The sequence below is a fragment of the Anguilla rostrata genome, chromosome 4, assembly GCF_018555375.3.
Source record: "Anguilla rostrata isolate EN2019 chromosome 4, ASM1855537v3, whole genome shotgun sequence".
NCBI lineage: Eukaryota > Metazoa > Chordata > Actinopteri > Anguilliformes > Anguillidae > Anguilla > Anguilla rostrata.
The window spans coordinates 10,524,704-10,743,166 of record NC_057936.1 but is presented as its reverse complement, the minus strand read 5'-3'; the positions used below and the strand labels follow the sequence as shown (position 1 = coordinate 10,743,166).

The following is a 218,463-nucleotide window of genomic DNA, read 5'->3' as shown; positions in this document are numbered from 1 at the left end:
CGCTGTTTGGATGCGGGCCGTCACTTGGAAAAGAGGGCTTGCTGGACGGCTCTCTCAGCCTCCCTAGCTGCCCGCTGAGGAACATGAGCATCTCACGCATTTAAGAAATACACAGCCTAAAATTATATGCCGGATACTGTCATATAGTCTACCTGCGCTGTTTGTAATTGCGATGTGATCCGTTTTAGAATGTGAGACAGAAATAGCGACATTGTAGAACACTGAGAAAAAAAAATCCTTTTACCCTGTCAACAGTCAAAACATCTCTCTACGTCAGATTGCCTATATTCCCCCTTCCTTGTAAAGATCATGAATCTTAAATACAGCGCTAAAAGGATTTACTTTGTTAAAAGGTCCAATAACAAAGGATTCTTTCAAGAATGATGAGCTATGACAAGCAATGCATAAAACATTCACGAGACAGGATGTGAACCTTTAAAATCTTCTATGTAAGAGTGCCTGGACTTGTTAATCATACATCTGCTGTTGCTAATAACATCTATACCCTCATCAATGTATTATCAGCAAGAAATACCGAAACACTAACAGGGCTACAAAATGAAATGGTGTCAGAGTTCAGGACCCAATTTTGGTTTTATCATAAATGTGAATCAGGCATCAGGTCTGTAATCAGAATGACCTGCTTAATACTGCACCGACCTCCATCCTTTTCCCAAATTTAAAATCTTGTCTCTGTAAATGGCGCGATTTTGAGAAAGCATGACAATGATGAGCTGTGATACAGTCTCCCACTTAGCCCCGGCCTGATAGCAGTTATATAGCAGCTATGAATCTTTCTGAAAAATTCATAAGATCTATTTCACCAATTATCCAGCCGAGCGTGCAGCCGTATCCAAATTGGACGGAGAGGAGATGGGGGGGGGGGCGAAATGACAAAAGATTTATTTGCGGCGATGATAAAAAATTCATGCCGAGGCATTCAAGTAAAGTTACTTTTTGTGTTCTGATTTAATGAATGATTTGAGCTGCGCGGGGGCATCGCGGGGGCCGAGAGAAAGAGATGTAGCGCTCGCTGAAGCCTGCGCTAATGGCCGCTCGCGCAGCTGGGACGGCCACAGTATGGCCATGTGTCAGACTGCAGTAGGATCAAAGCGCTGTGGTGTGAGCCAAAACCCGCTGGACCCTGCGGGGTTTGGGGCGGGGGGTGGGGGGGGTTCCATTCCTGAAAGTGCATCGCTCACCCCAGAGGTGACCCGACTGGGCCTGTGGGGTGCAGGTAAAATAAAAAATAAAAAAAAAACCCTGAAATGAGATTCACAAAATCCTGAAAGCCACTGAAATGTGCATTGCCTGATGGGCCTTAACAGTTTACCAGATTTCAGTTCACAATGAGAGATTATGGGAAGAGCATTAATTCAGCTGTTGTTGTTGCTATTGTGGTTATTGTATTTGATCCTCTCAGGGGTGCTTTTAAGAACAAAGGATTTTTTAAGAACAAAGGATTGATAACAAATTAGTCATCCCTGAGAGAATTGTTTTTTTTGGCATTTTATACAGCTTCCACCAGTTTCTGGTTTTACACGACGCCCACTTCTGGTTTTTATTCGAATACAAATATGAATACAAATAATTTTGTTGGTTAAACAAGTACAGAGACATATACAAACAGTGGCATCTCCCTAGAAGCCACAAACCTTGTTCTCATGGCCTTAATTAGCAGTTGTTTGAAAGAAAACCACAAGAACCCACAGACACTGCCACATCCTTGGGAATCAGTTTGACACCCCTGCTGTGAAGACTGGTTCTTTTTATATAAGTATAGAAAAACCCCTATATTATATATAAACCCCTACCCCTACATAACACTATATTTCATCATGCAACACATGGATATGATTTTTAATACCAGAATCACACCACCTATATTGGTATTGCATTGGTGTACTTCATCGGGCAAACAAGGGAAAAGGGTGTTCTTCCTCTTTAAGACAATGATGGGAGGAAGTCACTCTGGGTTGATATCTTTTGTGGTTATTCAATGTAGCCCTTTCAAACTGCTGGCTGGGTTTAAAACATTCATGATAATGGGAAGACCAGGTTCCAGCCACATAGTTGCATCCCAGCTTGCATCACAGATAACAAAGGACATTATCACAATGTAACATTGTATGGTTGTTGCTTAACAGTGAAGATGTATTGCAAAAGCATTGTCTGTTACTTAGGATAAGCATGAGGCAGACATTCTGACATACTGACATACTGTTATGCAATGTGTTATGATGCAGTCTTCCTACTGAATGTAATGTCTAACATGATTAAAAAAACATTTTAAACTAAATATATTTCCATGCCTGATCCTACATGATAAAACTTTCATATTAATTTTATTCAAGCCTGGTGACTGCGATAGGCATTGTGAAAAAATATTTCTTGGTTACCAAATTAAATTATGTAATAAAACATGTGACACAAAATATTTGTAAATGTAAAGAAACACATATTATGCTTATAACAGCCGTCATAATGTCATATAAATCATTCCTGTGACAAACTATAAGACAAAAGTCTATAACATATTATATCCCTGCTTGATAGCAAACTGTTACTATTTATGTTACATACAGAGCCCTCCAAAAGTATGGAAAAATAAGTTATTTTTGCTATGTAAATCAGGTATTTGGATTTAGATCAAAAGATGAATGTGAGATAAAAGTACAGTTTCATGGTATTTACATGCATATACTGTATGTTTTACCATTTTACAGAAACAGCTGTGTGTTGAATGCCTATTTGGATTTCCTCTATTATTTGTGCACAAAATATACATCACAGATTAAGGATTCAGTTTAAACATATCTCTACCAACATGCAATTACAATTGATTCTATTTTAGTTCTTTAGTAAATCCCTATACCAAGAAAATATTGGCATTCATTAGAAGTTAAAATAAACACTGTCAGGCTTACATGAGAGTAAAGATATTCCATGGGCTTGAGGTGACATGGGCTTGAGGGGAGACATCTTTGGCAGGTGAAACAGGAATTTGAGCACTCAAGCAAGCACTTCAGCAGATAAAAGAAATGGCTAAAAGGCTGCATCACTTCAAACAAGACGCCGGAACCCAAAACACAGTGTGCCACCCCCACCCCCCTGCGTTCGTGTCACAGCTACAGCGGCGAGCGCTTGTAAGAGACGGCTGATGAAATCACTTTGACAGGCAGCTCGCATGCAACATCCCCAGCTCTTCATTGCTGGGGGAAACCCAGGCCTACACCAGTTGGAAGCTCCATCAGCAGCACCTCAGAGCCCCGGCCCGAAACACAGCCGATATTGATCAGTGCCAGACAGAAGGTGTCTCTCCCTGCCTACATCCCTGGGAAGCAGGAGGTGGTTATCCATGTCAATTAAGGCCCCTGCTCTGTAAGTATTGATCGAGAACAACCAGACACAGGTTAACTGCCATCAAAATGGCGATTTACAAAAGGGACACGGGGCAAGTGGGCTGTGGTGATAGCTGCTCCGGCGCAGGAGGTGTGGATCCATTGAAGCGCTTACCCCAAGTGGCTCCCGCAGTCGGGCAGGCGTTGGCGTTTAAGAAGGCCTGAAGCCTCTCTGCTGGCCTCTCGCCAGGGAGCTCGAACCTCCCACTGCGCCGTCTGTAAAGCGCGCGCAAAAAAGCCGCTGCAGGTAAGGGTTATTTAGGGACACACACACCCCTACCTCGCTCCTTCTCCCCTATAACGGCAGGGTCTGGAGTGCAAAGCTTTCACAAAAGCAGACAGGGCCAAGATTTCCCCTGGCGAGGCCAGAGGCTCCATTAATTCTCAGCCTACCTGAGCGGCACTGCTGTACCACACCATATCCGACAGGAGTCCACAGCTATGCCCCTTTCTCCATTTTATCTAAGAGGACCTGACCTTTGCAGATCCTTACAAAGCAGGAAGTAGCAGATGCTCACACATACATCAACTCCTACCCACACTTCCTGTAATCTCAAAGCCCCAGATAACATGGCCTCTGACCGGTTTACTATAATTGAGGAGCATTTTCTTGTCAAAAGAAGTAATGTATGCAAGTATTTAAGTAAGAGTATGTATCTGTTGTACCTCAAAAGATTATACAGTAGGGGAGACCCACTCAAACCAAATCCTAACAAGGTAAATCTGAGCTACAACCAAGTGGCTACATTTAAAATCAAACCCAACAGTCTCTGCCATGGATGGATATAGGGCCTCAAGGGAAGCCCACTAAACACTGCTGTTTTCTTGACAAGAACGGAGGTATTTGGGGAGGATTCCGGGCAGGCTGGAGCAGAACCAGGGTGGGTCTCCGGGGGTTCCGCAGCCCACTTTTCCGTGGAGTGACGGAGGGGAGGCAGGCTGGGTAAACGCTCCGCTAAATGAGTTCTCTTAAAGGCCAATGAAGGAGAAAAGGGAGGCAGGAAGAAGGGACGGTGGGAGGCTGTTTGCTGTCTGTATCTCAGCTTGAACCCACTTAAACCTGGCCCAACCCTCCAACACAGCCTGCCCACATAACACCCTGGGGCCACTGCCCATTACCTATAATGCTCATCCTTGTCCAAATTCCCTTGTCTGTGTCTATGCCGCACTGCTCTTCTAAAAGCTGCATTTTACCATTTCTTGTCACCTTGTCATGGTGATACTGTAAATCAATTATGATGTAGTTGTCAATTTTTTCCCCATGGAATATTTGGCTAAAACAAATAAATTTGCCATAAGCCAATCACAAGGTACTCTTCTTGTAACGGTAAACTGAACTCTATTTAAAGAGCTATATTTATCTTTACAGAGGAAACCTATATAGGGGGTGAAGTAATGCCAGTGTCTAAAACACCATATAGGACTGATCATTTCTGGAAGATGGTGGTGATGTCATACAAGGCTAGTGACATTACGCCATCTCCTGCCAGATGGATGAAACAATGCAGGGTTGGGCTTCATCTGTGATTCATGGGATACTACAAACATAGACAAATTGCTAGTCCTGATGCCAAAGCCACCATGACATATCAAGGGGGACTACCAGTATATTTTCTTGGCCCTGGATGCACATTACAAAAAGGAAAGAAAGGCTGTCGGCTAAGATTAGCCTACGAGTTATATCTACTGGGTGACCTTCAGTTGTTTCTCCCTGGGGTCCCATACTGCATTTTTTATTAATTTATACAGGAGTTTAACTCCTTAACTAAAGTTAGCACAGGCATGTCAGCAGTAGCCCATGCAATACCTCAACATATTAATGTGTCATTTGTCTGGACTAATAAATATATCTCTGTTGATCTATTGATCACAATCAAGCTATTATCCATCCCCAGCCACCACAGCTGATGTGTGGTGAGCTTTCTGGCATAAATTGGCTGCCATGCTACACATTGGTGATATGACGTAAGCTCACCCCCTTCACTGTAATTCTGAGATCTTGAAGGACTGCGATGTCAATGTGAATCATCATTATCATCATGATCATTATTTTTGTTACTTGGTTAATGAATAACAGTGGCACAAGGTCTTCATAAAGTGTTTTCCAAAAATCTAACCCCAAGGAGCAGGGAATACATCAGCTGGTCAACTTACACAGTTGTTTTCTTGTGGCTAGGCCCCTATTAAATATGCATGGACATGTGATAGCAGTGACCTGAGACATCCTTCTTCAAGCGCCGCTACACCCCACATACCTTCTGTTGAGCTTTTCCACAACAATGAGCTTTTGGATCGAGTCCTGGGCAACAAGAGTTCACCAGTGAGAGGGCAAGGTCTTTACCACCCGCATTATGGTACAACAAACCAGCACAAACAGTTCGCCCATGTCATATTAATGCAATTTACATTAGTAAACCTCAGGCTAGAAAAAAGTCATCAAGACAAAAATCAATCATTCCAAATCCAAAAATAATTCAGAATACTAACGCTTCACTATAAAACGTTCAAAACGAACCATTATTATAGCAGCCTAATGAGATTCAGTTGCCATAGTATGCAATGATTATAAGAGTCTCAAAGGCCACTCCATACTGAATTTTTTATTGCAGCATGGAAAAAAAGGAATTACATTTGGAAACTGTATAGATATTGTACTTTATGTGTGCAATGGCATATTAAGTCACTGTTTTAAGGAGATGGTTATAAAATCAATGAGCCGACACATTTATCCAGAGCAAATAACAACTCATACATTTTGTATATTGCATAATCATTGCTGCAGGGTATTTTACAAAGCAGTTCAGGTCAAGTATCAAGCTCAAATAGGTAGTGTCCAGGACTTTGCAGAATTTGAACTTGGAGTGTTCTGCCTGAAAGCCCAATTTTCGCAAGCACTGCTACACATTGCTACTCCACAGAAGCCTGAATAGGAAGCTTATTTTCTGAAAACACATCAGTTTTCTCATCATCTTCAGATAGATGCATTAACAGGACCGGTGGGGACTGCAGGACTGTAGGCCACAGGTTTGCTCAGAGTAGTTCTGACTGTAAGCAGAGAGGATGGTACAAGCGGTTTCAGGTAACTGCCATTGTGATATCCACCCCGACACTGATCTCTCTCAGTCTTCTAGAATGTCCCACAGGGAATATTCAAAGTGCTCAGTCACATGGGAAAGGAACAATGAATCCCCAGTGTACATGTATTCTGGTAATACTGCTGAAAGTTAAAATATATACACAAAGCTTTCAGGGGAAGATCAATAGCCTTGAGTTAATCAGTTACTCAATTCGTAATACATTTATATTGGTTCCAAAAAGATGATTATTTCCAATGAAAAATGTAAGTATTGTGTAGCCAAAAAGCAACATATATCACTTCATATCACTTAAAAGAGAGAACAGAGAGAGGAGAGAGAGTGAGAGAGAGAGGTGTCGGTGTCACTCATGCTAACCTAATCTATCTAAACAAGCTGTCTCTGTTCAGTTTTATCAGTCCGTGTCTCTCTTTTAGACCACTGTGTCTCTCAGTTCCAGTTCCCTCTGCTCAAGATGAGCTCAATAAAACTGTTTATAGAGGATGCACACCCAAAGGTGGCACACAGACTGATGGAGTGGGACTCCATTTAAGTTACAATTTTATTTCATTGTATTCTGACCACCACACGCAGAAAAATTATGTTTATCCAAATATATCACAACTGAAGTAAAGGGAGAGTAGCTAAAAGGGTCTTTCTCAAATATAATTATCAGTGCATGGGCTTCATGTGTGCATGGTTTGGTAGGCACAGCCCTTGTGTACACTTGCTCTTGAACTTGATAGAACTTTCTACTTTGATAAAACATGACAGGATTTATCATTATTATAATTGTTATTATTGTTATTGTTGTTGTTACAGAAGTGAGAGAAGAAGAAGGAAAATGACTTATTATTTCTCTCTGATATTTCCATTTTCTCTTATTTACCTTCAAAGTCTTAGTAGGCTTTGGCAATTATGTGTGTGTGGACTAATTTTGGGGGCATGTTCAACAATTATTTTTCAAGCAGGAGTTTCAAGCAATGTTTAACAGGGTACACATGATTTATGAATCTGATTTCTTTGCTCAATTCTCAGGGCGCTTTTCTCATTCTCAGTGTTGTTACTGTGAAGGGGGGACGTAGGCCGATTCATCACTTCTGTCACTAGTGTCAATTCTCATGTCCTATTTCACCTCCTCCAGAAGCACACAGCCCAGTCTGCAAAGTTCCCTTTCTCTGTTTCTGTCTCTGTTTCCGTCTGCTCGCTTCAGTGTCCATAGGCCTGGGACTCTCCATTATGGTGACTGCTTCTATAAGGAGCCAAAGCCTACATCCTGTGTGCAACAAGCTCCGGATGAATGAATCAGTTTCAGGAGGACCTCGGGTGGGTGGGTGTGAGATTACTGATCTGAAACTTGTTAATGGGCTGGTCATCAAGCTTCACAACCCTCTCTGTTTTGCCACACCTCACACAAAGGGAAAAAGGTTACTGCCAACCCAGTGCAAACAAAAGACTAATCACTGACTGCACCCCAACTTGCTCCCAACCACTGGGGCTGTTCCCTGTCTGTAAGACATTTGGACAACACTTTCTATAGGTCCTTCAAAAGAGCTATATGACCTAACATGCAATATGCCTATTTGTTTAGACAGTGCATATGAAGAGCCTGTGTACTGCTTGTGAAGGTGTTACATAGCTTTCACAATAGGCGATTGATAGACTGATAGATACCCCATATTCTTGCTGTTTTCCTTATTCTTTGAAATATAAGTGTAAGAAATAAGGAATCAATGACATTGAGCCAGCACTGTTGCATGTGATACAAGATATGTTCCTTTGGATCACCATACAATGCGCATCAATGGCTTCATTTTAGAATATAATCTTCAAATATAACAATAATTTCCCCCTTGCAATAATGGATCAAAAATGGCAACAGAAATTCTAAATCACCTCAAGCATCATTTTAATCCAATCCCAGCATCCCATTCACCCACCGCCACACCCGCTCTTCTCTTTAAGTGCCCTGTTCTTCAGTTAGAACAGACAAACTGTCAAAACAACAAATCACCAGTCTCCAATTAAGGGTGACAGAGCAGAGGCAAACACGGAGCCATCGCGCTCAATGGCGTGTTTGCTCAGCGGCTTTGCCGAGGGCTGTCGTCACGCCGCTATACACGGAGGCCTCGCTGGCAGCTGCCGGGCAAAATCGCACCGTTCAAACACGCTCGTGCCCCCCATTCACCGAGCAAATCAGGGCCAGGGCTCGTCTATAGAGCGAGGCCGGGCAGGAAGTGGATGATTGCGCTGGTGTCATGTTACACGGGCATGGAAGAGACGTCGGGAGGCGGGAGCGCCTTTTCATGGCTTTGTGACGCAACGCCCGGTGGAAACCCGACCCTTCGCAATCGGAGGGCTCTTTTTTTTTCTCGTTATCGTTAATATTCCAAACCACAGAGGCTGGTCGCTCTGAGACGCAATTCCGTGCGAGAAACCACCAGGCCAGAGGTGGCAGACCGATGTGAGACGCGATTCCTGCCTCAGCGCTAAGTTCTCTGCACCAGAACTGCCTTGCGTCATCTTTCTGAGCTGCTTCACATTGAGATCATCCTTAAATGTGTTGCTCTCTATAGTTGCAGTCTAATGCAGTACAATGTTTATCAAATGAAATTCTGCACAATGTTCTTTTCCAATATTTTACCATCAGCCAAAGGAGGACAGTAGAGACCGCTGAGGAAATGCAACACAACACATTAGACAAACTGTGTCCTGCTTTCGTTGCCTCATGATTACTCTCAGCTAGTGACATATGTAGGGCATAGCCCATACAACAGTATGTCTAAGATATAGGGAACAGACAGCATTTCTAGTGGGAGAGGCTGAACACACAACAAAAGACAACAACAACACACAACACAACAACGGTCATTATAAATCAAGGGAAATTAAAACGATTGACACCTCTTGCAGCCAATTACAGTAGGCTGTCCAGGACAACATTTTTCAGCCAGAGGACTGCCATCTTCAGAGACCACTGGGTATGGCTTCAGAATGGTAGTACTGAACAGCTGCCAGCAATCTTCAAAGCTTAGGAAAACATGATGGGGTTAACATCGACATAAGCATCAACAGATATTATAGCAGTATACCCACATAATTTGTCATTCTTCCCTAAGAGAATAATAAGATGGTTGCCAGAGGTCTGGATAACTGAGGTCTGGTATGTGCAGCACTATGAACACTAAAATGACCGCTCTGAAACACAGGGGAAGGACAGTTTATATTGCACCCATGTTACTACTTCCAGAGATATTGACTCACGCCACCCCGCTAAGACGCTATTTGGCAAAAAGGCACTGCTCTGCTCAAGTCTTAGTCTATACAGATAATTTGTGGTGTATCTCTGACAGGAGGCCCTGAAGTGCGGTCATGCAGCCAATGGAGAGTGACAAAGATTTTTTTGTTCACTCCACTGGGAGCTCTCTGAGTAACAGTTCTAACTGTCCCAGGTGGGCCCCTCACTTCCCAGTTTCTTTTGTCTCTGTACCTACACTTACGCTTTACACTTACACTACCCGTGAAACTCAGCACTGTGCTGTCTGCAATGGCTAAAACTGAACATTATCCAAATGAGAGAAAATGCCACTTTTCTAATCTGATGTACATCGACATCGCAATTGTTGCGCCTTGAACTAGCGATTAATCACTGACACATAATCAATCATGAAGTGTAACAACAGAGCATTCCTTTTTAAAGCTGAAATTTACAATGAACACTAACCTCCAGATGTTCTAAATTAGCCATATACAACACTTTCTAATACAGTCTCTTTCTGAACAGCACTAGTGCTAACTTTAGATGCACCAGGCCCTACAGCTGCTGCCTCGACTATTTTGTCTTCTGAATCCATTGGAAACGCCTCAAAGAATTTATAATTTTCTTCTTCACTTAACATCGGTAAGACCACTATCTGCTAAAGAGAGTTTTAGCTCTCCCTGCTGTTCCTTAATGGTACTACATCCTGCTCACTTTCCACTGTAGATTGTTTTTGGCACTTTCAGCAACTCATGCAGGGTCCTCTTACCTACCCCAAACAACTTTATTTAAAATCAACTGATCCAGGATTACAACATATGATACTGCTATTGTGTCCTTGCAAAAATTATCTGAACAGAGCCCTCACCTTAAAAGTTTGGTGTTGTAAGCAATAATACAAATTACAGTACAGATAAAACGGAAAGCAATCAAACTATTATTATCTAGGTACTGTATAACAAGAGTGGTCACATCAGATAATTGATGTCCTGGTCGGATTTAACATTTTCGGAATGAATGCTGAGTAAAACATCACCTGTTTCTGAACTTCCATTATCATTACTAAGTAAAGTGAATGAGTGAAAAAAGTTGCTGTAATGATGATGAAAAGGGATCCTCGTGATCTCTGTGAACCTTCAATAATCTAATTTACACATACATTTGCAAGATTATCATTTTCATGATACACTATATGACCAAATGTATCTGGACACCCCTTGGTCTGGGGCTGTTTTCATGGTTTGGGCTAGGCCCCTTCGTTCCAGTGAAGGCAAATCTTAATGCTACAGCATACAATCACATTCTAGACAATTCAGTGCTTCTCCGACATTTTGGAGAAGGCTTTATTTAGTTTCAGCATGACATTGCCCCCAGGCACATAGCGAGGTCCATATAAAACAGTTCTTTGGAGATCGTTGTGGAACAACCTGTCTTGCCTGCACAGAGCCCTGACCTCGGCCCCATCCAACACCTTTAAGATGAATTGGAAAGCAAACTGTGAGCCAGGCCTAATCAGTGCCCGACCTCAGTAATGCTCTTCCGCCTGAATGGAAGCAAATTCCCGCAGCAATGCCTGAACATCTAGTGTAAAGCTTTCCCAGAAAGGTGGAGGTTGTTATGGCAGCAAAGGGTGGACCGACTTCACTACAATGGCCATCATTTTGGATGAGATATTGGATGTCAAGTGTCCATATACTTTTGGCCATGCGTATATAGACATAGGTGTCACTGAAGACAGGTCGATGTCCAAAGATTTTGATTGCCGTTGAAACCCAAAACTATAATCTAGAACCGTTGTAGGTGCTGGAAAAAACCGGTCACACCAAAGCAGGCCCTACAGAGAACTATTAACCCTAGTCTGCAACAAAGTCATCTTTCATGAAAGAAGTCATGAAAACAAGAAATGGTGAGTCTTCTGAAGGTTTCCTACTCTGACCTAAAAACTAAAAACTAAAAACAAAAACATGCAACTAAAAGAAAAAGAACATTCACTGTCCAACACCACATAAAACGACAAAGAAATAACCAAAACAAAAAATCACAACGTCTACAACATTGTGCAGGATCCAGCCACAAACCGCTCCATAAAAGCCTTTCTCCCTCGTAGCTGCAGCAGGCCTTTTGTAGTGCCACCCAGCAGGTGAAGCCAATCTGGCAACAAGCCACTCGTTAAGGTGGAGCACAGGTAGAGAGAGAGAGACTCAGATCACATGCAAGGGGTTAGTTTCAGCACCTGCCTGTAACAGTCTGTCTTCACTCTCTGCGGGCACACTGCTGTACTATTCTCAGGTAGAGTGATATAAATGTCATATGTTCTGCCCAGCATATGTACTTGGCTGAGGGGAAGGGAGCTGTCTTGTGGTTTCAAACGGAAACCCTTTGAGGGCCTCAGTTAGTTTGAGTGTTAACTGACTTGCAGTTAGCTTAAAAACTGTTTTCTTTTTTTTTTTCTTTTTAAATAAAAAAAAAAAACCCTTGTGGAAAGTGGTCTGTGCTCAAGAGGGCTGTGAGGTTATTTTGAACAGCAGTGTCCTTCACCACACTGGAGGCCTGAACACTGTGTCCCCTCAAACTGCTGAAAACAGCAGGGCTACATTTAGATGTGCTTTTGCATTTTCTTAACTGTAAATTACTTAATATAACGCAATATATGGAACAGGTCCTTCAAGCTAAGAATACATTAAGGAATACTGCAGGATTAAAAACAATCATTTTCATTTCACTCCAGTGTTTTAGCGTATTTAGAATAGATTTCTGAGTCTTCACCTCTGATCCCCCCTCCCCCCGATTTGAGATGTCCAATTGTATGACTGGCGCTTTTCGTCACTGAAAAGTTCACCGTAAATCCTGAGGAGCAGGATTTTGTACACAGTGACTCCAGAACTATTTAAACTCACGTTATACACTCGCTGTGTGTCTTTTTTTATTTATTTGGGCAAACATTTGTCTATTTTGTGTAGTTAAAGCTTGGTGAACTGAACATGCTGTGCATGTCAGGATCTCAGAAAGTGAGTATTTCCAATGAGGTATTTCAATAGATTTTTGAACAAATTACTGATGACTAATTCTTTTAAGTTCAATAGCTCCTAGAGAAAAGGACCTAGAAACTTCAAACCACTTTTAAATTGTTCACAAACAATGGGCACAGGATGCACAGGATGCCTTTGCATTGTGCATTTTTACCTCATGCAATTTTATATGAATATTTCCAATGAGGTATTTCAATAGATCTTTGAACAAATTACAGATGACAGCAGGTTCAGTGACAATGGAGTCAGTGATTCAGCCATACGTCTATTCAGAAAACCATAAGATTGACCTTCAATTAGAGAGACAGTTTGTAACTATGCTTAGCAAGTATTCTGTTTCTGGCCCTCTTATCTTAAGTCTGTCTATGCCAGTGCGTACCAACACTGTTCCTGGAGATACCACCCTGTAGGTTTTCACACCAACCCTAAAAAATCACCTCATTCAACAGTTAAAGATCTTGTTGAGCTGATAATTAGTCCGGTGAGAAAATTAGGGTTTAAATGAAAACCTACAATATGGTAGATCTCCACAGGAACAGGGTTGGTTACCCCTGGTCTATGTGAATGAAGAGGGCCTTGTTCTGCCACCATAACATACCACAAGGGGTCTCTGTTGCCTCCATAGTGAAAGTAGCCAGACGATCACTTCAGAAAGTATTGGAAATATTGAAATGAAACTGCTAATGGTTTATTGAACAAGGTAAGAGGACAAGAACTGACAGAAACTGGGTTGCTATGACACCTAAAAAGGTATTTTTAAGGTAAGCTCAGAAGCAGTGCTGCGAGAGGCTGAATGCAGTAATGTGTTTACTAATTACTAGTTTCCTAATTTTACTGAGTACAAAATCATGGGAAATTAGTGGTTATTACTGTCTCCAGCTCGATCATGCAGGACCAAGATCAGCAATTGCCCTCCATTACACTGCAGTTACTACCCTCCTCCATTCAATGTTTGACTTGATGGAGAGTGTCAGGGTACTAAATTGAGGTCATCCAAATGAAAGAGTATTCTAACTACGAGGAAAACTGGGCCACTGCTCACAGTCGTGCTGCCCAGCCTATACTTCCCACTTCAAATCCTTCTTCTGTGGGATCCTTGTACAGATGATTGTGATTATGAGAGTCATTAAATAATATTAATGAAAAGGCTAGTGACTAATGGCTATCCGCAACGTTTACTGTCAAACAAGTGGATGGGCACAAGCCATCGTGGTGAACCGGTGTCTAATTTAATACCATCAAAACACATACCTTCATCTACAGAAATGTGTTAAAAAACATGAAATATTAGTGTTTTTAAGAAAACATACTTTTCCAACCAAAGATTTGCTCAGTTTATTTAAACCTAAAGGCTTTCAATACAAGTTTTTTTGAAAGGTTTAAAGAGATCTCAACACCGTGAGAAATCAATTTTAACAGATAGCATCTTTCAACACCTACTGTAGGCACACACTGCCACGTTCCTTTTAAGGCTGTAAAAATTCATGTAGATTTCAGCACCTCACCATCCCTTTAAAGAAATTATCGCTGAAACCACGCTGTCAGCTCTGGATAAACATCGGCTCTGGGCTAACGGGTGTGTTTCAGAAACGTCTCAGTGCCGGGTCGCTCATCCCACCTACATATCTCGCAGCATCTCCCACACAGGGCTGCGCTCGATGACGTGGGCCCGCGCCAGGGACATCCGATCCCGCACGGTCACCACATGGGGCTTGCTGGTAGCCTGGCGATAAGAGCAGACAAAAGCCCCACAGATATCACCGCACATCAAAATCTCTTCAGAGGCAAATATGTGAATGGCACAACACACAGACACATGTAATGCATGTACAAGGTCATAAATGCAGGATTACACTGCCAGGGAAACGGCGCAATGACCATTTGAATTAATATTTATTCACATTTCAACTCACTTGAGAGATTATATATAACCTTTCAAATCTCTCATAAAAGTTCTGGCTCTTTATTCAAAAAAGTTAAAAACTGGCGCAGCAATTGAAATAACACGGAGAGGGAACCGTTTTGGATCAAGCTACAGAAACGATCGCCATGATAAAATACAGGGGGAACATTGCAATTGGACCAAATCTTCCAAAGTTTGCTTGTCTGTGGCAGGGCTCCTCTGTAAAAGAGACCTTGGTCACAGTAAGACGTCGCTGCACAAATGATGATTACATAAGAAATAAAATGCAAGACTTCAATCTTAATACACATAACCCTACCTTGGCAATGGTAAGCATGCCCTTTACCATCTCAGCATTATTATGCACTGGAAGGATCCGGAGATTGCCGCCAAAAAACCTGAAATAGTAAACATTCTTTGGAATATTCAGACAAAACAAATAGCATTTTTAGAATATAAAGACAAAAATGTCGCATTGAAACAGGATAGTAAACAACATCTAATTTCTGTCATTTGGACATTATCCCTTAAATAAATTGAATATGAAATTGAACTGTGATACTGTATACAGTAAATATGTGGACATTTACTGAAAACATATATTTCACTGCAGTGTAGTAATATAAGTGATAAGTGATTTGAAAACAGCAATAATTGTTTCCCTGTATATTATGAAGTGTTACAATATCTTGATAGTACATTTTATTTTATTATATTTTCATTGTATGCCATTTTCATTAAGGAAACTTACATGTTCAATATATACACATATAAAAGGTTGATACGCTGACATTTCTAGGAATGGCTTAAAGTGGGTTGAATCAAAGAGGTCAGTCTCAAAAGACAAAATATGATACTTTGTTCTGTTTATGGTGTACCTTTGCTGAACTGTGGAAAGTATCTCCCACTCTTTCTTCCTATGGAGTGAGGCTAGCAACAGAATAAAGCTATTTCTGTGAATCTGTAGAAACGTCTTAATCCTTTCAAAGAGACCTGCTTCCTCTGGATTCTCAGGGAATTCTTGTGCAGCAACAAGCATAAATGCTATACCTGTATAAAAAAATGAAATACAAGTCTACTTGGGGATCGTTTAAAACATAACATAAAGGCTGAGAAGTTAAGACACATCATAAATTACAAAAACAGTCATTTTAGGATACCAACATATAGCTTACCTGGACACTAATTTACCAGACAAGGTTTGCACATTAAAATTTTACCAATACAATTGATCCTAGAACAAGAGCATAAGAAAGTGAAAAACAAGGGTTTACATTTTTTTTATTGACACATATTTCCTAATACAGCTGTGGCATCTACTGATGTATACATATTTTACCTTGACTACAGAAATTAAAAAATGTATTTGCACTTTCAGTGTAGAGGGCCCTAAATATTCACATAACAGTGAAAAATAATAGGCCCATTATTTTAGAGCATCTCCATGATCATGCAGATAATCAAGGAAACTACCCAATATTTAAAATACATCAGAAATGGAATGCCATGTAATGGAAATTAAATGTGTGTAAACCATAGACCGTATAAAATAGGTGTAAACTGTAGTATGGCCCCCTTTTCAACAGGCTGGAGCCTGTGACGCTGGCGTGATGGTTGAGCAACGACACACGATGCTCTAGTTTCCAGTTTTAATAGCATCAAGGAAAAACCTGTCGAAACGGAAGAAACCTCTATCCCCCTCTTTCACACAGCAACCCATTAAGATGCAGAATACAGTCCGTCCAGTTTCTTACGGATATCATCCTTAGCAGTGTGTTTAAATATGCGAATCGAGGCAGTGATTTCAGTGATTCGCCCAATACCTGACTGGGGGAAAATGAAGGTTCCGGATTCTACAAAGTCTGAGTATCGAATCCGATGTTGTTGTGCTTGTAATATTCGCGCAGCATCGTGGTTCTGTGAAGAAAAACATACGCCCAACTTCAATTATTTGGGAATACCCATATGCACGCTATGGTTTGTTGTTTTCTGTAAATTTCCCCTAATAACGAATATTAAGTTATAAGTTGTGATTTACAGCTTAACTAAGATCCCTATCGGGAGGTAGTCCCTTGGGTTTTTTTAACATCCCCTGCACTCTCTCTAATTTTGTTTTACTTTTTTTAACCTGGTGTGCACAAAACAAACAAAAAACTAGCATTTAACAGAATTATAATATATCCCGTAGCGCGTTACTAGAAAGGGTAACAATGTTAAGGGTATGAAAGCGGTATTATTTTGTTCAGATTTGCATTATCATATGTGCTGAGGTTTTGTTGAACATTTGCAACGGTGCTACTAGCAGGCTAACAGGCTCACAATGCAGCAAAAAAATAAAAATAAACCTAATGTGTCCGATGGAATTAGCCAGCTAGCCACTAGCCAGTGGCACTTGAAATGTAACGTCAGCAAGCGCGTAGTGTTAGATAACGTTATGTGTTCGAGCCCGTAAATTGCTAGTTATTGATTTCATTTGACCGGTATCAACGAAATTGAGCCTGTCTATTTTTGATGCATTTGTCGGTACGTGCTAGCCAAACAATGTGATAACATCACCTGCAACGAAGTGCTAATAATAATTGTTGCTCTCAACGGCGTTGTCCTGTCGTTTCCGTTTGTTGCCATGGCCGAACGTCTAGTACGTAAGTTTACCTTTGGGAGTTTTTGCCAATTTAAATCATACAAGAAAGCCAGAGTTACTCGTAGTTGAAGAAATATTCAACGTATTAATGCAAATTTTGTTTTCGGTTTCCTGATGTCTTGACAAGCATCTTTAAAACCGCGCGCTCGAAAGATTTGCTCGCGACGGCCAGTATTTCATTGATCAGCTCTCCATAGCTTGTGTGAAACAACCATGCGGTCACGATTCACAGTTGGACCTGCTGTTTGTTGCCATTTTTGTCAAATAATATATCATACCCTTGCAGTATCCATATTTATCTGGATGGAGAGTTTTGGAATTATCTTTATATGTTGAAGCTTGGCTTCCCTGATCACGTGACGTACGGCACATCTTTCAGGGAATAACTAGGAGGTCAATAATGGCCAATTACTTATTAGTGAACCGTTTTAATTGTTCTATTTTTAAATAAATGTTTCATACTGTAACTACTGCTGGCATGTAGAAGAGTCTCTGTATTGTATTTTTCTGAGACCCCAATATGTCATAGTGTCTTTGCTGGCTTCACAATCATAGGTTTTAAGAATTATTCTGCAGCTTTTATAACCACAAATGTTTTATTTTATCTTAAATAAAACAACGAATGTTGATCAACAGGTTCAAAACTTTTTGTTTTACCAATGTCTTGATAAGCATCTTGAAAAACATTTGATATAAAGGCTTGTTTGTGGAATCATGTGTTCTCTGTACATCAACTTATTCTGAACATCAGCTTTTTTTCTGCAGCTGTGCTTTTCTAACCACAAATGCTTTATTTTATCTTATACTACAATGCGTGTTGATAAAATCTTGACACATTTTCAATTTTCGGGGGAGACACCACTGTCCAACGCATTATCATTTCAAGATAGAGCTATGCGAAAGACATACGCCTTTTGTTTCTTTTTTTACAAAGGTCGCATCAATATCACATAAACAGTTAAACATACAAAATGTTCACATGCAAAACTGCTAATTTCTGTCCAAATGTCTGTTACACAAATAGTTTTTTAGTACTTCAAAAGGTATATGAAAAGTGAAAAACAGCAGAAGAAGCAAGAAACTCCAAATACTGAAGGTTCATCAAAAAGCAAACAAACCAACAGGAGGAAAAGCAAAAAAAAAAAAAAAAATCCTTATTCCAGACAGGCAGAAAAAAACGGTCTGGTTAGAAATGTAATGTTTACAAAGTGGTGGCATTTAGGCCCTGCCCCCTTCCTGCCGTCAATGATGCGTTTCCAGTTCCACAATGGTCCACTCGCCCTGTGGGGAAGCGGCGTCCTCCGGGGAGAAGCTGGTGACGGTGATGCTGGCGGTGGAGTCTTCCAGGGGCGAAATGAGCTCCGCCCACCTCTTGAAGGTCTCCTTTTCGTGGGGCAGCATGGCCTGCGTCTTCAGGCAGTCCCGCGACAGCGCCAGCGTCTGCTTGATCAGGTACTGGGCCAGGTTGAGGTCCTCCGGGACCGAGTTTATGATGCCCAGGCTGGAGTCCTGGTCTGAGAGCAGCTGGCGAAGCAGAGTCCAGTCCCGCTGTGCAAACTCTCTGTTCTCCCCCTCCTCCTCCACCTTGTCCTCCTCCTCCTTGCGTGGCTGCTCCGGCTGCCCCACAGTGTACCTGTCCAGGTCCGAGCTCTGCTCAAAGGCTTCTCCCACATCCATCTCATAAATGGGGGAGAGGGTTTTGGATGGGCGGCGGTCATATGTGCAGGTTTGATCCAGTCTGTCACAATCATCTAAGTCCCCTAGAAACAATTGACAATACTACACAATGTCAAAATGGTTTCATTGTTATGTATTTAAAAAAAATCATTACACTGACAATTCAGCAGATGTAGCGGTCATTTGGAAAACAGGTCACAGGAGGTTTCACCCTTAAAGCAACTGCACCCTCTTATTTCTATTTGACACACAGTCAAGGTCACAGAAACTTCCCTGAAGTTGCTGCAACATTGCTAGCATTGTCTGTAAATAAAACGGCAAGTCATTTTAGAACTGCCACTATAAATGCATGTAAACAGCCAACTGGTTAGGGTCAGCAAGTTCTGGCAGTTAACATAACGCCAATGTCTCCAGGATCTCTACATCAGGTACTTCACTGTAGTTTTGGGATGTGAGAGAACAGCTGCTGTAAAGGTAAGGGATGCTTTTCTGAATGTGTCTCTTTTATCAACTGCTTTCTTCCAAGCACAGCAAATCATGATACAGTGATGGCAGTTCAATAAACCGTTGAGTGTTGCTTGTTCAGGCACTAGTTATTTCCTTTTACATGTGAAGTGATATTTATATATTGTAGATATACAAAACTAATTAAACAGTAAGGAATAGAAATGTGCTTAACATTACATGTAGTTTGATTTTTGGTACTTTTCTGTTAAACACCCAGCATGCCCTGAAAATCTGCCTCACAGGCTCGTATAATAAAAGCATATGGGCATGGAATATTGCTAATCTTACTTCAGTTCAACATACAGTTGATACATACAGACAGGTCTTGTCAACTTTAACAGTGGTTGCTGAGCAGGGAGAAAGAACTCATGTAGGCAAATTAATATAAAGAGAAGATATCACTGTCAGCAGATGGAGGGACTGATTATTGCAAGAGCAGCAGGTTATCAAGCTTCTAATATGACAGCCAACTGGTGTATCATGAGTGTGAAAAAGAGAGACATAACAGAATTGTGGAACATCTACCAAAAACATCAAGTACAGATAAAACTGGCGGCACTACAACAGTATACCGAAAGAACAACAGACTACCGTCAGCAACAGTGAAAGCCACAGTTGCATCACCTAAATGGTCATCTACTGACTAGAAACACCACATTCTAGCAGATGAAATAAAAGAAAATGAATGAATAATAAAAAAAAAAATTAATACACACAGAAATGAACTACGCCAGGAAACACAGACGTTGGCAGGGCTCGTAGAACAGAGAACAGAAATGCAATACCAGCATGCAAGATTTTCTAGCTCAGCAGACAGAGGCAAATACAGACTTAAGAGGATCGGACACGCAAACCACACATTGATCCTAGCACAGACATACACCTTGCTCAAAAGAAAAATGGTCCTTATGACAGCTGTTGAGCGCGGTCCACACAGTACGGACCTTTCCATGTAGGTTCCATTCGAATGGACCAATAAAATCAATTTCGCACCTTGCTGCTGCTGTACCATTGTTACACACACATCACATGTGATGCAAAGTCACAGGGTGCTTTTCATTAGCACAAACATTCAGAATTTCAAATTAAATAAAACTGACAAGGGTTTCAAAGACTTATTTAAAGAAACAACTAGGTAAACAATTGAATTGTTATGTACATCAAAGTGCATTGTAGGAAGTGTAGTACAGCCTTGTCACAAGGCAGGTTTTAACCAGCGTGTCGTGCAACACGCAGACAATTTTGAAAATAAACGTCGATTTTACCCTTTTAGTTTGTAAACTGAGCTTAAGGGCATTGTGCCTCAGAACAAAGGTAGTTTAGTTGTCAAAAATGATTATAGCGTGATGACTCATCGTTGATTTTTGGACCTACCCAACCCTCCACTCTAATATTGCCCTCAGTCGTAGAAATTTATTTTGATACAAATAAAATGTATGTCAAAAAAGTAATTAGATTGAACATGTTATCAGACCACTTGGGCACACTGTTATGACTAATCATTTGATCTGAGCTTATATGAGATGAGCAGAGGAAGAATTAGCATTAACACGGATTCTAGAATATTCTTTGAGGAGCAGGCATTGTGTTCCTTGAGAAAGTTAAGTGTAGTTACCTCAGTGTAGGCAGTGAGGTTCAGAGAGGTGTCTGGGTGTGTCTGAGCAGCTGGCCCACAGCTTACTTTATGACGCTGAGGGCACTTTGTACGGGTGGGCAGACTTCTGGGTAATGGCTGGGTTTTGGATGTGACCTAAGAGGTCCTGAGATCATACGTTACCTGCTGGGGAAGTGGCAGTGTGTGTGGGATCGCTCATTGTCAGTTGTGGTTCACGCAAGTCCAGGCGCAAGTCCGCCTTCTTGGCGTCCGCGGGCTCGGCCGGGGGGTTCCCGTCGCCGTAGCGCTCGGCGTTCCGGAGGTCCAAGCGGCAGGGCCTCTCCTGGGGCTGGAGGTCCCGGGCGTCGGGGTCTGCGAGCGGGGGGCCGGCTTTGAAGCCTCCCGCCCCGGGGGGGCCCTCACGCTCTTTCCCAAGGGTCTCCGCGAGCAACATGGTCGTCACGGCGTCTCGTTCCCCCGCGCTCTCTGGAGCGGGAGGGTCTTTGGGCGTGCTTCTCGGGCGTCTCGAAGCGGAGCGAGAGTCGGGACGGGGGTCGCGGGGGTCGCTCTCGAACACGTCGCAGGGCACGAGGGGGCCTCCCGGCCGGCGCGGGGGGCTCTGCGCCACGCCCTCCTCGGACGCCAGCTCGTCGCACTCGTCCACGGAGAGCAGCACCGAGCGGCGGAAGCCGGGCGCCGGCTGGTAGTCGGGAAGCTCGTTCGCCGGCTCGCCCGCGTCCTCGAAGGCGGGGTTAACGATGCCCCGGAACGGAGGGGCGGGGTCAGCGGGCGGGGGCGGGGCCTCCCCGCGGGCGACCTCCACCTCCGACCTCTCGTCCCCCGTCGCCCCTCCCTCTTCCTCGTCCTCTCCCTCGTCGGAGAAGAGCCCGAGGTCGGGGGCGCCCTTGGCGCCGGCGGGCTCCTCGTCCTGAGCCGGCTCGTCCCCCCCGGGGGCGTCGTCCCCCCGCGGCAGCCAGGACCGGGGCCTCCTCCGGGCCGCCTCCTCCTCGCTGGTGGAGTGGGCGTGGAAGGGGTCGGCGCAGTCCCGCCCCCGCAGGCGGACCTCCACGCGGAGCCCCGCCCCGCCGTCGCAGGCCTTCAGCTCCTCGGGGGTGCTGGTGTCGCTGCTGCTGCGGCCCAGGAAGTCGGGGCAGCGCATGGTGCCGCACTTGGAGGCGCCGCGCTCGTTGGGGCAGTCGTCGTCCTGCGAGCCGCCCGCGTCGTAGTCCTCCGACCGCGGCTTGATGTCGTCCGACGAGGTGGTGGCGCTGCCGGTCTCCGACTCGGGGCTGGCCTGGTGGCGCGGGCCGCCCCACGGCTCCTCAGGGGGGGTCTCCGAACCGCCGGGGCTGCCCGTGGGGGGGTCCGGGGGGCCCAGCCCGCGTCCATGCCCAGCGTAGAGGCGGGAGGGGACGGGTGGGCCGGCCGCCTGTTTCCCCGCACTCTCCTCTCCCTCCGCGAGTCTGCCTCGTGCGGGTTCCGGGGCCGGGGGCCGGTCTGACTGCGCTCCGTCCGCTGCGGCCCCAGGTTCTGGCTCCGCCCACTGATCTGGCCTTTCGCCGGGAACGCGCGGCTCATCAGGACCCGCAGCCACGGGCTGGGGGGTCAAACCGCCTCCTGTGCCGCGAGAGCCGAGCGGTAACGCGGTGATGTCGAGGAGCTGCGGCAACGCCCCCGCCTCGGCCCCTCCCTGCTGGGAAAGCTCCGCCTCCGACTCCGCCCCCGCTCCCAGGAAGGCCCCGGTAGCACCAGTACCCGTCTCAGCTTCTTTGGAGTCCAGGCTTTCGCGAGGGGAGGCCTCCTTCTCATTGGCCGCCTGCTTCTTGGCCCTGGAAGGGGGCTGCTTTACCGGCCCCGCATGCCTGGGGGCCGGCTTCCCCGCGGGTGATTCCGAGGAGCCCTTCTGCTTCGGCCCGCTTCTGTTCGGAGGGAGGGGGCTCTGTCTGGAGGGGGCGGGGCCAGGCTTTGTCGATTTGGCGTTGGGTTTGGCCTCCGGTCCGGCAGCGGGCGTGGTCTTCACGCCCTTCCTTTTGGCCGCTTCGCCGGCCCCTCTCTCCCCCGCTGCGGCCAATCGGGGGCTCCCCTTGCCCTCCTCTTTTCGGGGAGAGGCGGTCTTCCGCTCGCTCGCGGCCGAAGCGGGCCTGGAGCCTAAACAGAGACACAGAAACGCGTCACCATTCCACAAACAAACTCTGTCTTAAGTGTTTTAGTCCTGCAATGAGACTTCTCATTTTATTTGCCTTAACTTTTTGCTTGATAAGTAAAATTATCTTACCCCATTGGCAAATCTTGAAATGAGTCACCTCATTGACAATTGTTTTGTCTTAGTTCAGAAAAATAAGTAATAGAAATACAATTTTAAGTGTAAATACAAGACTAAAATATATACTTAAGACTTATCTCAATGCAACATTTATGGTACTGCATACAATTTCCAATTCAATACTTTATTGCCAACGCAAAGTTAGTGGAGCTCAGGTTAAAAACAGAAATAAAAGACATTACAACACACATACAAGAGAAACATACAAAGATTTCCTGGTTTCAGAATAGGAAGCAGAAAGAGGCGACTGGCCAATAGAAGGCAACGGAGGCTGCATACAACAGAGGTGTATGGGTGGGGTGGGGCTGCTCACCGTGGTTCTCCTCCAGACCCGAGGGTGCGCTCCTCCCTTTCGGCTCTGCCCTGGGCCCAGGCGGGGGTGGAGCTGCCGCGGCCCTGCCCGACGGGGGGGGCTTGGCCTTGCCGGCTGCCTCTCTCGCAGACGCCCTGCCCGCCGCGCTACGGCGGTCGATGAAAGCGAGTAACGGATCAATGCTAACGCGCCGACAAGAAGCCGAGCTCGAAATGGATTATCGGAAAACTCGGAAGGGCTCGATCACAAGAGCAGTCGTTTAATGAGTCAACAAAGCCTGGTGTTTTGGGCTTTAGTCGTGTCATTTAATCGTTAGACATTCATTTCTGGCAAGTATAGGTACGGCTTTTACATGAAAATTCCACTGAGCTAATGTGAAAGGTGAAATATGACATGGGTCCAGTATGGAAATCTCACAGGCCTGGATTAAATGATCATTTTCTACTTTTATTAAATTAAATTAAATCAACTTAACAAATTAAAAGCAAGATTTTTTTTCTTCACAAAAATAGTTTTGTTAGTTAGCGTGTACGGAGAACATTAACATACATAACTTTGTTTTACACAGCAGAAGCTGGACTTCCCTAAGCTCTTGACCAGCGATGCCACTGGCGCTGTGAATGTTGCAGTATCAAATATTGCCACTTGGGGGCAGCAGAGCCTCCAGCTGGGTGGAGAAAGGGGAGAGTTTGGGCCTTACCTGTTAGCCTTTCCAGGCTCCGGTTTCTGACCGGTCTTGGTCAGCGATGACCTGGTTGTAATCTGGGTAGTGCTCTTCGGCTTGTGACCTGCACCAAAGAAAAGATCACAACAGGATTGAAGCTGGCTGTTCTGACTTTGGACCTGCTCCCATCACATTGAACAGTTTATATATTTTGGCTAGGAGACAGCTGCTCGCTATACTTTTTAACCTTTTAGGTAACCAGAAATGACTGAAATCTTTCTATGATGGCTTTTACTAAAATGACTCAGTTTCATTTGCCAAACTTGTCTGTACACTAATGTTTGTGAAAAGTGCCCAATAATTACAACCCATTATTATTATTATAAAGCTTCTACATTTTAACACAAGCAGCAGATTTTTATAGCTAATTAAAATGGTTTCCTACACAGCTGAGAGGCACCAGACGCTAATGAAGATTATCCTACAATTATATTCCGGACAAAGAGGAAATGACCCACAAGGGAAACAGCAGCATCATTAACTGCATTAAACCGAAGGACAAAACTTCCTCATTCCCAAATTAACCAGGATGCGTTTACGCCAGGAGTCTCATTATCAGCCGCCGAGAAGCAGAAAGCAGAGGCACTAGCTCAGTACGTCAACGAGGCAGAAAAAATCTGCGGTCCAGAAAAACCGTTCGCAGAAGGGTGAACCGCCCACGCTTATTTACCAATTTACCGCCAGTAAACACAGGCATATCTGTGCCGGGACGGTCCTGCGTCCTCTCAGCTCGTGTTTCTAGGGCACAGGGAAACGGAAGTTTTCTTGAAAATCTTGTGCGTTATTTTCCCCTTCGGTACGCAATGGTGGGCATCCATACATCGCTGACAAGTAACTGTCAAGTAATGGGGGCAGGCAATTATGTGGAAGCAGTGAGGTGACAAGGCTGTGCATTAGCGGTAATGACTATGGCGCTGTCAGGGGGAGGGGAGTCCACGCGGCTGGTCCGCGGGGTTTTCCGCGCGGCGCGGCCGTGGCTAATGGGCGTGTAATGAGGTGGCTCGTGCGGCGGGCAGCCAGGGTGTCGTGGGGGGAGCGGGCGTTATCGGCCTTGAGCAGACGCTCTAGGGTCGCCGTGGCGGCGCCGTTCCCGCCCTCTGGCAGAGGGAGAGGCGATCGGTCACGCTTCGGTGCGCGAGGGGCTCTGGGATTTGACATTTAATGCCGCGGCTCCGGTTTTCCTTCGGAACCCGCCACCAAATCGGGAAGAAAACAAATGACTGCACTAAGAACAAAGGGGGGTGTGTTTTATGCCTACATGATATCCATGCAGGCACAGTATGAGCATTATTCTACTCTACTATACTATACCATACTATACAATACTACACTATACTGTACTATACTATATGACACTATATTCTATTATACTGTACTGTACTATACTATACTATACTATACTATACTATACTGTATTACCATACTATACTATACTCGATTCCTTTTTAGGAAGCATATTTATAGCTATTTTACCATGATTCTCACTTTAGCAAGTGAATGACAGGTGTAAGTTAATTAGAACGTGTGTGTTTGGGCGGGGCATTCAGACCTGGGGTGGAGCTTCGGGGGCTGTTGGAGCCGTTCTCTGGGGAGGCGCTGCTGGAAGCGGAGGCACTGGTGGCAGGGGCGGGGCCGGGGGCGGGGCCGGCGCCGTCCGGACCCCGGGGCGAGTCCATCCCTGAGGCGGGCCTCTGCGGCTTGCCGGCCCTGGGTTGGGCGGTCGCGGCGGAGGAGGCGGGGCCGGTTTTGGGCCTTGCTCCCGGATTGGCCTTCTTCTCCGGCTCTCTGCCCCCTCTCCCCACAGGGGAGCCTCGGGGCCCGTTGGCGACGGGGGCCGAGTTCTCCCGCCGGGCCCTGTCCTCCGCTTTGGCGGCGCCGTTGAGCTCCGGTTTGGCCCTGCCCGGCGCTTTGGCCTTGGCGGCGGCGCTCCTGTCCTCGGGGGGGGCCTTGGCCCTGGCGTTCTTGCCCTTGGGGGCCTCGCTGCCTGCCCCCCTCCCGGCGGCGCCCTGCCCCGAGCCTTCCGACTTCATCCTCCCTGCTGCGGTTGGGGTGGCGCTCCCGGCGCGGTGCTGGCTCTGGGGGGGGTCCTGAGGCCTGGGCAGGCGGGGGCTCTCAGAGGGGGCCGGGGGGGACGCGGGGCATTTCACGCGTTTCTGTTGCTGAGAGACACAGCCCAGCGTCGTGAGTACAGCACGCACCCAACAGCCTCCATGCTACGCGCTCAACATTTACCTCCACAAACACCAGCTACTCAAGCGCTAGTGGCATGCAATTACACACAATGAGCTAGGGCACAAGTTCCATTGTATTTAAGGAGCTGGAACTGAAGGGAAAGTGGCTTTTGTACCAGAGAAGGAAGGACACTAATCAGCGGTCTGCAACGGAGGGGAGGCGCAGAGAACAGACAACTCTCCGCCTCCCTATCACAGGCTTCAAAAGTGCATTCACAGAGAACTTCTGGGACAGCCCCAGCAAAAACGCACACACTGAATGACATTACAAATGCTACTGCAAAAACTGCCTCTGATACAACAGCCAGCTTCCCATTAATCTCCAAGGGAAGGGATTTAACATAGTTCTCATTGCAGTGATTTAACTTCTGTCTTAGCAGGAGGATCCCACTGAAATACACTGTCTATTTTGCAAGGGAGATCTAGCCAATAGGCAGCACAATGAATGCAAACATGTACATCCAAAACAGAAAGACACATTGCAACAAATGCGTGTTAGTAAACTGCAACACAACAAACAGGCATTCAGCATTACAGCACGTCTAACCAGGACAATTCCGTTACTGAATTCACTGTGCTACCGAAAGAGAGAAAAAGCCTCGCTCAAAAGCACACGGCATAAATTATACAATGTTTACTTCACACCTTACCTGCGAGCTGGTGAATATGGGTTTCTTCCCAAGTCTCCTACCGTCCCCTTTGTCAAGAGCAGCTACGGGGAAGAGACAAACCACACCGTCATTAAAAATGGAACAAGCGCTGCGAGGAGAAAGCAGGGCTACCCCACCAGAGAGGAGCGTTCTTCAGGTGGCATTCCAGATTTTCCTCGAATGTTTTTTTTCTCCGCGCGACGCCCCAACATCCCAAATTCTAAAAGGCGCCTGCTTCAAACGGGCCGAGACCGGGAGAGATTCTCACAGATGTCCGGTGCACCTTTGGGTTGGGTTGGGTTGGACAGTCAGAATTCCCTCCCTTTAATCTGCGCTGGGTTCAAATCACAGCCGCGACATCAAAGACGGAGCAGGTCTGGAGGCGGAGAATTTCCAACGAAGCGAGACCCTTTGGATTCTCATTATCGGGGGAAGGGGGGTGGTGGGGGGGGGATAACACGGGAGAGCAGGAATCTGGGGATGCTTTAATATTTCCTCAAAAGCCGCCACCGAGCAGCATCTGGAGAGCTGGTTTTAAAAAAATAAAAAAAGCTCCTTTCAAAGCACCTCTCTTCTCCTAAGAAGGCTGCATCATCAGAACCGAACCAAGTCGGTGTGAGGAAGACCAGTCCACCAGCGTGTGCTTGTTACTGTGTTATAAGGAAGGGGGGTGGGGGTGGTTCCAGCAGAAAGGAACATCAAAGAGAAATCAGAACCCTGTCGGGTGAATAATTCATGCGTTGCATTCCTGCGTCTCACGTTGCAGAGCAGCATACAAACAGAGCGCATTAGTCATTTCCTGTTTGTTGTTTTCGGTTCTGCGGAGGAAAGCCATTGAGGACTTGGCCTTTCACAGCCCTTCTGCGGAGAACAAAACACAGGCTAGCGCGTTTCCTGCATCCCCGGCAAGGTCCCCCCACGCGCTAAACGGGGTGAGATCGGGCTAGCGGAGCACCGAGAGCGCACCGGGCGCACAACGGACGGACGCGCTCAGCCGCCGTAACAGAGGGGCAGTGGGCTACCCTTGCTTATCGGTCAGAGGTCCACGCCTCAGGGCAGAGGGACACTTCGTAATAATGAAGCCGGAGGGCTACGTCGCTGCGCTAACGCGTACGGTAATCTGCAGCACAACTACCGCGAGTATCCTCGCTGAACTCGGCGCGGGGGGTGGGGGGGGGGTGGGGGTGGATTGCCTCTCCCTGCTAAAGCCCGGATTATAAAATGTCCTCTCCTACCTGCTTGTATTCGCTCCCTGTGCTTGAGGGACAGGCTGCGCCATCCCTGCGTGTGGCGAACGGCGTAGAAGGACTGCAGCAGGAAGGTCCAGAGCCTCGCGCGCAGAGCCCGCACCTCCTGCCTGAAAGACTGGGAGAGAGGGAGTGGGAGAGAGTGGGAGAGAGCGTGTGTGTGTGTGTGTGAGAGAGAGAGAGAGAGAGAGACAGAGAGAGAGAGAGAGAGTGAGTGGGGGGTGGTGGAAGGCAAGCGCGAGAACGAATCAGCAGCTGCTCAGAGCCCCGTCGCCATGGCAACCGATCATTATTCCTCGCCGAGTCTACTTGATCTGCCCGAGCTAAATCGTTGATGTCACCGGCTGAAGGGGCTGGAGGCTCGCCTCTGCTCCCGCCCCTCTGCTCGCTGCACGTCCATAAAGAGCGGCGCGGGGTCCGGATTAGAGCCGCCCCCCTCCCCGCCCCCCTGCCCCACGGCGCTCCCGGCTCCCCCCGGGGCCGGGGCCTGATCGCGGTACACGTGCCCCATCACACCAAGGTCACCAATTAAGCCAACCTTACAGGCGGGTCAGCTTAACCACCACCTCAGAGGGCGGCAGTAAAACTGAGATTGACGGTGTGTGACAGAAGGGGAGAGAGAGAGAAGCAGAGATATATACAGCATAGGTAGATAGGTGAACAGACAGGCAGACAGACAGATAGATACATAGATAGATAGAGAGAGCAGTTAAAACAGGAGCGTGTGGTGCTTACTCCATATGCTAACTTTTAGAAGGAACCGTCCTATTGTTGAGAAAGGGCACAGGCACGTGGGAACACCTGAGATGCCAATTCACCCCAAAATTGAGACATCTACACTTAAGAGTTTCACGCACTACTGTATATATTATCGGTGATCAATTGCACAGTTGGGTCCATTCCAAATTGCACTAGCTAGGTTGGGTCTGACCCCCCTCCAAACCACGCAACATGGCCTTCCTAACGGCCAGACTGTCTCGTTACGCTTTACAGAAATATTTTTTGAAACTTTTCACAGATCCTTTACGAAAATGCCAATTTTCTGCACAGTTCTGAAACATGATTAATTAGAAAGTTGAACTCCACTGAAAGGATTTGTGGCCATGATCTTTCTGCTTGGTTCTGAATGCTCCGTGAAAACTGTCTCGCAAAATGATTAAAGAGGTATCTGAGGAATGAAGCGCTTGGTAAAGTCATGGTTTTTAATTATTTTTCCTCCTTCATCTCATATGAGGCTCAGGCAGCTGGAAAAAAAAAAAACAAGTTTGTCGGCAACCAGGTAGCAGTTTGAACTGCGTCAATCACGCATGCAGGTACGCAACACCTAACACCAAGAGAAATCAGCGAGCATCACCAAACAGACTTCCTGTTTAGAAAAACTTCAGGCATTCAGGCAGAAGTTTGTTTTAAATATCCCCTTGTTCAGGGGTACGACGGCAGTGTCCTACTTGGGAGTTGAACTTGCAACCTTTTTAGGCAACGAGCCCAGTTGCCTAACCTTTTCACTGCTCTGCTGCCCAGTACAATCAGATGCACCAGGAGTTGTGATGCAACAGGCAAAACGGCTGATGCTCTAAATGCACCGGACCGGCGCGCTAAGAAGCTTACACCCCAACGAGAGTGAAGCGCGCTGCAGAAAGGTGCGGAGAGCCACACGCTCTCGACGGGTTTCCCTCGCTCGTACGCGAGAGGGCCCGGATGAGCGCGTCACACTCGGGGAGACTCAAACTCCCCACCGCAGGTCAAGCAGAACCGATTCAATTTGCAGGGAAATGGGAGCGTGGCAGCGCGGGCGAACGCAGCAATGAGAGAACAAGTCGAGTGCAGCGCGGGACAGTGCCTGTTATAAAACTGTGGTTTCACAGCAGGCCGAAACCGAAAGACAAAAGTGGTTTTTGTAAAACTTACACTCGGAAAAATATTCAGTTAAGATGAGGCTAAAAATATTCAAAAGTTAAATGACGTGAAATGATGTTGTGCTGATGGCGGTCTTACGTAGCCGAATCGTATCGCCCCATGGGTGCAAACGAATTAGCAGGGGAACTAGCTACCTATGAGAGCCAACCTGTCGGGCAGGCAACTAACACGCACTGAACTCGTGTGGCAGTAAACCCAAGGAAATGAATTAAAAAGCACAACCCATTTCTATTTAAAATGATAGATTACCCAAGAAACCTTTGCTGCCATGGAGGTTTTTTTTGTTGTTGGCAGGGCTAGAATCATGTCCGTTCTTTACCTCCTGACCTCCCTGGGCGGCGCCGTCCTCCTCCGGAAGCCCCTCCCCTTCCTCCTCGTCGCCGGCCAAGGCGTCCACGGCGGCGAAGAGGCCGCAGCAGTTGTCCACGGTGACGCCGTCCCTGACCGCCGCGCATATCTTCTTCAGCGTGCGGGGCTCCAGGCTGAACTCCTCCGCCTGCAACGGCACGTGAGGCTCTGAGCGCGGAGGCTACGCGGCGCGCTAGCGGCCGCGGAATCCGATAGCCGGTCAGTGCGACGCGCGCACGCGATCGATGTGCTCCAATACGTCAGGTACAACTGCTATTTAATGGAGCACAGAGTGCCGTAACAAAAGCAAATACAAATACAGTATAACAGACTCTATAACCCTAACATACATCCTCATACTGTTCAAGGCACAAACAAATGAAAATTCAATATATTGAAACTAATGAAAAATACATTAAAAATATTTCTATTGATTATCAATTATTATCGATTGTCCAACTCAACTGCAATTTAGGGTAACAGAAAAATTATATAATTAATTTGACAAATGTATTTTTCAGACTCCCAGCTCCCCTGGATGAGCTCGAGCACCGTCGTCCCCGCCTCCTTGCGGTGGCGCTTCCTCATCACACGCATCCGCTGTTATAGCTGACTGGTAACGCAGCCTAACTCAATGTTCTCGTTTTCAGGGTCAGTGGACAGGCGCCGCTCTCGAGTCCAAGAGCAACGCGGCCGCCGAGAGGCCGTTCGGCACCAAAGCCCGGCGGCCCGCCGCTGCCTCAAAGCTGGGCTCAGCCGTGGCACAGAGGCATTTTATTCCGCGCTTTCCAGCTTTTTGTCTGGCTCGATTGAGGACCTTTTCCCCCTCTCCAAGAGAATGTTCATTCCCTGTCTGGTGTGAGTGTGTGTGTGTGTGTGAAGGTGTTCTAAATGTTGTAGATTATGTATAGTACTGAACATGTCTTGTTTTATAGATTGTAACATTGTTGTTCCCTTTTTGACACCAAAATAAAACAAAAATTAAATGTATAAAAATAAATGTTAGATTAAAAACTGTAAAAATACATTCATTATTCATGTCACAGTATTTATAAAGCATCAATGACAGAACATTATAATATCGGACACATTAATAATAGACGTGTGTACATGGCTCAGGCATGTTGACTACATGAATGCATAATGGAGTATACATAATGAATTTCACACGCGCATTAAACGCTTAGTAAACAACTGTGTAGATCTTACCCTTCGGAGGGTGTGGAAGGCGACGGTGTGGGTGACCTCGGGGAGGTGGGTCACGATGGTGCGTAGACACGCCTCCTGCAGCTCATTGGCCAAGGCCAGGGCCTGCTTGGCCCACTTCACCTCAGGCAAGCTGCCAATCAGCTGCTCACTGCTGCAGAGCACGGACACCACGTTCTTCACCGTCTGAAGACAGACATGCAATACATTTAATCTAAAAAACAATTTTTTTATTTAAACAAATTTGCTGACATTTTAAAACAGATTATTTCAAAATATCCAGGCCACAATGACAGCTATTTAATTGTTAGTCAAGGTGTGGAGTTATGACCAGGAACTATGTAATACCCCTTTTCTCTCAGAGAATGCTGGTGCAGCTACTGCAAGAAATGATGTAGATTTAACAAAGTGTAAATAATAACCAGCCCCCCCCCCCACCCCCCCCACCCCACCCAAAAAAAACCTAGTAATCTAAAAAAAGGAGTGGGGGTGGAACAGAAGCCCCTGATGAAAGCAACAAAACAGGATGTGTTGGGGCAGCAGGCCCAGGCAGCTGCACACAGAGGACATTGAGAATGCAGTCCGGAATTCGTGCGGTCTTAGCTTCGCTGATCTCTTTCTGCTCCTCCTCTGTGGAGTGTCAGAGCAGAAAGAAAACAGACGTGCTCAATTAGGAGTGCTGATCACTGCGCCTGTCAATGCCCGCATTGTTCTTTCAAACAGTGTAGCCTCTTTCACTCAGGATATTGAATGAGGTGGGCTGATGTCATTTGTTCATTTGATCATTTGGGTCTCGCCTTTTCCCAAGTACCATATGGAACACAGCAGGCCTGTGGGAAAATGGGAAGAGGATGTTTGTGTGTGTGTGAGAGGGATTGGGCTGGGTTGAGTATGCGTGTTTGTGTGTGTGTGTGTGCGTTGGGGGGGGGGGGGGTCATGTGACCCCTCGGGAGGTGATGTCATGGAAAAACCTACCGTTGCCTCGGTCACAGTTGTGAGGCAGTGCCTCTGAAGCCCTGTCGGCAGGAGGGCGAAACTCCTCTCAGCCCAGCACTTCACAAAGTGTTCCGCCACCCACCTGAGGAGGAACACCCCCGCCAGAATGAGCCATTGCGCCCGCCCACGCCCTTCATCTTCCCCGAGCCCTTCGACAGCTAGCCTCCGTCACCGACGGGCTATTCTGACTGAGGTTATTGCATTTTACGTGTGGATTAAATATCTCATTCAGGGTTACTCCAGAGCTACCGATCTGACCCAAACCCTGGCCCATCTTCACTGAGGACACATGGACGGCTGACAGTAGTCTCCGTAAGACCTGGTACCCTGACAAGGTACTAACAATCTCATAAACCCTTTAAGTATGGTCAAAAACATGAAGAGAATTGGAAGTGCTCTGGATAGACGTTGCAAACTATGAATGTATGCTGCACTATGAAACCAAAAGCTCTGAGCTGGTTGGAAACGAGCTCTACGTCAAGACCACTGTTCCGTCAGAGTTTTAGCTTCTCTAATGCTCAGCGTGGCACAAACAAGATGTTTCACATTAGGAATGTTGAAAAATTTTCTCACTTCAAAAACACCCACAAACGTACTGGATATTCCCCTTCCCTCTGACATACTTCTCCCTGCTTCTCGTTTACATCTGTGTGTGGGCCCTGATGCTGATGTTTAGCTGAAGAATAACGTCCCCTGAAAGAGACCAATCAGTGAGAATAATGCCCCGGGGAAGCGTCCAATGAGCGAGGAGAATCGCACAGGACAAAAAAAAAAGACAAAGCAGACTCCTACACATTACACAGAGAGCATGACTATGACAGCTCCACCCACTGAGAGAGTAGCTTTCCACCACACTGGGAAAATGTATTTCTCTATGGTAACAAACAACTGATACAAGTATCTTGATTTGGCACTCATATAGGCTAAGATAGTCCACTGATTCATATTGGCTGGATCAGAGCATAACTGAATCCCCTGCAGTATAGTATGAGCAGAACAGCAGTCTCCCAATGGCTTGCTCATTGCGTGTGACAAGAGCTTTGTCGATACTTTATGGTGGCAGTGCCTTATGGCAGTAATTAAACTGAAATATTTCCATTAATGTAATATTTACTACATTAACCGTCCACTGCAATTGAGAGAGGGTCTAGTTCATAACAAATGACCAAGTTCTACCCAGAACAAGGTTGAGGTTATTTCCGAATGCTTCCTGTGGTGATTATTCTTTGTTCATTAACTCAATTAAATCAAATTAAGTCCAATTTTTGTAAATCTTTTAGACAGGCATGTCAAAGTGACCTAAATATGGTACCAGCCTGAGGCAACAAATCCTGTCTAATATGTTGCAGATATTAAGGGATTTTCAGAAAGATGCTTACTGCTGCTTCAATGCCTCAACAATGCCTCATAAATTACATGAGACGCACAACACGTTCAAGGACACTTCACTCACCTTACACAAAAACCATACAGGCGCTCCAGGCCCAGGGAATGAGATATTGAAAGGCACTCAAGAATGGACTTCTGAACCCCATCCACTGGCTGAGGAGGAAAAGTCAAGGACAGTTCATTCAGTTTCACATAACATTGAACAATTTTCCATCCTACACATTAACACACTTCTTTTGTAAACCCCCCCCCCCCACCACCCCACCCCACCCCGACACACACACACCCCCAAGACTGCACTGGTTCATGTTGTCTCCCCAAGTAACATCACGTTACCGTTTGTTTTTTTTTCATGAGCTTGTCAACTGATTAGCTGTCTAGACTGTCTGTTGTCAAAAACTGCACAAGAGGTTTATATCCAGCCGTGCTGTATGTTATTATTATGCATAATAATATGCACCCTATCAAACTAAGCAGTGATATTACATATACATACAAGATACAGGTGCTTCAGTGAAGACTGCCTCATTACTTAGGGCCTTACAAGGCTGCCAAATGCTTCAGATACCGTAATGCACAATGTCAGTTAAAAAATAACAGTCATATGGCAACTGATGTTCTACAGATTCTTAATATAATTTGTGTTCAAACAATGGACTGTGATTTTTATGAAGATACGTTATACGGTTGCTGACAAAAAGATTTTAATTATTTAGCATGTGTAAGAGAATACATTCTCTGATGGACATTTGTACACAAGCTGTGATTTTGGAACTGGATGGCTGGGATTCAATCAACATGTGTCTCTAACTTCGAATGTTAAATGCAAGAACTATTTGTATTTTTTCTTCACCACAGATTGGTAAGTTCAGCAATCAGAGAAACAACTCACTGAACAGAGTTTGTAAAGAAAAAGCCAAATGTTTGTGTTTAATTGTAAGTCAATGTTGACCAAGTGGAAATGTTAATGGGGATTCAAGCCAGTGTTTTTGGGGAATCTATTTTCTCATATAAGGCAAAGGGGTGTGCCATGAAGACAATTACTACTTTAGGATGGTTGGATTCTTGGTATTTGCTGCAAGGATTCAATTAAAAGTTCCCTCCGAGGAGTGTGGAGCGAATCCCATTATAATTTCTTGCAGACTTTTTTTTCCCTCCCAAAATAAACCCATGACTCTGTTTCCACATAGATAAAGACAAGCCTCCGGAAGCTCTCAAACACTACAGAAAGCCAGTGTGTTCATGATGCACATTTATCCTAATTCCAAAGAAGGGGAGGGGAAGATGGAATTACTCTGCAGAAAATGAGGAAATACAGCCATGTTTTTGATGTGTACGCCATGTTCCCATCATCTGTTCCAGCTGGGTGACGGCTGCTTCCCGCGAAGCCAAAAGACATGAGGACATTTAGAGAAATGACAGGGAGGAGCTGTGACCTTTGAATGACAGATGTGCTGTTCCCAAAACCAAGATGCGCGCTGCATCGTAAAAGCAAAATGGCTCAACCAAAGCAAAAACGGGGAAAAATGTTACTGTTAGCATAGAAATTGAAAGTGTGCGCGTACACACACACACAAAGTAGTGAAGCAGGTGGTGGTTTTTGATTAGTTGTATATCTGTATGAAAGTAGAACATCCCCACAAAATGATTTACTGCAGAAATGATCCTACACCCCTTAAGATGGAATTTGTGCATGCAATGTTGATACATGGGGCCACAGAAAAACCATAAACAGCAAGGAACAGCTTCTTCCTCCATCTTGATCAGGACATCTTGTGAAGCAATGAATCTGCCTTCATATAATTAGTCTGCCCACTAGCCATTCGAGCCTATTCGCTATGCTTTAAAACATAAAACCTTCTTAAACCCACAGCCAGTGATAACCCACAATGGCAACCATGATCCTCTCCCTCCACTGCAACAGAACAGTTTTGGGCTTTGGTGTTTGTTGCACTTTGTTTGTCGTAGATCACGATTCACTTCAACTTTTCTCCTCAATTTCAGTTGCAAAGCAGCCTTCACCCCGAGGACAAGCACAAGATTTCACGAGGCATCCTGAAAGTCAATTCTTCCAAATTGCTTTCTATGGGAACCTAATTAATCAACATGTTTTAGAACAACTACAATAATCACAGGAGCTACAAAGACTCGTGGCACACCTTCCCTGGAAGTTGTGCTTCCTCACTCGCCTTCTCTACAGCTTGACGTTCGTTCGCCTCCAGCATCGTTCATGCGCCTGGTTCTAGCTCCATTAAAGCCAGACGGAGTAATAGCTAGACGCAGTATTTGTGTTAGCCGCAGAGTGGTGGAGGACGGCGCTTGGGGTTTGGGGTTCGAGGTTCGGGGCACGCCCACCTTGGGGAAGAATCGGCAGTAGTCCCGCGTCAGCACCACCTCGGCCACGTCCTTCAGCCCGTCCAGGCCCAGCATGTCCGCGGCGTAGACCACCTGACTGGGAGAGGGGCGGGATTTCTCTATCAGTACACGCGCTGTCCAAAGCCGGACTTAACGTCGTTACGACAACAGCTCGTTCACTTCACCTACGGCAGGTTATAATGGTTGGCTTCTGTCACTCATTAGGCGTATAGTTTCGAATGGAAAAGAATCACTTAGTCACAGACGAATGGAGATGATGTACGTTCTCCATACGCTTAAGCCAGGGTTTCATATTTCAGCATGCACCAAGCTCATTAAAGGGTTATTTCTGCAGGGCTGATTGATAAATCTTGGGAAACTGTCTGCTGAAACGTGCAGTTCGAACAAAGACCAAAATTGTTCGGTCTAGTTGGTCTAAATATTTTTTTTAAATGCATCATCCAATATTTTTTTTATTTAAGGAGCCCCACATGCCCCACAAGCTTGTAATAAAATTATTTCAAAATCTTAAAAAGAAACCCTTTTATAAACTAATTTTAACAGTTTCCTAATTGTTCTTTCACTGCAGTCAACCTTTCATCATTGTGCTTTTACTATCAGTCATTAACAGTGTCTCTTGGGCCCTTTTTATAATGACAACATCCATTTTAACTTATCCTTCAACTCAACTTTAAAATGTGTCTTTTGCCCACTAACAACAAAGGCTCTAAATAAATCATGGTTTTTTTAGGAATATTATGATTATTATAATTGGTACTAATGGGATTATTCCACTTTGAACTCTAACACAGAAGAGGATAAGAGGTGATTTGTGAGGACCTAAGGGTTCTAGAGGGTGTGGGGAAAGATGAGGGGAGCTCACAATACCATAGATTGGCTCCCAGGGGCAGGTCCAGAGTGGCCCCGTACATGAACTGCAGGAGGATCTCCATCTCCTCGGGGCCCAGGCTGGAACAGTAGAGACGCAGCATTATGTCCAGGAACACACAGCTTTCTGCCTGCCGATCCTGCTGGTGAGAATCCTCAGCCTGCATACTGAACGGACCTCAACCTTTTCTACCGAGCGGAGATGTTCAGGTTGGGACCGCTTGGGCAACGGCCAACGAAGGCTTGAGGGCCCAAGTGAAGCAGCCACACGGGCGGGGTTTGTTAGCCCAGAGTGGCAAAGCTTGGGGTCTTTGTGGGACCATTGCGGGCAGAAAGGGTCCGACTGCAGATACGGACCTGGGTTCAATTTCTGGGCTTCAACTTTGACTTACAATTAGCAAAGTTGTAACTAGCAAAATTGATTCACTTTTTTTTAAAGTGAATGCAATTCACTGAATTCATTTTTGTGATCCGTGGCTGTGCCAAACTGTTATTTTTAAAAAGAAATTATGAAAGAAATTAAACACATAAATTATAAGTCAAAGTTAAGGTCTAGCTTTGACTGAATCCTAGGTACAGCTAAAGAAACTTACTAGTCTTTGACCCTATATAGCCAATGCAAATGTACTGTGAGGAACATCAAGCCGTTGGAACAACTTTTGATTGGATTCACTCATTTATGGGGTATAAAGATCTCAAGAGTGCAATCGGAGGATCCCAGTTATTCGACGGCGAATGGAAAAGGGTGGAAAGGATACATCAAAATAAAAGCCATGGACCATCGGGTGATTTTAATGAAGTGAAAGACGAGGCGAGGAAGCGTATCAGTTATCTCCCAGCAGCTCGGCGAGCAGTCGGCGTAGAGCGAGCGAGCGGAGAGCCGCCTCTCAGCGGCGAACACGCCCGCTGGCGTGGAAGGCCTCACGGCAATGATAGCGAAACCTCACTCTGGGACAGCCCCGCTCGCCTCATGATTTATTCACACGGACCCCGACATGAATTAGTAATGCGCTCTGGAACGCGCGGACAACTTGGCATTCGTCACGAAGCCAGGAAAATCAGAGGAAAATTAACTAGCTCAGCAAAGGCTATTTTTTACTGTTTTAATCGAGGTGCCTGGCCACTGAGAAGATTTCTGTCCAGCGCAGGTAAATTAAACATAGAAATATGGAATTTAATTATACAGGAAGTCCGAGCACAATTTATTAGCTCCATATAAAGGAACATAAATTGGCACAGCACGAGCGCTCTATGTTAACTCTAGCCAGGAAAATGAAAGAAGATGGGGCAAAAAAAAGAATGACGATTGCAGTCAGTACCCGTAGAGAAACCATTTCCCCCCACAATTTATTTGGATGACCACGTGACCAAAAATAGGAATTGTAAAAACAGGCTCTTCAAAGAGAGCTGCGGTATGCTCAAGTAAGCAGACAAGTATCAACATTCATAAGAGACTTAACTGCCTGCAACAAGATCTTTGTGCTATAAAGTAGGGTTCTGCAACCAGATCTTTGTGCTATAAAGTGAGGTTCTGTGCTGGTTATTGCACATCTGTGCTGTCAGGCTTGACTCCAGACTCTCCAGACTCCGCTAATTCCATTTGACATTTGATACAACAACTGAAGGCAAGCCGACCAGTCAGCAGTCGCCACCGGTCTGCACCCACACCCACTCCACCCTCCCTCCCTACCCACGACCTCCCCTTCCCTCTTCTCCACTCTCCCTCCTTTCTTCTCTCGTCCTCCTCTAGCTCTTCTATGTGCCTCACCGTCCTTGCATCTGCAGTTAATGCCCTAACACAGATCCCTACCCATACAGTGACCCTCCAACACAGAGAAAGCCCCCATCCCACCCCCTGCAGTACCTACCCCTGCAGAGTGATGCACTGTCTGGAGCTCTCCATCCATCTCCCGCTCAACATGGCGCTGAAGTACTGGGAGCGCGCGCACAGGATGGGCCTGGAGGAACAGGAAACACACGCCCGACTGTCAGCTCCGGACATCGGGTTTCGTGGATCACCCGGAGCCCTCCGGCTTTGCAGGGGCTTCTGGGACTCTGTGTGCCCATTAGAGGAGTAACGTTCTCCCCTGGACCGGGGGCCCACAATAGCATCACATACATGCAGCTCTCGTGAACCAGATCTCCCCTCCGTTGCTTTGAGTTAATCTGACACGGGATCACGGATATCTGCAAGGGAACATCGCCTCACACACTGTAAGGCCACTGAAGCACCTCCCCACAGGAACAGGGGCAAGTTCTCTGTGATCAGCCAGGGACAAAGAGGAGAAAAGACCAGAGATATAAAAACAGCAAGGCGAGGAGTTTGCTTTAAGAAAAGCACTGAGGGGTAAGGCTAACATAAAGAGAAACTGTGAGGCTGTCCAGCCCCTGTGCAACACAGCTAAAGTTTGACAGTGCTTTTACACAAGCTTCATTCATTTAACATGTATATCAATTCCAGTTTTCTGAGTAAGATCCTTCTCTGTGAGTCAGTTATTCCTAGGGGGTCCGCATAGGAAATGATACTTTAGCACCCCGGAGTGTTCAATAAGGGATGAATAAACCAGGCCAACACAAAAAAAGACAGCTTTTTAAAGCAAGAAAAGAGACTAAAGACAATTATAAAGCCACAATTTACAGGAGTGAACAACAAATCATTCATTTCTTTGACTTGACATGACAATGTGCATAATATTAATAGTATTAAACAGCTCATTGTTCTAGGCAACATACAGCCTTTTTAATACAACTCAACATTCAGTTGAAAATGTAGGAATGTGGCAAGCCTGCTCCCTGCTTTGCATTATTTAGCTTACAAGATTCATGTTGATAAAGTTTAAAGATAAAGACAAATGCCTGTCATCAGGAACTTTGACAATGAATGATTGAATTGGATTGTTTGTACATGTATTCACACATTAAGATTCACAATTTCACACTGGAACTGACACCTAAATAGAATGATTAATGAATGAAAACCGAAGCAGCCATTAACCACAGAAGCACCCATGTCCATTTAACCTTTGAACTTCAAATAATGACAGCACCTAATAGCAAATACCAAGCCACACAGACATCATACATCAAAAGCTAAGGCTTAACAGCATTCTGGTCCAGAAAGTAAATGGAGATATTGAAATAATGACCCTGTGTTTGCTTTTTAATAATCTAATCGGTATATTAAACACGGATTTCTAGCGTGAACTCTCATCTGCCAATGTGATAGAATTTTCTACCTATCACATTGCAGTTAAAATTAGTCACAGGTGAGAGGAGGCAATGGATTCAGAGAGCTATTTGTGTAGCTGAAACGAGCACTGGCATGCTGAGTTCTAGATAAACATACCGTTGTTTGTTAAATGTTAAATAGAGAACATCCATAGCAGGCCTACAGAACAAACCTCAACTTGAGTGAGCCCTCCACATCAAACTGAACACTGGCCCAGCACTGCGCTGCTACACTCTCCCTCCTAAATCCACAAGGAATTACCACTCATTGCAGAATTTTGACTGGGGTTCAAGCCTGTTTTAGGCCAGATTACTGACACAGAATCCTGAGTTGAGACCAACAGGATAACCAATCAACTCAAGTTTAATTGACAAGAGCTATCATTAAGTCCTTGGAATAAACAAGTCGGAAATTGCTGTAAACACAGCAATTATGCAACTGTTCCATTAAACGCGCAGCTGCGTAATCCAAGATCACGGAATATAAATATATTCCTCAAAGGCTCCAATGAGAATACATGCTTCAAAATCATTCATGCTGAGTTCAGCAACACCCATTTTTACACATACTTAAAGGCCATTATAAAACCCTAGGGATTATTACAGTCGAAATAAAAAAACAGATGGCTAACACAGAGTATAATTAATTCATTCTCTGCAAACTAGACTGAATGTTTAATCACAAGTGGTTTGGAAGGAGGGGGACGGATGCGTTAAACGCTCGCTAAGTTCCGTGGAATTAATTAAAGGAACATGCGGCAGTCTACGGAAAATGGCTGCCGACGCTCTGTGAGATGGCATATTGATCTCGCTTTGAGCACACCGCAGGGCGATCAATAGACGGGCTGAATGTGCAGAATGTTCTAGACGGCTGTCAGGTGCGGGGAAGGGACCTGGGAGAAAGGGACCACGGGCTGCCCGCCTGGCGTCTCGACGCCGCCGTTTCTGAAGAGAAACCGACAGGCGCGCCACCTCATCCGCCGCAGCCGCCGATCTTCGCGCCCCTGCCGGAGATGCGGCGCACGAGACCATCCCCTATCCCCCCCCCCTTCAAATGTGACACGAGGGGCTGAACTGAGATTAGCGCTGTAATCTGATATGGGAGGCACGGCTCCTGGACAGGATCAAGACTCATCGCAGGGCTTTAATCTCCACCAGCATCCAGACGCACACTCTAATGAATACAAACCTTTTACTCTGACTGCAACTGCCGTCACGTTTATTTTTTATGTACTAAAACTGGGCCAACAAAATGCTTCAGCTATATCTACTGTAAATGAAATGACATGTATACATAAAGCATATCTTTAACCCAATTTGGATGTCGCAGGCAGTTTTACTATCCACAGTAATGCATTTCCATCTATAAAACCCCACTGGGGGAACCGGGAGAGTTGATTTTTTGCTTGGAAGAGCATATGTTCCATAACAGGGATGAGAGAAAGAAATAGTTACACTTTCAGAGAATGCTGGCCTATGACTTAAAAAATGGACAACTATTCTATTGGAGCAAATGGCTCCACAGGCGGGGAACAAAAAAAGCCGACACCTATTTAAAATAAATAATTTGCCCGAAAGCAAAAAGACAGCATTTTTACTGTGTTTACACAATAATTCAAACATGATATGTGCAATGCCTTGCTTTACAAGACGGTTATAAAAATAATTTAAAAAATGCTCCTGATGTACTCGGCAAACATCCAGCTGTATAAATGAACTGCATGTAAAGAACAAAAACTGCTTCAGTTGCTCTGGATGAGAGCATCTGCTAAATGTCTGTAACATAAATGTAATGCAACAATGCTCTGGTCAGACTGTCTTATTTTAGCATTTTGAACCAGCGCCCGAGCTGTACGCGTTTCTCCTGGGAGTCTCCGTGCAGTCTGCTTCCTTGGAAGGTCTAAGGTTTCACATTTCTCACGTGGTGCTTCGCAGTCAATTTGACGAAGAAAGTGCATCGAGCTTCTCCTTTGACTCTTCAGTGCAGCACAGCTACGCATTCTGCTTAGCTGCTTTAGCATGCAAATGTTTGGCTTGGCCTGGGCTTTTGGTGTAGCGACCTTATACCAATCAGATATTCAACCGACCCACACATGCTAATCATCACAACACCACTGACTCATACGAGCACCTGAGCATCATCTGTCGGAAGAAAAAAACTGACTGGATTAGCGACTGGACTGAAATACCGAAGTTAGAATTGTCACATCACTAAAATTAGTATTAATTTCAAGGTGTACCCAGACTAATAGAAAACATGAACCCAGACGCATATAAAAATGTTTCTTTAAAATCAGTCTAGCACTATGTATCCAAAACCAGTTCACGTTTTCCCACTACAGCCATGGACAGGTGGTTTGCACGGTCAGCATTCTTTATAGTCTGACCTACCCCTGCGGTCCATTCTGAAGCAGATTTTGAGCTTGAGCGGTTCATCTGATTACGGTTCACTCTGATTTCTGGAGCAGGAACCTGTTCTACTGACCTCCATTTCGCCATTCGATTCGTCTCGATCATTGGTTCTCTCAAACCCGGCCACAGTGAGCCCTGTCCTGCTTCTTACAAGGGCGGCTTACAATGAGCGTTAATTACAGCATCGTCCACACGCTTAATTACACTGATCCACTAGCATGGCACAACAATGGGGCTTGAATGACAGAGGTAGCAGCCTTTATCTGTCACAATGACATCAGATAAAAGCCACTGATGCCTGGATTTGCCCTTAGCTTTGACTTAACGAATAAACGCTAGTGAAACACTCTTCCCAACCTCACTTGGGCCTGCTATTTTTGGAGATGACCAAACCTGGCCAAAAAATGCATCGTTATATTAAAATGTGAGTTACGGACAAATGTTGACTGAATCCAGGCCAATGTCTTCTATGTAATAACAGGTGATATGTGAACCGCACACAAAAGCCAATGAATGCTGGCATTAAGAAACAGAACAACGGCAACCGTGATTGGTAGACAGAAGGTATCCACCAATTACGACTGTCGTTGTTCCATTCGTTATTGTTACCAACATACTCTGTCTGTTTTCTGTCCCTCTTCCATCACCCCTGCTGGCAAACAGAATAAATGTCAGAGCGGCTGGAGTTGCGCGGGTAACAGACAGTGGGCGGGGCAGATTCCAGCAGGCAGGAAGACGGACCGAAAAACGCAGTACCTGTGAGCCTGGAAGACCCGGGCCCCAACTTGAATGCTGATGTCAGAAGCACGGCCCGTCTGGTACAGGTCCAGCAGGTCCGCTCCCAGCCCAGAGGCTGTCTCCAGGGCCGGGGATTCTGTGCGCAGAGGTGGGAGGAACGTGTGAACGCGTTAACAAAAACGTGTGAAGTGAGCACGGGGTCACTAATGCAGTTAAGAGGCTGATTCTTAAAGCTCTCCGGGTCCTGTCCATTTTCTTGGGAGCGGTGGGTAAACAAGCGGTGTGACATGAGAACTCAGCGGGATTAGCCGCGTAAGCAGCTTATGCGGGGTCACCTGTGTGTCCGATCCCTTCGGTTGCGAAACCTCTGGCGAACCGGCCCACTGACGGGGTGATCCCATAGCCGGGATGCTCACCTGAGTTTCGCTCCTCTGAGGTTTCCGCGGGTAACGGCGATATAGTGCCTTCTCCCTCCCTGACTGGCTCCTGGAATCCCGCCATAGAACTCTGGGCCCTTCCCATCCTCTCCTCAGCGGTGTATGCCCGTCTGAGGACACAGGAAGGTGGAGCGTGAGAATGAAGGTTCCCTTTTGACTTACAAAATGTCAGTGTCTTTAACCAAGTCAGCACAGCAGCCTAACTTAACCCTCCCAGTCAAGCGGCAATTTAACTACCTACACTCCGCCTTCCATTTCAAGCTGATTCAACATTTAACTAACATACAAACAATCACAGTCCTTTTTGCACCATTTAACAATCCAATATTTAGTATAAAAAAGCTAATGATGACAATCTGCAAAATCTGATTACTATATATATAGTGGACAGCTGGAAGATGAAAAATTGTAGCTGTTTATCAGATAGCACTAAAAAACTTCATTCAAACGTAGAGCTCATTCACTTCATGATATTACCCTATTTTTAAAATTGTCTTGCCTTGTCCCCTAAGTAGTATATAGCTGTGTGCCTGAATGTCATGTCCTGAATGTCTTACAACTAGCTGGTCTTGTGTTACTTTTCTTTTAGTCACCCTCATTTTGAGAGGCATTTTCTCCTCTGTTTAATGTGCATTCTATAATGTAACATTAATGTCCAATCGCATAATCACTCCAGGTAGCAAGCCTGCCATTTATTTACATTTTGACTCATCATACATTACTATCACTCGAAAACCCTCCAATTATCAATGTTGACAATACACACATGACCTTTACTTGACTGCAATACCCCTATAGGTCCTTTATCTGTAATTGGATTGGCTAGATAATCACTGCACATTTATCAGTCAGTCTAAGTATCTGCAGACTTTGTGCAAATGGAGCAGATTAATTAAGTCAATTAACGCTGCTTTTCACTGGAAGCCCTTCACATCCTTGAAGAAGTCCTTGAAGAAACAAAAGAATCCATCAGGCACCAAGTGACTCAGCCAAAAGCAACTGCAGATGGTTTGCTTCAATGGGTCATAGAGAATTAGCACCAGACAAAACTCAATAGAAATTTGGCACCTAAAGGGTTAAACACAAGCGTATCTATGAACGTAAACCAAGGAACAGGTGAGTTACTTTGGTTTTCATGGACACAGCATCATTGTGAGATTAGCTGTGTTCTTGCACCCAGTGCCAACAGTGGACAGCTGATGATGTTGATGTCACACGCTCCTGATAAGGAGACCAGACTGAAATACTGGTTTGGGAGAAATTGAGGGGTAAAAAGAGCAGGGAAAGAACTGGAGAGATAAAGGGAAAGCCAGACATGGAGGAGAAGGAAAGGGGAACAAGGTAGGAGGGAACAGGGAAGAATCAAGCACGAAAGAAGGAGGGAAGAGAGAGAGAGGTACAAGAAGAAAAGGGAGGGAGAGCCTGCAGTTATGCCTGGGGCCTGCTAAATGACATCAGTGGCGAGCCCAACTGTTTTACTGGCTAAGGCGCTCTTATTACGAGAGGGAGCAAAAAAACAAAATAATAATCCCACTGTACTTCAGAGCTTCTGGAAAAGGCCATTTACAGAGGAGCTGAAAGAGACGCATCAAACTAATGACAACACAGAAGGAATGTAGACCCCCGGCCTACATTTTTCTACCAACCCCATTTAGATTCCACTCTCTACACACCTGTTCATGCACTCAGGCCTGCATTTAGTCCATTTCTTCCCGTCTTAGTATATTAGTATTATTCCAGATAAAATTATGTATAAAATGTACCTCAAAGTGAAAGTAAACAAGGTTACACTATGTTTTCACCCATTTTGGGTTGTAATATACACATATGTGATTGTGTAGAAATATGCTGATGCTATTACCACACCCGTAAGCACATTTTCTGTGAAATGTACTCAGAAATGCACTTTCAATTTTTTGTATTTGTATGAATACTCTCTAACACAAACATACTTTTTTAAGGAACTGAAAAAGTAAATGTGCTTTGTGAAATTACATTTTACAAAAAGAAGGCTATGGTTCACAACCACATGATGATTCTAATATCCAAGAACAAAAAATTACAGCAAGTTTATTCAAGGTAATAACCATAGTGGATCTTTTACTTTCTTCCTTTATTTGTTTATTTGGCTGCTGGCAACGTGGCTGCCTGATTTGTGGAAAGTTGCCAGTAATGCCACACTAACATAATGATGTTCTACTGTCTTTGTGAGGTCATGTGACCATCTGGACCTCCACACAGAAATCTGTATGAGGGTAACCTGCTAATTTGCATGCAGAGGAGTACATGTTCAGCAGCACACCACTATATAGCAATTTTTTTTCCTGCTAGTCAATAATTCGCTGATGTGACAGTTAGGGTCTAATGGAGGGTCGTAAGACAGAGGACTTCAGCCAGACACCAGTAATTAAAGGTTAAAAGAGGTACTTCCCCAGTAAGTGAACAGTTCCATTGATTTTGTCATAAGTGTAATGGGTGTAAGGGTGCAAAAGCAACTTCTAAATGACTCGAATGGGAAATAATGAATGCTTGAGCCACAAGGGGAGTAATGTCCTGTGAAATATGATCTGCTTTATCATAACTTTTCTCCCCATCTACAATCCTGTCAATACACCTAAGAGGTTTTTCAAAAAATCCAAAGGAAAATGGTAAGACATGAGCCCAAGACTGACACTGTTCATTATTCCAACCCTGAATTCACATGTTTGACTGCTATTTGGCTGTATAGGTAGCAACACAGCTCGCAAGTGATGTTTGATGTTTAAACACGGTAGTGGCGCCAAAACTGTGAAATAAACTATGGACGTTTCAGTTTTCGTTCTCCTCCTCGAGTCTGTATTGAATCTGCATCAGATAAAACAAGCCGGAATGTTCCTTAAGGTCTCTGCGCGTACTTTATTTCCGGCTTGGCGGGTGGCTGTGGGAGACGAGGGACCGCGCCAGGTCGTCACGGATACGCGCCGCGCCCCCGGGTTAAATTCGACCCGTTCTTAAATACGTACCTTCGACGTACAAAGCTGCTTCACAAACCGAAAGGTTCCCTTACAATCACTTCATTATAACTCGGAGGAGCTCAGGGGGTTTTCCTGCTTAATAAGCCTCAGTATTAAAACTGAAAAAGAAGAAAGGTCGCACACTCTTTTTTTCTCGGACGCAGTATTTAATAGCCAACGTTTCGACAGCAAGCTGCCTTCTTCAGGGCTTTAACGTAACAACTGTCTCATACATATAGGTTACTAACACTGAATTCACCAGTGAGACGGACAATCAAGTTCATGTGACGTATAGAAACCTGGATATAGTCATAAAATATAGAAAAAGAAAAAAGCAAGTAAGTAATTATATGATAAGGAAATAGATATCCACTGTTTCTAAAAATCTATTCAAAAAGAACGAATTCAGAAACAGTATATAATCTGTACATACTCCTTAGTAACAGCAGGTATTACTGTATAGTAAACTGATAACATGAGTTTGCCATACTGCAGCAGAACTGCTCTGAATCCCTTATCGTCCTTCGCGTAGGGCAGGTCTCGCCACACATTCTATAAATGGACCTTCTGTTTCTCTTAGCCAAACAAGTCATTACAGCTCCCCCTGTAAGTAAAGTGGTGGTACTGCTTTTTCAGTCCAGACAAGCTTAGGGAATAAAAATACATATTATTTTAAAAAATGCATACTGATGAAACCAATTATTTCACCTGAACACTGACATTTTCATTGGTTATACATTCATTCAATGAGAAAACAACCTTCAAGAAATGCGCTTATTTCTGAAAAATATACATTAGATACTTGGGTGTGGGAACAATGCCAGAACAGTGTAGCTTTGGAGAAAAGCCAGTAATTGCTAAGACCGTTCCATTAAGGAGCGTGAAGGAGAGCATAAATTTGAGAATAGTGCGATAAGGTCAAATTCAATCACAGCAAAATAATGCAGTCCTGGCCCCAGCCCCGGCAGAGCCGCACGCCAAGAGAGGCGCTGATGCATGGGGCCCTAAATCAGAGGAGACCTGGGGCTGCCGCACGAACGCGTACACTAGCGCGCCCGCACACATGTAAACACACACACACACAGGCACGAATACACCACACATACAAACACACACACACGCAAATACATACACATGCACAGACACACACGCACACGCAAATACAGACACACGCACGAATACACCACCAATACAAATACACACACATCCACACACATTCAAGAAAATGTTCGTGTGCACATTTATACGTTGGTTTCACGCAAACATGGGTCATATATGCAAAGGAATGACCACGGCATGGCAAAAAAAGAAATACTGGCGTATTGGGAATGAAAAGGGAAATGCACACGGACACATGCATGCTGAATTCTTATCTGCTCTGGCCTCATCCTCAGTCACATCAATAAATTTGGTCGTTGCCTCCAGAAGTGACTGATGTTACGTCAGCTTCAGTCTGTCCCTGAAACAGCACTTTAGGGCCGTTCCATAAAGGGTGACATTAGTCACCCTTTCCACATCAATCGGAAAAGAATGACTTTGTAAAACGTTAAGGACGAGCTCGCCTTTGGCCAACTAACCAACGTGCATTTTGCATCGGAATAATCACCCATTTCGGAGCTTCGCTTTACAATCATTTACAATAACCTGTCAGAATCACGAATTGTCATAAAGATTAACCCTTGCTCTCATCCAACTTTAAGTGTGACCGGTTGTCTCAGTATGTTAACCCTGGTAATAATTCTAGTGATTCACACTCAAATATACATTTTATAACTTTAGATTTTACTGAGCACAAAGATTTGAGCCGGAGTGTTCTTCAGTGTACAGAGGGAAAGACCAAAGTCCACAGCGGCGCGTTCAAAACTATCTGAGATCACAGGTGTCTCAGGTGTTTTTAAAGTTCTTTTAAGCTACGCAGCTCTACTTTGCTACAAAGGCACAATGAAAAAAACTCAGATATTTTTGCTCATTTGTTCTCTTGTGCAGAATGAAACTAAATACTAAAAGCTATTACATTTTTAACTGAGTCTGAACCACTAGTTTATTTTTGAATTCCATTTACAAATGACATAACACAGGATTTGAGGAAAATAACAAGTGGGACAGTCAAATGGGGCGTCTGTTGCTCAGATTTCTTATAGGAATGCATAAAGTCATGGATTATATTAATTTAAAGTAGTGCTATTATTTATTTGTACTGTAGTATCACTAACTGTATTACAAATGTTTCAGACAACATGAATTCAGCCAGCCTTTGAGAGCAGGCTAATAACATGCAGTTGAGCACCAGCTGACTACAGTGATATGAACTGCGGGCGATTTAAGAACTCACAGTAAACAGTCCTTCAGCTCCGCGGGCTTGAGGTTCTTCACGTGGATTAAGTCCGAGTCCGCAGACGCATCCTCAAGGAGGTGTGAGGCCCGGGCTAGCAGAACTGCCCTGTGGGCCCGGAAGGTGCTGGAACCGACGCGGAGAGTGACATCAGCCTCGATCTCTTCGAGGAGCAGCCTGTCAGGTAAATAAAAGGGTATCAGCAATGACGTGACTATCCGCATGACAGCTTAGAGCAAGCATAAAGAAAAGAACAAACTTTAATTCATTAATGCCAGAAATAAAAACAGTCATATGACATATGAAAAACCATGCAAATATGAACAACAGAACAATCCAGTTTGAGTTTGAACTAACGTCAATACCAACACATTACTCATATGAGCTACAGAAAATGTCACGTTCATGTCCAAAGACATAGCTGTTTAATGAATCAGAACTGCAACATCACAGCCTTGGCAGAAATGAACAGGCCCTTTAGCACTGTGTCAAGTAAAGCTCCCCTCCAGGGATGTGACTGAGCAGGACAACACTCGAGATGAAGGGCGCAATGGGGCTTCTGGTCATTTCATTTCCCTTCCAAGGGAATAAACATTTTTTTTTAAAAGATTAAATACGGGGATAACAACAGAAAACATCTCAAATGGGCCTAAGGGAGAGCTATTCCCACGGAGATTAGGAGGACAGGGCTTTGGTTAGCCGCGGAGTAGTGAAACAGAAAGCAGTGGCTTCATCAAGGTTCTCCCTCCTCCAGCAAACCGTGCCTTCTTTAAGCAGGCCCGGTGCCAGCAACAGCTACGCTAATCACCTTCCAACATGGGCTGCACGAGCCTCTACACGAGGCCATCGCTGTCCGTGGTCCTGAAGGTCTCCCACGCTTCGATATAAAGTAGAGCAAATAAATGGGGTTAAGAAAGACTATAAGAAATATTGATCCAAAAAAAAAAAAAGACTGGAATATCTACACTCAAAATAACCAGTTCTATTTGTTAACAGGGCAGGACTATTTCCTGTTTGGTACGTGGATATGTCACAGTCTGCCTTATTTAAATAACTGCTGGAAACATTAGAAGCTGTCAGACAGGAGCAGCCCTCTCTGTTGGTCTTTCCCCTCACTCACAAGGGGACCCTGAGACGGATGGACACACCCATCACAGGAAAAACGTTCAAAAATGAGAAATATACCGTATGTTATTCAAACCTACGTCAGCACAAGACCACTAACAGTACATTGCAATGTCTCAACAAACCTTAAACTGTTCAGTGAGCTTGTTTCCCTTCAACTTCAGCTATTGCTGCAAGTGCCAGTTAAACTTAAACATGGCCAGTGACAGAATTTATTTTACTTGGCCAGACTTCGTATTTAACAATACAATAAAAAGCTGTGTCAATATTTGTGACTTCAAAAGTTCAAACATTTTTTTACACAAATAAAATCAATATTTCTTTAACTATTTATTCATTAGAATGACAGCATTCAACCAGCCAAGGTGGTATCTGATTCCATGCTTTGCAATAATCATGTTTGCATAATCAAGGGCTTAGATGTCACTGGTGAGGTTTGGAAATTGCTGTAAATTTAAGGGAACTGAACAGCTTTCCTGAAGTCATTATCCATTTACACAATTTCAGTCATAGTATATGCCCCGATATTAACCGCACCGTTAATTTCATTTCCCTCTGGGTGGCACTGGGTGGCAATAATTGGAAATGTAATTTGCCCAAAGAAACATCAATCTTAAAAATAATGAGACTTCAGCAAAACACTGACTTGCTGCTAGAGGAAAAAAACAAGATTAACAACATCTAAACTAAGCTAGAGACTAGAATGCTAAATAACTGTTATCATATAATCTTTTGCCGTTCAAGAACATCTATGGAATGTTGGTTTATTTAAGGTGGCCCCTCTGTTTCAGAATAGCTTCAGTCATATTTTGGCTATACAGAATAACTCTGTCCACTGCAGATGCTATGACATAACTTCTATAACCAGTGCAGCCTTTTTGTGCACTTATTAGGAATATCAAAAATAGCACAAATAGCCTATTACCCAGAGTTTAGAAATATTTACATTATCACAAATTTCCATATGGAATACCCATATTTTTATGGAGGTGTGTTCCAAATATCTGCTGGCTATTTAATGTTGTCACACAGAAAATGCTACAACTGGAAATTAAGCAACCAAAATAAAATGCCACTCTCTGCGATGCCCCCAGCACTATCACTAAGAAGCCAAACCCAAAATTCAGAAATATACTTCCGCATTATGGCACAGCAAGCAAATAAATCAAAAACAGTACTTCACACTTCATTTACCTATCAAGGCATGTAGTCTGCCCATTTATTAATGAAACACTGAATAAAAAAAGATTAAAAAATGCATTTTCTGAGCCCACGTAATGACTTAAAACTTTGAATTAAAGCAGGGGTTTCACATAAAGCAGGGAAATAGGCTTAACGAGGGTCGTGACCAGGACACGTTAAGACAAAAAAAATTTAAATGGCTTCCCACTGGGTTTTATCATAACATGGGTGGAGATATTGAACAATGCCAAGTTAAAAAGCAAGTTCATTCATATTATAGTGATGTTGCACATAGATTCCAAAAGCGACCATGTTTGGTTTTGTACGGCTCCAGCTAGGAAGAGACAGCTCTCTTTCTCCTTCAATTCACTCCCATTATATCCTGTCACAGTGAATGGTGCTTAAAGTGGGTGACCCAGAAATTACAACCCCCCCACCCCCCCCAGGGAATGCTATTTTCCCCAAGCACTGACTCCTGGAAATGCAGTAACGGGGAATTGGGTCAGGGGGAGACCGAGCGGAAATTAAGGCTGATTTTTTTCGAACTGGGTGAGGTGAGCAGTGGAAGTGACTTCTGCAGCAGAGAAGCTGAGGGCAGTTTTAGCAACAGTGCACCAGTACGAAGGCTCACCGAAGTCACTATGTGCCAGCATTATGGCTTTTCAAAAGCGCAGTGGGTATCCTTAGTTACAAGTACTGCTGGGCCTGGGAGTATACACTGCCACAGTTAAGAGTATGTGTTTGAAAAAAAAAATGGTTGCTTGGCTACGATCCCTTGTTACACTAAACATTAAGAGGTAATGTTAGTGATCCAAATACCCAACACAGACAAGCTATTTTCCGCTTCCAAATCTGGAGGATGCTTAGACCAAGCCCCATCCCAGAATACATTCTGGTGCAGATTAAACCCTTAAAGCTCATTGGCTGTGAAATCATTAGACAGTGGTGGAGCATAAGTAATCTGTTAGTATGTAATATGTAATATGTAACACACTGGTAAATTTATCGTGTGACCATCACGTATTATAGGACATATATGCTTGCTTGGCATGATTTGGCTTTTGCAAGCACACGTTGATGTATAAATACGTTATAAAAAATAGATGGTGCGTGCAGAAAGCGATACTTTGAAAGCGAACTGTGTGTTCTAAAAAACTGTCCTCCAGCAAGTTGCTAGTTACGCAACAGAATATCTCAGCGATTATTTCTGTTAGAAGGAAGCCGTTAACTAATATTGAAAGCTGCAGGAATGATCTCAAAGAATACAGACCAGTCAGGTGACTGCAACCTACAATGGGGTTTCCAGCAAGGGCTTGTGTCACGATGAATTGATCATAGAGAGGATTGATTTTTCCAAGTGGGAGTTTGCTTTCTGGTGATTTACTCAGCACTGGAATGTCTGATTGATTTAGAAAATTTTTTCACTGTTTGTTAGGAAAGATAGTTCTTGTTTTCGTGTTTGAAATTGTACGTATTTACATATGCAGAAATGCTCGTTTTCAGGTTCTCCTGAAAAGGCAGTCAGATCAAAGGAAAATAATGCATTTCTGTAGTGCAAAATGGGAGTGCCCACTGCTACAAACGTCAAGTTTGGGAAATGCCCTGTTCTGCATTACAAAATGCATTATAAAAAACACTCAGCAAGGCACTGCTGGTCACTCAGTGGGAGGCATCCCAGTTGTGTGAATCAATAGAATCACCCTCATCTTATTCAGAAACATCATCTGGCTACCTTTTATCCTTTTTGTTGCTTTTAACCTTCACTTAACCAGAAAGAAACACTGAAAGGTCACAGGTTCGATTCCCGGGTAAGGACACTGCCGTTGTACCCTTGAGCAAGGTACTTAACCTGCATTGCTTCAGTATATATCCAGCTGTATAAATGGATACTATGTAAAGTGCTATGTAAAAAGTTGTGTAAGTCGCTCTGGATAAGAGCGTCTGCTAAATGCCTGTAATGTAATGTAATGAAAATAATAAAAGAAGCAAAAAATAACTTCTTTTGGTAACTCTATATCTAGCCTGTTCAATTGTACAACTTATGCTGTAGACCAAAGCCAGAGAGCAGCAATGATGAAGCATGAACTTCAAGATCACAAAAATGTGAACTTGCAGGATGACTAAAATCAAGTACCCATTCACATAACTCAGCAGTGAGATGTAACCTCATTACCCCCTTCACGCAAATGCTAAATCTGGCCAATCCTCGCCCATTTAGGGCGTGTTCCATTTGAGACATTATAACTCCAAATGTGAGCAGCACATACACTTGGAAAATGGCTTAAATGAAACAAGACAATTGTACCATTTAAAATACTAACTTGGATTAATTTATGCTCATATTTCATGTACATATTAAGTGCCCCAAATACCTAGAAATATAGTCAGAAATGCAAAAATGAAGTTGCTCTCCTTTAGTTGTACACCAGATCCCTTGGCCCTGTAATATCTGCCCATGGCTTGTCCTATCACTCTTATGCCGACGACACGCAACTCTTTCTCTCCTTCTCCCCATCGGACACACAGGTCCCTGCCCGCATCTCCGAGGGACATACAGAGCTGGATGGACAATCACCACCTGAAGCTCAACCCGGGAAAGACGGAGCTAATCTTTATTCCTGCTCTATCCTCTCCCCTCCTCGACTTTTCCATTTCCCTAGGGGACACCTTAGTGACATCATCACCCTGTGCCAAGAATCTCGGAGTGGTGATGGACAACAGGCTGCCCCTCTCCAAGAACATCGCAGCAGTAAGCCGGGCATGCAGATTTTTCCTATATAACATCCGCAGAATCCGCCCCTTTCTCACCACCTACTCAACCCAGCTCCTGGTCCAAGCAATGGTTCTATCCCGCCTGGACTACTGCAACTCTCTTCTGGCTGGACTACCGGCATCTGCCACCAGACCCCTGCAACTCATTCAGAATGCTGCGGCTCGTCTGGTCTTCAACCTCCCCAGACACTCCCACGTCATTCCCCTGCTCACTACCCTCCACTGGCTGCCTGTTGCAGCTCGCATCAAATTTAAAACATTGGTCCTAGCATACCAGGCAGTCAAGGGATCAGCCCCAGCATACCTCCACAAGATATTCAAACCCTACATGCCAGCCAGATCCCTCCGTTCTGCTACCTCAGGACGCCTAGCACCTCCCCCTCTTCGCACCTGCACTTCCAGAACACGTCTCCTGTCTGTTCTGGCCCCACGATGGTGGAATGACCTCCCTGTGGAGGTCAGAACAGCTGAGACACTGACCCATTTCAAACGACGACTGAAGACTCACCTCTTCAGGCTGCACCTCTCCCCATCCCTCCCTACCCCCCTGTAAATGACTGTAAGCTTAGGGTTGTAACTAGGCAGCTGTTTCATAGGTGACTTAGGTGCATTAACTGTCTTAACTACTGCTTGTATTTTTTCCATAGATTGCGTTGTTGCCGTTCTCGTTGTGTTAGTGTTAATCAGTTTAACCTTCAGGGTCCAAGTTGAACTATGCGGTTGTTCCCTGCACTTTGACCGGTACTTCTAGGGGTTTCGTCATACTTGTTCCTGGTTATGGTTATACACTTTGTTGTATGTCGCTCTGGATAAGAGCGTCTGCCAAATGCCTGTAATGTAATGTAATGTAATGTAGTTTGCAAAGAAATACTGAGAGTCACAAATATAAAACAGGTGAAACTACATATTTCCTGGATCAGCAGCTCTATGACCACATATGTGCACAATCTGAGGGTGATATGCAGAACTACTAAAGATCTATGAAGCAAAATATAACCTGTGTACTCTGGTGTCCTATAGTGTCACCAAATCTATCCAAGATGGCTAAATGTGCATTGTTGTAAATTATACTCATATATTTCACTGAAAGTTAACTGTTTTGATTAGTGAAACTCACTTCTGCATCCTTGTCAAATGGGACTTACTATCTTTTCATCAGTATAGGGGGGTGGATATGTAGGAGTCTAAAAACCTATCCAAAACTTCTCTAAAAAGAATAAAATGCTTTTGACTTACAAAAAATGTAGGAATAAATACAAGATAGATGTAATTAATTAATTAAGAAGTGTGTACATACACTACATGGCTAAAAGTATGTGGACACCTGACATCCAAAATCTCATCCAAAAGTATGAGCATTAATATGGAGTTGGTCCACCCTTTGCTGCTATAGCAACCTCCACTTCTCTGGGAAGGCTTTATACTAGATGTTGGAGCATTGCTGCAGGGATTTGCTTCCAATCAGGGAAAAAAGTGCATTAGAGAGATTGGGCACTGACTGGGCAATTAGGCCTGGTTTGCAGGTGGCTCTTAAATTGATCCCAAAGATGCTGAATAGGGTGGAGGTCAGTGCTCTGTGCTGGCCAGTCAAATTCTTCCACACCGTTCTCAACAAAACCATTTCTATATGAACCTCACTATGCCCCACGGGCATTGTCATGTTGAAACCGGGACGGACCTTCCCCAAACTGTTGGGGAAGCACAGAATCGTCTAGAATGTGATTGTATGCTGTGGCATTAAGATTTCCCTTCAGTGGAACTAAGAGGCCTAGCCCAAAGAACTAGCCCATGAAAAACTCTTTGCCTATTTTGTTTTTGGAAAATAAATCATAAAAATGGTCTTGATGAAGAAGAGTCTAAACTACTCAAATCCAAACTAAGAACATAAACAATGAATGCTATTAAATTTGCAAGCTAACAAATAATAATTCCATAATAACTTATTTTATGTGCTTTTTGAACTACTTCATCCATTTACCTGTTTAGATCCTTTGCCAAAGCAGATGCCAGACATTTCTTCAGATTAGATCTTGATTTTCTTTCTTTCCCCTGAAATTCTCGCGTGACTTCTGTGGTGTGCATGGTATTTCCACACAATGGCATCGTTATCACGCGTGCCAAAAATTCCACACATTAGCAGCACCACAATGGCTTCCTGGGAACAGAGTACGAGATAGAGAGTTAGCAACACTCAGGTCAGATGCACAGATAACATGTCTGCTTCATACGGCATGCTCACATACTGGCTGTAAATGTAATACAATTTATGGTGCCACTGCCACCTTCCCCATTCTTAAAAATGCGTTTTTAATTTTATTCAGATACTCATGTTATCCACCCTTTTAATCTGTAAACTGAGTCCGATAATTTTTTATTTGGATGGATGGATTACACTTTTATTTCAAATCATGAAAACTCTCGCAACCTTGTGAATAAAAATGTAACACTAGTTGCAATTAAGACTACTTTTAAAAATCAGTTAAAAGGCTCCTTTCCCTTTATTAGTTTTAAAGTAGTTTTAGTTATTTAGTTATTAAAAAATAAAAAGCATTAAAATTTCTAGAAATTAGCAACTCCAGGACACAGATTTTGTGGACAGATCCTGTGACACAAAGCCGTTCCAGGGGAGTTCCAGGGGAGTTCCAGGGGATACAAACTACCCTTTTGTGCAAGATAAATTTACATTTTGTCATTATACGTAAATTAAAAGTTGTAAGGGACGTTAACACATTATACAAAGGCGGTTTTTTATTCAATGAGGGTTTTTAATAGTGGGTAAAGACAGGTGCAAATGCTACCGGACGTTCATCTTTCCGTGTAAATAGCCAAGTTAAAGTTGTTTTGCAAAACCAATTTTTCCGATCAGGTCAGACCATTCCTTATCATAAATCCAATGTTAACGTATTTCCCCAAAGCAAAGCATCGTCAGCAATTAAAGGTACCTGGATAATCGTTCCTGCTGAGCAGGATTGATGGTACACTGTAGTGAGACGCAGCCTCGAGATATTCTTCTCATGATCCCCGAGCCATGTGTCAAATGATCCTCTAAATTGAAATTAACTGCTAGCTAGCTATTTCTGCTTATTCAGTTCACTACATGGACTATCCCGTCTCGATTAGTCCGCAAGCTAGGAAAAACAAAAAACGCAAGCACGACCTGGTGAAGACAACCGGGCTGCAAACCCTATTTTAATGCATTCACTAGTATCCAGTTACCGTCAGCATTGTATCCATGCGATTACTACGATGTTGCATGCGTCAACACAAAATGCACTGCTCTGAATTGGCTAGCCAAGTAGCTAGCCAACTAGCAAACATTGCATTTCACATCATGACTTCAGAATGACGAAGTAGACTAGCCTATAGCTACAAATTAGAAAACAAATACTGTCCGTACAGTCCACAGTTTTCTAGTCATACGACCTCACATACGTCTCAGATAAAAACGTCTGTGAAAGCTAGCTTGCAAGCCAACAACTCTCCTAATAAAAACATCCACCTACTAAAACAGGAGTGTTTAGCATTTGATAGCATTAGCTGGCTACGTAAAACTACACCCAAGCATAACTAGTCTATCATTAGTGACAAAGCAAGTTAGCTAACATGCTAATGACTGGATGCTGTGCTTTTAATAAAATAAATTCACTGTTCTACAGAACCCGGTTGATACAACACAATGTATTTATATTTAAATTCACAATAAAGGTATACTTGTATCCGAATAGGCTGCTACGACTCAACACATGCACACTACCTACAGTTTACCTTAGTGATGATTGACTTCCACTGAATGTGAGACCTACCGTTGAATATTGTGAATTAGCGCATACGGTCATTATGTGTGCACGCACGTAACATTATTTTTCTGTAGCATATCTTGTCAATAATATAAGCATGCCAGTTTATTATATTGTAAATAAATACATTTAAAATATATATTACAATAAATGTTAATTGCAACTGTAATTGTAAAATGATATGCACGCATTCATGAAATACTACGGCTGGCCATTTTCATATGGTACGCAAGGCATACTGGGAAACACACAGGCGTGTTTATGGTCTGTCACTGGTCATAATAGAAATTTATGTGGGGGCGACGAAACGGATAAATAAATGCTGAATAAATTAAATCCTTCATCTTAAATCACTGCATTAAAGCATCAAGAATTTAAAGTTGAGTGGCTATAGGCTACTATCAAAATAACGTAAGAAAAAGGCAGTCTCACAATTTAAATCGATTAAACTAGAGTCTATTAAATATCCACGTATGACCTGGAAGACTGGCAAATCATGCATGAATGTCATTCTTTTTCACATTGTGTTTTTAAGATTTATTTAAAGTTTTCTTAGACTCTCTCGGAGTGTGGATTGGGAATTCTACTATGTCAACTAATTAAGTAATACTCAAGAAAACATGCATTGTTTGTGACGGGTGTATATTTAACACACTATAGTATTCCATCTAGCTTCGACATACTTGGATGGCACTTTTTTCATCTGAAGAAATGTAGAAATAGAAGATCACATCCAAGAGAAACCAAATATCTATGGTTTGGGATTACAAATTAAAATATTTGTGTCGGATTATATTGATACTGTAATCTCTTAAGAAAAATATTGTTAGAAAATGTTTATTACTGACAATATTTCCCCCATTTTGGACTACTTACACTTTGTTTACTTTGATTACGTTTTGACTGGAAGCAGCAGCTGAAGACACAGATGGGTCTTTTCTGCACTGACTGGCTGCGTGGCTCCTGCAATGTTTTGCCACAATTAAAATGCAAGTTATTTTCAGGGGATCAGAATCGATACGCTCTCAGCCTGACATCCTAAAACATTTCTCCTGAGTTACGGAGGTAATAGTGACAGAGGACACTTGTTCAGGATTACTGTACGGTTATCTTGCAACGTTTCACAGCAAGCCTATGACAACTAAAATGTGTTCTCTTACTTATGAACTACTGTAAGATTGAACGTTTTTGTATAGAACAGCTTTATTTTTTCCCAGGGGGACTTTAAGAAAACTTTATTTTGCAGTAGCATTTTCAAAGGAAACACTGAATGTTGCTTGCAGAAGAACACTGTCATGGCAGACCTCTAGCTGTGGTCCTAAACAACCTCAGATTTACATCACAAAGGAAAGCAGGCACCTCAGGCAGCTCAGCAATGGGGAGTGAATGAAATCATAGCTCACTTACTCCGGAGCACATGGGGAAGAAGGAAAAGGTTATGCTGGTTTGAAGGGGAATGATAATCCAGCATGTCTTTGAGCCTAGAAGACACACAGATACAGTGCTTCCACTGGGTCATGAAAGAACCTCTTCTATTTAATGCTGCACGTTAATCCTTAAATGCCCCATGCAATGGCTTCATTTCTTGCATCTAAAGTATTCATTATGCCATAAGATAAAGATCTACATTCACTTTTTTCAATATTTATGAACCAGGAAATAATGTGAGTAATGAGTTCGACACCAGGTGGCGATGAAGCCATGATTACAAACAGTCACACATTACCATTTGCTTGTTTCTGATTAACAGCCTAGTGAAGTCACACTGCTGCTTGGTTAAAATGTAACCAATCAGCAGGGGAAGTATAGTCATGTCAAACTAGAAGTATAAAAGTATTGTTCTTGGGAGGATAAAATCTTTTGATTTTTATACATAACTATTACAAATGTTTATTTTGACTATGCAGGGCTATTCGGGATTGAAATAGGCTTCGTATGCTTCCAGTTTGAGATCCAACGGATCAAACTCCCATATGGTACCTACACCAACATACCATCGCTCTTTGTGACAATAACCATAGGTATTTAATAAGGAAACACAAGGGGAAGGGATGATATTAAATAAGAAAGATTCACAAGGGTAAGCACACATTTTACCTCTATTATTTATTTGCTTAGAAAATTAAAATGGTGCAGGACTAGCTCAGTGGAATAGTAAATGCAACGTGTAGGAAGAGATACAAAAAGTTTACAATATTTAACCATCACTTTTTACAGGAAGATCAAGATAACAACATTCTCAAATATCTGAGCAAATTGTCAAAAATACAAATATGAAGAACAACATTTTCATTAAGACAACACCACCTGATAGAGAAGGCGAGAGGGGAATATCCTGGGGGCATTTGTGTAGAAAAAGAAAGGAGCAATCTGGTGAAAAGTATATTATAGCAGACCACACCATAGCCCAGGAAATCTCAAAAAATGGCACAACTTTTAGTCGTCACATTAATAAATAAGTCAAAGGCACCACCACAATACAACTCACAAGGAGATTTGCCGCACATCTGTAAATGTGTCATTTACAAACTTTAAGGCAGATGTCATGTGCAAAAATCTTAAGATGATCAAATGCTCTAATCTGTGTCCGATCCTGTAAAGTGTGCTTTTCTTCCCCCCCCCCCCCCTTACTCTGTTTGACATCTTGAAATATATCTGAAATGTGTAAAATTCAAAGGATGATTGCATTATTATGTTGGTTGGTTTTCACAGGCAATTTCCAGCCCTCCTAAGAGGCAAGCAGTTCAGTTTCTGTAGGTTTTGCGCCCCTCGCCCTCTTTGAGAAAGGTCCATATCAAGGTGTTGACGATGTCGGGCTGGTCCTGCTGCAGCCAGTGGCTGGCCCCGGAGATGATGTTGAGCCGGAAGTGGTTCTTGATGTAGAGGCGGCAGGCGTCCGCCATGTCCTGCTCGAGGAAGGCGTCCCTCTCGCCCCACAGCAGGAGCACGGGGGACTTCACGTCTTGCTGCCTCAGGGGGAGGAAGCTGCGGGCGAAAAAAAAAAAAAAAAATCACGAGTTTCATTTTCAGCGGCAGAGAAAGACGTGGTCACGGCCAGGGCTCCGGCTGACTAGGGGGCGGGGCGTGGATCAAACGCTCGAGCGTCACTGCGGTTTCACGGATAGTTTATCCGTTTTACCGCGGTTAAAATAACCCAACGGTCAGGTGGATTTCCTGGCTTTGCGGATAAAAATCCAGAGCATGCTAATGAACATGTTCGCTAGGCAAACGGGGTTGAAATTTTCTTTGGGCTGGCAAGTGATTATGATCGTCTCCTCTCCTCGTCTTGTGCAGACCAGACAAGCAGGATCCACATTGGCATCTGCCATGTTACAGAAGTGTCATCACACCCAAAAGCATAAGGCAGGGAATTGAACATCCCAAAGGATACGTCTGACTGCAGTACCCGGTGGTGGGTCCACACAAAGATCTTCGCTGCACCCTTCCTTCAAGGTCTCGAATATTACTTACATAGCTACTGTCAGAAGTGCTTGCTTTTCCTTCTGCTTTTGTATTGCTGCATAGCAAATTGTAGTTATCGTACTCCCTTAATCCCCTCCATGCACGGACAAACACATTTTACACCTTTGCTTTTTTTTAAAAAATGAAACCTTTTACATTTTGTGAATTTGTTTTTGTCACCTAGCAGCCCTTTTTCATGGATGACAATATAATTCAGCACAGGAACCTTGACACATCTTCATTCATTGAGTGCAAATTGGACTATTACAAGGATTAAGTTATCAACATCTAGCTAAATCTCAATCTGTAGATCCTGTTACAAAACATTGCATCAACATATCAATTTTTAAAAAATATGTATTTTGAACAATATATGGGACTGGGAAAATAACCAACGTTAATCTAAAGCATACTTACTCTTCAATCAAAGTCAATTCCAAACTGCCATGAACCGAACTCAACTGTCACTAAATATGAAGTGGACGCTCTTTGTTTAAAGCACACCAAGAACAATAATGTGCGATCTGGACAGTGGTGGGATAGCGGGCTGAAGCGGACAGTGTCCTGGTTGCTGGGTACAGTGTTATCTCTACACTTTGACCCACATGCATTCCTGTTTTCCTGATCCACACTGGCACAAGAGCTCCATTGTGGATCTTTTCACGCCTATTCCAAAGCCACACTTATCAAGAAACAAAGGTCCTTTTTACAACATTGAGTCATTCCCAGAATAATTAACATGGCCTTTTTGTGGTTTTCAGTTGAAAATATGCTTTAGAGGAAAAAAATCAGCAAGTTGTTGGAAAATAGGTTCTTGACTGCACAAAATGCATCAGTGCACTTTCTTGAAATGAGTGAGATTTTCTAGGCTTACAAATAATTTGGTTTTTATGGGGAGATTATCAACAAATTTGAAATGTTCTTGAAATTTTGCATTCTCTTGGCAAGAGAAGGGATCCTTTCATCCAAACTCTCAGAATAGTTTGGATAATTCATATGGAGAGATTATAAAATTGGAGCACATGGCTTTTCAGTCTCTGGCAATCTCTGCATTGTTTATTTGATAAATTTGGCCGAGGGCATATCAGTATTAATGTTAACGTTGACACTAGAGGGCGCTAGTGATTCATGACGTTCAACCGACCAAGTAACAATCACTCCGGTGAAACAACTGCATACATCTCACTTCGCACTCTCACCTGAATAAGTTTCTGTAGTAATTTATGGCGCCTGTGAGGGCCCCAGGCTGGGAGAAGGCGTACAGGTAGGCCTCCATGTCCTCGGAGGTGAGCCAGCAGCCTTTCCGTCCAATCCCCGTGCTTCGGCTCGTGAACAGACCTTTCAAAGCCTGTAGGGAACACGCGAGGAGACGACACAACATGGTGGGGAAAAAAGAGCAGGAGTCAGAGGACAGCGCGGTCAGATACAACCTGCAGAAAGAATTGTGCAAATCCAGATTATCCCATCCACAAATCATACCAATATATTAAAATTAGCAGAATTGGAAATTGCTGACGTATGCTCGGTGGGTACACGGTTTTATTTTGCAAGTTAAACTTAATCTTCCATTTTCCCACTGGGTCATTTGGTTGCATTGATTAATCCAACTATTCAATTTTGCTCAAATCTGGGGCGAGAAAAAAAAAAAAAAAAAAAAAAAACTCCCGATAAAAATGAAGTATTGACCGAACCAAATGAGTAATTAAATTCTCTGTCACACCTAAACAGGATATCTGTGTTTTTAATGAGAAAGCTCGAATGAGGCACAGCTTTCATAGACCTTCTTAAAGATTGCAAAGCACTGGCACAGAGGAGAGGTGGGGGGAGAGGGAGGATGGTGTCACCTCAACACCACTAGATGGCATCTACCTGGGCCATAAGTTAGGACGTTCACCATACAGTAGAGGTGGGGTGGAAATTTTTACTTGGTGTATTAAACTTGGGGTGATTATATAGACCGTTTCAGAAAACCAGATTGGGAATTTCGGCAGGATACCAGCAGACCAGCCAAACTTTGCAATATTTGCCATGGGATCACAAGTGACTGAATCAGGAGCTTTGTTTACTGTATCATTTCATCTGAGAAACAATTTCATACAGAAGTGGCCCCACAGATTTCACAATCGTGTTAATTCTTAAATTGCTTTAGAGAGAGGGCCCCCAGCTGGCAAACTAATACAGATCCTAGCATGCAACTGGATTCCCTAAGATGTGTATCCAAATGTTAACCAAATCAAACCACTGTTTAGCACAAGCAGGCAGTCATGCCACTCTGAAATAAAATTCTAGGGTGTAATTCTACCACAGTGAAGACAATTTCAGTTTGTCCTTAGTAATTTGGGTCAATGTAACCGATTAAACATAACAAAAAACACAGGAAAATATTTTGGTTAAGATTTAAGATACCTTTATGATGAAAGTATTCTGACACTCTCTGGATACCTCCAAACAAGTTCCGTCAGTCACAAAAATGTTCCAGGCATGCCACGTCCAAATACAATCTTCTGATGGATATCATTAAGAAAAATGCAGAGTCTTAAATGCCTGACTCTTTGAATATCACTTTGTTGGGGGGGGGACATTTGACCATCCACAAATCAAATTATCTGAATAATGTTCCAATACCTTTCCTTAGACTTAATGTTAACTTTCAAAAGACACTGAGGGAAGATTTGGTTAGGATTGTTCACCCTGACATTCCAGGAATGTTCTGGAATGCTTTAGCTGGGCTACCTCTCAAGGCCTAAGCTAACAGATCTGGGTCTGAGAAATGGACGGCTGTAGGGTTAAGCTGCAGCGGCCTAGTTGTTGACTCCTGTGCAGATGAGCCTGGATTTGGAGTGGGGCCTCTCACAGACATGAAGCACTTCTTTTCTGTGCTACAATGTACAGCTGCATGATTTCAAATGACACAAGATAAAGACTTCAGTGCCAATCTGATAACTGGCCATCTGAAAGTCTGGTCACACACACACACACACACACACACGCGCGCACAAGCTGTGCTTACTGGCTATTGAGAAAGACGTTCCCTTTGCTGTAGTAATCTGTTCATTGCTGCATTATAGTCAGTAGTATATATATTATAAATATATTAAATGCATTAGAGTCCAAATCATCATAATAGTGCTTATGTCTCAACGTTACTGTTCAAATGCATACAATTCCCAAAGATTCAATTATTCAGAAAAGTAAAATACGCACTTACAATAGGAAGGCACATGGGCAATCACAAATGCCTTTGTGAGTGTGTAACTAATGTCTTATACCACCGTGCTCTCAACACAAATGAAAATGAACCCTTGATTAAATTCAGCAGAGCCATTCAGTTCCACAAAGCATGTGCCTCTGTATTGATGAAGCTTACTTCGAAAGCCCAACTGACTTTAGAATCTGCCCCTGACCCTCCCACTCCATGAAAGCTAAGTGGGAGGCGGGCCTCACCTTGAAGTCGTTGATGGACAGCATTAACTCTGGGAAGCGAGGCAGCTGGAAGAAGAATATGTAGCCAGACTTGAGCAGCTGGCTGGGATTGTGAAGAATATAATCTGAAAACACAGAAGAAGAAAAAAAAACCCAGAAGGGTCTTCAATTCAGTCCAGTTTTATTTGCATAGTGGACAGCCACAAAGACAGTTTTCAGAAACAGACAACAGGAATAATCAGGCAAGACTGAGGACAAACTCAGCAATTCAGAATTTGAAAAATTCTGTGCAGTGAGAAGAGAAAAATAAAAGGGGGGGGGGGGGGGTGTTGGAGAAACCTGGATTTTAAAAGGGAGCCCATCCTATGCTGGCTGGTATAGGGCTGAGCCTCCCCTCTATATCCATCCATCAGAAAACAACATAAAAAGCTGAATTAGAATGTGATATCCATAAAGATAAATAACAGCAAACTAATTTGCCACTTCTGTTCAGGCTCAGAAGCAAGTGTATTATCCCCTAAGGATAATGATGAAACCTTGCCGACAAGATGAATACGTGGTAAATGGTCAAGGTATAAAACATAATACGTAATGATGGCAGATGATAACAATTCTGTTGTTACCAACTACACATTAACCCTTTAACTGTCCCACAAGATATTCAAAAGACTGTAGGTCACAACTGCTAGGTTTAGCATAACATTTAAGAAACATACTTCCTGAAAATGGTATTCCTGAAACTACTTCCTGAAGCTGGTATTTCTTTGACCTTTATATGCATGCCGATACCAGATCATGTGTGGCATATCATAGTCACATTAACACCTGGCACTGCACCCACCTCTATTTTTGTGAACTGTTTAAATGACTGGACTACAGACAACAGGGCTTACCTGTAAACACACAAGGATGGGGACAGCTTAGGACGATGAGCTTCGTCACCATCTCTGGGTAATGGATGGCAAACAGCCATGCGATGACCCCACCCCAATCGTGGCCAACGAGGAAACATCTGTTATAACCTGGGGGTGGAGGCAGGCACGTTATATTCACTGGAGCAAAAAACATTCGTAACTCATTCAGTTGAGAAGGCTTGTCTTCATTAGCCGTTTCTTGAGATGCATGTCCAAAGCACTACTGAGCCTTCAGAAAATGAGTGCCAATCTCATTTGCTGTGTTTAAGCAGTCGGCTTAGACGGAAACCGAGGTCAAGACTTCCTTCAGAGATCTTCTGATCGAATTATCCCTCTGCAGAATAATTTCTTGTCCAGCCCCATTCTGAGAGTGCTCAGTGGACTGACTTGCCCAGACCCTTCTGTGTGAGGTGGCTGTTGCCAAGCTATCACATAACATTCTCATAATGCTGCAGTGCCAGTGCAGTAACACTGACAATCTCGTAGAACTTTTTATGCTCGCGAGTCGGACACAACAGCAGGAATGTCGACAGGAAGCCTGGAGATCAGAGTAGGGTTGAGATTAAAGGGGGGGGGGGTGTATAGGCTATACAGACCCTACTGAGCATGAATCTTTGACAACCTATCAATTTCTTTCTGGTTTTTTAAATTTGGCATTTCCAATCCCACCTGAATTTGGAATGTCCAATACGCAAACTATGTACAAGTGTTCCCATATGGGCCCCCAGCTGCTGGCTCGGGAGAGTGAAGACAGCTCATAGTTGTCCTCAAAAACATGTGGTGCCAGTCAACTGCTTCTTTTTCCACACCACAGCCAAAAGCCACACAGAGTGGAGGGGGAGGAGACCCAATCATACACGTGCACAGAGAGCAAGCCAAAGATACCCAAATGGCCAACAGGGTTCACTCAAGCTTTATTCATCCAAAACAATTCTGTTTTAATAAAATAGTTCATATTTTGTCAATATTGGTGAACATTTTGGCCTGACAAAAAGGCGAGGTTAAAGCGATATAGGCAGGTGACCCCTAGGTGATGAACAGACATCTGTTTAACCCCAGTGGAAGCCTGGGAACAGGATCGACTCATTTAGACCCATTGTAATGAAGTGCACCTGCAGACTGGTGAAAGTGTGACCAAGAACACTGAACTGTCAAACTCCTTCTCGGTGTCATTAAAGAGATTTTTATCATGATAGCAAAGTGACCCAGTCAGTAACAAATAGGGACATGGTGAGATTTTGGTCTGTAAACATGTTAATACATTGTAGTTTTGCAAGGCAAAACCTAACCTGACATCAGAACCTGCAGCCTTATGGTTATGGTCAGAGCCCCCTATCCACATCACATGCCCAATGGCAGTCGTAGTGTAAGGTATCAGAGGCCAGCTCAGGCAGAAGATGTCAGTTGTAGATTGTCACTTGTTCTCCAGAGCAGAGCGTGAAAAGTGCTGTTAAGTGATCGCTGTCACATGACCAAAATAAATACCGCAGAAATCAGTCTTGCACCATTTGAGATGAGTCAGGGCCACTGAGCCCAGATATCTGGCCTCTGGGCATGATGCTCTGCAGTCGCCCCGTCACCTTAGTCATCACGTCCAAGAGCTTCGACAGATGGGACACACATCACACCTCAAGTGTCATTATATTTGTGTGCGCTCGTATGATCTCCCGTTGCTACACACAGCAAGGGCCAGACCAAAAAGCATGTTTTTGTTTTTTTTTGGGTGGTGGGGGTCGAATGCACAAAAATTTCATCACATGGATAAATTGCATTTCTATATGTCCTGTTTACTAAATAAAGCGCCTTCGCAATGAAAAAGCAGAAGTTTGCATGTTATCCATTTGTGTGGAACCTATTATAACTGTGCATGTTTTTCCACCACACGGGAACATCACATCTTCACTTGGATAAGAGCATCGGTATGTAGCTCACTGTATATTTTCCAGTGCAATCATTTACACAATTACTTTTAGCAAATACTACACAAAAAAAAGAAACTGTGCACGGGTGCATTTTTCTCAACAACATTTGCATAGCCTTAGATTGTTATAACAGAAGACATTGGGGGAGCTAACTGGTGTACAAAGATTACATTTGAATAATAACCTTCCTTCTTGTACTTCAACAGATAAACATGAATTCTACAGGTTTCCCAGATGATACTATTAAGGAATAAGGGCTCTTACCCAAGTACTCCACGATGTCTTTAACATCAGTGAGCATGTAATCCAGTCGGTAGCTGTCGGTGGATGCTGGCACGTCCGACTCCCCGTACCCACGCATGTCCACCGCTGCCACCCGAAACTCGCTCTTGAACTCACGCAGCTGGTGGCGCCAGGAGAACCTGAGGCAAACAATAAGGAAATGAGGCAGTCATTTTACCTCACACTCTGGGCTGTGTCTGCTCAGAATTGCTTACAATGGTGCAAACAACCTGACTGTGTATGACAATCCAATGCAGCTACTTTCATTTTTGTCGATTTGAGTAGACCAGCAAACTTCACTGTAGGTAATTACAGTGCAGTCCAAGTATTTGAGCAGCAACATTTCACTTGCTGAAGACAAGACTGAAGACAAAAATCCTCCAAAACAAAAAGAAATTGAAGATGGCTGCAGCACAGGCCAGGCAGAGCATTACCAGGGATGATGCCCATCATCTGGTGATATCTATGATTCACAGACCTCAGGCAGTCATCAGATTCAAAGGGTTTACAACCAAGTATTAAATATGATGAATTTATATAGATTGTTAATTTGTCCAATTACTTTTGGTCAACTAGAATGGGGGGACTATGTATACAAGGGCATTCATTCCTGCATGAATCACTGGATACTGTTGTAAATACCCTTATATTAAATCTGACAGTATGCACTTTAACTCATATTCAGTGTTTCAATTAAAATTGAATGTTCTCGAGTACAGATCCAAAACAACAAGAAATGTGTCACTGTCCAAATACTTTCAGACTGCTCGGTATGAGAATAATATATAAAAAGGTATTCTTTAATAAATAAATAGCTTTAGTGTCTTGTTTTGCCAAATATATGCAAGAAGATGATACTTCCTGAATTGTACATAGGATCAATACCCTGATCTCCTTCACCAATAATTGAAGGACATCACTCATTTAGGAAAAAATCAGTGACTTTTATTGTAATCATCACTGACACTGACTGGGCTCAAAAATCCCAATGACTGAAGATCTTATCTGCTCTTAAAAGCAGAGTCCTTTGGAGGTGAAAGCCTTCCTCTGAAAGACACTGCAGTGGTGAATCGGGTAGAGGCGTGACAGAAATGTACGAGTCAGGATGAGCACTAAAAGACCAAAACCCCATATTTTAGGAAGAGGAAGTAGTTTAAAAGAAAGTCTCACACTGCTGTGCCCAAATGAGTGGAAAATGGCTACGATGCACTTTTTTGGCATGAGTTACGCAATATTGGAGAATCTGCGAGACCGGAATCTCTCCCAGAATCCCCTACACAGACAGTTAATCTTCAGTTTCTGTCTTTCGCACAGGAGATGCGCAACGAAGCGAGGCGGACCTTCCACAGCAATAATTAAGCACCGTCTTCTTTCCGATAGGCCCGTGAGTTGGCCTGAGATACGGACTGGCTTACTGCTGGAACTTCACCTCATTCCAGCCCAGACACAGAGTCCTTACGCGAATGGCCGTAAATTAGAAGGAAAACACTGAGACAACTCTCCTTACACAAGGCAGTTAAATGGTATAATACCATGAAACAGAGGGGGCTTCATGCCCCTCCTATTTGAGCCCATTTGGCTTCACATTTTCGTAACTGAAAATCAGTAGCCGCCATTATGAAAGGCATAAGTCGTGTGCTGCCAATCTGTGGCCACATGCGACTCGTTCGTTTAAAATGTTTGGGGAGATTTCTTCCTTTCAAAAATTCCTTCACTGCAGAGCACGTCAACTAGCTCTCAGATTCATGGCCTGACATTTCCAACCATTATGCTGAGCTATAAGCGAGATTGGGTGCTGTTGCCCACAGTTTGTGCCTACAGTTAGTACCCACAGTTATTACACGGTATGAGAGCATAAAGCACAGAGAAAGTGTATGTAAGGAATTGCAAATCAGTTACGTAGGGCCAAGTGGCTTGATGCATACTTGGTAGATATATACATACACTTTTTTTTCTTTTTTTTTCTTCAAACAGTGATTCATTTTCAAATACCTTTCTTCATGAGGCTCAAGAGTTACTTCAGGATCAAACAAGACACGCATGTAAAAAAGAAAGTTATGAGGTAAGCTATTGGTGTTATGTAGAGGACTGCCTCCAAAGCATGTCATGAGAATGTAAAGGGCCCAAAAAAAATTTAAGTGTAAATGTCCAGACATTGTAACCATTGTAAATTAATGTCCTCATGTCTTGACTAGAGTAGCAACGTGTGTTCTCTCGAAAGGCTGTATACATTCACAAGACTACAAAATTGTAGTATTATAGCAGCCTGTGGTGTTTACCTGCATGCGTAGGCATGTCTTACCAGAACTCTGGGAAACCATGGAGAAACAGCATTAGGGGTTTCCCCCTTTCTCCCGCAACCACATAGTGGAATCTCAGACCAGACTCCTGGGAACAGAAACAGGGCAACCATCATTCACTGAAGACAGCTTCTACGATGCCAATGCTGGCGTCCCCTTAATCACGCTGGCTGCTACTTTCTCGTGTGATGAAAAAAAGTCTCCTTTTCAATATTGCCCTGGGCTTTATGGGGCAGTAAAACAAAACAGTGGGCTGTGGCCATGTCGTAAACCTAGCTCATTCAAAATTTCAAACTGAGTTTATTAATGCCTACACATTTATGCCATCGTCCAGTATTTTATGTGGCTCATTTTAATTCTTCAGTTAAAGTAATTTATTGCAGTCTACTGTAGTTTAGACGCTCTGTTCATATTAGTTTCAGCTAAACATCAATAGCAAAATAAAATCTGTGATTTCACCATTTCAGACCAATGTTTGTTAAGATATTGACAAATAAAAACACCCTTTTTCAGGTCTAGCCAGTCTAATGAGAGATTTTTGCTAGCCCAGCCTCTATCCCCAGACAACGAGCCACTGGAGCTTTGTTAAATTCTAATTACTGATAGAAAGTTAACTATGCAATGTGTTTAACACTACGGAGTGAACTAATAGCGGGATACTGACAAAGACAGTTACAAGGACTGCATTAGCGTCAGATTTCTACAATACAACAATTTAAAATTCCGATATTTATTTAAATGTAGGTAATCTGTGGCGAGCTATCGACAATTCTTTTGCAATGCACATACAAAGGAAAATGTATAGCCTATGCGCATCCATGCACTCGATCATGACACACAGTTTGAGATCTTCACAGCTATTGTAAATCCAACTATAATTGACATTCTAAAAACGTTCCACAAAGGTGACCTAAGTAACGTGACGTACAGGGATCAGTCCAGTGACAGCACCGTCTTCTTTGAATAAATCAACAACGAATCTACAAATTGAAAGTTTAAAAAGTACGAATGGCCAAACGAAAACGGACTTAGAAACAATATTGTCATTTGTAAACACAGGGTGTTTCAGTCCGTGCTGACCATGAAAACAAGGTACAAGCTACATTCGGAGCTGTCTTCAGCACCGTTTGGTGAGAAAGAAGCCAAGCAGTATATAAAATACGAATTTTATGCGAGGCTTTATGGGAAATATTAATACTGCATGTTACATAACTTAAATTGCTTCGAAAATATATAACTGCATTACGATCAATGTTTTCAATTATATACACAGGCCTGTTTCAATCGATTTATTCTCTGTCAATGGTACGCAGCTAGCTACATGAAGAATTAGCTATGCATTTGTGGTGCATCCATGGCAAAAAAATAACGCGTCTTACCTTGCTATTAAACGTGAGATGCAGTGCATACCTTACCTTTATTCTAACGTAGCAGTGGGTTCCCAAGGACGTGTCATTCAGGCAAGCTGGGGGAGTTTCGCGTATTCCCCATTGAAAGGTTTTTGACGGCCTTAAAATTATGTTCCACCAAAGTTTCAACAGCGCAATGCAAGTGCAGAGAGCACAATAGCTGTATATCAAAGACCAAAAGCCAAAAACTCGGATCTTTAGCGTAAGTCGAACTGTAAACAACAGCAAGTTGCGAAGCAGCCTCGCCATTTTTACATTACAGCGGGAAAACCGATATATATCACGTTACCAATTGATGTGCTGTTAATTGGCTGATATTCCTTAAATAACAAACACGGGAGTAATCCTTCTGCTCCGTAAAAAGCGCATTCGTCTGTCTACTTGTCCGCCGGGGAGGATCCCTGAATGTGAACTCAATGAAATGCACACAAGATCTGAACGTCAGGATTCACGCTTGCGTGTGACAGGAGGGTTGTATTGCGAAGTAGGTGTTTTTTTTTTTTTTTTTTTTTACACCACTGCCCAAAGCTTAAACTGCTATGCTCCAAGATTTCGGAATGCGGGTAATTGGCTTATTTGGAAGACGGCTTATTTTTTAACCAGCTAGGCTTCCACGTGCTCGCCCGACAGAAACAGTTGTCGTTTTAAATTTTCAAGGTAGTCCAAACATGTCAACACAATGCATTTTTGTATTCTTCTTCAACTATGCCGTTTGTAATTTTCTTTTGGAGAAGCCAATTCAGCGTTATAGTGAAACTACAACTTCCCCTCTAATCATACGTACAAAATCAATGCAACCCTTTGTAAAAAAGCATGCGGCGAGCCAACTATTTTTTGTGCCGAAAAAATACATTTCCTGAAACCAAAACAAAAAGTAGGCTACTTTCGCTAAAATACTAACTCGTAGGCCTAATCATATAGAGGCATTTTCAAACAGCAGCCCATGACCGAATGAACGTTGACCCCACAGAAATACCCGATTGCGCAAATCCTGGAGGAAGCTCAGATATTTATCTTGGTGATTACTGCACGTGGTAAAGGGTTACATTTTGGCATTGATTGGCATTTACCTGTAGAAGTATGGTGTATGTGCACATCTGTTTCACTGGTAGTATAGAACATTCCTGGAATATAAAAAACTAATTCAAAGTAATATGTACTGTAGAGCAGTGGTTCTCTGACTTGGTCCTGGGTTACCATTAATGGGAATGCTGATTTTTGTTCCAACCACAATTGCAATCCCATAACTTTAACAAACTGTAAAAAAAATTTTATTAGGTGCTTTTCATGTTTAGAGGGATTATTTACCCTCTTAATACATATTATGCCAGAAATAGCTTTGCATACCATGAAGAATAAAATTTCCAGGTTATGTTGTGCTACATAGTGAACAATTGCATAGAAAGAGGTAACTTTTTATCCAATTAAAGACTGAGGTTAGGGCGGCACGGAATGGGTAGCACTGTCGCCTCACATCAAGAAGGTCCTAATCTCGGTTTGGGACCTTTCTTTGTGGAGTTTGCATGTGTCTGTGTGGGTTTCCTCCAGGTACTCCGGCTTCCTCCCACAATCCAAAGACATGCAGGTAGGCTAATTGGAGACTCTAAATTGCCCATAGGTATAAGTGTATGAGTGAATGGTGTGTGTGCCCTGCGATAGATAGGCGGCCTGTCCTCTCGGCCAATGCATGCTGGGATAGGCTGCAGTGCACCACCACCCCCCCGCGACCCTGCCCAGGATAAGGGGTTATAGATAATGGTTGGATGGAAGACTGAGGTTAATCAGTAGGTTCCTATTTAGGTAATTGAACAGGAGTTTTATTTCTTTAATAATTATTAACACAATGCGGATGTGGCTCGTTATCATTTGCTTTGAAATCTTCATTATCTTCCAGGTGATCAGTTTTACTGACCAGGTGTCTGCACTTTCACCAATTAGGACTCGGAGTGTACTGATTCACCTCAATCTTTAATTTGGTCAATTAAAAATAATTTACCTCATTTCATGCGGTTCTTTGCAATTTTGCACATTAAGCATAATCTGAATATAGGAATTTTATTCTTCATGGCACGCATAGCTATTTCTGATGTAATGTGGTTTGTGAAGGTAATCCTTCTAAACAAGAAAAGCACCTGTTAAGAAAAAAACATAGCTTGGTAAAATTCTGGGATTGCAATTGTTGTTGGAATGAAAACCAACATACACAGTGGTACCCCGGGAGAAAGTTTGGGAACCACTGAGGGAGAGTACCAAGAACAGGTGGAAAGTCCAGGGGTTAGAAAAGAAAACTTCTGTCATGTGTTTCTTCCACGCATGAACTCAGCTGACTTTGCACATTAGTTTGAGCACCTGGCTGAAGAATTTTGCCAATTAGGAAATCTGGAAGATTGGAACAAAATACTGGGGAGGGCTTTTCCTCACTGAATTTGGATTTTCCACCTCTGGTTTGATGTCTACAATGACTGAAATGTATGGAAGAGGGAACAGAGATGCTAATCAGTAGCCAGTTCACCAATTCAGGTTTAGATTTAAGTGCAATGTAAAAACCTAGATGATTTCCATAAAGCAGATTCGTGGTAGAGGAAAAAATTAATCACTTTACTGAGATTATTCTTATATTTTGAGAGAAAGTGAATAACTTTGTATTGATTTGCAGTGACGCTTCCCTCTAAGGGGACAAGTGGACCCAAACCATGCCAGAAGAATGCCCCCCACAGCATAACAAGGTCACCGGACCCCCTCACTGTAAGGGTCAAGCATTCAGGCCTGTACTGTTCTCTATGCCACACATGCACTTGCCCACTTGTTAAGAATAACTCATCTGACCATATCACTTTTTTCCACATCTCGGACCAGTGCCTATGGTTTTTTATTTGTCTTTGTGATGAGGGGTTTATGCACTGCAACTCTACTATAATATCCCTCACTATGTAGTTGTCGATGGACTGTTCTTGCTGCGTCTGATCACGACCTGCATTGACATTCTCAGTCACCGGAGGCAGAGTTGCTCTTCTGTTTTTCTTTACATATCAGTAATGCAAAAGCATCACAGTCATTGAATGTGTGATTTCGACCACAATTTCCAACCCTATTTACTGATGTCTTTCCCATAAATCTAGACGTAGATGTCACTTTAGTTGCTGTTCCTATTGTAACACTAACCAGCTGAGTAGTCTTTATGACTGAAGCTTTTCCTGTACCCCAATAATGAACATCTTTCAAAGTCACTTAGATCTTTTCCTCTTGCCATCTTGATCCAAAATCAAGGTTGACTGGGCCTGTTCAGCATTTTTATACATGCCACAGAGTATGATACAATGTTAATTGTTTAATTGTGTCATGCAGTCTACCTGTATGGAAGCATATGCATTTGTTTCTCCACTCATTTATTTAGGGTTTTCCTTTAATTTGTCACCTGTCTGTATATGTGTACAGTGATGTGAAAGAGTACATATTTTACTTCTATGGTTTTACATATTAGAACATAAACATAAACCCTCATCTAGTCCCACCAAGTGCTAACAGTAGATAAATATAACCTCAGGTGACAAATAACACTAATTTTACTTAGTGATTATATACTTAACAAAAAATAAGCCAACATGCAGAAACCATGCGTGAAAAAGTTCTGCTTCCATATCAATTAAGAAATTGATCACCAACACAATTGTTGATCATCAGGAAGTGCTACAATCTTATATAAAAGCAAAAGCTTTGGTCTGGGACACCCAGATTTGTGTTAACACAGCATGCCGAGGATATTTGATGATCTCAGTGAAGTAATTATTGGGGTACATCAGTCTGAAAAGGTTATACAGCCATTTCCAAATATGAAGTCCCTCATTCCATGGTGAAAAAGATAATTGACAAATGGAGAACATTCAAAACAGATCTACCCAGATGTGGGCACCCCAGCAAAATCACCCCCAGATCAGACAGTATAATACAACAAAAAATGGACAAAGAATGACAAATGACAGAACCCCAAAGCTACACCCAGAGATCTACAACCCCCGGCAACATAAATGTTATGGTTCATCACACCACCATTAGGAAAAGCCTGAACAAGTATGGCGTTCATCAAAGGGCAGCAAGGAGAAAAACTGTTCTCTCCAAAATGAACATTGCAGCAGGGCTTAAGGTTGCAAAACTGCACCTGAATGAACCTTAAGACTTCTGGAACGCTGTTCTCTGGAGACCAAAGTGGAGTCGATTTGCTGTGGTGTAGATAGCCATGTATGGCAAAAACCAAACCCTGCAGATCACAGCAAAAAGCTCATGCAAACCATTAAGCATGATGGTGAAAGGGTGATGATTTGGGGCCGTTTTCCAGCTGCAGGACCTGAACACCTCAGAATTGAGAGTCCACCGTGAGTTCTTCAATCTGGCATATTCCAGAAGAAAACACAAGACTATCTGTCCAACAGTTAAAGCTTGGCCAAAAGTGGATCATGCAACAAGACGATGATTCTAAGCACCATAGTATATCTATGACCAAATGGCTAAAAGAAAATTGTGGTTTTGGAATGGCCAAGTCAAAGTCCAGACCTCAACCCCATTGAGATGTTGTGGCAGAACATTAAGAGAGCTGCACATAAAGGAATGCCCTCAAACATTAATGAGCTGAAGATCCCTAAGGAGTGGGTCAGAATTCCTGCAATGTAAGAGACTATCTCTCTAATAGAAAACAATTAAGGTAATTGCTGCAAAACAGGCTTCTACAAGCTACTGAATAATGCACTTAGGGCTCTGCCTATTGGCTTTCTTGTTAAATAAATGACAAAGTAAAATTTGTCACGCATTTTGTCAGCAGGTTAGATGCATGTACAGTTACAACCTGAGGACTAGATGAGGGTTAGTTATGTCCTAATTTGTAAAACAACGGAAATGAAAGGCGTTGTATGTTCTCACATCACTGTACAAGTCCTTTCTGTGTAGGTACTAGTCAGTTGCTGTTACAATTCAGTATCAGTGTTCTTTCACCATCAACAAACCAGGGAAGCAGATTAAAGGACAACTGTAATAAGTGAATGTACATACACAACAGACAACTGTTTTTACTGAAAATATTTTAATGATTTGACTTTAGAATGTGATTTCTTCAAAATTATATATTAGTTCTCTATATATAGTAAAGTCATGCTCTCATACTTCAACGGATACAGAAAAGGATAAAGTGCTACTGTATCAAGTACAGCCAAAGTGGGGAAAGCACTGTAAAATTGCCTGAAAATCACAGGATCAACAAAATACCGCACTCCACGTCTTCCAGGTTTCTACAATGAAAAGTAAAATGAGTCCAATAGACAGGAATACTTAAGTTCTGCATCTAATTTTTCTTCTTTTTTTTCATTTTATTAACAGGATTATCAAATTAGGCACGTATTGCCTAAAATTTGCAATAAGCACACCACTTTATGGCACTGCACTTTCAAGTCGAAACTTAAACAATTGAAGCAAACAGTAGCCTAAAAAATATGTCCCACGTTTGAATACCAACATTTGGCAAAAAGTTAACTGCTACTTCCAGGTAACAAAATGCTAAGTATTATTTTATTACAAATAAACATTTTCCATATATATTCTGATATTACAGAAAACATTGCAGAGGACATTCCTTCACTTATATACAGATCAGTAAGACTATTCCAACTGAAAACATCAAAGCACAGATATTTTCTGCATTAGTTGCTGAATTAGTACTATGAAATGGACCAGAGGAGGAAATCATACACAGTTATTATTCATTACAGTAATGCCATTCAAAGTTACCACCGGTACAAAAACACAACAGGGATTATACACAGAAAAGAAAGAAACTATCAAAAATAAATGCAGTGGAATGTAGTCTGAACATGTAAACCTGGCTTTAAAAGGCTTAATGTACTGTGGTCAACAAAAGACTTTGCTACAAAAAAAACTTGCAAACATAGGCTTCTAACGTGTGGGTATGGGTGTGAGGTTCAACTACAAGCAGTGTATGATTTTCAGGTTTACAACAATACTTCATTTTCTACCCTTACCCAATATCTACTAGCTAAGTGACAGACAGAACCCTCAGTGCACACATTTCAGAACGATATGGTCCTTTTTAGAGTGTCTGGACACACCAAAAAAAAAAAAACAAACAAACAAAAAAAAACACAATATTTTTTACACTATACAGTATCTTACAACTATAATAAAATGCTAAGTGAAGTTGCCATGCAGCAAGTTTCTTCTTTAACAATGACCCGTTTCCTTCACCAAAATGATTGGCTCAGACATCCAATATTGGAGGGAGGGAGGGGGAAGTCTGTACTGTTCATAGGAACAGCGATATGTACCATATTTTGTAATACAAGGAATCTGTCAAATGCCTCGGGGAGCTGGAAGCTCAGTTAGTCCAGGTTCTTCTCAAACGTCGCCATGATGTCGCTTTGCATCGTCATATCAATGATGGCCGACATCTGGAGGACAAAGGAGGTCAAGACTTTCAGAAAACTGCAAAACGCTCATGCACAACAGGCCGCGTTACGACATTTCTTTTCAAAAAGGTACCATTAGAAATAACTGGAAAAAAGAAGCTAAATCCCTGTTAAAAATTATGGACAATTACAATTTTGTATTGTAATATAATTGAAAAAAAAATACTGTCAATCAAATCGGCAGAACGTAGCCACAGTTCCCCACAATGATGAATGAAACAGACGCCAATGATACCAATACCCTGCATTTTTAGAAATCTCAAAGCCACAGTGTGTCTTCCAAAAGCTGGTGGGAACTGTGTAGGCTTGACCCCCCAAATAAATATCCCAGCTCCATTTCCGCCATTCTGTTTCCCCCCCCCTCCTCATTTCGCGAGCGGGACTTACAGCTTCCCGCCGCCGGCGCTCCTGCTCTCTCTTTCGGGCCAGCTCTCGGTCCCGGTCCAGCGAGGACTGCGCCGTTAGCTGTGGGCCCTGCGCGGCTGGCGGTGGCGGCGGCGACAGTGGCGGCCCTGCTGCAGGCTCCGGTTTGGCCGGTTCCGCTGGCTTGAGCGCCTCGATGGCGGGGGCGGGGGCGGGGGCGGTTGCTGCCGGCGCGCTCTCGGCGACCTCCGGCTCCTCCCTGAAAGCAGGACGGTCACGGTCAGCCCCGTTACAAGCATTTAACTGCGCTGAGGAGAACACAGAGGAAACCCAAACTCTGTGCCTCCGAGCTCGGGGGGCTGTGAACGTACTTGCTGGGCTGGATAAATAAAATTACATTTAAGGCACGGATACTCAAATCTGGACCTCAAATCCAGATCCGGCCCTGGTTCTCTTCCCCCCTAGGTAATCAACTAAATAATTAGTGCCGACTGATTGACCAGACTGCCTTCACACCGGACTCCCCGGTAAAGGGAGGGTGGAAAACCAGCAGTTCTAGGACCTTGGATGACGTACCTGGGTTTTTCTGGGACCGGCCTCTTCTCCCGGCTCACCTCCATCTGTAGCCTCTTAAGAGCTCTCTCCCGCTCCTCCTTCTCCATGGCCGCCTTGCGGAACTGCTGGAAGCTCTCCTTCGAAGACTTGATGGTGGAGGGGGTGAAGGTGGCCATCTTCCCTAAACTGGCCCAGGAGTCGGCGTTCTTCAGCACGATATCCTGCGAGGGGGAGAACAGGCATTTCCATGTTCACGCTGCTCGGACCGTAACCCTCGTCTTCCTCGCCGTCGAGCTAAGGGTTCGCGGCGCGCTAGGCGATCGGTCTCCTTCGCTGAATATCCGCTACCGTGCGCTAACGACCACGCGGGAAAACCACGGACCCGTGAGAACGGTAGTGACGCGCGTCGCCCGAGGCGAGAGGGACGCGATACACGCAGCAGCTGACGACAGCGGCCACGACAGCGCCATAAACGGAACAATTCTCACCCGTGACCGTTCCTAACTGCCCTGTGGCTCCTCTGAAGAAAATGCAACGCAGAGGCAATTCACAGCCCTCAGTTCCCTTTTACTTTTCCCAGAATGCATCCATTTCACATTCTTGTGCAACACACAGCTCTGGCTAAGTGCGACTGCTGGACTGACATGACTTGTCTGCAGGAGGTGCGGGGCGTAACAGGAAAAGGAAACGCGAGAATCATGGGAAACGTACCGTTCTCGGGAGCGAGGGTTTCGTCTCCTTGTTGACTTTGTTAGCGGCGCCGCCGTGCGCTGCTCCAGGCGTCGGGGTAGATTCGCAGGAGTCCTGCTCTCCACCTTCGCACTGACCGGTATCTAGATCGAACGCGAAAAAACAAAAAGTCGTTCAGTTAAATAGCTGACGGGTAGATATTTCAAGGCAATTAAAAAGCAACTGGGGTTGCCAGATCCACGCCACGGGGGCCAGCTGCAGAGATTTACCGACTCCTCCCAGGCGATTAAAACTGAATGTGAGCCCGCTGGACGCGAGCTTTTGCTGACTGTGTAAATTCTACAGCGTGCTGGATCTGGGCTCACCCTGGGACTCTGGGTGCTTTCTCTCATCCTTCCCAGAGTGCAGTGGGCTATCCTGAAGAGGGGATAACAGCAGGCGCTGTAAAGACAAATGCACACGCGCTGTAACAGGCCGCCCAGTCTTAAATGAGCGCAAAAGCATTTCCACACCGTACATGCCCCATGAGACCAAGCCGAAGGAAAAGGCCATTTCATCATTTCAAAGAAAAGTGCTTCCATGCTAATCTACATACTGTAAAACAGGGGTGCATAAACTTTGTTATGACCCAAAGATAGCAATCCATGTTTTTCATGACCCAAACAGATGTCATTTTCATTAATAACAATACATTGACAATTCATTATTGAACTGCTGACAATAGCCCTGTTTTTAACAACTAAAATTATTAATGAAAGGGTAGTTACAAAAGCAGGCAATGAATCACAGAAAGCAAATTCAGTCAAATTAACTGAATTAATGTATATCATTCATAATTTTAATAACAGAAGGATGAATCGGGATCAGCAGGATGAAATAAGATACAATGTTTTGACGTTCTGATCTAAACAAATCTTTGCCACACAGGCCAATATTAACAGAATTAACAGAATCCTGCATCAACATGACCAGTGAATGAGGTAAGAAACTTGTCAAGCAAACAGTAACTTAAAACAAGCCAATTATTTTCAACTTGAGAAATACAGTTTTAAGTCTCATTACAAAAATAGCACACTTGTTCAGATGTTTTTACAGTCTGAGAATCATTTCTAAATTTAAGAAAATTAGTGATAATGGCTTAAAAAAAAAACTAAAATAAAATGGAATAATTCTTAACATTCTTAGCGATCAGCCAATCAGCATGAAGATTAAAGTGAGTGGGCGGGGCCTTACCTCCATCCTGACCTCAGCAGGGTGTGGCAGTGCAGGAAGCGAGGCTCCGCAGCTGGAGAACAGTGCGGCGGGCGGGGAGCTCAGCGGAGACAGCAGGGCGGAGACTCCTGCGGGAGGCACAGACAGACGTGAGTCCGGGCGCGGGCCGGCAGCGGGGGCGGAGCGGCATGCTGCAGACGGGCAAGGCGGGGCACTAACGGAGGGAAGCGGCGGCATGCACCGGGGGCACCTTGAGCAGGTCATGCTAAAGGAATGATGATGAGTCACGCGGGGAACTGGGGAGACACAGACGTTAGAGGAGCCAGCTGGGACGGGCCCAGGGGGGGGGGAGGGCGCCGGACTCAAAGCAGCAGACGGCGGGGGAAGCTACGCAACGGAAAAAAGGCCGCGATGCGGGCCAAAGCTCGGGAGGGTCGCCGCGGCGACGCGGTCGGGGCAACCGCTTACCTTCCGAGTCCGCCCTATCAGGAGGATTCTCCGACGCGCGGCTCGGAGGACCGAGAGGCTGAGCGTCGGATTGGGCCTCCTGCGCACAAGGCAGGGAGGACAGGGGCTGCTGCTGCTGCTGCTGCGGGGGCGGGGGGGGTGTCGAAACGCGGGGGCTGGAGGCGGGGGCCCGCGAGCCGACCGGCTCGGGGCTCAGAGGGAGCTCGGCGGGGGGGCGAGGGGGGGTCGGGGCGTCGAGCTGCAGGGACGCGGCCCTGCTTTTGCGAGGTAGAGGTGCTGCTTTGGCGCTAGGTCTCGACGGCTGCGGCGGCAGACGGCTGTGTAAGGCTGGAAGGGAAGATTCGAGAGAAGAAAGAAAAAAAAAAAAAAACGGTGAGACGACGCGACCGCGCCCGCCTGCGGAACGCTGGCGTTCTGGACGGCTTCTCCCGCGTCGGCGGGAGACAGTTCTCAACCTAATGGGCACGTCTGCTTCTGCTTTCGTGCAGCCGTCTAGCTGAGGACCTGTCAGCAGTCAGAACTAATGACCTTCTTCTAGGCACTGCACAGACCACAGTCCCACTTGCTGACATTTGTTGACTACTGAAGAGGAGAACATTTTTTTTAAAAAGAAGGGGGGAAGAAGTGTTGCTGGAATCCCAGAATTCAAGTTCAGTACAAATGAGAAGGCATATTTTAACCATAACCATCTAAACTTTTTATGAGAATAGTAAATGAACAATAATTAAAAGATTACACAATAAACACAGTTCCAATGGGGCTATACTGGCTGTTTTTTTGCTTCACTGTAGCACTGAAACACAAACGCTGGCAGGGCTGGTAAAGGTCCTTTACCTGGAGGTGACGTAAGGGTGTCTTCAGGAGGATCGGGCGTCTCCTGCGGAACGACCAGGGCCTGGCTGGGGTCCTGCAGGTGGGGGTTCTGAGCGAGGGGCAGCAGGCTGGCCAGGGGCGCGGAGTCATCCAGCGCCTTTCCCAGGGAGCCTCGCTGGGAGGCGGTCTGCTTCACTTCCTGTTGGGCAAACGCACGATCCGTTTCTCTGCTAACCCTTCGGCCGGACTTAACGCAAATGAGAAATAACACAGTACTCCAGCATTCCGACTTTGCATAGAATGACCACTTAAGGGACCAATTCAAATAGAGCAGAAGATGAACGGGGGTCTTTACCTTCATTTTTAGTTTGCCATCGCTGGCACCTTTGCTTAGCTTCTGCTTTGTTTTTCGTTCTGCAAGACAGAGGTACAAATTGTGACCATTTCACTTGGGACTGTGACACAGCGCATTATGCTTACGGAGACAATCAGTCAACTTTTCTGAATGCTTTGTTAGAGAATCTTACTGCAGAATTAAACCGCAGGATCGAAGGATTGCGGTTTTCGGAAAAGGGAATTCTCATGCTTTTTATAGGAAAGGCACAAGGTCAAAAGTAAAATCGCAGCAAAAGCATGCACATGTATTAAAAACATGACAAAGCAAACAATGCCAAAACCCTCATAAAAAGACACTTACCTCAGAACCAAATACATTTTTACATCCTTGTTCTAAGGGTTGCACTACTCTGTGCAGGTGGCAAAGATAATGACCCCGCCCACAGTTCTCATTAGCTTGTTGCTAATAAGGATTTCCCATAATCCCTTGACTTCACATAATACACTTGTGGAGTGCACTTGTATTCTTCAATTAAAGGACCATGGATTGTGGGTGTAATTGTGTGTTAACTCTTGAATGCAAGAAAAACACCACTAATCTTAAAATGTACAACAACGTTTGTCTATGAAAACATGTTTATTTGAATATCGAACTTTGGGTGTTGAACACCAAGGTCAAGAATGAAACTTTACCTTATAAGGTAAAAAGAAAAAACAAAAGGGAAAAGAAACTCACACGTGTAACTACCTACAGAATGCAGTTGTTCAGCTGGACAAGTACTGTCATGTATGACAGTACCGTTTGGTCCAACGCCTTCAAACCCTGCATTCAGTTTACAATCTGGCAAATGCCTCAAATACAAAAAGAAAAATAAAAAATGTATAAACAATATCAAGTATCCTACGACAAATCCTCAGCATTTACATATAGAAACATTACAAACGCTTAGAACACAATTTAAAAACAAAATTTAAGATTACAATTAAAATGGGTGAAAACGGAGAACGGTGAAGTGCTTCAGTTTAAAGTGAGGGCCAGCGGAGCCAAGGCTGCAGGGACGGGGGGGAAGGTGCTGAGTGCGTTCGACGCTCGGGAGAAGAGTGCAGTGCGTTCAGAAAAGGTGCTTCGCGAGGAAAGGAAAGTTCCTCCACCCCAAATACTGGAATTCAGTGCTTCGCGTTCAGCCTAAATGGTTTTGAGTAAAACAAGAACTGAAGAGGTAACTCCGATCGGTCGTCTTAACCAATCGTGAGAAGATTTGACACGAGAGCCTAATGCAAGTCAAAATCTGGACGCAGCCTAGAGATTTGCTTTGGAGGGGGGTGGGGGGGTTACATTTCCTGTGCAGCAGACAGCCTGGCCTCATTTCAAACTCGGCACGTTCCGAAACGATGGGATCCAAAATCAATAAAATAATAGCAACGAAAAAATGTTAACAGTCGAGTGATAAAACAGAAACACAAATCAAATCTGCCACCCAAAAGGAAAAAAGGTTTAAATCTGACACGTAATTGAAAATGTAGCTTATTTCTGCAGTATGGACAGGATGCTTACTGTTCACGGTGAGGCGTACATACAAAGAACAACAAATGCTAATGGTTTCCAAGTACTGAATTCTCGCAAGTCTAAAAGCGACTTATTGTAATGGTTGCATACAAGGTAGAGAATGGGAGTGTCCTGCCACTGAAGGGTGGGGAAGGGGGGGTTGGGGGGGGGGGAAAGTAGTGCTGAGGAGGACAGCTAACCTGATTCAGAGTCACTGTTATCTGAAGTGCTAGAATCACTACTACTGCTGTCAGAGCTCGAGGAGGTGCTGCTGTCGCTGAGTCTGGAGGGGCCCCCCAGACCTTTAGTCCCGCCCGCCATCCCGCCTGTGGGGAGAGGGAGAAACCAAACGTGAGACCCGAGGGGGGGTGGGGGGGGTGGACATGATGGCCCAGGCAGGCGCGAAAGAGAGCACGCCGCCCGGGAGGAAGCCGCGCTCACCCTTCCTTTTCGCCTTCTTGGCCGAGCTGGGCGGCTCGCCGGCGTCAGGCAAGCGCTTCTCCGGGTCCCGCTTCTTCTCGCCCCGCTGCGCTTTGGGCTTGGCCGGCTTTTTCTCTGCGGGACAAAATTTACCCCTCGTCAAGTCTGACCTTTCGTGTCTCTGTATACAGCTTCCGCTTCTTATGGTCGTTAATCGATGCACTGCTTCATATAGATTCCCCCAGTGCTTAGCCCTTTTAGCTGTTTTCAGGAATGTTGAGAAAGTGTTCAACTGCCAACAATATTGCACAGTTCACTGTAATCCCTCTCTGGATTGACAGAAAAATAGATAAGGGTAGAACTGCTGCACAGCTTCTTATTTTCCTTCAACTAAATAGACTGCTCAATTTTGACATTCAAAATCGACAGCGCCGGTCCAGGTTTCAACTAGTGAACGCAGAATGAACCTACTGGATTTATAACTGGTGCAGACAGCTAGTGCGATAGAGGATTTAACTTCAGTTTCGCTTTAGCAGCAGCAGCAGTTTTGAGCTGCGCCTCCCCCCCTAAAGAGGCGCGGCAGGCTAGCACACTCACGGCTGGGCTTCTTGGGCCGCTTCCTCAGACAGGTCATGACGTATCGCTCCAGGGCTCTCAGCGTGGACGGCTTCAGGGTTTCGAAGTCGATCTCGATCTCCTCGGGGTTGGTGTCCCTCAGCGCCGGCTCCCTGGACTGGATGATGCTCACCACCTTGCCCAGCTTGTCGCCCGGCAGCTTGTTGATGTCCAGGCTCAGCTGCCGCTTCTCGTCGTACGCCATGGGGGCCAAGGGCTCGTCGTCCTCAGAGTCGTACGCCAGCTTGCTCTTCTTGCCGTGACTGAGGGGCAGAGCAGAAAGCACACCGTGAGGGCGACCGCCGCCCCACGCCGCCCCACCCCACCGGGGAGCGGGTCAAGTCTGAGGCGAGGCCAGCGGCTCACTCACAGTGCCGACGGGCCCTTGCCGGACCTCTTCTTCACTTTCGGCTTCGGCTTCCTCTCCTCCTCGCACTTTAGCCTCGGCGGCTCCTTCCGGTCTTTTTTCCTCTTGTCCTTCTGCGATTTCTCCTTCTTTTTTGGTTTCAGCAATGGCGTCTGGGTCAGTATCTGCAGCTGTTCGCGCACGGCTTGCAGCTGGAAGGAACATAACAGAACATTAGTCGAGAAGGGGGGGGGGGGGCAAATCCTCCCGACGCGAGAAAGCTGGGACCCGGTGTCTGAGCTAGCGAGGGGTGCCGGGGGCGCGGCGGGCGGGCGGACGGACGGACGGACGGACGGACCTGCTCCTGTAGGTTGGCCAGCCGCTGGGCCCTCTCCTCCTCCGTGTCCGAGGAGCTTTCGGATTCCGAGGAGCTGTCGCTGCTGCTCTCCGAGCTGGACGAGCTCTCCACCCGGCTCCTCTTGTCCTTCCTCTCGGCCTTGGCCCGGTGCTCGCAGGGCTGCTCCGGCTGCTCCGCCTCCGCCGCCTCGTCCGGCATCTTGGCGAAGCGCATCTCGAACACGTCCTGCGGGACCCCGGCGGTCAACTGGTCACATACCGTTCCCTTCCAGAACGCTCTACCGAACTCGACCGTCCCTTATACCGTATACCGCACTGACAGAAACAAAACTACCTTTAAAGTGCGATTCCCCCCCCCCAGCAAAAGGGGACAAAAGTTCTGGGGTTTTGCTGCATGTACTGACATACCTGAAGCTTGTTTGCCATGAGCACCACCTCGTGAGTTGGTGGATTGTACTTGTAGCAGTTGAAGAACATTAATCTAAAATCTGAAGCAAACTCCTGGACATCTTTGTATTCTCTGGCCTCCATCTTCTTCTGTTAAAGCAAAAAGTACAGCACGCCAGTAAGCCGATAGCAATGTCCAAAACGATCACAAAGTGCTGCATTTACAAGCATAATAAAAAAATATACATTTAATGTTTTTGCAATTACCCATCAACCGTGCAGCAGTATTGTATTTGAAACTGAAACCTACATCTCCATTGTTGCTCATAGGAAAGATTGGGTCACAAGCCTGTGCTCTTAATTCAACCCTCTTGCGAATAAAATATATTAAATCCTCGACAATCATTGAATTTCCACGAGTCATCACGGTTACAACTTGGGGGCTCAGAACATCGTACTCGTGCATCGCCCTTGTGTTCCGCGGCGTGAAATAAACGACAACTGAACCGCAATAGAACACAGCCTCCGTTTAAAGCCTTCAGCAATAAACTCTCCGTCGTTAAATACCAGGAACCCACAAGCTCTACCGGGGCGCTTACTCTGATGGTGCTGAGGTCCATGGGCTGCTTGATGATGTCGTGGTAATCGTGCAGGCCCAGCCGATCGGCGTCGACGGGCTTGTAGAAGGGCCAGGCGTAGGCGGCGTGCTTCTTGGTGAACATCTCCTTCAGGATGGCGTTGCAGTGCTTGAGCTGCTCCGAGAGCTTGACCTTCTTGCCCACCTGGTGCTGCTGCTGCGAGTCGGGCAGGTCCTTCCTGGGGGGCTTGATGGGCCTCCCGCTGCCCCGCCTGGACATCAGCTTGCAGGCCTTCGCCTCGGTGCACGGCGACGACTCGCTGCTCGTCACGACGACGGCGGCGGCGGCGGTCGGGGTGGTGGTGTCCGCTTTCCTTTTAATGCCCTTCTTGATCTGGGGAAAGAAAAAAATAAATAGTGCATGAGCATGTCATTACAGTAATCAATTTTGATCAGAAATAAACCAGAGGGTGAAATCAACAAACCGATCTCACTCACTCCCTATAAATACAATACACAGGGTGCAGATTTCTGCTCTAAAGAGGATCTGACATTTCCAGGTAAACAGCCGGGGAGTTCCTGCTGAATGCGTGCTGAGCCTCGTTCTCCAGAGAGAACGGAAGGCCACCGGAGCAGGCGGGGGGCGGGACTTACTTTGGCGGCGATCTGCGCCGAGAGCGGCGCGGGCGGGATCGAGTGGAGCATCTCGGGGGGGATCACGGTCACGGTCTGCTGGAACACGACCTCGGACACGGGGGACTGGGGCTTCGACTTCACCGCAACTTTAAAGAGAGAGAGAGAGAGCCGGTTCAGAGCGAGGCCTTCCCCCCCGCCCCCGCCAAACACCGGCTCCTGTGCGGCGCGAGCCTGACGGGATTACCTGAGGTGGGCTTCCTCCCCTTCCCAGGTGCCTTTGCTGTGATCGTGGAAACTTCCACTTCCTCCTGGGGCATCTGAGCCACCTTCTGCAGGAAGAGCTTCTCCAAGGCCTGCGCCATCAGCACGATGTCATCTTCTGGCTGAGAGCAGAACACAAAAACAAATCAGACTTCGGTTAGTCAAGCATTGCATTCTCACATGCAGTACCTAGCATTACAGCTACCACCAGACGGAAATTACACAGCAAGCAGCAGTTTTTATGGTCTCCCACATACCCTGTTATACACGTAGCAGTTCGTGAACATTGTGTTAAAGTCTTCAATGCATTCCATTGCTTTCCAGTAATAATTGTTCTCAAGACGCTTCTTTATGGTGCTCAAGTCCATTGGCGTCTTAATGATTGTGTAGTAGTCCTGTAGATTAAACAGTAACAAGGGACCAGTGATTAGGGAAAACATTGAGGGTAATAAAGATACAAATTCTAGCGGCAGACAGAACCGATTTCATTAATTTAGACAGAAACACAGCACAATTTCTCCAACTCCACCAAAAATGTACTATGGTGAATATACAGCATGTACTTTATGGTATGAAACACTGTCCATGACACACCTCACTCAAATATTACATTCCGTGAGCCATGATTTACCCTTCGATATTGGTACAGGCCAACTAAATGAAACTATGCACCGCACCACCGCACCACCTGAACTTACGGGAAGGTTCAGCCTCATGGCATCCACAGGCTGCCGAAAGGGCCAAGCGAAATGGTGTCTCCACAATGCCTTGACCACAACTTTCTGCAGATACTGCAGCTGATTGGTCAGCCGCCCGGGCGTCTTGGGGTTCTTGTACTGGGGGGGTGGGGGGTTTCCGCACGTGGCCGCCTTGTGGGGTCCTTTCACGTCCGACATGGTTACGGTTCGGGCTCTTCAGCGGGGGCTCGCTTGTTCGCAACGATCCTTCGCCGTGCTTCAGTTGTCATCACACATCTTCCGCCAGAACTATTAAAGAAATTCAGGAAGAGAACAAATAAAGCAAAGCTCAGGACTTGAGTGAAATATAACGTGCTGTGAGCACATTTAATATATTTTTCTCAAAACAAAATCTGGGGTTAACACTAATAACAGAGTACAAAGTGAAGACATTTTATGCCAGTATATTTACATATGCTAGTGTATGGTTGCCAGTTGCTTTAGCCAGGAAGTGGATTCACACCAATATTTTTAATTCACAAGAGAATTATACCTTTCTACACATTACATTAAAAGCTCTTGCACTAAAACGTGTCATTAAATGGAAAGTTAAATGAGAAGTATTGTTAAACTACAAAATTTTCAAAGCTAAAACTTTACAATAAAGATAATATGATCAATACATTATGACATCACTTCTGAGTGACTTCGGAGTTCTATACATCCCAAGAGGATTGTCTTGTTAGCATATATAATCTGGCATTTGAGAATTACCTATTATTTTTAGTTTGTCAATCATGCTGCTTAATTGAAATCATACCTTATTGATATTACCGTTCAGCCTAGCTTCAGTTTCCGCACAATAAAACAAAATGGATTCATAGAAAAACCAGGTAGCTGAAATAAATCTGTACTTGATTATATAAATAAGGCTGGAATCAACACCAGAACAGCTGCTCAAAAGTGAGATCAAGCCATTTCATTATATCCCTTCACAACAAACAGAATGCCTACAGATAGCACCTGAAAACTTAGATTAAATCCAGAGCCGTGAAAGAACCAAGACAAGCTCAATACTATGCATAACATTGTGGCAATATTTACTTTAGGTTCTATGCCACAGTGCAATTAAAAAATTATGAAAGAAGTGCATCAGAAAAGTTAAACGGCTACATGTAATACAGTTGTTTACTGTCCTTTCAAGTTATGCAGGGAAATGAGGGGAATCGATGACAAGTTTCCAATATTATATCAGATATACCAGATATTTGAAATCGTATCAGTCTTATCTACAACTTTAAAAACTTTTAATAAAAATTATTTACACTATTCATAGCTTCTCGGAAAGTCGGATAGTTAAGAATCTCATGTCAACTACCAAAAAAAAAAAAAAAGCTAATGAATGTTTCACATTTATGAATACATCCATTCAGATACAGCTAATTGTTTAACACGAAACATCATAAACTGACAATGCAATCCAAGATGGTTTAATGATTGCCATATGGGTCAAAGGGATAGTTAGGAACTTTTCAGATATTGTACATTTAATATTTTAAAAAATTGCCTTGAGTGCAGAGTTGCCTTTCAGAAGTACTTGGTTCACCAGCTCATCACAACAGTGTAAACTGCACTTTGGTGACCAAGTGAGCTTCGGGAAGGCTTTAACGAAATGAGAACATGAAACTTAAGGTACCATGCCATGGTGCCAAATAATGTAAGGGGTGTTTAACATAGACCATTTAAAGGTTTAAGGGTCAATTATCATTAGACTACAAATCATCTATCATAGGCTTACCATTCTTGCAAGGACAGAGTGCTTAAGACAAAATATTGCCAGTCTTCAACCTTGATCACTTGCACTTCTGAACTTTTGGTGAGAATAAGCAAGGGCTGCATTGAAGCAGGTAAACACGAGTACTGACAAATGCATAATTTCTGAATCCAACACTGCCACCTAGAGATGCTTAACAGATTCATTCCGGAATGAGCTTGCACTATTTTGTAACGGAACATTTCAGTAAACCTCGCTGCTAATTTTAACGATCAGCCCCACACCCAGCAATATTAAAATCATGTAGTTACTTCAGGGAGCTTACCTTCGGTTTTCATTTAAGTACTCAGAAGTTAGCAGACACGTTTAAAACAAAATTAACAAAGTACAGAAGTGCATTTACGGTATTTCGGAATGTGCAGGGTGGTTTCACACTTGTCATTGAAAAATTTAAAAAATAAATTCAAACCGAAAATTTTGACCAACTGTAAATTGTGGGTACAATTATTCATATGCACGTGGTATTCATATAAAAGTGCAAAGTTCTCAAATTCTCCAAGAAAATTATAACTGCACGTTGCATACGATTCTGCAATCAAAGATTGATTTATTAAGACTGATATATATTGGTCAATATAACAATTTTGGAAAAAAGCAGTTCAAGGCATTTCAAGAAACTTAATTCAGGTCTCCACCACTAAAGGTTTAGTTTAGAACTTTCAGGAAGGCCATCAGCAAAGGTCAAATATCCTAATCAGTGCAAGACTGTCAAAGCGATGTCAGAATAACTGCACCTAGTCTCATTTCTCAATGCGTATTTCCAAATTTAATGATACAGAACAGACTTGTAGCATTTATTCACCAACAATTCCTATTAATGCACATTAATGCAATGTTTTCCCACTGTACATCCTTCAAAAAAAATAAAAATAAACCCATAATACTGAACATCGTTTAGTTATCTTCACATATGCATTTTATTAAAATGGCAAACATCCCTGGAAAATCCACGATTTAAAAATAAATAAAAATCAATTATGGTAGAGGACACTTAACCAACACATGAAATTACCCAAAGAATCAGGCTGTTAAGGGGGGGAGGGGGGGTACTGCTTTCTAATGCACCATTCTTCTCATTTGTAGTGCAGAATAAAAGCAATGATCAGATTCTGAATGAAAGATTTTTATATAGGTTAAACGTCACATATGCACATGGTTGAAGGGGCTGCCTCAACTGGACAGAAAGCCTGCTCCCCAAAGAGTTATCATTTCCAGGTAGGAGCACTTTAGGCAATTGTTTAATTGGTACACAAACATACACCACTTACCACATCAACAGTATTTGAATCTTCAATGTCATCTTCACTGAAACTGGACTTTACTCATCCCCAGTTAAATACCATTAGAAAATAGGGTTGAACTTTCTATGCAGTTTATTATCAAAGGGTACATTGAATTTTACAGATGCACCAACAGTTGCCCAGCGGAATTTATAAATTCAAAGTATTAAATAAGAACACTACAAGCGTTGAAGAAAATTTAATCCACTTGGAATTTTGCCCTTTATTAAGTTTTGTCCCATAATTTCAGTAAGTCGTACCTGTTACCAGTTGCACACACTACTAAACTTAGAAGTCGGACATACAGAGCCCTTAGTTGGAAACTAAGGTCCGCTGTCCACTGAGAGTTTCAAAGAAAAAAGGAAAAACAAATGTAAGAATTCAAATTTTATTGACTAGTATTTTACAATTTACATTTACAGTTTTGTAGAAGGGGATATTACAGATGACGTTGGTTGCTGTGGGCAACCGCAAGCCAAGGTCGATTGGCCGCGATGCCCATTGCTACAATTTCCGAGGAATTCCAAACACACCCACCCAGGCATAAACAGATAATGTAACAGATGAACAAATTAAATCCTAGCTACCACTAACAAACAGCAAGATTTGTAAAATGGCAGTTACAATGTGCGCAGTTTATTGGACGGTAGAAGGTTTAATTATACAAAGGTTAAAAAGTAAATATTTGATTCGATTTTGCTAGCTACGGTAGGGCTGCGGAAACGTTATGTAAAGCTGCATGACTCATGCCTGCATGATGCAATCAGCGAGGGATAAAATGGCTCGCTACTTCGTTTCCTCTACGAATGACGTAGCCAGGGAGATTAAATAAATTAGCCAACTGTGAACCCGTAAATCGTCAGTAGATGCTTGACCAGTGTATCAGTGCGATACACTTTACACACCTAAGCGTATAACAACATTACACTAACATATCTCTTCTACCTAGCTAGCTTAGCACCGACACGCCGTCCATGATCTCATTCCGCGATTAAGGTTGCCAGCACAACTCAGCAACAACAAAATGGCGACAGGAAGCGAAACCTGTGTAACGTTACCTAGCAAGCTAACAAACATTGCGGTTTTTAAACCACCCCCTCCACCCAAACCCAACTGAGACCACAACCTTCAGTCCCAACGTATTTTACATACATAAATGATAGAAAAGGATAAGTACACCGTGCCGAATTTTGTTCAGAACAACTCATCTTTTTTCAGAAATTACCTTTCCGTCTCTGGCACAACAAGATTGTTTTAACTGCCGAATTGAGACAGATGCTCTGTGCCGAAGATGATCTGCCGGAGGGAGGAACAACGATGATTCTCGTCGACGTGTAACGCGATTTTACAGTTACTGTTTTTATTTAAATACACGTTTACTTAAAAATACACAACGCTTGCGCGGTCTCCTTCCCACTTATTTAGTCTTCGATGGCGGACAGCTCCTACAGCGATCGACCAGTATTTATACACTTCTGTCGGGAGCGCGTACTGCGATTGGTCAAATTTTTCCACGTGCTATGCCATTCCCTGTTTTTCTCCAACAAATAACATTTTCTCAACTGAAAACCCCCAAAACCGTAACAATTCCTCTTTAAATAACACTTATACTTCTCCAAGTTTCTTTTCTCCTTTCTCACTCAGCCTGAGTGATCTCTTCGTCGAACTAATATGTCATTGACTGGACAAAGCCGTCGTTCTCCTCTGGAAAAAAACAAGAACATGTAACTACGTCAGAGTATTTTTCAAAAGTGTAATGTAACTGGTCTAGAGACGTCACGTGATCGTTCGAGAACCTTCCATAGATGGGAAAGCTCCCGTCTTCGTTGCTTCCCGTTCTTGTCCACAGAGTTTTGTTTTCTATGTTTGCTCAGAACTGAAGATAACTTCTCAGAGCAGTCATTCTAATGGCTATGGCAACGCTTATTCCAGCGTTTGATGACACACTCTAGAGAGAGCGAACAAAAAGAGCCGGAGAAATCGTCGTATTGGTAGCTCAAAAATGCGCATGCCTGTTTTCTTCTTTTCGATTGGGTGAATCGTTAGATTCGTATGTGCGTCATACCCCTATGGCCACGTCGAGGCGTTCTTATACAGTTCAGTGGTTCTTATGTAGTTCATTGGGTTTTTTGCCTTCAGAATGAAGAGAAATTGATGCACGTCGTGTTTTTTAGCTCGAATCCCATTCTCCATGCATTTCGTGTGCATTCACGATAGGCGTGAAGACGACCTGGACAAGCCAGTTGGCTAAGAGTGAAACTGTCTCCAATTCTGCGAAATTTGCACGGATAGCCCTTTGATAATGCGTTTTAAGTGGCACATGCTTATATGGCTACATACCCATGCCTTAAAGTTAATGACTGTACAATTGGTGCCTTTATATGTCTCTCCAGTTCTAAAATACTCGATGAAATAACACCAGTCACGTTCTTTGTTTTTCAGGAATACGGTTATCTCGTCCCGTATAAATACAAATTCATGGCAACAAGTTAGATAGGCTAGTGTGCGCTCAACATATCACTGTGGCCATAGCATAGTGTGCGCACAACATACTTTACTTGTGGCCACACTTTAAGAGAAGTCGTCGCGGTTGCGTGGTCTCTATATAACCATCATATGGCCATACGATACAAACTCGTTCCCACGAGATCTAATCTTGTGGCCACAATAACTGTATAGTGTGCCCACGACCGTGCATGTCCAGGAGGGTGGGGTGGCTGCGCTGGCACGTGCCCCCCAGAAATGGGAAAATATTGTATAGAATCATTCAGTATATTCTCCAGTGGATTCTTAACATACATTCTTAATGGCAACGCATACTCTCATTCTTTTTGCAGAAACAGCAGAGCTAGCTATTTGATAACAAATGACACGTAGAAATTTCTGGAGGCACTTGAGGACCTGGCCTTGGTCTTCATTGGTCAATTCACCTATTTTTTTGATGTCTTTGCCTGGAAAACTCTGTAAATTGTTGTTTTGGAAGTGCATTGAAAATATGTGCTGAAGGTGGCCCTCTCGAGGGAATACAAGAGGGATTGAGTGGAAATTGTCTCATGTCCTCGTCAGGTCTTGGGTGCAACTGGGAGTAAATTCCTTTTCAGATTAATGCTGTAAAACACATTCCTAAAATGCAGTAACTCATGGATGACTACCTAGAGATGAGCTACACAAATATCCACTTTATTGAGAGGAAACACTTCACCATTCCATATTTGTTATAAGTGCTTTTGTGACAGCAAGCTCTGAAGGGTGATTATCAGACTATTATTTAATCCTACGGTTAACCTTTCAATTTTTTCCCCCTCTCAGTAGGTACTGTAATGACACACTTTTGTTTATATAGTTCAGATAGAATTTGAAACAAATACTATTGAACATACTTGACCTACTGAACAAGAAAGGCAAGACTAATGGAGGGGGAGGCGGATGATTCAACATTCCCTGCATAGGTAACAGAAAATTGTTTCAAAATAAATTGGTTTCTAGGCATAAACTCATTTTATACTGCGTGCATTTTTCTTTCTGCACCACTTGGTGGTGCCCAAACTCTTACCGTGTACATTTTCTGAAAGAAATCGTGACCGTGTAAGTCAACCTGTGTGCACGCAATAATGGTGTTTGGAACGCAGATAGATGAAATTGAAGGAATGAACACGTTACGCATCCCAGGTTGGAATGTTTCAGAGTAATTAATGATTAAAAATAAGTAAGAAAGAAGATGGAAAACCAGTAATGTAAGAGACATTTGTCTTTGTTATGGTGCATTACTCTCAACTTTAAATTACAGTAGGCATGCTCCCTATACCAATTGCTTTCCTAATGTGTTGTACGTTTATTTTACTGTTGTTTGCTCACATAGTTGAACTTGAGGAGTATAGCAATTTTGAAGTTAAAATAGCTTAAGGCAGCAATCTTGGGCTAGCAAAAGCACAAGTCTCAATGCCTGTGGAGTACTCTGCACACCTTTCTGCAAATCACTGTGGTGTGTGCTTACAACATAAAAGGCATTAACTACAAGACAGCATAGCATGCACAACCAATCAAAACTGCTAAATATGATGTAGATATTGCAACCTTGTAGCAACTGCTTTTGCTTCAGAAATCCTTTAGTAAACCTGGCCCTAAGTCTTTCCCTCACTTTATTTGACAAGTCATGTGGTATGCACCTTGATGTTGGCACTTATTTGACTATAACTTCTTTGACTGTGGTGTTTGCTTGCCATGTTAAATTCACTATTGTAAGTTGCTTTGGTTAAAATCTTTGGAATCTTCCAAATCACCAAAATGTATAAATCAAAGTTTGTTTTATTATATCCACATTTGCATGAGTCAGATCTAATATGATCACAACTATGTGGCCAATGCCCTAGTGTCAGGATTTGGAGTACAATTATGAAACTATGTGATAATCTTTTTCCTTATTTTGTTGTTTCCTTATTGCATCCTACTGAAATCGCTTAAATTACCTCATATGCTGTTTATCAATTCTTGGAATTGTACATTTCTGAAGATAGAACTTGTACTGGGAACATCATGTACATTTGCAAGGCAACCTCTAGTTTGTCTTTTTGTTTGTTCAGTTGTCCCTTTGCTGCAAGTCTGTGAGAGGCCAGACAAGCATGTGTTCTCCTCCAAAGTGCTGCTCTTTTCTCTTTCTGGTCCACTGGCTGAGTGGTGCAGTAATTGTGCAGGGAGAACCGGTTTGGAATTACAGAGGTGCCAGGGGGAGCTCAGTCTCTCCTGAAAGAGACACAAGCTCCCCTGAAAAAGGTCCCCCCGGTCCTCAATCTCACAGACACCCCCCTCCCCCCCCTAAAAAGCCAGTGTAATGCGTAATTCCAAACCTGGAGGAGAATACCCTTCAAGAGCAGCTTACAGACAGGCCGCAGGGACCTGACTGACCTGTGGAGTAAACTGACGTGAGATGTGACACAGACAAGCCTACTGACTGAAATGCTCTGTCCCTGGGCAATGCTGTGGATTCAATAACACACCTTAGGGCACATCCACACACTGGAATGGCCTGTAACAATGTCTTTTTGGAAGTTAGTGCTGGGGATGTAGTGGGTAGTGTAGCTATTTCTTGTTTTGAGGATGCGTCCACGTGTCCAGTGCTGCTCCTTTTTAAAAAAAAATTTTTTTTAGCATGAAATGCTAAATTATTTCAATCGGCTTGGCATCCTGGAAAAAGAAAACAACCCTGAAAGGCTGGGTAGAACTCAGGAAAGGTTTCATAGAGCAAGAAATGCTTCCAAGTTGTAATTCTGGTCTTTATTCACCACCAGTGCTTATGTGTAGTTTAATTGTAGTCTGTGCCCCCCATTTCCCCCCCCCCCCAATCTTTTGCTTGTTTCCCCATGTTTGTTAAATATTTGTAACAAACATGTACACAGGCACATGGTTTAAATAAAAGTCAAAGAAAATCAAAATTAAATACATGGCTAAACTATGTCACATTCTCATTCACGATGAAAATCCCAGGTTAAGATACCTCAGCCATAACCTGTGTGCTCAGAACTTAATACAACATATATCGGCATTGAGTGCCAGGTGCCTGGAATGTAAAATCATACATCTAGCATGTGCATCACTCCATTTCTTGAAGGTAATGATGCTCCAACAAATGCTTTAGGGTTGGGATAGGGGTTAAAAGAATGAAAACTTAAAATAAAGTTATATGTGAACAAATTATATTTGTTAATTTTTAAACAAAATTTTTATGCCTAAATCTACAAGGAACTGCCAAGATAAACAAAATAGTAACCATTGTGTCCCTCTCTGTAAAGTTCTCAATGGACTGTTCTTGATGGAACAGTCTGCTCATGCCCTAGATTGGTATTTGCAGTCAACAGATACAGAGTGGCTTATCTGTTTTGCCTTGCATCTCAAACCAATACATGGTCATCATGATCGAGTTGTACGCCCTTTCGACCGCAGTTACCCCTAGCTGATGTCTTTCTCAGACTTCGATTCCGACATCACCTTATCCACTGTCCGCCATGAAACATTAACAAGTTCAACAGTCGTCTTCACAGAAGCTCCCGGTAATTGCTTAATTAACTCAGGAACCACGCCTGTGTGGAAGCACCTGCTTTCAATATACTTCAGATCCCTCATTTACTCAAGTGTTTCCTGTATTCTCACAGTTACAAAGCCACAAATGTGGTGAAAAAGTATTGTCCAAGCAATTTTGAGACTGGTATGAACTGAGCTTAACCCTCCTGTTGTCTTCATATTATGCATGCACCCCGTGTCCACAGGATCAAAATGACCCCCTGTGATAAAGCCTCTTCTTTGGATTTTAAACCCTAAATCAATAGTTTTCATGCAGAAACTTGTCACTAATCAATAAATTAATGAATAATTGTTTTCCAACTTCCACTGTCCAGAGAGGCAGTATTTCTTCAGTCTGCACAACTCGTTCTTGCTGCAAAACACAATTCATAGTTGATTTTATTTTGCTTGAATAGACGTGTGGCACTTAACTTTGTCTTATGAGTCTTTCTAATCCTGCCGTTATGAAATCAGAAGCCATAATCAATCTCTGTAGCCTGCTGGTGTACCGCTTTAATAAAAATATAAAAACGGGCAATGTTTAACTCTTTCTAATGATAGGATCACTCAAAGGGAAGTCATCAGATTTCATGCTGAAAAAGTTTAATTTCGAGGGTTTTCATCTGATCTGGTTGGATCTGGTTATTTTTTATCTTGAGGACAACACGGCAAATATATTTTTGTAACAAAATAAAGTGGCTTTTCTTTACACTGATTCAAGAAGACTGCTCTGCACCTGGCCCATTAATGGAGGCCAAGAAGAAATTTGGCCAGAGAAAGAGAAAGTGGAGAGAAAATTCATCATAATATTGAGTGCTATATGAAGTGTATCCAGAAGGGGACGCTAGTACTCACAAAACAGGTCAGAGTTACGAAACAGTCTGAAGGCTTTTTGGTGATTTTATTTTTTCTATGAAACATTAATAATATTATTTCATTGCTTTCTTAAAGAGATCAAATAATTAATTTTGCCGATCAAAAAAATCAGTTTGTTGTGGAAAAGGTATTGTCCCTTCATTTGAAAAAAGGCTTTAATGATTTTAATGTTTCATGTATTTATTATACATCAATACATCAGTGTTTGCATTGGAAACATAACCAAATGTGACATGTACTTCTTGACGCACTGTTATTGACGGCCACGAAATGTATGAATATATTTAGCTTATATATTTAGCATAAGCTTAATATATGGAGAATTTGCTTTCTTTTGGCTGATTGCCTTGTCTCACTGAATCACTCCCACTGAGGATCTTTCGATATTGTGAAAATAGTTGTACTCATTCATTTTCAACACTTGATGTAAAAGTTGTCTAACTGTTTCAGCTGTAGAGATAAGTTTTTTTTTATGATTAACATACTGCCAGTCAGGAAACATGTGAGCACTCCCAATCATTCTCATAAAATGCACAGTGCTTTTCTTATCTTTTATCAAATGTGCTTTTTAAGAACTATACTCAACCGCGGTGAATGTATTTGTGTTAAAAATATCCCATATTTATTCATGGGTCCATTTTTACCTCTATAACTACGTAATATATGCAGTCTGTTTATTTGCTGTTAAACGAGAGAACTTATATCTCGTGGTTCTGAGTGTGAAAGACCAAACGGACAAATAGTAAGACACATCATGTTCTCCCTTCCTGCTGTGTGACGTTTTCAGAGGGACTTATATACAGTGATCCTAATTGATCTGAATTATGTGGAGAAGTCAAGGTGAACTTTTGCTATTCTCGAGGATCGCTCTGCCTCAAGACAGGAAAACATGCAAGGTCTGATTAAAAATGTGCATATAAATACAATATATACAACATATTCTGAAGTCAAAAATACTTACATTGAAAAACAATCTGTTGCTAAATTAGGTGCAAAGACAGCTTTGTCAGACCCTTCTCCCTTACACTATAAGAGGCGTGTGCGAATGCCCAAACAGAAACAGAGAAAGGGGATACTAGTTTGTTGCGGGAACAAAGACCTGGCAGGGCCAACTGAGGTGCAAGATAAATGCCATAGAGGCTAAAAGTTAAAGCTTAGCTCCTGGCAGTCGCTCACTAGGACTAAAGATTTTATAGTTCAGGGATCAATAAAAGGCTCACACATTCTGGAGGACCCCTGGTTCAGTGGCTGAGGCAAGGGAGAACAGTTCTTTTTTTCCCCTTGAGATTCTGTTATCAATCATCTGATCAAATTTTCAGCCAATTACAGGAGCTGTCAGTAGTTACGATATCTTCACACAGTAAATGCCATATAGCTGTTTACTTCCCACCTTTGCTGTTTGCACCCATACAGTTCTGTTCTCAATTAGGTTATGGATATTGGTAAAGAATATTGAAGATTGTATGGTACGATAATAAGCATAGTTCCAGAGCCGGCTCCAGCCCAAAAAAAAAGAATGTTTGGAACCTATTACTGACCGGGCAACCAATCGCCATGGGCACATAAATAAAAATACTGTAGAACTAAAATGTCTTACATAAAAACAACAACAAAAAAAACAAAACAATTGTGGCCTTAAATGACTACACAGAGTGTTCATGCCAGCAGCAGCCTTTGCATAGCTCTCACTATTTACTACAATTAAATTCAAATTGAATTCTCACTGAATAAAAAAAAAAAAATCACTAGCACAATTTATGATGAAATGTAAAGTGAAGCTAAAAGGGAACAACAGTGTATGTAATTGCAGTTCTCGTCATGTTTATAAATTAAGTGCCTTGAAAAACAAACCAAATTCCATGATAAAATTTAGAAAGGAACATACACATTTGGTAATTAAAGTCAAACAAAAACAACTGTATTGTAAGTAAATGAGAATTGTAATTTAAGTTCTGCTGAATACTGGTGAGGTTTTAACTGGGATAAACTCAAAACCAGTTAAGATGTGGTGTTACCATCTTTGTATAAACTTGGAAAGTTAAACAAAGATATATTTTTTCTTAAAATTATATTCTAGCTAAGCCTACATGGTGCTTGTTTGGCACTATTCTTTTTTTTCATTCTGGAATTAACCATTCTCCTAACCAAAACATTACATTTTACAGAGCACAAATCAGGGCTTTAGTCTGTGTAGTAATATTTAAGGGCTGAAGTGTATTTTTGGACTGCGAAATAGACAGTGAAGGGAGGGGGTGGGGGAGGGGGTGGTGCACATCATTGTTCGACTGATCAACACTGTTTCTATTTTAGATCTATTTCAGATTTTGATCTGAATCCTTCATCTCATGATTAAATAAACCAAGTCTTTCTTATGTATTCATTCTGGCCAGGAACAAACACTTTGTCCATCAAAAATCTGGATGCAATGTGCTGATCGTTTGAGGTTTTAAGCACAAGCGTACATAAAAATCGGGTGCAACAATGAATGAAAGCAATGGCTTTGCAGAGCTGATCCCTTTTCATCTCTTTCCTTCGTGTAAGTTGTCAGCATGAGTTGTACCACCAGCCCTAAAAGCAAGCAAACAAACAAATACCATACACATGCCTTGCTCTGAGACATACATATGTATGAGGCTCAGCAATGATTTGAACCCTTTGAATGCGCACTTGTTGACGCTCAAAGCCCGCTCGATGTAAATCAACATTTTCGCGACGCATCAAGGTGTTCCAAAACAAATTTTCGATTCCCATTTCAAAGATGCAGTCTCATTAGAGGAAAATCACCGCTCAGACATTTATGCCCGTTCCCAGCTGAAAAGAATTTCCTTTCTACAGATTCTACAGGAACTGGAATATTTTGGCAGAGTGACACAGAAAAGATGTTTGTTCGCAGAGACATGCCTGTGTCAAAGATGTTTGTGTAGTTTTACAGGATGTGGAATTGTAAGGACAGAAATCACAGTCTAAGGGAAAGAACACTTTATACAGAAAACAAACATACAGCGAAACACGCAATAATGCCAGTGTCGCACACGCACACACGTGCGCGCACACACACACAATTCATTTTACTGACAATACAGTTTCCTTCAGTTGCCCATCCAATTATACTACTCTAGTACGTTAACCTGCATCCTCTTCTAATGTCCTGTTCTTCACCAGTCTTTTAGCACAACTGCCCCTTCTAGCTCATTCCACGTTTCACTTGGCCCCTCCCTCTAGCACCAAAAACTATCTGTTATAAACCAGGTATTACTACACACTACAGTCCAACTGCCATATACCTCTCTTCTGCCCTTGTTGTCTAACACTTGTGCCCCAATTACTCTAAATGCCCAAATCCTAAATGACCACATTCTGGCCTACGCACCCCAAGTCTCACATATTGCTCTGAGGTAGAACCATGCACTCTCTGATACCCTTGGCTGTAATTAATTAAACTCCGGCATTTACAGTAAAACTGTATTAACAACACGTACAATAAATGCAATGCAATAAACATGCAATACATATCACATTTTAATAGTAATAGAACACATAAACAAGCAGAGAAAACAGATATTTTTCGGCTGAGATTTTTACATTTGTTTTTTTAAATTCTCAAAGCAACCCTATAATTCCTACTACAGGAGGGCTTTGACCTAGTAATTTGTAAACTATGCTTATAGTATGAGTAAACTATGAGTATAATTTATATGGCATTTCTATTTTAACCAATTAACTATGTGACAATTTAATAAGCTGCCAATAATATCCATACAGAATGAACACTGTAGATTAAAAAAGTACCTGTATCTTTATGCTGTAGCTAAACATTGCTGAATTGCAACAAAAAAAAAACAAAACAAAACAAAAAAAAACAGGTGATTGCATACGGTCTTCAAGGGTTTTGACTGTAGGGGCTGATTGTGTTGACTTGGCATATGCTATAGGCTGAAATAACTCCATGTGTGTTGTCCAACAGCCTGTGAAACCAATAACTGGGTGTCTTTCTGTTGATCACCCTGAAAGTTCCTGAATGCAAAATAATTTTTTCCCGTAAGTAAGACCCCAAGGGTTGTGCATAGAGCAGTTCAATTTTCATATTCCCACTGAGAAAAATAAGGGTTATGTAATGAGTGAAATGGAGCTGACTATTATGAGCTTGATAGGCTCATAAATGCAAACGTTTGACGTTTTTTCTCCCTTTACTGTTATTTGCAGTACTGCTGCACAGTACCTGGGCAGACTGTAGAACTCTGCTTAGTACTGCTACTTGCCAGCTGTGTTTTGCTAGCGATTTTGAATGTTAAGTCAACATTTTTCATTTTGAGAGAAGATATTCTTTGTTTTTTCAGTGAAAGTGCATGTCACATCATTAATCTAAACAGTGTTTCAGTTCCAAGAAAATTCAGTAATTACAGCTAAACATGTCTTGAAATACCATTTAAAATGAGTAACCAAACAGACAATTCAACCTGCAATGGTGCTTCCCGGATAAAGGTAATGGTAAGGTAGACTGAGGTTCTATAAAAATTGCACAATATATAGATCTGTATATGTGAACTTTTTTGAATAGTATTTGTATTGACATTATATATTGCATTATTTATTCATAATCCATGCTAATATTTTATTGTGAATTTGATTTAAATAAATATAAATTCTGAAACTGTTGGTTATATTTTTTAATACTGGCTGCTGGTAAATTGCTGCAACAATATTGTTTTAGGCAGAATGTTTAAAATATTTGTACTACGGAAAATTATAATTTTCATATAAATATGAAATCTTTTTATGCTGATATATGACCAGTATGGCCAAATTCCATATATGGGACATAATGCTTATTCATCTGGTAGCCACTTAACTGCCTGATGCCTTATGGCAGAGATACTCAAATATGGCCCCCAAAGTCAGTGGTGCTGCAGGTTTTCTCTTCTGCCTGATTCTGCCCATAGTCCAATAATGGCCAGAATCCAACTGATTAGCCAGAGATTTCACCTAGCTGGTGCGTCAGGTTTAAATCAATCCCTGATTAGACAAGGGGAATGAGAATCAGCAGTATTACTGGCACAGAGGGGAAGGCCGGGTACCAGAACTAAATCACCGAGTGTGCGTTAGAAATAGATGGGCGATAGTAGGCTACCAGAGCCGACACAATGAGTGACATAAGCGGCTGCTTTGGGCCCCACGACCTCCAGGGGGTCCTGTGATTATTCAAAATTACATGTATTATAAATGTATTATAAACACAATGCACAGTGGTGTAGTGGGTAGCACTGTCGCCTCATGGCAAGAAGGTCCTGGGTTTGAATCCCTTAGCCTTTCTGTGTGGAGCTTGCATGTTCTCCCCGTGTCCGAGTGGGTTTCCCCCGTGTACTCTGGTTTCCTCCCACAGTCCAAAGGCAGGTTAGGCCAATTGGAGACTAAGAGTAAGAGTGTGTGAGTGAATAGTGTGTGTGCCCTGCGATAGATTGGCGACCTGTCCAGAGTGTATTCCTGCCTCTCGCCCAATGCACGCTGCTCCTTCCAGTTCCAGTCGACACATTGGATAGAATGGTAAGCATGGGTATGTACGTGCTTATTCACATAGTACATGCATTGGACATTCTTGTCCATTATTAGCCTGATGGCTAAAGCACTGAAAGCTAAGTAGTTAGCTGAAGTAAGTGAACTGAGGCCAGTATGGTTAGCCTAGCCCAAAGATGAAACTGGCAGTGTAGCAATGCACTTACAGGTTATAACTAAGGTTTGATTGGAAACGGCAATTTACTGTGACAACAGACATTATCTATAGCCTAGCATTTTAATAGCTGTTCGACTATCTATTAAGCTAGTTAGCAAGGAAAATATTGTTTAGCTACAGCTAAGTGTGACATTTCCGTGATAGGAATTTAATTGAATTCAACAGATGATAAAACCAGCTACAGAGCCTTGTCAGCTACCTTCATAGCTAATAGAACTACATATGAGGCTACTAAGTTAGCTAACGTACCAGTAACTTGTACGTACAAATGCACAAATCAATGTGCATGCCTAAGAGCCAGATTTGAGTATCCCTGGCTTGCAGCATAACCCATAACCCTTTGATAACGTGTCTGAGGTTGCATTGCTAATAAACAGAGAAGGCCAGTCTGATATAAAACAACTACAATCTCATAACAAAGTAACAATAGCAGACCAGGTTGACAGTCTTTTCATAATTCTGAATAGGCCTACAGAAATGGCATTTCATCTAATTCTTCAGCCTTTCCGACACAGAGATTGAAAGCTGAAGTTTAAGCTGCAATTTAACACACTATTAGTTTTTACTTCTTCATCTGCTACATACTGTAGAAACAAGAGACAGTAAATTTCATAAAGGCACATTTGTTGGGTTAGTTTTTTAGTTAATAATCAGGAATCAACGTGGAGGATGACCTGAACCCAGTGTATTCAATCTTCAGTTGAACACACATTTGCTAGCTTTATTTCTCAACTTTAAAGCAGTCTTTAAGCTTTAAGTAATTCTTGAAAAAAGGATTTCTCTAAATGTTACCATTGTCACATAGCCTAAAATATACAAGCAACATTCACCCATTCAGTGGTGACAATGAAATAAGTTTTTCCTAGTGAAAGTAGTCTTTATTTTGAGAAAAAAAAAACAAGAAGAAAAAACTAAAAAAAAAAAAAAATCTTAGCAGTCGAGGAACAGTCAAGGATACAAAGCTAACCTACATAGAAGAGCACGTCACAACTACTGGGTTCATCTCTAGAGTGGCAACCTTGAGGGCAAAACCATGCTGCCATCAGACCACAGTATTGAAAACAAGCCAGGATTTGATGGCTTTGACTGATAAAAAGCAAAAGTCTCTTTTAAGCTGGAGAGAGATCTACAAGGTTTGCGCACATGTGCTCAACCCGTGACCCATAGCCTTGATGCCGAGCAGTTGGCAATGAAAAGATGATTACATTCATATCAGCAATCTTGCGCCACAGATAAGTCTTGTCCAGTACCATGGCAACTATTCTTTCCTTTTTAAAGTATAAACTATGCTTTCCATTTCCATATGGTGAATTTCATTTAAAAGATTTTCTGTATTTTGAGAGCAAAGAGAAGGAACTTTCATTATTACCATTTGAAAGGTGTTTCTGTAGTGTATTGCTGGAAGTAGGGTTTATGTTATTTTTTTACACGAGTTTCAAGATTTGTTAACAAAGTCAGCTTACTAAATTGGTAGTCATCAGAAACATTTGGTCAGTATTCATATAATGAAACAATTGATATAATAAAATAATGTCTCTCTCCCAAAAGAGATACTCTGTATCACTCATACACTTCAATCATACATAAATACTCATACTTTTGATGAAACTGATGTTAGATTTGATTAAACATTCTATTAAGCATAAATTAAGCATACTGCCCTATGAGAAATGAAAAAAGAATGCTCTCTGTCCAAATGTGTGGAACTGTTTGGGGTTTCAAAATGTGTCATCTGTTCAGGAAGAAACAAATATCTAATAATTAAATGAATGCTATACATTAGATTACTCCATATGCAGTTTCATAATATATATATATATATATATATATATATATATATAGCACTGTTCTTTAATTTTAAAATGAAAAGATAATTTATTGCAAAGTTGAACTATATCGGTTCGATCAGAAAATCTAACTTACTACATGAAATAATGCGTTTTCCTTCATAAAATCTCCGGATAATATGCAGATCCCACCTTGTTGTAATCTTCACCAATGAAAGCCCAAAATTTGGCTTGATTGATGTAGTTTTCTGCCTCCTCCTACTAGCTCCACCTCCAAAAGTCTTCTCAGTGAAAGCTGAGATGGGTATCATTTAGATTTAAAACTTTCTCGAAAGCAGAGACCGCATAGTTTGGAATATTAACATTTACAGACCACCAGCTCCATTGTTTATCTATTTACCGTGCAAGCATAGAAGTTCCGCTACTGCAATATATGTATATAGAAAGAAAACAACAACAACAACACGCTTTACATTCATCTGTACTGCAGCTGTTCGTTCACGAAAGTTTTTCTCCACTTTTGACAACTCTGAAGATCCTCTATGGTACGTTTAAGTGTATTATTTTTAAATGGAACAGTTAATAAAATGATTCTTACTATTATAAATCCACCAAATGCCCGACGAAAAACAAATTAAGCTAATAAATTATGTTGTACAGAAAAAGTGACGTTTATTAATGCCAGCATGTTTACCTCGCATTGGCGTAGCCGATGGTAATCTCTTGGGTAAAGAAATATTCGGCATGCTTTCTATGACTTTATATTGCACGGATCAGAAATGGCACGACGTGTTTATTATAATTAAAAAACTAAAATACAGTGCTCGATTAAAGTAGGCGAACTCGTAAATAGACTATTTAGTGAAACGCTGTGACTTTTTTGTTTGCTTTTATAATTCAAAGTTGTTCATCTCATAATGTCCTGCGCATAATGTTCTTCCAGAATACACAAATTTGTACTTTGTGGATAAACAACGCTAAAGATCGGCAGAAGTCACACTGCTCTCTAAGCAGTTGCCCAAACGTTCATTGATATTGGCTGTTTTGTCGTGTGGACTTAAATGTAAAATTAACTAATAAGCAGACCTAAATTACTGAAGACAGTCTAATGTAGGTACCAACGCAGCGCACCGATCTTTGGAATTGATGTTTGGCCGGGGACTGTCACATGCCATGAAATGCTCATAATGAGCAGCCTGTATGATTTTCCTTCGCGTTCGTATCCTAATGTCGCAAAAGAGGCGCTTCTCGTGAGGCATAAATTGCCGCTCCAGTGTTTGAAGTCGCGCAAAGAGAAATGCTGTCAAAATACCACATACCGATTCGTCAAAACGCTGGATCTATTCCAAGCCATCATTCAACAATGACCAATGACCATACAATACATTCATTTAGAAAGGCTCCGGAGGATGCACGTGGGTTAATGAATATGCTGTAGTTATATATTGTATTTCACGTTTATAGGTAAAGATTGGTGATACATTAATAGCAGTAATAACAAGAGACTTTTATTATAGCTTACCCTCATTAACTTCTAATATAGATTTGCCTGAATGATAATGCAGAACACCCCCCACATGCTGTGGCTATTCTTGCATCTTTTTCTCAAGGAATGGTTGTGTTTTTTTTACATATCAGCAAAATGATAGAACAGTTCCCTAATTGCCCAGTATTCCACATGTATGAACGAATGCAATACATAAAAAGTGAATAAATGCTGGTTATTGATGACACCTTAACGGCAAAGAACCTTATTTGTTTTTTGAGGGAATTAGCGCTTAGCAGGGGTCTGACATATAGTCAGTGCTGAAACAGTGTAATTCATCATGACATCGAATGCCATTGCTGTGTTTTACTCTGCAGCCGCAGACTTAAGGTGATTGCTCATCTTTTACACATATATATGTCACAGTTGTATGTACTTAAATAATTTCACTTTGCTTATGTGGACATAGGCAGTGTTATATCAGCTGGCTAGGTTTCTACTGGGCTCTTATAAAAAGATGTATCTACGTAGTCCACCTGCTACTAATACTAATGGAAGATATTTCTTTTCTTTTCAGCATTTTCAGGTCAAATATTTAATCGATTGCAACAGAATTTGATTTTCCGTGAGTCAAATTTTTTTAAAAGTTGGTCCAGACCATGAGCTGAGATGTGACCAGCTCTGTCCTGGGTCAAATCTCACGGTCAGTTCTAAAGGAGACTCTTTAAAAAAATGATATGTGTGCTACATTTTACACGTGGTCTACTCTGAAAAAGTGTAGTTTTTCTGAGGAAATGTTAAGAAGGAGATTGTGCGTAGGCGCTTGTCCGTGAGTGTGTGCATTGAGAGGGGGGTGCAGCAGAGTAGAGGAAGGGGGAGGCAGCGCCCGTTGAGTGGGCCAAGGCGAGTGCGAGCGAGTTGCGACTCACACCTCGCAGGTCAGTTGATTAAAAAGTACGAGGCAAGCCTTTTTTGTGCTCTCTGGCTGTAGTGGCTGCTGTCCAGATTAGTAAATTGCTCCTCTTGCAGTCCTCAGATTATCACTGGACTCTCTGGGGGGAAGGGTAGTGGGGCACTTTGAGAACGCGTGTGAACGTAGAGGTCTGGTGGAAGTGTCCGAGGCAGTTCCCGGACAGTGGAGAGCTTGTGTCCTGTGAAATGTGCGATGGTGTTCTGCTGCTCTGGTGCTCTGGTGCCTGCAGTCAGTGAGATAAGAGAGGTAACAAGAGAGAGGTGCAACTGAGGAGTTGCATGCCTTGTGTGAAGTCTCGTGGCTAACTGGTCCTATCTTTATTGATTGTTTGTTCTAGATGATTCAGAGCCAAAGTATTACTTGTCAGTGGCTTGTAAGAAGGCACACTTTAGGACATGTAAAAACAGTGTTTTGAGAAGAATGATGTGATTGTTTTGGTTAGTCTTAAAAAAAAAAACTTTATAAACTGTAGGACAGTGTTTTATTGTACTTTCTTAATCTTTTGGAGAAATATAGGGTGGTTTTGCCTCGTGTCAACTTAAATTAAATTTCCTTTATTTTGAGGTGTCTATCTTGCTCGATATATATTTATTTTTTCATTTTGCAAATTTAACAGACAGTTTCTGAATGCAATGATGTGTGTATATGTCTGTGTATCTGCATGTGTAAACAAATATGTATGTGTGTGTGTGTGTGTGTGTGTGGGTGGGGGGTGAGTCATGGGGCTTCACAGAGCACAGATTCTCCTGTTGTGTAAGTGGCTGTCTGTATACTTGTGTGTTGGTGGGTGTGCACACCGTGGATGACTCATGCTGGGGTATTGAAAGTAGACCGTTAAGTGGAGTCAATTATAGTTGGACAGTGGTCACTTAGAAAAGCCGGAGGGTTTGTCACCGGTGGTGAGCCACGAGCTTTGCCCGAAGCTCCCCTTTAAGCCCACAACTGTGCATCCGGATTGAGGGAGCTTGATCAGACTGAGCATTAAGCAAAGGAGCGGATCTTCTTTTATAAACACATTACAGCCCTGCATTGCTGCGTGCTTACACCATGGCGAAGTTCGCCTTTGTTTCGGCTTAGTTCCCCCAGCAGATGACCGCAGTTCAATGTATCCAGATACTCAGCGTTGAGTCATAACGGCTTTCTGCTGGCCAGGCTCTCTCATGACTGTTTATCATGCCGTGATAGCCTTTTCTCTTTGTGTCCTGATCGTTGTGGGTGGTGATATGCCCTGTTGCGGTGTGGCGCTTTTGAAGGACGGGACTGTGTGCGGTCAGGGTTGGCCCTTATCAGAGCCCATCCATTACATTGGGGAGATTAGTGAGTCCGTCGACCGCCACACCTGCTGGTGGAGTGCGTCAGGGAAGTCCTTGACTTGGCAGTGTGTTTTTTTCACGAGCCATCGTTAAAAAAAGCTGGAGACCAGAGAGGAGCGATGCCTGTCGTTTTAAAGACAACACCGCAAACGGGAGAAGGATGTTAAAATCCAGCTGGAATTGTCTTGATGTTGGAATTTTAATAGGTGGTCTTAGGTTATATTTTTTACAGAGCCATTCTTCCATTTCTGTGTAAGAGTAAATTACGCAATGCTTTACCTCGGAAATGCCCATATACTCCTCCATATGCCAATCTCAGCAATGATCCTTTTGAAAGCACGGCTGTGGTCTCAATGTACTGGATACATTTTGAAACCATATGATATTTACAGGCCTTTGTATGCTCCAGTAGTGCGGAGTACTTAATAGCTACTTGCGTGCAGTCTGGGGGCTACTGTGTTTTTAATGGGAATTCCAGACCGGCACAGAACGAAATTGGAGCTCAGCAGGACGACGTATGGTCAGTATGCCAGAGAAGTCACACAAGGTGATCCCTCTGCTTAATCCCTTTAAAATAATTCTGCTTAACATCGCCACTGATTCTGGCTAGTTAGCCTGCAGCATTGAGGCTGAGCAGTTAGCTTGGGCAACAAAAACATTTTACCATCGCACCTGAACTAGGAAACCGCTCTGACCTTTGACCTCTCGCTCTTTTCACTGTAAGCAGTCCCGAGGTGGACCCTTCGTGCTTTCTGAGGAGCGTTGGGAACAAAAGGAAATGGTGAAATTAAGGGTCATCAAGGGGGTCAAAAATCCAGCTTTCGATTGTATTGTCGACCGCTTGTCCCCCTGCCTCTCGACAACAAAGAAACGACAGCCACTCGAGACCTCTCCCAGCATGCCTAGTGCTCAAGTGTTCTCCTCTGGAGCCACAGGGGCTGTTTCCCGTCTCTGTGGAGAAGTTGCTGAATGGCACTTGTCTCGGCCCTTCACTCGGTCGTCATGACCAGGGGGAAGAACGGAGCACCGTTCACTCCCACTGAGTTGTAACTGTCTCTCTCTCACTCTCTATGCTGGAAGCTGTCTCTCTCCCTATGCTGGAAGCGCCATATTTGTCAAGAAATTGAAAAACTACAGCTCCTTCTCCCACCGCTGCAGGCGACTGAAGGAGCCTTTGCTGAGGTGAGCGTGCGCGCCAGCCTAGCGCCTATCTGGCGACGCTGCCGCGTCTTGCTCTGTGTCGTCACACTTTTTTTTTTTCTCCCAACAACCGCGACTGTCCGCCTGTGGAGCGGTACGGCGCTCGGTCCTCTCTCTCTGACTGCCCTGCGCTGTTTGGCTAAGACCGCTCGCCTTATCGCCCGACGGGCCTTTTGACGCGACAGGCTCGCCGACTGTTCAGCATTGCTGGCGCGGTGTCCGATACGCGCGCGTGTACGTTTTGCCAGCGAGGTTTGCGCAGAGATAACAGAATCACGCACTTGCATTTCTAAGGTGGAAGGAGAGGGGCCTGGTGTTTTTTCTCTTCGGCTAGGCTGGAGCTGTTCCTTTTCCCAGGCTGGACCCTCTTGATGTCGGGACTGTTTATTGATAATTTCCTCAGCTTATTTATGCTAAGGCCTCTAACGTCCCCCAGCTGTGCAGTTCTGTGGTGCCACCGTAGCTGGAATGTTTCCTATCCCCAGTACCCTACCCTAGATTTATCATTTATGTTGAGGTGGAGGATAATTAATATGCGTTCACAACGCAGAGAGAGCAGATCTGAAGACTGTATGCACGTGTATAAGTTGTTCTGGAGAAAAACATCAGCCAAATGCCTTAATGTAGATGTAATGAAAAATGTGTCAGTTAAAATTTCTATGTAGAATCTGAATGAGGGTGTTTGTTAAATTGTGTTGAATCCACCTGTCTGTGCATCTATGTGTTCCTCATTGTGTTTGTGTGTGTGTGTGTGTGTGTGTGTGTGATTGAGAGAGAGAGAGATAAGAGATGGACTATATGGATATTATGTGTGTATGCATGTATACTGTATATGTAAGAGAACAAGAGAGCTTGAGATGTTTGTGGGATATTGTCATGATTTTTCTTCTCCGAAGAGGCGTTCACATGATAATCCTTACAGCTCAATAAAAACTGAAAGGTCAGCCTGTCCAATCGTGCAGGTGTTCTGGCTATTTCACCCAGTAGCTGTAATCCTTCAAGCTGTCTGGTGTTTTAAGGTTGCTTTAAATCTTTCATCACAGGAATCTCTCAGTGTAACATTTCTACCATTACAAATGGTATTGGTTATTTTCCCTTTCTTTATCAAAACCTTCTGGTATTTTACTTACGAATGATTCAAATATGCAGATTTTAGTACAGTACAATTGCACTATGACTGCATGTCTGGACTTCCTTTTGCACTTGATACAATTACCATTTCAGTAAAACCTTTCAGCAGGCCAGAGATGAATTGCCTGGAGGACAGATGAATGCAGAAGGACCTAATGCTAGCATCTCAAAACATTTTCCTGGGCTTTCATGATTTCTCATAATGTGTTCTAAATAGCATTTAGTGTGTGGTGGTTGTTAATTATGCTAAATATGCAAAAATGTAATGAAGCAATGGAGATGAGATCTTTATTTGCGTTAAGCTAGCAGACTGCTTTATGTGTGTGGGTTCAGACTGATCTAGTTATTAAAGTTTAGCTCTAATCGAAATGATTACAATGGGGCCTTACAATTCTTAAGCTGCTTAATCAGACTGGACAGACTGATGCATTCTGATGGGCTAAATTTAGGTGTGCAAAGGACCTGCAGAGTGTCGTGTGCACGTGTGTGCGTGTGTACATGTGTGCGTGTGTGCGTGCATGTGTACGTGTGTGTGTTTTTGCGTGTGTATGTCTGTGCATTATGGGTGTGGAGATCCGTAAGTTGTGCCAATCAATGCCATGCATGGCAGGAACATATTGCTGCTCTAGGCTAGTTGAGTGACACACACACACACACACATACACACACCAGCGTTAGCATACTGTACAGCTTGCTGCCTCACATGACGGCTAATTAACTCCCGGGATTAACCCTTCGTCGGGCAGCCCATTGACTTCCCTGTCTGCTCTCATCAGCCCCCTGGGGGAAATGAGCCGGACTGTAACTCCCTGCTGTGTCACATACGGAGCAGGCCCTGACTGCCCCGACCGCCCTGACCTCTCCATTCCTTCCTTCCAGAGGGGGATTTGAGCTCTTCCTCCGCGAAAGACCACTGCCGTCCGTTCAGGAGCCAGGAGCTTCCCTCATTTCCGCGACCGGGACCCCCAAGCCAACGGAATGGCAGGGAGAGACGTCGCCTTCCTGCTCCTCACTCTCTGCTTCTCCGCCTCTGCAGGTAAGCCTTGTGGGATTGGGGGGGGGGGGAGTGAGGGTGCTAACTTGGATAATGGAAGGCAGTGGCTTGGATGCAAACGGCTCGCGGTGCACCACAGAGCAGAGTCAGGTCAGGATGTAGCGGCACTCGTTTCTGTTTCCCCCTTGGAGATGCTGATGATAGTGGATAATTTCAGTGACAGTAGCTTAAAGCGATGCTTCAGGCGTCATTCTTGGGGGAGGCTCTAACTCAAGTGTGCGCACGTGTTTCTCAGTGCTGCATAGCCCTTGTAGCTGGGAGCTTTTTTGCCAGTTAGGCTGAGTGCCCTTTACATCCAGAAAGCCTTGTTGGAACAAGCCTGCCGTGGCCTATTTTTTTTTTTGGCGACTGCAAAGCTTTGCTCCTTCTTCGTATTTGTCTATTAAGGAGGTTGATTACACAGTTCTCAGGACAACTCACCTCACCTGGTTTCTGCGGTCTGAATTGTTGTTGAGTTTGAGATGAAAACAAAATCGAGCAGACACCGGGACCTGAAGGAGAACCTTTGCTCTCTGAGACACTTTGCTCCTTCTCGGTATTTCTCAACTTGCCCTCTCATGGTGTGCTTATAGAATGCTGAAGCAGATGAGAATATGCTGACAGGTTCATTCTCCACGGTTTCTTTAGCCCTTGCCTTGCTCCCACATGTAAATACTTGATCGATCGGAATGTGATTTCTGTAAAGCTGTGTGAGTTGTTAGGCAGGGTAGATAGCCTTTAAACAGACAATAGACAATGAATCAGTGTTGGTGGAGTGAGGTTCTTGCATGTGAAGCTGGTTTGTAGCTTGGTTACCCTTGGAAGATTTAGAATGCACATTCAGGGTGAAGGTAATAGTTCCCATGTGGAAATGTATTTTTCCTGGTGCCACTCTAGTAGATATACTTAGTATATTCAGCTCATCCTTACGTAAGTTGAAATATTAGCGTGAATGCTTTGTAATGTAATGACAAAATACTGAAGTGGTTATCCTTATTTAAATTAATCACATAAGGTCCTGGACAACCACAGGGTATTTCACTGCTACTTTGGACTGAATTGATCAATTAAGGAGGTTGATTACACAGTACATTACTCAGGACAACTTACCTCACCTGGTTTCTAGAGACTGAAATTGTTGTTGAGTTAAAGAAAAAAACAAAAACGAGGAGACACCGGGACCAGACGGAGAACCTTTGCTCTCTCAGATATGCCCTGTGTGGTGGCTTCTGAGAGGTTGTGTATAACATTAGGATGATTCTGAGCATCAGGCAAAAAAAAAAAACAGGCTCAGAGGGGAGCATCTGTTGCGAATGAAGCTAATAATGTCTTCTGCTCCCCACGGCACAGAGATGGTGAGGTCATATGCTAGCTTTTCCAGCAGGTTGTTCCAGTGGACCTCTGCCAGCATTGTTGTTTTGCCCCCGTGCTTTCCTGTGAAGTAATTCAATAAATGTAAACTGCAGAGAAGCAACTCGGGTTGACGTACCGCAGGCCTCACATGGACAAAATCAGGGTGAACGTTTTTTAAGCGCAGGATTTGGATGCTGCGAAATCCAGGAAAGACGGTGACGCTGCACCTTTGGATCTAGAAAAAGTGTAGGACTCGGGCCCTGTCTGCCACAGGGCTCTTAAGAGATTGGAATTAAAGGGAGGGAAAATGTTGACAAGCGCTTTCACACATCCTGGTGCTCTTCTAAGTCCCGCGAATGTGGAGAACGGGACCGATGAAGCTGGTGTGCTGTTCTCCGGTGAGCCGACCGTCCGCGGGCGTCCTCCTAAAATGTCAAGCAGAAGTGCCTCCCTTTTCAGTTTCCATCGCGGGGTCCAAATCGGTCCCTCTCCAGCGAGGAACACAATTGCACAATTTCCTCCCCCATCAAAAAGCAGCCCGGGTGCCGAGATAAACGCAGATCTGCAGATCGTTACCGTAATGCTGAGCTTTGACTGAACACAGCGATGACTCTTGCTTAATGCGGACTGTGCTGTGCTCGAGCATGTTTTGATGTGGCCGTGGATATTTTTCAAAAGATTGAGCAACACCGTCCCCGGGGCATCGCTTTTTATCAGTCATCATAAAGCCTTCAGAATCGCAGCCATCGCCGAGCGCAGACGCACACTTTTTTTACATGTCTGCAACATTTTGAATACCGTTGTGCAATTATCGTCGTCTTCATAATCGTCTGCATCATTCTCATCAAAGTATAGGCGTTGAAACGGCATGAATAAACTTCCAAAGGCAGTCGGCTAATTCACCAAAGGGCGTCTTTACTTGTCTGACTGATCTCTCTTCATTTACTTGAAAGCACTCATATGGCAAAGGTACTAGGGATCAGATATGGGAAGTTCCTCTGGCAGACCGGGAAGTCTCACTGGGCAGATTATTAACATTATGCTGGCAGTCTGATGCCATTGTGTCTGTTTTGATTTATAATTTGTGTTTTGGTTGTGTGAGGGGTGAGCTTTTAGCTTGTGGATAGATTGCAGCATATCATTCTGGGACTCTTAATTCTGTAGTTTATTTTTAAGAAAAGCTGTTAATTGCAAAAAAAATAATCAAGAAATAAATAAACCTTGCAGGTAAACATGATGCAGGCTCTTCTGGCTTGACTATTGGGCTTGCAGGTTTGATGCCTTTATATTACATGTATGTACATGATGTATGCAAACACGTTTGTATGTTTGCATTTTAGCAATATATTTAATATGTTTTTCCAACCAGTTTACACAAGCATATGTGTATATTATCTAATATAATTGACTGCATGTAGCTTGTATGATCGGTGACAGCAGATTAGATAAGACTCACATTGGAAGGGGGTTATCATGGGTATATATGATGAATTCCAATGATAAGGCAGAGGAAGCATCTAAGGAAAGCATTCCATAAGCTGTGAAACGGGTGTGTTAAACGACTTCCACTTTTTGAGTCGTGAGCAGCTGATTTATGAATTCGGCACAGGTTTCTATAATAACAAAGTTTTTTTCCCCGAATAAACGGTACTTATATTTTTAAAATGGAGATATATAAAGCAGCTGCAGTTCATTAACGATAACCTCTAAAGCCTGATCCATTTCTATTGGAAAAGTTTTACCAGAAGGTGTCACAGTCCACAGGTTTGTAGTCAATTATAGAGAGAGCTTCGAGGCCTGGATTATACATCAACTTCATATGTTAATTGGTAACCTACATTCCCGAATGCTCAGTTAAAAGACTGCTGAAACTAAAGTTAATTATCTAAGTTAATTTCATCTTCTAACTTTGTGACCCTAAGCAAGTCTGTGTAATGATTGATGACATTAATAATAGATAAGATCAATATTTCACCTGTGAATAATTGCAGATGAGCAGTTTCAAACTTTTCTACACTGGTGGCTTGGCTTTAGTTGACTCCAAAGCAACACCAGTGGTTTCGCAAACATAGTTTTTCACATGGCTTAGTTGTGTTGTCAAACTCATCTGGAAGTAAGTAAAATAGCATGTAGCAAAATGCACTGTTTCATGGAGAACAAGAGTGACAGTGACACCCACATCCATAGTCCTTAATTAGGGCAGGTGCTGGATATATCACCACAACAAAAGTTACAGCAAGTTTAAGTCCAACAACAATCTACACACTGGCTCCCATTCAATAATTTAATGCACCAAAATGAGTGACATTTTGAGTGCACGGGTCCTTCCTCAGACTTGATGGAGAACCTTCAACGTTTCAGCGCTTCACAAAGCCAATAGAGTCGAAGTCGGGCTAAAGTCTGTGTAAAAGAAGCTAGGAGCACTGTCAACGAGGAGATGGTAGATGAGAACGCAGATGAGAATAAATCTTTTTGCTAAAGTAAATAGGGACAGAGGGGGGAGCTGTTATTTGGCCTGGCCTCCACGTCTGTATAAACAGTCACGTTTGAGTCCTAAACCTGTCAGGAGCGTGCTTACGTAATGTTTAAATTTGGCCGTGATGTATTGCTTCTCATCGCAGTGTTATCCGGGGTATAGGCCCTAATCCAGTACTTTAGCCCAAACTAGGTAACTGACTTCAGAAAAGTGTGAGCTATGCCCTCATTGCCCCCCCCCCCGTCCTGGGACCGTATGCGCCTCTCGTGCGCCCTTAGATCTCCCTCCGTCTGGGCCGCAGTTGCCAAAATCCGTCTCCTCTGAAGGATATCCGTATTTCGATGCGGAGCTTTTAATTTCATCACGAGTAAAGTGCAGTGGGAACCGGGCCAGAAATTCATTTGCACGCTTGCCAAAATCAGCTCCTGCAGGACGCCGGCGGCGAGGCGGGCGCGGCCGAACCGCTGCTGGGCCTTTCGAAAACGCCCACCGGGGTCCGCCCACGATAAGCGGCAGAGATTGGGCTTACGTTTGGAGCGGCCGGGATCTCCCACTTTGTCACTTTTACACACCTTCCTTTGTTTGTATTAAAGCTTATCGGAGTGATTATGGTTGGCTGTGTGAAGGAGTAATTGAGTAGTGCCTATGGGCGCTGCGAAGCAGTGCCATTCCAAATGCAATTCCAAATGTTCAGGCACGGTGTATTTGTGAATTACGCATTTGAAAGTGTATTCCGGATATAGTATATTTGTACTAGGTGTGATGTGGAGATCTGGTTGTGGGTGATAGTAGGTAGTGGATAGATCTTTATTTCCTGTTGTTCACAGAATTTGCTGTGCATCGCAGTTTGTATCTCTGTATTAGTTACAATAAAGGATATAAAAAAACAAAAGACAAAAAACACATTAATAGATTTTCTGTGCATCAGTGGGGAGTACTGGTTATGTGTGGCCCTTTGGAACAGTGGCTATGTGCAGAGTAACGGTTGCAAGTGGAAGTGTGGAGTTGTGTTTATGTGTGACAGTATAGAGTAGTCATGTGGCACTGTAGAGAATGTTGTGTGTGGCAGGGTTATGGGTGGTTGTCAGGAGTTGCAATAAAATGGTTAATGTCTGGTGCTTGTGTTTTGGGAACCAGATTGACCACTTGCCATTTTGTATGTTAGAAGTGTATTTTATCTTAATCCTCTCAATCAATATCCAGCAGTATTATACCAAAAAAGTATTGTAAATGATGGACCTTGTTGACATTTGTGTCCATCAGTGTGCCTTGTAATTCAATGTGGTCACTAAATAATGAGATTACTTTAGAAAATACAAGTGCAATGTGTGATGCATTTCTGCACAACTGCAACAAATTAGAAAGTTTCTGATGCAAAATCTGTAGGTAGCCACCGTGCAGAGAAAAAAAACAATCAGTACTTGATTGCAATCAGCCCACCCCCTCCTGTACTGGAGGTTAGTGGGGCCTTTTCCAAATATTGACTAAACCTGTCTTTTGTACCTTTTTTACATCAGCTTTGATATCAGACAGCTTTTCCCCCCTTCCAGGAAAGCCTGTTTTTGCCCTCTGGTGACTTTTCTTTCCAGTTGTAGAAAAGCTTAGACTTTCAATCACAATCTATATCCACGATTGTTTTTCAAGCCCTGGGTGAAGGAGGCCAAAAGAGGTTGTGCAACCGTTGTAATCGGAGAGGGACAGAGTGTGAGACGTCTGTCTGGAGGAGGGAGGTGGGAGGCGGGAGGCGGGCCGGGGTCATCCGGCTCGGCCAATCGGAGCGCCCCTCGCAGCACTTACCTCGGAGGCCCTCTCGGCCCCTGAAACCAGATGTCAGCGCGCGATGCGCTCGCACACAGGCGCCGGCTGCCCGGACGGTCTCGTGGTTTCCGCGGCGACCGCAGGGCCGCGCGCGTCCTGTTCCGGTACGTTCGCCTGGCAACCCCTGAAGCCAGCGCGGTCCGCAAAGGCCCTTATTAAGGGCCCCTCCGCCTCCTCCTGCCGCGTGTCCCTAACCGCAAGGCGGGCCCGGGCACGCGTACTCCCGTTTCCTCCTGCCGCCCTGGGCACCCCACGGACGCGGGGGACCGGCGGGTCTGGAGCTATGAGGGGACGCGGGTGACGCTCAGCTGGCTGCCAGTCCGGGGAACTGGGCTAACGGCTTTACCTGATCCAGCTCTGCTGCCGCTCACTGCTGAGGTGTTTCACTCAGCAGGCTGAGCGCAGGACCCTGCCACTGGCTGTCTGACTCCACCTATTCCATTCAACTTTGAATTCCGTTTCATTTGTATAGCGCTTTTTTTTTTTTTTTTTACAGTGACACTGTCACAAAGACGCTTTGCAGTGGAAATACAAAAGAAAATCCGCGCAGGAGTGAACAGGAACAAAATTAATATTCACCTGGCTGCGCTAAAATTCTGAATGCAATTCCAGACATTATAGGAACACAATAACAAAAGTTTTTACAGTGCTGAATAAGAGCACGGCGGTATTCTGTTGATGCCATAAGGCACTGGTTACGCATTCATTGCTTAGTCTCAGTCTGAAATGAACATCCCCTTTTTTCAGTGGGCCTAGATTGTCTATGGATTTGTAGTTTTTTTTTCTTGGAAAATAACTTCTGAGAATTTTATACATATTGTAAATGCATTCACGCCAGAGTGATCTAGTATAATAATTACAGAGTAGGAAAGCCTTTAACAGGCATTTGACTTATTTTCATTTAGAACCATAATGTGGTTTCTGAGTGCAGTAGTTTTTTTTTTAGAAAATCTTTTTAGTAGCTTTATCTCTGGCTTTCAAATTAAAGTTTGTGTTGAACACGTGTACATACAGAACTCCCTCTGCAGTTCAGCGAAATTATATGAAGGGATTCGAGTGTGTGCGTGTGTCCATATGCGTGCGTGTGCGCTTGTGTGCATATGTGTTTGTGTGTGTGTGTGTATGAGTGTGCGCGTGTCTGCATATGAGTGTGCGCTTGTGGGCATATGTGTGTGTGTGTGTGTGAGAGTGCGCGTCTGCATATGCGTAGGTGTGCGCTTGTGTGCATGTGTGTTTGTGTGTGTGTTTTGTGTGTGTGAGTGTGTGCTCGTCTGCATACACATGTGTGTGGTTGTGTGCATGTGTGTTTGTGTCTGCACGTGTGTGTGTGAGTGTGTGCTTGTCTGCATATGCGTGCGTGTGCGCTTCTGTGCATTTGTGTTTGTGTGTGCGCGTGTGTGTGTGTTAATTAATGTCTGCGTCGTTTTGGTTTCCGCACATTGCCAGTAAGCAGACATGTAAATAATTTTCCAGTCAACAGTCTAATGTGAGACAGCTGGGATGAACCTGCTTTTTCCATTGTGTTCTGTGGCGTTCAGCCCTGGAGAGCTGGAGTTAGCGATAGGTCTGGAGCGTGCCTCAGCTGAAGTAAACAGGAACTGTCTGCAGCTCGCCCCGTTCCTTTCCCAGTAACGGACCCATTCTATGAAAACATGTCTGGTGCACCCGCTAGACTTTTTTTTTCTTCATCAAGCTGTGAATTTTCCAAACATTTTTCCAGTATGCCACTGCTGTTGCTTAGTTCTTGATCATGCCAGAGACTGCACTTTTGGGAAGGCTGATTATAACGATGTTGACGTCAGTTACTGTTAGAGTTGTGTCACGTTTTTGGACAGTTGCTGATTTGCTTATTGCCTGTCTTGAGGTTTCTCCCTGGTTTGGCAGGCATTGGAAAGACAAAACAACCCCATTAACCCCCCCCCCCCCCCCGTCCCTTGGGACACACCCAGGACATGAGCTGCCAACCTACAAGCAGTGGCTTTCACCGCACCTGATCTGGCATGAAAATATTCATCTGACTCGTATTGCTGTGCATGTAGTCTTAGTTTCAGTCCTAAACACTGATTCTGCAAGGGTGAATGCTGACAGTTGCCACAGCAATTGGGTTTGTGGCCTGTCAGTCAACAGTCAGTGCATGCTGTTGTTTAGCCAGTAATGCACTGAGGCCAGCGCATTAGCTATGGGCACCTCCCATTGAGTGTGACGTGCTGGGATGCATTTTCGTAGCCCGACTTCTCTGGCGATCGGAAAAAAACACAGCGCCCGCTCGTTAGCCCGTTAGCGGCCCGCCGTCGACACAGCTGTCCGTCCGCCAGCACTTTGGGAACGGGCCCTACGGCGGTCTCCCCACACCGAGGTGAGGCAACGGTGGTGAAAATCCGCAGAATATCCAGTGAACGGCCCTGCTGGTAGCAGACGGCCGCAGCGCAGGTTTCCGAAACGCTGGCAGGCCGACAGCTGGCACAGTAGAGCACAGCGGTCTTCTGGGTCCGATGAGTAACACAGAAAGTTTTTACTACACTTGCTGGATGTGGCCTATTTTCTTCCCACTCTCATACTTGCGCGGTTAGGTAAGCGGCGGTCGATGCGGCCGCGGTAATGCGCCGTTGCTCCGCGGCGCTTCCGAGCGGCCTCGCGTTCGCGGGTGGCGAGACTCCGTTCCCAGCGTCCGAACGCGGCGGCGGGCTTCGGACCCCCCGCTGAAACAGATTCCGGCTTACACGGGGGGCTGTTGTTCCTTCGCTACGTGATTTTTTTTGTCTTGTAGGAGTCTTGGCCTTCCCAGGGTCCTTTGTGTGTGCGCTATTGTGCGCGGCGGTCTGACATTTGACATGGCATTCTTGTCGTTCCGCCCTCCTCGATTCTCCGCGGGGCTCGTTGAATGCCTCCCGACTCTCATTGTGCAGAAGCACCGCGTCCGCGTTGCCCTTTCTCACTTTTGAATGCCCCCCCCTCACGCAGAGATGCCCCATTGTTGCTTGTTTCACCGAGCTGGCGGGCTGCCGACTTCCACTCCCCCCAGCGCCATCAATTAAAATGTCAGGTGCTCTCAGGGAGCGATTGATCCATTATGCGAGGCGGAGCCGTTCGGGTGAGAACGTCTTTGTGTCCGTGTGTCTCGGCTCAAAGGCGCTGCTCTCGGTTGTTTTTTAATGAAATGGACTCACTGGTGGGGTGCAACCCAAAAAAAAAACAACCTTTCAGAATGAATGCCGTTCTAATACAAGCAGATTCACATTCATGAGGTGAAGCTGTTGAAAACGCGGGCACAGTTATCATACATGGAAGTGTGCCTGCCAGGCGCACCACCAAGGATTTTGGGCCCCATAAAAAGATCTCACATTGGGCCCCATCACCCCAATCCATGATAGGTTCTGACAGCCCACCACCCCTCCTCTCCCAGCCGCTTTATGAATAAGCTTCAAGCTACCCCCCAGGTCAGTGAACCGAAACCTCGCCTACATGCACGTGCATGATGTCCGGTTTCGAAAAGTTCTAAATCTGGCAACTCTACCACACACGATCGCACACCTACAGGATGAGTTTTAGTGTCTGTGGATATTATTGCAGACAGGCAGTGCAGACAGAGCTGCAGAGGTGTCTGTGTGCTGATATGCCATTATGAAAGGCAAGACCAACTGCTGTCATTCTGCCACAATCCAGGGCACTGTGCTTATAGCCTGGACAACCTGTTGATTTTGCTGGATTTAGAAAACAAGCACCTCAGAGTACATAAGACCTTTTCTATTAGCTTGTACGGGCTCCACTGTGAAAAAGAAAAGGGGGCAGGATCTAAAAACATCATGGGCTTTAACTTTAAAGTGTTAAGAAAGACATCTCGTCATTGTGTTCGCTCTCAGTGTAAAGTATGCTTTGGAAAGGGCTGCTAACAGCGTGTAGCGTGCTTGAAGGTCCGGTCCGTCTCAAAGGATTGCCAATGCAGCTCTTAAAAAAACCATACCTAAACCTGTTTGCAAGAAGGGCAGGCTAGAATGCAGAGTACTTCCTAAACATGTTAAACGTGACCGTGACAGGTGGCACAGTTCCTCCAATCCACTGGACACAACACACAAAGGGGCGGGTGTGGGGGCGGAGCATTATAGAGCTAATCATGGGATGGTTTGAAGAAAGGCCTTGCATTTTCACCTTTGGCTTGGTAGAAATTGTGCACCAGTGTTTACTTTGAAACTTGTGAATGGAGGCACAATAAATGTTGTACCTTTCAACTGCCAAGCCAGCTATTGTTACTTTCATTGTTAAACCAGGGGTTAGATTGCGTTTATAAGATAGCAAAGCTAAGTAAATTAACTTCTCTTCATTTGTTTTGTCCCAGTATGTGTGTTAGTTGTGATGGCAACACTTTGCTGTGAGTCACATCAGCTCCCCCCCACCCCCTTCCCCGTGTCCTGTAGGAACGACCGGTCCAGTGGAGGGAGTAAAACAGCGGGGTGTGTGTTTACCCGTTCCCCTCGCCTGCCCAACGCGTACGACTCACTGAGGGAGTGGCAGCTGCTTGACTGAGACATCTGTTATTTAGGAGTTCTCGCACTCCTGGGGGAATGAGCCGATGTCATCCATCACATCAAAGGGCCGTGATTTACAATCTGTATTCAGGGCTCGAAAAAGACATCCAGCCACTGAGGCAGACTGAAGTCATTTTCATGGTCTTAATGCAAATGGCAAACTTGGCTTTCAGTTGTCCGTCGCCGTCTGCCGTCTTTTAATACAATGAATTATACAAAGATGGAACAGAATGTAGTTGGGTAAAGGTGAAATAGCCTTGCATATTGCATATACGCCTCTGCATTTTTGAGTGGGATATATTTATTTCAGCAGAGGTGGAAAAGGAGAAGTAACACAATGACTACAGGCTGCTTAGAATAGCAGTCAGTAGTCAGTGAGAAGCAGGCAAGCATGCAGTAAATGCAAATACAGTGAATTACTGTACTTCTATTAATGCTTAAAAAAAATAAAATAAAAAACTACATGCGGTGCAACCCACTGACTGGAACCAAATTCTGAACACAAGAGGGCCGACTCTGTGCCATACCTCTGGCCAATCAAGCGCATGCGGCCTACCTGTTCTGGCCGCAGCGTACGCTGGCCTCCAGTCCGACAGCTGTGCAGCTCAGTGCACTGCAGACAGAGAAGAATGGGCAGCTGGCTAAACAGCTGTTTTGGATGGAGCTCTGCATTTGAGTTGAGGACACGTAACGTGAGCTGGTAACGTCTGCATTACAGACATTTAGCAGACTCTCCTATCCAGAGCGACTTGCGCAACTTTTTTCATTGCATTCATACTGCATCCATTTATACTGCTGGACATATACTGAAGCAATGCAGGTTAAGTACCTTGCTCAAGGGTACAATGGCAGTGTCCTACTCTGGAATCAAACCTGTAGCCTTTAGGTTACAAGGCCCTTACGCATTATACTATTTGAGATCCAGTTGGATCTTTTCGGCAGAGTCAGTTCTGCTTCAGTCTCAGTGATTCTGAACCTCGGCCCCAAAAGGCTCCCGCTTCAGGCCCCGCGGGCGAAGTGATAAACGCGCCCCCCGAGCCCTACCCTCTCACCGCGACCCCGACGCTCTCGCGCCGGCGGCTGTCCCTCCGGTTCCCCCCTCAGGTTCCCTTCCTGTGGAACCTGTCAGCGGATTCGTCTCCAAAGGACTCAGAGGCCTGCGAATGCATTACTCGCTCTTCTGAGGCTCCCTCCCTCCTCTTCCCGCCGCTCCCTTGTTCTTCTGAGCTCACATCTCCAGCGAGGATTCTGGCGGTTTTTTGTCCTGACCTTCTCTCTCTCTCGAGGCGCCTTTGTCGCATTTAAAGACGCGTCGTCTCCGTCTGCGGGGTGTCGCTTTTCGTCTCCCGGTTTCTTCGGCTACCGTCCCCGACTCCCACCACGCGAGCGGGACTGACGTCGCGGCTACCCCAGCAATGCGCGGAGATGAAACGGAGCCGGCCCGCGTGTTTTTACGCCGCGTCTCGCGAGCGCTCTGGTCTCCTTTTCATGTGATCAAGCGAAACTTATCAAGGGCCTACAAGGGGGTCTGGCGAAATCCTGGCATCCCTGCTGAACGTTTACAAGGTAAATATCAAATAGCCGTACGCATTCAAAGGAGTTCTGCTGGTGGGCAGGTACGCTGGGTGACGTCAGATCTTTGCCTGGTTTTTTTATGGGATTGCTTTTGAGTCGGGCCTCCTGCTTTGATGGGAAAGTTTGCTTCTTTGCCGAGCCCGCCTAGTCAAGGGACCCCAAACCCCCCCCCACACCCCCGACTTTGTCCTATCCAGTGCCCTCCCCTCGAGACTCCACATCAATAGCTCCAGACTGCTGAATAACGAAAACACATATTTCGAATGTAAGCAAATGAGCTGAACTCAGACTGTCCTTGTGAAATAGTTCATTCATTTCCTGTGTTTGTAGCCCTGATTTAGTTGTGAGCGATTTAGCGTGGCGTAAGCAGTACGGCTGAAATGGCTGCATGCAGTAAGCATAGAGAGAGCACAATAAAGTGGGATATCATATTCATTAAAGGCTTTTTATGCAATCCCAGGACCATGGGAATTTCAGTACGGAGAAGAAAAGATATGAGGATTCAATGACTGGTTTCATGTGGGAACTGAAAAAAAAAATGTTTCCTTTGGTTTAAGTGGATAAAACAGAGAGCTCTATAGTTGTAGCTCTGTGAAGCCTACTCCCCCTTTGACTTGTTGACTCCAATCCTGCTTTACAATGGATACAGTGCAGTTTAATCAGAAGCACACATCTGAAGGATTACTTTTAGCAAGATACTTGAATATGAATGCTGTGTATTGGGTTGAAGTTTATGCTGTTCTATCTACTGAGCACAGGATGTTTTTGATTAAGGTTTTCATTAAATCATCAATTGGAAACCTGCATGTTTAGCACCATGGGGAACAAGGCATAGAAGCAGTCGGGAGCATGGAGTGTTTTTTTTCATCAGGGAGGTTTGTTGGGGGAAATATTAGCAAGCTTTATTCTGAACTGTCAAATTGGAATAACACAACCCTCTATCCCTAGGCATTATCCACTTGCCAGGCATGCCACTTAGCAGTGTAAATGTTTTTCAAGGCTCTTAGAAGAGGTCTGCTGAGAAAATATGCTTCTAGATTTGGAGTCTTATGTCATTAAATTGAATTGTTTTGAATTTGCGCGCACATTTCCTGTATTATCCACCCATTCCTTTGCCTAGCCAGCTGTTAAAAATGGCTGCTCTCCAGTGGCTTTAGATTTATTCTATATTTTCGTCACCTTTCAATGTGTTTATCTGCTCGTGCAAATGAGCTTCAATGTATAAATATTCAAGAGAAGAGCTCAGTTCTCTGTCACCCATCATAAAAAATGTTCCATGTTACAGATACATAATACAACTATGACTACAGACAAGAAAAACATATTCTCTAAGCATGTGTAAATTTGAAATTGCCTTTAAAATAGAATGAACACTGAATTAGTGGACCAGACCTGAGTCCCCCGGCAGGTGCAGTTTACAGAGTCATACAGAGATCTCGCGTCTGCACTGGAGTACCACACTTTCTGCCCGGAAAGTGTTTCATTTCTCACTTTCTCTCACAGCCCGAGAGTGTCACATTGGAAATAGATGTCATTTTCTCATGCAGTAGTTCCTGTCATGTCACCTGTTGTGACACAAATCACTGTTCCTCAACAGGGTAAGTGGCAATTCCATTTCAGTTCAGTCAATTCAGGAAATTGAACTGAAATTGAATTCATGAATTTAAAAAATTTAAAAAAGAATTTTAAAAGAATGTTCCATGAGGATTAAAAAAAAAAAGAAAAAAAAAGAATTCACTTTAAATTAATTTCCTTAATTGACTGAATTGAAATGTAATTGATCTATAGTCAACATAGGGGGACATAGCTTAGTAAACCAGAGTACCATCCATCTGCAGTGTTTAGCCTTCTCAGGCACTTTTTAATTAGGATTCACTATGTGATTGGGTGGGTGGTTTTCCTCTCTCCCACCTTCCTTCAAAGAAGGGGCATGATATGAAACAGGTGCCTTTCTGCATGGCATTTCTGTATAAATGGGTGTACTGTTACACACCTGTTTTCGTACGCCCGTGATTGATGAAGCCACATCGACTGCCTCAAAACTTCGCTCAGTGTATCGCTCAGTTTAAAATTTCAAACTGTTATGTGCTTTGTCTTTAATCATGGCTGTCCAAAGTGGCACACTGTTTAATTTACAAAATGAGTTTGTCAGTTGTGGAAATCATTTACAAAATGTATTTAAAAAAATATAAAAACCTGCAAGGCTTGACTACTTAGAGATATTATTACAAAAACAAACAAATTTCAGTCAAGTTAGGTCTATAGTACTTATGATAATTTATATCATTGCCATAAAAGTGATTATTATCAACATACTTCCAAAAGCCTCCAGTGCTGCTTATTTGGGCAAATGGCTGTTCTCGGTATTAGAGTTTAAATACAGTCCTGTACATGCAATCATTTAACAAAGTCACGGCTCTGCCTTCTTTAGTCATCCCTCTGGGTTTCACTGAGTTCTCTTTCATGTCATGGCTGTTGAAAACACAGCTGTGTTCTGTTTTAACTCCTCGTTTTCTCCACTGACTACCTTACGCTAAGTGACAGCTCATTTAATTAAGCCTTGTGCTGTTTATTTGAAAATGGAATAGACTAAATACATTTTTTAATTAAACCTCTCTGCAGAGATAGAAAAACAACTCAAAATGTTATCGAAGTGTTATTCTTGTGTATTTTTTCCACTTTATTTAGGAAGGAGGAAAGGGGAGAGGGTCACAGATAGAAATGGGATCGCAGTACAGAAAGCGCAATGGTGGAGTAGGGATCCCTCGGGGACTCAAATAAGGGACAGACTGTGCCTCATGGTCTCTGATAAAAAATAACATTTAAGGATGATTAAAACCTCTGTTGCATAAGTGGATTTAAATGTTCCATTCACTTATATCGAGGACATACACCAGTCACAGTATGTAGCAGTGTTCCATTCTACGTTTTCCTGGTTGCACAGTAGTGTAGTTATTCCACAAGCAGCTGGCTGCCATATACCAGAGCTGTACATTATGTACATTTACATCACATTGCATTCATTTTGCAGACGCTCTTATCCAGAGCAACTTACAGTTCCAAGAGGAGTGGAGCTAGCCAGCCAGTCATTAAGTTGGCCTACAGAGTTCAAGCTTATAGCAAACAACCCCCCCCCCCCCCCTCGAGATTAGGTCCTCTGTCACAAGTTCAGTGCCATTACTACTGCGGCACACTTTTCGCCGAACGTCATCGTCAACAGTTCTCTCTGTGGCTCGAGGCTGTTAGTGCAATTATGTAATCAAGACCCAAATTAGCGTGGCAGCGCAAGCAAACTGAACTTCCTGCCTGGCGAGAGCGTGGCCTTACGGCAACAGACCCTGCTGTTTTAACGCTAGAGGGCTGAAAGGCGATACCCGCCGCGCAGTTCCAGCCGTGTCCAGCGGGTGAGCGGTCGGTGAGCTCATTTCTCCTGGCGTGGCGTGCCTTCGGTGCCCCAGTGACCGGGGCGCTACGTGCCACTCAGACTGTAACAGAGCCGAGGCCGCCCGCGTTCTGTGATGCTTCTGGAACCACGCGACTACACTGAGCTCGTGAAAAAACGGCCCCGCTGGGGCTCCAGTGTTTTCCTTTTGATTGTGTGTCTTTTTTTCCATTTTTTTTTTTTTTTTTATGTGGACGGGCAGGGAGATTGGCACTGGTTGGGAGCGCTCTCCATCAGCAGGAGGGCCTTTTGGCCTCCGTCTCCACCGCCCGGGTTCCAGACAGGAAATAGAAATCCAGCGGGAATGAGGGGGGGTGCTCCTCCTGCAGGATTTGTCACCGCTGTGGGGCGTCGGCGAACTCGCCGCTCGCGCGCTTTCCTTGCGTCGTTTCCCGCGGCTCCGCGCCACGCCCCCCCCGTGCACTGCGACGTATCCCAGCGGCAGCCGGAACGGAGGACGGAGATTTCCCATTCGCCGCTACGGGAATCGCGCGGAACCTCGTCGTTACGTTTCTGCATCTGAGCATTTGCACGCTGCGACAGGTCTGCGCGTTGACATTTCCTACCAAAACCCGCAAAGAATAGATGACAAGCGAAGTGAGGAAATCCGAGCGGGCTTTAGAGTACAGAAAGTCATTCTTTGCAGAGAGCGCAGATGAAAGGGGCTTGCTCTCGCACGGCGGGGTACGAAGCGGCTAGCTTCCCGCGAAGGCCCGGCGGTATTTTTTTTTTTTTTTTTTTGAGACGTGCAGAGGTGTCCGCAGCTGAGCCCGTGGGCAGTCCAAAGGGCCCGCGCTGGGGTTGTTTTTCTGGCCCGGCGGACAACAGCCTCTCTCATTCCTGCCCCGGTGGGCGGTGTGCCTCGCCGGTGCGAGCGCTGCGCGGTCGGTGGACAGAGCGTCTCTGTGCTCGGCCCCTGGACGCGCGGAGGCCGGGAGGGAAGGTGAGCAGGGAGATTAAGTGATGGCTAGGGACGCTGGACACATAAAGCATTTTCTTCCACCTTTTTTTCTTCTCTTTCGGGAGCTTCAACTGGGCTTTAATGGAAATTCCAGATGTTTGCCCAATTTGTATTACATTTGTTTTTCCACCCCAGAATATGGAGAAAATATGATGTGGATAATAATTGTTAATAATAATAATAATAATAATAATAATAATAATAGTGTTAGTATTACTGCTGCTACAGAACACTGTTGTTATCATTACAGCTACTTATCTTAATGATGAATATCCCATCGCTGCTGAGCCGCAATATTAATCCCCTGTTGTCACTTTTTATCATTTATAAACAAAAAAGTTTAATTGACAGTAAATATCAGTGTTTTCCTTGAGGCAGATATTAAATATTTATCTGTAGCTATATCTATAGTGATATAATGTCTTGGCAATAAAATTCAGTGTGTTGATTGTAGGTGCTGAAAATAAGAGCTTGGTTGCAGCTGTTCAGTTTGTAGTGTGGATTTGAATGGATTCCGCCTGTTTGAAAAACCACAGTCCCGCGCGGCATGGGAAAAAGCTCTTGTTTATTGCCCCCAACATCGAATCCACTTTTGTTTGAGGCCTATAAAACAAATGCGCGGCTTCCTACCATTATTGTCCAAGTCTCGTGTACCCTTTTTCCAGTGGACTCTTTTATCTACTGCCTTTTACTTCGACGGTTAAATAAAGAAACAAAATCACTGCCCAATGAGCGCTGTAATCTTTTGGCCGTCTTCCAGGAAGGGCTCTTTTCTGCTGTCTGGCTAGTGGCTGTTATTGCACAATTTATTCAGTGGGGGGGAAAAAAACTGAGTTTGAGAAGTCTCAGCCGTAGGTGACGGGGCTGAAGCCGTTATGACTCAGAGCAAGAGGGAGAGGGTCGCTTCCCCCGGGGAACGGGATGGGGCTCACGGACGCCCGGCGGCGAGGTTTTCGCGATCGAAGCCCGTCCAGCCCTGTCCGTTTCGTGTGCCGATGCCGTCGCGGTGCTTTTTTTAAAAACAGCCGTCTCGCCCCGGCACTCAGGGTCAAAGGGCAAAACTTTCACTTCTGTCCGCTGGATGAATTCGCAGCAGCCCAGCGACCGGCGGATGGTGGCAAAAATTAAGGATTTTAATAATCTGCTCAGACCAGCGTGGATTACCTAAAGACCCTGAAGAGACAGCTGACCGTTCCTTTCATGAAAAAAGTTTTGAAAGGGTTGCGCGGGACAGTGGTAGGCTGGCTTGTACCGAAGTCTAGCATCGGTAAGGACACTGCTTTCCTGACAGACCTACGTCTCCATTGATCGTGTATCGCTGTTAAATGGAACATAAAATCTTGAAAAGTGGTATCGCTTGGATAGCGTCTGCTATCCTGTAATGTAATGTAATGTTTGGTCAGGCCCGCTGCATTGTGGGGCGGACGAAAACTGATGCGGCACGCATTCACGGTCCCAAACGCGTGAATATTGTTTTTACAAAAAAAAAAAAACCCACATCCAGCTACTGCATTTCTGCAAGGTCTGGGAACGTAATGTTAATTTCTTCCAGCGTTTCAGTTTCCCTTAAGCGATTTCCAAACAGTCCCCTGATCGCTATCGTCTGCCTTTAGAGATTATCGTGAGATGTTTCGTCATTTGAGAAGGCCTCCTCTGGCCTGCCTTTGAGGAGAAAGGCATTGAGACTGACCCGTAGGAAAATATGGTCGCTCTCGCCCCCTCCTGGGACATGCGCATGTGGAAACTCTGCAGTGGAGGGGCTTCTCGCTCAGAACTGGCATCCAAAGCAGCCAGGTAGTAGACGTGAAGTGAAGGACCAAGCCGGGGACTGATTGAATTCTTCCGTTGTCAAACAACTAGCCAGCTAGCTTTTAGACTGGAGTGCCTCTTGTCTCGATATGAGGTGCTCTTTCTCGGCATCTGTAGCTAAGGGTGTTTATAATGCAAGAGATCATACCTTGCGACCAGGCAGGTTTTAAACGTACTTGCTGAATGAGAGGCGCAGCACTTTTAACCACAGCCGTAAGCAAACTAATGCTGCTGAAAAATGAAAAGGACAAAAGTATGGCACCGTACTCCGCTGCACTCAGCCTGAGACTGATCATTGTATATGGGACTTGAAAAGGAGCAGTCTGGAGAAAGTGCTCGGGTTTTCATCATGTAATTGTAGCCTAATGGAGGAGGCACGAGTCTCACCCATGGCGCTTTGTTCCTGAGTGCTCGTTATTTTAACCGCTCGCGTCCTCCTCCAAGGCCGCACGTCTCAGATGCCTGCCCCCATTCAAAGGCGAAACGAGAGCTGGGGCAAGGCGTGCTGACAGGCTCCTGCGTTAGATCTTCACGGGCCCTGCCCCGTCTCCTCCTGCTGGCCCTTTGATGACCGCGGTTAGCTGCTAATTGCGGGATTTCCAAAGCAGGGTTCGCTAACCCGCTAAGTCTCATCCGTCTTCCTTAGGTTGTTAGACGGCCCGCGTTAAGGCCATTTAAGGAGGCGATAAAAGCGATAGGAGGCCACGTGGGTTCATCCCGTTCGGTGACAGACTGCGGATGGGCAAACGGATTCGTTCCCGTCAGAGCGAATCAAAAGAACTTTCTGAGCTGAGATCGCAATGGCCGTGCAGTTGTGATATGAACAGTGAAGCTGAACCTTTCGAGGTTTCTTGAGTGCAGAGCCAAATTTGAATGCTTCACTGCCCGTGCCTACCGGGGACTGCGATGACCGTATTTCCCTCGTCTCTGACCCCTTGCCGCCATTTTGGGCCACTTGCCCCAGACTGGCCCCGGTGCTAGACAGTGTCCAGCCAACCCCGGTAATTCCGGCTTCTGTTTGGAGCAGAGAATTGGGGAGGGATCAGGGGGCTGCCCGCTGAGGTACAAGGCAGCCTGGCAGACAGTGGAAGGTCCCACGGCAGAAGCTCATTGGGCGGTCCTGTTCAGACCTACCTCTTTGAACCAGTGAATTTCCTCTGTCAGCTACACAATGTGGCATCCGTGACGACGGCTCCACACACCAGGCATGCATAGCAGCTGCGGTGGGCCCGGCACCGACAGACAATGCACACTCAGGGGAGCCGGCACCGGATTCCTGATAATAGCACTTTCAATGCCAGTGTTATGCAGTGGCATCTTATATATGATGTTATGCATAATTTACCTAGGAGGAATTTCATGTGATGCTTCATGAGCTGCGTTGTGAGAACCGCACCGATCGCAATGTTTGTGTACTTTGTATTTATCTGCACATCTGTTTCCCAAGCTGTCAGTTTGCAGGGCCTATTGAGCATGTTTTTATGTTGTGTGTGAACCCATGTTGATGTGGAAAAACTAATTTTATGATAAGATCAAATGTTTTTAAGTGTTCACAAGGAGGCCCAGGCCTGTGTTATTATTTTGATGTTGTACACTTTATGAACAGAGTGCACTCTTGTGCCTTGTGTTGATATGGGCTCTGTTATGGTGTTGTAGTGTTTGCAATTGAATTTATTTACGATATTAAATATACATATCTAGTGCACCATTTGCACATATTAGCATAAATGACTTTGTTTTAAGAAGAGGTTATATAAGCTTAGATTATATGTGGTATACTGCCCTAAAAATAGCCTTGGAAGTAATTTGTTGGTCACTTCCTATTTTTTATTGTCTTTGACTGACATCATCCATAAAAGAATGTAGTAGGAGTTGATAGGAATGGCAATCTAGTTTTAACTGGTTGCCTAATTATTGTTAATGAGCTACCAAGATTTATTTTCATTAGCTTGAACCGTTCTAGCTAGAGAGGACCAAGCTAGCTAGCCTACCACAATACTAGCTGCAGTAGCTGGCTAGCTAACATTAGCTTGCAATACAAATAAATAATACTCAACTCTGTGGCTAAACTATGCAAATGACCAAATATTTAGGTTGATGGAACAAAAAGTTGTAAAAGAACAAAATATTCTTTAAATAAGTTCACTTAAAAAGTTACTTCTTAACAAAGAAAAAATAATGAGTTACCCACATAAAATATGAAAGAATCTCTAGCTCTCAACACAATAGTAGCTTCTCGGTGAATGAAAAGCTACAGGAAAGAATCTCTAGCTTGCAACACAATAGTAGCTTTTCAGTGAATGGAAAAGTTGACAATACACCCAGGCACTCCAGGCCCATTCAACACACAGGAAAAAAACACGTATTGCTGTGCTGCAGGAGGACAGCACAAAAGGGAGTTTGAGAGTAATAACTTAATTACTCAACCATCCTTAAGTTCTAGAACAGTGTTCCATGCTGTTCTGGACTGATTTAAACTCATGTATCTTTGTTGCTATGAGTGCCCTGTACAGCTGCAGTGACCCCCCTGTGCTGTTGTAGTGAGAACCCTGTAGTGTGTGCCCTGCATTTTTATAGTGAGTGCCCCTTACTGTTATTGTGATATTATAGTCAATGCCTTGTTTTTTTTTTTTTTAGTGTGTGCACTGTGTATTAATAGAGAGTGCCCTGTACTGTTGTAGTGATGTTGCAGTCAATGCCTTGCTTTTTTGTGCCCTGTGTGTGTGCCCTGCATTTTATAGTGACTGCCATGCTGTGTGTTGCACGTGTGGTGATGCCATGTTGGGTGTCCTGTATTGTGTTCTCAGGTCCTTTGTCACGAAGCCCATGTGAGCTGCTGCCGGTGGGAGAGGGGCACCCCGTACAGGCCATGCTAAAGAGCTTCACTGCATTGTCCGGCTGTGCCAGCAGGGGCACCGCAGATTTCCCTCAGGAGGTGCACATCATCAACATGAGGAGCAGAGGTCCCGAGGGGCCTGGGGAGAAGCCCACTGAGGTATGCTACTTGAGCAAAACAGCCTACACCAGTAACCTGCAGCTTACACATGTGCTTTACAACCCAGGCCTGTGACATAGAACCCAAATCTGTGACGTAGAACCCACATGTGACACACACAATCCAGACCTGTGACATTCAGCACACACTTGTGACTTACAGCACACATGTGACCTACAGCTGAGGCCTGTAACATGCAACCCACGCCTGTGACACACAACACAGGCATGTGACATTCAACCCAAACCTGTGACATACAACCCAGAACTGTGACATACAGCACACATGTGGCTTAGAGCATAGCTGAGTCATGCTGACCATAACTGTGAAGCTCATTCATATTGAAGTCGACGTTCAGAAATATTTAAAGTCCAGGTAAATTACTTCACAAGTGAATGCTTTTTGACTTGAAAAATCAGCTGGGTGCACTTTAATGACAGAGCTACACCTGGTGGATGCAGATGTTCAGAAACAACTGTGCAACAAATTATAAAGGGAGCTTTTGGAGTACACTAATGGCTGTGCAAACCTCTACTTATTGGGTTAGAAGGACTGGGGCTTTGAAAATGCTGTCAAGCCACCATAAAATGGCTTTTGTATTGACATTGGCTGGAACCATAAAAGTGGCAGTTTATCTGCAGACAGCGCTTTTACTTGTGCACATCGTTTGGTGATTAGCGTTGTAGCATGCTCCTGAACTGTGGGAGGGAAAAAAAAGCACAGGGATTGGCTTATCGCAGCCGTAGCAAATTAATTGATGCAGTAATTGCTGGGAGGCTTCTGGCCACAAGGACTGCTGACTCAAGCAGCTTTGGAGCAGCGCATAATTTCTTGTTTATTTTACTAGCGCTCTGCGAGCTTCGAACGGGAGCCCCCTGCTCTGAGAGAACGTGAAGCCCAGAGAGTGGAGCTTCTCAGGTTTAATGTCCTGGAGATTAAAAGGCAATCTGAACCTTGTTAGCCGGAGTTGGGGAGGATGCAGCGGGGGCGGGGGGAGGGCGCAGGGGGGGCGGGGGGTCGGCGGGGGTGGTAGGAGAGAGAGAGAGTTAGCGAGAGAGAGAGAGAGAGAGAGAGAGAGAGAGAGAAACTTCCATAAAGTTTCATTTTGCACACATCCCAAAAATAACAACAGCAGGCTTCTTTGTAGGGGGCCTGTTGGCTTTGGGGATGATTTTAGCCCCCTTTCGTTCGTGAGAGCAGCCAAGATAGCTGGGCTCAGTGGTGGGGGGTTGGGGGTGCCATTTTGTTCGCCCGGGTGCAGATCCTGAGCTTAGGTCATGTTGAAACGTATCGTCCAGTTACGCTGCATTCTTCGCCAGTTGCGCTTCGTCACGCCCACGAGCGAAGCTAAAGCTCTGCGTAAGTCATCCAGAGCTGCTACAAGGAGAGCTCTCCTCTGTCACTGTGCTCTCTGCACTGCCACCCCTCGTGTCGCAGTTCTGCTCCTCGGATGCCCAATCTCGCCATCCATTGTCTGCCCTTTTTGCCCCCCCCCCCCGCCCCTTGTAATCAGGGGCCGTGGAAATGGCGGCGGTTCCTCCGCCCGTTGCGGACAGGAAGCTGAAGAAAGGCCTGCCGGCCAAAGCAAAGGAGCAGAAGATCGTAAACATCCGCGGAAGATCAGATTAGCGTTCAAGCCACTGCAGTGTGAAACAAAAACAGAAAAAAAATGTTATCGTCCTTATCACCTCACAAAACCAACCCGCTGTGCCCTTTTGCCCCTCACCCCCCCAAGCTAAGGAATGAGCCTCATTATCTGTGTATCGTATGGCAAACTGTTGCCTGCTAAACATTTATACATACTTTCACAGACAAAAGTAAAGATTTAAAACATTTATTTTATCATTTTTATGAAGTACTTGTATGAAATACCATGTATGAAAACACTACATGCACATCATTATAATTATTATAATGAGTGTAATTGAATGTAAGAGGAAAATGGATGGGGGTTCAGCTGGTAAGTGTTTTGGGTTTGCCAATCCATCCCTGAAATAGGCCATTGCCATTACCTTGCATCTCCCTAGTGGAGATGAGTTCCTCATGAGTTCCTCATTGGCTGGATCCTTCTGATTGGCTTGTGTGAGTTTGTGCCCAGGCTTGGATTCTTGATCTGTAGCAGCTCTCACTCACAACAGCAAGAAGCGGCTTGAGATTACTGAGCACGATGTCAGTCTCTCAGGGAAGGCTGGCTCTGCATTCTCAAATGGCACGGTTCATGCTGTTTATATTAGCTGTGCTACGATTCATTGGCCCCATGCAGACTTCCTTGCCTGTGGATGTGGGTTGTCAGTATTTAAGTATTCTTGCTTCTTTAGACTTGGATGTGCGAAACCCTTCAACGTCTGGGCTTGTCATGGAGATTTTTGAAGCCATTCCCTAGTACTGATGCCTCAGGCTCCAGACAAGTCAAAAGTGGGATATTTTTTTATTTGCCAAACAGGTTATGTTTTATTAATTAGCAAAAGAGCAAAATATTATAGAACTAATTTGTCTTTTTGGGGGCTGATTTTTCTGTAACTGTTTTCACTGGGCCCAAGGCACAGCTGTGAAGTGCATGATGTCACTTCCTGCTGGGTTCACAGGCCACTGAAAAACAATTTATACTTTTAATTTTATGATTTTTTGCTCTCCAGCTTCAAGGTGCACACGTTTGTATTCATAAATAAACAGTTATAAACACCTGGAAAAAAAACACTATTAAAATAAAATGTCACAGGGAATAACTACACCGACAGTGGATCTTTCAACCCTGTTTATGTGTTAAGAGTTTTATTGGAGGCTGTAAAATGTGAATAGAATTCAAGTGTGGGGGTCATTTCTGTACTTTACTGTGTTTAGTTACTTGCGAAGGCGACATTTTCCTAGGATTCAACATTATGTAATTGAAAAAATACTCACTATTTTTAGTCGGTGAAAATACGGTACTACAACACTGTATGATTGAATGTCCAGATTAGTTTTGTATTTAAGTAAGTTCCAATGATATGTTCTCAAGTTATTAACCAGAGAACAGACTTTCACCATCTTTAACTGTAGCAGACTTACAAATCTCATTTTTATCTTTGCCCTCAAACATTGGACATAATTCCTTTATTTTTATCCATAAACATTTCAATTGCCCTGTTCACATACAGCTATTGACACAGGTGTGATCACATAACTCCTGTTTTACCTACTGGTGGCAGAGCTAATTATTGTCCACAATGCAGAATAGCGAGTTCATACAACCACCTGGTTGAGTTCTACTGAAGGAAATGTACTTTTACTCTGCAAGTGATTAAATTAAAGTTGGCTTATATCCAGGGTTGTGCGTGTATATACTGTGCGTGCTTAGTCATGCAGTTAATAGACCTTGGAAAGGCGCACTGCAAATATTATCTGAACTTACAGAGACTTGTTTGGAATATAGCTTATTGCTTCTGAGTACTGCTGACAAGGTCCTTGGGTTCACTTATGGCTCTTGCTAGGAGATCATTTAATAAATGCTTGGTCACATTTGGATTTAATTACATTGGTATTGGTTGGCATTTTTAAGTAGTGAGTCAAGTGTCAACTTGAATAGATTGTTTGATTCAGTACTATTTATAAAATATATGAACACGAAGTATGTTTAAGATCTATGCCAGTTTTAGTGAACTTTACTGAACATTGCAGATTCCTTCAAAAGTTCTGTTTTTTTTTAGAATGTAGTGGCAATCCAGTGGCAACAACTTGTGAGTTTTCAAAACTAGACATTCCATATCTGAATCAAAATTCAAAAGCAATGTGGATCATGCTGAATTGCTGTTATCCTGCAATAAATCAGCTAATTAGAACAAAGCAGTTTACTGGACACTAAGCACAGCTGGTATATTTGCGTCAGAGTGGGTTATGATGGTAAAGCTAGAAGTGCGGAAACTTTTGCCTGGTGGCTTACAGATAACATTGTTTACCACATTTTAAGCTCAAAGTATTCCTCAGAATGATATCTCGAGCCCAATTATTACATGCTGCTGATAAGAGAGGAGATTTGAAATGCAGAACAAAAGGACATGAAGACCTTTAACATCCACACATCCTCATCAGGGATCATTCAGACCTGAAAGCCAAACTGCTGTTTGAGACGCCGAGGAAACTCAAGGTCTCATGTACAGTAAGCCGATGGTTTTCTGAAGTGTGTGGCCCAGATGAAGGACTATTAGCTTTATGGATCTGTTAGGAGAAGAGCATTCAAAGGCCAATGTCTGAGAACTCAGCCCATGTCCCACACAAGTGACATCATTACAGCTTCCTGCAGGCCCCTCCTCCAGCCATTCCAAAATCTACCTGATTATGAGAAAAATATGGCTTGGTGGCCAGTGACAAGAATGAGTATCTTCTGCTGCTGTGTAGACATCTTGAATTTTTTATTACCGTTGAGACAGAAGATTTGGTATACATTGGAAAAAGGCCAATAGCAACTTCAAGTAATCAATTAAGGACTAAGAAGTATAGAAGTACCGATGACTGTTGCATTGGAAGACTGGAGTACCCCACCTCAGAGGGCCTATACTCAGGAATTCCCGACAGTCATTCATTTCTCTTATAACTACTTGTTGCACGGTGCCTTTATACCCATATGATACTTGCTCTGCTGAGTCAGTCCTTAACTTGGCAATAAACTTGACAGTTAGCCATTAAAAAAAGAAAAAAACATCTCAGTGAGTGGCCTTTTCCCCAAGTGCTGACTCATCTTAGCCGTGCTTTCATAGATTGCACGTACTGGCACCGCTATCACTTGAAGCATGTGGTCAACGGCGCTCTTTGGGTCCTCTCCAGCTGATATGTGTTCCTTCTTGCTTATTGCACTCCCTTGTTGACCGGTTACCCACCCAGGCTGCTGTATATAACTAGACGCAGGGTTACTTCTTGTAAAAGGAAAAATAAAAGGAACCAACTGTTTCTGCTCACCAAGTGCTGAGGTGCTTGTGAAATGTGACTCTGTCTTAAGGCCCGGGTTGTCCAGTGTTTGGCAGTGTCATCTGCCTGCGTGGTCCCCGTGTCATGCAGGAGATAGCGTTGGGGGGGGGGGTGAGACAAGGTTTTTGCCATGACCTCGGGTTGGGGCCGCTGTGACAGGCCAGCGGCTGGCGGAGAGGCGGCGTGGTGCGGGGGTGGAGATTAATGAGCTCCGCTACAGTTTGTCTGTAAACACAGGCGCTGTATTAAGGGATAAGCGGTGACAGCTGCCGATGCCCGGCGACGTGATCCTTGACATTTACGAGCCCCCGCAGCACCTGAGACGTGGGCACAGATGCGTCCAGCTGTAAGGCCCGGGCCGCCCACTCCAGACTCCGGGCCCGGTCCCGTCCTTCAGCCCTTATTTGCCCCTCTTGCGGTACCAGGGGAACAAGGCCTACGGTCGAGTTTCATGCGCTAAAGCCACCCTGACCTTCAGTGGCAGGTGGAGGATCATCTTCGACATAAACAATTCACCGGGTACGTGATTTACTGCTACTACTGTATGAGCCAAAACTCAATGGTGAAAGGCAAAAAGGGCTGTAGCGTTGCCGCTCACAGCTCTCAGATGGGCTAAAGTGTCTACTGTGCATCAGAACGCATAGCAAGATGGATCCCATGCATGTACATGAGGCAAACTAGTAATAGAAGGGCCCAAATCCAAATTTGCCATCTGGGCACTTCATCAGTGTGTGTTCCATCGATGGTTATTGTTTTGTTCAAGTGGTGCTAGGCTTTGGCAGTAGATGACTGGCAGGATTGACTGTTCAGGTATCATGTGTCTTACTCTGAGTTAATTTAAGCTTGTGAAAGGTGCCAACCACCGCAAACTCTGAAGTAAACTGTGACTGATATGGGTTGGCATATATTTTATGTGTTAGGACCACCTGTGCCTGTTGGTGTCTTACAGCTCATTGACACAACACAAGCTTGTTGGTTCTTCTGGCAGCCGATGTGCGTGTTGAAATCTTTGAGGCCTCAGTGTCGTGTGGACTTCTGTGGAGCGGCATGCTGGCCTGTTTTAACAAACACGCGCTGGTCTCTCCCAGGCATTGAAACAAGCACGCCCTTGAAGGAGCTTGATACCAATTCGCCTCGCCTTGTTTTATGTGGCTTCGTTCCTGTTTGCTTTGGAGACAAAGCTTAGACGCTTGTTTGCAGAGTCAGCAAAAAACGAGGCCGGTCACTGATTTTGAGGAGATAGTTTTTAAGCTTTTACTTCTTCACATCTCAAATACGACCCAGCACGATTGCAGAGGCCATGCTGGCCAGAGTCGGTTATTCATTCTGGTTTATGAGAGGAGGCTGACGCACAACCTGAGGTTTGTGGTTTTTAGCGAGAGTGCGGAAGGCAGTTTATGTGGAACTTGCAATTTTCTGCGGTGAATGCAGCTCCACAATTTGCTTTCAGGCATGCAACTGGAAATTGCCCTCATTAGTCCCAAGCAGACTCATCCTGAACATTGAGAACATTGTTCTTAAGCACTTGTGTGGATTTTCAACACCATGGTTTAGTTTGTCAACAAATATCCCTTTGTAGAGTTATAATTCTTTGAATTAATTCATTTTTTTTTTGTTTTGTTTATTTCATCACTTCTGGAAGAGGGTTTATTATGTTTTCTGTACTGAAAAATCTGTCCATACAGCAGATCATCCTTGCCTCCATTGTGTTCCCATGAAGTGTACTAAGAAAGCCATGGTGCTTGATCGATCAGTATTCTTGTGGGCTGGGCACATTTACATTCTTTCATTGAAGTTCTTTGTTAGCATTTCATTTCCTTACCTCTTGCTCTATAATTAAAACGAGGCTGTGGTCGCATTTTAATTTCTCCTTTTCAATTTTAAGAGATGCGTGTGGTACAGAGATCATTGCACTGCATCGTTGAATCATAATCTTTTTGACAGAGTTTAAATAAGTTTTCATTTGTACTGCCCCTGCTGACAGTTTTTTTTTTTTTCCTGGCGAAACATTACAGGATATTGTAAAACTTAATCTCTCTGGTTATTCCACTGCATCCCTGAGTTAAGGAACCTTCAGAGAGATGTCATCTTGTTCCAAAGGTGACAATGTTGTCCTTATGGGAAAGCGGCCAGGAAGGAAAACAGGAAGTCCACAGCTGTGCCAGAGTGCAAATTCCCCTGATTGGCTGGGAGTGAGGCTACCTGCGGATCACTTGGAAAAAAAAAATCTATTCGCATGGTTAGAAAAAAAAAAAGACTTGAACCTGTTCAGGCCTTACTCTTGCCATGGGTGGAGTATTCAGGCAGCAATTTTGACTTGCCATTCCTCCAAACTTTCAGTTGTTTCTACAGAGCTTTTTCTTCGTAAACCAATCCAAGGTGGACATTGTTCCATCGGCCAGCACGCATGCTGTCCTTGGCCTGTAATTTAAATGCATCTGGGTGTGCCGGAGAGGGAGAAGGCCTAGAAGTGAGAAGTGCTACACTGTGCAGCATTGTGGGGGCACTGTGGGGCACTATGGGGCACTGTGGGTTACTGTGGGGCACTGTGGGGCACTGTCGGGCACTGTGGGAGGAGCTCAGAACCCTGTTCCTCAGCCCATCTGTCCCCTGCCTGCATAGGTGCGGACTACCCTGAGCTTCCAGCCAAGGGGCCTTCCCCCCCCCCCCGAATCTTCCCCCCATGTAACAGAACCGGCCGAGAAAGGCCGAGCGGATGAAAAGGCTGACTGGACGAGGCTCAGCGACTGCGGTCACGTGGGCCCTGATTGGCTCATTCTGCAGCTTGACTGCGGGCCGTGTGCCTCACGTCAGACTGCGGGGCCAGGAAACGACTCCTCGCAGCTCGGTCCAGAACAGCACGCTTCCCGATGACTTCATTTTCCGTCGCGTGAGCGGTTTCGTGTAGGAGGACTTATTGGATCGAATCGAACTTGTGGATTTGGGTTTGATTTCCCCACTGAGCAAGCTGCAGTGTTTGTATTTATCATTTTCTTTTCCTCGCTGGCTGCAAATGCACATTTTTGTTTGTAGAGAGTCAGACAAATTTTCATTTAGCAACTTTCGTCCAATCAGAACTAATGCTCATTGTGTAATGCAATACGAATTTAAAACTTGAATTTCATCTCAAGGCTAACTATTGCTGTTATTTTATATAAAGTACGGTTTTAATTTTTTTCCTTTTGTCTGTTTTTTTACTTCTGTCTCTTTTTCTGTAAAGCACATTGCAAGGCACTGAACTTTTCGAAAAGTGCTAAATAGATTATTTTCTATTATTATTAATATTATAAACGTGTGAACCAGAAAAGTATTATGATATCTTCTTTGCATTTCTCAAAACCAAGGACATTAAATGGTAGCAGCAAGAAATGTGTAACTTTTTATCTTAGGAAGGTATCTTCCCCTTAACATTGCATCCTTGGTTGTGGCAATGAGGCTCTTTGGCTTTTCTCTCTCTTTTCCCTAACTCTACACCCAGACTAATCATGTCTGCTTTATGAGGCAACTGTATTACAATTACTGGTGTTGAACTTGGGCTGAAAATTTTAAAGGGAAGATTGGAATTGGAATTGCATGAGAAAAAAGCGGGGGCTGCTGCCGTGGATCTGTCTGCCCCGTCTAACATTACACTGCGTGGTAAGGTCTTTTGATTGATGGCTAACGCTAGCCAGTCATTCTCCTGGTGCAGCAGAGGGATCTACCAGAACACACACTCCATTATGCATGGCTAAAGCTCCACTGCCCTCTCACACCTGGCTGGGCAGTGAAGTCCTTGCCGTGATATGGCACAGATGCGCTGGAACTGACATCATTGCTTTACTCAGACCTGTGGGCCTTTCCCATTGGGTGCCCGCTGTAAGCGTTACGCTAAGCTAGGCTGCGGTGGAACCAAGCGGCCCCAACCAGACGTCCAGGGGGAACGCACTGGGGCCTCCAGCCCAAAGAGCTGTGACATACACGGACCAGCTGCTAGGGGCCAGACTCTACCCCTGGCCTGCGTCTTGGCTTTAAAGTTAACGTCCTCGTGTGAAACCCCGAGCGTGCGCTTGGATTCCCAGTGGTTCTCAGAAGAAGACGGAAAAAAAAGAGGTGAGGAGAAATGAATTGCTTCCTGCGTGCTTGCGATGAACTCATTCATACTGGGAATAACCTGGAGGACCTGGACCGTGTTAGCCCTTCGCTAACAGAAAGAAGGGCACAGCTGCGCTAACTTCACAATGCGCTACTTGTTTCCGATCCCCGTTTCGATGATTAAATTGGGTAATTAAGTGAAAGCGAACACCTTCGTATTAGCAGCGCATGCGGATCCGAGGGGGGGAACGTCCTCACTCACGCTCGCAAAGCCCGCTCCACAGAATTGTTGCTCATGAAGCAGGCCATTGTGAGCGCTCCCGTTCACAAAGGAACACTGGAAGACTGCTCCTCAGTGACATGTCTGTTCCAGTTTTCCATTTCGGTCATGGAAAATACCAACGACATCAGAATTAAAAAATGACACGCTTTTACAGTGTTCGTTTTGTTTGACATGAATGTAGGAGTTCAATGGGAAGCGTCTTGGAAAATGGAGCTGGGATCCTTGTAGCAGTTTGCATTGTTATTGGAGTATAGCCACGGTACTTTCCCTGTGCCGCCCTTTCATTTGAAAGGGCAGCAAAGAAGAGATTTCAGAAAGATCCCTCTGTAAAACTGTAAAACATTATATTTGTGCTTTAGGCCAGAACGTCAAATCTGACGTAAATGAGTAGTAAACCTTCACTCGTACACTGTTCTGCACACTAGGAGAAAAAAACTGAAACCATGTCTTACGCATGTCTTACACCAGCACCAGCCTTCTCCTGCACACCCAAAATGTCGTTTCGACCATCTTCATCGGTTTCGCAGACTGCAGAATGCCTTTTTAATTTGACGGGCGCTCGTCGTAAAGTGATCTCTCGGTCCCGGGTTAACAAGGTCTCTGTTTCAATGGACTGAGAGCAGCAGTGACTTCATCAGCCGTTTGGAACCAGGAGCGATCAAAGCGCCAGAGCTCCATTGGCACCGCCCCCACGTATGCCAGAGCGACTATGTAAGGTTCGGAGCGGCCCGGAAAGCGAAAGGCAATCGCCCAGATTAGATGAACAAAGAGGCCTTTTGTGTGCCGTCTGATTCCAGATAAACCGTTTGAGCGCCGGGCGGCCTAAAAAAAACGCGCGGGCGGTTAATGGCGCGTTCAAATACGTCGCAGAATCGTTTCAGGGCGCACTTTCACAAGATCAGATGAGTGGTGCGCTACGTTAATTAAACTGCCAGCCGGTAGAGAAGGATAACATTACAACCGGGCTCGTTTCTCACCTTTTTTTATTTATTTTTTTATTTAACCGTTATTTAACCAGGAAAACCCCATTGAGATTGAAATCTCTTTTGCAAGGGGGACCTGACATGAAACACAAAGTTGCCCAACAAGACTTACACCTAACAAAACGTACAAACATCAAATGTGGAATGAGACAGAGGTGTAACAATAATTAAAAGTAGAGAAGAGGTTAAAGTCAGAACTTACAAGTCTGACCTGGGTGCGGCGGTTCAGTCGTCACACTGAAGAGACGAAAGCGCACGGCGAAGTCGACACCGAATATGACCAAAGTAGCAGACTCCTCAGAACGCAGCCCCTTCCCACCATTTCGCTTCTCAGACTTTAGCGTTCGGTTCAGAGTTTGCCTTTTGGGAGTTCTGCACGTTTTTTGTGTGATCGTGCGTGTCCTGGATCCCTCAGTGTGAGCTTAATTAGCTTTAGCCGCGGCTCAGACAGCACACTTTCGTCACCCCTCTAAAAAAAACCCAAAAAACCACCACAGCCCATTAATGCAGATGAGGTCTTTCACAGAGGGGGCACGTGTTTGCAATCTGCGGCGCGGAAATAAGCACTTGTACGTCCGGCATGCTTATGAAGGGTGGGATGATATAAACTACTGGCTCGACAGCTCTCTTAACTTAAAAAAAAGAAGTCTTTATAGATGAGAACATTAAGTCCTGGGTTTTCAACAGGGGATCTCTGGCCAGACTTGATGTGCTATGACTATATATATATATATATATATATATATATATATATATATACTATATAGAACCTTTTTTTTAAAACACAGCCTTTATGATGGGGGTCACCTGGTCTGAACGACTTTGAGCCTGGATGTGGGGTCCCTAGATCAGAAAAGCCTAAAAACGCCTCCATTAGGTAATGACTGCCTGTGCTGTCCCTCACTGCGCTAAGATGAATTACGGAAATAAACACGAGAGACAGGGACAGGCGGCGTGGACTGACTAATCTCTTGCGCAGACGGTCTTTGTCTAATCAACTTTGTTCACTGGATCATTGAATGGGTGCCTTTGGTTGGGAATCAGAAGGCGCTGCAGTAGATGATTGCTTTATCAGGCGATTCTCTTAGATAGCTTTACTGTAGACACCGCACGATTCTGGAGGCGCGAAGATCACAAAGCTCCCCTTTTCTGCCAGAGCTCGGCACTCGTTTTGTTCTTTTTTTTTTTCATAAACTCTCGTCTGTGGGCGAGGATGTAAGTCGGAACGGCTCCGGCGGAGCGAAAGAGCCTGGCAGAAGAGCCGCGAAATCAAAGCCTGCGCCTTCTGGCCCCCCGGAGAAAAAAACGTTTTCGCCGCTCTGTCGTCGATCCAGGTGCGTCGCGTTTACCGGGAAGTCGCGGTTCTTCGTGCTGCTGGAAACAACGCATCGCGCTGACGTCGTGCTCCACATCTGCAACTCGTTAACCCGGCCCAAAACCAAGGGCTTCTGCTACCTGGAATCGCAAAGGCTGTGCCAGACAAGAACTAATTGTTTTTACATGTTGCTGTGCTTACATATTTATTGCAGGAAGATGACTGGCTTAATGTATTTTATCGCTGTCTTATTGAAATGTTGATTTCAATTTCCTTTCGTCTGACGCAGAGGGGCCGACCAGCTTCTCTGGTAATTAAATGTAGAAGAGACTGAGAGATGAGTGAGGTCATAGTTTTAAAGATATAAGCACTTCAGGTAAAGTAACACAATATCCAGTTGGAAATGGTATCCTAGTGGTGCAGTTTGGTTTATTTTTATGGGTTGGTTCCGTTCCACAAGTTCTTTAAAAACTGATGTGCTGAAACAAAATAGCTGTTTGAAACAAAAAAAAAAAGAAAGAATTTCTATGGCTCTTTTTTCTGTTTTGTTATTGTTTTGAAATGGACTCTAAATGTAGACACAATTCTGATGTATTTTGTAAGATGAAGACGCTCATAAGTGGTTGGCTGTAATCTCTGACCACATCACTGGGGCCTGTATTGCTGGAGCCATGGCCCCTGTACCTCTGCATCCCTGTGCAGTTCCCTTATCTGCGTGCTCTTTTATGTTCTCGCACTGGCTGGAGGCAGACTGATTGCCATCGGGCTGCGGCGGAGTGGCTCCAGGTACGAGGGCCGGATCAGCGGCCTGCGATAAAGAAAGCAGTCATCACGTTCTGCTCTTGTGATTGGTCCCTTTCTCTGAATGTTTTTTCCCCCCTTTCATCAGTATGACCTCTCTTTGTCAGTTGTGATCCAAAAAAGACCAAGATCCATGCCTTCACACACACACACACACACACACACACACACATGCCACACACGCAGATGCATATAGTGCAGACGGTCCATGGTGCATTACAGAACGTATTTCAGTGATTTATTTTACAGTATGCGACTGATAAAATCATCCCACACAGTTTTCCGACCCTTCTCCCAAAGCTGTGGGAAAAAAAACTCATTTTACATATTTGTTATGAATAGGCTTAATGGAGCACACATGCTTATAGATGCAGCGCAACTGCATACACGTGCGAATGAATGCTCAACCTATGTGGTTCCATGCCAAGTGAAACTGCATGTGATGAAATTCCAAAATAAGACAGCTCTTGTCATTTCATTCTATCACTATTATTACTGCCTAAAGTGGCTAATTCAGTTCAATTAGCTTGACAGTTTGCAGGTGTACTAATGTGAATTTCAGTGCTTTGAACTGCCAGCACGTTGCCGTGACCGTTGCAAGAGGAACTGCTTGTGCTCCAGATTTAAGAGGCCAGGCTGTTTATGTGACATCACACAAGACAAGCAGGCTCCCTGATTACTGAAAGGGATGCCCCCCCCCACCCCCGTTATGTGAAAGGTGTTTACTTCTAAAGGCATTAACTGCCATCACCTCTTTGCAAAGCCGTGGGTGAAAGGCCGCAATTCCTGTTTTGGGGGCATGTGGAGGCAAGCCCGTTGAGAGTTAGATAACGCCTTTGAAATGTAAGAGACCATTGGAGCAGGGAGTCACAGCCTCTGGGTGTACATCATACAGTATGCAGGAAGGGCAGGGATAACGGGGCAGTGAATGACACTGAACAGTGCCATGGTGTCTTGTCTTTCCACTCTTGTATTTACACATTCACATTTCCAGATGGTCAAATAAATGGTGGAAGCCATTTTGTTTTTTTCGGGCTTATTTGTTGCTCATTTGTCTCAGAGCTTCCAGTGCGTGGTTCAGGAGGCTCCCCTGTGTTCATTGGCTTTTTGCTAGCCAGTAATTGCACTTAAATGTGAACATACACTCATGTGCTTCCATGATTTTTGGGTTTATTTTCCTCAGGATTTTGGGTTCATTGCACCCGTTTTTTTTTAGTGTTTGTTTTCCTCCGGAAGATGTCAGATTAGCGCCTGTCAATCAACCCTGTTTTGGCTTTCCTTATGAATTCCTTAAATTGTGTTACTGATCAAGTTACATTCATTGCGTGAATACCTCAGTGTATGCCTGCATATTTGCAGGGAAGGCCGGCTCGTACAGTATGAATTGCTTACCATTATGGGGCCTTTCTTTGATGGTAAACTGCTTGGGAAAAGATCTGAGTGCTGGCGTACCTTAAAGATGTGTGTTTCTCGAGGCGCACCCCTGCCCTGTCCCCCTGTGGAATGCGCTCATCCACGCCTCCGCGGCTCCGCGGCCAGTGATGGCCGTCCAAAGGAATGCAGTCTGAGCGATGGCGTCGCCGCGGCACCAGCAGCTGTCTCCGTGGGCGGGGCTTTCGTTTCGCCGTAACGCAATATGGCCGGGCGAGTCTCCGCCGCTGCTCCCGCACGCCCCGGCCGCGATCGCGGGCTTCCGGTGTAACGGGGGCTCCGGGCCCCAGAATCCCGCGCCATTGGCCCGCGGTGTTAATCAGCCTCCCTTCCCTGTTCTCGCGGTGCGTTTGTCTAGCTTGGCTTAATTCCGCCGGGCCGTTTCCAGGGCGCTTGTGACCGCGGGTGTTTTGGGTTCGACGCTCGCTGCTGGATCCTCCTCGCTGGGCTCTGCGTCTCGGGCTTTGATCCCTATTGTTTTCTGGGGTCGTTTTCATGCCCTGGCCATGTGACACGGTCTAAATCACATTAGCAGAGGCCGGAGCTTCTGGCCTCGGCCCTGTTTTCGTAGCCTGGTTGCTGTGGAGATTCTCAGGCCTCCAAGAAGACGTCCTCCTCTGAGAACCAGGAGCCCGCGCAGCTGTTGGTGGTCTTCCGACTTGTTGGAAGGGGGTAGGAGGGTGACTTAGTGCTGGAGTTTATCTCTTCAAGCAAGGATACAAATGCTGAAGTATTGGCTCGGGCCTTGTGTTAAGTGTCCACCCTGACACCTGGAAATTGTTGAACAAATCCCACTTCAGGTTAGGAATGCTCCCTATGTCATCTTTGTTTTGTAGTCAATATAATCTAAGGGCCCTCTGGTGGACTGATGTGCTTTACAAGGGACTTGTAATTGAATTTACTGCCAGTTTAATTCACACTATTGAAATGAGGAGAGGTTCTTACCCAGGAGTCATTCAGCCCTGTTTAAACATGGCTTCCACTATAGTGCATAACCGTACCAGTCTTAATTTGACCAGACTTTGCTCAGTATTTCTTTTTTGTCATTTTTTCTACACTTTCTTTTGGCAACACATGTTGATGCTGTCTGGGATTACTTATTCCTTTTGGAATTATTTGTACTTGATAGTAAAATTCCATGAGTTTTACAACCTCGACTTGCTCACGTTTTCTCTGCCTCTCTCTTTTTATGGATGTTTCTGGAAACATTTGCTGGAGTCTTAGGCCAAGGAAATATTAGCAGGTATGATCGCATACTAGTTTCTTTTATTCTCTGAAGAGGAATACAGATTTTTTTTTTTTTTCCATGGGCCAGACAATGGAGAAAGCTCAAATAGATTAGAAGCTCATCGAAACTTTCCACACAGACAAACAAAAAAAAAAAGGGGGAGAAAAAAAAAACAAAGGAAACCACAGAGCGACGCTCGCGGCCTCTCGTTCGCATGCCTGTGTTTGTAGAGTGACTGCCAAGGCTTTCAGAGATAAGCATTTAGTAATTTCTTCCATTCCCTTTTTTTTTTGATGACTGCTGCTGCCCTTCTATTGGGCGCACTGCTAAACGCCTTCATTTACACCCCCTCCCTTCGGATCTTGTGATTATGGCTTTCAAACCGCGCTCTTGTAGCCTCTGGGCTTCTCCAAATCATCACAGCCTCGGCCCTGAACACCAACTGTTAGTTACAGCCAGCATGAAAACGTGTTGCTTTTCTCTCACCAGTGCTCTCCACAGAGCGCTCCTTTGTGTACCCCGAAATGGCATTTTGCGTAGTGGATGATGGAGGTTTTTGTGTTGGGAGTTGGGTGTTCATGAGATGAAAGCGTGAGTGTGCGTGTTTGGGGCAGAGTGAAGTGCTGCCAGACCATTGCTTTTGGATGCTGGTCATCAGACAGGTTAAGGAAAGAAGAAATGTGAGAAGGCTGGAACTTTGGTGGCTATCTTTCTGAGAGTGGCCCCAGTCTAGCCTGTGTTCAGCTCAGCCTGAAACCTGAGTTTGTCTGGCTTTGCTCTGTGATGGCAATTTAACAGATTAAATGCAGTCCTACAAAGCATCGTGGAAGAGTTGTGGGTTATTTTTCAGGACTGTCTGTAACAGGCTCATGGTCCCCATATAAACATGAGGGATTGTGTTGAGTTACTCAGATAAACAGTGTCTACAGAGCCTATGAGAGGTTTCACACCCTAGATATTTTATGGTAACTGAGAGCTACAACTTCCTAAAGTGTTGTAAGAAAAACTTGTCTGTATTTATGTAAGCTTCAGTTAGTGGTATTTTTTTTATCATTATCATAACAAGAACTTGTTTGTTGTTATTAATTTATGGTTGGGCCAAAACAGGAGGTTCTCTTCAGAAGATAAGGATCTGAAGTCGTCAACATGCAGAGCTGTCAACAAAACAGCTATTTGTGTGTGCCGTGCAGCCGAGTGAGAGTGTGTGATGTGTTGTGCAACCCAACGTATGCGGCTTGTCATTGAGGCATTCATGTCGTACTTCAAAGAGGTCGGTTCTTCCAAACATAAGCAGTGCCGCTCATTCTTCTGATCATTCCAGACTCATTCCACCTTTTTTTGTGAACAGAATTTATTATTTATAATTTATTAAAACAGCATGCGGAAAGTCCAACACTCGATGCAGTTTGCATGTAAATGAAGATTTCCATGTAATGATTACATGTGATGATCTTCATCATCATTGTGATCATCAGCACCATCTTCACAACCTTCTTTTTGCCAAGGGTTCAAAGCAGCACTGATGGAGTTATGGTAATTAAAGTGAATCAGGTTAGGCTGCTCAGTGGCTAATGCGATTAGCCTGGGAATTGCCCTGCACCACCACTGTGTGCTGAGAGAGAATAGGAGGGCATAGACACAGCGGCTATGTGTCACTGGAGCTTTTTTCTTTCCCCGCAATGTTCATTACATTACTGTACTGCATGTGCCACTTAAGCCATGCAACATTGGCCCTCCAGAACAACTGGAGACCTGGGTTGGAAAAACTGAAATTGTGATTAAGTGTGCCCATTAGTCAAGCCTCTGACGGGGTCTAAATCAAAATGTGTCTTGTGCACAGTTCGGTTCCCGTGTGCGTGAAGTCCTTAAATCACGCTGCTAAATTCGGTCCGTTGGGCAGTTCCAGCGAGGGCAGCTTGCACTGAGGGTCCCCAAAAGAGGTCCCCCAAGAGGGAGCTGCACTCCTGCTGTCAGTAACAGAAAGTAGAAATGTATTTTAGTTACAGTCTGATCCAGTGGAGACCTCTGTGTTCAGATATGTGGATTGAGACATACTTTTTTTCCCTTACAGTATGTGCATGCACAAGCCAGAGTGAGGGAAAACTGGAACCACGCAAGGTTATGGACTGTGAGCCTACTGATTTGGGGGGGGGGCACTGAATCAGGGCTGGGAGATGCCTCCCAGGGAAGTAAAAAGCTTTCAGCTGCGATATCATCAGTGACGCGGAACGCGAAAACAAAAACACTGATAAAGAGCAACAAAATGGCTCCATCAATAAAGGCTCGGTAATTACTCAGGAAAACTCAAAGAGAACAGAATGGCCTGAATTCTTTTTTTTTTTTTGAAAACGCAGAAAGCAAACAGCCTGGGTGTGCGGGGTTTCTCTAAGACAAATGACAGTAACCGCATGCTGTGTTTGCGCTGGTGTGTGTCTGTGTGTGTGTAGCATATTTTGTTTTCCCGCCTGACGTCGCGTTTCTGCTCTTTGAAGGTGGTCCTACACGTCAGGCCCATTCAGCCCTGGCGGGTGCACGAGAAACCGCTCGTCTTCGTGCTCAACTCCCCAGAGCCTGTACTCTGGAAGCTGAAGACAGTGAGGCTGGCTCCCTTCATCAATCGCACCTTCTACGTGAGTCCTAAACAATACAGTACCTTCCATGTCATCATACAAATACCCCGCTGACCCCTGCTGCCTCTTCCTATACATTCATGGTGGGTCGTTCATCATCTCAAACATTACCTCTTTTCGGACTAATTTTTTTTTTTTTTTTACATGAACACAAATTTACATTTGTTAATTTAGTTCTTATACTCTACTCTTCCATGATTTCAAGTAGGGAGATTCTGTTTGAAGATTTCTAATATGTTCACAATATGTTTCTTAATTGTTCAAAAACAGTTAAGAGAAAGAGAAATAACTTTCAATGGGGCAGGTTTTGTTTCTTGAAAATCTAATTGAGACTTGCTGAATGTAAACACGCACCCTTCAGGAATGATAGTCAGTGAGTGAATCATGTATTCAGTTCTGAACTAAAGAAACTGGCGAGGTCATTCCTGAATGAATCAGTGGATAAACTAAAAACAGAATAAACTCCTCAAGTTTCTTCAAGAGAGGCAGTCTCCTTGCTCAGTAGCCTTCTTGTCTTTTCATTGGTGAACTGCACATTGTATAAATGCACAATAAGTCAATAGGATACCCCCACCTAAGTTTATCAATAGAACTTGGCAACATTTAAATCAATATAAAATCTTTCAAATCGCAGGTGAAACTGACAAAATATGTTTCACTTACATATTTAAATTATTTTTTACGATGTAGTTATGATTCCGTATTGATATATTTATTCATATTTATTCAGCCTCAACTTTCCTGATAATGTCAAATATTGTGTTCTTTGGAATTAAATGAAAAATAATCCAATATAAATAAAATACTGTTATACATATAGGACAATAGAGAAAATAAAGTGTTTTCCCAAGGGATTTAAGTTACAGTAGCTGTCCACAATATGCTATCAAAGTCAGGCTTATGAAAAATAAATGAAAACTAATTCGAATTTTTTAAAATTGACATGTGGCACCGGCATTTGTGAGGAATCACTGAATGAATTTGTGCTAAACAAATTCAAGTCGCCTAAGGTTTTTTTTTTTTAGTTTACTGCAGACTAAAGACTATCCAGAAGTAGTACTAAATGAATCAGTGAACACAGCATTGTAGGAATCTTTATAGTGCTCTCAATGTAATGACTCAGGTCATATAAAAGAACTGAAATGGCAAGCACTGCTGTACATCTGGCCTTTACCACATGTATGTTTCCACTTTCTTTAGCCTATTATTCTTCTCATACACATTAAAACCAGTCTGTATGTAAATTAAGGGCTAGGCTGTAGTTACTATTGGCACAGTAGTGAGAACAGGGCATGGAGGCACATTTCCTGTTGCTGAATTTGACCATTGAAGCCTCCACTCAGAGAAGCAGCTGCCTTCTTAGCCGTCGCAGTGAATATTTACTAAAAGCCACTGCTTGGCATTCCAAATGTGAAAAGTATTTACAGTAACTGTCTAAATTTCTGTCCTCAGAAGTGAAATATCCATATGTATGTTGGAATACCATGCATTCATATCAGCTCCTGTGGTCTTGAGGTGCCTAGCATGTTACCATCCTGCTGTGAAAGGAAAAGGACAGTTTTTAGGAGCGTTTAAAAAATAAAAATGACAGCTTGAGTCCTACTTAATATTGCATGTCAATCTTGGTTGTCTCTATTGCAGGAGCTACAGTGTGTGGCCGCAATTTGTGCTTCATGAATAGCGTGAGGCTCTAATTTCTTCTGAACAGTAATTGATGTCAGTGTTTGAGGAGTGTGGGGATTGCGGTGCTGAATTTTCCAGCTGAGTAGCACCCTCCATGCACACACACACCCCCCCCCCACACCCCCCTTCCACTACACTTTCCATTTCCTTTGCAGGAAACCCCAGTAATCTCTGAGGATGGTTTACTCACCCACTGGAAAACATTGCTGAGATCAGCCATGTTTTCTTTTTTTTTTTTTAAGAGTGGCTCATGCTCTAATCATGATCATGTGACACTTGGTTGTTTATATGCCTGTAGTCAGTGTGCTCTGTAGTTTTTTTTTCTTTCCTCTGACAAACATTGCTGAGGGCATAATTATAGACTGTATGTTGTTGTTATGTGGCTATGTTGTTTTCCCTGGAAATTCATTGAACTAATGCTGGAGATAAATAAAATAGGATTTATACGGTTGATAAACTGGAATACCAAGATCAGCATTGCTAGCTCTGTGCTCTCTGATATCATTATTTTCCTGACATGGTTTTTCAAATGTGGGATAGGTTTCGAGGCTTATTGCTGCCTGTAGATGGGAGGGTATGGTAGGAGATGATCCACGGTGATCATGGGCTCTGTTGCCCAGTGAAAACCTGCGTGATGATGCTTGGGAAAAGAGCATTGTAGGGGGAGTGGGCTTTGGGCCTCCTGGTTCACTGGCCATATTTAGTGGGAACCCAGGGGGCCCTTCTGCAAGACTTAATGAGAAAACTAAAATGGACTGGCCTGGATCTTTTAGCTTAAACCGCCTTGCCAAATGCGAAAATCACTGGGAGATCAAGACGAAGAGGCCAGCCCGGATTAGCTTGATCACGGCAATGACCATCTGTAAGCTGGGATATATGCTTCTACCTTCCTACATCCACTGTACATACCTTCATGTAGCCTCAGGGGTTTTTCAGTGTATATTAACAGTGGCCTTTCGATGCATTTTTGTGGGAGTCCGTGTTATTACCTCCATATGTCGATGTATTGTGTCCACCTGCGTATGCTCGACCCTGACATGTAGGCTGAAGGTTGTGTGAACTTGGAACATTTATGGGAAAAAGAGGTGCTGGCTGCTAAGAGTGAACACGACCTGCTGATATAACGTCGGCGAACAACGCCGTCGGCTTGCTTTCGCTGCTTTCCGACACAGGGGCGACACGGGGGAGGGGGAGGGGGGTGGTTCTCGCCGTACGTCCTCAGCGGCATTACACATCGAACATGGCGAGAGACAGCAGTGGAGCTTAGCGAAAACAGGTGAAGGGCTCTCCCTGAGGCGTAAGGGAAAGAGTGAATGGTTTTGCAGGCCGCAGTGTATTCCCGTCGCGTCATGGAGGACGTTTGAAGAGCTGTGGCCTGCGAATGCCGGGTGGAGTTGTGCCTCTTTATGTGTAATTTGGGGTGAAGAGGCACACGTAGATCGCTGACGGGTCAGTTCCCCCAGGCCAGAAGCAACACTCTGAGGCAAACAGCTTGGAGAGGAGAGATATTGTGAAAAACATTTGCGGACATTTGTGTCCACAGGTACTTTCATTGCTCTGATAAAAAGGCCCACAGAATCCATAAAATGGCTATAGCTGGAAGAAATGGTTGAAAATATGCGTTTGGTGTGAGTTATTGAATTGATTGGTTTGCCAGACAGTGGCTGTTCCATTATCATTGTGGATCATAAGGGCTCTCTCTCTCTCTCTCTGTCTCTCACGCACACACACTCTCTGTTACTGTTATTTTCATACACACACACACACACACACCAGTAGTGCACAAGATGACTCAGACTCATTCCTTCCCTATCCTGACCTTTGACCACAGTAAAACAGAACACACGCTTATACTCCTACATCCCCATCTGTACAAGTCATCTACTGTTTGTCTGCTTCATTTGACATTTGGAAGAATAATAGTTATCTAAACCTTTCTGCTGTTCTAAAGTGAAATCTCCTCGTGCCTGAGAAGAGATTGGGCCTTTCATTCCTGGAAGATGTGTTTCTCAGTAGTCTACTTCTTCCTGAAAGGAATTGCTGTAGTTATATGAAGCAGGCATGCTAACACTCACTTACCTTCATTAAGGCCCCGAACAGGGGAAAACTTTTTCTTGGGGCAGACACTGTACCACAGAATATGTTGGTTTCACCCGCTGACATCTCAGACACCCCCGTGAGCGTGCGTGGGGGAAGAAAAACATGCAAAAATGCATATGCTTGCTGATATTCTCTTTTTAAATGAGCTATTTCCTGTTCAAAACTGGATATGGTTTAAAGAACACAAAAGTTCTTGTGGCCATGCATGTTTTTAAAAACTACATTTTAATGGGCTGGTTGTGTGGACAGAGTATGATTCTTGGTTGGTCAGTAGTGTTTTCACATATCCTCAATTTTCTGTGGTGGCAGACATAAAACAGCAATAACAGAAAGCATGAAGACTGCACGCAGAGCTAATGTTGTGTATCTAACACTGTTAGGCATGCAATACGACATAGGGGACGCTACGTCTGGCGGATATTTTACAGTGCGCCAAGCAAAGCCAGAACATTATTTAGGGACAGCTTTACCATTATTCCTTATAGAATCCATAAAAAAAACTGTCTTGTACATCTGCCATATAATAGATGGGGTAGATGTAAACTACAACAGCGTTGCCTCACAGTTGACATTATGGGTACATATCATTGGAAGATCCTGCTAAGCTAATAATTCTCTGTGGATTTCAAAGCTCTACTGGAAACATCACCAAAATGTCATGAAGCGATTGTTATGTCATCGAATGTTGCCTGGCTGTAAGTTAAGTCGCAAGCCACGCGTTTGAGTGGCAGCTGAAAAGCCCTCTCCGTGCCCTTAGAATCCTCACAGGCCCGCCCGTTTTTGTGCAGAGTTTGTAACCGGAGCTGGGCCTCTGCCTCTGTCCCCTGAATCGCTCACGTCAGGTTGGTCCACTGGGACACCTCATTAGTGTGCCAGTGTGGAGCCCCATTGCAGAATAAAGAGACGGTTTAGCATAGGAGAGGACACTCAATATCCTCTTTTGTCAGGGCTGTCCTCTCCTCAGCTGACCCACTCACCGCGTCTTTTCCATCATGGGGAGCGCTCTGCTTTCAGAATGGCTAACTGGAAGGAACTCTGTGGCAGTTACGAGCAAATCTGCTTCTTCTATTCACAGTATTTTCCCAAAGCTACAAGTTTGAGGAAGACTGTAGTCAGTTCTTCCTGCAAAAAATGCAACAATGACACTGAATGGACAGTTCGGACGAAGTAACACGCTGGCATCAAACTGAATGGAGTTTAAAGCAAACAGGTCGGCTGTAGGCTGTGCGGTGTTGGTAGCCGTTTAAACTGGACAGCGTACTTATGGGACCTTAACACTGTGCCCAGGGACCGTGAAGTCACCTCCCAGAGGCCATCGCGCTCATCAGAAAATTTCCTGTGGCAAATTGGTCCTTAAACAGTCCTGCCAGACCTTATTTCCTGTGGACCCTCGCCATGAGCCGGGGTTCGTATCAGGTTTAAGGCTCACGAGCGGACTGTTGGTGTTGGCCGTCTACGCGCTCACCTTTAAAAATGATCCGTCCAGACGCCCTCTCTGTAAAACACACTTGGGAGCATTCTGCGCCAATCGGGTAGTCTGCACGCCAACGTAATGAATATCGCGAGGGAGGACATTTTACAGTGTGTGGGTCAGACGTAATTTCATTTCGGCAAATTAAAATGCTGGGGCAGACACTTTTCCAGTCTTTGCAGTCAGTCCTTGAATTTGTACTAGACTTATGAAATGTGTTTATTGTGCCTTTGTTCTTTTGGTACTGTGATCCTGTTCCGAAGAAGCTTTTTGAAAATGTATAATGGGCTGTAAATAAAGTTTGGATGCTGGAATGTGTTGCTCTTTCGGTGTTTGCCAAGCTGCTGTTTTTATTGCTCTAGAACGAACAGTGAAAGTCTTTCTGATTGGTAATTGAAACCATCGCCGGCCAATATTGGTTTTCAGTGGACGCACGTCTGCAGAAGCAATCTGCTGTGGTGGGTTAGCAGATGGTGTTGTTTTCTCATAACATCTCTTTGCCAGTACACACATGCGCAGGCGCATTTGCTGCCAGGGCCGTCCTGGCTTGAGCCGTTCAACATGGTTGTCAGCCGCTTATTGCGTTCACTTCTTCAGAACGCGCTTTTATCAACCAAGAATCCAATTACTCTGTGTATATTATAATTAGCAAAATGTTTGTATTTTTAGGCAAGATGCATCATTGGCATGCTGAAGATTGCCGCACTCTGGTAATTGATATTTGGCAGCTCTCTGCAATATGTGGATATGGCATTAATATGTTGATTCCCATGTGGTAAAAAACTACAGGAAACCACATTAAATTGCACTTTTTTTAAAAGCCTAGTGCGGCGTTGGGAGCTGGGCAGCATGCAACTGTTGTTTCTGAAGAAAAAAGGAGTCCAAGCAGAAAGAAGGGAAAGTTGAACCTTTTTTAGACGTTGTTCTGCCTGCTCTGGTTTTTCCTGGTAACTGGTGGCAGGAAATCTTGCAGAGCTTTGGGAGCAATATTGCCTTGATACTCCATGTGTAGAGCATGGAGCTCAGCGGGTTAGGCCAGGTGCTGAATGTGCTGATGGCTTTATGGCAGGACTGACTTATTCCCTGTGTTAAAACTATGTTGTGTTGGGTGGCCTGGAATTCTAAATCCCCCCGCATGCACGTCTCTAGATACTCCCTAACCAAACTGCAAATATATTGTAGTTATTAGGGGGAACTGCTGAAAAATAATAACTTGATGTGCTGTTTGTGGTCTTATTGCTTCCTTTTAACCGTATTTTAAAATCCACTCGGAATTAAATATCTGTGTAAATGTACTCATCCAGAGCTGGCCTTTTCACTTGGTGACATCATCACTCCCTGCACAGGCATTGATTAAGATTTTTAGAAAAGATACTGAGAATTAACATGTGTTTGTAGGTAACACTGTGTTGAATTATGAACATTAAGTGGAATTCCCTTTTAAAAAAAGCATCCAGCTATGTGTTGATTTTGACTTGGATTTCACTTCATCCTAACCTGTCGGTGGCCCCATTTCATTTTGTTGAATATTAGTTCATAAACAAGCCAAAAACTAGTCGCTGTCTGGAGTTGTTTGTTGCCAGAGCGCAGATAAAGCGCAATAATTTATTTATCTGGGGACAGCCTAGTGCTAAGAAAGTTCACTCTAGTGCATTGACCCTCTCCCTCCATTTCCATTACAACTGAAAGAAAAAATGAGAGCATGTTTACTGCACATATTATACACCAGTAGCCTATGCAGTATGTCGGATTTGTGCAGTTCCTATAGAGACGGTCATTAAAGTTAGGATGGAGTTTCACATCGCGCTGTAACATGTGTTCTCAGATGAGCCAGTCCATTGGCACGTTACTTTCCAGTCTTAAACTCTGCGGAGGACAACCATCACAACATGTCTTGTGTTGGTTTGGCGGTCCAGGGCGATCGTTTGACGGTCCATAAACAAAAGCTCCTCCCGTGGTCCATAAAGTTGAGGCGGGGCTCCTCCTCAGCGCGGCGGTACGAGGAGCAGGCGACCCTGAGGTAAGAGACCTCGTGGCCGCTCGCCAGCAGACTCCTGAACTGCAGCCTTACCTCAGAATCACCATTTAAAGTTTCAGGGGAATTTCTCTGAAAGATGTCAGTCAAGTCGCTGTACTCTTGCCATTGGTATGTTACTAGGACCTAAATGTAATTTTAAGCTTCCTTGGAATAGTAAATGTAATTTAGGCCTAATTGTAATTTTATTTTTAAGAAGTGTGACTAAATGAACCTCAGGGAAAGTGGTAGAATGTGCTTTGCAGGCACAGGGTAAAATTCCATTTAGACAGCTGATTCATCAGTTCTTGGCATGACCAATCAGGTACTTTCTTTTCTTTATGTTTCATGGCATCAAGCCTCAAATTTGCAAATGTGGACCTGTGTTACGTAATGGATTAACTAGGACAGTAACAAGGGTGTTTACTCAGAGTGTTACATCGCTGTCTTACATCTACACAGCTGTACGACATCTTTTTGAAATGCCATTGATAGCTCTGTAGTGCAATTTGGGAATGAAACATTTTGAACCTGAAGTTTTGTTTGGGGGTTATGTATAAATGATTTTATTTTATATGAGCCGTTACAATGTTGTAGTTAAACTGTATGGGAATTGTGCATATCTGTGCACTTTCAATTCTTTTTGTAGGCATGACACTCTGAATTGTATGGTAATTAATACTGTTATATAATAGTGATCCATCTGTTTCACTGAACGATTCAAACGGCGCAAAAAAAAAAAAAATCAGCCCCACACTGAGTAAGCAAACAGGCCTTTTCTCAATGCCATGGAACCCCTGTCTGGCCCCCCCCCCCCCCCCCCCTTATATTCTTATTTGAAAAATATTTGCGGTTTCATATGAAAAACAAGGCCCCAATTTAATGATGTTTTTCAGGCCTTTCTGTGTAATTCTTTGAAACTAATTGAAGTCTTACTGTATCCCTGCAATTAAGCAAAATACAAAAATTTCTTGCGTTTTGGCTTGGGATTCCTGCAGAAACACGACCAACTCGTCTAGTGCCAAACGTGCTGCAGTTTTCCAGACACTTCTCGGCAGTAAAGTGTGTTGTGCTATCTGTCTCTCAGCCAACCCCCACCACCCCACCACCCCTCAGCGATAGTTCTAAATAAAGGTCCGTCTGAAGCCATTTTGTTATCTCTGTTTTTTATTGTCGTTGATGAGCGTGCCAGCAGCAGAGACGGGATCAGCCAAAGGTCAGGCAGATGTTCCGCACCGAGACAGATGTGTCGGAGAGTGGGTTCAGACGTGAGGCGTGAGACTTCAGAGCGAGGGCGTGGGTTGCTTCTCCTGTTGGTGCTCTGGAATTTTCTCTTAGGTCCTGCATGCACACTGTACTCAAGATAGGGCAGCGGAGCGGTGTATAAGCAGTGGGGTGATGGGTTGTGTAATTGAATTGATTTGACCGAGGTGACTGAACTCCCTATCAGTTTAATGGGATGATAAAGATTCTCCTAATTGGACATGCCAGGACTGTGTCCACTGCGCCCGACATTTTTTAGATATGGTAAGCTGTTGGAGAAAAACAGCAAAACAATCTTGGAAATATAATGAGGTAGCCTGTCTAGACCCTGTACTGGGACCGTGCAGTGTACAGTGGGTTTCTCAACACATGCGAATGTTTATCTCTCTGAAGTGAAGCATATGCGTTGAGCTCCATTAAGAGCCTGAGGGGTGGTCTGAGTTTGGAACGGTCACCTCAGCCAAGTCGCGCTGCCAGAAAAGCAAATCAGCACTTCATCAAGAGTTCTGCACATATGTTAAGCCCCCCCCATCCCCCATCCCCCAATTTATTTGGCATCTTGCAGCTGTTTTATTAAGCCCTGGCATTTTTTTAAACTCATATTTTCAATTACACCCCTATTTTTATCAGGCCTGGACATTAAATCTTTCAGTTTGTCATCTGGCATTTAAAAAATAGCATAATTTACATATCCATTGAGCTTGTGGGCAAAAACCATGAATATCTGTTGATATTACCGTCCCATTCCATACAGTATGTTCATGCACATCTGTACAGTTTACATACATGCTCAAACACACCCTCACACACGCTACTCAAACACACATGCACACACACACATGCTCCCACACATAGATACACACTCACAGACACATACATGCCCTTAATTGTTCAGTTATTGGGTGAAAGCAGAACAGACATGTGTGGGCTAACCCTTCACATTGAGGTGAGACAGATCTGAGGCAGTGTTGTTTTTAGGGTATGTCCTTTGGGACATTGCAGCCTCTGCGCTGTGAGTGTTTTATCGCTTATACCAGACGGATACTAAGGGTCTGTGGGCGTGCTGTCCGTAAACACAGAACAGTCCAGTGTCAGCCATTTTGAGTTACCCAGCTAGAGTTTCTGGTGACACTTCATATAATGTTGTATAAACAGTGGTAACTTTACACTTTGTGTAAGAAGACAGAGTGGGAAAATAGAAGATCAAAAGTGAAATATTAATGTGGGAGATATGGCCATATTGTTCCATTTTAGATTAGTGTTTATAAATTTCACTGGTTCATATATCTATGCTTGTAATCTAAGAGGAGCATATTGATACAATTCTGCCACCATGTTTATATAAATGTGTTTCTCAATTTATTATAATTGGAACTGTTGGAGCTGTCTCTAGAATTGGTACTGATTTTTAAAAACCTGTGGATTTTATTTGCAGGTGCATTTGTTCAAAATGCCTGCCATTCTCACGCCCTTTTTCCCCCCAAAAAGAGCCCTTACCCTTAGGATTTGGACCATTCCATATGTAACCCTAACACTAAACTTAAACCAGCAAGCTTTCTGAAGCATGTCCTTCCTGTTCTGAGTTCTGTGAACATGTGTCGACTCCCTCATGTTTTGAAACGTGCTCTTAAATCTCAGACTGTTCTTCTCTTTTCTCGCTCGGGGAAAGCTAATAAATGAAAATCAATTTGGGCCAGGTAACCGTGCCTGAGCATTTCACTCCGTATTTTCAGTCATGGCAAAAAAATATATTGTTATACAGCAAAACACAGAGCGTTTCCATAATGGCCAAGGTCTGCACCGATGCCTGTAGGGTCCATACATCACATCTGGGACATGGAAGTAGTGCATGGGCCAACAGGTCCCCAGAGCCGTCAAGAGTGGTCAGTGCTGTGTGCCCTCGGGCTACTGGAAAACTACCTTTTGGGAGGCACCAAAAGCTGTAATTAATGCCTCCCTCAAGCTGCCTTTAGCAGTCAAAAACCAAAATGGATTTTTCCTTTTTGGGGGTAATTTATGACTCTTCTCTCCCCCCCCCCTTTCCTGGCCAGGTATCCGAAGGCTCGCGGGTCCATTTTGAGCCGGGAAATTTCTCCCGCTCTTGCGAGGTCCTGGCGGAGACCCTTCCCCACGGCAACGAACACCTCCTGACCTGGGGCCAGGAGAAGTACAAAGCTGTCACCTCCTTCTTAGAGCTGAAGGCCGCCGAGGAGGTCTACATCAAAGTGGGCGAAGGTATGTGGGCCGGGGCTGGAGGACCGGGGGGTTTGCTGGGAGGCTCGCCCCCATGTGGCCATGGAGACCCCAGGGGAGAATTTTTGCACACATTCTACAGAATTTGTATTTATGCAGCGCATGGCAGACCTTATTTCTGAATGGCTGATCCACATTCAATAATTAATTCCCCATGGAGACCATAGACAGTCTCCCACTAAAGCATTGGAGCAAAATCAATGTGATCTATGGGGGTACACTTTTTCTACCAGTTCTGCTGGCAGTTCTTCAAATCCATAACAAGAAAAACACAGGATTTGCCTTTTGGGATTACGATTATTATTATTATTTTTTAATAGCTCGCTTTTTAGTGTCGCTTTTTGACAAGGTTCCAAGAAGCACTGGACTTATGGACGGCTGACTGATCGATGGATTATATAACCTACTTTCTGTATGAAGGTTTTGCACTCGGTGGTGAATAGCTCCTCTGAGTGTTAAGTCACCAGGCTTAGAGCTAAGAGAGAGAGAGAGACAGAGAAGGAGGCCCAACACTGTTGCCACAGTCCTGCACCTACAGCCTGAGCTCAGCCACTAGGTTCCGCTGGCTCTAACATGGATGAAATCCACAGCCTTCTAGGTTTCATATGTACCCGATTAACAGGCTAAAAGTTTGTAAGTAGCAGCACAGCAATATACATTATTGCATTACGCTTTAAATAGGGAACTGTGGGATGAAATGTATACTGCAAACGATCGGTTGTGTTGTTTTTCACTGCAAACACACAAGCTGACAAATGGTTTTTGTGGTATATTTTGTTGATCTATGATCTACACATTTTTGTAAGAAGTGAATCTGTTTGAAACCTAGTGCTGTAACTGCTATTCCCTTAGAATGCTTATCAAATTTATCTTTCCATGCACACGTGGCTTGTGCACTTTAGAGATTTTATCCAAATTGAACACTTCATATTAGTCAGTAATAAAGCTAGTGCATCTGCAATTGAAGCCTGGGACAGGGCCTACTGAACTTTGTCTGACGCACTCCTCCAGTGACATCCCAGTCCCTTTGGATTTTGGCAGTTTGAAGTTGAGTGGAATAATTACCTTATAATTATCTTGGTAACTATCTACCCATTCCCCCATTTTCCATTTGCTTATTTGGCAAGCTCTGGTGCTATGTATTACAGTTATTTTTGATGTGATCATCTTCTCAAAGAATGTCATGAATGTCGTGAATTATTTAACAATACAAAATTGGTCTCAAAAAGAATGCTTATGAGACTTTAAAGAGATAACTGTCATGTACAAACAAATACATTGACAAATGAAAAAAAGAGAGACAACTCCTTTGATTGAAAATTTGTATGAAAATGATTGCATTGTGTATTCAAGCATTGTGCTTTCAAGTGATTGCAGAAATTCACAATAAAAAACACTGTTCTTCACTCAGTGCCATAGAGGGACAAAGATGCAGTTTAAATAAAACTCGACTTACTGTTTCCAGAGTTGGAACAGATATGAAAATCTCTGTAAGAGTATTGTTTAAAATACCTGACAGTATTTTACAGCTCGTTGTGCTGTATGGAAGTGAGATATGGGGCCTACTTAGCTGGCAAAGTTATTTAAAGTGGAACAAAAGCCCTGTTGGCACTCTGTATGCTGAATTCTATGACTACATACATTGGATTAATTGATTCACACCATACATTGCATGATGGACAGAATTACGCATTTTTACTTGTGAAAATGGAAAAATCCGGAATTCATCCTAAAAATGAACCAGTAAAAGGCCTTTCTATCCCAGAAGCTAAGTTTAAGTAAAGGTATCCTCATTGAGCTGGTCTTGAACCTTGAAAATAATCCACAAACCAATAACAGCACCAGTGATAATCATCTTCAGCCAGCACTGCTCAAATTAAGGTCAACCAAATCATGAATCAAATTGAAATGATTTTTTGAAGCCTTGCCAATATAACAGAACAAACTGATTTGCTATTGTAGAATTTGCCAATTTGCCAATGAGAGTGGTGCACTTCCTCCTGCATGGTAGTGTATACACGCATGTTCAACAGACAAAAAATTAAAGGCAAGCAATCCAATATTACTACAAATACAGACACGACCAATTACCATTTAAAGGTCACGCAGCCCTGTTACCCCCCCCCCCCCCATATATAATGATCTATTTTTCTTCTTCTTCTTAGTGATAAAGTAATAAAGTAAAAAAAATAAAATAAATATGAGACACTCATGAATGCACACAACTGCCTAATTAAGTTTTTATCATTTGCTGAATGATATTAACCAAGGGAGGATGAGGCTTGTCTGGCTTGGAGAACCTCTCATCCCTTGCAGTCCATGTGTCATGAAGTGGACCGGAGGGGGCCCTGCCCTCTCGAAGCTGCTATCGTGTGGAGCTTGTTGTAAACTTTTGAGATGTTCTAATGGGTTCGGCACACGTAAGCTTTTCCTAGATAGGGGCTGAGAGGATGTGTCGCGTCAGGAGTGAGATGAAGCAGACAGAGCTCTCGCTGTCCTCAACTCTGACAGCAGGGAGAGGGCAGAGAGGTTGTTTGAAGTGAAGAAAGAGGTGTAGCAGCGCTGTACTCTGGGAGGAGAAGCAACGATCTGCAAACATGACTCATGAAGGGGGAAGTTACGCTGATCTTCTCCCTCTCCAGCAATAGCCAGGCTGCAAATATCTGCCCTCTCGATGGATGTATACTGTAGGAATGGTGCTACTATATATGCAACATTATATATATATATATATATATATATACACACACACACACACACCTAGACATATATATCTATATATACATATATATGTATATAATATTTATACAGTATATATACATATATATATGCAATTAATTATCGAATGATTCAATGCATTCAAGTGCGCATACTAAAACTAGTACATGAAGTAGAGCTGTGGATGTATTATTATCAGATCTGCTCTATAATCTCTTGAGATTTCAAACACAGTGCTTGTTCGATTAGTATCTGGCACTATCATTCCATGGTGGCCGTGGCTTGGTTTTGACTGGTCGATATTTTCTCACAAGAAGGTCTTTGTCAAAACCCTGCGTTGCATCTACTGTTAAGACAGGACTGGCCTTGCTTTTGTGCTTTGGGAGCATAATGTAGAGATCTTTGCCTGATCTGAGTCCATCAAATCACCCAGGAGGTCTACGAGGAAAGATGCCAACTGCAGTGCATACTGTACATAGCATTTTGCTCTGTGTCCAAGACCAGATGAACCAAATAAGGAAGCACCTGTCTTCTCTAAGCAGATGATGTATTTATATAAATCACCACCCTCTGGGTTGGTGTTTTACATAAATATTAAATACTCCAAGGCTTTTAAACAAACATAATAATTGAGTTCCGGAAGACAATGACTCTACTCTACAACTATGTATGTCATTGTTTCTGGGCCCTGCAGATTTTCAGTGAAATCATATAACATTATCTACATCATGGGAAATGTATGCAATTAGGTGTATTTAACTTCAGAATATATTGCTGTCTTGGATGCAGTTCAGAACTGAGCCTCAAATATATGGCTTTCTTTTCTCCTCATGACACCCAGGGTTGTCTCTAGTAGAGTAAAGGTTTTGGAATTGGGGCTCTAGCAAGGTATATTACATAAGATTTGATCATTTAAAAAATAATGCTCTTGAAATGAATTCCAAAAAATGAATTTTCTCGAATGCTGCAATCCGGATAAGGGATTCACTGTACCAAAAAATTAACACAGACACCTGAATTCTTTCAGATCCAGTTTTTTCTACCACGTGCAAGATTGACACCAAGTTCTTGTCCCTGAACTACCTGGCAAGCTACGTGCAGCCACAGCCGTCGAGAGGGTGTGTGCTGTCCGGCCCGGATCAAGATCGGGAGGTCCACATCATTGAGCTGCAAGCCCCCAGCCCCGGGACGGTCAGGTCTGTTCACCACCAGAGCCAAACTTCCCCCGTTCCACTGTTCAAACTCTGAGGCTCTTAGGAGACATGTAGGCCTCGTTCACCAACCGTTCTTAAGAAGAAGTTTCTTCTTAAAACCCACTTACGCAGTTTTCACGAAGATTCTGACATTCACCAATGTTTTCTTATTTGGGATTTGTTCTTAAGTAAGAACAGAAGACATGTTTGTGCAAAATAATTGGTTATTGTGTTTTCTTCAATTCTACAGTTGTATAATATTATAGGATTTAAATTACAATAATATTTTATCATTTATAATATTTTTTAATAATTATTTTCATTATTTTACAAAGCATTAAGGTGCCAGGTTCTGCCTCAGAGGGTGGTTGCCTCTGCGGGAGTTCATCTGTAAATAAATGATAAAAATCAAACCATTGTAGTGACCTTAAATTTTTTGGGGTTTTAATTATGCAATGTTTGGTCTATACTAAAAAAGCAAATGTTTAAATTTTGAATACAAACTAAGCACTTAGGTAACACTTTTTAAACACATGGGAATGTTGCAGAAGAGAACACTTATTCAGAGTCATCACTAGGGGGGTGACACCAAAATGACTGGCAATACATTTTTTGTGCAGTGTTTTGTGCAGCGACGGGTTTACTCCTTTGCAGTTTAATGCTAGTTGATTTAATTAGCGGTATTAATATGATGAGAAGCGCGTTGTCGTTTGAATGCATAGCATTGCTTGCGCCCACGCCCACCAGCATTTTTTTTTTTGTCTCAGATTTGACATCAAACCATCTTTTTTTTTACTTCATCAGTTGTGCGCTCTTCTCCGGATACAGCGTTCACTGGACTAGTAATAGCATCCCATGCATCTTTTTTGTGTTATTTTATATCCACTACTGACGCTACTAAATATGACAGGTCGTTTGCTGTTCACTTCTCGCAGCAATATCTCCACTTCAGAACTACTGAAGTTTTTCTTACGTTTGGAGTCCGGTGCTCCACCGTCTTTAGATTTTCGTTTGGGCATTATTGACTTCGTTCACTCTCAACTTTTCTTTTGATTTCTGTGTGTGCACACGGCCCTGCAGTCTCATTCCCTTTTATGGGGATTGCCGGGGCGTTTACATATGCTAATTAGGAACAACTGACATGCGCATTACATTTACGAGGACAATGGGATTCGTCATTTTAAGAACACATGTGTGAACAGTTCATTTTAAGAACACTTCGTGAATCTGAGGTAGACTTTTCTTTGGATCTTTCTTAAGAACAAATTTAAGAAAAAACTTAGGAAGATAATGGTGAATGAGGCCCAGTCATCTTAACTAACCCCCAAAGTTTGTCAACGTTTGAATTTTTAAGGTTTTACAGCCTTATTTTGAGAAAAGCCTTTTCTGGACAGGTATAGGTATTTCTTTGACACAACCTCAGTCGTGGAAAATTATTATAATTTTCGGAGAGAAAAATGATGCTGCTGCCACTCTATAAACTCTTTGGCCACTCTTGTAACTCTCTGACCACCTTGCATATGAGTCCAGAAAGATCCTGCTCCTGGTTTACAGTTCATCCAGAAAACATTCTGGGACTAATTGAAGTGATGGGGCTGTGCAAGCTCTGTACATATTTGTGTGTGTGTGCGTGCATGTATGCATGTGTGTATCAGCATGAATATAAGTGCGCATTTATGCATGTGTGAGTGTGTATGACAGTTTGCATATTTCATACTTCTCATTAGACTTGATTTAAAACAATGTACTTTTTGTAAAGTCTTTTGGGTGTGCTCTCTGGTTTAATCCCTAAACTCGTAATTCAACAATGTGTGACCGCAGAGAAAAGCATACATCTCTGTCAGATCCTTTGAGAAATCTTGGAATTACGTTTGGGAAAACAATTTTTAAAATGTGGACACAGCTGATTCCTAATTTGTCCCCGAATCATCCTGTACCGCCTCTTTCTCACACTTTCGCTGGAGACTCTAATTGCCTGTGAATTCCCGGAGGAAGCTCAGCTCCAAAGACATGCCCCGTGAACGTTGGCACAGAGGAATGGGAGGGATGGCCGGTTTGTGTAAAAATGTGCCTGTTTAGGCTGCCGTAGTGAGTGGTCTGCTGTGCACATGTCCCATTCCGGGGCGGCATCCAAGTTTTTAATGAGTTGGCCAGACAGAGGAGACGTTATAATGTGGAAGAAGTTTGATAAATTCACTGCGCAAGCCAATGTTTTTTTTTTTTTTTAACGGTTGTTTCTTCATCGCTCCCTCTCCCTCCTTCTCTCTCTCTCCCCCTGTCTCTCTCTCACTCGCTCTCCCCCTCTCTCTCCCCCCCCCCCCTCTCTCTCTCTCTCTCTCTCTCTCTGAAAAACAGTGTCTTCCAGGTGGACGCGATTGTGGACATCAGGCCCCTGGAGACGGACGGGCCTCCCCTCCACCGCGACCTGGTGCTGGTGCTCAAGTGCGAGAAGTACGTCCAATGGGTGATCCAGGCCCACCGCATCCTGGGCAAGCTGGACGTGCTGGTACGTAGCGGCGCTAGCACTTTGGACGACCTCACAGTGTTGGGAGCTTGTTTAAATCCCAAACAAAAACACCGGCACCTGTGTTATTCACTGCTTCTCCTTGGTCCCAGCCAGTATACATTAACATGACACTAAAACTGTGGACAAGGACAGACAGACAGAAAGACAGACAGGTGGAAATATACTGGAAATATACCACCCACAACACAGCAGCCACTTATGAATTGGTCTCATGATACGTGCGAAGACACCTGACGTCTGGCTGTGGTGAGAAATTGGGCAATGTGAAATTGCTTCCTTAGCAACATATCAGTTTTCATCATGGTGTACAAGTGGGTGTGGTGTTACTTGGGTGGGGGGTGGGGGGGGGGCCTCCAGACTTGTGCACAGGCCAGGTCGACCAGATTGTTTTCCTTGTGCAGTCAGCCAAACTCATTCGTCATCCATCAAACCGTGAATTATGAGCTCTACTGGCTACGACCGCTCTCCGTCCTGGGTTTCAGGCACCGGCCTAGCGTGCTGCAGGGTTCACAACTCTTTTAGTGCACGAAGAAACACTTTATTTTGTTTAGCTTTGCCTCTCATTTTTCCACAGGAAGCCATTTTTAAAGTCAGGTTCTGCTGCCAATAAATTAAGAAGGATTTTAATAGAAATTTGTCAATGCCAAAAAGTTCTCATTGCTTGTCTGAGTAATGAAGATAATCAGTGCAGACTTTTGATGCAGTTTTCATTTTTGGCATTGTACATTTACCAGTGTTCATGCTGCACATAAAGCATGGAACAGAATAATGATATACAAAAAATATTGTTGTTGGTTACTATTTTATTGCCTGTAATATTTACATTTGGTAAAATAAAAAACATGACTTTCTAGAAATTTATAGTACCTGATGTATGAGATCTTGCATTTTGTGTTTGTCCATCTTAGCCTTTTTGTTTTTACTGTACTCTGTCTCTTGGCATAATGGTTGGTGAAAATGCAATTAACACTATGGAGAATAAGTTTTTGGAATGGTTTTTTCACAATTCTAAGTCAGTGGTCCAGAACTCCATTTTTTTCAATTACCCGTACTGATTGTTACATCAGCATTAGAGTGCTCAGTCAAGAACCTTCAAATCACATATATGTAATCGCACACCTTGAAGGGTTAAAATATCACAGATGCATGTGTGAGTGCCAGGTCACATTGAAAAGGCAGAACCCCAGAAATGAAGTGCTCAGACACCTTCCTTAACATGTCAGGATCCAGCTAGAAGCAACAGGGAGCTAATTGTTCATACTGTGCCTCAGGAAAGGTTAATTGTTTACGGTCCATTAAGTTCAGGGCTGCCACTTGCGTGCGCTCAGAGGTTTAGTCTGAAAGGATTAGCACGCCCCGTGCCCACCTCCCTATGTGATTCTCTCCAGCCGAGCCAACTCCACCCTCTCCGGAGACAGTGAGCAGACCCTGCTCTCTCTCTCTCTCCCCAGCTATGGGCAGGGCGCGCCGAGCTCTCCAATCAGAGGTGGTGCCCGTCAATGCAGCTGGCTAGCCAGTGTGCACGATTTGCTCATCTGCCATATCACTGCACAAAATAAATTGCAAAAGGGTCGTATTGACCGGTAATGCTAGCCAGAACTAAGTGGCTTGGTCCCCGGTATCAAGCTCCAGGCCCCTGATGCAACCAGAGCAAGCTCTTGAATCCAAATGCACGATTAGGAAGTGGCAAAGGGCTTTTCAAAAAGTTACTCTGGTTTTTGAAAAGCGCTGCTTCCGACAGCATGGTTACAGGCTGCTTTGGCTGAACTTTTTATGCACTTGCCATCACTTTGCGGGGAATGGAAAAGGAGGCGTTTGCTTTTACGGGGGAAATAAATCCCTCTCTGCAGCTGCTACTGTAGATTACTGGCATTTTTGAGATTACTGGCTTTAGATGGAAGTGGTAGTCTGCATCACGGAGAGTGTGTCTGGTCTTTGTGTGCATTGCGCAAGTGGGGTGTCTTTATGTTTATGTGTCTATGTGCGTCTGTGTATCATTGAATGTATGTGCGTCTGTGTCTGCTTATTCCTGTGAGAGTGCGAGTTAACAAGTCTCTGTGGGTCCGTATTAGAGAATTTCAGCTATGCGTGTGATATGATAGCCTCGTAAAATCAAACACTCACTACTGTTGTAAGATTGCCCACAGTGCAGTTGGGTGGGAGGTGGCTGTGGGAAAGAATTAGCATTCACGCGCATTAACAACTGGGCGAGTGGGGACCAAGCACGGCGTACTGTTAATCCCATGCATTTGTCCTCTGCCATTGATCAAGAGAAGTACACTCAGTCTGGCAAACAAAGGTTTGAATTATCTTCTTCTACCTGTACTTTATTGGACGTTGGTTGCCATGGAGAGGACAGAAAAAAATATTTGTCAGACCCGGACACGATGGCAATTGAATGCACTGTTTACAAGTGATCGGTTCTCTTTTTTTGTATTTGACTTACTAACCGGTATAACAACCTGTGGTGAGGAAATTTAAAAAAGGCGGAATAGTTCATTCCTGTCAAAAGTTGGTTGAATAGGTAGAAATAACAGGACCAATTTACACTATGTTTATTGTGGAGCCAACTGACAATGAACAAGAAGCAACACATTTCATGTGGGGGTGTGATATGCATGCTTGTAGCCCATGCTCTCTCTCCATCTGTTGTAAAATTGGAAAAAGACTTTCTTGTATTAATAATGTTGAACATTTTTTTATGTGAATAGTGTTGTAAAGTTTCAGTTTGAGCACTGCAAGAATTTAGAAGGAGCCAGGGAGAGCACTTCAGTGAAAGATAACAATTTCAACCACATATATTTATGGTGAGATGAATGGATAATACAATGATTTTTGTCCTAAAATACACATCATTCATGTTCTGTAGGAATCTGTTTTAGATGATCACTGGTGTTTACTCACTGGTGCCATTAGGTCATCTCGTACTTGGTGGTGGGCTTAGGCCAGATGCATTGGTGGACGGGGGGAGTGAATGAGTGTGTGGCCTCTCTTGCCAGGTTTTGGGTGTACTCGCATTTTTGTGATATTTGAAGACTTATCTGTTTGCCTTTAGGGTTTTGAGTCAGCATCGACGATCACATGTCAAAAATCCCCCATAAAAGTTTTGCTTTAAGTTGGTGACAGAACCACATCAAATTAATCGGCTGGTAGAGCTACTGCAAACAAGCACATTGTTCATAAGTTTGTTTAGATACATTATTGTGTAGAACTATTTTTTTCTTTCAGTCAGAAAGGAAAGTACCAATTGGTGTAGTGAACTGTGTATTGATGGCTGTCTGGTGTTTTCTCTTCCGTCCCCTGTACCTCAGACCGCGGACAGCGTGAGCCTGAGTTCGGATACTGAGAGGCTGATGCAGGTGTCCAAGATGTCTAAGTCCCACCTGCCGTCTGGCTCCCAGGCCCTTATCCAGTGGGCGGAGGAGCAAGGCTACAGCCCGGTCACCTCTTTCACCAGCACCCATGTGGCCAACCACTTCAACCTGCGTCTGAGGGAGCCAGGTGTGATTGGCTCTTCTCCCTGTCATTCAAAGCGGAGTGACTTCCTGTTGAAGCAGATTATGTGTTTCATGATTGGCCATTCCAAATTTGAGAGAAGGGTGTATTTTACGATATTTAAAGATCACGTACTTAAATTATGCCCCTTGTATTTGAACAGGGTGACCACATTTGAATGTTGGGTTTATATCTGTAATAATGATATAAAAAGTCCTGTGCCATTAAAACCATTCACGATTCTAACAGTTGCTTTTGGTTTCCAGATGAAGTGGATGTCATGGACAGCATTTTCCCCCCGGAGCTGGCCATCTTGCACAACTTACATCCCCACCCGGACCCGGGGAACTTCGCCCCACGCCCAGGTCCGCCCTTCCCCTTCCCCCGGATGGGCGGTCCCCCCGAGCAGGGCCTTCCCTACTTGTCTCTTCCCACCTCCACGGACGGCCGGCCCAGGCTCGGCGCTGAGCCCGAGGAGCAGCAGGGCTCCCTGAACGTGGGCCTGAGTGTGCAGTGTGAGGAGGACAGGATGGTGGTGAGCGTGGACAAGGAGAGCCTCCAGGTAGGAAAGGTTCACATCCACTCGCATTTAGCTAATACAGTGAGCTCAATGTTTTGGACAGAGACATACCTTTTTTTTTTTGATTTGGCTCTGTACTCTGCAATTTTACATTTGCAATCAAACAATTCACTTGTGGATTAAGTGCAGAGTCTTAGCTTTTATTAATATAGCAGGTATTTAAATACATTTTAGATTCACCATGTAGAAATTACTGGACTGCTTATTCATAGCACCTCCCATTTCAGGGTACTATTATGTTTGGTACAAATGGCTTCAAAGGTGATTTTGATTAGTCTGTTGTGTTCAATGGCTTTCTTAGTGCAGGTACAAAAGAGATTTCAGTATTAAGTCTTGATTCTTTTGGTTGCTTTTGGAGTTTGTTATTGGCATTTCTCAACATGAGGACCAGAGTCGTGCCAATGAAGTCAAGGAAGCTATTATGAGGTTGGGAAATAAGAAAAAACAGTCAGAGTCATAAGCCAAACCATTGACCTACCAAAATCAACTGCTTGGAATCTCATTAAGAAGAATGAGAGCACTGGTGAGCTCAGCAATCGTAAAAGGGTCTGGTAGGCCTTGGAAGACCTCATCGTTCATGATTGAAGGATTCTCACCATAATGAAGAAAAAACTCGAACACCTGTCCAACAGATCAGAAACACTTTCCGGGAGGCAGGCATGGATGTGCCAGAAGAGTGCAGGTTGTTATCGCAGCAAAGGGTGGACCAACTCCATATTAATACCCATAATTTTGGTTAAGATGATGGATATCAGGTGTCCACATACTTTTGGCCATGAAGCGTATATGTTGCACTACTCACCAAATTATCAGTGATTAATTGCGGCTGGTTTAATAACCAGATCCTTAACATCCCGTGACGTGAAAAGCCATATGTAGTGCAAAATGTTCAACATTAAATCAAGGAGATCACAACATTTGATTGTGGTTTTGACAAAATTTTGGATTGTGGGCAATACCCCTTCCCCTTGTCCTAGTAATGCCTTTTTCCACATTTGATTAAGCAAATGGCACTTTACTAAAGGGACGACCATTTAAAAAATCTCAATCATACAAATGATGTTGTATGAATAAAATATGACTAGTATTTGTGTGGCTTTTCTATTAACATGAAAGAGGGGTGTGAGGTCCCCTCTTTGAACAGTGATTGGACTGTTCGTCTCCTGACCGCGATGTCTCCCAAGGGTATGCGTAGCCTTGCCTGCAGCGGGCACCAAAAATGAGAGTGAACGAAGGAGACCACATCACAGTTTGGCCAAACCCTCACGGCGTGATGAAAATTGTTCTCAGGCAGCTCTGGACAGCCTCGCAGACCGCCGACATTTCCCTTCGCTGCAACCGAACGCAGTTTCACACAGAAACGCTCTGTGAGGGCTCGTTTTAGGAGGCTCGTCTCGGGAAACACTGTGGGCATTTCATGGGCTCGGTTTGCAGGGACCAAGGAACCTCCACATTGACATCACCGATGATCAACTGAGGCAAAGCGATCGGTGGTTGACTTACTTCAGACGATTATTTTTAATGTTGTGACCCTACGGTTATATTTAAATCAGCGGGTGCAATCACTTTATGAGGGAAAGAAAAGTTGCATAACGACTGTGAGGCACGACTGCACGTAAAATCGTTGGCTTGCATTTCTTTGCTGGCAGTGAAACCTAGTTTGGTAACGTGCACAGTTTTATTTTAGCGAGCATTCGTCCGTCTCAACAGGCAAGTGGGTACGGAGGAGCCAACCTCACCCTGCAAGACCCTGCATGCACAGCTACGTCCAACGCCACCCACTACATCCTGGAAACCCCGCTGACTGGCTGCCAAACTGCTAAATACCCTTTCCTTCCCAGTCCCGTGGTCATCTACATCAACTCGGTGAGTGAACTGTCGATGCGGGTGAACTGGAGGGGGATTGTCTCTGTAGCGTAATAAGGGGATCTGACTTTATTTATATTCGGTCTATTCAGGAAATTAATTACTGCGGAGGGCCACCAGTTTGTCTCGGTCACGTGAACCGCAGGGATTAAAACTTCCTTTTTTGATTGTTGCCCTTCAGAGGTCTTTGTAGGCACCCAGACCTCACAGTCAAGTAACTAATTGTTGAGCTGAGTGGCTAATTGTGACATTTATGAAAACAATTAGTTGACCTAACGCCGGTGGAGAGAAAGGAGGGAAGGCGAATTTGGTTGGAATATCAAATGCAAAACGGGTGATGAAAACAAGTCCAGCAGTATGTGCGTAGCATGCTGCACACAGATGGAGTCCATTTATTTCGCTCAAAATGCGATTTAGCAATAAATCACGCAAAGAAGATAACATCAATTGAGGTTTAAGGTCAACGCCAATGGTGAATCATCTGTCAGCAGGGGATAAGACAGCATTGAGCAGCAAATGGATGTTATTCAAAATTTAACTGATGACTTCAACAGATGGGATAGACAGTGATGCTTTACAATTTCTTTTTTTTTTCTTCAAGTAAAATACATCACAATTGATTTATTTGTTTTCCCTCCTGCTGATACAATGCACTGTATTGACATTAATTACCTGTAATTTATTGCAACCCACGATCCTCTCAACAAGTTCACAATGTCTTTGTGCGGTTGTCAGGAGTCTTGATCCTAAGATCAAGACCAAGACTCAGCGTCTTCGTTGTGCAGGCTCAACGAGTCAACCCTCCCACTAGACTCATGTCCAGGTTTTGACAGAAAAGGTGTAGATCTGAGCTGGGAAATTAGATTATTTGTACAGTTACAAATTATTTGTACAAGTCTGTTGTAACCAGCTGCCAAAAGGTGTTGCTTTACATAACTACCATTGAGCAAATGCTCTAATCCAGAGCTATTTAGACAACTTACCCACAGCAATTTACACAACTTCACCGTGCAATTCAGTTTAAGTACTACAAGCCCAGTTCCCTACCTAGTCCCTATGATATCTCTACATGTTGACATGTTTTCACTGAACATAATGAATCAGACAGAAGAGGCTGTTGAACAGCTGATCATGATCATAATTAACCACGGAGTTTAGATCCGTGAATTTTCCTTTGAATTGTTTATCTGATATTCATCACTTTCATTTCATTTGTAATTTTAATATACCCTTTCTACAAATGTTTTTATTATCATTAATACTCTTTCTTTGCTTAATTACTGGTAATCAATCATATTATCAACCTGGATGATTGGAGTCGAGTAATTTGGGTAACTGTTTGACAGAACAGTCAATCCACCTCTTTCTGGTAGAGAACTGAAGCACACAGAAAAAAAACAAACAGAGACAAACTTGTGGCTCTACAGTGTATATGATGTTGCTTAGTGAGTTGACATTCTAATTCAAATTCATTTCATGAACTAACTGAATTGAAATGGAATTGACCCCTGCTCGGATCACCTCTTATTCTTCTTTTCACCCCATTGTTCAAATGTCATTCATGAGGTTAGGTTTCTGGGTATGATCAATCCGCAAGGCACGCATGCCCTCCGACTTCCAGTGATCTTGTGAGTCGTTAATATGGGACATCACAGGCCGAACCATTTTGTTTTGATTAACAAGCTGAGGCAGTATCTGCATCAACCCCTTTTTTTTCCTCTATTCACTGGGCTCAAAGTCAACATTGACATAGAAAATTTAAGGCCAGGGAGGAATGTTCATTTTTGAGACTGAGGCTAAGCTGCTGCCATCGCCACATTTTTGCAGCTGTGGTCCAATTCCTGTGATACTGACTTTATGTGAATGAATGCAATTCTGGAAGGGTCTAAAAGAGGAAGTCGTGGCCAACTGGAATGAAAGAGCACAACACGCCCTTCATCGTGCTCCATTACAGTTGTCCTGTTTTCTCAAAAACCTATGATCTCTCTGCTGAACTGTGTGTGTGTGTGTGTGTGTTTGTTTCTAAATGAGAAATCAAAAAGTATGTAACAAGGAATTGCCTTGGGAATTTTGGTGTCGAAATTGCTAGATGTTCCCATGTATTAATTCCAGCTCATCTGTTTCCGAATGGCTTGCCAGTTATCTCAAGGAATCATGTAATCCGTATGACGTTCATCCACAGATTTGTGTCTCCTTGTCTCGCAGCCACTCCAGATTTCCACAGAGAAATAGCCTCATTCAAGAGCAAAATGTGATGAAATCGGAGGTTATTACTGGGAAATTTCTCCCGTCCAAGTAAATGTTAACGCTCTGCCTTGGTCTCGTTATCATTGGCAGGTCTTCATCAACCCATCCGAATCTGAGGATGGGAGTGGTTGGCCCGTGGATTATGATGACATGGAGTCTGGAGACGTTGGCTTCCCGGTGGACACTGAGGGCATGGAGAGAGCATTCTTTGAACCCATGGGTTCTAGGCCTTCAATCCTGGTAGGCACTTCCCCTCTCAGTATGTATTTTTTAAAAGCTGAGTCAAGAATTGGAGTGTGTTCTTTGGACAAAATTGCATTAGTTTGCCTAAATGTTCCCAAAATGGTGAACTCTAACTTTATTTTTTCCTCAGTCTCAGTCATACTCCTGCAGACTAACATATTTTTATACATTTATTTGCTCTGTTTGGTGGGGTGAACATAGTGGAGAAATGTATTAACAGTTGCAATATAAACCAAAGGGTTGCATTGATATGGCTTTTTAGTGAAAAGTGTGAGGTCTGGTAATTGGCATACACACTGCCCAGATGCCAAGGGGTCTTACCCTCTGTCCTCTAGTTTCCCTCAGTGGCAGACAAGTTTCTTATAGTAGTTTCTTCTCCATAACAAAGGGGTCAGCTGTCCGAGCCTTTGTGTTTTGTCTACCTTCTGAACTTAGCCCGACCCAGTGTTGGAAACCTTCCACTCTGTCCTCCCAGACATTAATCCAAAATTGCATTCTCTCCTCCCCCCATCCTCCATTCCCCTCACTTGTTCCCTATTGGCTCTGACACGCAGCACCTCTTTATTGGGTTTAGTGATCCCTCTACACAATGCAAGGTGAAGGTTTCTCAGCAGGGATAGGTGTGGGTGGGGTGAATGACTTTGGGACGTGTGCTGCCTTGCTGTTCTGATAACTGCCCTGACTGTCTCCACAGTTTAACTGCACATACAGAAAGAACCAGAACCCCCCGGGGCCATTTCCCCGGGTTGGCCCCGGAAAGGACCCGGTGGACAACGTGACATTCAGCATGGAGCTCTACAACACCAACCTCTTCCGCTACCCCGCGACCTTTGTGACCACCTCCGAAAACAAGCCTGTCTTTGTTGAGGTAGAGTTCAGACGATGCATTAAACACACAAGAGTGTGTTTCATATTAAAATATGTAAGCCCACTATATATGTTGTTAGTGCCTTCGGAAATAATAGCCACATGACAGGGAGCTGTAGTAAGCATAGTCACGGCTTGGAATGAATTGGAGGTTAGTTGCAGAGTAGCAGTTATATAATGGTCTGAGTGTGCATGTGTGTATCCCACAGTTAGTCTGTACAGCACATCAGTCAAAATGTACAGACGACCAAATGTTAAGTCTGGTTCACAAACTTTTGCTCCTGCAAAATCAAAGCCCGTTCGGTCAGATGCAGTTTCCAGCATTTCAAAGCCAGCACCCCTATCTCCCTCTCCTTAACCTTTGAGACCACTCCAGTGCAAAAGGAATGTCAGGATTCCAGGGAGAGTCTAGCATTTTTGCCTCTCCGCGGCTTTAGAAGAAGATGCCGCCGACGCTCCTGTGAAAACAATCAGGGAGCCAAATGAGAAAACGCAGGTTCCCTCCCACGGACGTCTTTGAGCGCGCGATACACGGAGGACTCAGAGGTCGACGGTCACGTGACAGCGTGGACGCAGGCCCAGAGGTCACAGAGAGAGCCGTTTCCCACCGTTCCTTACGTGTCACGTGTCTCAGCCCTGCGCTGTGGGGAGATTTCAAACTGCTGCACATTGAGACAAGACAAAATTTATTGGAGGTTCCTGGCTTCTTGTGCCCTTACTGGTGGGAGCGCAAACGCTAAATATCTCGTCCAGGCGCGGGATTTACCGCCCGCTGCGTCGTGTCAGAGGTCCCCGATACGCAACGCGGCGTTTCGTAACCCGGGCTGTGCTGTAATCGCGACTCGCAGCAGAAGCCAAGTGAGTGAGCAAGCGCCTTGACAGCACTGGCAGTTCCTCGCTGCCGTTAGCAAAAACGTGTAGCTTTTCAGAAAAAGGACCAAAAAAAAAAAAAAATACAGGGGTTGTAAGTAGAGGAAATGCCTTGTGGTTAGCGGATATAAAGATCCTCTTAAAACATTTGAAGGGACTTAAATCTCAATTGTGAGTCTTGGAGCGCTGACCTCTGTGACTGTTCCTTTGGCTTGTGTTTTCCATGAAAAAAAAATTGTTCAGTCCTCCAGTGACTTGCGTTTGCTCGTGTGAATGACTGCCACCCTTGGCTGCCTTTTGCATACCCATTTCCAGGTGTGTCTAGCACTTTCATTTTCTTACTTTCTGGCCATTGCAAGCAAGCAGTTTAGGAAACTATAGGCTACACAATTGGCTAAAGGTATTCCACTCTTGTTACTATATAGAGTACCAAGACCAGACCAGCTAGCTAGGTGCTGGCTATTAAACTTAATACCAATGCAATTTTTGTGTTGCCTATAGGACAGTCAAATCAGAAAGAGTGATGTTTTAACAGCATGCACAACATACACATAGAAATATTCTTCATATTTTTTTAGCATGTTTATATGTCCCATGGTCACTGAACCCATTTGTGTAAGCTTAGAAATGTGCTTTCCTGTTGAAGCACTGACATTTTACTTAGTTTGATATTATGTTTAGGAGAGCAGTGATTACCTTTCCATTCAAATCACATTTCTTTCCTGTTATCTTGGTATAAAAAATAATTATCTCTCATTCGTTTTCTCTCATCTTATTTTCTGTAGGTTTCAGTGACTAAAGCTGATCAAGACCTCGGGTTTATGATCCAGACTTGCTTTGTCTCACCCAATTCCGACCCCACCATTGCCTCCGACTACACCCTCATCGAGAACATCTGCCCCACGGATGACTCAATCAAGTACTACCCCCAGCGGGGCGACTTCTCCGTCTTGCACGCGCAGATGGACAGGAAGAGGTTCAGCTTCACTTTCAGGTCAAAGTTCAACGTGTCCCTGCTCTTCCTGCACTGCGAGATGTCCCCCTGCACCAAGAGACACGCAGATGACCGAGGTCTACCTAAGGTGAGCTTCGCGCCCTGCCCCTCCTTACCCACCGTCCTTCTCGCTCACACATTTACGCAAACGCCTGCCTTTTGAAGGCCGAAGGTCCCTGACAGGCCTGCTGGCTCTAAAGGCATGTGTTTTAGTTCCCGCCGTTGGCACTGTTTCACATGATTTGTATGCCAGTTTCAATCTGTCTTCGAAACTGAGCAGGAAGCATAAATCTCTTCAGGTTTCCTAAGTAAGCACCTGAAGAAAAAAAAAAAAACAATACTTTGGAGAAATTTTTTTTTCAAGTTTTGCTTTTCCCTCCAGCGGATAAGCCATTACACATGTTAACATTTGACATCCCTGACATTCTTACTCATTGTGGTGCTGTTTGTCTTGCAGAGCATATTTTACGATAAGAACCTCTATTTGTCAGTGGTATGACTAAGGCTAGGAGATCAGGTAGTGGTGGCCTTTGGATGAAGTCTTGAAGAGAGTCCCAGATCCTGTTTAACATTTACAAATGTGTACGTTTTGGACCAAAATAAGAGAGATGTTTCTACGCTATTATATGTGTGGTCTGTGGTCATATGTAATGCATTTAAATTAGATTAAGGTGAATTTGAAACAGATTAGTTGGAAAGGCATTTATTGTCATTTTGTGGTATGATGACAGGATTTTTAAAAATAAAATAATTTGAAATGTGAATAAGTAAGTTAAGTTTTACCTTCAACATAATAGAGTATAAAATAACTTTGTTTTTCAGTTTAAACATGATGCTGTGGTTTCCCTTCATGCTAACTTGCATAATTTTATCTCTTCGTTATGAAACAGCATACTTCTTACTGCTCATAGCATGTGTCCAACTATGTGTCAGCTCACTATGAAAAATGGCTTTTAAACTGTCAACACCATGTTGTGACGCTTTGAAGTGCGAATCACTTGAATGGCTGCCCTGAAGAGCCAATGCTGTGCAAAGTACCATTTAGACTGAAATTTCCTGGAACTGTTTATTTGAAACAGACAGTTCTTCAATACAGTGAGACAGTACAGTACAGTAAGCCTAAGGAGCCTTCCTTTGCTTTGCACGGTGTTACTAGTGTCCACAAATCAAATCAACGACATCACAATAATGGGACAGTGTTTGCTCTGTATTCTGAAAGGGCTTTACATCTTGACCGAAAATGACCCAGTTTCTAACAGATGAAAACAAATCTAATTTACTAATTGTAGAACTCAGCTAGAGCCTGGCTGCCCAATGCTCTTCCTGGAGATCTCCCATCCAGTAGCTTTTCATTTCTTTCAACCCTAATTTGCCACTCTCTATTAAACTATTTATCAGCTCAACACGCTCTCTAGCTATTGAATGAGGTGTGATTTGTTAGGATTGGAGTGAAAACCTACAGTAGATCTCTAGTAACTGGGTTGGGCAGCCGTGAACTAGATAATGGGCTGGGAAATGATGTTTCAAGTCAGTAAGTTTCAATTATTTTGTGTCACATGGTTTAATTGCTTAGAGCAGGGGTGTCTGGTCTTATCTGAAAAAGACAGTTGTGTGTGCAGGTTTTTCTTTTAGAATCAGGTGTCATTGTGCTGGGCTTAAACAAATACCTTCACACACATAGGTCTTTTCCAGATAAGATTAGAGTGGAAGACTGCTTTTGAATATAATCTCAGGACGACAGGCTATATTTTGAGAAAGATGGTGGCCACGTTTCCAATTGATTGACATTGGTGATGATTAAGATTCTGATGTGATACTGGTGTCTGTGCAGTGCATACAGCCAGATGAGGCCTGCATCTCCGTCAACGTGGATCTCATCTTGGCCATGGCGATGAACACCAAGACCTCCACCAAGCCACTGGTGGTGGTGTCTGACCACAAGCCTCCAGAGCCACCAGGTGAGCTAAGAGCAAGCCACTTAGATAGGTTAATAACCCTGCTTTATCTGAACGGGCCTGACTTTCTGGAAGTTCTGAGAGGCAAGAAAAAAGAAGCCAAAAATGTCATTGGGGAAGGGGGGTGGTGGACCGCATCGTCCCTATCGAGAGTGAAGCTTGCACTCTAGCTGGAGCTGGTTAGCATGGGGGAGCTGGAGATACAGAGAGGGCCAGTGCAGGAGGTTTGGCAGGAAGCCTGAGAAGCTGAGTCCCACCACTCTGCCTGTCGGTGTGTAGGGACAGTGAGGGGACAGAGGAGAAATACAGCAAGGAGCTGCAGTTGTTTCCACTTACCCGTCCTGCCTCTCCCCTGTTCTGTGGGGCCTGGCCATCCTGGGTGAACTGCAGCTAACCAACGGCCTGCCTCATTAACTTGTAATCAGAGGCCTGGTGATACTCTATATGACCAAACATATTTGGACACCCCTTGGTCTGGGGTTGTTTTTCATGGTTTGGGCTTGGCCCCGTACTTCCAGTGAAGGCAAATCTTAATGCTACAGCATTCTGTGCTTCCACAACAGTTTGGGGAAGGCCCTTTCCAGTTTCAGCACAACAATGCCCCAGGCACACAACGGGGTCCATATAAAAATGGTTTTGTCATATGAACAGTGTGGAAGAACTTGACTGGCCTTCACAAAGCCTTGATCTCAACCCCATCCAACACCTTTGGGCTCAACTGGAAAGCCAATTGCGAACCAGGCCTAATTGCCCAATTAGTGCCCAACCTCACTAATGCTCTTCTGGCTGAATGGAAGCAGATCCTTGCAGCAAAGCTCCAGCATCTAGTATAACACCTTCCCAGAAGACAGGAGGGAAGTAAAGTAGCAGTAAAGGGTGGACCAACTCCATATTAATGGCCACAATTTTGGATGACATGTTGAATGTCAGGTGTCCACATGTTTTTGGCCATGTAGTGTATCATGCAGGCGCTATTGCAGTCCAGCAGCCGTTGGCAATGAGAGGGTGGTGTTGGAGTACTGGGAGCAGTGGGTGGTGCGAGTCAGTATTTGCGCTTGAATGTGTTTTTCCATGTTAATCGCAAAGTGCTTTATGAGTGCTGTAGGTCACATGGGGTATCACAAACACTGTCAGCAATACTGCCCAATAACATCCTCCTCTGGTCCCTGACCCTTCTGGCTGTGATGTCTCGAGTGGGTTTGTTTGGTTTGTTTGTTGTTTTCAGCCAAAATTTGCGTGGTGATATGGGACAACACTAAACAAGGAGGCATTCTATGGTCTATTTATTCTGTGTGCCTCCAATCATCTGTGGTAAATGATTACATGACAAGATAAAGCATTTTTAAAGATCTGGGTAGAGTTGTCCAATACACAGAGTGTGCACTGACTGATGCCAGTTTTCCGAGTTTGTTTTCCCTGGTACCAATTAAGTAAACACAGATATGGCATAAACGCAATGAAAAAGGCCTCGGGCTCAAAGCGTGTTTATTATACAAAGGGATCTCTTATGCTGAAATGGCAAAGAAAACAGGCAGCCTTTCATGGTCTCAAAGTCCCGCCCTGGACACGATTCCACTCAGTTCATTTTGATCTGCAAATGAAAGACTGCCGTTTGTGGGCATTTGGTGCAGGGAAGAGTATGAAGCACTGCTGTATGAGCTGTTTTATTATGCTGCCATGGCAATAAATCTTATTTTTCCGTCTGCAGCTGTACACAACTCCAAATTGAATTGCCGTTTTTACTTTACCAAATTTAAAGCTGTTGAAAGGAGTAGCCATACAGGGCATTGACATCCACCTAATGTTAACTAGGGGTACAACTGCATCTGTGCAAATTAGATATTACTTTCAATTGTAACACGACTTTTGTGGTGAACCGGGGACCTTGAGTTCTGGTTTTGGAGAGCCGGAGATTCTACTGGTTTTTTGTTTTCACCTTAAAGTAGGCAACAGACTCAGACCTTGTCTGACCTGGTCTGGGGTCAGACTGTAACAGGATGAATGATAAGGGAAAGAGAGTGGGGACTGGGTAAGGGAAACTGACCGTACTGCAAACCGACCAGTAACTCCGGTCCTTATCTGCCTGTCCAAATCTGACTTAAACCTGGCTAGTCTTCGAAGGGTACTGGGCACAGGGCGACTTTGAACGCTGAGCTTCAGACGATTAGTTGGTATTCTGAAACCAAAAGTGAAAATAGTGTACCTCCAACGGCAAGTGAAACTCCACCCAGAGTACCTTCAAAAATAATAAAGCAAAATAACAATGTTGTGTCCCCATGGAAGGAATTGTAGTCCACACTAACTAACCTGGCTAAGGGCAGAGAAATACGATTACATTTTTGGATGAGTAATATCTAGGATTATGGGAGTTGTAAAAAAAAAAAGCAGGATTAAAGCTACATACGAGGCACATAATAATGTGCTGTTCAACCCTTCCAACCGCTGACCATTGGCTTGGGAACGAGGTTGGCTCCATGGACCCAGTGCATCATCTCTGTTTGCGATGACTCATGAATTTTTATGTAGCCTTGCCTTTTTCCTCTTTCCTGAAGATGGGGCATGTGGGAAAGAGGGAATGGTAAAAAAAAAAAAAAAGAACAATGGCTGCCTGAACGGACGTGCTGTATAGTCGAGAGGGTGGGGGGTTGGGGGCTAGGAGGAAACAATTTCACAAGTTGAGACAAGAATGAGCCGCGACCTTCGTAGGTGAGTGAGGAGTGAGGACGTAGCGGGGTGGCTTGTCATCCCAGAGCAGGGCAGCTTGTCGTCCCAGAGCAGGGCTCTCCTCTTACTCCTCCAGGACATCATGGACACTGCATCCCATTCAGCCAGTTCCCAGCGGGTTTATTATTACAACTTAGCTCACAAAGCAGCTCGATCCATATGTATTTATCCCCCTCGTCTCTACTTGTTTTTCCTGTAATGGTATTCTGCTCCAAGGACGGTCCCAGGCTCATTTCTCTGGCTCCGGTTCAAACCCTGCGTCCCGTCCCTCACCCTGAATTTTTTTCTTCCCCCAGCCCACAAAATCCTTGCGCGGCTGGCAGTGTTGACGGCCCTGCTTTGCGCAGGTCCACATAACAAGCACATTTGAGACCGATAAGAGGGTGCCGCAATCTGGAGGTCGCCCCCAGCAGGGCCGAAAGCTCTTGTTAGGGTCTGTCATCGGCCGTCTGAGGAATAAAAGTCCTTCGGTGTTCTTTCCGAGAATAGCTGCCGTTGTGCGGTTATCCTGGACCCAAACCAAACTCTCACGCCGAGCGTTACAAAACGGCCATTGCACAGACATTTGTCTGTAAACAGAGTATATCCATAATCACGCAACATCATCCTAGAGATTTTATTTTCCGGTAAAACAGGAACTGAAGCTCGAAGTGAATAGGTTAATTTTAGCAGTATTTTCTCAAGAAATTGAATTAGCTTGTAGTAACTTAGGTAACACAACATGCAAATGCAAGCAGAGGTTTCAGTGAGATGTGTTGGTGTATACATTACTGCAGCTGATCAAAAATACGCCAGCATGACCACTTGACAGATGGACAATGCACTGCACACTTAGAGGTTGCCAGGTGTAATATTGCTCTGTCAATATCGAACTTCACTCTTTCTTTATCAGAAGCAAATCCTTATCATTAATGAGCTGGCCCTCAGTTATTTTTGAATTTCAGACAGCTACAGACTTATGTAATTTAATTGTCTCTGCTATGTCAGTATAGGAGATGCATAACTCAGTTTGTGTAGCTTTTCAGTTGACAGCTTTTACCTTGTCATTTCAGTTCCAACTATCCGGACCATTCCGCAGACTCCAGAAAATGGCCAGAAAAGTAAGTCCCATATTGTGGTGGTTTAGATAAATCAAAAAAAAGGGGTGTGTGGGGGTGAAAGGAGTTTTGGGGGAATGGCACGTGAATGTTAAAACACAAAGAAATAACCTACATCAGAATAGCAATGAATTCCTATTTAATTGTTACTAATTATCTCTGTTTTGCAGGTATAATGTACGTCCTTGACACTCCCACGGTAGTCGGAATCGCCTTCACCGCGTTTGTGATCGGGGCTCTCTTGACGGGGGCCTTGTGGTTTATTTACTCACACACAGGTAAGTTCATATTTCTTTTTCTGGTCTGTCTGTCCTGTGTCACTGGGCAGGCTAGTTGTGTTTTGAAAGGGAGCTTTGCAGTTTGCCTCTTTAACCGGAAGCTTCTGAGCAGACACTGCAATAAACATATACGAGCGGGACTCTGCTAAATTTAGTTTTCACTTGACGGAAAGGACCGCCGCGCTTTACAGCAGTGGGCTGTCTTCCATTGCAGATAATGATCTAAGAGGGCTACTCCTTCACTGAGAATGTATCATGTTAGTCAGCAGCCGCAAGTCTTTTTTTCTTTGTCTCTTTGGAATGTTTGCTGCCTTTGGAGCGGTCAGTGGTCTTTTCGGCACAATGGTCACAGAGAGGCCGGAATTCCCGATCCGCCCCCCCCTGGGCTTTTTGAAGGGTTCCTGGACCCTCTAGGCTGGTCGCACAGGAAGAAACACAATCCTGCTGCTGGACACCAAGACCTCCCTCACCATCTCCAGATCGACCTCTGACCCTTGGGAGGAACAGCGGGTTCGCGGGCAAGGTTGCCGTCTCCTGGCCCAGCTGAGCTTACGCAATAGATATTCCGGGTTCCTTGTGACCTCCGACCCCTGCCGTTGATCCACACATCCGTTAAGCCGACCTCGATTGATCCCTGTTTCTGTCCTACAAGAAAGCCTGTCATGAAACAGAATGAAGGGTCGTAGGAAAATTCACAGCTAGTTTATACTCTGCAATGCCCCGCTTGAATGCAGAACAGATATTTTCTCTATGTAATGATGCATGGCAAAGTCTGTGTGGTATAAAGAGAAGTGCCAGCCAGAGGAGGCCTCATCTGGCAGAATTGTGACTTGAAACCTGAAACTTGGTACGGTCATCAGTGGCTGGATGGTGTATTGTCATGTGAAGAGGTACGTTTCAGTGTGCTCCAGGATTGATTTGTTAATGGTTGATACTTCTTGCAGAAAGCTGGTGAGTTGAAAAATGAGAAAGAATGGCCATATCAGTATCCTGCTATTTGTACTGGCATGTGTTTGTAAAAAAAATCTTTATTTTATTACCATTTCTTAGAAAAATCAGGCAGTTAGACAGGTGGATAAATTTAAGCCATTTTTTTCCTCCAGACGCTAATGGTCAAAAAATGTCCTTCCTGGGCCATAGGTATAAATAATGTCATCAGAGAAAAATGAGGTGTGGCCTTTTAAAGGGGTCTACATATTTCAAAAGCTTTTGTGGTTGTTGTTTATTTTCATTTCATCCGCTCCCCAGTGCTCGGTTTGCAAACTTGTAAGTCTATAGAAGTGCTTTAGCCGCATTTCTCCTGTGGGCCCAAAGATCAGTGAGGAGTGGGAAGGTGGTTTGCTCCAGTTCCTGCAGATACCACCACCGCCTCTGCATTTCCCCATCTAATGCTTTTCCCTGTCTAATATGACGACACAGTGAGCTCCTGTGGTGATACTGCGCTACCTGGAAATCACTGTAAGAGTACTGCAAGACCTGTAAGCTCCCTTAAATGTGTGTGGTGATTTGGCTGCTGGACCCGGTTAGCTTCTGAAGTGTGCTATCTTGGGCTGGTCTGGTGGCCCGCGCAGGTCTGTCTTTGGACTGGCAGCGCCGCTCACAGGAAGTCGATGGGAGAACAGTTGGATGGTGCAAGCGCCTCTCTCTGGTGTGACAGAATGTGCCCGTGGTCTGTTTATTTCAGCCACCCCATTCCTCCTGGGTTTTGTGTCAGAACTTGAAGCCACCTTTCCAGGAGTGAAAAGCTTTTTGGGTTTCAGTTGAGGTGGCAAACATAACGGGTGCTGACAGGGGAATGCAGGAGGGAGTTCGAGATGACAGACTCTCTTGGAGTCTGGCAGGAAGTGAGGTAGGAGGGGAGGGGGCTAAGACCATTCAGAGAGCACACACCCCTCCCCTTGGCTGGCAGAACAGTCAGCCCCAGCTTACAAGTTGTGGGACCATTACCAGCTGAACTGAGAAGACATGATGGAGAGAGCATGTTCCCACATAGTGTATATTTTCGATTAGCCCACATAGTTTTTGGATGCAAAAAAATATTGTAGATATTTAGATGAGTTTCTGATGATCTGCTAGCTTTAAAATGGCTGGCATAGGGGCATTTTATGGTTTGTGATCCTAAGCAAGAATATATGCTTCTGGCTACTCCAAAGCAACATTTACATAATTAACATCATGCCTCCAGATGTTGGGCGTAGGTATATTGACTATTTATTCTTCACAGGGTTACTTTTAAATTTATTTCTGGTTGGAACTATTTCCTTAAGAGCATGTAGCCTCAGACTGCTGAGCTCAAGGAAACAAGTACCGACATGAAATAAAAACTGATATTTATGTCTGTAATTTTGAGTAAATGTTATAATAAATTATCTGTTCATGTATACAGCTTTGGAAACATAAACCGTGCAAGCTGTTTGGGAGTTAATTGAAGTGTATTTTCTTGCTTTAGACCACAGACCCTGACTGCCTATACAAGCCACTTTAAATTTGATCGGTCATCGGAAACTTCTCTAAATATCTGAAGTGAACTATCCCTTTAAAACTCACTGCGGGGAATATGAGTGGTTCCGCGTGCAGTTACTCCCTCTCATTTCAGTCTTGAATGGGAGACTCTTGGTAACGACTTTTCTAACGCCTCCATATCTAATAGCAGGTACATGCAGCTCTCTAAAATAAATTTAGTTTTTTGCCGTCAGATTAGTTTCATAATTAGGAAGCCATCGCATTAAAGTCCTTGACATGGAATGCAGAGGTTTCTGCGGGTTTCTATTTTAGGATGCGTCGAGGCTGGAATGCGCAGGATGCCCCCGCTAATGAAGTGTGGTGATCTCTGCACAAATCCCCATCAGAGGTCGAAGGTTTTCAGTTCCATTCCTCATCGCGGTGCCGTTCGCCGAACGCGCCGGCCGAACTGAAAAACCGCTGGCGAAGCAGGTCGGCGGGCGGGCGGCCGTCGACCGGCCTCCCCCCCCCCACCCCTTCCCCCCGCATCCGGTTACAGGGCCGCGATGTTTTAGCTGGGAGCGAGGGTTTGTTCAGAGAAAGGCCAGCGGGAGGCCTCTGCTTGAAGCTTACTCCGCGCTTCATACGATCCCAGTACCTAAAAGGCAATGCTCGGTTGGGGAGCAGCGTGTGAGGAGATGTTCTGTTTTTAGCTCGAGTTTTTGGCAGCTCTCTTCGGGCAGAGATTAGCGAAGGGGCCTGAAAGAGGGGATCGGAGGGGGCCTTCGTATCTGTCGCTCGCACCAGGGGGCAGAGGGGTCAGGAAACGTGTTATTGCCTCTTTCTTACATCGTTGGGTACGAAAGGCCAAGTCTCACGTAGGTGGGGTCATCTGCTTTTCCTCACACAGCCATACAGGCAAGGAGGACATTCACAAGCTAGTCGACAGTTGTTTTTTTTAACGAAAATCATCCTGTCAAATGTGTAAAACAAACAGATGTTTCAACTTTGCTTTCTGATTCGGAGCTTCGGATAAACAGGAGCGCGTGTTTGTGAAAGAGAGGAATAAAGGACTCGTTCGACAGGGAGAATGGCCCGTCCGACGTTTGCTCTGCCGACGGGGCTGAAGTGGTGGAAACAGGCGTGCCGATAAAGGGGGGGGGGGGGGGGAGAGAAGTGGAAAAAGGAGCCTGGGTCTTTCCATCGACATTCGCTGTCTTTTGGAGTCTCTGCATCCAAAGGCCACGGTCAGCTGGCTGGACCCGCTGTGTTTAAAGAGCGGGCCACCGCGGTCAATCTGTTTGTTATTTTCCCTTCGGTCGCCCGCGGCGTGACTCACAAGCTAGAGGTTGTCAGCTTTGCTTAAAAGCGCCTGCTCGGAAGCGCTCGCGAGCAGGGAACGGATAACGCCAAAGTTACGCAACGGCCCGATGGCGCGATGGCGCGGCGCTGTGTTCAGATCGCGTTTTCGGGAAACGGTTTTTTTGCGGCCCCGCCGCCGCCAGGCCAGACGACGAAGCAGAGAGCGCTCGACTCCCGTAACGGAGGGTGGCCGGTTCGATCACCCGCCCTGGGTGTGTCGAAGTGTCCCTGAGCAAGACACCTAGCAAGCAAGCAGCCTTTCACCGTTGGTGTGTGAGTGTGTGTGTGTGAATGGGTGAATGAGAGGCATCAATTGTAAAGCGCTTTGGATAAAAGCGCTACATAAATGCAGTCCATTTGCCATTCATGTCTCTCTCCCCCGTGACGTTTGTCGTGTCTCTCTCCCCCGTGACGTTTGTCGTGTCTCTCTCCCCCGTGACGTTTGTCGCGTCTCTCTCTCCCCCGTGCAGGCGACGCAGCGAAGCGTCGGCGTGTCCCCCAGTCCCCGCCGGCCTCGGAGAACAGCAGCGCGGCCCACAGCATCGGCAGCACGCAGAGCACGCCCTGCTCCAGCAGCAGCACCGCTTAGCGGGGGCCCGGGAACGCAGGGTGGGGGGGCCCCTGGGGCCCCACGGACTGTCCACGTCCATGTTACTGGGGCACAGAGGAATTACTCTGGGCTGCTTTATTGAATTCAGAGATGGGTCAAATTTTTTGAGGCTTTGCGACACAAAAATCCAGAAAGGAGTTGCAATAACCTTATGTCCCCCAAATAGAGTTAATTCCCTTTTCTGCTCCATCCAAAAAAGCTTTTAAATTGTGCAACGGAACTTCTATCCAAGACTTCTGTGCTAAGTATTGTTGAAGTGGCTGCGTGCAGAACCAAGACAAAACCTTAGCTAAGACACACTAGACAGTAGGGAAGCGTCAGCCAGGTTTATCTTCTCCTTCCCAAAATGCTGCTTTTCTCCCTCACTCACAGAGAGAAACCCTTTGTTGTCAATCCAGTCTTGTACAGCCTGTAAATCTTAAGCGTTTGGATGCTAATCAGTGAATTTATCATATAGCTCCCCGAGATGAAAGAGAGCATATATTTGTAAATTAAAATATATTTTTTGTGTGAATATTTGTAAATAAGCGTGGCATCCTGACGGTGTTCTTGGGTTCTCTAATGAAGTCTAGTGCAGAAAAGCAAATTTTGATGAAACTGACAGCCTGCCAGTACTACCGATTATATAGAAATATAAATGATTTATTTTTATGTCAAATGTATTTGTCTTGGTTTTATGCTTAATGTCTTTAATCCACTGTAAGATAAGTGAAATATGTACCTGTTGTTAAAGATCATGGATGGATCAAGCCTACTTGAACACACTATCAAGGGACTGGGCATTACATATAAAACAAAAAAAAAAGGTTTTTGTTAGGTCTTAAACCACTGTCTTTCATACGTTCATCCACAAACACAGATCCACAAGAGAAATATGCTTAAAAATTTAAATATAACTTTTATACATGCGTGTACATTCCTTTTAACACTGACATCATCATACACCTGATTGAATACATTTATCTTTCCCAATGTGAACTTCTTTCTGGTCTAGACTATGCTGACGCTGTTTGAATGTTTAACATTCAGATGTATGTGCCCTTGGCTACAGTATACTGTACATCCATCCATGCATGCTTACACAGTCCTCTCTATGCCTTTCATTTGGACTGTTTCATTGGATATTTGCCCTGAAAATAGAGTTAACAGTGTAATCCCACCGTCACTAAAATCATATGAATGTCAAAAATGTAATAATATTTATGTGCCTTGGCTGAGAAATTTGTGTATTTTTTGGAGCTTAAGAGGAATCAAGCAGGAATTAGAATTAATTTAAACACAGGAAAAAGGGAAAGATTTGGTTTCTTGTATGAAATACACAATGTATATATTTTGAAGTGGAAGATATACATCGATATTTAGGCTATTCATTGTTTAATATAGACCTAATTGTTTTAATGTTGCTTGCTGCAGACTTTACTTACAGAATGTATTTTATATCAAAGCTTTTGAGTAACAGTTGTATATAAACACGTATAGATGTCTTCAGAGAAGACAACAGAGTATTGTAGTAACAGCTATATTTTTTATTTTTTGTGGAAAGTGTGTATAGTTCTATTTGTTTGAATGTGTTTACTTAGAGCCAACCTATTATTTTGTGTAACTGTGAAGCTGTGTGCCATTTTACTTTTTTTAAACGATATTGTAAATACCTTTCTTTGTGTCTCTTTCTGTTGCAAACTTGATTTGTCTTTGTAAATGCGCTTTAAAAGTAGTCTATGCGAGTGAAATTATAGTTGTGCAGGTTTGTTCATTTCAAAGTGTGTCCAACCTAAATTTACACAGTTAGGGTCTGTTTTTAATTGAAGACTTTTTTAAAATGTGAAAACGGTTCTCTCATGAATAGGATTATGTGCCATTGCAAAAAAGTAACATGAAATGTTATATACTTAAAATATGGTAAATGTTGTTTTATGTTGAAGAACAATATATGTGTAACACAACATATTTTAAATATATTTTAAACCTGTATATCAAATATACTTTTTGAATAGATGGCAATATTTTACTTTTTATGAGGGCGATTAGTCACAGTTGCAGCTGTTATTCATATTCATAGCCATATATATATATATATATATATATATATATATATATATATATATATATAATGGTAATATCCTTTATGATGTCACTGATGTTATTTCATTGCCATTCATAAACTACAAAAACAAACCTGTAAACCTTTTTTCAATTGAATGTGTAGACTTTTTATTGAGAACTTATGAATGTCGTGTTCTGAGGGGAAGTGTGTATCGCAAACAACCAATCATCTGAAGCCATTTGTTGTCAGTTTATTTTTACTGCATTCCTGTACCTTAGAAGCCTCCTTTATCAGCACTGGTCGGTACAACAGCATTGTAAGTTCCTTCCCATTCATCTCATATACCACTGAGTTCTCAAGGGGTTGCTGGGATGTCTGGTATGTTATAAGGTGCTTACACACTGTAGGACAAGCAACAGGCTTTAGGCTGTGGAACAGTGGGTCTGATTTTCCTTGCTAATCAAACTACCCGTAAAGTGCAGTTACCATGGAAGGGTAGGACTACCTTCCTTGGAATTTATATTGACAAAATGCTGTTGGATAAGGGCTTGTCAAAGTCTTACTTGGCGCCCTGTCAACAGACGTGAGCTTTGCCAAATTCGGATCCCTGTTGCGGGAGGTGGGAGGGGAGTGGTCTTGGGTTGCCTGTTGGGATATTAGTCATCAGTCCCAGTAACAATGTGCTGGTCTCCTGCCATGGTCAAATGTGCGGAGGTTCCTCACTGAGAATAAACAGTGAAGTCATGGGAAGTGTGAGGAAAGGAATCAAAGCCGTGAAAGCATTGGCTTCACCTTCCCCAACAAGGAGGGAGTCGTACTGAGTTACCTACCCTTATGGCTGCGCCTTTGAAACCTTTGAGTCAAGCTCAGCAAATTCACCCCCTCTGAAATGCAGATTGTACATTTATTGTTTATACTATTTGTCCATTTCAATTCTACCTCATTTTTTAAATTTTTTTGGGAGGGGGGGTGGTCTTCTCGTGCTTCACGGTCAGTTGGTTTGTCCTTTTGTGAAAGGTAGATAAAGAAAAAAAAAGAATGTTCATTCACAAATGAGCACCAGGATTGTGTGTGTCTGAAATGAGAGGGTCCACGTCATCTCAACCCTTTTCCCATAAGTGTTTTATTTTTTCAGTTGTTTTCCATTAACCAAAAAGGAGGGAAAATGACATTAATAAATAATATGGCTACCAACGGAAGCATAAATTCGCATTGAGTTACAGTGGAATATTCGTTGAAGCAGGATCCACGCAGAGGTGGCCAGTTTGAATGCCCCAGCATTAAGAGCTTTTTGTTGTTGGTTTTGACAATATGCTAAGATGTTGTAAAGAATATTTGCTGTAAATATGCATGATATTTGTATGCTTTTTATATGCAAAATAAATTCTTGTAATCGTTAAAAATAATCTTACGATGTCTTTCTTTTTCATTCATATGGTTATTCTATGTGGTGCAAGTTAAATAGTTCTGTACTATTAACAGTCTTAGCTGATACTAAAACACTGAATGTACTTAAGTATTATTTTCTGTAGGCCTACATTCAATGTACGCATATAATATAGGTTGTGTTCCCTCACAATTTTTACATGTATGAAGTTTAATTTTGAAAACAGACCTGTTACAGGAAGTACAAAACACTACTGCATTTCACAAAACAAATGAACAATGTCACACAATGCGTGAAATGTCATTGGGATTTCTGAATTTTCAATTTTTCTGTGAAATTTCTGCATCACAATATATGTTTTATTGAGTAATCAACAATTATCAATTACTTATATATAAATGATTAAGATATAAACCAATTAACAAGGCAGGTAGAAATATAAATGTAATTTGCGATTTGGCTGAGTTCTAAATCTGACCTTAAATATTAAAGAGAGGTCCTCTTCGTCAATGGGCGTAATGGATTTCTCTAAGGCCTCTTGTTTTCTAAAAGTGCACAAAATAAAATTGAATTATTGTGTTATTCTAAGCGTAAATTTGAATGAGTGAACTTGTAGGCTATGCCTTGTCCTGTCACTATACCATATACCCTATTGTTTCATAATTATGCAAGTGTTGAAAATAATCATGTCAGCAGTTTGCCATACCACACATCGAATTCTTTATATGTTAAGTCAGTGAAACAACAGCTGTGACATAAACCTTGTTTTCATAAAGTTCTCGTATGTACTCGTGTGTGGAGAGGAAGTGGTCAGATCAGAGTATCCAGGCCCTGACAAGGCTTGCATCAAGTGCTCTGTCACTTCTGTGACTTTGTTGGATGTTTCCAGCGACTGAGTTCAAGTGTTCATTCTTTCCCCCCGTATTTCCTCACAGAATACAAGTGGAATGTCAGCTCGTGGCTCATGTCTGCCATGTCATGAATGGTTTTCTCTGACCTTTTGTGTGAAACTCCCACAACTTGATCCACTTCAGCAGCATCGCGGCGGTCAATGCTAATGCTAGCGATGAGTCGGCTCTGCTTGGCTACACTGTGAATGGTGCGTGATGCGAAGAGGGAGCGGCCTGCTCAGCAGATGAGGCCATTTTGATGAGGAGATCTCCTGAGCAAGTTCGGCATTCCTGAGGGGCAGGCTTTGGTGACCACAGCCCAGAGTCTGATGATCCGTGACTCTCCCTCCGGCTTCCCCCTGCCTTGGCCCATTACCACAGAGCAAGGAGGTTCAGTGGGGCCCTGACAGATGACTGTTGATATTATTCAGTCTCGTCGGGGGGATGGGCAGGGCAGAATGAAATACACCACATGAAAGAAAAACACATTGACCCCAGATAAAGTCAATGATTAGAATTAAGAATAATAACTTTGCTGTGGCATAATATGCAATGGCAGCTCCCTTGCGCAGTTAGTGGTCTGTTTATTTTTTTAATCTCCTCGCGGTCTAGAAGAACTCGTACTTAGAGCGTGAGGTTATGCTGTGAGGTTAAACAATTAAGATTTTCCCCCCCTTAATGTGTGATTCATTCTTTATTGCTGGATTTGATGATTTGTAAAATGAGTTCTTTTCTCTTGCTTGAGCCTCACCCTGAATAAAACATCAACGAGGTTTTCGGCATCCGCGGAAAGGGCAGCTGTTTTGAAGCGCTGTGTTTTGAGGGGACCTCTCCGGGGCACCAGATGTTGCCCTGGCCTTTCAGAACTATCACCCTCCTCCAAGTACATGCGAGAGGATTGAGGCCCTCATTTGGCGAGCCGCCGGTCTTGGGTATTGCTGGGCTCGTAATTGGATTTATTGATTTCATTACACTGTCAAGACTGTTTAAGCAGATCTGAAAGGTTCTAACCGGGACCCCTGTCCTGGGAGAAGCTCATGCAAAAGAAAGCGAAAGAGATCCAAGTACTAAGCGGCAACCAGTTCCTCTGAACAGTGGGCACTACCTTTGGTCTGATCCTCAGGCTGCGGACATCACAGTGCTCTCTCCCTCTCGTTAACCGAAACCCATCCTGGAGGGGCTGCAAGGCTGCCTTCCAGACTATCTGAGAGACTTACAAACTCAAAGCTTCCTCTTTCATTCATTTGAAGAAACAGACTCGCAAAGAGAGACGAAATGCATGTCTTCATATTAGCCTGACTTTAAAGTTTCTGAGTGGGATTGGGGGCAGGCTCTCCAGTGTCCCGAGGAAGGGCCAAACGACTCCATTTGAGGCCTCTGAAAGCACGACTTGTACACCACCACAAGAACCTCGTCGCTTTAGAGCAGCTGGATTGGATCGCATCGTCGTTCCTAATCTTCTCCTCATATTTCCAGCTCACTGGCATTCTCCCACTGCCTTCCCTCACCACACAAATGTGCATGTCCAGACCACCTCCCTCAAGACTACACTGCTGGTAATATAAGTGTGTGTGTGTGTTGGTTGCGCAACCTGAAACTGTACAAACTGGAAGGCAATTAAAATTAAATTGCATCAAAAAAAAAAGTTTCTCAGTGAGGGTAATGAGCTTTGGGCATAGATATGTCTCTTTTGATGTACTGCATCTTTTCAAATGGAGCGTCCCTCTGAGGTCCTGATCTTAGTTCAGTTAGAAGCAAACAGTTCATCAATCAAATCTCAGCTGTGGATATCTGAGATGAATTTGCTGGACATGTTTTTGGGCAGACCATTTTGGTAAGGAAATCTGAAATGAATTTGCTAGACATGTTTTTGGGCAGACCATTTTGGTAAGGAAATCTGAAATGAATTTGCTGGACATGGTTTTGAACAGACCATTTTGGTAAGGAAATCTGAAATAAATTTTCTGGATATATTTTTAGAAGACTTTTACAGGGACAGGAAAACGTGGAGTTATATTAAAGATCTCTGCTACTACATACTGAGTCAAAAACATTGATTTATTAATCAAACACATGAACTCTATGTACGATTTATACTACATATATAGTAGTGACCCCATATACATAAATGGGGGATGCTAATAATGTGTCGCTAAAGTTTCATTCAATGCAATTCTCCTTGTTCAGCCCTGTTAGGGGGGCAATTTTTTCAGTGGTCCAACCTGCCACTCATTTGTGGGCTGCCAACCACTCGAATGTCCTATGTTTGATTTGGGGCATTTTATTGGTTGGCGGCCAGTGGATGGGGGCTGGGCCTTTCTAGGCTTTATGAAGGGGCACCCAAGGTGCACCTTCTTTTGAGGTATAAGAGACAGAGCAGTTGGTCGTCACCTTAGCTTACTGTTGTGTCCTTACCTCTTACATTTTGTTCGATGTAGGCTGTGGCCATGCTGTAGCCTGTGTGATGGGTTTGCAATGAACTGATTATTTGAGAGTCTAAGCAGCTGGTGGACATTTGCTCTGTTCAGCTTGCAAGGTCACTAAAACATACCTCATAATTATCTCACAGTGGTCACATTGCAGTAGTACCTGGTTGGGTTTTTAACAGTACCTGGTGCCTAATGTTGAGTCACTCCTAAGATGTGGCATCTATGAGCGGTTCATTGGATGAATGCATACCATTTTATGAGATTAACTGGAAAAGGCCTTTCTAACCGTCTGTCTTTTTGGTCCAGGTTGTTAAGTTCAAGAACTTACAACCCACTAGTGTGATTGTACATACATCCCTTGTGCATTTTAACAATGGATTTCATATGATGGTGGTGCTGTATACATAATGTAAATGGTGAGTTGAGGGCTTCACTTCACTGCTGAACACACTGGCGCGCATCCAGCGGAGAAATGTAATTGCAACCAGAAGCCACGAGTGGAAGAGCTGTGCACAACTGACGAAAAGGCAGCAGTCGCAAGCATTCACAGGTTTTCCAGTAAAGACAAATGGAGCTCAAAGCGACATGCGATTCATAGCAAAAGCAACCTCCATTTTTCCTCGTTAGTAACGTGCATGAAGCAGACTCCTAGTAATCCTATTTAGGAAATGTGCGTTATCTTTAAATGGTGTTTATGACTATGCTTATCGTGTCATATCAGGGTGCCGAGGCCAGGGCTCTTGTGGGGGAGCTCAGAAGTGGTGCGTCACATTTGTTCTGAGTTTATTAATTCGCTAAACAATGGCTGAGGAGCCAGCACTGGGAGGAAGGACGAATCGCCAGCAGATCAGCCTGTGCCTTTTGACATCAGAACCAGCGCTGGAACGAACTCCTAACTTAAATAAAAGCCAAATGTTGACAGCCCAACACAGCGCTAACGTCTGGTGCTACGAACGTGACTTGAAGGGCTTGTCCGTAAGTGCATACAAGTCATAATGTTCTTTACATAATATTTATAACCTGGGGGAACACTGTAATCATCGAAGAGGGCTTTCATTGTTTTCTTTACTTGTGGACTGGAGAACGCTTGGGTAAGATAAACATTCTGACAGTGCAAAGGACGCCTGACATTTTGTTTTACCGTCTGTCCTGCTGCCCTGATTACTTGGCAACGCACCAAAGTAAACAGGCTTATCTATTTGGTTGAAGAATCCGAAATGGAGGCTACGTTAGCTGGCGGAGCACCTTCTCTCTTTTTCAACAAAGTCATCACAAGTTATTCTTCTCTCTGTTATTTGTCTTCATAATAACTTCTTCCCGCTGCAGAAAACTGCAGAAAAAAGTCATTGTAGACCGCAGAGACACTACAGATTACTTTCACCTCACTTCATCAAATCCTACTTTAGTAATAACGGAATATCACGGCAGTGCCTTGGAGAGGAATGAAACAACCTCTTTACAACCATTTTAAACCAAATTGTGTTCGTATCTCTTCTGTTCATAATATCCAAGTGAATTTAAATTGTTAAATATTTAGGGTTTAACTTTAAAAACAGCATGTACATATTTTCTGGAGGAAACCAGCCCTGCTTCCTACCCCTCCTTTCAGCCAGAAACACAGTGTAGACTTTCCAGGAAAGCAGATGTAATTAAAATTAGTTATTCCTCTGAATGAGGCACAACTTGGAAAGGGATCCTGCCAAGTACCACACCGAAACGAACCTCCGAAAACCACAGCGCCATTTAACCATCCTAAACGCAACCAGATGTTGCGTTCTGAGCTTATAATCGGATTTAATGCTCCCCCCCTCCCCCCCTCCAAGTTTGTAGATGTGGATCTCCAGTCCATCACTTTAATAGGTGATAAAAACACATGTTAAAGCCATACATGAAATGCGGGAACTCCTTTTTCAGCCTGAGGCACTACTGACATTATAATGGCAATAAACCCACAAAAATATTGAAAATCTCTCAAAATGACAACTGCCAGACACCCCGGGCTATATTTGGCAGTTAGTAAAATTGCACAATTATTTTGCTACATTGTCTTCCAGTTTTGGTTGAGATAGATATTAATCATTGCAATGAGGACTGTATGTTTTGCAGTAATAGCAAACCATTATCTAGTTTAGAGTGTGGTGTTTTTCTTGCTATTATAAAAATGGAAACATTAATTTTCAAGTTTTTTTCGTGACCATTGTTCACATAGGCTCCTTTTATACCCCATACAACCTATTGTACTTGCAATTCTGTAAGGAGTATGTGTGCATGCATGTATTCACACACACATGCAAGCACACACACACACACACACACACACAAATGCACATACACTTAAAAAGATTCAGTGTGTGAGCAGAAAAGATTCATAGACATATTTTTTCTGGATTTGGCTCTCTACTGCTAAATTATAGATTTGTAATCAAACAATTTGATTAAAGTGCACATTTTCAGCTTTTATTTAAAGTATATTCTTATGTACTTTGGTTTCACCATGCAGAAATTACAGCACCCCACCACTTCAGTGCACCATAATTTTTAGAACATATTAATGTTATGGAAATCAAAGTCATGTTTAGTACTCTCTTTGCATGCGATGACTGCTTGAAGTCTGTGACCCATACACATCACCAGGTGCTGAGTATCTTCTCTGGTGATCGCAAGGCCTGAACTGCAGCCATCTTCAGCTGGTGCTTGTTTCGGGGGGCTAGTAGCCTAAAGTGTTTTCTTCACCATATGGAACGCATGTTAAATTTGATTCAGATCAGGTGAATGACTTGGCTTCGGCGCTGAATTTGTTGCTGTAGTAGTATCTTTGGGATCATTGTCTTGCTGTAGGATGAAGCGCCGTCCAATGAGTTGAGAGAGGGTGCTTTGGATCTTGGGTAATTCCTTTTGGCCTCCACACTTTGCTCTTGCCATCACTCTGATACAAGCAAATCATGGTCTCATCTTTCCACCTTTTTCGAGAACTCTGCAGGCTCTTTTAGGTACTTCTTAACAAACTGTAACCTGTCCTGTTTTCGTGGCTAACTAGTGGTTTGGATCTTGGAGTGTAGCCTCTGTAATTCTGTTTGTGAAGTCTTCTGCACTGACACAACCATGCCTGCCTGCTGAAGAGTGTTTCTGATCTGTCGGGCGGCTGTTTGTTTTTTTTCTTTTCTTAATTATGATGGGAATTCTTCAGTCATCAACTGTAGAGGGCTTCCCTAGCCTACCATACCCATTGCAATTACTGAGCTCACCAGTTCTCTCTTTCTTCTTAATGATGTTCCAAACAATTGATTTTAGGTAAACCTAAGGTTTGGCCTTTTCATATTTCTCAGCCTCAGAATGACTCCCTTGACTTTCATTGGCACAACTATGGTCCTCAAGTTGACAAACGCCAATAACAGACTCCAAAGGCGATTGAACACACCTGGCTCCTAATCAGAAACACCTGCGAACCATTTGTCCCAAACATTATGGTGCCCTGAAATGTATAAAATGTGCTGTAAATTCAAACCAAACCAAACCAAAATGTCTAAAGGTTCCCTGTAATAAAATCAATACGTGGCTCAAACTTTTATTCAGAAACATTTACCAGCTGTTTATATGTTGTGGAGTCTGTCTTATAGTCTTGTAGATGTCATGTTCTTGGCATATAGAAGTACTAGTTGCCTCTTTCCCACTGTGCACTCCACCAAAGCTATGTGGCCACCTCCTGGGAACTATGGAGGGAGATGCAGACATTTGCTTAGCGGCTACATGGGCGCCACTACTCACATTTGTCGGAATGTACAGTCTTGACATTTCAAGCCCAAATTCTGTGGTTCAGTCAGTATTGTGATGCAAGATTTCTCTTAATATCCTGCCAGCCACATGTTATAGCTGATCCATTTGCTTTGTGATTCACGTCAACATTTCCGATAATTGTAGCATTCAAAATAAAAAACGTTGTGCTCGTCTCTCCATGGGTCTCACAGAGCACAGAGGTTTTATTCCATGCTGTGCACCCCAGTCTCGGTAATGTCACTGTTATAGGGCTGTGTCCCTTGGGACGTCCTGTGCAACAGCTTGGGTATGCGTTCCAAACCCCCAGGCAGTCCTCTGTGAAATGAGAGGGAATGATGGGTTACTCACGTAACCATAGCTCCCTGAGGGAGGAAAAAGGACAGCTAGGCAGCCTCGTTTCTCAACTCCCCTCAGGGATCCTACCTGGAAAAGAGGCTGAATAAGTAGGCCCTGGATAAAGCTCACACCAGCATAAGACATGGGCCCAGGCCTACGCCAAATTTGATAGACAGTTAATTAACCAATCCAGTCATTCCACATGTGATGTCCCAACCTCCTGCCAGTCTATTCTTATTTCAGGGAATCATGTGAGCAACCCATCGTATCATATCTGACAAGTACAAATGTTGTGAGACTGCCTCGTTTCTGAATGGGTAATAATAGATTACATGACAAGTGGATAAGCGAATTAGATTACAAAACGAAAGGGGATGAAGTGAACAGTGATTGGACAGAGGGAGGGGATGTCCCATTAAAGCTAATATTTTACCAGGATTTATTGAATTTTTTGAAAGTTGAAATGCCTTTTCCTGAAATTTCAAGATACAAACTACATTAACATTTTTAAAGCTATTTTAAGTACACATTTCTAATTAAGCATTGGTACGTACTCAATGCTCAGTAAATAAAGCTTGAAGAATGACATCATACAGGGAGAGTATAATCGCATTATTTAATAATAATTTAAAATGTCATCATCAATTCCTTCCATCTGATGTACACCGTAGCTGCTGCAACCCAACCCAGTGGATTCAGAAAATGTTTCTGTGATTTTTAAAAATTTCAGTGGTGTCAAGAACTCAGTTGGAACTAGACATGGGCCACAACCTGTCATTTTATTATTTTTCAAATGCCATTGTTTTCCCTGAGCTGGGCAGTCTTCTCTGTGGCCATCCATCTCCTCTGAGGGCGATGGACAAGGGCGTCCGATTTGACCTCAAAAATGGCATGAAACATTACGTAACTGAAAGGCATGAATTGCCAACATAGTTGCATTGTTATTAACAATGTACAATTCTCTTCAAGAAACACCATTTTTTGCTTTCTACATACTTTAAGAATGCTACTGCATATCAAAGTCACGATGTTCAACTGCATGATGTTGGCTTTTTAACATGGCTCATTCACGGTGTGAGCTCAGCTTCAGTATAACAGATGGACAAATAATTATTTAAGCAGGGATTCTCAACCCCCCCACAGTTGTACAACATGACCAACCACTAAAAACATTACACATAAGGGAAAACATGAACAAATAAAATTGAATTATTTTTATTTACATGCACTCGATATAAGGAGAATAAATTAGTTCATCTGTACAACGCATAAACCACATGCCATAACTATTATAAAATAACAATTCGTTTTTCTTCTGCACTTAATCAATACTCACAGAACGTTATTATTGCGTCTTGAATAGTTTCTTCTTTTTCAAAACTGAAACAGAACAATTGGAAAATTAACAGGACATCCCTCTACAATTGAACTAAACCATAAACCATATCTCAATTTTTTTTTTTTTTTTTGCAAGATTAACATGAAGGTATATCCTGACACTCTAAGGCTATTCCACGCTTGGAGATGTGAAACGTTGCAGATGGGTGGATGGGGTCAGACATTCTGTGTATTTACAAAGCTACCCGAGAGACCTGGGAAGTAAACAGTTCAAAGGTAAAAATCTGAAAAATGTGCAAGTGTCGAGGGCATCATGAATGTGCCATGTGGGCGGGCTGCCTCGCCCATACATGCCACTCAGCGTCTCAAACGCACTGCGTGATTGATGCTCTCGAGAAGAAGGGTGGCTTTGTTGATAAGCACTGAACTTCATCAAAAGGCTTCGCGGCTGCGTGCGAGGTAATGGTTCATCCTGTTGTCTGTTTTAACGTTCTCGTGAGCAATACTTCCGCCTGATGCTCCGGCACCAGCATTTAAGCTCTACAATAGCCTTCTTTGTCCCCCGGCTGCTGATGCAATCCACTGAGAAGATCCCACTGAACGGCCTGAATGTGCAGAGCTAGCCATGTACCGTGGCAGCATGGCACATTGGCCTGTACAGAGCTAGCCATGTACTGCAGCAACGCAGCACATTGGCCTGTACAGAGCTAGCCATGTACCGGGCCGCACATTGGCTGTACAGAGCTACCTGACGGCAGCATGGAATGCCGTACGAGCTAGCCACTGCACACGCAGCACATTGGCCTGTACAGAGCTACGCCTGGCATGGCATGGTACAGAGCTAGCCAGTACTGCAGCACGAGCACATTGCTGCAGAGCTAGCCATGTACTGGCAGCAGGCCTGCCTGTAGACTAGCCATGTACCGAGAAGGTTGTGTGAAGCATCACTTACGCTCACTGCTCCATGACTCAATTCATCAGGTTCCTCTGCGGGGGCACTCTTCATAAACAAACCTGTAGGAATGATGATCCCCAATGAAGGAATCAGATGTGATTCAGGTGGTTCTAATTAGCTTCAGTCATTAACTTGTTCCTCTCAAAGCTGATACAGTGGGTGCTGAAAGAGTCCTGGAAATTCACCGTTTCATTTTGACGGGCATACCGAGAATAAACATTTGAACATTTCTCCTTTATTTATATGTTTATTTCTACAAAATGTCAAAGAAACGTATGCATCTATTTCCAAGATCCCAGTCCAGTTTCATCCTGAAATGATTCATAACATAAGAAAATTTGTGTACATTGAATCAGATAGTGATGAAGTATCTCACCATTAGCCAACAGCTGCTGAATTCTTCATTTTCGTTAACTCATTTTGCCTCCCAGATGAGTCTTTATGTTCATCCTAGCAGTCTCTTCCTCGCAACTCAGTCTGAGTCTGGTCAGTCCTGGCTCAGGCTACCATGTCTGCTTTCCACTTCTTTTCTGGTCTTGTTATGCGAGTCTAGGTCCAGCCTTGTAAATAGGTGATGTATCATCCAGACTGCTCTGGGACATAAATTGGGTGGATGCTGAGGTGCTGGGCTGTCACTTGACTAAGGACACAGAAGCACAATCAGGGCCTTTCAGACACTGATCTTGATACATTGCCCGGTGTATTCAGGGATCACACATATGCACAATCAATATAAAAAATGTTTAAAAATCCATTTTAATTTAGTTTTTATTTGTGGAAGGTTTGTGCTCAATCACACACAATCATACTGCAAGCAGAGCTTTTACCGTGTGAGCTACCCGGCAGCCAGGCCTGTTTTTTGCGGGGTGGAAATAATGACGTTTTCCCCCCCATTTCAGCAAAAATTTAAATTCACCTTCAAAGGTAGGAACGTTTCAGAGTTGTGAAACTTTGCATCCGTCTTTGCGTCCCTGAGGTTTGACTGTTTTGCAACATTGTCTCCTGATTGCTTTCCTCTCCTACATAACAGTAACCAGCCAAAACATTTTCAACAAAAATTAATGTCATATTGGAAACTAGATTACTCAACCAATTTTATTGTTTTTGCTCTAGTATCTTTATTGTTGTGTAATATTTCACTTGAATTCATTATTTTGTGCATGGCACTGAATTAAGTTCAAAGCAAGCACTGGGAAAATGGCAGTTGAACTGATTTTTCTGAGAATCCTGAGCACAGACATTGCTGTCTTTGTCCGTGATCAAGTACAGCATGCAAGCACTGTCGATATATTTATAAAATACTGCAAAAAAACACAATATTAGTGGTTAATCTAATCTCTGTTCAATTCAAGATGGTCTGGAAAATGCCACAAAGAAATCCCTATATCAGTACAAAAGTAAGCACTGCCCTTTTGGTTTGGATAATATGAAATCGATATATTTTGAGAGACATGCTCAGCTTAAATTACTGTACATAAACAGTCAAAACTGGCAGTACGTAGGACATGGTGCTTTTGGCTTCTTACATCTTCAGATTCTGCACAATTAATGACAAGACATCTGCTAGCATTTCTCAACAGCCCGCCATGCCAGAACACTGGGAAATTAATGTTGTCTGAAGAAAAAAAAATAAAATGATGATTTAAAAAAATCATATTGGCTTGATAACCTTAAAAATAAACAGCTTATCCCCAGCTTGGTTTTCGTCGCTCAGTTCTGTTACCCAAGAAGGATTGTTCGCCTTATAAGGGCAGCGCAGTAAAAACACTATGGGTTACGACCTGGGAAAATTTATTTGAAGTGGCTCTTGTTTACGTTAACCTCTTTCGCATTTTTTTTAGGGCTTTACGGGGGACACAGTGTTTCTTCGCCTGTGCGGCTAGACCACGCGCCCCATTTTACACCTATAATTCATAACACGGGAAAATATTAAGTGAACCTCCAGAGTATAAGAATGCCCCATGATGGCAATTACAGGCTGCATTAATAACATTTAATAACTATGGCCCTCTATGCCCCTATAGCTTCTCAAGAAAGCAAAAAAAATAATAATTAAAATATTTATGAATGCTGAAAATGCCATTAAATAGGATTACAAAACAGGAAATACCATGGGAAATTCACATTTCTCCCAAGGACCCTTAATGCAGATGTTTCATTTGACCATGTTGTGAAAAGTTCAATTTAATCAAAAAACAGATGCACCTCGTTTGGTGGCACACTCCCAAAATGGCATAAACTTTATTGGCCCACTAACACCTCCGGGTATAAATCAGGTGTGGGGATCTGCCAGGGAGTGCCTATGCTAGCGGCCAGCACCAGATTCTGTGGGACTGCAGATGGCCTGCTTTGATTGGGTAATCTCTTCTGCAGCTGTACACTTCAGCTGCACTTCTTTGGGGGGGGGGGGGGGTTCTGGGGGAAGATAAACAGTGGGCATTGCACCTGCAGATGGATTAATTTCTAAAAACAACAAGTGACGTGGAAATCCCATATAGACAGTGGTAGGATGCTTATTTCTCCTAGAGTACCCATTTTCCCAGGATGATCTTTCTTTGTCATTCACCTGTGGTCTTTATACAAGCACTTAAAAACCTCTCACTTTCGGCTGCAATACATCTCCAGTCACCTTTCTCAAATTACTGTGGACACCATTCCCTGCCACGCTTCCACCAGCTACACTCACAGGGTGGGAGTCAGGTTGTGCAAGAGTGGAAATTGTGATTGAACTGGCCTTAAACTGGCTGTCATGATTGTTTCAATATGCGCACTGCTCAGACTCATATTCAAACCCAAAAATGAATTCCTTTGTATCAGCTAAACAAAGCCAAGATGGAGTGTAATTAAAAACAATTAGAAATGTGAAACCATACTTTGTAAAGAGTTCCTTTTGAACCTAGAGGCGTTATTCCTGCGTAACACTGTGGCCTGTCTGAAGCTAAGTAGTACCTGTTAATTCAAATCAGACATTTCAAGAGTGGGAATCTGTTTGAGGAGCAAAGATTTTGCCTGCCAGGCAATGGCCGAGATTCCTCTGGGATTTCACTGCTGAGGGACACGACGGACTGGGCTTTGGGTAGAGAAGCCTTGAAAGTCTTTTTCTCCCTTCATCTGGAGTCTGGTGCTCTCCACCATTGCTTTGATGGAGCTCTACATCACTGCTACAGTAGAACCCTTACTCCCTCTTTTATCACTGGCATCAAACAGTCTTCTTGCCAAGATGCTCCACTCCGTGGCCAACTCCTCTACTTCCCTGCTCCCGTCTCTCCTCTCAAGGGCCCTGCCATAGACACTCTTTGTTGGGAGCACCCGTTACTTTATATTCCAAAGCCTGTGTGATTATAGTTTCGGGGGGAACTAAAAACGCTGAACATGCTTTATTTTCTTCTACTGTATGTTCACACCACTGTGAGCCAGTGATGTTCTTTTTGATTTTGAACATCAAAATGACATCTCTACCACTCGGTCTGACCCTTTCTACAGGAGATGTGACATAATTTTCATTTGTTTTCAGGAAAATGCACATAACCGAAGTGACCACAACTAAACATGATGAATGTTACTCTGTTTGTACTGAAGGACGATACCCACTGTTGACCTTTAAAAAAGGATCTAGATGTGCACTGTTGATAAAACCTCATTGTAAATATTTCTTATTCATAGATACTATTGTTCATGGTTAGGATCTACCTTTATTTTTTTATTCCTTCATTCTTTTTCCTTTCAATAAAAAAACTAACAACAAGTCATAGTCTTCCAGTATATATTTTTCCTGAGGATGGGTTCATGTTGATGAATATTTTTATATCACTCTAGCTGAAGAAAATAACTGCAGCTGGTTTACTTCCATTACATCTTCACATCTGTTGTTTGCAGTTTCCAAGCAAACTGATACATTTGGCATTTTAATTATTCACTTCTCCCATGAATTACACGCTGATATGTGACCCTGTGACCGCAATGCCACGATGAGGACATAGCTTCACTCTCATTTCACCCTCTTCTGGCATTTTTGAGAGCCTTCCCAGCCCATGACATCATCCGGTTTTGGGAGGCTACTCACAGGTGGCATTCGGGCCTGTTTTCCAAAATTGAGATCGTATTCTGAGGTGTGAGCAACCAAATTGTGGCTGACATCACAGAAGATTAGAAAGCAAATTAAATTTAATCAGAACCAGACAAACAGTACAATGTTCAGCGTTTAATCAGCCCTGGTAGTTGATTTTACTCTGAGAGTGAACACATATGATTCCCTTTGGACTTAATTCAAAGTTGAATTAACACTGAACAGTTTTATGTATAGCAAGCCAATTAAATCAGTGATAAAAAACAAATGGTAGCTGATTGCAGTCTAGGTTGAACTGTAAAGAAACAGCGCAAAAATAAAATAAAAGAATGATGAGTGAAATAGCCTCCTTTTTTCCTGACATGTGCCTTGATGCATTGGCAAGAATGGGAGCAGCTCACAAGTTTGTACTTCAGGGTACCGTAATGAAAGACACTCCTATCATAAAATTGCCTACACGTTCTGGGCATAAGGGGGGGAAAGGGCAAGGTTTAAAAATATACTGGTGAAGATAAAGCAAGCTAATTGTCCCAAATGGCATTCTCTGATGTTCAGGAGAGAAACCCAGCATTATCATCGCAGTCAAATTCCCATCTAACCATTGAGTACGGTATCGGTACAGTAAACAGTGCTTAGAACCAGAGTCATTTTTGTCCTGCAACTCTGATGTTCCACTGTTAAAGTACTAGCAGTCAGTCAGTACTTGGATTAGGCTGAATGCACTGTTTAAATCGTGATTTCCAGGAGGCCTTCTCTCCCTTAAAAAAAAAAAAAAGCTGTTGACTTCACATCCAGGGCCATTCACTGAGCAGGGTTTAGGGGTTAGGGCCTATTTAACTGCACTATTCTGACATCCTCAAATGAAGAGAGCAGTGATATCATTTTTAGAAAACTTAATTTGGACTGAGCGAATGTGTTCTTACTGCAGCAATTTCCAACCCACTCACCTTTCACCCTCTCACACTCACTCATGTCTAACTGGATCCTTGCTTTCTATTTTGGAACTGCAGTAATTAGTCATCTTGGGGAACTTAATTTGTAACAATAACACCAATAATACAATAAGTAACAATATACACCATGTATTTTTTGGGAAGTAAAATTGTTACTTTAAAAAAATGCTTTATTTAGATGAAAGAACATGTTTTTTGAGCATAAAATATAACTTATGGCCTGTTGAAATGTGGTATTGTGAGATAAATCATGTTCTTGGAAAATGGACGTTGCCCACAGCTAATGAAGGTAGTGAGTGCTTGGTTCCAACAGTGAAGTGTTCCTGCAATTCCATATTGGAAAAGGATTGTATTTTCCTGGCTTGTTTTGTGTGCTCTCATTTCTTCAGAAGACCAGATAATTTCTTTCCTGTCTGGAGGGATGTTTTCCAAGATGACATTGCCCCTATCCACAGGGCGTGTGGTCTGATTTAGCATGATCCCTATGCCGTTGTCTTTTAAGTAATCACATCTGAAATCAATCAAGCATTTATGGGAGATTTTGCAATGTCTGGGAGTGAAGTCCCCTTCTCCATCAACAAGACACGGTCTGATTGACTTTCTCGTGAAAGAACAGTGTCAGATCTCCTCTACAGAATTTCAGACGCTGGTAGATTCTATTCTATGGCAGAATCAAGTTGTTCTGGTGACACAATTTTAAACTGACACATAATCTTAAACACTGTTAATTGTCTTCATAATGATTCCATAATGATGTTTGGCCACTGCCTGCATATGTAGTAAGTATTAATCAGCTCATGCCTGTTTTTCTATATCTATTAATATAATAATAATAATAATAATAATAATAATAATAATACATTTATTTGTATAGCGCTTTTCATACAATGGTTTGCAATCCAAACAGCTTCACGGAAGAGTATTTGCCTTTGCAAAATAGACTAAATCATTGGGTTTCTGAAGCAATGGGAAAAATGAAAATATTTATACAAAATATAATTTCAGCAATGGCCAGCTCTGGCTTGAAATAACGGAGCTTTTGATGTTTAATCAAAGGTTTTGAGCTCCAGCTTGAGTATTTACTCAAAATTAAAACTCTGTTTTCCTCTGGGGCTTCTGACCATTGATTGAAATTGGAATGAAAACCATACATTATGACTGTCAAGAACCAAAATTCAGCATTGGTGAATCCAAGCAAGCAATATTCAACACTGAGTGGGTAAATCAATCTCAAGTATGGAAGCAAAAACTATTTTACTCTCCTATTTATGTGGAAATCTAATGCCAGGAAAGGATCTCCCTTACATGGAAACCATATGGAATGGAACATAGCGTCACGGTACGCATGTTCATCCAAATCCTCAATCCCACACACAAAAATAATTATGCAGGCAGCCATTGATAGTTTCATGCCTTTGGCAGGGGACCAGGCTATTTGCCTGCACAAAAATGGCTGCATTGCTTTTATGAACCATATTGTGTCTATTACACCCACCACAAAAAGTGTTTTCTATTAGCATTTAATTAGCGGATGAGTAACTGCATAACAAACCTTTTGACTGTTCCAAAAAGCCATCAATAAAAAATTCATTTTGAATTGCCGCGCACACAATTTACACTCTCCATGATCACAAAGATACGTGAGAAAGGGCTGTCTTCTCCATTTGTTTAAAATTCCCATGAACACAACAGCCCTGATATTGTCCAACAAACATTGTTTAGACGGCACTGTGTGCTAAGGCAAATCTGTGTACAATTAAGTGATTGTCCTTTCTTGAAAGTTTTGTTTTGATGTGCATGTCTGCATGTGCGTGCTTGTGTGTGCGTGCATGTGAGTGTGGATGTGCGTGTTTGCATGTGTGCATGCATGCGTGTGTGTGTGTGAGTGTGCATGCGCGTATTTGCATGCGTGAGTTTGTGTGTTTGTGTGTGTGTGTGTGTGTGTGTGTGTGTGCATGCCCGTGAATTCGGCTCCTGTGGCATGGCAAGTTCGGTCCTGTCAGTCTGTCTGTGTGCCATGTCTGGGGGGAGAGGAGCTCACTCATGGGATAGGCGGTTGAGATTCATGCTTCCCCCCTCTGCGCAGCACAGAGATTCTGGCCAAGATGCATGCGCAGACCCGGTTCAGCAGCCTGCCACTCCAGAGAATCTACCCAGAAAACCTCTCTCTTGTTAGTGCATGCATCCATTTGCTAAGAAAACCACACACCAAAGCAGTTCTGAGTTCTACACCTTCGTGACTAAATGACAATATGAGAGATTCATGGCCTTTTGTCTTCACCAGAGCATGCGCGTCATCGTTTTTTTTTACCCTCGTCCCCGTGAAACTGTTGCGTCAGTTACATAGATTTGCACTATCATAGGCATCCAGGCCTATCCTTTCCTTACAGTTCATTTGAACGCATCAGACCAGTAGAAAATGAGGAGACCCGTTAGAGGCAAGGAAAGGGAAAACAGGGTGGCAATCATATGTGCCTCATTCATTGAACAAAACAGGAAATTGCTTAATGGTGTCAGAACTCCCTGCCAAATGAATTCCACATGTTTCAGGCAGCTAAGACGGAGTCACTTGATGCGGGTTCTTCCTTTTCCATCACGCCTTCAGACGCTTCTCTTTACCCGCTGCCTCGTTAACCTACTTCGCGTGACTCACGACGGACTGCCGAACCAAGAGATGAGATAAAAACAGGTACTCTAACAGGAGAGTCAGCGAGCATTTATAGGCTCCTGTGAAAACCTGCTGAATTTCCCTGGTTTGCTGTTAGGAACAGATGGAGGACTGCAGGTATTCAGGGGGAGTGTCAGTTCCCCTGGGGTCGCGCTGTCTGCTCCTCGATCGAGGCGGGGCTTTCGGGAACTCGGAAACCCGCGCGTACCTGCTCCGAGTCCCACCTGCCCCGTCGCCGCAGGGGGAGAGAGAGAGCACGCGCCGTACGCCCACGAAGAGGCGTTCTGGCTGCCGACGCACTTCGCGGGGGAGAAACGCTAACAAAGCAGCGCTAGCGTGTGCTGCAGACAACGCGGTGCGAGGGGGGAAGAGACTCCCTCAGGAAGGAACCTTTGGCAGCACCTGACGGACCTGCAGCGGGTCCAACCGGAGGGAATAATTTATACTTGCTTGTATGTTTAAACAGCACATGTGTCATCACGTTCTGTCTAAGTTTGGAACCCCCGTGGGCCTTTAATGGATATCTACAGCTTGAGATGTGTCCAACTGTCTGCTTTAAAAAAAGGTGCATTTCCCCACAAACATAAGTCATTTGAGGTCACCATGACTTATGAACAGTGAAGAACGGATCCTAATGTGCTGTCTGTTCTGCAGTTATTTTAGGCTTTCCTCTATGACATCATACCTTTTTGTGTAATGTCTGAAAAGGTCATTGATTTAATTGTCCAGTTGGCGAATACATTCTGTCTTTTCCCATCTTTGAACATGGATGACCTTTTAGACTTCTATAAGTTAGCGAAGGATATTGCTGAAGGTGGAATAAATCTTTAGCAAGATGGTGGCTAAAACTGTAACCATGGCAGCCAGAAGTAGTTGGGCACATACAGCTGTGGGGAGTTGTGGCCCCTGACTATATAATCAGTTATGATTAAACAATGGGAGAATGATGCTTCACAAAACCCAAAAGTACAGGCAAAGCTACCATTAGCCTTTAGTGACACAGATTTGAACCAATCATTGTGTTTTTCCAGGTAGAGCACAAACGTTTTAACAGATCATTGCAGCTCCACCCACAATGGTTCACACAAAGGCTTATTCAGTTGTTGCTAGTCTGATTGCTTATGGTATATTCATCCTTACAGATATTTCCAGCTAATTGCTCAAGCAAACAGGACACTTGATACAATTTAAAATACAATGTAAAAGCAGTCATGCTGTTCTAAATAATGTTTTAGAGTGAAATGTTGCGGGCAACACGGTGCAATGCTGGTCCTGGTCTTGAAGTGTCTGGTTTCCTTTCCACCGGGCCGTATTTCTGTCCATCCCCATACACACACACATGCACGCACACACACACACATGCACGCACGCACACCCACTTCTAAAACAGAGAGCCAGAGATGACTGTGCTCTTGGGGGGGTTGGGGGTTGGGGGCGGCGGGGCTGTTGGTGGCGTGTCCATTCACAGGACCCCCAGGGGGGCCCATTGTGTGGGGAGATAATGCGCTGCAGCCTCACTCCCCTCCCCGGAGCGAGGGAGGTGTTGAGACCAATATAACACCCCCGATTACGCCGCGGGAGCTTGGCTGCCCGACAGCCCGGGCTTCATCCAGACACCTCAGCCCTCGGCACCCTCTCCAGGCAGTGCATGTACTGGGCACTGCAAATGTAGCGCCATGCTAATGCCAACGCCCAGCCATCTTGCTAGATTCTCGTGTTTCATGTTGCGTTGGCAGGTTTGCTCGTTGTGAAGCTAGTGGCTCGTGGAGCTGTTCATTTTACATTTTTAATGGTGGCATTGACCCTGTGAAACCTTTTCATGATTTCTGCATGTTAAAACTGTAATGTTAATCTTACAAGCTCTACTTGTGCGATTATTCATGCATTAATGTATGCATTACAGATATCAAAATAGTGGAGTCACTTATTGACCCCTCAATTGCACAAATTTTATTTTCATGGATTTCAAATGGAAGAATATGCTAAGCTACGAAAACAGCGAGCATTAGAACACAAGAGGTTGCTACATCATTCCCTTGGTAGTGGCAGCACCCTTATTTCCGTTGAGCCTGCTCAGTTTTCATTTACCCTAAAAGTTGACCCAACTGCCATGACAACACTGTTAAATTCACAGTTAGAAATCACAATTTTAAATTTACGATATGCGCTTGCGCCTTATGCGTTTCTGTGTGGGCTTGCACGGGGGAGTGAGGTCGCTTGTAAATCTCTGCCCAGCACCTTTGTCCCCAGCGTATCAGCCCAGAGCCAAGTCTAGACACAGTTATAAACATCCTTAGTGAGCGCAGCCCTCCTTGTGAAAGCAGGACCCCAAATTGGGGACAGGAAAACGTGAGGAACCCCTTGTGCGCCTTTGTCTGACCGCTTATTCCACTCTTACGAGGGATCGCATATTGAAACTTCATCAGCACCTCCCCCTTGTGGTAACAATTGAATAATGCAGAGAAAAACTGACCCTCAGGACAAAAGTTTATTTAGAAGAGAAAGTATATTTTAAAGATGTATATTCATTACTTGTCATGTAAAACAATTATAGTGTTCAACAGAATTTATTTTTCTGAAATGACAATTACCAGAATACAGTATAAATGGGGAGGCCATGAAAGCAGTTTTTGCAGGACCTGGTGCAGTAACTTGCACAAGGAAATATAGGGAGCCTTCCTTTATGACAATTAAAATAAAACACGATTTTTTTCATGATTCGATTAGATTTTACTGTAGTCTGTTAACTCATACAACCTGGATGGTAGGCTACCTTTACAATGCTTCCCCTTTTTTTCTTTTTTTCACCATATGGAACCCTGTTATGCTCTTTGAACTGAAGAGACAACCTGAAGCAGAACCATGGAATGTTTAGTCTGTGCAAGTGACCGGGGTCTCGTAACAGGTGGCTTTCTGCCGCAATGGCTCATTGGGGTCTTTGTATGGTCTTATGCACTACCTGGTCCCTTCAGGAGGTCGTCTTTGTACGGTCTTATGCACTACCTGGTCCCTTCAGGAGGTCGTAGGTATGTCTCCAACAGGGCTGCCTTGCTTCGGGCCAAAATAATAAACCTTACCTGCAATAGTGGGAGAGAGACACATGCTGCCTTATTTGTCCACTTCAGTTACATGCATGTTCAAAGATGTGGGTGTATGGCTATAAGGTTTTTTTAACAATTAATTTGTTTCAATTGGTTTATACTAGTAAAAAGTTCACTCATACAAACTGGAGCTCTACAAGCAAAAGCACACTCCACCAAACATACAGATGCAATTCTCTTTCATTTCTCCTTTATTTTGCTTGATGAGCCCCACTGAGATATAATTTTCTTTTTCAAGGGAGCCCTGGCCAAGAAGCTGAAATTTCACTTTACACTTTACTGTGACCTGAAAAGTTAGCGAGAACAATTATGAATTTGAGAGATTCAGAAGCCTCGGTACAGTTTTTCTGTGTGTATTCCGTTAACTCATTAATGTCCAGATTTCTCCCAGAGATTTCTTACATAAGTATCTGTAGTCATCCAAAAAATATTCAAAGATGGAAAAGGAGTGCTAGAAACTTCAGCTACTTTAGTTTCTCGTGGGCTTAAATGGGTTAAATGCCACAATTATCATTTGATAATATTATCATGGTCAGTAAGTTGTATAAACATACATACAGAGTAAGGGGGGTCTGCAGGGGAAAACACAGACTGCATTTATAAGCTGATGCTTGTTTCATGTTTGTAGCATTATTATAGTTATGAATTTATTTCTTCAGCTGGCAAGCCATTTTGGAATTTGCCTCTCTTGAAATCACAGTTGAGGATTCCAATGAAGTGGATATTCTGGACTTGTAGGATGCTGGAAGTATACTTTTTTCTCGCTAAAAGGTCCTGCTACAGATTTACAGTAGAGATTTAAATCACAGCAGGATTTAATTTAAAATTCAGGATATTGCTGCTAAAGGGAGTTCTACATATTACACGGCTTACTTTTGGTTGAATGAATAATGACCAAGTAAAATATGTGTGTTATATGAGGTTATACTTATCTACCGTTTAAGACTGCATGAGGGTTAGTTATATCCCAACCCCTGCATTAAAAGAGGGTGCACTTTCTTTTCTGTGTGTGTGTGTGTGTGTTTATAAAAACCCTGAAGCATTTCAACATCATCTGACCTACAATCAAATATGCACAGAGAGGAAGTTGCCCAATCATAATTTTTCATGGATGCAGTCACATCGATCCCTCTATTGTGTGACTCTTACGATATGTTACTGTGAGCTTATGCCACTGTCACTCCCATATTATTATGAGCTTTTATGTCACTGTCACCGCCACATAACTGTGAGCTTTTGTGTCACTGTGAGCTGCTTTGTTACTGAAGTAATAAAGCGCTTTAAAAAAATGTGATTCAAATCTCACTGTGACAAGGTCACAGTTTTCCCAATCTGTCAGAATGCCACCGGCTTTTCTGTGGATTTGGAACATTCCCATCACCCAATGAATGCTTAAACAGCATAAATGAAGTGACCAATTAAAGTGCACCGACATTTAGTGACAGTGATGCAAAGGTGATGATTGGCGTAAAGCTTAGCCAGTTATCATGAACCTCACTGACTAGAAATGTCTACAGCTTTGGACTCTGGGTTTCCCCACAGTAAAAGACTTGAAAATGAGCAAATAGCACCAGATGGTGTTGCTTGAATCCAATACATACAACATGAACCACCTAACAAAAACAACAACAATAACAACTAGAAGAGTGCACTCAGTAGAGTGTAGATCTCCGCCAGGTGTGTTAGCTTTTCTGATGCAACAATAGAGGCTACACAATCAATGCAACCAGACATATACAATATTACAAGTTTTTACCATGTGCCACTGAAAATCCCAAAAACACAGATTCAGTGAAGTAACGGTAAAGGTGGTGACAAGTTAGCTAATTTCATTCATATCAGCCACGATGTGTTAGACAGAGCTAACGTTGACATTATAGTCTGGGACTTTGGTTTCAAATCCAGACAGCAACAATCTGGAGGGGAACAATTCCAAAAGAACAGCGATGTAAAATATCAATTTCAACGTGAAAATGCCAATTGCCACAGATTCAAACATTAACGTACCCCGTTAGTTGGCGGATTATTTTGTTGGCATTTTAACATTGAAATTGACATTTTACATCGCTGGTCTTTCATTCCAAACGGAAGCAGTTGTTGATCACTTGCGGCCCCTACCGGCCGGTTAGGAGGAGTGAGGAGTTAGAACTCAATGTATTTCAATGGACAATGATGGAAATTAATTAAAATAAAATACTTTTCGTTGACCGATTTACAAAATATTTGAAAATTCAGTTCCTTGGCCTGCTGCCAGCATGCACAACAAGCATGAGGCTGATCGGCCCAGTAGTATGCGAGATTAGCTGCGGACAGATACACAAACAAAAGCACAAACACACGCACACACGCGACCCAACGCATAATCCCCTCCAGGCTCCCGCCTGGCGGAGATAATAATAATAATAATAATACAAATAATAATAGCGTTCTTTAATGTAAAGTACGCCCAAGACTATATCATTACACATTAAAAATAATTTGCCTATTGTCTGACTGACCCCATGATCAATACCAACACAAGCTCTCATTAACAAAGGGACTGGCAGTGCCGTCCCACCAGCATCTATTATTCTTTTGTAATAATACATTACGAGGAAAACAGCGGAGGATCATACACAATTCTCTTTATAGAGCGTGTGTACGCGAGCAGAAACGGATTTACTGAAATAATGAGCCTGTCCACCCAACATGTAATTCAAAAAGAATCACAGCTCCTTTGAACAGAACAAATGAATTGGTGATATTTAATACAAAATCTTTTTCTTCAGATGCACAACCAAAAGAAATCTAACATTATCGCAGACTTCCAAGGAGGCTGCCGTCTCAAGTGTACGAGACTAATCAGCCTCTGCTGTTTGCCCAAGGTCTTTCCATTTCTGATGAACATTACTCAGCCCACAAGCCAAACTCATAAAAGAAAGAACACAACACAGAGAAATGGTTTCATCTCTGAAATGTACTTCAAGTCCACATGTTTTGACTTGTTTAAAGTAAGATCAATTCTAAATTTCACAGGACAACATCATTACCACATTTACCATCAATAATTCAACTGGTACAATAACCATAAACTTTGTTTTGCCATAAATGCTTCCCTAATATTTAATAAACAATGCATGGGAAATGCATGTTTTTGTATTCAACTGTACTAATTTTCAGCTAAACTTCAAGGAGAGAAATGCTTCTGGCAAATTCCAACATTTCAGTTCTCGAG

At 43.7% G+C, this 218,463-nt stretch overlaps 5 protein-coding genes across 14 annotated transcripts; 1 reads left to right on the top strand and 4 right to left on the bottom strand.

Moving 5' to 3' along the window:
* Positions 1-1,216: 1,216 nt before the first annotated feature.
* LOC135252476 (protein SPO16 homolog) lies at positions 1,217-18,063 on the bottom strand. 5 transcript variants are annotated; one of them, XM_064330570.1, is made up of 7 exons: positions 17,223-17,565; positions 16,490-16,583; positions 15,545-15,716; positions 14,986-15,064; positions 14,386-14,486; positions 3,517-3,617; positions 1,235-3,379 (listed from the first exon to the last, which is right to left on the bottom strand). In XM_064330570.1, exons 1-7 carry the CDS (start codon positions 17,289-17,291, stop codon positions 3,366-3,368), a joined length of 630 nt encoding a protein of 209 aa, XP_064186640.1. In that variant the 5' UTR covers positions 17,292-17,565; the 3' UTR covers positions 1,235-3,365. The 5 variants fall into 5 exon arrangements, with proteins under 5 accessions (XP_064186642.1, XP_064186639.1, XP_064186638.1 ...); XM_064330572.1 differs by lacking the exon at positions 17,223-17,565 and adding an exon at positions 16,705-17,215 and having other exon boundaries at positions 1,217-3,617; XM_064330569.1 differs by lacking the exon at positions 17,223-17,565 and adding an exon at positions 17,586-18,063 and having other exon boundaries at positions 1,228-3,617.
* Positions 18,064-18,219: 156 nt separating this feature from the next.
* Positions 18,220-58,680, bottom strand: btbd8 (BTB domain containing 8). 3 transcript variants are annotated; one of them, XM_064330566.1, is made up of 19 exons: positions 58,657-58,680; positions 56,870-57,046; positions 49,813-49,989; positions 44,467-44,597; positions 44,069-44,186; positions 39,541-39,630; positions 37,673-37,753; positions 36,785-36,881; positions 34,494-34,582; positions 33,020-33,122; positions 32,048-32,230; positions 30,810-30,986; positions 28,562-28,691; positions 27,327-27,388; positions 25,995-26,604; positions 24,422-24,509; positions 23,722-23,867; positions 21,269-23,233; positions 18,220-19,067 (listed from the first exon to the last, which is right to left on the bottom strand). In XM_064330566.1, the coding sequence occupies exons 2-19, from the start codon at positions 56,992-56,994 to the stop codon at positions 18,550-18,552; spliced, it is 4,890 nt and encodes a 1,629-aa protein (XP_064186636.1). In that variant the 5' UTR covers positions 56,995-57,046; positions 58,657-58,680; the 3' UTR covers positions 18,220-18,549. The 3 variants fall into 3 exon arrangements, with proteins under 3 accessions (XP_064186636.1, XP_064186635.1, XP_064186637.1); XM_064330565.1 differs by lacking the exon at positions 58,657-58,680 and adding an exon at positions 57,834-58,650; XM_064330567.1 differs by lacking the exon at positions 58,657-58,680 and adding an exon at positions 57,834-58,650 and having other exon boundaries at positions 25,995-26,598.
* A 2,625-nt stretch (positions 58,681-61,305) lies between these two features.
* Positions 61,306-73,394, bottom strand: ephx4 (epoxide hydrolase 4). Its single transcript, XM_064330564.1, has 7 exons — positions 72,407-73,394; positions 70,994-71,079; positions 68,674-68,831; positions 66,467-66,595; positions 65,595-65,698; positions 63,350-63,498; positions 61,306-61,673 (listed from the first exon to the last, which is right to left on the bottom strand). Exons 1-7 carry the CDS (start codon positions 72,647-72,649, stop codon positions 61,433-61,435), a joined length of 1,110 nt encoding a protein of 369 aa, XP_064186634.1. The 5' UTR covers positions 72,650-73,394; the 3' UTR covers positions 61,306-61,432.
* A 4,322-nt stretch (positions 73,395-77,716) lies between these two features.
* brdt (bromodomain, testis-specific) lies at positions 77,717-94,226 on the bottom strand. Of its 3 annotated transcripts, XM_064330561.1 has the most exons (21): positions 93,466-94,225; positions 89,148-89,435; positions 88,707-88,844; positions 88,433-88,571; positions 88,207-88,334; positions 87,575-87,946; positions 86,997-87,125; positions 86,590-86,814; positions 86,256-86,443; positions 85,868-86,148; positions 85,292-85,405; positions 85,051-85,176; positions 83,324-83,382; positions 82,990-83,167; positions 82,156-82,482; positions 81,709-81,815; positions 80,841-80,916; positions 80,497-80,618; positions 79,807-80,006; positions 79,255-79,489; positions 77,717-78,849 (listed from the first exon to the last, which is right to left on the bottom strand). In XM_064330561.1, exons 2-21 carry the CDS (start codon positions 89,343-89,345, stop codon positions 78,781-78,783), a joined length of 3,411 nt encoding a protein of 1,136 aa, XP_064186631.1. In that variant the 5' UTR covers positions 89,346-89,435; positions 93,466-94,225; the 3' UTR covers positions 77,717-78,780. The 3 variants fall into 3 exon arrangements, with proteins under 3 accessions (XP_064186631.1, XP_064186632.1, XP_064186633.1); XM_064330562.1 differs by lacking the exon at positions 82,156-82,482 and having other exon boundaries at positions 93,466-94,223; XM_064330563.1 differs by lacking the exons at positions 77,717-78,849; positions 79,255-79,489; positions 79,807-80,006 and having other exon boundaries at positions 80,503-80,618; positions 80,805-80,916; positions 93,466-94,226.
* Positions 94,227-106,974: 12,748 nt separating this feature from the next.
* Positions 106,975-194,758, top strand: tgfbr3 (transforming growth factor, beta receptor III). 2 transcript variants are annotated; one of them, XM_064330559.1, is made up of 17 exons: positions 106,975-107,230; positions 113,668-113,824; positions 134,586-134,773; positions 152,319-152,456; positions 163,039-163,222; positions 166,986-167,154; positions 169,507-169,657; positions 172,990-173,179; positions 173,440-173,735; positions 175,464-175,619; positions 177,957-178,106; positions 178,804-178,977; positions 180,632-180,928; positions 182,672-182,798; positions 186,572-186,619; positions 186,787-186,894; positions 191,169-194,758. In XM_064330559.1, the coding sequence occupies exons 2-17, from the start codon at positions 113,767-113,769 to the stop codon at positions 191,285-191,287; spliced, it is 2,553 nt and encodes an 850-aa protein (XP_064186629.1). In that variant the 5' UTR covers positions 106,975-107,230; positions 113,668-113,766; the 3' UTR covers positions 191,288-194,758. The 2 variants fall into 2 exon arrangements, with proteins under 2 accessions (XP_064186629.1, XP_064186630.1); XM_064330560.1 differs by lacking the exon at positions 106,975-107,230 and adding an exon at positions 109,259-109,390.
* The last annotated feature ends 23,705 nt before the right edge of the window (positions 194,759-218,463 follow it).

Coding starts and splice junctions, on each gene's coding strand:
- btbd8 (XM_064330566.1), bottom strand. CDS start 56,994: ATGCCATTGTGTGGAAATACCATGCACACCACAGAAGTCACGCGAGAA. Junction 26,605..27,326: donor CCATATTCACCAGCTCGCAG/GTAAGGTGTGAA, acceptor TGTGTCTCTCAG/CAACAGAAACGCGTGAAATG. Junction 23,868..24,421: donor GAGCCTGGAAAGGCTAACAG/GTAAGGCCCAAA, acceptor CGACCGCCGTAG/CGCGGCGGGCAGGGCGTCTG.
- LOC135252476 (XM_064330568.1), bottom strand. CDS start 17,291: ATGGCAACAAACGGAAACGACAGGACAACGCCGTTGAGAGCAACAATT. Junction 14,487..14,985: donor GCATGCTTACCATTGCCAAG/GTAGGGTTATGT, acceptor TCTTATCGCCAG/GCTACCAGCAAGCCCCATGT. Junction 3,618..14,385: donor TGGGAGATGCTGCGAGATAT/GTAGGTGGGATG, acceptor CGCGCTTTACAG/ACGGCGCAGTGGGAGGTTCG.
- brdt (XM_064330561.1), bottom strand. CDS start 89,345: ATGTCGGACGTGAAAGGACCCCACAAGGCGGCCACGTGCGGAAACCCC. Junction 88,845..89,147: donor CCATGAGGCTGAACCTTCCC/GTAAGTTCAGGT, acceptor TTTAATCTACAG/GACTACTACACAATCATTAA. Junction 81,816..82,155: donor TGATAGGGCGGACTCGGAAG/GTAAGCGGTTGC, acceptor TGCCTCCCGCAG/GAGTCTCCGCCCTGCTGTCT.
- tgfbr3 (XM_064330559.1), top strand. CDS start 113,767: ATGGCAGGGAGAGACGTCGCCTTCCTGCTCCTCACTCTCTGCTTCTCC. Junction 173,180..173,439: donor CCTGCGTCTGAGGGAGCCAG/GTGTGATTGGCT, acceptor TTTGGTTTCCAG/ATGAAGTGGATGTCATGGAC. Junction 186,620..186,786: donor TCCAGAAAATGGCCAGAAAA/GTAAGTCCCATA, acceptor TCTGTTTTGCAG/GTATAATGTACGTCCTTGAC.
- ephx4 (XM_064330564.1), bottom strand. CDS start 72,649: ATGGCGAGGCTGCTTCGCAACTTGCTGTTGTTTACAGTTCGACTTACG. Junction 71,080..72,406: donor ACTGCTACGTTAGAATAAAG/GTAAGGTATGCA, acceptor TTCTGTTCCCAG/GAGTCTGGTCTGAGATTCCA. Junction 63,499..65,594: donor TGTCCATCAACGACTTCAAG/GTGAGGCCCGCC, acceptor TGTTCCCTACAG/GCTTTGAAAGGTCTGTTCAC.